Source organism: Mesoplodon densirostris, chromosome 19 (genome assembly GCF_025265405.1).
Source record: "Mesoplodon densirostris isolate mMesDen1 chromosome 19, mMesDen1 primary haplotype, whole genome shotgun sequence".
Lineage (NCBI taxonomy): Eukaryota > Metazoa > Chordata > Mammalia > Artiodactyla > Ziphiidae > Mesoplodon > Mesoplodon densirostris.
The window spans coordinates 58,809,859-59,053,651 of record NC_082679.1 but is presented as its reverse complement, the minus strand read 5'-3'; the positions used below and the strand labels follow the sequence as shown (position 1 = coordinate 59,053,651).

The window sequence follows — 243,793 nt, the reverse complement described above, 5'->3', positions numbered from 1 at the left end:
ATGGAGTTGGATTTCTTTGTTGGTGGAATTCATTTGTTCAACAAATAGTTAATTTGTTGGTAGAGCCTGCATCTACCAGGCAGTGTTCTAGAGGATAGAGTAGTGAATAAAACATACCCAACACAGGACAACTTGGATGAAAACAAACAGCAACTTGGATAGCACTTCCCTGGTGGTCCAGTGGTTAAGAATCCGCCTTCCAGTGCAGGGGATGGGGGTTCGATCCCTGGTCGGGGAACTAAGACCCCACATGCCACGGGGCAATTAAGATCACGTGCTCTGGAGCCTGTGCACCACAACTAGAGAGAAGCCCGGGAGCCGCAACTAAGATCTGATGCAGCCAAATAAATAAAAAGGAAAGCAAAACAACAACAACAACTTGGATGAATCTCCAAGGAATTCTGCTGACGGGACCCCCTTTCCTGTTTGGTTCTGGCACGCCTTGCCACCCTGGTTCTCAGCATCAGGCAAGACAGGACTCAATCCTGGATTCCAGCCCCTCCATACCCTCCTGCAGTGGGGGACGCCCACACCAGTCTGCTGTCCCACTGGGTGTACAATGAGGCACCTGGCGGACTATGAACCGTCTAGCTCTGCCCCTCTGTTTTACTGCCTTAGAAGATCTTCAGAGGAAAGAAGCCATGTAAAATTAAAATAAGGTCTGAAAAGGCTTTAAAGTTTTATTATTTTATACTATGGCACGCCTTGCATGGAATGACCACAAAGTACACGCCTTCTGGGCCACGTAGTCTACTAACAGCACAGGGTTGAGAAAACTAGAACTCACGATGTGGTCCACGGGAAAGAAGGGAGAGAGGGAAGGGAAAGAAAGCTGGGGAGGGAGGAGCAACGATAAATATTTCTGTGTCTCTTCTCCAGTGGGTCAGTGGCTGCCCATTCTAGGAGCAATGATTATGTGCCTTAATACAATTGCTGATTCATGGCCACGGTCTTTATACTAAAGGAAAGGGGCTTTTAGAAGTACTAGAACTAATCAGTAAATATTTGATCAACTTTCCAACAAGGTTCTTATGGCCAAAATGAAATGAAAGAAAAGATACTGATAAAAGCTCTCTTTCCATAACTTTGTCTCAAAGCAACCATGGAAAGAATAAGTGCAAAATAAAATGAAGGGCCCCCCTGCCCCCCACCCAGGGAGGGACCACCCTTGAGTCTGGTGGAGCCGTTCTCCAGGGCCCAGGCCCCCACCCTGTCAGGTCCTTGGGGCCACACGGCGCTCAGCAGCCCTGTCCCGCTCCTCCCGGGAAGGGGCCTGCTTCCCTGCATCCCAGTCGGCACCTGGGATGAACAGCCCGTGGAGATCCAGGTGCATCTCTACATCAACGGAGGCACGAGCCAATTCTGTAAAAGTTTTGGCATCCAGAACCAGCAGAAAAGGCAGCTTCTGGGGATCGGTAGAGACAATGGCTGATAAGATAATCCCTTTGGGGAAACAAAAAGAGACACTTTGTTAAAGTGCAGCCTTGAACCTGGTCCAGCTGGGGGGGATAAGTTTCTCAGCTCTATCTCCCTGTCCTTTGAATGTAAGTTATCTAATCAAAACAGAAGGGAAGCGAATTTGATATTCTGTGGGAGCAGAAGGGAAAGGCCAGGGAAATCAGAAGGCTTGGCTGAACCGGTCCCCTCACCTTTCTGAGCCTCAGTCTCTTCATCTGTAGAGTGGGGATAATCCTCCCCACCCTCAGAGGGTTGCTGAGAGGATCTTGCACGGTCAGTTATGAAAGCACTTTGTAAATCATTACATGCACTGAAGAATGGCTATATTCCTACTATTTAGAAACTGCAGTTATAGAGAATCAGCTTTGATGCTGCACTTAGGCTAATATCCGTCACTCGGCTAAACCCGGACCAGTTGCACTCAAATGACATTTGAATGAGTCCAATTCGTCTCATGCATGTGCAGCTTTCCCCTCTGTAAAATGGGAATATTCTGAATACCCACTCTCAAGGGACAGAGGGCTAAATGAAGTAGTGCCCATGAACTTCCAGCAAATATCTGTGATTCTTCCCAAGGCCTCCCGGGTTTCAGAGTGGCTGAGGGCAGCTGAGGTCAGATCAGCTTGAATTCAACCCTCCTCTGTATGCACTGGGCATGTGACAGACCGTGCCTAAGTTACCTCACTCTCTGAGCCTCTCCTTTGGTGGAATGAAGACCAGGTTGCTCCCTGCCCACAAGAGATTGTGCAGGACGCACCTGCCCAGCCCAGGGGGAGGCCAGCCTTAGCAGGAGGTGGCACCAACCATCCCCCACCTTGGAGGTGACAGTGACACGGGGTCCCTTACCTGGCGTGCCGTGCAGTGCAGGTCGATAGGAAGACCCAGGGAGAAAACCACTCCCTTCTCAGCTGAGGGAAGCAGCTGGCAGGCTCAGCGGGGCAGCCTGCCCTTCCCCATAGGCGTGGGCAGCCCCACCCAGGCTTCTAGTATCCTCCTTAGCATCCCTAGGGGGTCGGCAGGGCATTTCTGGGGCAAAGGCAGAATCAAAGAGGGAAAGGACCATTTGGTCAGGTGGAAACCTGGACAAGAGAGGAGGGCCACAAGCATTTCTAGGTGCTCCACGGAAAACTTACATGCTTAGAGGAGTTACAAATTCAGACCCAGCCATTGCAATGGATTTAAAAACCAAGATTCTATACTCTGGGCAAGGGTAGTGCTGCTCTGTGGAAAGGAAGTGGCCTTTGTGTCGCAAACAATTTAATCACCCCGGAAGGGAGGTCTGACCTCCTGCTCCTGGGAGGTGACCTCTAAGCCCTTGGACTGACGGTCTGATGAGAGTGCCTTTGTTTACCTGGGGCCACTGCATATAACCCATCCTCGCAAAGTGATTTAGGGGGACGCCTGGGCCACAGGTATCGGCTCAACCTCCAGAGGGGCCGAAGACTGGAGGTCACCATGTCCGCATGACCACGCCCCACACGGGCTCCGACACAGGGCTTGGAGAGCTTCCCTGGCTGGCCACACTCTGTGGACATCGCTGGGGAAGTTGGCGTGGTCCTAACCCCCACAGGAGAGGACCAGCGGGAACCCCAAGCACAGGACTCTCCTGGATCCTGCCCCACGCGCCTTTTCTCTTTCAATCTGCACCCTTTTGCCGAGATAAACCATAACCATGAGTACAACAGCTTTCGGTGTGTTCTGTGAGCTCTTCTCTTGAAACTGAGGGTGGTCTTGGGGACCCCCGAACTTGCAGCTGGTGTCAGAAGTGGGGATGGGCTGGGGGACTCCCTCATCCCACAGCTTTGGACTCAGACACACCTGGGCTTCAAAGCATGACTCCACCAGCTGTGCGATGGAGGGCGGTCACTGCCCCTAAACGATGTCTGTTTGAGGGGTGGTCACAAGCACAGTGCAGCAAGTGGGCTACCCTTCCTGGAGCCTTACCGTGATCCTCGTCCTCGGCGCCCGGTGTGGGCACGAACACCGGCTCCGCCGGCCAGCAGTGCACCTCTCCCCACTTCAAGGATGACTTCATGAGAATGTCGTATTTTATTATCTGCGCATCCAAAGGGGAGAAACATGGGAATGAGTGGTTGGAGAGCGTGCTTATTCCCTGCGAATAGGAAGGCATCAAGGCCCCAGAGAGAGGGGAGTGGACTCTGGCGAACGTAGACCCCAAATGGCATCTGCCTCTGGTCAGAGTAACAACAGAAACGAAAGCAGCTTGCTTCCTTCTCCAACTTGAAGCAAAGGTCCTCCTGCCACTGCAGAGCTGACAGTACACACTGAATTCTTTCAGAAATAAAATCCTTGGATTTATCTGGTACTTGGCACTATACTGCAATTTTTATACACATTAGATAAACTAAAGTATTCAACGCAAACCTTTAAAGTATAATATGATTCCTTTGTTGTTTTAAAAGTGTGAGTCCATGGCCTTCTCTCAATCTCTAATAGGCCTCTTTCCCCTGAGGGTGTGGGATTAGTGGGGAGTGACTCGGGGTGTGTGTATGTGTGGGGGGGAACCTTAATTTTTTGCTTTGTACATTTCTGCACTGCTTACATTTTAAAAAAAAATAAAGAGGGCTTCCCTGGTGGCGCAGTGGTTGAGAGTCCGCCTGCTGATGCAGGGGACACGGGTTTGTGCCCTGGTCTGGGAAGATCCCACATGCCACGGAGCGGCTGGGCCCATGAGCCATGGCCGCTGAGCCTGCGCGTCCGGAGCCTGTGCTCCGCAATGGGAGAGGCCACAACAGTGAGAGGCCCGCGTACCGCAAAAATAAATAAATAAATAAATAAATAAAAAGATTTTCCATTTTATTACTAAAAACTGAAGCTACTAAGGAAAACTGATGTCTGTACAGCACTCAGCATGGTCCCTGGGAAACAGCAAGTGTTCAAACAAATAGCAGTTTAAAAACCAAAATATGAATCGCTATGCTGTACACCTGAAACTCACAAGATATTGTAAATCAACTATACTTCAATTTAAAAATAAGTTAATAGGGACTTCCCAGGTGGCGCAATGGATAAGACTCCGCGCCCCCAATGCAGAGGGCCTGGGTTCGATCCCTGGTCAGGGAACTAGATCCCACATGCATGCTACAACTAAGAGTTTGCATGTCACAATTAAGGAGCCCGTGAGATGCAACTAAGGAGCCCACCTGCCGCAACTAAGACCCAGTGCAACCAAATAAATAAATATTAAAAAAAATAAGTTAATAAAAAAAATGTAAATCCTCCTAGTTTCAGCTCTACCCTCTCTGCTTGAGACAGTGAGTTCCTTGAGGGCAGGAACTGGGATCTCCCTGTTCACTTCCTTTTCCTCGGTGCCTACCACATTGTAGCACATAGCTGGTGCTCAGTAAACATGCATCCAAAAAAGAAATCAATGGATAAACTCCAGCCACCACATCCCTCCTGAGCGACAGCCCATAAGGTGCAATTCTCTCCCCTGGATGGTCCATCGTTGCTTCCAGTGTATTTTGTCCCAAGCTGACGTCACTTTCTGACTTACCCCCACCCCGAGGGGACCTCGGTTCCGACCTCCCTGAGAACCTGGGAACTCAGCTTTGCAGACAGACATGATGGTTACAGGCTGCCATCTCCCAAGCATTAGTACCTTGGTTGGGATGGGGCTCCACTGGACTTCAGCCGCAAAGACATAGCGATATCGCTTCCCGTTGTGAGCATAATTGATCCGAGGCAGCTCTAAGGCTAGAGAGAAATGACACAGCTGACAAAGGCCCCTTCACTGAGAGCGGGGACCACCTGTCTTTTGTGGCATCCAGGCTGGGCATCCTTTTCACAAAAATGGTTCCCAAGCCAGGATCCCTGAACCTGATTCAGGCCCTGGATTGGATCAAGAGTGATCATAGGGCAGGAGGAGGGAACTCCTGATAACTACCCCAGCTCCATTAGGAGCTCCATTAAGAGCAAGGTAAGATAGACCTGGGTTTTTTTTTTTTGCGGTACGCGGGCCTCTCACTGTTGTGGCCTCTCCCGTTGTGGAGCACAGGCTCCGGACGCGCAGGCTCAGCGGCCATGACTCATGGGCCCAGCCGCTCCGTGACATGTGGGATCTTCCCGGACCGGGGCATGAACCTACGTCCCCTGCATCGGCAGGCGGACTCTCAACCACTGCGCCACCAGGGAAGCCCAGACCTGGGTTTTTAAGTGTATAAACATCTTTAATTATCCAAGATAGAAATCAAAGAAAACTGCATGATTAAAATCAGAGGCTACTGCAATTTTTTAAAGCTCTTTTTTAAAAAAGTGTGTGCGTGCACATGTGTGGGTGTGAATAGAAACTTCTGAAGCCGTGGAAGGAGCATCAGTGGGGAATATTTAAATAAATCTGGTGAAATCATATAATAACATTATACAAAAGTAACATTTACAAAGAATTTTAATAACATGGGGAAATGTCTACATCATAAGATTAAATGTAAAAGGCTGCTTATGGAATTATCTCCACTGTGTTATAAATGAAGAGAAAAAGTTTGGAAGCATTGCTGGGGTGATAACTTCCTCATGGTGCTTTATAGTTTGTACTGTCCATTCTAAGTTTCTCATTGTGTGAAATTTTCATTATACCTATTACTTTTATAATCCAAAAAGCCTTAAAAATGTGTCCATGCCCATGCATATATATTTATATATGCTTGTTGTGTCAAATTAAGTTTCTAAGTCTGAATATTGAAATGAAAGTCCCTCTTATGAAATATTGCAGATAGTTGGATCCAACTGCTGGTGAAAATATAATGTCCAAGGAAAGAAGAAGCAGAGATGGAAACATCTGCCACATACAAGCCTCCTGAAGAGGACCCAGGGCATAAATGGTTATCGGGCTCAGTGGGGAGGGATGTGGGGTGGAGCACTAGGAAGGGAGGACGTCCAATCCCACAGGCGAGTCATCACGAAATTCCCAAGAGACAGGTCAAGACGAACATGAGGACGAGGGGCCACCCACACACTCAACTCAGGAAAAAGATGCCCACTGTTGGTCCCAGAGTAGGTCTGAGACTCCCTGTGATGCTCCTGGGTCCCTTGAACCTGGTCTGGAACACCCCTTTCCTCCACCCTGTAAATGACCAGCTATATGCCCATGGTTAAGTATAATGTGTTTCATCCCTGTGAATTCTGTCCAGCTATTAAAGCCATACTCTTGAAGAATCTTTGGGATGTGGGAAAACTCCCAGGCTACGTTCATTAAGTGGAAGAAGCCATTTCAGAACATTCTAGATGGTATGGTATGCATTTTGTATAACCATAAATGCAGAGGTTAAGAGTTTTTCGAGTCAATGAAGCCTGGGTTCAGATGCTGGCTCTGCTGCCCAACTTCAGGCAAGTTATCGAATTATTCTCAGCTCTGCTGTCCTCGGTTCTAACGCATGAACAGTACATGGCAGCCCCTGCCTCTTAGAGGTGTTCTAATCACGGCTGCTTTTAGCTGGACCCTCACTGCGGGCCAGGCCCTCAGCTAAGCCCCTTACATGCATGGACTCACCTAATGTGATAAGAACAGGATGAGACTGGGGAGGAAAGGATGGGAAGTTGGGGAGCCCCTAGAAGAGGGCCTGGCATGCACCAAGCAACGCCTACGTGATGGAAAGACTGCGTGGATGTTTCCAAACGGCCGTCACAGGTGGAGGGATTATGAAGGATTTGTCTCCGGTCATGCTTTTCAGCGCTGCCCAAGGTTGCTACGATAAACAAGAATTCCCTTCCCAGAAATAAAACGACCGTAGTGTTTTACTCCTCCATCTGCCCATGTGAGTGACAGGTGAGCAGAGGTGGAAGTTGATGCCTTAAGAATGGGGACGGGGCTTCCCTGGTGGCGCAGTGGTTGAGAGTCCGCCTGCCGATGCAGGGGACACGGGTTCGTGCCCTGGTCCTGGAAGATCCCACATGCCGCGGAGCGGCTGGGCCTGTGAGCCATGGCCGCTGAGCCTGCGCGTCCGGAGCCTGTGCTCCGCAACGGGAGAAGCCACAACAGTGAGAGGCCCGCGTACCGCAAAAAAGAAAAACAAACAAAACAAAACAAGAATGGGGACGAACATGTCTATATTCATTTCCAAAGACTCTGAGGGGCTGGGGCACCACACAGAACCCATTATGGGATCCATGGGCTGCCATGTGTAGATGTGGTTCTTAGTGGGCATATCTGAGGTCGTCCTAGCAGAGTCCCCAGGACTGTCCTTCCAGACGCCTGGCCCTGGCGTGGGGCAGCGATATGGGGAGCTGGGCTCCCAGCCTAGAGCCCCGCCCGCCGCTCCCCAGCCCTGTTCTGGGCAGGCCTGTTCATTCCACGCCGCAGTACTGAGCACACCCTGCTCTAAGCCAGACTTCTGTCACGTGTCGGTGACAACACTGAGCACACAAACACGGTCCCCACCCCACGGGCTTCTATACTAAGGCAGTGGTTCTCAATCAGGTTGGAGGCCAGGGACGCTGCTCAACATCCTCCAATGCCCAGGGCCGCCCTCACCGCAAAGAATGACCCGGCCCCGGTATCAGCAGTGCCCACATTGGGACGCCCTGCTCTGGTGGGTGCTTCTCTCTGAGGGGGTTTATGTTCTGGGTGTAGCTCGGGCTTTCTGAGGCCCAATTTTCTCCTCTGGCAAATGGGGCTGATAGCACCGATTCTGCAGGGTGTTCTGAGTGTGCACAGGTAGAAATCTGCACATGCCATGCCTTTCAATAAGTCAGCGTTCAATACACAGCAGCATTTGATACAGAGAACGAACTAGTGGCTACCAGTTGAGGGGGGCGATATAGGGGTGGGAGAGAGGGAGGTACTAACTATTGGGTATAAAACAGGCTCAAGGATGTATTGTACAACACAGGAAATACAACCAATACTTTGTAATAACTGTAAATGGAAAGTAACCTTTAAAAACTGCATAAAACATTTAAATTCAAAAAAATAAAATAAACTTTTAAAAAGAAAGCAAAAAAAAAAAAAAAAAACACAGAAGCATTTGAAAGGCTAGCTGTGAAAGTCCCTGCGTCCAACGAAAACCCAAGTACCTCCCTGGGAGGGGTATGAAGATACATGAAAGAGAAGTGTCCCCAAATGCCTTCCCCTGGGCGTCCCAACAGCCTTCCTCTCAGTCCCTTGTCAACGCACATCTCTTCTGCATCAGGAAGAGGTATCACATAAAGAAGACATTCAGCCCCTCCCTAAACACAGGAGAGAGGATGCATTTTACCTTCATAAAGCAACTCCGGCTGGCAGTAGACTTGGTCCTCTTTTTCCTTCAGGGCTCTTGCTGTTGTAGATGACAGTTTGATTAAATTGGAGCCCGCCTCTGCATTCTGAAAGAATCGGTTTTCCAGAAAAATAAAAACTTGGTATCCAGACCAAATATTTGTTTTACTGTGCACATGTTAAAAAATGCTTTAGTGTCTGTCACCTTGTTCTGGCCTCACATTAACCACCGGAAGCAGCTATTATAGGATTGGTATTTTCAGTTAGAAATGAGAACTGGGGGCTGGAAGTAACTCCCCAAAGAGGGCAAAGCTGGAGGGCGGTAGAAGGGGGGCCCTAAAAACCCTGGATCTTTTCTTCTACTCTGGGCTGCCTGATCCCTCACAGGTGAATTAGTGTACTTATAAGTTCTCGCTTTTTAAATACTGGATGATTCACCTATAAAAGGCTGCATCAGTCATTCAAAAGGTGTTTATAAAGAGTTCATAATAACGTGTGAAATGCTCATGATAGAATACTGAGTGAAAAAAGCAGCAGAGTAAACTGCATACACAGCCTGAGCTCAACCATGTTAAACAAAGAAAAAGAAAAAGAAATGACATTGAAAACAGCCTGGGAGAAATACCAAATAGTAACAATATAGCAGGGAATGGGATTATGGAGACTTTCATTTCTTTTTCTAGGCTTTTCTAGATTTTCAGTATTTTCTCCTATGAAAAGGTACCCCTGTTGAAAAGAAAACAAACACGCAATAAAAATTACTTGGGAGAAAAAATATCTATCAAGGACATCTCTTGGTCTCAGGTGACCATCAGACTTTGCTCAGTACTTTACCAGCATCGTTGTAACCCAGGAGAGAGACTGAACACAATTAATTAAATATCTGTTGAGCATCTACTACTCCCTGTGTCCCCACATACTCTCTGTGGGACCTTGAACAACTTACCTGGTGTCTCTGAAGTTCAGTTTCCCCATCTGTATAATGAGGTATAGCACAAGCATCGTATAAAGAGTATGTGCGTCTCCGAGTTATTATGCAGATTAAATAAAATAACCCATGCGGTTGGTTTATAAGAGGGCCTGGTTAGCGGTAAATGCTGGATAAATGTTAACCGCTATTGATAACATAATCGTATTATTATTATCATCATTTTTACTACTACTACTACTGCCACTACCCCTGGGGGTGAGTTCAGGTTAGCCACTGGGGGAGAAGGAGGAACAAGACCACAGATCTCTGCATTCACGGAGTTACAGGAGGAGAAGTATGGTCATGTCTGACTTCTCATTTAAACTTTTCTCTACTTTCCAAACTTTCCAAAATAAGCTTTTATAATGAAAACAAACCTATTTGAACAATAGCCGCTTTTTGCTGAGAAGGTGGGAAATTTACTGCATCCTAGAAGCTGAACCGTAGGGCCCCTCTGAGATTTGTTCAGGGCGATCCCAATTAACAGGAGAGGAAACTGAGGCCCAGGGAAGGAAAGTGGCTTGCCCAAGGTCACGCAGAGGGGAGCAGAGGCTGGGCCCAGAGCTTCGCACTGAGATTCTTCTGCTCAGAAGCAAAAGCACTGCAGGCAGCAGGCAAAGCAAAGCCCCTGAGGCTGGCCGGTTCCCATCCCATAGTTTTCGGCTCAAACATCCCTTTCCCTGACAAGTTAGTCTGCAGTGTCTCCAAGACATGTGTCCCAAGCTGTAATTATCTCCTTTAGGGACCTGCTTCCTTCTTTCATGCTGTCTTCCCTGTGAAGACAGTGATCAGATTTTATTCAGTGCATGGCACATAGTCAGCTCCCAGGAAGTAACTGCTGAAGGAATGAGCAAATGCATGACTCAATGAGCTTTTCCTTCAACTCTTAAGGGGCAGAACATGTGCTTTGCAGGTGGCTGTAAAAATCAAACGAAGAGCGTGAAAAGGTCGTCTAGCGCCTAGCACATCGGGTGACTTGGAAGCAGAAGCTCTGTTTGCCTTCACCTGTATGTGCAGCCCCACATGTGAGAGGCCCTGCCCTGTGCCTTGCTAGTCAAGAGGCAGCCACAGGCCTCTTGTGCATGTCCCGGGCTTGATTCTCAGGGAGTCAGTCTGCAGAGATGTTTTCTAGCTGCAGCATGAAACTGGTCAGACTGGTTGAGGCATAAACTGTGAATTTTTCCACACACAGCAGTAAGAACATGACTTGGCAGCTTTCTATGGCCAGTGTGCTCAACTTTGGCAAGAAATCACTTTCCAGCCAGAATTCAATGAAATCCTGCAGTCTGGCTTTGAAATTCCTCAACTCGAGGGAACTCCCATGAGAAGCAGTAATCTCAATAATCCCGCAAAACACTGGCTTTGGAGCTTGGCAGCCTTGGGTGTGAAGTATGACTGTAGAGCTTTCTACATGAACTTGAGCCTGCTTCCTCGTTTGTATAAAGGGGGGCAACCTGTAACTTTTGGACGGGTGGTGAGTACAAGCGAAGGTCCCTTTGACCTGCGTCTGGGGATTGTGGTTAGGATTAAATTAAATAATGCTTATGAAAACACCTGATCCAGGGCCAGACCATTGTAGTCAGTAATTTGGAGCCAGACAGACATGCATTCAAATCCCAACTCAAATCCTCTGGATGATTCTGCCATGTTGGGCAAGTTACTGTCTCTCTCATCTACAGTCATGGGGATGATAAATAACCCCAAGGACTGTCATACAGATTCGGTGAGAAGCACGCGGAGCATTTCACAGGGCCAAAAATGTTCAGGACCCAGGAATGAGAACAGAGGCCCACCAAACCTATGTCCACATATAGCAAATTGTTAAGTAAAATACCGTTCTCTCCCGCCTTCCTTTATGCACAGGGCTTCATAATGTTGTGGAGCTGTGCTGTCTGATACGGCAACCACCACCAGCCATGCATAGCTATTTAAATTTAAATTAAATGAAATTTAAAATTCCCTTCCTCGGCTGCACTGGCCACATTTCAGTAGCCTAGATATCTGGCTGCTACTGCTTGGACAGAGAATATTCCTTCATTGCAGCAGGTTCTAGTGCCCAGTGCTGGTCTGGAAGGATGCATGTGAATTCAGAATTCCAGGACTCCTTGGCATTCTGAGCTAGAAGCAGGTGGCCGAGTGAAGGCTGACCTCTGGGCCTGGGCTTCCCTCCTCCTTTTCTTGCCACTGCATGGAAGCCCCAGCCAGCCCTGGCCTCCCTGGTGGGTCTGAGGGCTGCATCCAGCAGCACAGCCCGCCCTTAGGAGGACAGAGGCAGCTGCTGCAGGCTGGCTTGGGTCATTTTTGCAGGGAATTCAGGGATCCCAGGTCACAGTTGGGGTCAGAAGGGTGCCCCTCTGGGTGGGCACCCTGTGGCCCTGTGAATTCCTCACCCAGTGAAGGGACACTGACGGAGAAAGGCCAGAGCAGGGGGCCCCTCTGGCCTGGGTCTAAGAGCAGAAAAGCCATCTGACACAGGGCCGGGCACAGAGTGAGCTCTCGAGAAATGGTGGCTTCTCTTATTATTGGGTCTTCATTTTTGCATTTGAAAACAAGACAAAAACCAAATCTACTGAGCCAGGAGTTGGAACCACCCCGTCTAGCTCCAAGATGCCAGCCCCGCCCCTTCCTGGAGCCCTGCAGGATGAGGGCAGGGTGGCTGGCAGGGACTGTTGGCACCGCCCACACCCCTTGGGGCCCAGCCCCACCTTAAACAACCCCCGAACCACCCTACACAAACAGGCAGAGGGTGTCAGTGGGCCCCTCCTTCCTTTGACCCCAGCTGGCCCAAACGCCAGAGAAGCTGGGGCAGCTGGGAGGCCCCAGACTTTTGAACACACTTCAGTATAGCCCATTCTATGTGGAAGGCACTTTCCACTTGGGAAATGTTCCAAGCGCTAAAGGAAGACCTTGTGCCCTTTTAGAGACCTTGCTTCACTTTTTTCATTCATTCATCGTTCATTCATTTATTTAAAATATCTAAGAGCTTAATGAGAACCCTCTGAGTACCAGACCCTGTGATGGGCTCACAGGATAAACTGCTGACAAGACCAGGAGTCCCAGCCCTCTGGGAGCTTTAACAGGAAGCTCATTATACCTGCCATCAAGGTGAGCAAAGAGCTACAGGTGCCATTAGAATATACAAACCCACTGAGGGAGTCAGGATGCCAGACCTGAAGGACGGGCAGGGATTAGAATCCTCTGGAGGTTGTGGCTTCACTGGGCTGGCAGAGCCCCCAGGTAAGTCCAACCTGCAGCCGGGACAGGAGCAGAGGTCTCACGGGAAGAGGACAGGGTTGCAGGCAGAGGGACAGCGACGTGCAAAGGCCCCAGACTGAAGGGCATTTGAGAAAGGGCAGCATCCCCTAAGGCCCTTCCCTAATATGCTTTTGGACGGGGTGGAATCAGAGCCGCCGGATCTGGACACATAGGCCATGTCTATAGCTCGACTTTCCCCTTTCAACACGCAGGTGGGGCGACTTGAAAGTGAAGCAAGGAGACATTTTTAAGGGACAATAAACAGCAATTAAAAAGCGTGGCTGGGGCCTCCCTGGTGGCGCAGTGGTTGAGAGTCCGCCTGCCGATGCAGGGGATACGGGTTCGTGACCCGGTCTGGGAGGATCCCATATGCCGCGGAGCGGCTGGGCCCGTGAGCCATGGCCGCTGGGCCTGCGCATCCGGAGCCTGTGCTCCACAACGGGAGAGGCCGCAACAGTGAGAGGCCCACATACTGCAAAAAGAAAAAAAAAAAAAGCGTGGCTGGAGCTACCCTTCCCAGCGCTCGCTCTTCTTTGTAGATGGCTCACGCAGTGCCTTTTTAAAATACACGTGCTAAACTTCTTAGCTTGGTTCCAAGGAAGCAAATCATTTCTAGAGCTTGATAAAAGGTTATAAAATCCTGCAGTGTGTGGGCAGCGGAAGGGAGTGTTTCCTCTCTGGGTATCATCCACAGGCTGAGGCCTCCACAAGGTGGGGGTGGGGTGGGAGGTGTGGTGGAGGTGGGCAGGCCTCAGGATTTGCCACCTGTGTGCTTTCTGACACCCCCCCATTGCATCCTGGAGCCAGGAGACACCCCAAGCGCTGCACTATGGAACTTACCAGAGTGACGGGCACAGAGGCCAGCGGCTCAGATGATGATTTTGTGGGACACGGCCGTTCATTCAATAGCCCTGAATCACATGGGGAGAAAGTTAATCCCTTTTTCTCTTCCAATCTTTCCAACTGGGTCAAGGCGAGAGTCTCAGTTAAGTGCCACTATGTCTTTGACACCTAATACTTTTCCAAGTTCTCTTTAAGGAAGAGATCAGGTCTTGGCAAGAGCAACAGCATCAGGCTAGAGCTTAGGACCTGTGCTTTATTACCAGCCCTTCACGCTCATCAGCTCTTCCATCTGCAGCGCGCAATGCTGCCTTTCCACTGGGTCGTGATAGGTTTCCTTCCAAGTGAGTTAAGGGAAGAGTGAGTTGATTTAAATGAAAACATGATTTTGTAAATGTTAATTTAATAGAGGTGATAGGAAATACGGTGAAAATCATGACAGAGATACACAAATGCCTGCAGATGGGGAAATGCTGGAGAGAAGAGAAAGGACCCACCTCTGGAGTTGGACAAAGCTGGGTTCAGATGCGGGTCTTCCGCCCACTGGTTGGGAGGTGCCTGAACTCCTGCATGGAGGAGCCTGGAGGGTGGGAGAAGCCTCCCTGGGCTTGTAGGAGTGTCTTCTGTTCCCTAGGCATGCAGGGCCCTGAGAGAGGTCAGGGTGACCCTCTGGGACTCTTTCCAGGAGTTAGGCCTGCTCGGGAGATCAGCAGAGTTATACCCCTTACCAGCTCCAAGGAAGGGTTTAGAGCCAATCTTGGCTCTGCCACTGGGCTGTGTGACCTTGGGCACATTCCTTAACCTCTCTGTAAAATGAGGCTAACCTGAGGATCTCTCCCATAGATTGTTTTGATCATTAAGTTAGGTAAGGAAAATACAATGCTTAGCAAAGTACCTGGCACATAGAGTGCATTGAGTAAGGATGAGCCATCAAAACTGAACTGAATTGAATTTGGATTCATTTAAATTAATTAAGTCATGAAGTCAGGAAGTTCTGGAGCCAGAAGCCTCTGTAGCCTTTAAAACCAAACCCAGAGCCCTGGCAGCATCAGCCTAATTAAGGATAACGTCTGGCCCAGGAGTCATTTTTAACGTAAGAACAGGACTGTTCAACATCAGGGAGACGGGTAAGCAACTGGTGATGAATCCCCACCATGGACTGTCAGGCCAATATTTAAAATGATGTCATAGAAGAATATTCAATGTCATGGAGAGATGTCTACATATACAAGTAGGTGGAAATAGTATGTATAGCAGTATACAAAATAGTATGTACATATTCAGCCATGAAAAAAATGAGGTCCTGATATGTGCTACAACACTGATGAACTGTGAAAACATGCTTCGTGAAAGAGGCCAGCCACGAAAGACTACATACTGTATGATTCCATTTATATGAGATATCTAGAATAGGCAAATACACAGAGATAGAAAGTAGATTAGTGGTTACCTGGGGCTGGGGGGGATGGTGGGGTTGGGGGGTTGATGGTTAAAGGGTACAAGGTGTCTTTTGGGGAAATGAAAATGTTTTAAAATTGATTGTGCTGATGGTGGTACATTCAACTCTGTGAATATGCTAAAAGCCATTGAATTGAACACTGTTTTTTTCTAAGATTTTTTTTTTAATGTTGACCATTTTTAAAGTCTTTATTTAGCTTGTTACAATGTTGCTTCTATTTTATGTTTTGGTTTTTTGGCCCGCAGGGCATGTGGGACCTTAGCTCCCTGACTGGGGATTGAACTCTCACCCCCTGCATTGGAAGGCGAAGTCTTAACCACTGGACGGCCAGGGAAGTCCCAAATTGTACACCTAATTTTTAAAATTTATTTATTTTATTTATTTATTTTTGGCTGCGTTGGGTCTTTGTTGCTGCGTGCGGGGTTTGTCTAGTTACGGCGAGCAGGGGCTACTCTTCGTTGTGGTGCGCGGGCTTCTCATTGTGGTGGCTTCTCTTGTTGCGGAGCACGGGCTCTAGGTGTGTGGGTTCAGTAGTTGTGGCTCATGGGCTTAGTTGCTCCTCCGCATGTGGGATCTTCCGGGACCAGGGCTCGAACCCTCGTCCCCTGCATTGGCAGGCGGATTCTTAACCACTGCGCCACCAGGGAAGCGCCAAATTGTACACTTTAAATGAGTGAAAATGGGTGAATAGTATGGTATGTGAATTATGTTTCATTAAAGCTGTTAAAAATTGTGTACAGTATAATTTTCTTCTCCAAAATTAGGAAATACGTATTTATATGTTAAATATTAATTTTAGAAAAGAAAATTATACTGTACATAATTTTGAACAGCTTTGAGATATATATACAATATGTAAATATATTATATACATATCAATATATATTGTGTATGTATATCTTTCTGTCTACTTGCTTATCTATCTATTTATCTATATATAGAGAGAGACTTGGGAGGCAATACAAATATATCCACAATGGGTTTATGGTAATTTTTTTTCCTTTTAACTTAATCTATATTTTCTAAAGTTTCTACCTTGAATATATACCATATTTGGGAAAATAATGAAAGCATTTTCTGTCTTTCTTTAAGAACAGCTCATTTGAGGACTTCCCTGGTGGCACAGTGGTTAAGAATCTGCCTGCCAATGCAGGGGACGAGGGTTCGAGCCCTGGTCCAGGAAGATCCCACATGCCACGGAGCAACTAAGCCCATGCGCCACAACTACTGAGCCTGCACTCTAGAGCCCACGAGCCACAACTACTGAGCCCACATGCCACAACTACTGAAGCCCGTGTGCCCAGAGCCCATGCTCTGCAACAAGAGAAGCCACCGCAATGAGCAGCTCATGCACCGCGATGAGGAGTAGCCCCTGCTCGCGTTAATTAGAGAAAGCCCGCGCGTAGCAACGAAGACCCAACGCAGCCAAAAAAAGAAAAGAACAGCTCATTTTGAATTTCAATATTAACGAAATTAGAGCCAAAGTCACTTCCTGAGTGGGCTCACATCTCCCAGGACTCAAGCCATTACCTTGTCCACGTGGAGGGGCACTGCGAACCTCTTGAGGGCTGGGATGGAGGTGAGCCTGGAGTTCTCCTCAAAGTCCTTGTTCAGGCTGGCCAAGTAGAAGGGCTGGTAAAGGCTGCTGTCCTCGTAGGCAATGACGTCGAACAGAAGGCAGCCATCCTCTTCGTAGGCGTTGACGTGATGAAACACCACCATGGGGTCCGTGTAAAATTTGGTCAGCACGGGCTTCCTCGTCCTTTGGTCAATGATGTGAATGTAAGTCTGAAAGGAGATGCACATCAGTGGTCAGCTCTTCCTCTGCAGGCCCAACACAGTGGCATCAGGCAGGGGACAAGACCCAGCCCTGCCATCCACTTGCTAGTGACCCTGAAGCATTCCCTCCCCTTTATGAGCCTCTCTGTACCACCTCCAGACACATGCAGAAGTGCTGAGGGAGGAGGGGAGTTTTGCTGCCAGGGCCCCTCCCTCACCAGGAGGACAGTACCCGGGGAGATACAGGATCTGAGAGTGTACCATCTCCCCAGCCTTCACTTGACTGTGATCCAGGTGGGCAGCGACAGGCCAGCTCCCAGGCCAGGCCAGGTTGGGGAGAAACAGTCAGGTCCAGCCCTCTAAGGCTCCTCAGGCCCCAGTGGTGGCCAGAGCCCCTAAAGCCCCTCCTGGGTCCCCTCTCCTGACTTTTGCCCGCTGCAGGTGTGGTTTTCCCAGTAACCCGGCTGCCCTGGAGGGCTGCGGTGCTGAGTGACCAGTCTAGTCAAGGAGCCCACCTGAGTATCGGCTCATTAGGCGTCCTCATGCACCTCTGGGTGTCACAGGCAGTATCACTCTGGGTGGCAAGTAGCCATATCTGCAGCTCCAGTTGCCTAATCCAAGGGGGAAGGGGTATTTTCTTTCATTTGGCAGCTCTGGCCTAACCATCCTCCTTCTGAAAGGAGGGAGAGGCTGCTCCAGGCTGCCATTTCCCCACCTCCTCTGGCTCATTGCTTCTTTCTCCCCTTTCCCAGAATCAGGCTTTGCAGTTAAGTGGGGGAGGGGCGAGTAGTAGTGTACAGAGGAGGAGGGCATTGCGGGGGAGGGTGGGTGTGGGGAGGTGAACACAGGCCTGGTTACTGTAGGCTTTCTTCCCCATAAACCCAATCCCAGGGTCAGCCACAGGGACTTCTCGGAAAGTTCTCCAAATGCAATCCAAAGCCCTTCCCAGGGCTCTGTGCCCCGTCCTCGGGGGCTCTGTCTCCTCACTGTGGGACTCTCCAGGGCCAGAGGTCCCCGGGGGCTGCAGACCGGAGGCCTAGGGGCCCCTGACACCCCTGCCGGCAGGACACTCGTGGTCCTGTGGAGCAAACCCACTTCCGCGGGCTCCCTGCTGGCCCCCTCGCCCAGCTCATTCAGTCCACAAACATTCATATGAGGGCCTAAGACACATCAGACACTTTCTGGGGAACTGGAGAGAGAAAATAAAACCACCCGCCCACTTTCATGGAGCGTATACTTCAGTGGGGGTGAGGCCAAGGGTCAGTGATCAATACATACAGCATGTCAAGGATGATGGATGAGAACGACTGAGAACATGGAGCGGGGGGTGGAGAAAGCCTGTCGTGGGGTGTCTGTGATAGACAGGTGGGCCTCAGGGATGGGGGAGCGTAGAGCGAGACCGGGACTGATCAAGGGAGGAAGCCATCTGGGGAAGAACATTCCAGGTGGAGGGGACACAAAATCAAAGGCCCTGAGGCAGGAACGTGTTTGGCAGGTTTGAGGTGTAGGAGGCGACCACGCGAGCAGGAAGCCAGCGGTTGGGATGAGGGTATGTGGGCCTCTATGGGCTGGTGAGTGAAGCCTTTGGGTCTTATTCTGAGGAAGATGGGAAATCACCAGAAGGTTCTGAGCAGAGGAGGGATCTCGCCTAACCCCTTTGTTCCCTCGAGGACCTCAGTGTCCTCCTTGAGAATACAGGCGTCATAGAGGCGGCAGCCACACACAGGACACATATTTGTATGGGAACATGAAGATGCACGTGGTGCACAGAAAGAGGAGTAGAAGGGGGTCGGATGGATGGTGGTGGCTCCCTCTGGAGGGGGCTGGACGGGGACGTGGGAGGAATGGAATGGAGAGGAGGAAGGGGACTTGATCTGTTGCTTTCTACGCTCGTGTGCTATTTGAATAGATGACACAGAGAATTACTTGATTATTTTTCACAAGTAACAATAGCAAATAAATACATACATACACCTATATATGAATAATGTATTCATACCCACATGTATACACACATACACACATGCAGACACCACATATACAGAGAGGTACACGTACATACAGGCACACAGATATTCTGAGAACTCCACTCAGGTGTACCTAAATTCAAGACGTTTCTGTTACACCATCCGGTGGGACGCTCTATCATCATGATGTCTAAATAATCTGTGACACCCCCTCCCCGCCCCCCAGCAGGGATGCTGAAAGGGCCTTGTCAATGGATGGCGGAGGCTGGAGGAGGCCAGGTGCCGGTCAGGGCTGAGGAGCAGTCCCTTTGCTGCTGGGTGAGCAGGGGCTGCCTTGGCTGCTGAGGCTGCCTCGCCCAAGGTCACACGCTCTTCTGGGGATGGTCTGCTCTACTGACTTATGGACGTCGGGGCATAAAGGCCCAGCCCCTTGTCCTAACTGGGGACCACTGTGAAGGACCATCCCAGCTTCAGAACTCGCTGGAAGGTCGGCTCACGCCTCTGGGGATACTGCATGGCAGCTGGCGGCCTCCCTCCCGAAGCCGTCCCTGCCTGCTGACCTCCACCTTGCTCTGGCCGTCCTCGTGCTGCGGGGTCGCCGGCCCTGCCTTACCTTGTCCTCCCTGTGGAAAGCCAGACAGGAAGCCCAGCTCACGCCCCGGAGGTAGGCGGTTGCCATCTTAAGGATATCCATCTTGAAAGGCTGCTCGAGGAAAACGATGTAGCTCTCGGTGACTCCGAAGCTGTGGTAATAGCTCGGCGAGAGGAGCGAGCGCGAGGCGATGGAGCAGAACCCCTCCATGTGCTTCAGGGGCCTCCCTAGAGAGAAGCCAGCCTCAGGGACCGCGCAGGGCCTGGCGGCCCCCGACGGGGCCACCATCTCCTGCAGCGCGGCCTCTCAAACCCACCCGGCCGCTGAGAAGAACCTTCGAATGAGAGCCGACAGCAAACCGGGTGAAGGGGCTGCTGCCTGGCTGATGCAGGGACGGGGCCCTTCCCCCGTGAGATCTGGTCTGGCATCCAAAACCACTGCACCCCCAGCCTCTGGGCCTCTGGACCGCTGGGCCTCTGGGCCAGGCGTGTGCAACTCCAACACGGGACTAACCCAAGCCTCCACCTGCTTTCTACGTAGAGGTTTATCTGGAGCGTGGCCCCTGCAGGGTCCACGGCTGCTTTGCTTTCGAGATTCAGAGTTGAGCAGACGCAACGGAGACCATACAGGCGGCAAAGCCTCAAATACTTATTTTGTGGACCTTTATGGAAAACGTTTGCCAACCCCTGCTCTGGAGCAATGATCCTCACTTTCACGTGCACGTGGATCATCTGGGGGTCATGACAAAATGTGGAGTGTGACTCAGCCTGTGGCGGGGGGCCCGAGGCCCTGCATTTCTGTCAAGCTCCCAGGCAGTGGGCTAGCTTCCCAAGGTTAAGCTTTGATATGTTGCTGAGAACCATCATTTGACGTGTATTTCACGGGGTTTCTATGAATTTCTTTGGGCATTGTCCGTTCTGAAACACCTGGGAGTGAGACTAAGTGTCTATGGTAATGTGACAGATTGTGACAGTCAAGGTAGGCTGTACGATTCACATTTTACACGTGGGAAACTAGGGCTTGGTGGGACGCTCCATCATTACAGCCAGAGGCACAGGGTTAAGCCGAAAAGACACAGGCCTCTTAGCCTGGCTGCCTACTCTGTTATTAGAGGGAAGGGAGAGACCAAGGGAAATCCTGCAGGAGTCCAAGTACCTTGCTCAGCATCCATCACGAAGGTACTCAGGACTATTCGGTTTTCTTATTCCTCTGCAAGGATGAGTCACCCGCTGGCCAAAAGGCCTCCCCACCCAGGCCTGGGGCTGGGTTATAATGAGTTACATGCAAGCATGGCCACCTTTCTTGTGGCCACCTGTGCACACTGTAAACAGCTGGCTGGTGAGAGGGATGCTCTGGGTTGTGAGGTCGTTCTTTTCTTCACCAAACAAATGGAACACAAAGCAAACTGAAAGGAAAGGCACCCGGGCCTGGGAGGCAGGATACAGGTGTGAATCCCAGCAAAGCTGCCAGCCTGGACCAGGTGTGCAGAGGGAACCTCCTGTGAGCCGTGGGCATGTCACCTGATACCCCTGGGGCTCGCAGTCCTCTGTAATATGAGATGGCAAACTCAAATGCCTAGACCACCCCCAGGTCTGCATTCTAGGATCCCAAGCCAGACCCTATATCCCTTTATTGGCTTAATTAATGGGAGTTCCATTTAACAAGAGCATTGTACCTTCTGACCTCGGGGGCTCCCATCTGCCAGCAGAGCCTGGAATCTGCTTGGGGGGGCTCTACGGGACTGTGAGGGAGGGGTGCCAGCAGGGATCACAGATGGAAAGCGGCCTTCCTAAACCAGAAGGTCTAGCCAAGCACCCTCATAGTTCTGTCTCCTGAGCCCACGCAGCCACTCTTGGAGGCCTGGTCTCCTGGGTGTGGTTCCCAAGAGAGACCTGGACAAATAAGGGCTAGGAGCCCTGCCCGCCTCCCCCTCAGGAACACAGTCGGCCTGGGCTCCACGCCAGGTTCCTGCCTCTAAAGGGAGAAGGTCCAGAAGGCCCGCAGAACAGGGTGGGGATCTGGAGTGGCTGCCAGCAGGGCTGAGCTCCCTGAGCAACCCTGGGAGCCTGGCTTCAGGGGCTGGGTTGAAAGAGGACAGCACAGCCCTGACATACAGAGGTTTGTCAGAAAACTAAAAAAATGAATGAAAGAAAGGAAGGATGGATGGATGGATGGATGATGAATAGATTAATGGATGGATTGTTAGGTAGATGATTAATGACTAATGGATAAATTCATGAATTAATGAACAGGAACCTAAAGAAAAGGAGGTTGGAATAGCGAAGGGATTCACTTCTTCCAAAAGGAAGCCTAGCATCATTTCTTTTCTCCTAAAGGAGAAAAGTGAGTTCACGGTCCTCTGAATCATCTGTGCAGGTTAAGTGTCAGATTGGGTGCTGTGTTATCAACCAAAATCTGAACTCTTCAAAAAAGCCACCCTTGGTGTCTGTACTCCATTACAGCCCCAGAATGACCCACCTGATACTGCGGCAGGGATCTTAAAGATCACATATTTTGTCTTCCCCTTGTCCACGATGGACGTGCCAATGTTGAGAACATTTCCAGCGTCATCATAATGAGGATGTGATGTTGCCAGATTTACAGCCACGTGTTTACGATAATCAACCTGCAAAACATGACAGCCACCTGGTTTTTGAAAGGGGAGAGGGTGAAATCCTGTGAAAAGCTGACTGACTCCAGGTTCAGAGAGATGATGATTATTTTTGCACATCTCCTGATCTGAAAATAAGGCAGACATCACCTTTAAAGGAGATGTTTCCTCTTGCAACCTGACGTAACCTCGAGGGGGCCTTCCACAGCGAATAGGCTGCAGGGGACTTGGTGAGCTACGTGTGTTTTCTCTGACAGTTGTTCCTACCCTGCCACCCGGCCTTGCCGGTTAGCTTCAGCATGGAAACAGGACGCCTCACTGCAGAGAGCTCCAAGTAACAACTTGGGCAGAGAGACAGCCTTAGGGCTAATCTTGGCCACTGCTTTGGTGAAGCTATTTAAATTCTCCCCTTTTGCGTCCCACAGAGGCATAAATCTCCAGGCCTCTCTCATAGGGTTATTCTGGGAACAGAAAGGTTACAAAAACACTTGGTCAAAGGGAAACAAGACTAACGAGCTCAATAATGATCCCGACTCCGAACAGGCCACAACCATACAGCAATGGGGTGGCCTGGGAACCCACTGCCTGCCCTTCTTCCCCCAGAATAGCACAACCTCCTCCAGCCAAAAGTCAGGCGATACCTCGTTCTCTCCTAGTAATTCCTCTCTGCAGCTTTGTGGAAAGCGTACATCAGTTGGACCTACGCTGCCTAGCCTAAAAGGAGCTGGACGTAATTTCACAGCTAAGGAAAGCACTCCTTCCAACAGATCGTTAAATTGTATTGCGAAGACATCCAGGCTTTGAACTGCCAGCTGGAGAAAACTGAAAGTGGGTCTATTGATCTTCACGAAAATGTAGACTTGATTCTACTCAGGAAAGGTATCTGCTTGGGCACTGATTTTTGCGCCCTTGCTCTGTGCCTAGTGCCTCCCTCTTCAGGTCAATACAAGGCAGGGCTGCTGGGAGTCCTGGGTGGCCCAGTATAGTCATTCATTCAGCTTTCCATTGAGGTGCCACTCAGTGCCAAGGACTATGGACGCTGTTAGGGGTTGAATTGTATCTTCCAAAAAGATATGTTGAAGTCCTGACCCCTGGTGCCTAAATTTGGAAATAGGGTCTTTGTAGATGTAATCAAGTTAAAAAGAGGTCATTCTGGATCAGGGTGGGCCTTCACACAATGATTTGTAGCTTTACAAGAGATTGGATTACAACAATTATTGGTTGTTCCTATAAACCAAGGAACAACCACCAGAAGCTGGAAGAGGCAGAGAAGGATCCTCCCCTAGAAACTTTAGAGAGAGAATGGCCCTGCCGATACCTTGATTTCAGACTTCCAGCCTCCAGAACTGTGAGAGGATACATTTCTGTTGTATTCCTTTGTTATGGGAGTCCTAGGAATGAATACAGGCACAAAGATGACAGGACACAGTCCTGCTGTAAGGAAGCTTAGAATCTAGTGCTAAGTGCTGAGCTGGGAGAGCCCAAGACCCAAGGGCATCAGAGGAGGGCTCCTCTGTGAGTTCTTGCAGGCTCCTGGCCTCCTTCAAGGGGTCCCTTTCTTGATTCAGGAACTGAGGCTGGTTGTAGATTTACTGATACCTTCTCCAGGGTTTCCAGGGTCTGGGGGTTGATTTTCCTGATGTAATTGGTCTCCGTGGTTGCATAGAAGTCTTCTCCACACTTCATGATGTTGATCAGATGGTTGTCTGTGAAATCAGGGATGGTGTGGGACAGGTAGGAGAAAGCTCTGGGGAGGAAGCAAGTCAACGGGGTCAATGGCTGTGTCCACCCAGCTGGAAAGTTCTACTCGAGACGGTTTTAGTTTTCCCACCACTTAAAACACTCTACTTCAACTAGGGGAGAAAAAGTACTGGGTCCCAATGGGTCCCTTGAGGAATCCTGAGGACTCAGAGATCAAGTTACCCAAAAATACCACCACATTCAATCAGCTAAGGAGGGAGTCAGCTGAGACAACAAGGCTGCCCACTGAGCCCTCCTGGGCTCCCCAAATCCAGAAGTCTCCTGCACCAGAGCCATCAAGACCTGGTGGATTGTTCTGAAGTATTTTAAGAAGCTCTACAGAAATCATAGTCATACCCATAATGGCCCCCCAAAGACTAGCAAAACAGCTAATCTCTGCTTTGGGTAGGAATGTGAGCCCACCCTGGTTACCCAACTTTGTCCAGGATATTAGATTTTTGAAAAAGAAAAGCAAACTAATTATGAGTTAAGAACTGATCATTTGATTAGAAGGCAAACTCAAAGCAGGAAGTCCTGACCCCGTGTACTGGTTAGTGCGCCCCCTACTGGCAGACAGTGTAACAGCAAGGAGGTCCCACAGGCTGCAGTTTTAAATTCATTCCCTCCCCCTCCCCCAGGCTCCTCCCCCAGGCTCCTCCCCCAGGCTCCTCCCAAGCCGGGAATGGGAGTTCCCTGCTTGCTGTGTGCCGGATTCAGCACTGGACGCTAGGACTGGAGAGATGATGTCAGTTCTGGAAAAGCAGAAGCCAGCCTCCCTCTCTGGGCCAGTCTACCCCTAAGACATTTCACAACCCTTCTATATCTAAAGAGTATCAGAAAGGAGGTACTGATGGCTGGCCTGATTCCCTGGCCAACAATTCAAGTGTTGAACATGTATGTACTACATTCATATGCATCACAACCTAGATGATTTTAACTGTATACAACTGAAAATTTCCCCTATCCTTCCTCTCATCAGTTCCCCACCTCCCTCATGCATCCGTCCAGAGTTTCTGCACATATGAAAATAAATCTAGATTTCCCCCTGCCTTCTTACACAAATTATAGCATATTATATGCTCTTTCTATACTTCGCTTTTTTTTTTTTTCCGCTTAACAGTATATCTCGGAAATCTTTCATTTGGAACATAGAGAGCATCCTCATTCCTTTATTTATACCTGCCTGGTATTCTCCTGTAGTGTTACTGTGATTTACTTAACCACTCCTCTGTTGATGATCATTTGAGTTATTTTCAGTTCCTCATCATAACAAATAATTCAGCCATGAAAAACCTTGCACATTTGTCATTTCAGACACAAGCAAGTACCCCTCTGGACTGAAGGGAATGTGCATTTGTAATTTTTTTTTTTTTTTTTTTTTTTTTTTTTTGCGGTATGTGGACCTCTCACTGTTGTGGCCTCTCCCGTTGCGGAGCACAGGCTCGGGACACGCAGGGCCCAGCTGCTCCGCGGCATGTGGGATCTTCCTGGAACAGGGCACGAACCCGTGTTCCCTGCATCAGCAGGCGGACTCTCAACCACTGCGCCACCAGGGAAGCCCGCATTTGTAATTTTGATAGATAATTCCAAAGTGAACTCCCACCAGCTATGTGGGAGAATACCTAAAAATCTGTCAGATGCTCTTTGCCTCTCTTGCTATCAGTGATCAAAAACTGCGTAGCGTTTATGGTCAAAGGCCATCACAGGAAATTGTCCACCCAACCTAAAGACAACCATCCAGAGCAAACGCTGGTTGTTTTGACCATAAAGGACGTTGGAAAGCAGGACTAGATTCAAAATGGACAGTTACTTGGAAAATATGTTTTTGCAGGGGTCCGGATAGGCCATGGTTCCAAATTCTGACACCACAATCCTGTTCGCTTCAATATTGGCATTGTAGGTATCACTTCTCAGGTATTTGCTCCTGTAATAGACTTCACCTGAAAGAGAAGCAGCAGAATCATCCCAGACTGACACCTTTACAGGGCTTTGAAGTTGATTTCAGCCATTCCAGGGATTTGATGGGCGGTGGCGGGGGGGAGTTCACTGGGACAGTCCCTTTAATGTGTGTGCTAGATACAACCAGCGTTTGGAGGGAACTCTCACACACATTTTGGCAAGGTTGAGACGCACAACAGTATGTCCAGGTAAGTATTCCTGTTCCCAGCTCCATCTTCATACGAGGGAACGGAGGCTCAGAAGTGTTCCATTCCGTTGCCCAGCATCACCCAGAGAGGCGCCGACCCAGGCCATCAACCACCCCTTCCACCATATTTGTATCCTTCCAGGTAAGGTCCAGATTTGGAGGATTGGTCCAGAAGGCCCCGTACTGAGGCTAGGTTTCTCCAGGGCCCAGTTCAGTTCTGGGAGCCCTACACTGACAAGTTAGCCCCTGGAGTAACATTTCATATCTATTTGCAACCAGGGAGCACCCTTATACCCAATTCTGCACACAGTAGAGGGTCAGTACATGTGTTGATGACACTGCAGAGAATCTGACTCACTCCAGAAAAGCATGGACTCTTGACTAGTCCACCAAGACCAACGTGAAAATATAACAGATGGTTCTAGACCTATATTAATTTCCTATGGCTGCTGTTACAAATTATCATAAATGTAGTGGCTTAAAACAACACAAATTTGTTATCTTACTGTTTTGGAAGACATCGTCTGAAATGGGTTTTATAAGGCAAAAATCAAAGTGTCAGCAAGGCTAGTTCCTCCTGGAGGCTCTAGGGGAGAATCTAGAAGCTGCCTTTGTTCCTTGGCTTGTGGCTGCACCACTCTGACCTCTGATTCTGCTGTCACATCTTTTCTGATTCTGACCCTCCTGCCTTCCTCTTTCCTTTATGACTACACCGAGCCTACCCTGATAATCCAGGACAATCTCCCCATCTCAAGGTCCTTAACTTTTTTTTTTTTTTTTTTTGCGGTACGTGGGCCTCTCACTGTTGTGGCCTCTCCCGTTGCAGAGCACAGGCTCCCGACGCGCAGGCTCAGCGGCCATGGCTCACGGGCCCAGCCGCTCCACGGCATGTGGGATCTTCCCGGACCGGGTCACGAACCCATGTCCCCTACATCGGCAGGCGGACTCTTAACCACTGCACCACCAGGGAAGCCCTCAAGGTCCTTAACTTAATCACATCTGCAAGACCCTTTTACCATGTAGAATAGCATATAATATATTCACAGGTTCCTTCTGGTGAGAGAAGGGGGAGGGAAGGGGAGAGAGGGGAGGGGAGAGAGGGGAGAGGGAAGAAGGGAGAGAGATATGGAGGGAGAGAGACACATATACTTTTCATAAGTGGGTGCGGGTGAGTCAGGAGAGGCTTCACAGAGGAGGTAGCACTTGAAAAAGCCCTTGAAGGATGAGTAGAATTGAACTGCAACAGATGCGGGAGGTGGGGCTAGGAGAGAGGGTCAGGTGCTCCCATGAACTCTCCCCAGAAAGTCTGTAAGCAAAGACCTGAGGGTGGGGAGCACAGCCCACTTCCTGGAAGGGCTTAAGTCAGTGTGGGCTGGAGCACCAGGCACTTGGGAGCAGCAGGAATGAGATGAGGCTGGGGGTCAGGTGGGGACCTTACTAAGTCTTCAGGGCTGTGAATACTGAGGCCTTTGACCTTCATTTGGTGGATAATTTGAAACCTCTAGGGTTTTTGTTTCATTTTATTTTGCCATTAGTTAGCAAATGACATTATGTTGACTTTTCCCCTCTAGAGAACACATTCCTTGCTGTAGTATAACCTATGCTTCCAGGGTTAGTGCAATGATAATATGCAAAAAAGTAGGGTCCAGGATATACTGACAGTTTGTTCCTATAAAAAAGAGTTTCATCAGAGAAACGCCCAACATGTATCCACTGTCACAATGATGGGCTTCAAGGAGAGACTGAATCCCAAGAAATTCTTGCCCAGGGCCTTTTTATATTTTCAGGAGAGGAAACGAAACTAAGAGCTAACATTTATTGAGCATGCGTGTGCTAATCACTGTGAGGGCACTTTATGTGTATTATCTGGTTTAATCCTCTGAACATAAGAAGTGTATAGAAGACTCTAATTAGAAATGTATTCTTTAGGGAAAAAAATCAACTTAATGTCATTTACTAATTAACAGCCAAATAAAACAACATTAAACAATGCTTGAAGGTTTCAAATTTTTTACAAAATGAACTGCAAAGGGCTTGGGCACTCACGACCCTGCAGGCCCATTTCCCAGCTAATAAATTGAGGCACAGAGAGGTTAAGTTCCTTGCCTTAAGCCACACAGCTAGCAAGTGGTAAACTGGACTCAAAAGCTGGCAACTGGAAGATCCTGACACAGCGACCACGTCAATTGCCCATTCTATCTGTTCCTTGTTATTAAAAATATACCTATAGAAATATGCTACCATAACTGTATGGTTTGGTGAAGTTTCACAAACTCAACCTACCCATATAAACTACTTCCTGATCAAGAAACAGAATGTGAGCAGCCTTTGGGAAGGCCGCTCATATCTCATTCTGTACTAGCCTCCCCGATCCCAACCCTGCAGGGGAACCACTATCTTGACTTCCAACAGTCTTGGTTAGTTTTGCCCTCAGGATTGCATTTTCACCTCTGTTTCCAAAGGATGTGAGTGTATGTTTCAGCAGTGATGACTCCAACCTGTGCACTTAAGTGGCAACAACAACAATCATGGTAACACTCGTCATTGATAAAATTAGAAGAGACCATGAAGGACCTTCTGGTGCTTTCTCCAGTCTTCAGGAGGTAAACTGTGTGTCAGATAATCATCTGTCTTCTTTGCAAGCATCTTTTCAGGGGTGGCTACTGTACATTAGTATCTCTGAGATATTTGGTGGGGGGAGCTTTGTTCCTGGGGCAGTGGAAAGGAACATGGAGGAATGGTTAGGAGCAAGGGCTCTGGGGCTAACTGGGCCTGGGGTTCATGCATTTGATCACTATTTGTTAAACACCCGGATGGGCCAGGATGTATGTAATGGTGAGTGGGACAGGCAAGATCTCCACCCCAAGTAGGTTCGAGCCTCCACGTGGATATGAATCCTTGCTCCATCATCTACCGGCCAAGCACTTGACCTTGTGTCAAAGGCAAGCCTCAGTCCCCTCTGCTCTGACATGAGAATCCTGATACCTTCCTCACAGAGCTGCTATAACATTTAAGGCCTGTAAAGCACTTAGCACATAGTAGGTGCTCAATAAAAAGCTACATATGCTAGTCAGATATAGTAGGTAGCTGGGGCAAGGCTTTGGCTCTGGGCAAGTCCCCATCCAAGCCATGTGACCTTGGGTGAGTCCCTTTGTCACTGAACCTCAGTTTTTTCAACTGGAAGCTGGGGATCATACAGTCCTCCCCAACTAGGGTTGGCAGTTTTAAATGAGATGGGATGATAGAAGGAGTTTGGCTCCCTGGCGCTCAGCATGCACGTGATAAGTGATGGCTGCAGTTCTGAATTCTCCAAAATCCTGGAGGCAGGAAGACTCACCTGGGGGCTGGTGAGGCCACACCTACTGGTCTTCATGCTACACAGGACCAGCTTTAAGGTCACTCTGGTCTCCCCTTGAGCCAGCCTGCCCTTCACGGTCACTCTCTCTGAGGGCTGCCACCCATAGGTACTGGCTAATGTGCTTTGCCTAAAATGCTGAATTCTGTTCATATGAAACATAAACACCCAGCCCAGTCTGGTTGTCAACAGGCAGCCCATATGCTACAAACAACCAGCCCCAGAGCAGGGAGCGCTCAGAGGGCCACGGGGAAATGTGTCTCTGGAATTACTCAAGGCTGACACTTACTTTGAGGTTGAGATTAAAGAAGGAGGCACAGAGCGTTCTCTAGCACCCTGCTCTCGGGAGCCCAATTAACCACATTCCTTCTAAAGGGACAAAAGTAAACAGACACGTTCCTGCCTGGGATCTTCCAGAACTGGGTCAAGTGTTATTATTTGGTGGGGTGGGAATATACATATATATATATATATATATATATATATATATTTTTTTAAATTAGAGCAAACTTTCCAAAAGACTACATTGGAGCTACAACAGTTGAAAAAGTCAGCTTTGGAGAGGCTTTGTGCCTCTAAATCTCTGTGACTCTGCTGTTGGTGAGAATGTAAATTGGTATAACCATTATGGAGAACAGTATGGAGGTTCCTTAAAAAACTAAAAATAGAGCTACCATATGATCCAGCAATCCCACTCCTGGGCATATATCTGGAGAAAACCATCATTCAAAAAGATACATGCACCCCAATGTTCATTGCAGCACTGTTCACAATAGCCAAGACATGGAAGCAAACTAAATGTCCATTGACAGAGGAATGGATAAAGATGTGGTATATATATATATATATATATATATATATATATATATATATACATACATACATACATACATACACATATACATACAATGGAATATTACCCAGCCATAAAAAAGAACGAAATAATGCCATGTGCAGCCACAGGGATGGACCTGGAGATTGTCATACTGAGTGAAGTAAGTCAGACAGAGAAAGAGAAATATTGTATGATATCACTTATATGTGGAATCTAAAAAGATGATACAAATGAACTTATTTACAAAACAGAAATAGAGTCACAGATATAAAGAAAACAAACTTATGGTTACTGGGGGAAAGTGGGGGAGGGATAAATTGGAAGATTGGGATTAACATATACACACTACTATATATAAAGCAGACAACTAATAAGGACCTACTGTATTGCACAGGGAATTCTACTCAATACTCTGTAATGACCTACATGGGAAAAGAATCTAAAAAAGAGTGGACATATGTAAATGTATAATTGATTCACTATGCTGTACAGCAGAAACTAACACAACACTGTAAATCAACTATACTCCAATTAAAAAAAAACATCTCTGTGACTCTGACTCTTGGAATTCACATGTTCAAATCCTCACGGGACACCGACTTTGCCTCTTATTGGAAAAGTATCAAATTTGCTGCTAAGAGGGACCTGGGTTGACTCATCTCCATGCCTGCTTTATAAAAATTTTCAATTTTGAAAGAATTTTAGACTTACAGAAAAGAGCGCTCCTGTATACCCTTCACCCGGCTTCCCCATCTCCACTCTGCCTTTTTTATTCAAATCTTTTTTAGTTTTTTTTTTTTTTTTTTTTTTTTTGCGGTATGCGGGCCTCTCACTGCTGCGGCCTCCCCCGCTGCGGAGCACAGGCTCCGGACGCGCAGGCTCAGCGGCCATGGCTCACGGGCCCAGCCGCTCCGCGGCATATGGGATCCTCCCAGACCGGGGCACGAACCCGTATCCCCTGCATCGGCAGGCGGACTCTCAACCACTTGCGCCACCAGGGAGGCCCAAATCTTTTTTAGTTTTTTAAAGCATTATCTTCTAGCGACTTCTGCTGAAGGCTATGAGTCATTTTCCTGTCCTTTGCTTTCTTACTTTCTTACTCCAGTCCTTTCTTCCTGGTTTGGCACTAATTTCCATACTCCAAGCTAGCTGTGCACTAAAACAACCTGGTACTTTAAAAAAATCGTGAAGGCCCAAGCCCCAAACCACCAGTGTGCTTGGGGTCATCTGGGAAACGTGTTGGAAACATAGATGCTCTATCCCAACCCTTCAAGCCCTGGGTGGGGTCTCAGGATTCACAACCTAAATGAGCATCCTGGGGGATTTTGATGCAGAAAGCCCACAAACCACCTTTTGAGAAATACTGGCTTTATGTTACCTGCAAATCAGAGAACCCTGATTGCCCTGTGCATTGTCCTCTTAAATTGTGTATGGTAGTACTTAATATTTTTGGTTTATATTTCCACTGTTAGACACTGGGGAGCCATTGAGAGTTCAAGAGGAGAAGAGAGACAATGCCAGGCTGTGCTACACCAACACTGGCAATCTAGCAGCCTCGGGAGGATTGGGCTGGAGAGTTGGGGAGAGATGGCAGCTGGCAGGAGTGGGGAATGGGGGCAGAAGTGCATAACGCTTAGGACTTAGGATTCTGGATTTAAAGAGCATTGAGTTTATAACTGACTACCACTGCTTCTTAGCTGTGTGCATTTGGGTAAGTTCTTTGGCTACTCTGGGCCTTAGATGCCCATCTGTAAAATCGAGATAATAAGAGTGGTCCCTTCCCCAGGAGCTGCAGTGAGGGCTGAGTCGTGGATGGCCATGAACCACTTAGGCCAATGGCCAGCAAGCACTCCCTGTAGCAAGTATTGAAGAGATGGACTGGGGGAGTATTGCCTCCTTCTACCAAAACATCTTCACCTTGTTTGTGTCATTTCAGCTCCACAGAGTTCCTAAGTGCCCCTGTGGGCCAGACCCTGTGCTAAGTGATGAAGGTACAACAATCTGAACAGGGACCCTGCACTCTGGGGCCTCCACCCTAGGCTGGAGAACGGCACACTGATCACTGCAAAGCAGAGTGGGGCACACACCCTCGACACACGCCCAGGTTCAAGAGCAGGACAGGCAGGGGAGGGCGAGTAATTGGCCATAGTCTCCATTCCTCCCACTTTCTAGCCAATTCCAGATTATGAATAGAACTGTCTTTCATGCTGCTTTATTGTATATATTTAAAATTTTCTGCGTATTATGATGTTTTCACACCTTAAAAAACTTTCTGGCTGGGACAAGGCTGTGTCTCCCTGGACCAGACAATTCTTAGAGGTAGGAAAGAGCCCAGTATGTCTTTGATATGCAAACTAACCAATCCTCCATCTGGTCCATACACCCCCGGAGACAATATCCCTCTGCCTTAATCAGCCCAGGACCCAGTACCAGGCAACTAGGAACTATCCCTCTAGCCCAAAGTTCACTGCATTGTTCAACTAGCCAGTCCTAGGCTGTTCACTCTGCCCTTTCCTGCCTTGCCCTCAGAAACCCCAATAAAGGCCTCAGTCTCAGAGTTCACCCTGCTCCTGTCTTCTGTCTCCTGTCCCTCCTGGTGTCTTTCCCATGTGCCCTGTGTGACTCGCCTCCTGTGTCCAGCACCTGTGGGTAGAATAACCTTTGTTTTCCTGAGTCTCTCTGTGTCTCCTCTTGTGGTTGCACCTGACTGACCATCTCAGAAAAGAACAGAAAACAGCTACTTACCTCTGACAGTAAACTTTTAGTTTGAAAACCTACTAGAAGCTTTTAGAAAGTCTGAATAGTATGGGATAACTTTGGTCACTGGCCCGTTTAGCCCACTCAAGGATTTTGGTGGACAGCAGCCATACTTCTCCAAGACGGCTAGGGCTTGGTCATCCCTTGCTGGTTCCGTTGTCCCTGGATTCTCTACTGAAGGATACCATTTAAGCACCTGCCATTTCTCAGAGGTATGTGTGCATATGTGTGTGTGTGTGTGCGTGTGTGTGTGTGCTGGGCTGAGGACAGGGAGAAAGCTGCAAACGAACTCCAGACAAGTTCAGATCCCAGCCCTACGTCAGTGAGTTTGGATCAGTCACCTAACCTCCCTAAAGTTTCAGTGTCACATGTGCAAGGAGACAAGAGTACCTCCCACACACATGGATGTGAGCTCGGAAACGGACCATGAAGGACCTGGCAGCGGGTGAGGCAGGGCCTCAGAGAAGGGAAGCCTCTCAGGCACCTCATCCAGAACAGCACTTCTGTCCCCAAGAATCACTGGGAACTTCTGTTTAGGAAAAGAGGGGACTGTTAAGGCCCAAGGCTGTCGGGAAATATGGAACTACCCACCCTGTAGCTGAGTCACAGTAAAAACTGTGAGCTTTTGCAAACTCGGAGCTCATGGCGTTCACACACAGTGTCTGTTCATGAAATGTTAGAGCAAGTCACTGGCAGAGTCCCCACTCAAAAAATAATTGCCGACTAGCTTGAAAGAGATGACAGTTATGTGAAAATAATAGCTAACACTTATGGAGCACATATGATGAGCCGGGCATTACACAAAGCCCCTCACACATATTAATTTATTTAAATTCCACATCAATTCTATGGGACATGCTACTAATAGCCCCATTTTACAGATGGGGAGACTGAGACACAGATAGGGTCAGTAACTTTGGCCAAGTCACACAGCTTAGGTATGTGTTAGTTAGGATGGTGGAGCTGGGGTTCAAACCCAGCAACAGTGATGGTGGTTTTTATTTTATTTTACTTTTTAATAAAGTTATTTACTTATTTTTGGCCGTGTTGGGTCTTCATTGCTGCGCGCAGGCTTTCTCTAGTTGTGGCTAGTGGGGGCTACTCTTCATCTCAGTGTGCGGGCATCTCATTGCTGTGGCTTCTCTTGTTGCGGAGCATGGGCTTTAGGTGTGCTCCACGGCATGTGGGATCTTCCCCGACCAGGGCTCAAACCCATGTCCCCTGCATTGGCAGGCAGATTCTTAACCATTGCGCCACCAGAGAGGTCCTATGATGGTGGTTTTTAATCAACTGAGCATCTACCAGGCATCAAATCCTTGCTGGACACCTAGTACTTCTAATTATCACAAAAGCTTTCCAGGCAGAATGATCAAGTTCCTTTTACTGATGAGGAAACTGAGGCCCAGGGAGGTGGCGTGGCTGCAGCTTTTGCCCAAGCTGGAACTCAGGGGTCAGAGTAAACTTTCACCATGCTGAACCCTACCACATGGCCCTGAGCCTGCTGAAGCCTCCCGGAACCCACTCCAGACCTTTTAAGAACCTGGCTTGTACTCTGTGACATAAATCAGCTCAATGACCAACAGCAGAGAGTAGACAAGCCACCTCCTGAGTCAGTCATCTGAACTCGGAATTTCACTTTAGTTGCGGCACTTCCTACCTTCTGCTCTGTGTTCAGTGTCCTCTCAGGGACATGACTGATCTGGCTCTCCCTGCCTGGTGAGCAACATGCTCATTTTGTTCTTTTCAGCTCTACACTCCTACTTTAATTTGATGTGTGTCTGATTCCAAAGCCTGTAAACTTCCACCTGTCTCGGCCCACCTTACTGAGAATGCATATTATTTTTCCAGTTGAACTCGCTGAAAAACAACCCTGGCCACCTTTCCAGGGAGGTTTGTGCTTGTGGTAGGCTGAATAATGGCTTCCCAAGATGTCCACATCCCAATCCCTGGAACCTTTGAATATGTTACTTTACAGGGCAGTAGAGACTTTATAGACGTGATTGGGTTAAGGATCTTGAAGTGGGTGATTATCCTGGATTATCTGGGTGAGCCTAGAGTAATTACAAAAGCTTTTATAAGAGGGAGACAGGGGACTTCCCTGGTGGTCCAGTGGGTAAGACTCCACGCATGCATGCCGCAACTAAGAGTTTGCATGCTGCAACTAAGAGTCCACGTGCTACAACTAAGAAGTCCACATGCTGCAACAAAGATCCTGTGTGCCACAACTAAGATCCTGAGCAGCCTAAATAAATAAATATTTTTAAAAAAAAGAGCAAGAGAGAGAGACAGGAGAGTCAGACTCAGAGAAAGGGATGTGATGATAGAAGCAGAGAGACAGAGAGAGAAAGAGAGAGACCACAAGATGCTATGCTGCTGGCTTTGAAGATGAAGATGGGGCCACAAGCCAAGTGATGCAAGTGACTTCTAGAAGCTAGGAAAAGCAAGGAAACGGATTCTCTCCCTGGAGCCTCCAGAAGGAATACAGCCCTGCCGACACCTTGATTTTAGCCCAGGGAAATACATTTTAGACTTCCGACTTCCAGAACTGAAAGAGAATTAAATGTGTGTTGCTTTAAGCTACTCCATTGGTGGTCGTTTGTTACGGCAGCCATGGCAAATCACATGGTGTTCTTACCGTCTCTGATTGTGAAGCTGTGGAGCAAGGCCAGGCCATCGAACCAGTGGTTGTATCTGGTATCGCCCACTGTGTGCATCCCAGGCCCATTGCGGAGCAGGGTCCCCTGCAGCCATGCTGGAATCCTGCCTGATGAGAGAAAGAAGATTTAGTTTCCAGTTCTGCACCTAAACCAAAAAGCTAAAAGAAGTGGCCATATAGCCCCTGTACCACATGCTGCATCCATTCATTTCCAGAAAGAATATGCCTGGCATTGTGCTAGCACTGAGGATACCAAGATGAACAGGCATCATCCCTGTCTCCAAGTTGCTCCCCATCCATTAAGAGACAAAAACAAAGGAAAACACTCAAAATACACTGTGCTAAAGGCAAGGCAACAGACTCAGCAAGGGTGCTACGTGGAACAGAACTCCACCCTGAAACTGGGTGAGAGCAGGAGGGTGAGGAATGTTTCCTGAGGAAGTGACCTGGTTGAGTTTTGAGGGAGAGTAGGTGTTTGCCTTGCAAAGGCCTGAGGAGAGAACATTCTAGCGCTGTGCTGTCCAATGTGGTAGCCACCACCCCCGAGTGGCAACTGGGCACTGGAAACGTGGCTAGTCCCAACTGAGATGTGCAGTAAATGTGAAACACACACCACATTGCAAAGACTTAGTATGAAAAAGAAATGTAAAACATCTCATTAGCAATTTAAAAATATTAATTACATGTTGGTCTGGTAACATTCTGGATATGTGGTATTAAATAAAATATACTATTAAAATTAATTTCATCTGTTTCTTTGTATTTTTTTGAATGTGGCTATTAGAAAATTTTAAATTACACATGAGCAGGCGTTATATTGCCATTGGACGGCATTGCAGGTGCTGCTGGGGTCCCGCCCATGTCTCCCTGGTGTTCACCTCTCCCTGAAGGCTGCTTTCTGCAAATACCTACAGCTCTCTACCTGAGGGCTTTGTTCTCACTGTGGAGCAGCTCTGCCCACACGTGGATGAGCTGGAAGCTCACTGGAGAGTTAATGCCCCTGAAAGCTGCTCTCTTCCAAAGATGGATGGGATACTATGGGTCAAAGGCCACCACTTCCCTGCCCTTGGCTGACACAATGCAAGGCATATTTTATGCTTTGTCCAGAGGATTCGGCTCCAATGATTCCTGGTGGTCAATGGCTTGACAATGCCTTCTTCATTGGCTTCCCTCCCAGTGTTCCTTAGGAAGCACATCCCAAATAAACGACTTACACCTGAATTCTTATCTCTGGAGAAACCCGAACCCAGAGATCAAAGACCAACTCAAAGATCAGGAGATGTGCAAGCTGTTTAGTAAGAGCTGGCCTGTAACTTTCAAGCGAGGACATAATAAATATTGCGGCTGGAGAGTTAAGTAGGGCCAAGCGACCAAGGTCAACAAGACCACACCAAGCTTTGATTTGGTGCTCAGAAGAATGGGACACCTTTGATGGTTCTAACAGGGAAAATAGGATCAGATTTTTTTTTGCTGCGATTTAAAAAATTGAGATAAAATTCACATAACATAAAATCCACCATTTCAAAGTGTACAGTTCAGGATTATTATTTTTTTATGAATATTTACAATGTTGTGCAACTATCACCACTAACTCCAGAACATTTCCATCAACCCAAAAAGAAGCCCTGTTCCCATTAGCAGTCAATCCCCATCCCCCGCTCAGCCCCTAGCAACCACTAATCCAAGGTCTGTCTCTAAGGATCTGCCTCTTCTCATACTAACGGAATGTGATCAGACTTGGGGGTTTTGAAAGTTATTTCTGGCTACGATGTGGAGTGTGGACGGGAGGAGCCAGAGGAAGGTGGGAAGGCCAGAGAGAGGAACAGGGTAGCAGCAGTGGGGATGGAGAGAAACCAATGGAACAAAGGGACTTAGAGTTTGACTAAATGTGTGGGGAAGGGGAGGGGAACACTCAAAACATGCAGCCGAGTCTCCTGCCTTGGGTGGGATTGTTCACAGAGACCCAGGACACAGGAGGAGGAGCAGGTTGAGGCAGAGCAGGGAGAGATGAACCTGAGCAGATAGTAAAGCCCTAGACATAATAAGAGGACCATTCATCGAGCACTATGTGTTTTAATGGATTAAATCATTTAGTCATTGCGGCAATCTTATGTAGTAGGTACATGTTGACTTTATGAGATGTGAGAGGAAACTGAGTCAGAAAATGCTTAAGTAACTCGCCAAAGAAGCCTCAGAGCCAAGAATGCACAGCTGGACGTGAAGCCAGAGCCTTGGCCTGGCCCCCCGGCGCAGACGTGTCCACACAGGCACAGTGTTTAGTGAGCTGTCTGCCAATGGACGCTGACCAGCTGATTAGACGTGACCCGGGGCTGGAGGCCTGCACTAAGCTGGAGCCCATCCTCTGCTGGCCGCCGGGACTCAGACAAGTTGTTGCTTCTCCCTGGCCCTCGGCTTCACACCTGCCCAGTAGGGAGGCCTGATTTACAGCAGTGGTCCCCCACTTGGAATCACCCAGAGGGCTGTAAAAACACAGGTTTCTGGGCACCACCCCCGGAGTATCTGATTCAGAGGGTCTGAAGTGAGGCCAGGAATCTGTGATTCTAACAAGATCCCAGGGGATGCTGATGCTGCAGGTCTAGGGTCCATCCTCTGAGAACAGCTGATCTAGATCTAGAGGTTCATTCAGCTTCTCAGGTCCTAGGATTCTTGTTTTCTAAAATTTCCAAGCATTTCCACGCAGTCACTAAACATGAGCTATAAAGGGGTATAATGGCAAAATGTCTGTGGTACCCCAGAGCATAAAAGGATAGGCATCAAGGATCCCTTTTTTAAAAATAAAAAGTTAACAGTAAGTGTACATTTGTCTTCTGAAAAACTATTTATATGTAAAATCTATTAATAGATCTTTGTACTCTCTATATTTATGTATCTTTAAAAAACTTAAATAGGCTCAAATATTAATAGTCCTTAAGAGATGGAAATACAGCTGAGTTTTATTTTCCTCTGTGTTCTCATTTGCACTTCCAAGTTTTATATGTAATATAGACACACATATAGATTGCACATTACCTCTTGTAATCAGAAAAAATATACATAAAAGCTATTTTTTTTCTTTCAAAAGCCATCCAAGGCAATTCCTCAGCTGAGAAGCTCCCATCTGATTTGCCTCACAAAGGGCACTGTTGTCCTGTCCTTGTGAAAACTGTGCATCTGTCCAAAACGGTGGTGTGGCTGAGCCAACCCCCTCCCTGTTTCAGCACCACTCCCGGGACGGGAGAGTTCAGATCCACTCACTGCCCTGCAGAGTCTAAACAAAATGGTCCCACGAAAGTGGCCACGCAGAGGAGGTGGAGAAAACCCATGAAACGTAGATTCCTGAGGAGGCTCCCACCCTGGGCTCTGCAGGTACTCGCATCCTGAAATCGCACCTTCTAGGAAATCACGTCGGGCTCCGCGATGCGCCCCAGCGCGCATGTGCAGCAGCGGGCGCTGCCACGCGATTCTCTTATTACTTTGAAATTAACTTAGGACGCGCACATTTTTACAAATATATCACGCACTGGGGATGGAGCACAACTTGCAGAAGAATCCCATTGTCTGTATGCCAACTGCAGCAGTCCCGGGACTTTTCTCCTGGAAATAGTGAGAACGACTCTCTCTCCTTGAAAACTGTTATAATGCATAAAAGCACAACTAGTTTTTCACAGAGAATATATCTAGATTATGGATCATCTTCCCTCTATATACCGCTTTCCAGATCTTCCAAAAATAATTTATAATAAACATTACTTTTATAAGCAGAAAAAAGTGTACATCTAAACATATAAGCCCCCATCGTTTATAGAAAACGCTCACCTCTCACTCTGGCCCTCAGAGGCTCCAGTTGTTCCTTCTTATTTCTGCCAAATATTATATCCATCGTGCAGGGCGATGAGCAAGAGCGGTATTAGCAGTGAACAGACGCTCCTCTGTGCTCAAGGCCACTGCTCCTGGCCCCTCCTTGTCTTCCTGTCCTGTTCTCCTGCAGCTTCCTTTACATCTCCTTCCCTTCTGATGCCACTCGTTTCTCCCTTTGCTTTCGTTTCTCCCTTTGCTTTCTGCTCTCCAAGGGCCTGGGATCTCTTCGTGCACAAGGCAGCGGGAAGCTGCGCTGGCGTTATTTATGTTTGGTCAAAGGTCAATTCCCCAGCCATGTGTCCCAGCTAATCTTTAATTCTCTGATTGTGTCCTCAGCTCTCCCTTTCCACTTCTACTTTTGGTTGAACCAAGAAAAGCAAGTTTCTTGCTGTGTTTAAGCTGATGGGATCCGGTGGGGGGGGGAGTGGGGAGGAGGGATAAATTAGAAGATTGGGATTGATGCATACACACTACTATGTATAAAATAGATAACTAATAAGGACCTGCTGTATAGCACAGGGAACACTACTCAATACTCTGTAATGGCCTATATGGGAAAAGAATCTAAAAAAGAGTGGATATAAGTATATGAATAACTGATTCACTTTGCTGTACACCTGAAACTAATACAACATGGTAAATCAATTCTGTTCCAATAAAAATTTAAAAAAACAACAGGTGGGATCAGTTAGCAGTGCATTCTGCTTAGGACACCTGGATTAGGGGAGCCCAGGGTGCATCAACCACGTGAATCCCTACTGCACAGCATGGGAACTCAGTTTGCCAGAGAGGGAAAGTATTGTTTTGTTTTGTTTTGTTTTGTTGTGAATAAAGGTCCCTGAGCTTCCTCACCACCCTCTCCACCGCTCAGAAAGAGAAAAATCATATGTAAAGAGCAACATAATTATACTTCATTTTTTGGAGAAGTAAACATAAAATGTTTCATGTACCCATTTAAACAATAAATACAGGGAACCACAAACTCTACTCAGGAACTACAAGGAATAGTAAAAAACAAACTTCAGCTCCAACTTTCTGGCCCGTCAAGAGGGAGATACTATGCCTGTATTTGATTTTAAGGTTCCCCTGTATTCATGAATCTCCAGGTGATGCCATTGCCTAAAATCCATATTCAACTTGCTATGCATGTTGGGTGATGAGTTACTGGCCTCACCTTCGCTCATGTTGCTTTAAGAAAGAACCAGCTGTTCCCTCTCTGGGTGGAGTGAGAAAAGCTGGCCTTTATGCAGCCAGCTGGGTCTAGTAGTATCAGGGCTGGGCCCAGACTGCTCCAGGATCGCAGAGCTCAGTCCTGAGAGCAGCGTGGCCTGGCTTTGCTCCACCCTGGCTGCACATTCCAATCACCTGGTGGGAGCTTTAGCAATGCCTGTGCTGGGCCCCACTCCAGACCCACCCATTCAGAGTCTCTGAAGGTGCAGCCTAGCCCTCAGTAGTCTTAAAACTTCTCCAGAGTATTCTACTTTGTACAGCAGGCCCTGGTTAAGAAGCCCTGTTCCAGGGGAAGATGCTACATGTTTGCATTAATACCAGATTCACGTTCCTCCCTTTTCTGTGTCTGGGGTATGTTACTTACCCTCTTTGAGCCTCCATTTTCTTATCTGTAAAACGGAGGTATAACAATATTAAAGTCTCAAGATTGGGCTTCCCTGGTGGCGCAGTGGTTGAGAGTCCGCCTGCCGATGCAGGGGACGCGGGTTCGTGCCCCGGTACGGGAAGATCCCGCATGCCGTGGAGCGGCTGGGCCCGTGAGCCATGGCCGCTGAGCCTGCGCGTCCGGAGCCTGTGCTCCGCAACGGGAGAGGCCACTGCAGTGAGAGGCCCGCGTACCGCAAAAAAAAAAAAAAACAAAAAAAAAACCTCAAGGTTATTCAAAGTCAAGGGTCTAGCAAAAGCCCTCGTCCCCGAACAGTTAATGTTGGCCTTTCTTCCCTGCTGTCTCCGAAGGCACTTCCCTTTGATCCACATTTTCCATTCAGTCCCACAACAGCTCACCGGTTTATTCTGCTGTCTGGTGTAAACATGTGTAACCATGTCAGGGTTATTTATTCCTAGGTTGTGAACGCTGAGTCCTCGTGAGGATTAAAGGAGAATGTCTGGCATACATTGAGTGCTTGGGAAAAAATTACACTACCAAGGGTGGCATCTCTGGTGCAGAAGAAAAGAGCTCAGGGCTTATGGGGATCAGAGGGCCTGGGCTGGATCTAAAACTGTGATTTGTCACATGACTCCTCTGAACCTCACTTTATTCTGCAAAACAGGTTGGCGATGCCCTGTCACAGGGTTTGTTGAGAGGATTAGACTGAAGTTATATAAGCGAAAACATGACCGTATTCTCCTTTCTTGTCCATTTTGTGTATTCAGAAGAGAAATGGTCCCCATCCATCAAGACTATTCTCTGAGTCAAGTACTTGGTGAAGCCCTCTGCATGTACTGGCTTGCTCTGGCCTTATATAATTCTATGAGATGGGTGTTCTTAGCAGTGTTTGGGAGATGAGAAAACTCAGGGAAGATAACCAGGTTGCCTTAGATCACACAGCTGCTAAGAGATCGAATCAGGAAGCAAAGCCAGGAAGCCTGACTTCAAAATATATACTCTGCCAATTCCACACAGCTGCAGCGCGTGAGGGGTGTTTGCTAGGTTTCTACTGAATGAGGTGAAGGGTGGCGGACGAAGAGGGCCAGGCTTGGGTTGACATGATTGCCTTGTCATGGAATACTGAGCAAGCTCTCTTCACTCAGCTCCCAGCTGCTCCTCAGGGAAAATGTTACGGTGAAACAAAGGACTTTTTCACGATGGAGATAATAACTTGATCATAACAATAGAGATCTATATATTTTCTAGGGCTGCCATAACAAAGTAGCACAGAAGGTAATTTTCCCAGTTCCAGAGGCTGGGAAGTCCATAATACAGGTGTCGGCAGGGTTGGTTTCTTCTGAGACGTCTCCTTAACTTGTAGACAGTCTTCTCACTGTGTCCTTATATGGTCATCCCTCTGGATATGTACATCCCTGGTGTCTCTGTGTGTCCGCTTTTCCTCTTATGAGGATACCAGTCAGTTTGGATGAGGGCCCACCCTAATGGCCTCATTTTAACTTAATTTACCTCTTTAAAGGCCCCACCTCCAATACTGTCACATTCTCAGGGTCGGGGGTTAGGACTTCAATGTATGAATCTGGGGGTGAGCACAGTTCAGCCCATAACAATATTATGAAGGCACAATGAGTTAATGCAAGATGCTTTGGGTGAAAGTAACAGAATATCTGCCGACACACCAAAGATGGGCATTTGTCTCAGACATCAAGTCACCTAGGGCTCCTGCCGCGCTCAGAAGCTCATTTGGGTCATCTCACCAGGCTCCCACCTCCCACACTGTCATTCTCAGAGGGTTGGTTTCTCATTCTTGGGCTTGTTCGGTTTTGCTAATGAATGATTGCCTTCCCTCCAGGAATCATGTCCTTGCACAATAACTACAAAAGTAAGGAGATAAGATGGGGACAAAGCAGGAATTTTCTTTTTCCAGCTTTCTCTCTTTTTGTGCTAGAGACAACTCTTTCCCAAGATCCCCTGAGCAGATTTTTCTCTTAGTCTCATTGGCTGAACTGTGTCACGTGACCCCCCCACCCCCCAGGCCAATCCCTGGCAAGGAGGAACAGGAGTGCCCTGATTTCCTTAAACGCATCACGAGTCACCCCTGGGGAGCACGTTGCTACCTGAATCATGTCAGGATATCATTAGCAAGGAAAAAGGAGGGAATGGCTTGGGATAGGCAACCTACAGTGTCGTCTGCAGGCAGTACAACGTTCATGCATCCTCACTTTCATTCACGCAACATATATTTCCTCAGTGCCTACTACGTGCTGGAAATACAGCTGTGAGCAAAACAGGAAAACAATTCTGTGCCTTCTCAGAAATTATATCAACTACATGCCAAATTCTGAGGATATAGTAGTGATTAATGAGAGTCAGTCCCGGCCTTCTTGGGCTCTCATGATGTTCTTTCTGTTTGGGGGGTGAGTCTGCATATCCCCAAAAACATGCATTTCCCAAGGCAGTTAGAGGCAGTGCAGGGGTTCACAGGACTGCCTTCATGTCAAACCTCCAGCCTCCCTCTTTATAAACAAAAATAACAAGCAGCAGCTGTTCTTTCCCAGGAAGCTCTGGCATCGCTCTGGAACCGTGAAAGCCTGACCCCTGCTTTCCATGTCTTTGCTAATATGGGAAGAGTGGGACAAGGGACTTGTCACCAGTAGGAGCTGTCTCCTGGCCTGTCCTCCTGCCTCTGATAAACACCATTCACTGGTTGCTTGACATGTGCCAAGTAGCATGCTAAGTGTCTTATTAGCTGTCTTTTAGTTCATCTCTGTGAGGGAGTCATTAGCAATCTTATTTTTACAGCCTCAGAGACGTGGAGGAATTTGATCAAAGTCAACAGCTAGTCAGCGTATGTTCTCCCCCACTAGCCAGTAATGCTGCCCACATTTTGAAGCTGATAGTTGAGAACAGAGGAGATGTGGGAGCAAAAGTAGGTGTTCCACAATTTCTAAAATGCATGTGCTGCCTTGAAATGGGATGAAGACTGGCCAGTGCATAAGAAAACAGGGCAATGGTAATGTGAAGGGAAGTAGCTCTTCACACACAAGAGTTTTGGTCATTTTTTGCTGTGTAACACACCACTCTACACTCTAAGACTTAGTGTCTTCAACATACAGACGGCCAAAAAGCACATGAAAAGATGCTTAACATCACTAATTATTAGAGAAATGCAAGTCAAAACTACAATGAGGTATCACCTCACACTGGTCAGAATGGCCATCATCGAAAAGTCTACAAACAATAAATGCTGGAGGGGGTGTGGAGAAAGAGGGACCCTCCTACACTGTTGGTGGGAATGTAATTTGGTGCAGCCACTATGGAGAACAGTATGGAGGTTCCTTAAAAAACTAAAAATAGAGCTACCATATGATCCAGCAATCCCACTCCTGGGCATATATCTGGAGAAAACCATCATTCAAAAAGATACATGCACCCCAATGTTCATTGCAGCACTGTTCACAATAGCCATGACATGGAAGCAACCTAAATATCCATCAACAGAGGAATGGATAAAGAAGATGTGATACATATATACAATGGAATATTACTTAGCCATAAAAAGAATGAAATAATGCCATTTGCAGCAACATGGATGGACCCAGAGATTATCACACTAAGTGAAGTAAGTCAGACAAGGCAAATATCATACAATATCACTTATATGTGGAATCTAAAAAAATGATACAAACGAACTTATTTACAAAACAGACATAGACTCACAGACTTAGAAAACAAAGTTATGGTTACCAAAGGGGAAAGATGGGAGGGAGGGATAAATTAGGGGTTTGGGATTAACATATATACACTACTATATATAAAATAGATAGTCAACAAGGACCTACTGTATAGCACAGGAGACTCTATTCAATATTCTGTAACAACCTATATGGGAAAAGAATCTGAAAAAGAATGGATATATGTACACGTATAACTGAACCAGTTTGCTGTATGCCTGTAGCTAGCACAACTTTGTGAAACAACTATACCCCAATATAAAATAAAAATTAAATTTAAAAAAACACTATTACACGAAAAAAAAAGACTTAGTGGCTTCAAACAACAAGCATTTGATCACGTCTATGGGTTCTGTGGGCTCAGCTCTGTGGGTTGACGGTGCTCTGTGGGCCAGTTCTTCTGCTTTCACAGTGTGGGGTCCTGGTGTGGCTGTGAGTCAGCTGGCAGTTGACGGGGACACTAGGAGGGCCGGGCTTGGGCCTCTCTCCCTCCCCATGTGGTTTCAGGGCCTTCCTTGACCCTCTCCCTGAGATATCTCTAACAGGATAGCCAGACTTCTTCCATGGCAGCAAAAGCCCCCAAAAGTGAGTATTTCAAGAGAGAGGAAGCAGAAGCTGCCAGTCTCCTTTAAGGCTGAACCTAGGCCTGGCATAGTTTCACTTCCCCTGACTGGTTAGCATGAATCACGGGGCAAGGAGGGGCCACACCAGGGTGTGAATATGGGCCTGGGCTGTGTGGTCCCTTGGGGCCACCTCTGGAGACTCGCGACCTCAACAGACCCATTTCCATTAGAGCCTCAGCTCTTCCACCTGCTAAGCTGAGTGCTGAGCTATTGGCTTAAATCTCAGAATCTCAGTCTCCTGATCTCTAAAATAGGAATTATAATATCTGCCTCACAGGTGGCTGCAAAGTTTAAATTAAACTTTGTAAACCCTAATCGTGTATGTCATGGTGCTTAGAATATAGTAGGAGCTCATAGCGTGTTCCTTTCCTATCATTTCTTGGAAAAGAGAGAACATTTGGAAAGGTCAGCCAGTATGGTAAGCAGAAACATTAATTTTTTGGAGCAGCTACAATGTATACAACTCTGGTCTGTCCCTGGAATGAAAGTAGACCCTCATGACCGAGTACAGGATTTTAAGTTTCTTCTAGTTTGGCTGTGAAGACACGTACACAGTAAGTAATAGCTAGTCCCCTATTATACCTGGTCTAGAAGAGGCACAGATAAGAAGTATCATTGGAGTTCTGAGGAGGGAAATCTTGCTCAGGCTGGGGAGGGTTAAGAAAGAAGGCTTCCTAGAGGACGAGGTGCACAGCCGAGCCCTTGAGGGTGGGAAGCAGTTGGATGGGCAAAGAGGAGGCAAGTGGGAGGGCCAGAGTGGACAATGGTGTGGAGCTGGACAATTCTAGCAGGCGGGCATGGAGGAAGCAGAGCCGGTGCTACTAGGGACTTAGTGAGAGATAATGACAATTATAGGTGCCATTTATTGAGAGCTTCCTAGGTACTGGGCTTTCTTCTAAGCCTTTTGTACACATGATCATGTACTCCTCACAATCAGCTTAAGTACAGGTGTTTAGCCCCATTTTACAGACAAGGAGAGTGAGGCACAGAGGAGCTAAGTAACTTGCCCAACACCACAGAGCTAGGCTTTGAACCCAGGCAGCCTAGTTCCAGAGCTGTACTTGCAACCACTGTCCATTTCCACTACCTCTGGGATGGAGGTAGTGGAAATGAACAGTGCACAGTCCGATCCCTGTTTAGGGATTGGATTGTGCCATATTGTAAGAATTTGGGCTTTACGCTGTAGGCAATGGTGTCCTAAGTCAAGAGGCCAGGTCCAGGAAGGCATTTCTGCAGGAATTTTGCTGTGCTGTCCAACACAGTAGCTGCTAGTAGCATGTGGCTATTTATACTTAAATATAAATTAATTGCAATGAAATTAAATTCCTTACCCACACTAGCCACATTTCAAGGGCTCAGTAGACACATGTGGCTGGTGGCTACCATCTTGGCCAGTGCAAATCATCATGGAAAGTTCTACTGACAGTGCTGAGTTAGCAGGAGAGCTGCCAAGATGGCATTTGTATGTGACTCAGGTGGACAGAAGCAGTTATGACTGCACAACAAGCCAGTTTAGAGAGTACAATTGTCAGAGAAGCCCATGGTTGTCAATGGTAAAAATGTGAATAGCCCACACATTCATTCATTCATTCAGCTGTTCCACAAATACAGAGGGGCCACCCGTCCGGGGTGGGGTTGCGGTGGCACAGAAGCAGTGACAAAGAGGCTTGAGTGAGAAATCCTCCAGGGCAGGGAGAGGGGTTTTCCAGAAGGCTTCCTGAAAGGGGCGATGCTGAGCCAAGAGCTGAAGGGTGGCTGGGAGTTGGCCACGTGGAGAAGCTGGGAAGAGCGGTCCCAAAGGGCCACAGCTTGTGCGAAGACTCAGAGGCATCCCACAGCGTGGCCACACCACCTCATTCCAGATTTTTGAAGGGGTGGGTGTGCAGGAGAGGGGAGCAGGGGCCAGGGGAGATGGCAGGCAGGAGAGAGGGTGGTGGAAGAGGAAAATTGTTCAGACTTGAGGCACTGGAGGCTGGGTTGCTGAGAGGGAAGCAGGAAGAAGGCTGGGGTTCAAGGAGGCATTAACTGGCAGTGCCCATCTCTGAGTTGGGTTGAGTAACCCCTGGGCTTCCTCCCAAGTCACACACGTTTGCACAAGTTGGCTATGTTGCTTCCAGCAGTGATCCAGAGACTGTGGAAGAGGACTCCCTTCCAGAGGGTGGAAGGCACGGTACAGAACCACACACAGTCTGCCCTCTGGAGGATCTGAGAGGCTCTCAGGGTGAGCAGGAAGGCTTGGCCTCCTCCCTTGGGGAGGGAGAAGGATGGGGGTTCCCAGATGTGTGCCCCTGCTCTGTAGTTTGTGTATCTTCTTATCGTGACACAGACCCGGCAGGCACTATTACTATCCCCTCTTTATGGAGGAAGCAACTGAAGCTTTGGAGGTGGTACCCCGGACCAGAAATCACACAACACGTGGCAGGGGTGGGAGACTGAACGTGGAATCCTCTTACCTTGTAATTTGGGGAAGGATGCAGGAAGAGGGGGCTACCCTTCTCCAAGGCCACTTTTTCCATGGAATGTGCTGCGTCCATAAAGCAATCTCGAGATGAAGATATAAAGCTGAATTCAAAAGGAAAAGTTTTTTGTGCTATAAAAACAACAGCCTTATTTTGCAATTCTGTATCTTCTACTAACAAAGTTATGGCCTAAAGTGAATTAATAGTTCCCTTTTGGAGATAATGTTATCATATCTAAATTACTTTGTGGTTTTCCCATTCAGTAAGCTTTTAAATGGTGCCTCTAATTAGCCAGTGTGATAAGCTGAGCAGGATAATGTGGAAATCTCGGATAGCAGGGTTCAAGGTAACAGGAAAAGTGCCAGCAAAGGTGGCAGCTGCCTCCCCGAGGGACAAGCACTGGTGGTGAGCTCCAGGACACAGAGTGTAGGGAGTGGTGGGAGAGCCTCCCCAGGACTCACAGGGCATAGGGAGTGGTGGGAGAGCCTCCCCAGGACTCCCGGAGTGCACACTTCACCACTAAACAAAGACCATAAATTATGCCATTAACATTTAAGAGGATTCGTAATTTCCTCAAAGTTCTACTAAACAGAAGAGACTGGTGTCGTATAGGGTATTTCAGACAGAAAAATGGGAAATCATAACTCCCGACCTCAATGAGCTCAGAGTCTAACAAGGGAGAAAGGAATGCAAATAATAATAATAATCATGCAGAGGTGCTGTGTATTATCATTTATATAATACTAATTTGCCACACTTGGGAGAATTGACAAGACTGAAATACAGCAGACATCACTGGTAGAAAAAGAAGTGCCTTCTAATGCCTGAGCTGGAATGGTTCAATTTTCCACCATGTACTTCAGGGCCCAGTCAGTGAGGCTGGACAAAAATTCAATTTAAATAATAACCACTGAGTTATAGTCTGGATGATGTCCTGACATTTCTACCTCCTAAATAATCTTTCACACTGCACCTCTCACCTCCAGCCCCCCAGCTGCTATCCTCGCTAGTTTTGACCTCTTAGGAGCAGCCTCCTCATGGGCCTTAGTCCCACCCCCTCCAATCTACCTTCCCTGCTGCCACCAGGTGACCTGGCTGAAATTCAAAGCTGACCACATCACTCTCCTATTTAAAATCCGGAGATTAGCACAGTGCCCGGCACATAGTGGTCTCAAGAGATACTGAATGAATTAATGGCACGTGGCCTCATTGGGCTACATCGTCATTGTATTAGTTTGCTAGGGCTGCCATGACAAAGTGCCACAAACTTGGTGGCTTAAACAACAGAAATGTATTCTCTCGTGGTTTTAGAGGCCAGGCGTCTGAAGCCAAGGTGACAGTACAGCCATGATCCTCCTGAAGTCTTGAGGGCAGACTCCTCCAGCTTCCGGTACTGCTAACAACCTGTGATGTCCCTTAACTTACAGCGACATCACTTCAACCTCTGCCTCGGTTGTCATATGGCTTTCTTGCCTCTGTGTCTGTGTGTCTCTCTGCTCAGATCTCCCTCTTCTTATAAGGACACCAGTCATTGTGTTAGGGCTCCCCTTAGCCAGCATGACCTCTTCTTAACTTGAGCACATCTTCAAAGGCCTTGTTTCCAGATAAGGTCACATTCACAGGTACCAAGGGTTAGAACTTCAATGTATCTTTTTGGAAGTTACACCTGAACCCACAATAGTCATTAAGCAAAACAACTCAAAAGTGGAAACTACAAAGGCTGTAAGTGGATTTATTTTTACATCTAAGTTCTTGTAGTTTCTCTCTTGTTCTCTTTTATATATACATATATATTTTTTTTTCTTGTTCTCTTTTTTTTTTTTTTTTTTTTTTTTTGTGGTACGCGGGCCTCTCTCTGTTGTGGCCTCTCCCCTTGCGGACCACAGGCTCCGGACACGCAGGCTCAGCGGCCATGGCTCACAGGCCCAGCCGCTCCGCGGCATGTGGAATCTTCCCGGACCGGGGCACGAACCCGTGTCCCCTGCATCGGCAGGTGGACTCTCAACCACTGTGCCACCAGGGAAGCCCTCTTGTTCTCTTTTTTAAGGCTGAAAACTTAAGCAATGCTAAAATGGAAGTAGATTAAACTGTTACCAGGGCATGGATTAAGCGGCAATTAACTCGTGCAGAGGCTGAGAAGGCTTCAGAGAAACGGTTTATAGTTGAGTTATTCTTGAAAAACGGTGTAAGTGTGCAAGCGTATAAGAGAAATTCTCAGTGGAGAAACAGCATGTGCAAACGTGTGGAGGTGTGGCCTGCCGTGGCAGACCACCCAGGGGGTATAATGTAGGGTTTTGTGGCTTATGTTCATTCTGGGGTACTGACACGCAATAGGGACTTAACATTCTGGGGCCTCTCCCTGAGAACCCCTTTCTACCAGCTTTTCCCCCACCCCTACCTCCACCTCACCCCTCTCTTCCTGACTAGTCCTTTAAGATCCAGGTTACCAGGCACCCTATAGAAGCAAACAACAAGGCATACATGAGCAAACTTGGAAGCCTCACCTACATACATGTTTAAAAAACCAAGAGAACACAACCCACCATTCCAATGACTCAGGTCGTTATCAGTTGCTCTGAGCTGGTCCCCAAGTATAGAACTGAAACCATGAGAAGAGTGTGCAGGGTACGACTCAGCTGTGTGAGCGTGTTTCCCAGAATTTGATCTGGCAGTCTGAGCCTTCAAGAGGGATCAGCAACATGAACAACATAGCGATTGTTAATTTGGTTTAAACAGCGCTGAGTCCATAGCAAGAATCACAAAGATGTTCATGCCCTGTGGGCAGGCATCCCAGTCCCAAGGATAGACTTGTCTGAGCTTGGCTCTCCCAGAAGCAGACCCAAAGACAAACATTCCAGTGCAAATGGTTTATTTGGGTGGTGAACCCAGGAGTGGAGCAGTGAAACAGGGAGGACAGACATTAACAGTACATTATCAAGGTCATTACCATCTCAGGAAACTGAGGCTCAGGCTGGTGGGAGACTCTGCAGATGGTGTGAACATGCCTTAGAGTAATCTTTAGAGAGCTGGGGGATTGACCCAGCAACTTTGGTCAATAAGGTGAGAGTTTTTTCCGAGAGGCTCTAACTTCCAGGCATTTCCATTCTGTTCCTTGTGTGCAGAGGGAGGCAAAGAGCCATGGGTGCATTGAGAAACCTTACATGGTAAGTGCAGGGTAAGGCGGGGCATTGACAGTGTCTGCTATAACCCTCAAGAGATAACTCAGCCCAGGCTAAAGGGTAAGTGCAAGAAGATGTTCATAGAAGTGTTGACTAGGATAGCAAAAGTGAACAGATCACAAACAGGTGACGAAAACCACATAGAACATCTAGCAAAATGGGAATGGTGTAGTCAATGTCCATTCTTTGAAAGGAGACTCGGCCACCACCATGCGGATTTCAATGCCCTTTAGCAACATGGAAGAGGCTTACTATCTAATGCTAAGTGGGAAATGCAGGATGTAATATGAGCTAGTTATATGTACACTACGATTGTGCCTGGGTAAACATCTGTCTTCAAGAAAAGAAGCATTTGAAGAAACCACAAAGAAACGAGAATGTATTAGGGTGATGGGACCACGCAAATTCTTTTGTCATGTCTTTTTGATCGAATGGAAGGCAAAGATTCAATATGACTAACAAAAACACCAGTTCATATAGAATTGCACCCCCTCCCAAATAAGCTGCTTGCACTTAAATTCTTGTCTCAGCTTCTGAGGGGACCAAAACTAAAATGGGTCTATTCCCAGGACTGGGATGTCTGGGCCACAGGGCGTGAATAGCTTTATGGTTCTTTTTATGAACTCAGTGTCCTATTTAAACCAAACGTGCTCTCTTTCTGTTTTCATTGGCTGATCCTGCAGTGCAGGATTTGGAGGCTTAGGCAGCTGGACCAGATCCTTGGAATCAGGTTCACATGGGTCCAGCCATGTCCTGCTTCCTTTCTTCACATACACAGAGGGAGCTGACATCACCAGGATGAATTCTGTGCCCAGGAGTCTGCAATTTATCAGAATATAAAGAATGTGGAAATGGAATTCAGCCTGCAGATTTGCATTCCTTATTGAATGTCTCCAAGCATGTTCCACGAGGGACATAAATTAAGCTTTTATCCAGGAGATACATTATCTCTGTGTGTGGCCTTCCACATAGTTTTCTAATGAAAGTCATTAGATGCTTAGCCCCTGGAGATAAGAGGCCAGTTCTGCCCAGCCTGTGCTCCAGCCTGTGAGTCAGCGATGACATCACATTCTACCCAGGGCTCTGCCTGGCAAGGCTACTCCAGGGGTCTTGGAAGGGTTTCTGGGAAAGGGAGTGGGGGTCAAGTGTCAGCCCCAGGGACCTGGGAGATGGGGCCAGGCTGGCAAATGCTCACTGAGTCCTACTGTGTGCCAGCCAAGGGATAGACAGAGGTTAAGAGACATTATTCCTTCCCCCCAAGAAATTCACAGAATAAAATAATCCAGATGTCCATCAACAGAAAAAAGAATAAGCAAAATGTGGTCTATCTGTACAACGGGATATTATTCTTCAATAAAAGGAATGAAGTATGGATACATGGTCCAATATGGATGAAACTTGAGAAACTATGCTAGGCACAAAGGTACACATATTGTATGATTCCATTTGTATGAAATGTTCAGAACAGTTAAGTCCATAGCGATAGAAAGTCGTAGTTGCCAGGGGCTGGGGGAGAGAGGGGTGGAAGCAAAAAACAAAATAATGGTAACTTAGGTCAGAGCAAGCTAACAGCTTAAAACCAGACATTAGACAACTGTGTTCTCTAAAGCCTTTGGCCACCCTGCCACAAGAAACAGTTTATCTGACACCGTTTTTGAATGTTCCAGAGTCCCACCACATTGCATGGCTCCCTTCTCCAACCTCCAATTTCTAATTTCTTATGAAGACCATCTCTTGTTATAATGGTACAAACCAGGCCCTTGGTGTCATCCCTATCACAGTCCAAATGGCCTACTAGGTACTTTTCTTTTTCTTCTTCTTTTTTTTTTTTTTGCGATACGTGGGCCTCTCACCGTTGTGGCTTCTCCCGTTGCGGAGCACAGGCTCTGGACACGCAGGCTCAGCGGCCATGACTCACGGGCCCAGCCGCTCCGCAGCATGTGGGATCTTCCCAGACTGGGGCACGAAACTGTGTCCCCTGCATCGGCAGGTGGACTCTCAACCACTGCACCACCAGGGAAGCCCAACGTCCTCACTTCTTACCAAAGCTCCCCGCCAAACCCCATACCCTTCCCCACCCCTACTGCAAGCCTGTCTTAGCACCGTTAGTCCCCAGGGTCTTGCAGTCCCTGGCACGAGGTCACACTAGGAAGAGCTAACATACATCCAGCAGGAGTTCCAGGCACTGAGCTGTACGTGCCTCTGTGCACTTATTCATCACACAGTAGAAATACCTCCATCATTCTGTCGCAGGCCCATGATAAAGCTAAGAAAAGTGATGCTCAGATAGGGTAAGTTCCACACAGCTGGGAGGTGACAGAGATGAGACGGGAAGATCAGAGAGAGAGACTGGGAGACACTGTGCTGCTGGCTTTGAAGATGAAGAAAGGGGCAGCCTCTAGAAGCTGGAAAAGGCAAGGGAATAGCTTCTCCCCTAGAGGCTCCAGAAGGAACCAGCCCTGCCCACACCTTGATATTAGCCCAGTAAAGCCCATTTTGAACTTCTGACCATAACTGTAAGAAGATAAATTTGTGCTGTTTAAGCCACTAAGTTTGTGGTCATTTGTTACAGCAGCCATTAGGAAATGATCACAGATTTTGATCTCAACCCCTGCCCTGTGGCGGACCCACCAGGCAGATGGGCCTGAGTCTGAAGGCAGTGTTTCCTACTTTCTGCTGTGCACATCTGAGCCAGGTCATTCTCTATCAACAAATGTTTACTGAGCATAGACCACATGCCAGGAGCTGGGCTGGAGTGGGGTATCAGCACAGTGACCCCACAGAGCCCGATGTTACCACAGGGGAGGATAATAGTGCAGCTCATAGGACTGGTATGAAGACTCAGTGAAATCACTCATGCATTCAACAAATGCTTGTTTAGCATCTATGATGTGCCAGGCATTGTTTTCAGATAAGTCTCAAGGAAGGCACTCAAAACAGGTGGAATGATTGTTGCCATTTTTAGAGTCCTGACCCTAAACGTAGAGACTCGTTTGATCCTCCTAACGACTCTATGGGGTGTGATATTGACTCCCGCCATAAAGAGGAGGCACGGAGAAGCTGAATAACTTGCAGAAGACCACACAGCCCAAGTGTGGCTGGGCTGGCCCTGTCCCTGGGCAGTCTGGCCCCAGAGCCATGCTCATGCCCACCACATTGTTTCTCACCCCTGCTGAGTCAGCTCCCACTGTGTCCTTGCATCTCACAGTCCAGACCCCTGAGACCCCTCTGCTTCCCATCAGCTGGCCACTTGCCCATCTGTGACCACGAGCCCCCCTTAGGTGTCACCTTACCTTTGCCACAGGTGTCGGCCAGAGTCTGGCCTGTGAGGGCCTCAATGCTCAGGGGAGGTGATCAAGATCCAGGATGCTTTCTATGGGCGCCAGACTCCCCATTATTGCATCCAGGATGCTGGGAACCCCTCAGACCTGGAGGAGGAATGCAGCTGGGTCAGCATCAAGGACGAAGTGGCAGGTAGGGCCCAAGGGCTCTGTAGCTCTGGATGCAAGTGCAGGGCACTTCCTGGTGCCCTGTGCCCAGCAAAGGGGTCTGGAAGGATTGAACAATCTTCATATCTGACCTTGGGCCTCCATCATATAGGAAAACTGGCCAGTCTGCCCACAGCACCAAGCAGGGGAGTAAGGGGGCCGTGGCTCACCCGTCACCTGACATCAAACCCACCCGACGGGTCAGGTGGACATTTTGCTCCCCACCCCAACTGGGTGCAAAAACATTGCTTTCTTTTTTTTAATTTAAATTTTTAAAATTTTGAAATACTTCAAACGCACAGACAAGAATGAAAAAAATTTCAATGAAATCCCCTGGACCCACTACCCAACTTTGTCAAATCTTAGCATTATGCCATATTTGCTTAAGATTCCCTCATTACAGAAATGAATAAAACATTAGATTCGTATCATCTGTCTTGATACATGTGGTACTAGTTTGTTTCATTTATTATGTAACTATATCATAGTTTGTCTTTTCCTCTATTGAGAGATGTGCAGATTGTTGCTTAATCCTTGCTATTGTGAATAGTCCTGAAACAAACAAACGTTCCAGGTGGTATCTATCCTGTTCTGGATGGTATCTCTCCTTCATATGGGAGAGTTTCTCTAGGGTCTTCTTTTTCTTTTTTCTTTTTAATTGCGGTACGCGGGCCTCTCACCGCTGCGGCCTCTCCCGTCGCGGAGCACAGGCTCCGGACGCGCAGGCTCAGCGGCCATGGCTCACGGGCCCAGCCGCTCCGCGGTATGTGGGATCCCCCCAGACCGGGGCAAGAACCCACGTCCCCTGCATTGGCAGGCGGACCCTCAACCACTGCGCCATCAGGGAAGCCCCCTAGGGTCTTATTTTTCTAAATCAGATTAAATCTGCCTCTGAGCCAGGTTTGTCTGGTGACAAGGATTTTCCCTTGGAAAGAAACTTGCACCTCTTCCCGCCATGTCTGACCCACATCACCCCTGCTCCCCTTAGAGCAGGCGTGGGGGAAAGAAATACCGAAATCAGCCAGTTGGTTCTCTTCGGCTCACCTCATTGCCCCAGCATTCCTGAGGCTCTGGCCCACCAAGGAGGAAAGGCCCGGAGGACGGGCCAATGGGTGTGCCTCCCTCACAGATGGAGCTCAGTGGGCTATTTCCTTAAAGGCCCAGATGCAAGCTTCCAAACCTTGTAGCCACACCCAGAGGGCACATTGGATGGGAGCCCTGCACCCTTTTGGGGAGGGTTGGAGGAGATCTGGGCAGAGCCCCAGGGAGTCTGTTTGTACCTAAGTGTCACCATCACTCATTCATTCAGTCAGTTTGCTGATAGACGTTTATTGAGCACCAAAATTGTGCCATGCACTATCCTGGGCTCTGTGGATGCAGGGATGAATCAAACACAATCTGTTCTTCGAAGAGGTCACAGTCTAATGGGGAGACAGATACAAATACAGGCAATTACCTAGCACTGTGCTCAATGTCACACAGAAGGGAGAAAGGTGTTGTTTACTTACTCATGCAAGACTCATTTTGTACCTGCTATGCATCAGGTACTGTTCTGTGTGCTAGAGATAGAGCAGTGAACAAAAACAAAGCAAAACAAAACATTCCCTCTCTCTTGGAGATTGTAGTCTAGTGCTGTGGATGCACCTAGTAGGGTACAGATCTCACACTGAGGGGTATAGCAAACTGGGTCCCAGCAGGAAAACAGAAATCACGCTCGGTCTTCCAACAGAGGGAATTTAATGCAGGGAATTGGTTACCCAAGTCACGGAAGTGCTGAGAAGCCAAATAGGGGATGATGATTCAACCCTGAGATTTGAGGAGCAGAAAGCTGCTACCACCCCAAAGGGCTGGAGGGACAACCATGGGGGATGTTACACCAAAACCAGAAGTCAGGGCCACCCAGCACGTGCTAGAACCATGATCTGCCCTGTGGGAGCAAGGACCACGAGGGAGGGACTGGTCAGAGGGAGCTGGAGCTTCAGAGGAGATGTGGTGAGAGAGAGGGCAAAAAGCACCCTGCCCTGTACCTCTTCCCATCTGGCGCAGGCAGCTTTGAACCCCCAAATTCCCACCCTAATCCCTAGAATTGCAGGTATGATGAGATGCCATGCCCATGAATATGTTAACTTACGTGGCAAAAGGGTCTTTGTACATGTAATTATGGTTGCTAATCTTAAAATAGGGAGATTATCCTGGATCACTGAAGTGGGTACAATCTAATCACATGAGCCCCTCAAAGCAGAGAATTCTCTCTGGCTAGAAGCATAAGAGAGGGGTGGCAGATGGAGAAGTCAGTGAGATTCAAGTATGAGACAGATCTGACGCCTCACTGCCAGCTCTGAGAGACAGGGGGTCACATGGGAGGACTGGAGAGAGGCCTCTAAGAGCTTAGGGTGGTCCCAGCTGATAGCCAGCAAGGAAATGGGACCTCAGTCCTACGGTCCCAGGGAACTGAATTCAGCCAACAAGAAGAATGAGACTGGAAGTAGATTCCTCCCAAGAGCCTCTGTGACACCTTGATTTCAGCCCTGTGATACCCTGAGCAGAGCCCAGCTGAGCCCACCCAGACCTCTGACCTCCAGAAAGGTGAGGTAATAAATGTGCTGTTTTATGCCACTGCGTTTTTGTAATTTGTTACAGCAGCCATTGGAAGTTAATACGTCGTCTTCAGTCTTCCATCAGCGCCTGCCAGTGCACAGGGGAGTTTGGGAAATGTAGCTCCCTGCAATTTGGAACCAAGTGTGGTGAGGGTGGATCTGTGGGCCAACGGTCAAAGGGCCGGCCACCTTCCCAGAAGAGGTGAGATCTAAGTTGAGACCTGAAGATATGATAGGAGTCACGCAGGAAAAGGACAGCTGGGTGAATGGGGACAGGTGTTCTGGGGAGAGGGAGGAACCCATGCAAGTCCGAGGAAGAGTGTGGTAGGTGCAGGGAACTGCAAAGCACTCAGCACGGGTGGAGGTGGGGCACTAGTGCCTGGGGAACCCAGACCCTAGCCCCAGGGTGTTGGGGAAGCACCGGAGGGCTTTGAGCAGGGGACGATCAAGGCCAGGTGTATTTTAAAGCTGCCCACAGGCTGCTGTGAGTCCAAACAAGGGAGGCTGATGCCAGAAACCCAGGTGAGAGAGACTGGAGGCTGGAGGGCAATGCAGATGGAGAGAAATGGACAGATTCCAGAAACAGAAGGAAGTACTGACAGGACTTGTCAATGATGGGAGTTCAGGATGACCCTGGCATTGAGAGGAGAGGCTGGGGGAGGACCAGCTGGTGGCAAAGGTGGAGGAGGGAGATTGTATTCATGTCCTAGGGCAGCCTTACCAAGTACCACAAACTGGGTGGCTTAAAACAACAGAAACACATTCTCTTGCAGCCTGGAGGCTGAGTCCAAAATCAAGGTGTCAGCTGGACTTCTCTACCTCCAAAACCTGCAGGGGAGAGCCCTTCCTTTCCTCTTCTGGCATCCGGTATTTGTCGGCAATGCTTGGCCACAAACCCTTATAGGTGCATCTCTCTAATCTCTGCTTCCAACTTCACGTGCCCTGTCTCTGTGTCCAAAGGACACCAGTCATACTGGATTAAGAGCTTCAGTAGTTGCGGCATGTGGGCTCAGTAGTTGTGGCTCACGGGCTCTAGAGCGCAGGTTCAGTAGTTGTTGCGCACGGGCTTGGTTGCTCTGCGGCATGTGGAATCTTCCCAGACCAGGGATCAAACCCGTGTCCCCTGCATTGGCAGGCGGATTTGTAACCACTGTTCCACCAGGGAAGTCCAACCTGTTCCCCTCTTGACGGACATTTTGGTTGCTTCTGAGTTTTTGTTGTTATGGATCACTCTGCAGTGCTCCCTTGTGCATTCTTGTGCATATATCTTGACATATGCCTGGGATTATTTTTAGAGGAGAGATCCCTAGTAGCAGAAATGCTGGGTCACAGGGTATGCGCATTTTAAATGTTAGTAGACATTGCCACATTACCCTCCAAGATGGCTGTATCGAGTTCATTCCTATTACAGTGTGAGTGCAAATTTCCCCTCAAGCTGGGACACCACATTATGCCATTGTCCAACCAATTAATCGGTCAGAATGGCAAATTCTACCGAGTCCGTGAGTAATGGTTCAAGGAGCTCTGAAGGGGAAAAGAAAGATGAGTCAGAGAAGGTTGGGGTCCCCAGCGGCCATCCAGGAGAGCGGGGTCCTTGGGGACAGGAGGAAGAGGGCTGCATGGAGGAGAGGGTGCAGGAAGCGGGGGTGGCACTAGTTTTCAGAACACACTTGGGTGGAATAAGAGTGAGCAGCGTGTCTTGTTCTATTTTCTGGGAAGAGAGGCCACATGGTTTGCCAGCACTTTCCGTTTGGTGGTTTTGCTCCTGGACAAAGGGTGCCCTTTGGAGATCTGCCAGTTGCAGCCTTGCTGTCATCAGACAGACGGGTAGCTTAGGGGTAGGGGGTGAGTTGGGTCTGGCTACCACATGGACCAGATTTTCTGTCCTGACTTTGATTTCAAATATCTTGTCCCTTGTGAATCAGTGTGTTCTGATCACCATCAGTTTCTGATTTCTGAAGGGAAGGACTTCATCCAGCAGTATCCCCTGCCCCCACCTCCTGCCTCTGTGCCCAGAAGGGCCTGCTGCATCCTGAGTTTCCTCGGATGATCATGAATCAGTACCAATCAGGACCACAATGGCTTTCTGACAAGCTCAGGAAAGTCCTTTTCATTTGCATTCAGCTTCTTACATATTTTCCCTTCTCATTTAAGTCAGAAACCACAAGACTGTGCTGCACCAATCAGCCCATGTCTGGGTGAACCACCACGAATTCTACCTCTCACCCCATCCTCCAGGCCAACTTGTGAAGCTCAAATTTGTAAAATTTAATGTGCACTAAATTGCTAACAATGATTCATCAGCCACCCTAGCCAAGGAGATTTTCCTAAAGGTGCTTTGCCTTTTGCCTTTTTAATCATTATAAAATACATTTAGACAATCAATGGATCCTGGTCAAATAAATTAGGGTATATTGTGCAGCTATTAAAGAGTATAAGGCAGCTCTAACTGAATTCATATAGAACAATCTCCAAAATACACTAAGTGAAAAAAATGGAAGGTGCCAAATACTGAACAGAGCACCATTTGTATAAATAGAAAAGTATGTACATGCTTGTGAGTGTGTAGGTATCTCTGGAAGGAGACCCAGGAGACTGGTAACAATGGCTGCCTCTGGGGAGCAGAACTGGGGGACTGAGGGGTAGCAGTCGGGGAGGGCTTTCTTGTCACTGTAGACCCTTTTGTACATTTCAAATTCTGTATCTGGGTCATGTATTACCTAGGAATGAAAAATAAAATTCAAAAGAACTTTAAAAAGTAAAAATAAAAATTTTAAAAGCCCCACTAAAGATAAAGGTCAGGTAGATAGAAGAGAGTAGGTTTTAAACAGAAACATCTGCTTTGCAACGGCAAATGGTACTTTGAGCTTTGATCTGCAGGCCTGAAGCTGACGGTGTGCAATGAGAGTTTCATCTTTGACAACGTCACCATCTCCCTTATGTGGCTCCTCTCTCCCTACATTGGAAACCTGTCCTGTATAATTAATATGGGGGATGGCCACACTTTCGATCCCTACTACCCCACAAGGTAAGAGGAATTTCTGAGCCTTGAGTAAAAATGTATCAGTCAGTTTCTGCTGCATAACAAAACACCCCAAAACGTAGTCACTTACAATAATAGTTATAATTTTTCATGGTTCTTTGGATCAGCTAGGTGTCTTTTCTTGCCTGGTATAGCTCAGCTGGATGGCCTAGGAAGGCCTCATTCTTTTGTCTGGCAGTTAGCTGGATGTCAGCTAGTGGCATGTGTCACTCATCACCCAACAGGCTAGTCTAGGCTCATCTGCATGGAGGCAGAAGAGTTTCCAGCAGGGAGTGAAAGCAAGGCCCAATGTGTAAGCATTTTTCAAATCACTACTTGTGTCACATTTTCTAATGTCCCATTGACCTAAGCAAGTTCCATGGCCAAGCCCAGATTGAACAGGTGGAGAAATAGTCTCCACCTGTTGGTGGAAGGAGAGGCAGAGTCACAGTACAAAGGGGCATACATACGGGAATGGGAGGAATGGTGCTCACAGGTTTTCTCAGTGGAGAAGGTCACTCCAACAGTCATGGAGAGCTGGGTCCTTTTAGCTCGGCTCTGTGGAATCTCCCCTGAGTCACTGTCCAAGGAGTCAGTAACGGGGTGAAGAAGATGCTCACCTGGGTGTACAAATGTTTTTTGTTGATAAGGATAATAAAAATAACAGTAGCAATATTAATAACAGTCCAGCTAAGCAGCTTTCACACCCAATCTCACATAATCCCCATGAGCAGGAGCTATGCTGTCCTGAATAACAGCCACTCACCATATGAGCTACTGGGCCCTTGGAATACAGCTGCTCTCAACTGAGATGTGCCGTAAATGTAAATGCACGTGGGATATTGAAGATGTAGCTCCCTTCCCATGAAAGAATGTAAAATCCCTCACTAAGTGATGTTTGATACTGATTACACATTGAAATGACAGTATTTTGGATCTATTGGGTTTAAGGAAATACATTTTTTAAAGTAATTTCACCTGCTCCTTCTCACTGTTTTCAGTGTGACCATTAGAAAGTTTACAATGACACACACGGCTCACACTGTTTCTGTTGGACGGTGCTGAACTACGTAACCATCTTGTTTTACAGACAAAGCTATTGAGGCTTAAAGAGGTCCAGTAGCGTTGCCCAAGCCACGCAGCTGGTGAGCGACAGCATAGCCAGGCAAGCCAGGACTGCCTGGAATCAAAGCTCAGGCTCTTAGGCTCTTAGGCCCTGGTGGAGAACACAGCACGCAGCATCGGGGCCCAAGGGCACCAGACGCTGCGTCCTCCAGGGAAGAGTAGCTCCCCAAGCTGATGGCAGCTGAACACAATTCATAACATTTCAAAGTCCTACCTGGGCCTAGAGTAAGCTCCATTCTACCCTGCTGGGTGCCCCAGCTGAAGGGGTGCCCCATCAGTTCCAGATCCTCCTTGGCATCTGGCTCATTTCAGGGAAATCAAGGATCCCCAGGGAAATCATGGAGGCCCATAAGCACCTCTCCTAACCCTGAAACATCTCTGGTTCTACTCTGTGTGGGCTAGAGGTTCTGAATTCAGCCCTGTGGGTGCCTGCCATTCCCAGAAGGTCTGGGTGGGCTGGGGCAACCCGGGGGCCAACCCGGTCCACAGTCCAAATCTGATCCAGTGAGTGCGGGTCTCAAACTCAGAAGTCCTCTGGGGTCTCAGGCATTGTGCCATGCCGCAAAATAAAATGTGTCCAGAGGCTGGGGTTCTTATCCCAGATATGATGTGAGACCCAGAGACAATCTCTGGGTTTCCATTTCCTTCCCTATCACATTTATATTGATGGCAATCTTAACTGTTTCAGAGAGTAAAATGAGAAATTATATATGAAGTTGCTTTGGAGAAAAAAAAGGTTTAAATGATAGAAATACCCATGGCATTTTTCTGCAGGTTTCTTCCCGTTTGCTACCATTTCATCAATAAAACAAGAAATGCTGGGGCTTCCCTCGTGGCGCAGTGGTTGAGAATCTGCCTGCCAATGCAGGGTACACGGGTTCGAGCCCTGGTCTGGGAGGATCCCACATGCCGCGGAGCAACTGGGCCCGTGAGCCACAACTACTGAGCCTGCGCGTCTGGAGCCTGTGCTCTGCAACAAGAGAGGCCGCGATAGTGAGAGGCCCGCACACCGCGATGAAGAGTGGCCCCCGCTTGCTGCAACTAGAGAAAGCCCTCGCACAGAAATGAAGATCCAACACAGCCAAAAACAAAAAAGAAAAAGAAATGCTAAGTTACACAGTCTTTCAGCCCCCAAATTTTATACAAATTGCATTTGGCATAAGTCAAAATTGACTGACTGTAGCCCTGCTAAGTTCTTTAGTTACACAAGGACATTTCAGTAATATACAAATGTAGTTAAAAACTGGAGCAAATGGGACAAAATGCAAATATTTGTCCACTCTGGATGGTGAGTCCAAGGGTGTTTATCATATTACTCTCTGGAATTCTCTGTGTGATTAAATGTTTTCATAATCTAAGAGAAAGAGCAATAAACAATGCTTTACATTTGCAAACCCTCTGGGCATTTGCTGTAAGTGAAAGCTACTGCATTTTCTTTTCTCTTTCTAAAGAAATAGATGGTGATACCCTCCACCACCACTCCAACCCAATAACCCAATTTTGTCTACTTTAAAGATCTGTTAGACCTTGAAACTACCCACTCACCTTCTGCTATCATTTTTATTAACATTGGGAGATATATTTCTGCTGCTTTCTTATCAGCACTAGCAGCCTCAGAACTCAGTTTACAATGTGAGAAATGGCATGAATTGTAAGTATACAGAAGTCACATACTTAGTGCAAACGTCACTATGCTTTTTAAAAATGTGTTTGTATGGACTCCTACTTTTGCTTAACTCCTCATTACGCTAAGAGGTGGATTTTTCAAATCGGACTCCGTCTCCATCCTAGATAAATCACATGAGCTAATGGACAGGATTCAACCTCAAATAGAAACAGCGTAAGAAGTCAAAGGATTTCTCCTTTAAAAGCTCCTTCTAGCCTCGCACTCCCCATGTCTTGTGTTCATTTGCATGGCAAACTGTTTTGTTTCTCTGTTTGTCGTGGGAAACTTTCTACATTTCTGAAATTATATTATGTGCCTATAGAGACAATTTGAATAAAGTGAAATTTGTCCAAGTCCAGCGTTGGGTAACTCAGCGCCACCTACTGACAGATCTGGGTATTGCCGTAATTCTTGGGCCTTTATTTTGAGTCACCTCTGGACAGAGCTGAGTCTGGGGGACCTCCCATTAAATTGTATCACATTCACGTCAAGTATCAAAGCAGTGTATACAAACCAGTAAGTGATGGAATTTTGAACTAATTTTTAAACTTTTTATTGAGGCATAAGATATGTATAGAAAACTTCACAAAAAGATACAGCTCAATTAATTTTTACACAATAAACACATCCATGTAACCAGCACCTAGATCAAGAAACAAAACATGACCCAGTATCCAGAAATCCTCCACGGGCCGCCCCCCCACAAGGATACTGATTTCTAACATCACTGATTACTGTGACCTGTGTTTGAAAATTTTATAAATAGAATCGTAAAGTATATTTTCTCTTGTGTCTTACTTTTGCTCAGTAAGTATGTTTTTGAGATTTATGCATATTGCTGTGTATAACTGTGATTTCTTTTTTCTCACTGCTGTATAACATTCTGTTGTATTATTCCTCAAACGTACCCACTCTAGTGTTGATACGCATTGGGGTGGTTTCCCATTTGTACTATTACAACTTGTGCAGCTGTGAACATTCTAGTACATGTCTTTTCATGCACATATGTACACATTTCTGTTGGGTTTATACCCAGGAGTGGAATTCCTGGGTCATAGGATCATTAAATTTAAGTTGTTGTCTCCATTGCTTTGTACTCCAAGCACAGCTTCTCTTTGTTGGCAGCAGTTACTAAACCACTTTGCACTCTTTTCTCTTGGGTGAGATCACTGGGTGACAAATCAAGAATAATCCATTTCTCTGCTTTTTAGTCCTGGGCAATTTCAGTTGGCACCAGAGTTTAGAGAATGGAATAAATTGCTTCTTCCGGACAGATTGCTGAAAAACAGGTAGGATTCAAGGCCATCTTCACATTTCTACAGTTAGTTTTCTTGTTCTGAAATCTACATGGTTTGATATTAATAATGGCCACTCCAACTTTCTTTTGATTAGTGTTTGCTGTTACATCTTTCTTCCATCCTTTTACTTTTTTGCTGTTGTTGTTAACTGTTATTGTTTTCTCAAAGTGATTATTTTTTAAAAATTTTTATTGGAGTATAGTTGCTTTACAATGTTGTATTAGTTTCTATTGTAGAGCAAAGTGAATCAGCTATACATATACATATATCCCCTCTTTTTTGTATTTCCTTCCCATTTAGGTCACCACAGAGCACTGAGTAGAGTCCCCTGTGCTATACAACCATCCTTTTACTTTTAACCTATCTATATTGTCATATTTAAAGTGGGCATCTTATAGACGGCCTACAGTTGAGTCTTGGTTTTTTAAAATCTCATCTGGCATAATAATTGGTATGTTTAGACTGTTTACAATTAATGTAATTATTGATATAGTTAGATTTAGGTCTACTATTTTGTTATTTGTGTTCTGTTTGCACCCTCTGTTTATTTTCCCCCGTTCCTCTCCTTTCTTCCCCTCTTTTGGATTATTTGAATATTTTCAGCGTTCCATTTTAGCTTATCTATTGGCTTTTTTGGTTATTTTTCTTTGTATTACTTTTTAAATAGTTTTCCTTGGGGATTACAATATACATATCTAACCTTTCACAGTCTACTTAGAGTTAATATTTTCCATTTCAGGTAAAATGTTATGGCCTTACCAGCATATAGTTTCCTTTGCCTGCCATCTTTTATGTTATAATTGTCAGTTGTAGGACGTTTACATACACTGAAAAGCCCTTTCAACAGTCATACATATATTAAAGGACTTAAGAGGAGAAAAATAGGCTACATTTACCAAGATATTTACCTGTTCTTGCACTCTCCCTTCATTCCTGAAGTTTCTCTCTGATATCATTTCCCTTCAGCTGGAAAAACTTCCTTCAAATTTCCTTTTTCATTTTTTTAAAAAATAAATTTATTTATTTATTTTTGGCTGCATTGGGTCTCTGTAGCTGCACATGGGCTTTCTCTAGTTGTGGCGAGCGGGGGCTACTGTTCATTGCAGTGCATGGGCTTCTCATTGCGGTGGCTTCTCTTGTTGTGGAGCATGGGCTCTAGGCACATGGGCTTCAGTAGTTGTGGTGCACGGGCTCAGTAGTTGTGCCTCATGGGCTGTAGAGCACAGGCTCAGTAGTTACATCACATGGGCTTAGTTGCTCCACAGCATGTGGGATCTTCCTGGACCAGGGCTCGAACTGCACTGGCTGGCAAATTCTTAACCACTGAGCCACTGGGGAAGCCCAAGCATTTCTTTTAAAGTAGATTTTACAGCAACAAAGTCTCTTACAGAATTTCTTTATTCCTGAGAATGTCTTTATTTTGCTTTAATTCCTGGAAGATATTTTTGCTGGCTATAGAATTATGTGTTGACAGCTCTTTTCTTTCAACACTTTGAAGATGTCATTCACTGTCTCTGACCTCCAGTTTTCAAAGAAATCTACAGTCATTCAAATCACTGTTTTCTCTACATGTAGTGTTTCATTTTTTTTCAGACTGATCTCAAGATTTTTTTCATCTTCAATTTTCAGCACTTCACTATATGTGAGGGCAAGGTTTTCTTTAAGTTTTTGTTTGTTTGTTTTGTTTTTGTTTGTTTTTTACATTTGGGGTTTCACAGAACTTCTTGAATCTTTAAATTTACGTGCTTTGTCAAACCTGGAAAGTTTTCAGCCATTATTTCTTCAAATATATTTTTCTACAGCAACCTCTTTCTTCTCTCTGGTGCTCCAATAACACAAATATTTTACTTTTAGATATTGTGACACAGATTGCTGACATTCTGCTCATTTTTTAATTTTTAATGTTTTTTTCTCTATGTTCTTTAGATTGGATAATTTCTCTTGCTCTGTCTTCAAGCTCACTGACTTTTCCCTCTGCCATCTCAATTCTGCTATTGCATCCAACCAATGAATCTTTTATTTCAGACGTTGTGTTATTCATTTCTAAAATTTCCATTTGGCTCTTTTTAATAGTTTTGTTTTCTCTGCTGAGAATGTCTAGCTTTCCATTCATTTCAAGAGGGTTTCCTTTTACTTCATGGAGCATAGTTATAATAGTTGGGTTAAAGTCTTTGACATTTTAATATCTGAGTCACCTCAGGGCTGACATCTACTGATTATGTTTTCTCTTGAAATCTGGCCACATTTTTCTGGTTCTTTGTGTATCAGGCAACTTTGGATTATATTCTGAACATTTTAGGTAGTAGGTTCTGACACTCTGGGTCTTTTTAAAAATACTCTGGAAAATGTTAATTTTTTCTTGTCTGTTTGTTTTGTTTTAGCAGGCAACCAACCCAGTTAGGTTCAGACCACACATTCTGACTTGCCTTCTGTGAGCAGTGGTTCACATTCCAGTTCAGTTTCCAAAGCCGTCAGGGTCTGTTCCATTCATGTGCCACTCGGGGTGCTGGTTTATGTTGTACTTTAGTCCGTGAGGCCTTTGCTATATTTCTTTGGGTCTGTTCTGCACATGCGCATTTTCTGGGTGAACTCATGATTCATGCTGGGCCATACACAGAATTAGGGAATCATCTTCCCTGCATCTCTCCTTTTCAGGACTTTCCCCACAATCTCCAGCTCCCACAGGCCCCTTTCCATGGATCCTCTGGATAGAAAGATCGGTTTTCTCTTAGGGATTTTGGAATCTTCATCACCCCACACAGTCAGTGAGGCTCCAAGAGAGAGGACAGCCTGGGGTAGGTACCGGAGAGAGAAAAAAAAAAAAAAACACAAAACAAAAATGGGTATTTCCTCTGTAGCCTCAGACTCACTGGGGCCCTTTTTCTGGTTCTCTGGCTAAACAGAGGGTGTTTCTCTTGGGGTTTTTGTTTTCTTTACTCACTGTGCAGTACCATGACCCAGACTACCCTCGGGACAAAGTCAAGAGATAAAGGAGATTAAACAAACAAACAAACAAACAAACCCACACACACACACACACACACACAAACCAGAAAGAAAACAGGAAACTCCCGTCTTTATGGATGATTCTTAAAGTTTTGACTTTCACCTGCAATCTGCCTACTGTTTTTTACTTTTCAGAGTCCTTGGGTAGTTTCTTTTTGTGTTCTGCCCAGGCTTTTTGTTGTAATTAATGGAAGAAATAGGCTATAGTGGGCTAACTCCATCTTGGCTGGCACCAAGAATCAGGTTACTGTTCTCCAAGCTTTTTCACAACTGTATCCATTTATAAACTATTTCCCAAGCCCTCACTATGTGCTAGGCTCTGTGCTAGATGCCAGGTATAAAGGGAGAACTAGACAGACACTGTCTGTGCTGACAGCCCCACAGGGAAGCATGACAGTGAATAAGCGAGCACAAAAGCGGTGAGTGTCACCTAGGAGAAGCAGCAAAGCTATGGCAGTTATAAAAGGAATCTAAGAAGACGCCCCTGAGGAGGTGATGTTTAAGCTGAGAACTGAAGGAAGAGCAAGAGTATGAGCAAAGTGATGGGCAAGAGGTTTCCCTGTAAAGAGCACTTATGGGCCTTGGGGTGGGGAGGAAGTGACATGTTCTATGAACTGGAAACAGGTCTGAGCTACCAGTATAGTTACAGAAGGGGAGTGTGGCAGGAGCTGAGGAGGAGGACAGGAGGGGAGGTCACATGAATCTTTTGGGGCCATTTGAGAGATTTAAAATTAGTCCCCTAGGGAAAATGAGAAGCAAAACATACTCACAATTTTGATATGTTTGGACTCATCCCATTTTACAAATGGGGAAAACAAGGCTCAGAAAGCTAGGCTGGGGCATAGTATTTTACAGATGAAGCAAGAAGGCCCAGAGAGGGGGTGTATATGAGCCACAGAGGGAGAAAATGGCAGACAACGGACTTGCAGCCAAGTATTCGACTCCCTAGTTAGAGCTATTTCTTCCATTTCTCACCTGCTCCAGGAGTCTCAGTGTAACCTTCACAAACACAGAGAGCGTGGCTTGGTCGTGTACCATCTTTTTCTTCATTGTTTTTTATCTTTGCAGAGCGGGGGAGATGTATGGTGGGAGTGCACACACGCACACATGTGAATGCGCGTGTGTGTGAGCCCAATACTGGTAACGTTTCTGACCGTTGTTGGCAGTTTGTCCAGCAGCGTTTTCCACCAGTTCACAGCCCCTGGGGAATTCACTGTGTTTGTCGAGTGTACAACCAGCGAGTGGAACGTGATAGCTCAGAAGCAAGTGATGATATGAGACAAGATGGAGAGGCTCTGTGTGACTGGGTGTTCTGGCCTGTCCACATCAGGAACCAACCCTCTCTGCTGGGCAGTCTTCAGGGACCCCCTGTGGATTCCGGTGGAGCTTGATGGAGGTGAGTCTGCAGAAATGGTCAAGGCCAAGGCAACCTTGATTTGTCCCCAATCTATCCATCCAGCTCCCAGGCTTCAATAAATACTAACAGCAATCACTTATGGAGTTAGTTTCTTAGCCATTCACTTATTTAGTGCCTAGTGTATACCAGGAACTGGTCTAAGTGCTTATATAGTAGCCCAGCCAATACATTTTACGGAGAAAGAAATGGAAGGAAGGTTGAGAAATTTGGCCAAAGTCACAAGGCTAGTAAGCTAGTGAGAGCAACCAGCCTTCTGAAGACCATTTGTATGCCCCTAGTCCCATCACAAGACTTGGACTTCCAAGCCATTCCCTGTTGGGGGAATGTGAATCTCAGCACAGCCAGCATTGACCAGCTTGACACAATCACATTGCCCCCAGTTAGGGCTGATAATCAACTGCAGCAGCTGTTATGGCTGGTGTCCGTGCTGATTGCTCACAGTTTCTCTTCTGATTGGTCACAGAGGCCATTCTGATTGGCCATCATGTCCATTTTGATCAGTCAAGGTATCCATTCTGATTTGTCATGGCATCTATTCTGATTGGTCATAGCAATATTTCTCATTGGTCACAACGTCCATTCTAATTGGTCACAGCATCCATTCGGATGGGTCACAGTGTCCATTCTGATTTATCAGAACATCATTCTACTTAGCTGGTGCCCATGCAGTTTCAGTTGTTAAATATTTTGAATATCACCCCTTCTGTCAATAGAGACTCTCCCATCCTCACCGAAGGCAGTATCTTTCCACAAGGCACAGGTCCAGTCTGAGATCTGGACCGAGGCCTGTTGATATAAACTGAGTGGCACAGAGCTGTGGAGGTGAGGACATGCCTCCGTCCAACCTCATACCACCCGGAGCCTCACTCAGAGCAGTGACTTCATGGATCTACAACGGGACTTTAAACACAGTGCTTGGGGCTCCTTTCTGTTCTGGTGTGCTTGTTGGCTGAAGATGGCTTGCTAGGTGCACCTGGAAAAACTTAAGATAATCTTTTGTCATTCTACAAATATAACTGAGTGACTACTCTCTGTCGGGTATGGGAGGAGGTAGCGATAAACATGAAAGTCAGGGTTCCTGTTCTCAGAAGGCTACTTCAACACCATCAGCAGCAACAGTAGCATCGCTCAAACGAGAAATATACTAGCTTGGTTTCTATCGGAAAGAATCTTAATTTAGTGGTTTAAATCATATTTTGTAAGAGTTAACCACAATATTTAGCACCTAGTTAGGATAACCAGCCCCAGTCTGTAAGGGAGCCTCATCTTAATGTGAACAGCCTGAGTTCTCTCGTTGGGCAGGGGGTTTCAGGCAGTTAGTCGTGGAGATGGAAAGGGCTTCACTGCTTCGGCTTAAGACAAGACTGGAGGCTAATTCTCATGCATAAAAACCAGCCACACCCTTAAGAGATGCTACCTTTTGAGGCTTCCTCGCCACAAGGATATCTCTATCAACAAAATGTTCTGATGTTTTTACTACAAACTTTTAAGTTTACGTAACACATGCATAGTATAAATAATTAGAGGGACTTCCCTGGTGTCCAGTGGTTAAGACTCCACGCTCCCAATGCAGGGGGCCTGGGTTTGATCCCTCATCAGGGAACTAGATCCTGCATGCTGCAACTAAGAACCCGCACGTGGCAATGAAGATCCTGTGTGCTGCAATTAAGACCTGGCACAGCCAAATAAATAAAATAAAAATAAAATAAAATAAAATAAAATAATTAGAATATGCAGGTGAGCAGAGAGGGCCCTGAAAGAAAAATCACTCATGAACCCAGTACTCAGAGATATTCCGTTTTAATATTTGGGTGGGAGGATATATCCTTACATATGTCTTTATATCCATATCTATGTCTATATGTGGAATCTGACTTTACAACTGGAGTCTGAACTACCTCAGTATAATCTACTGCATAACTGACATTCTTAAACGTGTCTTACTCCACCTAGGAACAGGGGTGACTTACACTGTGCTGTCAGGTAACACAACTCTGGCTGAGTTCACCACGCAGAGGGGCCCGCTCCCCTACAGTCTGACCCTGGATGCAGCAGTCCAGCAACGGATGGGCCCAGGGATGCACCACTTGGAGATCCGAGCCGCCAGCAACACCGCCACCTCTGCCCCCTCCAGAAACATCACCATCCACGTCGTGGAGCCCCTGTCAGGCCTGTAGGCCTCCTGGGCTTCTGGCAACTTGGAGCTTGGACAGGACCTACTGGTCAATGTCTCGGCGGCTCACGGTACCCCGGAGAGGCTGACCTTTGAGGTGGCAGGACTCAATGCAACCTTCTCCCATGAGAAAGAGAGCCTTGGGGGGCCATGTGGGACTTACCACGTGGCAGTTCCTCTTGAAGGTACTTGGAGTTTGTGGCTCCCCTTCCAAACCTCCCTCCTCTTCCCTTCCTGACTTGGTGTCCAGGGTTCTGCCAGCCGGTTTTCAGTGTGTCCTAGACAAAAAGATGGTTCACAGCATCCAGCCTGGGTCACAAAATAAGGAAGAGACAGATATTACCTGCAGTTATAGAACTTATAGTCATAGGGATTCTCAACTTTGGCACTTCTGACATTTGGGACCAGATAATTCTTTGTTGCGGGGACCGTCCTGTCCACTGTAGGATGTTTAGCAGCATCCCTGGCCTCGACCCACTAGGTGCCAGTAGCCCCAGCCCCCAAGTCATGACAACTACAGATGTCTCCAGACTTGCCTACTGTGCCCTGGGGAGCAAAATCACCCCCACTGAGAATCACTGGAAGAGAGCGGGAGTACTTGGATTTCTTCCATCATTTCTAGAGGAGAATGTGTTTCGGGAAACTGCAGTCCATGCCCTGCGGGGGAGAGATAGGTAAAAACTAAAGGGTGGGAGAGAGAGGAACAAGAGAGGAGGTGTCAGGAGGCTGGCTGGAATAGAGATAGGGCAGCAGACTGGCTGGCACCAGCCAGGGCAGGAGGCCACAGCTGATGTGCATTTAATCTGGAAAGAACAGAGTGTCTCTGAGGGCAGTGTGGTGAGGTCAGCAGGCAGGAAAGTGATGAAGGTGGCAGAGTCTCCAGCCCACCCAGGCCCACTACCCTGGACCTCAGAGGTGTGTGAGAAAGGGGGTAATGATGTGCAGGTATGGGCTACCATGCCCTCAGCAAGGGATGTGGCAAAAGAGATGGCAGAAGGAACGACAGAGTCAAGAAGAGAAACACTGCAATTCTGCCAGGTACCAAAGGTACAGTTTGGAACAGGAAGAATCTGGAAATGAAATGGAATGACAATGGAAAATATAATAAAGAGGCTGTAATTCAAATGCAAATTAATTTTTGTCTCCTATAAAAGCTACTTGGTAGGAGATAAGAGATAAAATCTCCATACACCCTGTGACTTTGGGGCTCACTCTTAGATGGTAAGCAGTCTTCTCCTCCCCATGAGAAAAACAGACTGGATGCCTCCAGGGATGAAGGGAGTGACAGGAGAAGGAAAGGGAACCAGGTAGGACAGGAAGGTCCTCACTTGGTGGCTCTGGCCTTGCTCTCACCGCCCAGCAGCCTCTCGTAGGAGCTTCTATGGGCTCTTGAGGCTCCCTGCTGGGCCCCTGGGACCACAGCTCCTGGGGTGGGGGTGGTGCCTCTCCTTAAAGGCCACGTCGGCTCAGCTGGTGCTTCTCCTGTCACCAACAGGGTCCCTTTCTCTGTTCTCCTCGTTCTCTCTACCCTCTCCACCACCCCCACCCCCTCCAAGGCTAACATCTGGTCCTTAGAAAATTCTCACCCAGTCCTCGGCTGCTTCCAGCCGACTGTAGTCATTTCCCAAATGCAGAAATGCTGCCTTTCCTCTCTCCCCTTCCCTCTCCCTCCACCCGTCATAGATCATTCCAAGGGCATGAGTAAGGAACCTGTCCCTGGGGGTTCCCAGCCTCAAAGAACACATACCTAGCTCACCAAGGGCCCTCTCTGAAGACCTTCTCTCCAGGCTTGAGAAGAGAAGAAGGTAGCACCCACCACCTCTTCCCCGTGAGGGAGGCGGGGGGGCGGGGACACTCATGTAGCAGCGGCTCTCTCCAAGTCTTCTGACAAATCCTCCTCTCCCCTCCCCACTCTCTCGACCCTTTTAAAACCGTGTCATGGGCCTCCTTCTGCTGGAATCTCCTCTCTCATCTGGCAAATGAGCACCTGCTCATCCTTTGAACTTCAGCTCTAGCCCCTGCCCCACCTCATTAACCATTTCTTTCTCCCCCAAGGTAGAAGCAGACCCCCAACCCCATGCCCACACTGCCTCCCATGCCAATTCCTGGAGTGTCCCACATGCCTACTAGACCATAAGGCCTTGAGGACAAGGACCATGTTTCATTCATCTCTGTGTCCCCAGAGCCTTGCACCATGCCTGGCATACATCAGGGATACATTAAATTCTTCGATGATGAAAGAGTCAGATACTGCCATCAGAGGACTGGAGAAGCACAGGCTGGGAGAACTGTGTCAGAGCAAGTTAAACGATTTATTACAATGCCCATAATTCTCCACCCTTGGCGTTGCAGGCACCTTTCTGGTCACTGTGCTGGTGAGGAATGCCTTCTCAAACTTGAGTTTGAAAATTGGAAGCATCACGGTCACAGGTAAGAATTTTCTGCAAGGGGGTATAAAACTTATGACCAGGAGTTTAGGGCCTTGCACTTCCTCGGGAATCTAGTGAGGGGCCCCTCAAAACAGAGCTTTGAATACTTATTTTGTTCTACAGATATTAAGAATTCCCTGGTTACTCTAAATAGGCAATAATGTAAGCAATAGAACATCCAACCATTGATACAGAATTCTAAAACATTCGAATTTGTATTAGTTATACTGCTTTAGGCTTCAAATAATAGAAAGCCCAACATAAGCGGCTTTAAGTTCAAGTCTTATTATCTTACATAACTAAGAAGTTAGTTCCAGGGTTGCTTCAGTGGCTCAGTGTCACCAGCGAGGACCCAGGCTCACTCTGTCATTCTGCTCTGCCATCCTCAGAGCTTTCGCTTGGTCCTTAGGCTTGTGTCTCATGCAATCAAGATGGCTGCCGCAGTTCCAGACATCACGTGTCAACCCAGCATTATCCAGCAGCAGCAGAAACCCATGTCCCCCTGTGCATCTCTTTTTATTAGGGAAAAAAATCTTTCCCACTAGTCCCCAGCAATCTTCCCTTTAGATACCATTGGCCAAAGTAGGGTCAGGTGCCCAGCTGTAAGGGATGCTGGGAATCCAGTATTGTTAGGCTCTGTGGGAGAAGATGGCTTCTGACAGCCAAGAGGAAGAGCAGAGTATTGGCTGTTGGTAGGCAGCCAATAGTAGACGTCACTGTCTTAAAATTCACCGTGACTGTGTTTGCCCGGACTTTTGAGTAGCAAGAGAAAGAAAAGCAGTTCAAGATGGCTCAAGCCAAAGGAAATGTTATCAACTCAGAAAATAAAAGTCCAGGGTTTAGGCACAGCAGGATCCAGCCACTCAATGTCTTCGGAAATCTACCTCTCTCCATCTCTTGGTTCTATGTTGGCTTCAGTCCGACTCCCTCTTCCCAAGTAGTAGCAAGATGGCTGCAGGCTTCAGTCCTTAACCCCAGAGGAGAAAGAGCATCTCTGTGTTGATATTTTCAGAACAAGTCCTGAGGCTGCCTCTCACTTGTCTAAGCTTGGTTCATGGTCCCTCCTAGACCTGTTGCTGAGACCAGAGGGGAGTGGTACTCAGGGCAGACCAGGATCACACGTCCACCCCGGAACATGATGTAGGATCAGATTCACCCAGAGCACTGAGGGTGGGGAGGGATGGTTCCCCAGGGAAAATATCATCTGTAAGTGCCATTATCAAAAGAAGGGGGCGTGGATGCCTGGATGAGGGAAGAAAATATGAGATGTCTGTTCTACTTACTGTCCACAGCCCTCCTAGGAGTTTCCACATATGGAGTTTGAGGTCCAGGGAGGTTAATTGACTTTGCAAAAGTCACTCAGCTAATTCATGGCAGGATCAGGGTAGCAACAATTTCTCTGGATTTCCTCATTCAGGGTTATTGGACCATCTTCCTTCTTACAGTTAAGAGGGATCTCTGTGTCTGGCATTTTAGCTTTGTTTTGTATAATTTTACAGACCTTCAAACTTATCGTTGTGAGAATAAGAATTCACTGAGAGGGAATTCTTTAAAGATCAGTAATACCCTGATCTTAAAACATCCAAGTCACCAGGGCCTAGTGAACCACGTGGAACGACCAACCCTAAGTGCTTAGCTTCATCACTACACTTTAATTAGACATTAATCAAACTCACATTTCAATAACTTCAGAGCATATCAGCTGAGAGTACCTTTTCCATTCTTTTTAACTTGACACACTAATATTCTTTACAGATGAATAGATGACAAAGCACTAATATATACAGCACAGCATTCAGTCCTCCTGGAGCTTTGAGAAATAAGGGCTGCCTTCAGCCTTCTTTACATATGAGGCACCTAAGACTCAGAAAGAGTAACTAACCTGCCGAGGTTCGCACAGCCATTAAGAGGCCAATGAATGGATCCAGAAACACACCATGGTATGCGGAGTCCAGCTCCTACCAGCCTGCCAGAGCTGGTTGTGCCCGTCTCTCCCACTATGCATTCAGTGAGGTCAACTTGGTATCCTGAAACCTGCCTTTATGGGAACATTTGCACCACAGAAAATGGCATATGAGATGAGGGCTCCCCACGTTCACCCTTCAACTGGCAGGTAAACATTAATGGCGAACAGCTGCAAGTCTGACTTTAATCTTGTTCTACCTGCCATTGGCAGCTGCCTGCCTCTTTCTTACCTGCCAAAGAGGTGTCTATAGCCCAGCGGTGAACATGACAGTTTTGCTTTTGACCCATTTCCTACAACCTGAATATTCTCTGCGTGTCCCTAAACCATTTCCAAACACAGGCAGATACTCCCAGGGCATCCTCAGCGTACCCTCTGACTGTCCTTTGGTGAACTTATAAACACCACCAAGGGCTGACACCCATCCCCACTGTGCTCATAGCTCCTTTCAATCTCCAAGAACCACCTGGAACAAAGGCTCAGGAAAAGAATGTATTTTTTTTTAAAACACTTAACCTCACAAGAAAAAGATGTCTAAGCACTCTGTTTTAGTTTTGAATTTGGGCTTTTTGGTGCTAACAGCCAGAGCACTAGCAATCACTGAGGCTTCTTCTGTTTAAAAAGAAACCCAGAAGGACTGAAGTCAAATGAAGCATGTCCTCTAACCACAACAGCATCATGTTATAAATCCATAATAAGTTATCTAGGATATGTAGATATCTCTCAGACATCTTGGAAGTTAAACAGCACACTTCTTAAAAAAAAGATCAGTGGGTCAAAGGAAAAAATCACAAGGATATTTTAAAATATTTTAAGTGATATTGACAATACAACCTATCCAAAGTTATGTGATACAGCTAAGGCAGTGAGTGCTTGGATGGAAATTCATGGCTTTTAATGTTTATATTAGAAAAAAGGCCCAGGTCTTTTAGTATTTATAGCAAGACTAAGTTTTTGACTCCTTGCTGTTGACATTGCTCATGCGTGCATTTACTCAATAACAAGATTTATTGTGCCTCTACCATGTTCAAGGATTGTTATTAGGGGCTGGGGAAACAATGGTGAACACACAGATGTGGTCCCTGCCTTCATGAAGCTTAGTGGGTGAGACTAACTAACAAATTAGCATATAATTAAGAACTGTGATGCGTCTAACTAGAACCAATACAGTGCAGTGATAGCAACTAACAGAGGGTGGACTAGCAAATGTGATCAGACACGGGCTCTTGAGAGGTAACATTTAAGTGGGGACCTGAAGATAGGACAGTCAGCCGTCCTGGAAAGCAGAACAAGAGCTGTCTAGGTATGTGGATGAGAAGGCCCTGAGGCCTGTTGTTGGAGCCGGGGAGGCTGTAGGAGATTATAGAGACGGACAGAGGCCAAATCACATGGGGTCTCAGGTGCCAAGGCAAGGGGGTTGAGTTTTATTCTCGAACCACAGAGACCCCTGGGGACTGAGTTCTGCCACAGCCTCCTGTTATTCCCAGGACAAGCCCTCTGGGCCTGAGCTGTTTAACAGGTGTAACCAGAACTGACCCTGGAACGCACCCCATGCCTGCCAACCCCTTTCCGTGAACCCACGTGCTCTCCATCCTTGCCCCAGCTCGCCCTCACTCTTCCTCCTTCCCCGGCTCCATAGCCCTGGGGTCCGGTCCTCTGGGAAGCTTGCCCTGGCACCAGCTGTCTGCTGTGCAGAGGTAAGAGCTCGGCGCGGTCCTCTGCTCCAGACACAAGAGGAAGCGCGTCACTCGTTTTTCTCATCTGATCCACAGCAGCCCCAGGAGTCAGACACTGTCAAACCCTTAGGGGGAACAGACGTTCTTAACCTACTTATCACGATCCCCTGAGCTCTCTCTACTGCAGCAGTTAGCACTCTGCGTTTTAATTGTTGGTTTCCTTGTCTGTCAGACTAGATATAAGGGCGGGGGCTGGGTCTCTATTCCCGTATCTCCAGGCCTCAAGCACAGGGCCTGGCCCAGAGCAGGCTCCGTTAATGCAGCTGAACACGTGATGAACCCTTGGCACCCAGCTGGCACTCGGCCTAGTCACTTACCCAGTGATCCATCCCCTGCAGGCTAGGGGGATCAGACAGGTCTGTCTCCACTCCATGCCTCACACTGTGGCCACCCCTGGCACAGACTGCTCTGGGGCGCAAGGTGGGGTGCCAACTGTGGAGGGCGTCTCACCAGCCAGCTGTTTTTTCTGCAGAGAGATAGAGGGGATGTGGAGCTGTGCGTGGAACCCGGTCAGTATTTGGATCCTTTCACGACAGTGACTCTGGGCTGGCCAGACAGTAACAAGGACTTTCGCTTCCAGTGGGCATGTGGTCGGCGACCTTAGAACTCTGAACCGTCCTATCTCACCACGGAGTGATGGACAGCGGTCAGCTTTTGCTGCTCTTTTTCTTAACCTTCACACCAGGATGACTCATGCTTGACATTTTGTGTGCCTTGTATGTGCCAGAGATTGTGAATTCCGTGGAAATGGGAGGTGGGGGGAAGCAGTGGCCAACCGCGATGGGGGTGGCCCTGAAGGCAGGCAGCCAGGGGAGGCACTATCTGTAGAGAATTTAGGAACAATCGTTAAACCCTAAAACGCAGCCTGCTTTTTTATTATCACCACAAACAACGTTAGCGGTAAAATACTCCTCCGCTCTTGGACTGAACCCCTCTTTTAACCTCCACGCTCTTGGTATGCCACTGAGAAGACAGCTTAGAAGCAGGAAGTGATGAGGCCTTTTCTGACAAACCGAGATGGTAGCAGTAGCACTCCTTTGTAAGAAACGGTTGTTCTCGACCATGATTCCCAAAGAGTCACGTACCCCAGTGTTCACTGCAGCCCTGGTCACAATAGCCCGGAGCTGGAAGCAACCTAAGTGTCCAGCATCGGAGGAACGGGTAAAGAAGATGTGGCACATGTATACAATGGACTATGACTCAGCCATAAAAAGAAATGAAACTGAGCTATTTGTAATGAGGTGGATGGACCTAGAGTCTGTCATACAGAGTGAAGGAAGTCCGAAAGAGGAAAACAAATACCGTATGCTAACACGTATATATGGAATTAAAAAGAAATGTCATGAAGAACCTAGGGGTAAAACGGGAATAAAGACACAGACCTACTTGAGCATGGACTTGAGGATATGGGGAGGGGGAAGGGTAAGCTGTGACAAAGCGAAAGAGAGGCATGGACATATATACTCTACCAAACGTAAGGTAGATAGATAGTGGGAAGCAGCCGCAGAGCACAGGGAGATCTGCTCGGTGCTTTGTGACCGCCTGGAAGGGTGGGATGGGGAGGGTGGGAGGGAGGGAGATGCAAGAGGGAAGGGATGTGGGAACAGATGTATATGTATGACGGATTCACTTTGTTATAAAGCAGAAACTAATAAAAAAAATAATATTTAAAAAAAAAAGAAATGGTTGTTCTCCTTTTTATAGGGATATATCCTAGCTATGCACACACTCTTCTAGAAATAAAATGAATGCCATTCATACTGTACATATTGCTTTTGTTACTTTTTTCATTGAACAATATATCCCACATATTTTCATGTCTTGGTATCTTCTTCTCTAACTTGATTTTCATAATAACTGCATAATAGACTGTCAAGTTGCTGCATGATCATTTATTTACCAGTGCCCTCTTTTTGGACATTGAGGTTGTTTCAAATTATTTGCCCTTATAAAAAACGCTGTAATGAACATCCTTACAGTTCAATCTTTATTTGCGGCTGTGGTTACTTTCATAAACAAGTTCCCAGAAATGGAATAACTGGGTCAAAAGTCATGTAACATTTGAAGTCTTTTGATATTAATTGCTAAGTGCTCAGGACATCCTTCAGCATGTTAGTTCTTGTTATATGAATTAATAGAGGATACAAATATAGGCTTTAGGTGATTGAGCTGATGACCTGACCCCAAGCATATCCTGTGAATGACTACACATCAGGGGTAGTTGGGGTAATGGATACACATGAATCAACAGAGTTGAAGGGCAAAGGACACAGAGACTTACTGGGTTGGTACACAGCAGGAGATGACATGCAGTCTCCCAGATAGAGATACAGCCTCCCAGGTCCCCAGTGTACTGCACAGAGACAAACAGCTGTGGACAATCACTTACACCAGGGACAAGAAGGTGCCTTCTCCCAGGCGGGGCTGTATATCCTCTGGGCGCCTCTCCTGCTCTGTGCTGGCCTGCTCACCACTGCGAGTCACAGATGCAAAACAAGCCAACATATCCTGCAGGTTTGCTCAGAGTCTGGGTGAAGCGGGGGTCATTTTCCCAGAAACATTCTTCCGTGGCACCATTCCTTCAACCTGAAAGTAAAACAAAACAAAACAAAACAAAACAAAATCTCTATTTGGAACCAATTTTCTTATCCATGACCCATTTCTTCTAAAATCCTCAAACCAGAAGGTAGCCACATGTGTCAAGTTCAAGGTGCCTGGGTGGATCACAGTGTTGGCCCACCTGTCTCTCTCAGGGCACTGCTGGGCTCAGTGGAGCGACTGTGTTGAGAGGCAGCTGCTCCGCACAGACCAGAGGGAGCTGGTAGTGCCACCGTCCTGCCTGCCGACGCCTGACTCTGCTGTTACCCTGCGCTGGCAGTCTGGAGAGGCCGGGAGGTGGAGAACCTGGAGAAGCAGTGCCTCTGTGTGTCTGCCCCCCTGGAACTCAGGCCGCGAGTCAGGTGGGAGCACCAGAGCAAACGCCTGCAGGGCTGCCATTTGGCCAACACGTACTGAGTGCCAGCTCTGGCTACACTGACTAAGGGGCAGGGTGAACAGTGGTGGGTAAGACCAGACCCAGTCTCAGTTCTCACTGGGGTTACCTGGTGATCAGCAGTGGTTCACACAAATGAATGGAAGGAGAGAGCGCGCCTCTATGACAACTTCCCCGACTCGGGTCAGGGAAGGCTGCCCTCAGCAGAGATGTGAAGACAGAAGAGGAATTAACTTGGCCAGGAAAAGGGAGAGCGGGAGACAGAACAGACAGTAAAGGGAGGGAGCATACAATAATCCGGAAGTGAAGGAGGCTGGTGTGGCTGGAGCATGGAGGAAGAGCAGGCAGGGCCTGGCTCCGGGCAGCCGCTGAGTGGACGCCAGACAGAAGGTGCTCCTGATGGACTCCTTTGTCCCTCTGGTGGGGCCCTGGGGTCTGTATGCAGCCATTTGGGGTGGGCAGTGGGGTCCACGGATCTGTGGAGAAGTCTTTGGTGCCTCCCGAGTTGTTGATGTCACCTCCCTCTTCTGGTCCTTTCAGTGAGTGACATAGGATGAAGGAAGCCTGCTTTCTCTGCTCAGCCTCATGCAGCCACAGGCTTCTAGGGCGGGAGGGAATTTGGAGGGTACCACTCCAGTCTCTTCCTACTAAAGAGGATGAAACCGAGGCCCAGAGGAGAAAAGTGACCCCATCTTGGTCATACGGTTAATGGTTTGATGTTGTCCCAGCTCTGTCAATTACCATCTCTATTGTCACAGGCCTGAATCTCTCTAAGCCTCAGTTTCCCCACCTGGAAAACAAGGACAATAATAGTATTTTCCTCTTAAGGTTGTGGTGAATGTTAAGAATTATATTCACTGTAGCTGTGGGTTAAATCATATGAAACTGCCAACATTCAACCAGTTTTTTTTTTTTTTTTCCATACGCGGGCCTCTCACTGTTGTGGCCTCTCCCGTTGCGGAGCACAGGCTCCGGATGCGCAGGCTCAGCAGCCATGGCTCACGGGCCCAGCGGCTCCGCGGCATGTGGGATCCTCCCAGACTGGGGCACGAACCCGTGTCCCCTGCATCGGCAGGCGGACTCTCAGCCACCGCGCCACCAGGGAAGCCCTCAACCAGTTTTAATCCACAAAAATGGCCATTCCATGTGCTACAACCTAGCATTAGAAACAACTCTGGCAAAAGGTATGATTACTTCCACTCCCCGTGTGTGCTCCCAGGCATGCAACCTGCGTGCACCACACACAGCCTCACACCTGCTGGGCACGGAGGACAGAAGACAGGCTCCTCTGGCTCCTGAAGGGTTTGCCTGAAAGTCCTCAGCACGGTGCCGAGAATGTGAGCAGCTTTCCCGGGTCCACTGTTCCAGGAGGTGGTGAAGACAGGGGCAAACCCAGGTTTGCTCTTCCCCTGCCCCCCTCCAGCCCTCTCACTGCAGCCCCTTCCTTCACCTAGCTCCCCCACTCCCACCCCCCGCACACCCCACCTGGCTCTCATTCACCCCGAGCATAACTTACAGCAAACTTCCCTTTGGATGCCCTGGGGTCCTAAGCACACAGACTGCACAGCCTGATGCAAGGTCTTCTCATGAAACACCAGAGTCCTGTTGGGAGACAGATGTCAAGCTCTAACTGGGCAATGGAGAAGATTTTAAGAAGGGCTCTGTTGAGAAAACTGGGGGCAAGGTTTCAGAAACAAACGAGAGAGAACACAGGACCCCAGGGGCTCACCCTGAAGTGACCAGCATCCGCAAGGGGCAGCTACGCGTGGAGGGGGCTCCCTGGTAGGAGCAGTGGCTTTGAAGGATGAGGCAGGCAACCCCCAGCAGGGAGGGCGCTGGGAGCAAAGCTTCCAGCTCTCTCTCCTCCTGCCCTCTCGTCTCCCGCTGAGTGAATCCATGGGCCAGAGGCTCAGCAGCCAGTGACATCTCCTTGAAAGCAGCCTCCAGGATGGCGACCAAGGGTGGGGAAGAGCTGCAGAGGCAAACGTGAGATTATCCATTACCTGACTTTCCTTCCAGAACGTTCTGACAGGAGTCCCCTCATAGACAGGGCTATTCTTTCCTCTTTCCAAGCCACGCCCTGAATGGAAGCCTGGCTGCACCCTGAGCTGTTGGCAGACATGCCCAAACTCTGCAGCTGCTGTGAACGACTGTTAGACGGTTAGAAGAGTGAGTTGTGAGTAGCAAGCAGGACGGGAGGGTAAGCGGAATTACTCACCTCTATCTGTGCTCTTCCAGATTGTTGCCATGAGCCATGTCTGGCCACGTACATTTAAATTAAAATGAATTTTAATGAAATAAAGTTAAAATTTCAGTTCTCTGGTTGCACTAGCCACATTTCAAGGGCTTAATACATAGTCACATTGGCAAGTGGCTATGTTACTGGACAAAACAGGGATAGAACACTTCTATAAACGCAGAAAGTTCGATGGGGTGGTGTTAAAGTTATATTCTTAGGTTTTTCTCTGCCTCAGCCAAAGCCAGCCCCTCTTGTTAGGGCTTTGCGGCTTAGAAAGCATGTTCCCCAGAAGCCCCAGGAGGTCTGGCTTAAGGCTGAAGTTGGGGGATGGCTGGAGGGATCCTTGTCCCCATTGCCCCAAAGGCACACAGGGACCCAAGTCTGCAACAAGACCTCCTATCCATACTGGGCCAACAAAGTAATCCAATTTCTGAATTTCATGCCATTTTAGTCACAGTGAGACCCTGAGACACCATTTGTTTTTAAAGAATGCCAGATTTTACAGATTTTTTTTTTTTTTTTGGCTGTGCCATGTGGCACATGGGATCTTAGTTCCCTGACCAGGGATTGAACTCAGGCCCTTGGCAGTGAGAGTGCGGAGTCCTAACCACTGGACTGCCAGGGAATTCCCCAGATATTACAGATTTGATTTCAAGATTTGGAGAAAGCTTGAGATATCCTGTATTAGTTTCCCCCTGCTGCTATAACAAATAACCATTAACTTTATGACTTAAAACAACACAAATTTATTATCTTACATTGCTGGAAGTCAGAAGTTTGAAATGAGTCTCACTGGGCTAAAACCAAAGCGGTGGTGGGGCTGTGAACTGTCTGGAGGCTCTAGAGGAGAATCCACCCATTGGCTTTTCCAGCTTCTAGAAGCTGCTCCCATTCCCTGCTCCATTTTCAACACCAGCATCTTCAAATCCCGACCCCTCTCCCTCTCCCTCTTCCTCTCCACCACCTCTGCCTCCACCATCACATCTTCTCTGACTCTGACCCTCCTACCTCCCTCTAGTAAAGACCCCTGTGATTACATTGGTCCCAACTGGTTAATACAGGATACTCTCCCCATTTCAGAATCCTTAACTTAATCAAATCTCCAAAGCGATTCTGCCGAAGTGCCTTTTGCCATGTGAGTAACATACCCATAGATTTCAGGGATTAGGACGTAGCTATCCTTGGGAGGCTATGATCCTGCCCACCACACATCTTAGGAGACAAGAAGAAGTCTACCGGCTTTGGAAAACCCCATACGAGCCTGGCCACTTTCTCAGACCCCAAATCTTTCTGAAACAGCTTCATCAAGCCACTGGAATTACATTTCCTCTCCTCACCTTCCTATGTCTATGCCAAGGTCAGAGGGCGTAACCTCTCTGTCTGTGGGGTCAGTGCCTGCGGTCAGCGTCGCCTTGGGGGGCATGCAGAAGGTGCAGGAGCTGGCCGAGGCACTGAAAGAGCTGACCCGCCGCAGTGAGGAGCCCACGCCCTCGGCCCGGGTGAGTAGTTCCCACCCGCTGAGCCAGGCAAGAGGACGCGCACCTCTGTGGTGGGTGGCCGACAACAACCCCCAACCCAGGTCACAGGTCCCTCAGTCACAGGGCCTCCAAGACTTCTGCCTTCTTGTTCCCAAGGGTCCCACATGGGCGATGCCAAGGGAGGGGAGGTGCCCCTCTCACAGCCCTGTGTCTCCCTCTGCTTGTGATGGCCTGTGTGCTCACACACCTCACTCCCCCGCCAGCCGGTGCCCACCTGCATCTAACTAATCATTGGGGGGTCAAGGGTGTGTCCAGATGCTGCTGCTGACCCGACCACGTCCCCCACTTGAGTGCACTGTGAGGTCCAGCTGCCAGCTCTTGCCTTTCTTTGCCTGGGGGCCTTCTCTGACCACCCCTCCAGAGTCCATTCTGCCTGCCCACATGGCAGGTTGGACATGTCAGGGGGTCAACGCAGCTCTCAGTGACTAATGGGCTGGGGTACAGATACCCCGGCTCCCCCGCTCCTCTTGGTGGAGGCCTCCCAAGTAGGACTGAGCCCCAGCTAAGTGGCTTGATCACACCCCCTGGACTGGCTTCCTACCCTTCCTTCCCTGTCTCACTTCCCCGTTCTGCTTCCAGCGTTTCCTGGGATTATCTCCAAATAAATGACTGGTTGTCAAATTCTTGCCTTAGGGCCTGCTCCTTGGAGGACTCAAATTGAATCACCACGTTCCCAAGGCTGTGGCAGCCAGATGTCAGTAAAGAAGCCATAAGCAGTAAAGGGGAGAGCTGTCTCGGCTCTGACCCACCCACTCTGTCAGGAGGTTGTCCCCTCACACTCCTGGTCCTGGAGCCTGCTATGCTGACCTTTATTTCTGGGACCCCAATCACCCTAATATCATACTTCCCACTTACACATCCATTTCATTTGCTCATGCATCCCTTCTATGCACATACATCTATACACGTACATATACATCCGTCCCTCCACCCTTCCACTCATTTATCTGTGCATTAATTTTTTCATTCATTCAACAAGTGCTCCCCCGATGCCTAGTATGTGCCAGGTACTATGCAACTCATTGAAAATTCATCAGCAAGTCACACAGACATGGCCTCTGCCTTCATGGCACTTTTAGACAACTGGGCCCATCAGTTACTAAACCATTTAACGAATACATATATAATTACAAAATCGGAATAAGTGCTATGTCCAGCCAGCCAGCCAGCCAGCCAGCCAGCCAGCCAGCTGGCTATCTCAAGTCAGTGAATGTTTACTGAATGCCTACTATGTGCTGGGCATTGTGCAGGGCACTCTGGGAAAGATCCAGAGATGCATGAGGCTAGTGTCCTGAAGGAACTTAGCGCGTGATAGGGAAGGAACCCCTGGCCTCAAGTCAGCGACACAGGCAGCTTGTGTGACGGGCCCAGCCCAGATTTTCCCTGGCTTGAGCCCCCACCTTGCTCCCCTCCACTGCAGTGCTGGTCCCTGGAATGGCCCAAGGGCTGGGCTAACCCAGGCAGGAGCGCATGCTGTTCTTCCTCCTCCTTGGGGTGAGCCCAGCGGGAGGCCAGCAGGGCTCTGCAGCACGCCAGTGAGGCCCTGTTGGCAGTGAGTGCCGAGGCCCATCCTGAGGACCAGAGGCACCAGGAGGCCACCGGAGACCTGGTTCCAGGCTGTGGGCAGCGTGCTGGAAGCTTCCCTGAGGGACAGACCAGAAAAGCCTGCAGGGGCCAATGGCAGCCAGGTAGGTGTCCTAGCCCAGACACAGACGTCACGCTTACCGCGTGCCCAGCTCATACCAGCACTTCTAGGTGGATCTTTCTCCACATCTTGCAGATGAGGAAACTGAGGCACTGAGGTTAAAGTCCTTCCTAGGAGCTGAAAGGAAGGCTCCAGAGACCAGAGCTTCTGGGAGGCAGTGTGGTACAGCAGGCCAAGCGCAGCCTTCAAAAGAGGCGGCCTGAGTTTGAACCCTGACCTTGTCACTCACGAGCCTTGTGACTTGGGCCAGTGACACAGCTTCCTACAGCCTCATCTCCTCGTCTGTAGTAGGTTGACAGGCTCTGCCTCGTCCTGGAGAGGCCGCCCGTTGGAGAGACTGTAGGTTCACCCTGGCAAGTTTGAATCCGAGCCAAGGATACAGAACATCTTTAGAAGAGAGGCAGCCCCCAGAGGACGAAGAGCCGCGGCACAGCCTCATGCGGCCGCAGCACCCAGGACGTCATCATGACGGAGCCACAGAACCCATTACCTGCTGCTCCACAGCCCTTTACCACGCGGGGCCATCACTGCATTCAAGAAGAACTCACACACACATGCTCGCAGGTGGCCACACAAACACACTCAAACACATATCCACACACTCACACACACCCACAAACACTAACACTCATACACACATTCAATCACACACACCCACACATTCACGCACACTTCTAGGCACTCATTTACGCTCACATACATCGGGAAGCACACACTCCGGCACACACTCACACAGATGCACATTTACACTCCTATCTTCACACAGGGCCACACAGTCACACACACAGACTCTCATATACGGTTGCAGTCGCACACAAAACCACATACGCACACTCATTCATGCTCAGATACTTATACTCCCACACCCTCAAACCACATTCACTCAGACACACATTCACACACTTACACTTACACACACAGACTCAAAATACTTACATTCACACCCAGTCCCCCTCAATACACACATAACACTCACATTCACGCACGTACAGTCACACACCCGTCAGCATAACGCATACACGCACGCGCAGCCTGCGCACTGATAGGAGCTCTGCACAAACGTCCAGCCCTCCTGCTCCCCACGCCTGCCTTGGCTTCAGTGAGGCCACATCTTCACCCAAGGGTTTGCGTTGCATGGGGACTGGAGTCTGAGTCCGGGTGACCCCGTGCAATGGCTCTGCCGGTGACTTTCCATTTACCCACGAATAAGACCTGGGTTGTGGGCAGATGTCAGGGTCCAGTGGAGCAGCACGGACATGCGCACAGTGAGCCCTGCCGTGATCCCAGCGCTTCCCCCTATCGGTGCGTGGCCGCCACAAGTCATCGCTCTCTCTGTGCCTCTGTCTCCCCGTCTGCCTAACAGGGGTGGTAAAGCCTGGAATCTTCTAAGTGCTCACTCTTGGCTCCCTACAGCACCTGGGCCCAGTAAGGGGCCTTCCATCATGGTCTCCGCCTTGCTCCTCTGCCGGTCCCTGCAAAGGGCACACTAGCCTGCGGGCGGTAACCAGAGGTGGTGTACGGACACAGGCCCACAGCAGTGTCCCCTGCTTCCTTTTCCAGACAGCCACAGTGCCCCAGCTGCCAGGAGCTGTGGGGCACAGGTAGGCCGCCGTCCTGCCGGGGGGGACTGCCCTGGGACCTTCCAGCCACGCTGGCCGCCCCCTGCATCTCCGTGTACACAAACAGGTAACCGGCTACACTGGGGTATCCCCTGACCTGGCTCAGGCCACACCCACATCCCAAGACCCTGTGACAGGCAGAGCCCAGGAGACCTGCCTGGCAGTGGGGGAAGTGATGGGACCTAGAGTGGAAAGGGCTTTTCACCAAGAGAAGGTCCCCGTGTTGGGTGTTTGTGCAGCACAGGAAGGGGCGTGGTGAGTGCCACGCCGGTGTCAGAGCCACGCATGTGTCCCGAGAGACGGGTCATGTTGGGCTGTGCAGGTGAGGGGGCAGAATGAAGGGCACTAGCCCACTTGTAACCTCACCCAGCGTGTCGGGCAAGCCTGCTGCTCCGTGGACCTGTGGGGATTCCAGACGCACTTGCCTTGGGCGTTTCTCCATGGAGCTCCTGCCTACCTCTCACTGAGCCCTCTTCCAGTACCTGGGGATGCCCTCCCCCTTCCATCCCTCCCCCTGACAGTCGTGGGCTGGACGACGCTGCAGGCTCCGCTGAGACCCCCAGCACCGAGCACCCTCCCTTGGTTCCTCCTGCCAGGGGTGCTCTTCTGGATCCCAGGGGCAGTTTCCCAAAGCAGCATCTGGATCAGCACTAGGATCTGAAACCAGATCCCCAGGCTACTCAGATGGGATGAGGTCAAAGGCCAGTAAAGATGGCTTTATGGGAGCCCATGACATCAGAGGTCAAGTAGGTAGGGGAGATAAGTCTGGAGAAATGTCTACAGTCAAGCTCATTTATTCATTCAACAAAATATGTATTGACCACCATCATAAGCCAGGCGCTGCTCTAGGCACTGGGGTGCCACAGTAGGCAAAGCTGGCCACAGCCCTGTCCTCATGGAGCCGCCAGCCCAGAGTGGAGACATTGGCTGCCTTTTATGCTGCTCCTACTGATGTGAATATGCAGAACTATCTACAGGGATCCCAAAAGAGCCGCCCACTCTGATGCTAAAGCCGGGATCCCTGTAGAGCAAGAGGTGGGCAGATCTTCCTCTGACTCTGACCTTCTCCCCTCTCTCCCGGCACCTCTGTTCTCACCTTGTGGAAGGAATACAGCCCCGGAGCTAGCGAGGCTCCCCTGTGCACGTTGCCGCTGCCAGCTCTGCGACCTTCACCCTGCCCGCTGCCCCCTCCCTTGGCTCCACGGAGGACGGTAGGGTGCCTGTGGACATAAGGGTAACAACGGAAGGAATCTCCTTGGGAACAGCCCTTTAGAGTTTGCAAAGCACCTGCACATATATTTGCTCATTTACGTTGATAACAACCCTGTCAATTATGGAATTATTATGCCCATTTTACAGGCGAGGTTCAGTGATTTGCCTGAGGCCACAAGCAAAGTGGCAGAGCTGGGGTTCAGACCCAGGCCTCTGACTCCCCAGTCCATCCTCTTTCTACTGTGTTGTGGAATTTCTCCAGCAGCCCTGGTTCAATTAGTCATTGGAAATTAAGCTCTTCAGACTTTGTTCCATAGCTAGGAAACAGTAAACTCAGGGCTCTCTCCATTCCCAAATTAGGGCACATCTGACTCTCTGCTCCTTAAGCCTCAGAGAAAGCAGACAAACTTCTTTCTCTTAGAGACTTGCTGGTTTTGCAGGAAGAAAGGCTCAGACTGTTTATAGCCCAGTAACTGCTCGGCTGTAACAAGTCCAATTGGGTCTCTAGGCCCAGCTTTCTGAAGCCACAATCCTGAAGGGAAGACACATACCAGGACAGACAACAGCAGCTAAAGGGCCCTCCCAGTCACCCCACAGGGCCAAGGGCCACTTGTCCATCCCATCTTAGGAAACCTCATCCTTCACACAAGGACCTAGTCACCTTCCGGCCTTCGGCGCCCTTGGCTGACACTCTTTGTTCCTGGTTTCAGATGATGAGTTTCCCAGAGAACCCATTCCCAGCCTGAAGTCACTTGGATGTCAGCGGAACTGTTGGTGGCCTCTCTCTGACCAGCCCTAGTGGACAGCTCATCCCTGTGAAGAATCTGTCGGAAGATATCGAGGTAGACTTGGGGTGCTCTCAGAAGTCAGGAGGTGCTTCTGTCTTCTTTTTCAACTTGGTTGGGACCAAAAGTTGGTCGGTTATTGGAAAAGAAAGAAAGATTAAAGAAGAGAATCATTAAAAATGATCTTTACCCTCCATTAAGCATTGTATTTTAACGTAAAACTATAAGTGTATGTCATTATCAATCTTAAGGTGTACAACTGAAAGTTTCTTTAAATCTGTTGATTGGAATTTTTTTTTTTTTTTTTTTTTTTTTTGCCGTACGCGGGTCTCTCACCTCTGTGGCCTCTCCCGCCGCGGAGCACAGGCTCCGGACGCACAGGCTCAGTGGCCATGGCTCACGGGCCCAGCTGCTCCGCGGCATGTGGGATCTTCCCGGACCGGGGCACGAACCCACGTCCCCTGCCTCGGCAGGCGGACTCCCAACCACTGCGCCACCAGGGAAGCCCTGATTGGAATTTTAACCATCTTCACTACATAAATCATCCCCTGAACATAGTTAGATTTTCTTTAAAGTGAATAAAAAATGTAGGCACACTGGTACAATATGAGTTCAGATTCTTTTGAGATTTTAATGACTTTTTTCTAATCTACAGTTTTCTCATCAGTGACTAATTCAATAACAATTTTCCCCCACTCATCTTTATTGAGTCTTCTCAAAGCCTTCAACTTAAGTTTTTATGCAAATCGTTCTTTTACACTCCTACTTTGTCAACTTATCACTCTATGAGAGCTATCATCAAAACAGACCCTTACAATCACAAGTACAATGGACGTTAGCAGGTGTGGGATCAGACACAACTGTCTATTGTTGAGCATACGGTCTGACAGGTAGGAGGGGCTGCCAGGGTTACTAGAGAGGAGATGTCATAGATTGGGTTCCCTGGAAGCCGGCACTGAGAAGGTGTTTGTGGTGCAAGATGCTTGCTAGAGATCAATGCTTGTGGAGAGTGAAGAAAGAAAACAGGATTGGACAGAAGTCAGACTACAATCCAGATGCCACAAAGGCTCAGTCAACCCAGAGGGGGCTCTGCAGCAAGTAGCAGCCACTAGGGCTCTAGCAATCGTGTTTGCTATCTTCTGTATGTTATGATGTTTTGATATCTTAAAAATCTTGCTGGTGGGGAGAGACTGCCCCTCCCAGGGCCAGCCAGTTCTCAGAGAGAGCAAGGGCTCTGCCAGGGCACACCTTTCATGTGAACACCAACCAGTCCTGAGTCTATACCCCAACCACCCCCTTTATCTCACTCACTCACCAGGCCAATATTCAAGCTCTGCCCCAAATCATCCCAGGGCCAGGTATCAACTAGAGACCAGCCCTATAGCCAAAGTCTGCTGAAATTATTCAGACTGGCCAATCCTAAGCTGTTTTCTATGCCCTGTCTTGCCTTTCCTGTGGAAACCCCAATAAAGCTGTGGACTAGGCTTTCCCCCTTGCCTGCTTCTGCATCCTGACCGAGTGCTTCCCTTGTGGCCCCGCGTGGCATGGCAGGTCCTCCACTCCTAGGAAATATAAGTAATAAATTCTTCAGGGCAGACCCTGAAGGAGCTGAGAGCTGGAGCCTGTCTGTTGACCGTACTCCCTGTGACTGGGTAGGAGGTCCTTCCTAGAAGGGAGAGCTGGCTGGCATATTCCTGTGTCTACCGTAGAGGGCCACCAGGAGCAAATAAAAAGTGCATGGTGGGCATTAATCAGTCTGTTTTTAAAAGGGGATGGAGGGCATCAGTTAATCTGGAGAGCTGATTAAATGGAGAGTGGTTGTGAGAAATTCTAATGTAAGAGTAAAAGCAGAGGAATAGCAGCAACTAACTGTTGAGTGCTATTGTATATCTGGCACTTGACTCAGTATTTTGTATATGATAACATTTTGAACAATCTCCGTGAGTCTATGTATTCTACTGATGACAAGAAACTGAGGCTCAGGAATTCCCTGGCGGTCCAGTGGTTAGGACTCCGTGTTTTCACTGCTGAGGGCTTGGGTTCGATCCCTGGTCGGGGAACTAAGATCCCGTAAGTCACGCAGTGAGGCCAAAAAAAAAAAAAAAAAGAAAGAAAAAGAAAAGAAACTGATGCTCAGAGTGGTCTGTTAATTGGTCAGAAGTCCTAGAGTTAATATAGGGCAGAGCCAAGATCAAACAGAGGTCTCTGTGCCTCTGCGGCCTGTGCTCCTAACTTAATCTTACTTGTTTCACTCTTTGATCAACACCACCACTAGTTCATATGCCACCTTTGTGCAAACTAGAAAGATGCACCCTTGTGCACTTTCTGTGCAGATGCAGCCCCAAGCTGGGGTGAACAGATTGATAAGCACTGGCTGAATAAATGTCCCTAAACTATCCACATCCTCATCCCTGAGCCATGAATATGTCACCTGACATAGCAAAAGGGGACTTTGCAGATGTGATTCAAGTTAAAGATCCTGAAATATAGAGATGATCCTGGGTTATCTGGGTGAGCCCAGTGTCATCAAGAGGTCCTTTTAAGAGGCAGGCGGAGGGGGGAGTTGACTCTAGAAAAGAAAAAGGTGATTTGATGACAGAAGCAAGAGGTTGGGTGATGCAAGGAGGGGCCATGAGCCAAAGGACTGCAGGCACCTCCAGAAGCTGGAATCGGCAAAGAAGTGGATTCTCCTCTGGAGCCTCCAGAAGGAACTAGCCCTGCCAACTGCAGCCCTGTGAGACTGGTTTTGGGCTTCTGGCATCCAGAACTGTAAGGGAATAAATTTGTGTTGTTTTAAGCCACCAGGTTTGTGGTCATTTGTCACGGCAGCCCCCGGAAACTAGTGGAAAGAGCAGAGTGCAGGGTGGATTTCGGGTCCCCAGGGGCTCACCCTGCCCAGCAGCCCTGACGCTCACTGGCATTCCTGTCCTGGCACACCCTGGATTTGACTGTTTCTGACGACAGATCCTGCTGCCTCCACTTTCAGGAGGACACAGCGAGCCAACTGTGTTGAACCTGACCAGACCTGAAGCTCTGTGGGTGAACCTGACTTCAAGGGGTGTGGCTTTGGGGATCCAGCTGCACTGGAGACCTGACATCCCACTCATGCTCAGCCTGGGCTACGGCTACCACCCCAGCGTGACCAGCGACGACGCCCAAGCTCACCTCCTGCCAATGGCTGTTCCAGGTAGTCCCACCACTGGGCCAGTTTCTTGAGCTACTTCCTGGGGGATTTGACCAGCTTAAAACTTGAGAATCATAGGGAAAAAGAAAAACAGAGAAAAAACACTTGCTACATTCAGTGCTTATTTCTGTTGGTGGTATTATTGCTATTACTAGGTGATATTAGGTGAACACTTACTATATGCCCTGAAGAAGCTGACAAGCACTCACAGAACTGAACTCATTACAATCCTCATAATAGCCCTTAGGGATGAAGAAGAATGAAATTTCTACTTTTCAGATAAAGACAGAGAGGTTAAGTAACTTGCCCAAAGTCACACAGCCAAGAAGGGAGAGAGTCAGAATCTGAGCCCTGGTCAGTCTGACTCGGCAGCTGTGCTCAGCACCCTGACTTGGGAGTGCCTCTTCTTCCATGCTCCTGGCCTCAGGAGGAGAGGGTACTCCTAGAACATCGGGGCGGCCATCAGGATCGGATTCCCTGCCAAGGCATCTTGCTGCCCCTCTCCCGTCATGTTAGTCCAGTTTCCATGAGGCTTCAGACTGACCCGGACCCCCCATCCCTGAAGATGGGCTGTCCACATGGATCCTGAGCCCAGAGGACCTGCATTTTGGAGAAGGCATCTACTATCTGTCTGTGATCCCCCAGTCTGACCTGGAGCCGGCCCCCGGCAGGGACTTCACAGTTGGCATCACCACCTTCCTGTCCCATTGTGTGTTCTGGGATGAGGTCCAGGGGACTTGGGACAACTCCACGTGCCAGGTAAGGAAAGGGAAGCAAAGAAGGTAGTAGAGCTGAGACTCAAACCCAGGTCTGTCCCCAGAGCAAAAGCTCTAAGCGACGTGAGGCACTGCTTCTCCAGAGCTCACAGAGCCCTTGGAGGCATGTGGCCCTATTAATTGCAATCAGATCCCTGTCTCAGGGCAGCTCAGCTCTGCCTCCAAGGAGCCAAGCCCGTGACACTGTCCTGGTGACAGACATCGGCTTTGAGGCCATCAGAAGCCATCCCTGAGGTATCAGTGCCCCCCTTCCCTCTTCCATGCCTTTGCATACGCTGCTGTGTCCCCCAGGACACCCTTCTTCCCTACCCTGCCTGGAAAACTCCCATTCACCCTTCGACCTCCCAATCCAATGCCACCTTCTTTGGGTGGCAGATGTTTGCAGTCTCCCTCTGTTGGACTTCCATACCCTCCCCAAGAACAGCAACCTCCACATCTAGTTGAAATTTGTCACACACCTGTCTCCATCCCTTACACCATATACCTTCTTACATTCATTCTACAAATATTCACCTGGTGCAAGGCCAACTGATAGGGATACAATGATGAGAAAAACCAGTGAGCTTTCAGTCTAGCAGAGGACACAGACAAGAAGCAAATGGCACATATGTCCAATGACAACAGTCATAAGTAGTGTAAGAAGCCAGGTCTCAGCAGAGCCACAGAAGGGGACTTAAAGCCAAGCTCCTTCCGGGTTTGTTTCTGCTGCATCTTTGGCTTCCTTGTCAACTCCTGCTTCCAGCTGTCACACATAGGGAGCCCCCCGCGCAAAGTGCCAAGAAGAGACGAAGGCACGTTGAGATGTCCAAGAGACAGTGGGTCCCCCACACCTGAAGCACAGGTCTTTGTACCTCGTGAACGAGACCCTGGGTGTGTTGCAACCTTTTAGAGTCCTCGCTACCAAAAGCTTCTCCGATCCCCACGCTGCTGGCAGAATACCCACTGCAGGCTGCCTTCCGAGGCCGGGGGCTCAGAACAGGATGGTGCAGGGGCTGGCGGCACTGGCTCTGCCATCACACAGACTTGGGTCCAATCCCACGGCATCAGTACTTGCAAGGTGACCTTGGACAAGGCACCCCACCTCTCTGAACTTTCCCATCTGCAAATGGGGATAAAGGATGGCTGCCACTTACCACAGGGTGGGACCTAGACGAGGTTAGGGGTCTAAAGTACTTAATGTGGTGCCTGGCACATAGGAGGTGCTCCACAGATTAAAGTAATTGCTGTGTTAGACACTCTGAGCATAGAGAAGACAAAACTATATAAAATGGAAATCAAAGAAAACAATGGACGTAGGATTCCACATGCGGTTGGGTTGAGGGGGAGCATGGGGACAGACTGCGGGAGGACCACTTAGTTAAACGTAACTTATTAGAAAGTTCCTAGCTTTTGAGTGGAGTCATGGGTTCCCAGGTGCTTATTATGTTATTAAGAATATACAGCGGGGCTTCCCTGGTGGCGCAGTGGTTGAGAGTCCGCCTGCCAATGCAGGGGACGCGGGTTCGTGCCCCGGTCTGGGAGGATCACACATGCCACGGAGCGGCTGGGCCCGTGAGCCATGGCCGCTGAGCCTGCGCGTCCGGAGCCTGTGCTCCGCAACGGGAGAGGCCACAACAGTGAGAGGCCCGCGTACCACAAAAAAAAAAAAAAAAAAAAATACAGCTACTAATGCATATATACACGAATGTGGGGTGTACAAAAGAATGTGGGAGTTGTGTTATAGTGCCCAAATTATATTAACCCAATATTGTGTACCTGATGCTCATTATATAGATATTGATACAGATATAGATACTGATACAGATATATAGAGATCATTGAGGAGCCATAAATAAGTGAATGGGGAAAAAAAATAAGTAAATGGGATCACTAAGTTTGGACGGAAAACCACTGTATTCTCAAAGTAACTGAAGAAAGTTCCAAATCTGTAAACTGCAGACCTTATCAGGGAGGAAATGCAGAATTATTGCAAGGGGTTTGAGAACTGCATTCTTATTTATACATTTTTCTCAAAGGATACTAAAGGTGAAACTATTGTCACGAGGGGATCTCATGAAAATTTTCCGGTCTTTCCAGATTAATTTATGGTTTTCAAAAGGACTCTCATGCTGGAAAAGACTGGGAAAGCCACTGTCCTCCAAGTCTTTGTGAAAACCCAGGAGGGCAAAGATGTTGGGCATCAATCAGCTCTGGTCCCTGGGCTCCCAGCGCTGAGACGGTCTTGTCACTGGTACTCGCTTGGGGTTCCTCTCTGTACGGGCCCCACCCCTCCTGGGTGTGCCAAGGGTTCCTGTAAGACCCACAGCTGTGTGCCAAATACTGACCAGGATTGGGAAACGGTGAGCAAACATGGAACTAAGACCCATGTGAAATCTGTCAATAAAGCAGTTGACGCCATAGCTGTTGGAGGGGTTGGCCTCTCTCGGTGGCTCGTTCAAGGTAAAAGAATTACCTGCTGGGATGTTTGGGCTGCTGCGGGCTCTTCCTCACCAGGTGCTGGGCACAGAACTTTCCGCGTGCCAGTGTTTTCTGTTGCCTCCTACCTTACCACCTCGTTGTGGACCCTGGAATGAAAAGGTAGTACTGGGTTGTGGGTTTGGATTAACTCTTTACCCACCAAATGGCCCTGGGTGGATTGCCAGCTGGCTGGGGGCTTTAGGGAAGGACTGCCCCTAAGTGCAGAGTATGAATTAAGGGCCGGATGGGGCCCTGCCCTGCCTCATCCCTGTCTCCTCCCCCGCCCAACCGCATTCCCCACACCGCCAGGGACCTTGTGCCCAAGTTCTATCTACACACCCCGGTTCTCCACATTTTGCCACCCCTGTGCCCAGGGATGGCCACAGCAGTAGCCAGTCCTCCACAGAAGGACGACCCTGAGGAATGGGTCTAGGCAGGCCCTGTAACAGGGAATTCTAAGGTCCAGGTCCCCAAACCACTATCTAAAAGTGGGCGTCCCAGGGCCAGGACTAGGTAAGGCAAATGAGGCATCTAGAATGCAAAATTTAAGGGGGGATCTTTCTTGGGGTCACCTAGGACCTCGCCCTAGTCCTGGCTGAGTGGTATGTGCTGTGGTGGGCATGCCCTGCCCCGCTCCCAACTCCTCATCCTGTGCAAAAGGGCGCAGCCTGAGGACGGCTAGACTGGGACTCTTCAAAGCATGAGCCCAGGACGGGGTGGGGTCGCAGGTGCGTCGATCTAAGGTAGGTAAAATTTAGAGAATTTTTTCCTGGTGCTGAGACACCAGCTTAGGATTTAAATATCTGTTCTTCCCTTTTTCTTGCATGGTTCCCCCAACCTCCGTCTTTTTTTTGCTCTTCAGTGTAAGATGACCAACTGTCCCAGTTTTCCTGGGACTAAGGGGGCTTTCAGTGTGAGAAGCAGGAAAGTCTCTGGCAAACTGAGATGAGTTGGTCACCCTGAATGTCCTCTCAGCACCTTGCCCATTGCCTGGCCTGGATGTAGCACCCAACAAATAGCTGCCCAGTGAATGAGCACCCGGTGGGAGAATGTAATGTAAGGATGCACACCAAATGTGTGATAACGGCTGCTTTTGGAGGCTGGCGGACAGAAGGGACTTCAATTTTACCCGTAATACTTCTTACCTAAAAAAGGCAAAGCAGGGCTTCCCTGGTGGCGCAGTGGTTGAGAGTCCGCATGCCGATGCAGAGGACACGGGTTCGTGCCCCGGTCCAGGAAGATCCCACATGCCGCAGAGCGGCTGGGCCTGTGAGCCATGGCTGCTGAGCCTGCGCGTCCGGAGCCTGTGCTCCGCAACGGGAGAGGCCACAACAGTGAGAGACCCGCATACCGCAAAAAATAAAAAATAAAAAAAATTTAAAAAATAAAAATAAAAGCCCAAAGGAATCCTGGAGCTGGTCTCCCAGCAGCCTCCCCAGCCCCTCCCCAGGACAGTGTCCCCCCCACAGTTCTCCCACCTTGAGCTCGGATGGGCAGGGATGTGCTCCCTGAATATCCCTACCAGGGCCTCTCTGGGGTTGCGGGGGGCCACAGACCACCCGCTCCCAGATACACTGCCTCTGCAACCACCTCACCTTCTTTGGAAGCACGCTCCTGGTCATGCCCAATGCCGTGGACGTCCGCCAGACCGCTGAGCTCTTTGCCACCTTCGAGGACAGCTCTGTGGTCATGACCACTGTGGGCTGCCTGTGTGTGGCCTACGTGCTGGTGGTGATCTGGGCAAGGAGGAAGGATGCTCAGGATCAGGCCAAGGTGAGGCTGCACAGTCCCCGGCAGCAGGAGGGAGGACAGGAGTGTCCCTTTGCAGGGGCTCCAGGCCATGGAGCCCAGGTGGGGAGCTGAGGGGCCAGCTGCAAATCCAGGCCTTGACCCCTGGAGTCATCTCAGGTAAGCTGGCCCCTCAGCCTCTTGACCAGTAAAATGTATCAGGAGGAGTATGAAACTGACCTCTTATTGAGAATTTACTATGTGCCAGGTACTACCCCCATTTAATGCTCACGATAGCCCCAAGGGGAAGATACTGTGCTGAGAGTCCCCAAGACCACCCTCGAGTTCAGTGATTTGCTAGGACTCACAGAACTTTAAAAAGCCACTATCCTTACGATTATGGTTTATTATAGTGAAAATGGTGCAAATTAAAATCAGCAAAGGAAAGGGTCCAGGAGGGGTCAGGCAAGAGCTTCTAATATTCCTCCCCCCGTGGAGTCCTAGGGACAGACGAATTCTCCTAGCAATGACGTGTGACAGCACATGTGAAGTACGGCCAACCACGAAAGCTCCCCTGAGCCTTGGTGCCCAGGGTTTTCTTGGGAGTAAGTCCCATAGGTATGGAGCCTGCATGACTGACTTCAGTTAGCCTCCAGCAACCACTGCTCCCCACCCCTGCCCAGGTCAGACTGACAGAGCCTGGCCCAAAGTCCTTACCACAGATCACATTGTTAGCACATACTGCCTGGGGTGGCCCAAGGCCCCACATAGTCAGACACTCTTATCATGCAGGCCATTTCAAGGACTTAGAGGTTATCTTCCACGAGCTGGCCCAAACCAGTCCATCCTTTGGAATGTGTGGGGTTTGGATAACCCAAGCCTCCTGAATTCACCCTTTACTGCACAGCACCTCTATCATTTTACAGAGGAGGCAAGTGAGGAGTGGAGAGGGCAATTAACTACTCCAAAGCCACCTCCCTCCCAGGGGCCAGAACTCAAACCCAGATCTGCCTGACAATAAGTCAGGTCTGAGGATAGAAACGAGATCAAACTATAACCATTTGTGCAACCAATTATGACAACAAAGTTCTGATTATTTTTCTGATACATGCGTCATATCTGACACATAGTAGCCTTCAATAAACATTCATGAGTGACTGAGCACACAAATGAATACAAGGATACATTGTCACAAAGCTCTGAAACTTTCAACATTCCCAACTGTCCCTATACACAGCAATACTTCTCAGGGTGTTCGGATGGTTTGAAACTTAAAAATAGTTGCCCCATTTATCCTGCTGTCTTTGATTTGCCCAAGGGATTTAACATTAATACGTTAAGTCTCTCAGCTTTAGGCAGGGGGAGAAGTCAAGCTGGGATGCAGCCCACTGACAGCTGGGTGACCCCTTGGGGAGCTCCAGAACTGTCCTGAGTTGGGTTGAGAAGCCCAGGTCTTGATCTTGGGCAATGCATCAATCTGTTCTTAGATATCAGCCTCTCCAGGACGGGGCACGACCTTGACAGAGGCAACTCTTGCATTCCTGGCAACTGGGAAAACAGCCCTCCATTGACAGGAGATCTGGGCAGCTCATCACAGAGCGCTCTGCAGCCTCTGACCAACCCCTGCTATTTATTTTCTGCTAAAACAACTTAACATTCATTCCTTCTAAATTCCCTTAGAGGCACAATCTGGTTACCAAGGTTATGAGAAATTATTTATGAACAGAGTTTGCACTCATCAGCTCAAGCATTAAACATTCTCAGCTTAATACCAAGTTCATTTCCAACTTGACTACTTTGGGTGATATTTAATAATGAATGTATTTTTTTATTTTAAAAGTTTTGGTTTTCACTTAAAACCCTGCTGTGGTAAAGAACAGTGCTCACCTGATGGAATGAATCAACAGCACACATAGTTTTGCTTTCCCCCTCTAATTGCCATGAATGCCCACCTCACTCTTGGCTGTTCTGCGGTGATGAACCCACCAAGCAGAGCCCTCCTAATGCCATCCTTCTGTCCAGGTGAAGGTCACAGTGCTGGAGGACAATGACCCCTTTGCCCAGTACCACCACCTGGTGACAGTTTATACCGGACACCGGAGGGGGGAAGCCACTTCCTCAAAGGTACCTGACCTGCAAGACACCTCGGTTGATCAGCATGTCCCACTCAGCAAAGCGCCTGCCAGTCCGTTGTTGAGTTACTTTAGCCCAGTGGATTTTGTTGTAGGGTTTTTTCACTTTTGCTTTTTTTTTTTTGAGAAAAGTATCTTTTTGCCAGACGAAATAACACCCTAAGCCCCCATATTTAAAAATATAAAGGAGGAGTGGATTAAGGGAGAGTTGGGGTCTGGTACTGTACTCACTGGTCTTCTCATTTAACCCAATTAAAAAATAATTCAGACAGCTGGTTACCTGCACGCAAATGTGCTCACATATGAAGAACAGTCAGTAGACTATTATCAATGAATAAAGGGGGAAAACAGAATTTCTAAGAGAAAGGGGAGAAAGGAAAGAAACAAACAATGGCGACCGTTTGAAAATGAGCCTTGAATTACAATTTTTAGGAAAACTGATTAGCTGGCATCCATCTGTCCCTGAGAAGGCTGACTAGAGGTAATGAGGAGACAATTCCATTTGTTTATGAATTCTCTGAAACCCTTACGTTTAGCTGTGGAGCATAGAGCAGGTTGTCTCTGTCATGTCTCAGCATCCTTAGTTAAGTCTGGCCTCACCCTGTCACTCATCAGAATGTAGCATCCCCTGCAGCAGCCTCCAAGCTTCCTTTACTGAAACTGGGCTGCATGGAGCTCCATGGAACACAGCTTAAGAACCACAGGCCCTGTGTGTATTATCCTGGAGAAATCTCCATTGTTTTTTTGTTTTTGTTTTTAATTAATTAATTAATTAATTTTTTGGCTGAGTTGGGTCTTCGTTGCCGTGCACAGGCTTTCTCTAGTTGCAGCGAGCGGGGGCTACTCTTCGTTGCAGTGTGAGGGCTTCTCATTGTGGTGGCTTCTCTTGTTGCAGAGCACGGGCTCTAGGCACAAGGGCTGCAGTAGTTGTGGCTCGAGGGCTCTAGATCACAGGCTCAGTAGTTGTGGCATATGGGCTTAGTTGCTCCACGGCATGTGGAATCTTCCCAGTCCAGGGCTTGAACCCGTGTCCCCTGCATTGGCAGGCGGATTCTTAACCACTGCACCACCAGGGAAGTCCCTGTTTTTTAAAAAATGACATTAGGCTCCGTGAGAGCAGGACATGTGTCCACTTACATTTTACTTTTTATTTTTTAAATCTTATTTAAATCTTATTATTTTTATTTATGTATATTTTTATTTAAATTAAAAAAAATTTATTGCTGCATCTTAGGGCCTCAACCAGCTAACACAGAGTAAGTGCTCAGTAACTATTTGTTGAATAAATGCAGGAGTCACTTTCATCCATCTAATGAAACATCCATCCCACTTCCATCTGACACTGAAGAGCTGACCTTACAGGGAAAGAAAGAATGAGAATCTGTGATCCACAGGCCATTTCTCTTCATGGAGAGTTGCAGTCACCTTTCAATTGATACTGTCTTAGTTCGGTTCTCCTGGCACAGTGGTTCTCAACTGGTTGGCCCCCAGGGACAGCTAGCAATGCTGGAAGTGGTTTTGGTTGTCACAACTTGGGAGAGGAAGAGATGCTACTGGCACCTAGCCCCCCCACCACATTATCCTCAAAAGTGTGGGTCCCTTCCAGGTACGTAAGCCGGGTGCTGGTGCATGACCTGGCAATGGACCAGAAGTGGTACTTCCTCTGCAACTCGTGGCTGTCCATCAATGTCGGAGACTGTGTCCTTGACAAGGTATTTCCAGTGGCCACAGAGCAGGACAGGAAACAATTCAGGTACTATATTTTTTCTTTTTAAGCAAATGCTCTTTACTTTGTTCTTTCATCTCTAGGAAAGTTGTGTTATAATTCAGTCACAGCCAAATAAAAGCACATTTCAGCTAGTGGGCCGGGGTAGCTCTGAGTGTGTGACATTAATAACCAGTTTTTCTTGTTGCAGTTAAAGGGCCCTGAAGGGACATGGACCCTCCAAGACAGAATTATCTGCAGGGGGTGATAACAGTTATGGAACACTTATCCATATTTACTTATGAATGTCACAGAATAATTTTGTTTACATGAGTGAACAGACTGATCTGAATGGTGATTCAACGTCTGGCCACCTGGAGCTTCTTCTTCACGTTGTTTTATCCTAGATGCATTTTTCAGCATGTTTCCCCTTGCTTTACTCACTCCCTCACCCCCTTTCCTGTCGTGCATCCTTTCACATCTGTCCCCAAACACAAATAAGCAGATACAAATGTACACACATGCACGTGCACATACACACACAACACCACAGATCGTTATTTTATAACTTTTTAAATGGTATGCTACTCTAAATATGTTGCCTTTTTTCTTTAATAATATATCATTGCCTTTTTTCTTTAATAATATATCACGCACATCCTTCCAGGAGGGTATGTTTGGATCAAATTTTCCTTATTTGTTGCATGATATTCCACAGAATGGATGTCCCACAACCATTCTCCTATGGATGGGCATTCAGTCTAATTCTAGTGCATTTACTGCAAGACGACTTTTCCTCCCAGCTGCCACTGTGAGCATCTCAGCCTCCAAGGGGGAAAAGGTCTGAATCAGAGAGACTTGGACCCCAACAGAGGTATAACACAGACGTGGGCATGGATCACAAAGTCCCACACGCCTGCTGTTGACTTGCCGCGTGACCTTGGATATGTCACCGCACCTCTCCAGGTCTCAGCTTCCGCATCTGAAAGATGACGAGTTCAATGTGCCTGCCCCATAGGGGGTCCCAGGTCCCATGAAACGATGTAGTAATGTGCTTGGCACACTATGCGGCTCACACTAAGTACTCAATTACAGAAGCAGGTATTATCTCCGAGTGCATCAGCACATGTGATGCCTAGAAACTCGGCAAGGAGCTCTCTGAAGGCAAGAGCTCCTCATCCCTCCCGTGAATCCCTGGTGCCCAGCAGAGAGCCTGGGACACAGCACCAGGGGCATCAAATATTTGTTGAATAAGACGAATAACATGGACAATTACGTTGTTGGCCACCGACCTCTCTCTTTCTGCACCTTTATTCTGAGTCCAGGCCACCGGAACACCCCCGAGTGACAAAGCATTGTACAATCCTGGAGGGTTCTGGCATTGACCAATCAGGACAGGCGGCAGCTGGGAATCTCTACTCTAGATACTCTTAGCAGAATCTGGGCCTTTAAATAGCTCCTGTGGTTAAACTACATTCTACTCATAGGGAAATAATACAGATTCTTTAGGAGAATGTGGTGCCACTTTCAGAAACCCTGTCTCACAATTTTTATTCTCCCAAACTGAGTCTGAACCCAAAGCCTGGGATTTTTAACCACTATTCCCTAATGCCCTAATTATAACAAAACAAATAATATTAGAGTTATATATTATTATTTAAAAATTATAACAAAAATTATTGCTAACACTGATGAACACTCACCTATATGCCAGCTACTTTGCCAAATGCTTTATAAAGATTATTGTTTTTAATACTTTCAGCAATCCAGTGAGGCAGGTTCTGTTATTACCCCCATTTTACAGATGAGTAAACTGAGGTACAAAGAGTAAAGTAACTTGCCTGAGGTCACACAGTAGTAAGAGGGCTGTCTAGGGTTCCAACCACTCTGTCCAGAGTCCCCATCATTAACTTGAAGTGATGCTACTATGATGCTGTATTTCTTCTATAAAAGAAAAAAACAGATGATGAATTTTAGAAACAAATCCCTCCCTCTCATCCCAGGATTGCTCCAAAGAGACTAGGCTTCTCCCCATCCCTGTCTCCCTAAATGCCTGTCCCTCTCCCCCGGCCTGTCCACAGCCACCTGTTTTTCATGAAGACTTCCACAGGCCTCCAGGATGGCCACATTTGGTACTCCATCTTCAGCAGCTCAGCTTGGAGCAACTTCCCCCATGCCCACCAGGTGTCCTGCTGCTTCTCACTGTTCCTCTGCACCATACTGACCACCATCATGTTCTGGGGTGTCCCCAAGGACCCAGCTGAGCAAAAGATGGACTTGGGTAACTCCCACTGTCATGGCGATCAGGGCTAGTGGCTGGTGGACATGAACTGTCACTGCCCCAGAAATGCCTTGCAATTCCAGAGGTCCCAAGACCACCCTCAGGTTCAATAATTCATTAGAAGGATTCACAGTAGTCAGAAAGGCCATTATACTCATAATTATTAGAGAAAGGATACAGATCAAAATCAGGAAAGGGAAGAGGCACGTGGGGCAGGGTCCATGGGAGACCAAGCACGGAGCTTCCAGTTATGACCTCCCAGTGGAGTCTGGACAGCGCTCACTCCTCCTGACAATGATGTGTGACAACATGCATGGAATAATGCCAAACAGGGATGCTCACCCGAGCCTTGGTGTCCAAAGTTTTTATTGGGGCATGTTCACATAGACATGGCTGACCCCAGTATGGCTGACCTCAGCCTCCAGCCCCTCCAGAGGTTGAGGTGATACGGTGCAACCAAGGCCCCCACCATAAATCACACTGTTAGCATAGACTATATGGAGTGGCCCAAGACCCCAGGTAAACAAAGGCATACCCACCAGGCAGGACAGCCCAAGGGCTTAGTGGTCACCTCCCAGGAGCCACTCAAGGGGCAGACCTCTCTTTGGGCAAGGTTAACCCTCACTGCACAGCCACCTTCTGGAAGGGGTGGAGGGGACTCTCCCCTTGACCCCTTCCCTCCATCTGCCCCAGCTAAAATCGAATTCACTTGGCAGGAAGTGATGATTGGGCTGGAGAGCTCACTCCTCATGTTTCCCATCAACCTCCTGATTGTTCAGATTGTTTGGAACACCCATCCTTGGGTAACCAAGGAGCAGAATGCTGGGAAACGGGATGGGGGGCCCCTCAGCCTGGCCCCCTCACCGCAGCCTGTGGAGGATGGTCTTCTGACACCTGAAGCAGTGACCAAGGCAGGTCCTCAACCTTGGCAGTGTGGGGAGCTCTAGCCTGGGCAGAAGGGGGTGGGGACTGGGGTTTGAGGCCTACAACCCACGTTGCCAGACAGCATCAGTCATTAAGATTCGTCAACTGCGTACACATGCACATACACATATGTGCACACAGTACACACATATACCTACCCATGCATGCATACACACATGCCACACGTGCACACATTCAGCATGCACACACAGCTAAAAACATGTACACATGTGCATGTGTACACACATATACACATATATCTGCACAGTGTACACATGTACACACACACACCTACACATGAATGCATACACAAATGCCATGTGTACACATCCACATATACCCCACACCTACATGTACATGTGTGCACATGTACACACATATGCATACCTGAAAACACACCTGCACACACCTGCACACATACATGTACACATAAGTGCACACATGCACATATACCCCACACCTACATGTACATGTGTGCACATGTACACACATATGCATACCTGAAAACACACCTGCACACACCTGCACACATACATGTACACATAAGTGCACACATGCCACATGTGCATGCTTACATGCACGTACACATAGGCACATATATTCACGCAAACACCTACAACATATACACACACGCAAACACATTTTTGCATACCTACTATGTACAAAATATTGTACTTTCAAACAGATTGCAGGCTGGAAGCACACAGAAAGAATTCCCTCTGCATTCATGCACACATTAAGCATTTATTGAGCACCTACTGTGTTCCACACTTCAAGGAATACAGCCTGGAATGTATCAGTTGAAATCCTAGAAGACGGATTTTTATGGGGGACAAAACAGAAGCTCAGGGTGGCCCAATGTCATGTCTCAGTAGGCAGAGCTGGGATTCAGACCCAGATTGTCCAGCCCCAGGGCGAGTGCTCTTGACCACTCTGCTGCCCCCTCACCTGTAGCTCACGTCCCCTTCCCCCTGGGTGACTTGCAGGATTTGTGGAGACTCGTCAGCTCCTTGTTCAAAGCTCTGAAGGTGCCACCCCCTTGCTCGGGCTGGGACTTCGCGAACTCAGTGGACATCAACCAACTGCTGGCCTCGGTGGAAGACGTCGTCTGTCAGCAGAACAAAGCAGGGCAGGTGTTCTGGAAGGAAGCCAGCCAGCCAGGGAGCCCTTTAACACTCACTCTTGGGTTTGTACACGTGAAAAGTGAGTCCTAAGATTTCTGGGCCGTTGGGGCCAGGTGGACGCAGGACCGAGGGCCACGTCTGTCTCACCATCACAAGGGAGTCAAGAGGTCCTACTGGGGGGTCTCCCTCACCAGCCTCCACTCCAACCACTCGCCACCGCCTCCCGCGCAGTACCACAGGCATCCTGCTCTCCACACAACGCCAAGCTGCCTTCCCACTAAGGCCTGCACACATGCTTGTCCTCTGATCTAGAATGTTCTTTCTCCTCTCTTCACTTGACCAATGCCTACTCAGACTTTATTCTTGGCTGATGTGTCCCTTCCTCAGGGGAGCAACCCAACCTCCGAGCCCACAACAGGGTCTCCAACCATGTGCTCTTTAGCCCCTAAGCATCTCTTGCACTGCTTTCACGTTGCTTGTTGCCAAATCATGAATTGTGTGTAGAGCTGCACATACGTATTGCACATTATTCTGGTTTGAACTAGTCTCTCTGGCTCTGCTCTTGCCCCTTTCCTTTCCATCTTCCACCCAGATCGCTGCCTCCAGTGTCTAGATCAGGTTGTCCAATAGAACTTCCCACAGTGACAGAAATGGTCTATATCTGCACTGACCAATATGGCAGCCACTGGCCACATGTAGCTATTGACACTTGAAATGTAGCTAGTGTGACTAGGGAACTAAATTTTTTATTTTAATTTTAAATTTTATAAATAAGTTTATTAAAAAAAACTAAACCATATATATCTTCCCGTAAAAACCTGTTCCTCTTCCTTGTTATTCCTATGAAATACTAAAAATTCAGAATCACCTTCTCTTTCTCCTGCAACCCTCACTTGCAATTGATACACACCTTTGAAAATGTCTTTTGAGGGACTTCCCTGGTGGTGCAGTGGATAAGACTCTGCACTCCCAACTCTGGGGGCCGGGGTTTAATCTCTGGTCAGGGCACTAGAAAGCAAAAAAACTTTTAAATTTTAAAAAGTCACATGTGGCAAGTGGCTGCCATATTGGATAGTGTGGGTTAAGAATGCTGCCATTTTTAAAACACAAGGCTGGTCACAGTCTAAACCTTGTTTAGAATATAAAAATGGGGTCTGTAGATTAGGGAGTTTGAATTCATAACTCTTGGCTCCATCTCTGATACAGTGAATTAAATTTTCTAAGGTGAGGCCAGGAATCTGCATTTTTTACCAGTCACTTTTGTGACTATTATGCACACTGAATGTTGAGAGCCACTGTCCTCAAGACCAGGTTCCAAGTCCTTACTGTAGCACTCCCTCCTGGCCAGGCCTATGCTGACCCCATGGTCAGCCCTACTTTGACCCCCGTGTTCCAGCCACTCTGGAGGATTAGCCCTGAAGAGCTGGGCTTGGGCTGCCCATGAAGGTCGTCCCTGCAGTAGCTCTGCTGATGCCCACGCTGGACACTTGGCCCTGTTTGGGGTCTTTGGGGTTTGGGGGACTTTGGCATTCACAGCATGGGCCTTAGAACAAGGACTCTGAAGTTGGCCAGACCTGGGGCTCTCCCAGATGCAAAAGCAGCTGTGCAACTTTGGACAGTTGTTTAACCTCTCTGAGACTATTTCCTCCCCCCTATAAAACGGAAGTGCTGATCCACCCAGCTCCTTGGCTTGTTTTGAGGACTGAATGAGATCATACGACACATGAAGCACTTAGACCCGAGTCTGACACAAAGCAAGGATTCAGTAAGTGTTTATGATTGCAAATGATGGTATCTTCCGGAAACATTGCCGGAATGCTTACAACACAAAGGCTGTTGATGCTGGAACCATTAGCTGTGGCTTCAGTGAGGGAGGCCCAGGAGGGAGGGGGGGGTAGGAGGCCTGAGTCAGAGGGAGTCAGAGCCAATGTTGCCAGGTCTTTACCAACATCGGGTCTGAGCCACAGCCTTCTCCACATCACTTGTTATTTTCTCATTCACTTCTCACTGGTGACTGGGGAGGGGTCCTGGGGTCAGGGTGCTCCATTTTGCCATGTTCTATATCCAGTTTCACGCACCCCTTGTGAAGATGCACACTGGTCCAGACCTGGGCCCTTCCTGTCCCAAGAGAATGTGCCCCTGGGCACCGGCCTCCCAGCTCAGGCTCCAGGGACCCAGGCCTGGTTCCACCTGGAGAGTCCAAGCTTCCCTTAGAAGGCTTGGGGAATAATGAAAAGGTTCAAATTTGTTTTTTTCTTGCAATGAATATGTATTACCTCTGTAATTTAAAACCAAAAAAACACCTTTTTTTAATTTTTGTTTTTTTCTTTTAAATATCAATTTTTTTAAAAATAAATTTATTTATTTATTTATTTTTGGCTGCGTTGGGTCTTCGTTGCTACGCGTGGGCTTTCTCTAGTTGCAGCAGGCGGGGGCTACTCTTCATTGCAGTGCACGGGCTTCTCATTCTGGTGTCTTCTCTTGTTGCGGAGCACAGGCTCTAGGCCTGTGGGCTTCAGTACTTGAGTCTCACGGGCTCTAGAGAGCAGTCTTAGTATTTGTGGTGCATGGGCTTAGTTGCTCCGTGGCATGTGGGATCTTCCCAGACCAGGGCTCGAACCCGTGTCCCCTGCACTGGCAGGTGGATTCGTAACCACTGCGCCACCAGGGAAGCCCAACACCTTTGTTTTTTAAAAAAAAAAAAAAAAAAAAAAAAACTTAAGGAAACTGAAATTTGAACAAACGAACTGTAGAAAAACATTCAGAGATAACGGGGAGAAACTTCTCCACTGACTGGTTGTTTCACGCTATTAAGGGACTATCATTATTGTTTTAAAAATTGATAAAGACACATTGTGGTTTTGTTTTTAAAAGGAGTCCTCTTCTTCCATAGGAGCATATTAAAATATTTAGTGTCAGGACATTGGGGCTTGGAATTTACTTCAAAATAATCCACATGGAGAGGGTGGGTGGGGTGCAGGCGAAACAGGACTGGTAATAGGATGAGGTGATAATTTTGAGCAATGGGTATAGGTTCATCTCTTCATTCTCTTTACTTTTGTAATTTAAATTTTTTCATAATAAAAAGTTAAAAAGAAAAGATTAAGACTTATACCATCTTTGGCAACAGGCAAACTTGGGTTCAAATTCAAATCTTGTACGTATTAAAATATTTGCTGATGAGAGACATTATGTCTAGGATTTGCTTAAGGTACTGCAGAAAAAAAAAATTGGAGGGCTGAGGCGAGACAATTTTGGCAAAATGTGGGTAATTGCTGCAGGAGGGCAATGGGTATACTATTCCTGTCTCTTCTACGTGTAAGGAAATTTTGAAAATGCCCTTGATAAAAGACTAAAAGCGAAACATTCAAATCCTAACTGACCATATGAGCCAAGTATCCCATCTTTCTGATCCTCAGATTCCTCATGGTTTGGCACACAGTAAGCGATCGATACAAGAAAGCCATTACTAACACTCCTGTTTCTATTGCACGCGGTCTGCTCTGTCACTCAGCACCAGCTGATGCTCTTTCTCTCCCTTGTCCTCCAGAAAAAATGCAGTGCCCCAGGCCTGAGGTGGGCCCAAGTGCCTACAGGCAGTGTCTCTACCTTCAGCTGGAGCACCTAGAGCAAGAGCTGCTGTTGCTGGAGCCCCAGGGCTTTTCCCAGGGCCAGAGCCACACCCAGGCACTGGGGCAGCTACAGACCCTGAAGGGCTGCCTGGGTGGACAGCCCGGAACCCCGCCTCCAGCACACTCGAGGTAATACACTCCCTTGGGTGCTCCCAGCCTGGGGCCTGCAAGGAGAGCGCATCCCGGTACCTCGGAAGGTTATTCATCCAGATCTCCCCAAGAAGCAGCGATTATGGACTGCACAAATTCAGGGAAGAGGACTTTGAACAGGGTGATTTTGCCAGATGACGGTTAGAGCCCTTTGTACAGCACTTTACAGTTTATAACCATTTTCACATGGGTGTTTCCTAGCTGCACACTCTTGGACAAGCCCCTCATCCTCTCTGAGCCACAGTTTCCTTATCTGTAACATGGGAATGATAATGCCTGTCTCCTGGTTCAAACCTAAGAAGAATTTCAAAGGGCCTGGTCCATGAAGAGCAGCCTGTGGGCTAAGCGTGGAAGGGCCTGGAGACCAAAGTCCTCTCCAGGGTCCCATTGTCACTGCTGGCATAGCAAACATTTTGTTTACCAAACATTTGCTTTCATCTCCATGTGAACTGCCTTCCTCCCCTTTGAGGTCCCAAACCCCTACCCCCTTTTTCTCTGAGATGCCACATAACCCTCAGTTGCCTAACTTGTCCTTGAGCCCTATATTCTTCTGGAGCCCCTATACGTATGTAATTAAAATTTTTTTCCCCTGTTAATCTCTCTCGTGTTAATTTAGACCAGACAGAAGAATCTAGAAAGGGTAGAGGGAAATTTTTTTTCTTCCCCAACAATAGCACCATAATTCAGTGAAAAAATGACCATTTTTTTGAGGTGTATTCTAAAATAATTGGTGACGATTTTATATCATGTATGAAATTTATTTTTAAATATTCCAGAAAAAAAAAGAAAGCATGTGGAGATAGATGATACACATTTGACAAGGAGGTGATGGTTGTTGAAAGTAGTTGATGAGGGTTCACTGTACTCACTGATTTCCATATAATGGGGAATTTTCATAATAAAAACTTAAGTACCAGCCTTCTAGACTTGCCATGAGGAATAACAGAGAAAACCTGTATAAAGCAGTTTGCATGGTGACTGGCTCCTAGTAAGCACTGAATAAAGGTGACCTGAATAGAATATATGTATGTGTACTGGATAGAATACAGAATAGGATAGAGGAGAATACTGAGGGTCTGAGGGGTCAAGGAGCTTGGCCAAGGTCACGCAGCTGGTAGGGTTGGGGCAGGGTTTGAACTGGAGCCCAAATGGTGCCCCCCTGATTATACCCATCCTCTCTTGCAGCTCCCTGCAGGCGAGCAAGCCCCCTCGAGGCCTCCCCTGGTGGTGTGTCCTGGTGGGCTGGCTCCTGGTGGCAGCCACCAGCGGAGTGGCAGCCTTCTTCACCATGCTCTTATGGCCTGCACTACGGGCGGGCCAGCCCCCTCAAGTGGCTCATCTCCATGGCCGTCTCCTTCGTGGAGAGTGTGTTTGTCACCCAGCCCCTGAAGGTCAGGACCCCTGTGTGGCTGCCCTCCTGCCCTCCTGCCCTCCGCCCATGATTTCCCTCCTGCCAGCTGCCCAGTTCTTAGGCTTCAGCAATTCCTTCATCTATTCAATCTATTCATTCAACAAACCCACGTGGAGCACCACTTCTGTGTGGACCTGGGGCAGGAAGGTAATTACCAGGATAACCCATGCTCCCTCAGGGCCAGAGGCTGACATTTCATCATCACAATCACCCTTAGGAGGGGCCTCGCCTCCATTTTACAGATGAGAAAACCTGAGGTTAAGAGGATAAGGTCACAAAAAAATCTTGCCCTTAGGCCACATGTATAAATAGGAATGATATCATATTTCCTCAGGTCTAGGATGCTTTTGATTGTGAGATGGGCCAGCAACTTACACAAACTTTACCTTCAGAAAAAAACCCACCAAGCCATTAAATGTGTGCATGAACTGGAAATACGCTCCTATTTCTGAAAATGTAAAATTACATAAGAGAGCAGTGAGAGTCAAAGAGACCCTGAGCCCCGCCTGGAAGGAGCCAGGCAGTAGGAACACTGTGTCGGGGGAGCTGCACAAGTGAGGGAATATTTAGAGAAAATCCTTCCACCTACGAGGCATCACAGAATCCCCCACCCTCATTCTGCCCTGAACTGCCTTCATCAGAGACTTAATCAGCTCCTGACACCTCCCCCAATCTAGTCTGAGAATATTAAGAACAGAGTCCTGAACCTTTTTGTTCCCCAATCAACCACAGAATCCTACTGTGCTTGTGCACTGAAGGTGCAGAGAGAATGTAATGGAAGGAATTACTTAACACAGAAAGGAAGTGAGGGAGGCGAGGAGGGAGGAGGCAGGTGTAAGCAGCTATGCTAGCGAGTCTGAGGGGCAAGAGGAAGGCCGAGCAGCAGAAGACCAGCAGGTGGGAGGGCTCGGAGAATGCTGGAAGCAGCGTGAGTTCAAGGATTTGCCTGTCTCTGCCTGGTTGGTGGCCAGGCACGCAAGCCCTGCCCCTGACCCTTTATGACCACGTCCCCTCTCTGCAGAGGATGGCTTCCCCAGAGCATGGCTCCTGCACCCAGGACACAAGTGTGGCTCCTGTTCCACCCAAGCTCAGACCAGGAATTGACAGGGAGTTTCCAACCCAGGCTTGGGGTTCACAGTGGGTGTTTTCCAGGTGCTGGGGTTCGCTGCTTTCTTTGCGCTGGCGTTGAAGACAGTGGAGGATGAGGAGGAGCCTGTGGCCCCCCTCCTGGGATGCGTCTCTGGCCCAGGTAATGGTGTCCGGGTGCAGGCAGGGCTCTGGAACCTGACAAGGCTGAGAAAGCCCCGTGGAGCCCAGACACTGGGTGGTCCCGGCCTCAGACCTTCGCTCCCCATCAGCCTTCACCCTGACTATTGAAGCACCCCCAATCCATCCAGGGACAAGTGACTCCTCCTCTGTCTCTTGGGCAACCTGTTCCTCCCCTTTCCGAGCCCTTCTCTCTGACACCTAAGCATGAAGAGGCACCATGGGGTCCAGTTCTGCAAGGGTCATCATCCTCTGTGTAATCCCAAACAAGCAGCTTTCTTCCCCAGGGCTCAGGTCATTAGACAACCAAACAACAACAAGCTTGTGTGGGTGAGGGGTGTGAGGGAGCTATAATTAGGGTTCTAAGACAAAGGTCTGCAAACAACAGCCAGGGGGCCAAATCTAGCCCAGCGCCTGTTTTTGTAAAGAGTTTTAGTGGAACACAGCCATGCTGACTGGTCAGAGGAGCCCATGACCAGCCCTCTTTCCCCCAACCTGATTTCTCACTTCCCAGCCAAAACTCCTGAGAGTGTCTCCAATAAGAAAATTACAGAAAACAAACAAGCAAACAGAACAGATTCAACACTCTAACAGTCTATACAGAGATTTTGACTTTCAGGGAAAGTAAAACAGGAACAAACGAAAGGCCACATCCCTACGTCATCATGCAGTGTGGTGACCTCCTCATGGGACTGTATTCTTCTGCCTTACAATAGGGATTTGGCTTTGTAGATCCAAAAAGTGCATTAAAACCATCTTCCCAAGTCATAAGAGTAATTCTTCTCCAAAGAGACGACAGCCTCCTGACCAATCAAATATTCATTCAGTAATTCCTTTGGCAATTATCCAGGGAGTACTTTCCCAGGCAGTACAATGGCTTCGGAACATGATTTACATAAAATCCAGTCATTGTAAGTGTATAATTACTGATTTTAGTAAATTTATAGAGTCGTGCAACTATCACAATTCAGATTTAGAACAGCTTTTTGGAACTTACCCCCAAAACTTTTTGGAACTTACCCCCAAAAGTTCCCTCTTGCCCATTTGAAGTCAATCCCCACTTTCAGCCTCAGCCCTGGCAACACAGCACTGACTGGATGGAACAGGTTGCTGCTCTTGGAATGAACAGCCCATCTGGGAAGACACATTAAACAAGTAAATGCACAAAACAACTTGTAAGAGAGAATGAGGGGGTAGAATAAGAGGGCGGCTCCTAGAGGATGGGAGAGGGAGGGTCTGAACACTGGGCATGTGCAAAGGCCCTGAGGTGGGACAAGAGCTTGTCATTTTATAGCAATTATTGACAGGGTGGCCAGAGCATGGGGAGCTGTGTGTGCATGGAAGGAATGCTTCAAGATGAGGGCAGAGAGGTGGATGGGGAGCAGGTCATACAGGGCCCCGTAGGGCCTGGGGCAATGCCGGGGTTTTGGAGTGTTTTAAATAGGAGAGCAGCATGATCGGATTCGTGATTTTGTGAATGCTCTTGGAGACCAGAGGTACTGGGTCAAAAGTAGAAGTGCGGAGGCCAGTAGGAAAACTACTGAAATGGTCCAGGCTAGAGATGGCATGCATTAGCAGTGGGAGTGGACAGAGGAGCATGGATCCAAAGGGTAGTTGGGTCAATATACCCCTATCAGACTGGCTAAAAATAGTGATAACACCAAATGCTGACAAGGATGCAGAGAAACGAGCATTCATACGTTGCTGGTGGGAATGTAAAATGGTATAGCCATTCTGGAAAAGTTTGGCAGGTCCTTTCAAAACTAAAAATGGGCTTACCGTACACCCCAGAAATTACACTCCTGGGCATTTATCCCAGAGAAATGAAGAATTATTTTCATAGAGGAACTTGTACACAAATGTTCACAGAAGCTTTATTTGTAACAGTCAAAAGATATTTAGCCACTCCTAGGAATCTACCCAGGAGAAATGAAAATATATGTCCACACAACACATTCATAGCAACATTATTCTTAATAGACCAAACTAGGAGTAATCCAAATGTCCATCAACAGGTGAATGGATAAACAAAAGGTAGTATGTCTGTACAATGGAATATTACTCAACAATAAAAAGAAACTAACTACAGGGAATTCCCTGGTGGTCCATTGGTTAGGACTCTACGCTTCCACTGCAGGGGGCCCAGGTCTGATCCCTGGTCAGGGAACTAAGGTCCTGCAAGCCACGTGGCACGGGAGAAAAAAAAAAAAAAAAGAAAGGAAAAGAAAAAGAAACTAACTACTAATATACACAACATGGACAAACACCAAACCATTGTGCTAAGTGAAAGATGCCAGATACAAGAAACTATGTACATATGATTCTGTTTATATGACAAGTCCAGAAAAAAAAATCTATGAAGACAGAAAGAAAATTAATGGGGCTAAGGGTGGGGATAGAGTGGGAATAGAGACCAATTTTAGGGACATGAGGAAACCTCTAGGGGTGACAGAAATGTTCTAAAACTAGGTTGTGGTGATGGTGGCACAACTCTCCAAATTTACTAAAATCACTGAATTGCAGGCTTCCAACGGGTGAAAATTATGAACATTATAGGTCAATAAGGTGGTTTGAAAAAGAAGATACTTGGAATTACATATAACAGGACTTTGAGATATTAGTTACCTTCATCCTTCCATCCTTCCAAGTTTTGGAAGCATTGGGATCCATCTTAGAGTTCAGGAACACAGAAAGACAGCATCCAGGAATCAGTAAGACTTCAGGTGAGGAAGGCATCTGTGCTTTCAGTATGAGGAGAATTCTCCAGCTGGAGAAGAAGGGATGGAATTCTGAGCACTGGGATAGCACGGGCAGAGGCATGGAGGGTAGCGTTGGGAAATGGCTCCCAAGGAGGAGGAACAGTGGATCCCGTTGTACCTGGTGAGGGGAGTCTCTTGGTTGCAAATGTACAAGCTGGTTCCACTGCCCATTTGGGGCACTGTCCTTGTGCCCTTGCTTTCACAGACCCCTCTGCCTTGTTCCGAGCACGAAGAAACAGCAGAAGGGACATCTACCAGAAGCCTCTGGCCTCTGACGTTGAGAAAATGAAAACCACCCACCTCAAGGAACAGAAAACACTTGCCTTAATCTGAGAAATCTTGGGTAGGCAGCCAAGATTACTTACGAGCAACCTTCCCACTCGCTGGTTCTCAACATAGATTTGAGCAGATGTGGTACAATCTCTGACAGGCCCACACTGCTTCTGGGCCCATCGCCCCAGATATCAACTCTCCCCAGCTTCTCCCCTAAACTTAAAATCCTTCCATGGCTCTTCCAGGCCCCTGGATAACGTCCAAACTCCCTGCTGTGCTCCACCCACCCAGGTCACCTCTCTCGGCCCCTTGTGCCCTAAGCTCCAGTGACACTGCGTCCTGCAGCTCCTGACCCAGGCCCTGTGGCATCTAGTCTGCCTGGAATGTGTGCACCCTCCTCCCTGCCTTTTCCTCTGGTTAATTCCTTTTATTCTTCAATTCTCAGCCCAAAGGCTGTGTCGTCAGAGAGGCTCCTCTGGCCTGCTGACCAGAGGCTTTCAAACCTCACTGTGTGTCTTAGTCTGGGTTCCCCCACAGGCAGATCTGGACACAAGTAGTTGGTGTGGGAGGCGATCCTGAGAAGCACTGGTAGGAAAAAGTGCAGGAAAGAGGGCTTCCCTGGTGGCGTAGTGGTTGAGAGTCTGCCTGCCAATGCAGGCGACATGGGTTCGAGCCCTGTCCTGGGAAGATCCCACATGCCGCGGAGCTACTAAGCCCGTGCGCTACAACTACTGAGCCTGAGCTCTAGAGCCCGCAAGCCACAACTACTGAGCCCACGTGCCACAACTACTGAAGCCTGCGCGCCTAGAGCCTGTGCTCCACAACGAGAAGCCACGACAATGAGAAGCCCGCGCACCGCAACGAAGAGTAGCCCCCACTCACCACAACTAAAGAAAGCTTGTGCACAACAACAAAGACCCAACACAGCCAAAAATAAATAAATTAATTAATTTTTTAAAAAAAAGTGCAGGAAAGAGACGGAAGCCGATGGAAGGCGGTTGGTGAGTGGGTTCCATGTGGGCAACTGGGGCTCAGTCCTGCTGAGACCTCGGGAGGGGCGAGCGTAGTATGTACCCCCTAGTTGCCACCCACCAGGTCACTGGTGAGGCCTACTTCCGAAGAGGGCGCTGACTCTGCCGCAGCCCTGGCCTGCCCTCCCACGGGGAGCCCATGTGGCCAAACCACAGAGTGGAGGAGCTTTCATAGGAGCTGCATGTACAGAATGAAGCACAAGACAGATGTGGGCAGAACCCCAACAAGTCATCTTGGTGCCAGAATGCAGATTCCCAGGCCCTGGGCCCAGAGATTCTGGTTCAGTAACATTCTGCATCCCCCAACATGATTCTGATGTCGGGCCTCCTAAACTAAATCTTTGTACCTAATGGGCCCTTAGGTCACACTCACCTGTCTACAGGTTCCCTGCTCCATGAGGGCAGGGAACACGTCTGTCATCTTTATTGCTCTATCCTCAGCACTGCAACATGGCAGAGCCTCATTTTTTTTTTTTTTTTGGCCACACCATGCAGCATGTGGGACCTTAGTTCTCCGACCAGGGATTGAACCCCTGCCTCCTACAGTGGATGCTCCAAGACCTAACCATTGGACCGCCAGGGAACTCCCCAGAGCCCCATTTAAAAAAAATTCTTTTTAAGAAACATTCATACAGCACGAAGTCTGTTCAGGCACTATTTTAAGTGCTTTATAAATATTAATTTGTTGACTCCCTCATCGCAACCCTGTGTGACAGAATTATCCCCATTTCACAGACGAGGAGAGTAAGGCACAGAGGGGTTAAGTCACTTGTGAAGGGCTCATGGATAGGAAGTGGCAGAGCTGGGATTTGAACCCAGGCAGGAGGCTCATGGCCTGTGAACTTTACTTCTTTCTGCTGTCCCTATAAGGACTGATTCCTTTGTCACCAGAGGGGCGAGTGGCTGGTCTACAAGACCTCAACTGTTCTGAGCCATGTGCCTTTCCAGTTCCTGCCCTGGACTTGGTAGGAGCTGGGGCCTCTGCCTGACCAGGGGCTGTGCCCCCCTTCCCAGCGCACCTGGGCTCCCTGTGGATGCTGCTGCTGGTGGCCTATGGGCAGGGGGACCCCAGCGCCTACCACTTCAACAGACACCTTGGGCACAGCTTCACCCGAGGCTTTTCAGCCGTGCTGGACTTTCAGGACTTCTTCACATGGGCCAACACCACCCTCATGAGCAACCTGGACAGTCATCACCCAGGTACCGTCCACCCACCCCAGGACATGGGTCAGCTCCTTTCTGGGAACAGCTGTGGGTCACTGTCAACTTCAGCCTTACAGAGAACCAATAACCACAGAGCCATATGCTTTGAAGGAGAGACCCTCTGAGGGTCCCTAGCCCTCCCTGGATGCAGAGTGGAGAACCTCCTCCTTAGATAACTGAGCAGGAATTGGCCAGGCAGAAATGGTGTGCCAGGCAGAAGGGACAACATGAGAAAAGGCAAGCCTGAAACACCGAGGCACTATACTTCCTGGAACTACAGAGCGTTGAGTGCGACTTCAGTGTACGGTAGGCGTTGAGGACCCACGAAAAGCAGAGCAGGAGAGAGGAACAGGGGCCAGGTCATGAAGGCTCTGGAAGCTCATAGTTTATGCTTAAGGAAGTGAGGAGCCATTGACAGCTTCTCGGTGAGGCAGTAACCTAATCACATCTGTGGTATAAGCTGCATTGGAAGTTGGAGTTGAGGGTGGGTAAGTTAGGATGCTGGGCAAAAATGATGCGACTGATGTAGGGATGGGGGCAGAGGTGATGGAGAGACGGGGTGGGTGCAGACAACATTGAAAAGGTACTATTGGTGGGCCTCATTGACCCTTAGGATGTGGGCATCGAGGGAAAGGACATAAATGGTCTCCAAGTTGATGACTGGGTAGGAGTTGCCATTCCCCAAGAGAAGTTATGCAAGAAGTAGACCAGGTCCAAGGTGGGGAGATGGTGATGAATGGTTGAATGTAGTCTGTGGTTGGCCATGAACTTCTTTTGGCTAATTCTACAATGGGTACACTGAAATTCACGTTAGCATCCAGGCGAGAAAGCTTGGGATGTGTTAAGCTGATGCTGATGGCTAGATTTATCCACTTGTTTCTCATCTCCAGACTTTATCACTGATGGGGACTCCAAGCTGGTGGGCAGTGCCCAGATTTTCCAAGTGAGGGTCCAGGAAAGCTCTTGCGCTCTTGCCCTGCAGCTGCAGGCTTCTCTTGATGGATGCCGTGTGCCATATTCCCTGGATGTTGAAGAACTGTCAGACTATGGGGAAGGCTGGAATGCCTCCATCCTCAATAACAGCAATGACTTTTGCCAGGCTTGGCAGTACCAGAGCCAGAGCCAGCGCCGAGGGTATCCCATCTGGGGCAAACTCACTGTGTACCGGGGAGGAGGTTACGTGGTCCCCTTGGGGACTGATCGCCAAAGTGCGTCAAGGTAAGGCTCACTGGATTCACATGCAGCAGAGGAAAGACATTTGCTCAAGTCCAGGTCTGATTGGAGGGTGCAGCTTTCAAAACAGGGCCGAGCCAAGCTCACTGTATCATTGTGGGGAGGGGCTGGGGGATTCAGAGGCATTCAGGGCATATTTTCAGGCCCCTGGAAACTGTGCAATCTCAGAGTTTGAAGGGAAATCCTGCTTCCAGCATTCTCAGCCTGGTGCACCAAGCCTGGTGGCCTGTGCTAGAGCCAATACAGGGATGAGGAACTTAGTACGACGTAAAGCGTCCACCACCAGGCAAGTAGGAAGTGGTGAAGGCTCTTAACCTTAACCAAGAATTATGCAGGGTCTGAGGTCTTACCCTACTCATAAGCTAACACACTAGCCTGTTTCATGGATGCTGGCAGAAGACACAAGACTCCTAGGTCAGAGACAAAGGATTTCATTACTCACAGCAAAAGCAGTAGCAGAGCTTCATGGTGGTTGAAGTCAGTTCCCCAGGAAGGGCCATGACAGATGCTTGCCCATGCAGTGAGTTACAGTACCAAGGAGGAACACTGAGCTTGGAGCATTCACTGTTTCTACAGTGGCAGAAGCAAGCCTGCTCTTTGTCTGAAGGAGGATGTCACCTCATCCCTTGAGGTTGCTCACTGCAAACTCAGCCCTGAGATGATGCCTGGGTAAAGCCCAGCCAGAGCCTTGCATTCCTGGAATTCTCAGCACGAATGTGCAGGGACACTCAGGGCCCACACACACTGCGTCTCCCAGCACGCTCCAGAGTCAGAGAGCCCTAGGTTTGAAACCCTGGCACTGCTCCTGTTAGCTGTATAGTCCCAGGTGAGTTAGTGAACCCATGTGAACCTCCATCTCCTCCATGGCACTATTACAGCACCAAGGAACACAGGTAACAAGCCCCAAAGGAGGACACCTGGCAGGGGTCCCCTGGGATTAAGGACAGGCCAGGAATAGCTTATTTCCACATAATAGGTGTTTTCCTGCCACTCAGAACAACTGATACTCTCTCTCTCTGCTTCTATGTATCAAAGCAGGACGCAGACCCATCAGGGACACAGCATGTTTTAAAACAGGCCCATCATTACTGCTCTAAGTAATAACAGCTATTATTACTACATGTGCACACACACACACACACACACACACACTTCTATTTCCTCCTCACAATGATCCTGAGGCACTGGTGTTAACACTATTGCAGATGAGGAAACTGAGGCCTGAAGACATTATCAGCTTGCCCACAAGGCAGGCAAGGTTTGAACCCAGGTCCCTCTGGCATGTGCTCTTTCCATGGCACCCGTGAGCAGATCTCCAGGAACTGGTCTTGTGAACTGCCAGCCCAAGAGGGACTGTGACAGTTGCAGCTGCTGCCTGCCTAAGCCCCTGATGTTCTGCTCTAACACCATGGTCCTCAAACTTTAAAACGCATCATATACGAAGTACTGTGTATAAAATTGGGACTTCCCTGGTGGTGCAGTGGTTAAGACTCTGTGCTTCCACTGCAGGGGGCATGGGCTCGATCCCTGGTTGGGGAACTAAGATGCTACATGCTGTGCAGCATGGCCAAAAAAATAAAAAATAAAATAGACACGCAACAAGGATATATTATATGTGTGTATATATATATATATATATATATATATATATATATGTATGTATATATTATATAATTCCCAAGTGAATTATAGCCCTTATTCTGTAATAACTTTTAATTAATTAATTAGGCTGCACCGGGTCTTAGTTGTGGCATGCGGGATCTTTGTTGTGGCATGCAGGATCTTTTTCGTTGTGGTGCACAGGCTTCTCTAGTTGTGGCACCCAGGCTCAGTAGTTGCGGAGCGTGGGCTTTGTTGCCCTGCAGCATGTGGGATCTTAGTTCCCTGACCAGGGAGCGAACCCACATCCTCTGCATTGGCAGGTGGATTCTTAACCACTGGACCACCAGGGAAGTCTCTGCAATAACTTTTAATGGAGTAAAACCTATAAAGATACTGAATCACTATGCTGTACACCTGAAATTAACATTGTAAATCAACTATACTTATAGATAGATAGATAGATAGATAGATAGATAGATATAATGTTTAAAACAAACCAAAAAAACGCCAATCATAATCCCTCAGATGGCTCATCAAAACACAAATTCCCAGGTCCCACCCCCAGAGTTTCTGACTGGGGAGATCCGGGGTGGAGCTTGAGAATCTGAAATTCTAACAAGTTTCCAGATGATGTGATGCTACCAGTCTGGGGACTGCATTTTCAGAACCTCTGCTCTGACAGCCAGGGGACCTTTGCACATGGGATGGGTAACTGAGGCCCAGAAAGAGGAAATTAATTCCCCAAGATCATGGCAAATGAAGGGCAGACTAGAATCACGTCTCCTGACTCATGGGACTCTGTTCATTACATCAGTGATTCCCAGCCCTGACTGTACATTAGAAACACCTGGGGGCTTTTGGCAATGCCTGCCACTGCACCTGAGACCAATAAAAACAGAATTCCTAGGAGAAGGATCCAAGCACTGGTATCTTGAAATCTCCCATGTGGTTTGCAAACACAGCCAAGATTGAGAACCCATTGGAAAAATGACTAAAGAAAACAATGACTAAAGAAAACAATTTAGGTGATGACAAACTTTAACTTTTCATGAAGTGGACTGTCTCCATTCAGAGACCTGCAAAATGGAGTGGAATGCAGGAAGCTTTTGTAGGGTAAAGAATAATGAACAAGGAAGGGGAAAATAGAAAGTATCTGATTGGCCAGGGCCACAGAGTCAACCTTGTTTGGGATGAGAAGGAAGAGGAAATAAGTATAGAGCCTGGAGTTTGCCTGGTGTTTGGGGATTAGCTGACTGGATATGCTGCCTTTCTGGTCAAGGGGAGCCTTTAAAGAGGCACAAAAGTTATCCAAGTTTCAGTTTGCTGACATGGCACCCTGCACAGGAGCAGCTCCATCTTGGGCCCAGAAATTTATTTCAAGATGTTCATATGGTTACTTTGGTTTACATTTTGAGAAACCACCAAACTGTTTTCCGTTTCACATTCCCAGCAGCAATGAGGGTCTTTGTACACAAATTCCTAGTAGCCACCAAACTGTTTTCCATTTCACATTCCCAGCAGCAATGAGGGTCTTTGTACACAAATTCCTAATAGCCTTTGTGGGGGTGGGTGGGGGGGGTGGAGGGCATCTTGTCATTCTCAATGGAGGGGAAGAAGGAACCCCCTGGGGATAAAGAAGGAACCCTGTGGGGATAAAGGCAGGAGTAAACACCCTTGGGATTCCCAGAAGGAGGTCAATTCCAACACAAAAGCAACACTAAACAGTGAAGTGACTTTGGCAGGGACCAAATTAGACGATAAAACCATGGTTTCCCCTTAGAAAGAAAAGCCCTCAAAGAGAATGGACCTACCTAAGTTGCATGGTTCTTTCTCCCTCTGCAGCTGTCGGAGGAAGGAGAGATTGTCGATTTGCTACTGATGAAGATACTCAGTTTCCTGGGCATTAAATGTAAGACAGGAGCCTGGAAGCAGCAGTGAGCAGCCTGAGTTGCTGTCAGAGGCCTGGGCCCCTCAACCTGTATCAGCTGTGCCCCAAATTTAAGCTGTTGGTCCAGGCACAATCATCTGTAGAGTAGGGGAGGGCCAGCATCTTAGGCCAACACTTACCAGTGATTCTATATTCTCTCCAGGTCAATATTTTTCTGTGTCCATAGAAGAGTTACCAAACCTGGCAAGCAAAAAAAAAAAAAAAAAAAAGGAAAAATACATACATACCTCCATACCGTTGCCGCCACTGTCATAGACGTTTGTTCAAATATATTTTCAACTAGAAATATAACAAATATTGTCTGGAGTTCGGGGTGGTGGTGGTGGGAAATCCCCTCTACAGACTAATTATTTCATCTTCTTGGTCAGTCAGGAGTTGCCTTTGAATGATTCTAGTTCAGGGTTTCCCAAACTGTGTCCAGGAGATGTTAATGGGTGTCCTATTAGTTTGCTAGGGCTGCCAGAACAAAGTACCACAAACCGGGTAGCTTAAAACAACAGCAATTTATTGCTCCACAGTTCTGGAGGATAGAAGTCCAAAATCAAGGTGTCAACAGGGCCGTGTTCCCTTGGAAGGCTCTCTTTTAGCTTCTAGCATGTGCCAGCAATCCTTGGCGTTCCTTGGCTTGTAGATGCATCATTCTGACCTCTGCCTCTGTTGCCACATGGCCTTCTTCCCAGTATTGGGGCTGGGACTTCAACCTATCTCTTTAGGGGCCACAATTCAACTTATGACAGGTGTCATTCTCCCCCAAATGTTTCTAGATCAAATGTGGGAAACACTGGATACACAAGTGTTTTAGCATGGGAACTGTTAGAGCTTTTAATATGCTAAATGTGCACTGTGAGTCTTCTGGGATGAGATGAATGTGAGCAATAAAGTGTGTAATGATTCCCAAACCCCTATGACCATGGCTTCTGGTATTGAAGCACTTCAATCAGGGCTAGTATTCCTTAGGCAATACTTTGGGAATCGTTGATCTACACCAGTGGTTCTCAATATTGGCTACACGCTAGAAACCCCAGACTTCATCCAAATTGATCAGAATCGATGGGTCCCAGGCATCAATATTTTTTAAGCACCCCCAGATGATTCCAATGTGCAGTCAGACTTGATAAGCATGCTTTAAATTCTGAGAGCCACAGACCTAGATAATAAAAGTCTTCCAGGTGACTATGTGGATAAGTGCACATTTCCCCTCTCCTATGCAGGAGAAGCACCTCACGAATCCTCTTCAATTCACCCTGTCTTGTCTCTCCTCCTCACACACCCATTGTAGCAGATACTCTAGGTAGCCTGCCCCAAATCCATTCCATGCTTCCCTCCTTGCTATCAGAATCCCAATTTGTTCAGGTAGCCCCTACCCCTACCCTACATGACTCATGGTAAGGTGACCCTGTGGCCACCTCAAAGTAAATCTTGATTTGTCTTAGCAATAGCCCTTGACAGGGCTTCCCTGGTGGCACACTGGTTGAGAGTCTGCCTGCCGATGCAGGGCACACGGGTTCATGCCCCGGTCCGGGAAGATCCCACATGCAGTGGAGCAGCTGGGCCCATGAGCCATGGCCTCCGAGCCTGCGCGTCCGGAGCCTGTGCTCCGCAACGGGAGAGGCCACGGCAGTGAGAGGCCCGCGTACCGCAAAAAAAAAAAAAAAAAAAAGCCCTTGACAATGAGCTGTTTAGGGTGGCCACATGACCCAGTCTGGCCAATGAAAAATGAAAAGAGGTCTCTAGGACACTTTAGGGAAAGGTCAGTTTGCTAATCAAAAGAGATGGGCTCTAGTGCTGGACATTGTCTGGTCTAAGACTGCTGGAACTCTGACAGCTACCTTGAGACCATGGGGAACAATCTGAAGATGGCAGAGCAGAAAGATGAGAGGAACATGCACACTTGATGAGGTCATTAAACAGCTAGTTTAACCGTGAAGCTGAACTACTGCCAGTCTTCTATCTGGATGAGAGCTTAAATATCCTTTTATGATGGCTGAACCAGGATCCCACCTAACTACCATGACAATCAAAAGCCAGAATCCTTTATAAACAGAGAGACACGTAACGTGGCAATACACATAAGACCTTGGGGATTTATCTTCTATCCACCCCAAAGCCCATCATTCATTCTTTATTGTGTCAGGTATGAACATGAGCTATATAGGCAGATAAGCATCAAATAATTCATACCAAGTACACACACGTCTCCGGAAAGTCTGATACAGAAATCTACCCAGACACATACAGTCCGTTAGTTTAAATAGGAAAAGTTCTAAGATCTAGAGAAGTTATAAACTCTTCATTTCTCTTTCCCATCTTTCCCATCCACTCTCCACTTCTCTGTTGACTATAAATATCAAATTGGAAATTTCTTGTTGTGAGAGAGAAAAATATATCTTCTCAAGGAGATGAGCAGGCCCCCCTGAGATACCTGAAAGAAATGACCACTGCATTTTCAGGTGCCTGTACCAACTGTACAATGAGATGACCTTTCACATTCCAAGCCATGGATGTTACAAAGATAATCAGACGAAAAAAAATTTTTTTTAATCCACAATGCTTGTTACATTAAAAAAAAAAAAAAGACACACTTCCTATTGCTTTGGCGTAAGGGCCCACGACATAGCCCACACATTGATATGTGATCTTGTTCTTCATACCAAATGAGTTAGTGAAGCTAGGAATAAATATTTTAGGGCATGGCTTGCATTATGCTGCAGTGGCTTATAATAAAACAAAAACAGAACATGACATTATGGAAACCAGCCAAGATCTGGAGTTTAGAGTAGACCACTGTGAGCCAGGCAGCATCCCAAACAGCGGCAAGTAGAACAGAGCTTAAGAGCAGTTGATTGTGAATCAGACTAGAGGGCAAGTTCAGCTACTGCCACCTAGTAACTGCTTAAGTCATAAAATGCCTTCCTCATTCCACTCCTGGAAAAGTTAGTTAAACTTTCTGAGTCTCCAGCTCTTCATCTAAAAAATGAGTAGATTGGAGGAGATTACAAAGATAATATCTGCACAGTGCCAGCACATAACAAGGGCTCAATAAGTGGCTATGATTTACTCAGAGGAAAACGGAGCACAACAGCCCTTGCAAGCTACCACACACATGTGCCCACATCTCCAATTTTATAAATGAGGCAGAATCTCACTGTAACATTTGGGTCGCCCAAACACAAACACTCACACACACACACTTCAAGGTACTCATCCTGTAATACTGAAGGTGTAGAGATTGAAGTGTTTTTCACTCCCCCGTTTCTTTGCTGATTCATGCCCTCTCCATAAAATCCATGTTAAAGGTGAGATCTTTCCTTGAACCTAATTATTTTGTCTCCTTGGATTGGGTGGGACATGTCTCCTGCTTAAGTAAGGAACTGATCATGCTGGGTCTCAACTCTCTGCCTTTTGATTGCTCCTGCAGTCCAGACTCCACCAAGAAGCCACTCCTACCCCTTGAACAAGTCCTTGCCCCTCTATGAGTTTCATGATTCTGTCTGTACCCTCTTTGGGGACCGTGGGCCTTTTGGGATCTGTAAAGTAATAAAGTGGGTTCCTGGACTGTTTTCAATATTTCAAAAAGTCAAAGAGAAACTGCATTTGTGTCACCGAGCCTTTGGCCAATGCCCAATAACCATCTTTGGCTGGCATGATTGTTTGGACCTACTATGAATCCTGCTCTGGGTGACCTTGATCCTCGTAGAAGGGAGGGAACTAATCTTTTAACAGAACTGGGAGCACCCTGCCTTCCCCAGGGCCCAAGGGCACTGGAATGCGCTGGCCCAGCAGTACCACCCCTGACTGGAGCCCATTGCACCGCCCGGCTGGGTCGCGGAGGCAAGAAGGCCTGACCTAGCGCTTTCACTCACCCAGAAGCAATGCCGGAAGGCGTGGCTCCACGCCTCCCGGGAGGCCCCGCCCCTGACGGCCGGCCCAACCCGGCCCGCCCCCGTACTAGTCCCCGCCCCTCGCCGCAGCCCCTTCCGGGCCACAAAGCATTCCGAGTGTCACGCCCCTCCCGCCTGCCGCCCCACCAGGTCCCGCCCCTCCCGGGGCCCCGCCCCTGCGCGCCGGTCCAGCCAGCTCGCTCCGGCTCGCTCCGGCCCGGGGCCGCCCCCTCCCCGCCCCGCCCCCTCCGGCCGGGGGTGCTCTAGATGCTGCGCGGAGACCCTCTGCACCCCTGCGAACATGGCGCTGCGAGTGGCGCGGAGCGTGCGGGCCGCGGTCTGCAGCCTGCGCGCCATCTCTGCGCCCAACGCGCCCTGCCCGCCGTGGCCCTGGGGACTGCGGGCGGGCGCCGTCCGGCCGCTGTGCACCGGCCCCGTTCTGTTGTCGGGTAAGTGCGGCCGGGCACGTGGGGCGAGCCAAGCTGACTCGGGGGAAGGGGCTGGGGCCTCGATCCTCACCTCGGGTCCCCGCCGCTGGTCGCCCCCGTCAAGGCAGGCGACCCCTGCGCACGCTTATTGTTGCTGGGATCCCGTGTGGCGAGGCCGCTACTCCCTGAGTGACTTGGACGACCCCGCAGTCTTTGTCCTGCGGGTTGGGAGGCGGGGGGAGGGGGGCGGGGAGGCCTGGAGAACACGCGCGGCCGCTGTGTCCCGGCTGCTTCCGGCAGGAGCGTCGGGCGCTTGCTGCTGGAGACCCGGGCGAGCGTCGCCGAGCTCCTTCCTGACCTTAGGTTTCTAGCATTTGTGAGCATCGTGGACCCTAAGAGTGAAGACAAATAATAGGCTTTACTTTGCTACCCGGATCGTCACTGAATTCTGAAGTAAAAGTAAAGCAAGAGCATTTATTGAAATTTAAAGCACTGGGTCTAGATTTTTACCAGCTAAAGCTGGCACAACTTTGGAGACGGCTATTTCCTAAAGCAGTGAGATAAAACTCTACTGGACTCCACAGAAGACGTTCTACTGAAGTCTGTATCGAGTCGTGAATGTGTGTTGGGCTGAAACGAGGCCTTACTTACATGGACTTGAAGTAACAGGGAGACCTGCCCGTAAATGTCTTGGCCATCTGTCCTACTTTAGCACACGTTACCGCAGAGGAAAAACCGTTTTACTTCCTGCACCAATACCTGAGACACTAACTGCACCTCCGAGAACTCAGGCTTCTTGCTGACAGAGCGCAGGTCTGTGGTGGCTGTTGTCTCATTAAGTTCGTTGTTTTAGAAACCTGTTTGGGACTAGAAAAGTTGATAGGTTTAGTCCAAGGTCAAACATAATGACGCTTACCTCCTCCCCACCCCACCCACCCATTATAATCTCTCAGCTCTTCTAGTGCGGCATTTCAAGGGAAGAGCATTTCTCAGATAAGAACGGAATTTCAAACCTATGTATTTTGGTTATTCATTGTTACACTATCACTAGCTTTTTGCATTTTCCTGTTATCTAGTTAAATACTGCCCAAGATATCAATACCCATGATCTGGTTGAACACCTAGGTTTTTAATACTAAAGAGACCGAGTTCCAAATTTTCACTCCACCTCTTTTGAGCTGTGACATCTTGGGTAGTCACTTAACTTCTGAGTCTGTTTCCCTAATCAGAAAAATGGAAATGATAATCCCTACCTTACAGATTTGTTGGATGAAATGAAATAATGTAACTGCTGTACATATAGCTTGACGCATAGTACTTGATAAATATTACTTATTAAATATTAGTGTATAGAATCAAATAGATAGCGGAAAATTGATCAAATGTTAATATATTTTATTTGACTCAGTGACTGAAGGGAGGAGAATGCAAACTTCTCATAAATTACTCAACACACCTAATTTTGGGGGGGCCAAAACCCATGTTTTTCAAGACTCAGAGGAAAAGTAATTATTTACCTAATCTCCTGTTCCCTTTTTTCCTGTTGGGCCAAGGGTTAAAGGAGAATTGTACGAATCATCGTCTTTTGCCTAAATTGCATGGCCTAGTACAAAGACTTCATGGCCTTTGAAATCAAGTGGACCTAGGTGCATTTAGCTTAGCAATGTTGCTGCCTTTTCCTCTAAACTTGTGGTTGCTCAGTTGCTAAATTGAATGTGAGAGCACTCTTACTCCTAAGATTATCTTTACAATTAGGTACGATGGCAAGACCAAAGTCAGGACAGTAATTTCAGAGAAGTCGTATGTTTATGGTTGTCCAGTCCTTACTTTTAAAAGGTATATTAGATTTAAACTGCCAGTTTTAGAGTTGTGACAGAATGTTAGGGAGAATTGAGTCCTGTAGCCAAATAACTATATATTAGATGTTTTGCTGAGCATCCTCTTAGACTTAAAAAAAAAATGACTTCACTCCAGCTTTTGAGTGCTTAATATACGCCAAGTACTGTGTTTTGAACTGGGAATACAGATGAGATAAAGCCTGCTCTTGCTTTGTACTTGGTCTACTGCCTGGGGGAAACTGTAAAGTGCTGTGAGTGTGTGGGGGGAATGGGGTGGGAGAGTGGTGCAGAGTGCTGTGGGAGCAGGTTAGACGGCCCAGGAACCCAGGCTTGGAGGGCTGCATAAGGCATCTGGCAGGCAGAGCTGCTAAACTGAGATCTGAAAGTCAAGAAAAGGCGGCGGGGAGAATGGGTTGCAGTCAGAACACTAAGTACAAACACACTTTCTTAGGGAAACACACGCTGACCTGAAGCATTTAGGAATTTGAAGTGGAGTGAAGCAAAGCAAGTTACTTTGTGGCAGATTTTGCAACCTCTTCCACTGAGGAGTATGATATTAAAGTTTTTTAATGATTGGGAGTAAAAGAAAGAAATACTCTTTATTTACACTCTGCTGTGTATCAGAGCTGTGTAATCAAGGCAGTTTAATGTTTTAAGTACAGTTATCTTTTGGGTAAGGGTGAACCAGCAATGCTTATTGTAAAACAGTATTGAAATTAACGAGCCATTTTCTTACTAACTTACGATGTAGTATTTTTGGAAAAATACTGCTTCACTTCAGAATGTGATATATATTTAAGAAGGTAAGTTTTTTTTAAAAAAAAATGTATTATTTTAAGCAAGTACTTTTGACATTAAATCGTAAGGAATTTTTTTCACATCACTCGAACTTTGGCAGGTCTTTCTTCCAAGAATCCTTGAGTATTTTGGCCATCTGTGTATTTGAAGAGAAGCAGCCCATAAAGCTAAGGCCTAACCTGTCCAATGAATGTCGAGCAGAGGCTGCCTTTCTGCCATTTAATGTCTTAGCTCTGAGGTGACTATTGAGTTCTGATCGTATAGTTTGCTTCTTTAAATGATGGTAGCCACTTTCCTCAAGGGGAAACTTGAATTCATTTAAGGTGGAATCAAGAACTTAGTCAAGTTATAATTGTTCCAGGTCAATTTTATTCCTGTTAAGATTCCACACAGCTCTACCTAAAGAGGCACATAATTTTTTAGGTTAAATCATTTATGAGCAGTCTTTATGCTCCTCCCAAAACCTCATCACTCTTTCTTCAGAGGGACAGACTTCCTTTGTATGACAGACCAGTAATAGATAAATATATATTTGAAATGTGCTGCAAAATTGTGTGTGTGTGTGTGTGTGATTTAGACTGAGTAATGTGAAGGGCAAATAATATATCTCCAAAAGATGCAAAGGTGTTCACATCAAGCCATCTTTGCCTAAATGATACCAGTGTTGAGATGTGTCTTCTCACATGATCTGTTTTGTCCTGGGCAGTATACTGTTGAATGGCAATGCCAATAAGTCAAACACAAATACTGGGAAGGTCTTGCCCTTTGACAGCATTGATATGTAAAAAAAATGCTTTTTAAGAAGTGATGCCACTGCTTTTCTGAAATATTGGTCTTCTATTTTAGGTCGTAAATTCACAGACAAACATGAATGGGTAACAACAGAAAACGGTGTTGGAACAGTGGGAATCAGCAGTTTTGCACAGGTATCGGATTGTCTTGAAATATTTCAGTCTGCTCTTGCCTAAACTGGATTGCTTTACCTTTTAAAAATTGTTTATTCTGTCCCTTAGTATTACTTTGGGCCCTTTAAAGGCCCTAAGAAGAACATCAGTCATAGATGGAAAAAGTAAAACATAGTTTAGTTAGGGCAGCGTATAGTGTTTTTAGAGATATTGAAAGGTTAACACTTAAAATTAAAAATTAGATTCAAGAGAGAAATGTTTGTCTCATATTGGGGCAGTTAAGGAAGGAAGCAGAGCAAGCAAAAGGGCTGGAGTGTCGACAGTGTTTTGTGGATAACAATGGTCGACATGTGATCTGGGGACTTGAAGAGGGAACACCTAGATTGGCACAGATTACACAAAGATAAACCTTTTATTTAGAGTTTGTCTCTACTAATTCCCTTATGGCCACGGATCCCATATTGAGCTATTGTGTAAAAGAAAACTTGAGAATCCAAATAGCAGCATGCATCACTGATTTTCAGCTGGATCTCTGGGTGGGGTGGGGAGAAGGGGCGGGGGATATTAACTGATGGGAGTATACAGTATTCTTCAGAAATGTTGCGATCTCAGGTACTGAGAATCAATGACAACTATATCTTCATTGGCATATCTGTGTACCTACTGAGGCCCAGTACAGCATGCTTTGTGAAATACTGCGTAAGTATTGTCCTCCCCTCCTGGAGTTTATGAGGGGGAATCAACTACATGGAAAATGACATACAAAACATTGTGTGACGGATGCCTTGAGTAGTACAAGGCGTTGTAACCCCCTCACCTGATGGAGAGATCATTACTTATTAGTCAGCAGATGTAGTAGGGGAAATGGCCTCAGTAAAATTGCAGAGGTGGAAAAGCACAAAGTGTGTTCTTAGAGGAGCTAGTAATCCTTTAGGGGGCATATGGTTTGTGACGGGGTCACTGCCACCTCTGGGAAATGCAGCTAGTGGCCTGTTTTCTTGCAGATCCTGAGGTAAGAATAATTTTGCATTTTTAAAGGGTTATAAGAAAAACTAAAGAATTTGGCCCCTCAGGTGTAAAGTATGTACTGTCTGAATTAAAGGGATTCAGTGTTTGGCTTGTTCCTATTTACTAGGTTTAATTTGATTTCTTAGAGGTTTGATGTTTTGTTTTTGTTTTTTAAAGGAAGCTTTGGGAGATGTTGTTTACTGTAGTCTGCCTGAAGTTGGGACAAAATTGAACAAACAAGGTGAGTGTTTTTCTCATCTTGGTATGTCATGATTCATGCCATGAATTTTCTTTATCTTGCATAATAACTTGTTTGTACCCAGGATCATTTAGAGTACTTTTTCCTCAAGTAACAGAAAACTTACATAAGAGTAGATCAACCAACAGGGGTTTATCATATCTCATACAAGCAATCCTGGAAACAGGTGGATACAGGATTGACTCAGTGAAGATTATCAAGGACACAACCTCTCTCTTACTTTTTCTGCCTCAGCATGTCAGAGGTCACAGAATGGCAGCAGAACCTTCAAGCATCATGTTCTCAATGACAGTATCCAAAAGTAGGAAGAGAAGGACAGGATCTCTTTGTCTCTTTATCGGAAACAAATATCTCAACCAGAAATCTCTCAGATCACCTTTTCTTTTATCAATTTAGCCAAGTCCAGGTCGTATTGCCATGCCTAACTGTAAGGAATGATGGTGAGGAGAATAATGAGCATTTTCAGACCTTACAATGGAAGGCAGGAAGTAGAGGGAAATGGCTCTTAGCACCCTCCCCGCCACACGTTGATATAGTATAATATAGCTGAAGTCTCTGAAGTTTAAAAAATAAAATCTGTCTTTCTTTGGAGGCAGTAAAGAATATCAGGATAGAACATGGGCTTCTGAGTCAGAATCTGGTTTTAAATCCTGGCCTCTCAACATATCAGCTGTGTGATTTGGGAGAGATTACTTAATGTAGGTCTCATCTGAAAGTTGGGATAATAATACTTACTTCATAGAGTAGCTGTAAGGATGAAATGAAATTAGCATAATATCCAGCATAAGATTAGTGCTTGAAAAATGTCAGCCAGTGGAACCACGTATATTATTATTCATGGGTTCCTTGACATATGTAAGGTAGCCCTACAGAATTTAAGTATCTGTTTTCTTTAATCATGTTTTATTTACTGTGTATGCACTTTGCTGTTCTCAAGCAGATCAGAAATTTCTGAACATCTCTTTATAGCAAGTGAGGAGCATGAACCTACTTTTTGTGCTTCTATTATAGAAAAAATTCTATTAATCTAAATATGTTGAGTAATACCCTTAAACTAATGAATGCTTTCTTTAAACTTTCTGCTAAAGGTATTTTTTAAAGTGATACAAAATTTACATACAGTGAAAATGCATGGATCTTAATTGTATAAGCCAGAGTTTTGACAACTGTGTTTATACACTGTGTAAACCTTGCCAATCAAAGCTCTTCTCAATATACAACCACTTCTCTGATTTCTGTCACCATAGATTAGTTTTGCCTGTTCTTTAACTTCATTTAAAAGGAATCACACAATATGTATTATGTCTGGCTTCATCTGTCTAATGTCATAATTTTGAGATTCATTCATATTGAGTGATCAGTATTTTGCTTTTTTATGCTGCAAAGTCCCATCATGTTTGCCAAAGAGGTTATACCATTTTACACTCTCACCAACAGTATGAGAGAGTTCCAGGTGCTGCATATTTCACTGTGGTTTTAACTTGCATTTCCTTAGGACAGATTATTGTTCACCTTTCCATGTGCTTTTTGCCACTCACATCTTTTTTTGTGAAGTCTCTAGTCTTTTACTTGGGTTATCTTTTTACCATTGATTTTTAGGCATCATTTTAAATTCTAGATACAAATCCTTTTTCAGAAATGTATTTTATGAATATTTTGTCATATATATGTATGGAACATTGTCTTCTCTAAGAAATCTTTTGTCTATCTTCATAGTTCCCAGACTATATACCCTAGTGCCATGAGGTGCTGTGGGGTATTTTTAATTTTTAACATCTGTTGGACACAGCACAAACTAATAAACAATGGAGGTAACAATTTCAGTGTTGGATCTTTCTATATGACTTTGGGTAATGTGACTTTGAAGCAAGTACTGCACAATTGGCATGGAACATCAGGTACGGCAATGATTGATGTGACCTGATTCCCTGATGGAGAACTTAATACAGTATGCAACAGACACATATCTGTAAATTGTAATTAAAAATGAAAATTCTTTTTTGTTCAATATATGTGTGTTAATGTTTTCAAACTGCTACTCAATTGTTAGGATAGGATATAAAAACTTACTAAGTAGTTTGGACCTTCAATAAATTGAAGTGTTAGGTATTTGTTTTGGTCTGGAGATTACCACAAAACCTTACTGAGACACTCAGGGCACTGTGAGCTGAGAAAGTGAGCAACTGTGGCCCATCCCAAGGTTCGCAGAGATATAGTATTTCATCATTAGGTATGATATTTAGCTGTGGAGTTTTTCATAGATGCCCATTATCAGATGAAGCAGTTCCTTTCTATATCTAGTTTGCTGAGAATTATCATTTGTGGATGTTGAATTTTTGTCAAATTCATTTTCTCCATCTATTGACATGATCGAAGGGTTTTTCTTGTTAATGTGATGAATGGTGATTCGTTTTTTAATGTTTAACCAACCTTGCATTCCTGGTAGTCATGATACAAAAATTAAAAATTATCTCTAAAAACATACTGCTGGATTTGATTTGCTAATTTGTACATTATGTTCATGAGAGATCTTGGTCATTTCTTAAACTGGCTTTGTCAAATTTTGGAATCTGTTATATTGACCTCATAGAATAAGTTTAGAAATATTCCTACCTCTTTTCTTTTTCTGAAAGAATGTGCAAGATTAGTGTTGTTTCTTCTTTAATTGTTTGGTAGAATTAACTGGTGGAATATGAGCCAGATTTCTTTGTAGGAAGGTTTTTGATACAAATTTCTTTAATATATATTCAGATTTTCTATATTACCTTACATTGGTTTTGAGAAATTTTTCCGTTTCATGTTGTTATATTCAGCATAAAGATGCTCATAGTTTTCATTTATTATCCTTTTATACCCGTACGATCTGTAGTAAGGACTCCTTTTTCATTCCTTCATATTGGTGGTCATTTTCTCTTCTCAATCAGTCTGCTAGCTCTATCAAATTGATCAATCTTTTGAAAGAACCAAATTTCTACTATGTTAAATTTTCTCTTATTTTCCATTTCATTTGTTCTTTCATATCTTTATTTTCTTCCTCCAACTTACTTAGATTTAATTTCCTTTTTCTAGCTTCTGGAAACTTGTGGTTTTGTTTGTTTTCAGGTTTTTTTTACTGGACTTCTTTTTTTTTTATTAATTAATTTATTTATTTCTGGCTGTGTTGGGTCTTCATTTCTGTGCAAGGGCTTTCTCTAGTTGTGTCAAGCGGGGGCCAATCCTCATCGCGGTGCACGGGCATCTCACTGTTGCGGCCTCCCCTGTTGAGGAGCACAGGCTCCAGACGCTCAGGCTCAGTAGTTGTGGCTCACGGGCCTAGTTGCTCCGTGGCATGTGGGATCTTCCCAGACCAGGGCTCGAACCTGTGTCCCCTGCATTAGCAGGCAGATTCTCAACCACTGCACCACCAGGGAAGCCCTACTGGACTTCTTTTATCCATACTGTAAAATGCTGTCTCCCTTGTGGTGAGTGGCAGCTAAAATCTTAGTCTGATTCTTCTAGCCTTATCTAGGACATTTGGAGTCTGCCCCATGCACATATGATTCAGGGATCATTCAGAGACCTGGACAGAATTTGGGGCTGTCCTTTTTATCTCTATCCTTAATGAGATTTCCAGCTCACTTTCCAGTAGCTATGGTGGCTCCAAACTCTTGTCTCCTAGGCCTTTAAACCAGTAAGACTGAGATTTTCTTTCAGAATTTTGGCTGCTCCACCTGGCACAGATCAGTGTCCTTTCTTCAAGGCTACAAATCATTAAAAAAAATCACCAGTGTCATCCCTTTTGTCTAATGTTGCCTCCTTTCCATAAACTGACTGCTTTTGTTCATTTTCTAGTGTCTTTAGAAGCCAGGTCATTGATTTTAAGATGTTCTTTTAAATAACGCCTAAAGATATTACTTCCTTCTAAGCACTTTTTTAGCTCTGCCCCCACAAACTTTGGTGTGTTGTATTCATCACATTCAGTTCAGATCACTTGATTTTGTCCTGTAGGTGAGCAGGGCTCTGTTTTTTTGTTTGTTTTTTATTTATTTTTATTTTTGGCTGATTGGGTCTTCGTTGCAGTACGCAGGCGTCTTATTGCAGTGGCTTCTGTTGTTGCAGAGCACGGACTCTAGGTGCACGGGCTTCAGTAGTTGTGGCTCGCGGGCTCTAGAGTGCAGACTCGGTAGTTGTGGCCCACGGGCTTAGTTGCTCCGTGGCATGTGGGATCTTCCCAGACCAGAGCTCAAACCCATGTCCCGTGCATTGGCAGGTGGATTCTTAACCACTGTGCCACCAGGGAAATCCCAGGGCTCTGTTAATTTTTCAGTCTTTGTTTTTCTTTTCAAATTATTCTTCAGATTGGTTGGTTTCAGATGATCTTCATGTTCACTGACCCTTCTGCACAGTATCCAGTCTACTGTTAATGCCATCTAGTGAATGTTTTATTTTAGATATTATGCTTTCCAGTTCTAGAATGTCCATTTAAAAAATTATAATTTCTTTGCAAGTATTTCCCCATATATTCACTCACTGGTTTTTTGTTTTTGTTTTTTTTTTGGTCTTTAAACATACTTACAGTAGCTATGTTAAGGTTCTCTGCTAATTCCAACATGTGGGTCTGTGGATCATTTTGAGATCTCTATACTGACTACTTTTTCTCTAAACTATTGCTCCCTTCTCTCTAGAATTTCAACCCTCAATTTCCAGCCACCTTGGGGGCCCACAGTCCATCCTCTGACCCCTTTAGCAAATCAGACTGGTTTTCTACTTGTGTTCTGGTTACCCTGTGCTCTTTGGATGGGGCCAGGTTGTCAGGCTACAGACTGGATAAATGAAGATCTTGCATGACAAAACCTATGGTTTTACTTTAATTAAAGATATTTAGGAATTTCTATCATTACTGTATTAGAGGTGATCACTTCTCCATATTTTGTATTTTGGGGTCACTAACTTGACATTTAATATTTTCTTTAATTTTCTCAATTTAGAGGAATTTGGTGCTTTGGAAAGTGTGAAAGCTGCTAGTGAACTCTATTCTCCTCTATCAGGAGAAGTAACTGAAATTAATGAAGCTCTAGCAGAAAATCCAGGACTTGTCAACAAATCTTGTTATGAAGATGGTAAGTTGTTGCTAGAAATTTTTTTAAGGATTGTTTGCTGCAGTTAACATTTAATCTAGAATTTAAAGCAATCTTTAGCTGATGGTGACTTCTTTTTGCCCTTCTTGGTACTAAATAGAGATATTCTGCTTTAAAAAGGGAAAACAGTTTAGCTGAATATATAAGGGTATGTTTAAAATCTCTGTCAATAAAAGCATTTCCTTATTTTATAGGGTTCTTAGTATCATAGTGTAGACTCATTGTAAACACTTGCGAGTATTTACCTCTTCAGTCATAAAGCATCTAATCACATTGTGTGATGTAGGTGGTAATAGAATAACATTTATTACATTAATTTTCAGTTTTCTCACATTTTCATCTTCATAATAATGTAGTAAGGTAAGCTAGCAGCAATTTTTTCCATTTTGTAGATTAATTGAGGCCAAAGGATTTCTCTGCTAAGGTCACACAGCCAACAAGATGCAAAATTAGCATTAGGTTGTAGCTCTCTGTTTCCTATCACCTACTTCTCTCTACTAAAGCTTTCTAATGCCATTAATCTAAGTAGTCACAGTGTTGGTGTTCCTTTTGTTAAAGATATACCTGGCCTTGTGTATTTGGATCCGTGTGTAAAGTTGTTGATGCTTATTACAGCCTAGAAGTTCTTAATCCATTATGGTAGAATTTCTTCTGGTTCTTTTCAGTTATGATATGTAAGGAATATTAATTTAATTCTTAAGGCTAAAATTTAAAGCTCTTTGAACAAATAATGAGTGATTTATGTAAAGAATAGTAAGTTAATTTTGAGGCATTCAGAATTTACATTTTGAATGAATTTGACTTTCTCTTTAAAAAGGTGATTTGGAACATAAGATACTAATATAAGATACTTTTTTTTGGTTGCAGGTTGGCTGATCAAGATGACACTCAGTAACCCTTCAGAACTAGATGAACTAATGAGTGAAGAAGCATATGAGAAATACATAAAATCTATTGAGGAGTGAAAATGGAACCCCTAAATAAACTAGTTGGAAACAACTTAATCTAGTATAGTTGTCTTAAATTAGTGGTGGATAGATTTTTTAAAAGCAACTTTTAGCAACAATGTTGCCTGAAGAAAATACCCCTTAACTTCCTAATGATTTCACATAAACACCATGCATCTTTTTCACAACACCCTGTGATTTTTAGGCTAGTCTCCAGTTATAATACTCAGAATTCCTGAAATTATCTGTGGTAAAACTAGTTATAAAAATTAATTCAAGGATAACATTGTTATCTTAACCTTATATAGTATTGTAACTTGCTTACCGCCATCCCTGGATTTGGGTCAAAATACTCAATGAACTTGCCACTGGAAATAAATGACAGTGGAGAAAAGTTTGTTAGTTGTATAGTGTCCAGTGAAGAACATTACTATTTTAATTTTGCAATATACTGTGTTTGCTGGTGCTATTTTTATACAGTGAAGCAACAGCCTTGCAGGAAAATAAGAAACAGTTTAATAATAAAATATTCAACTTCTTAATTGTGTTTTTTGTTTTGCTGTTAATATTTCATTTAGTGGCTCTGCTAGTATTTGTAAAGATGCTAATTTTAACTTATGGAAAGTTATTTTTTAAAAAGGAATTTTAAGTCCTAGCGATGAAAGGTTGGTTCCAAGAAAATGTTTCCTTTTAGTCACAAATCTTGCTTTTCTTAAGCAAAGATCTAATTGCCTGATAGCATCAAGTACTATTTTTTGGTCTTTTTTTTTTTTTTTTTTTTTTGTGGTACGCGGGCCTCTCACTGTTGTGGCCTCTCCTGTTGCGGAGCACAGGCTCTGGACGCGCAGGCCCAGTGGCCACGGCTCACGGGCCCAGCCACTCCGCGGCATGTGGGATCTTCCCGGACCGGGGCACGAACCCGTGTCCCCTGCATCGGCAGGCAGACTCTCAACCACTGCGCCACCAGGGAAGCCCTTTTGCTCATTTTTTTTTTTTTTTTTTTTTTTTTTTTTGCGGTATGTGGGCCTCTCACTGTTGTGGCCTCTCCTGTTGTGGAGCACAGGCTCCGGACGCGCAGGCTCAACGGCCATGGCTCACGGGCCCAGCCGCTCCGCGGCATGTGGGATCTTCCCAGGCTGGGGCACGAACATGTGTCCCCTGCATCGCAGGCGGACTCTCAACCACTGCGCCACCAGGGAAGCCCTTTTGCTCATTTTTAACATAAAAGAAATCATTGACTTTGTTTTTCTATCATGCCAATTAGAAGAGAGGAGTAAAAACAAGGAAAGGTGAAATTTTGATCAGCATAGCACGTGACATCCTTAAGTTAAACCACATTCACATAAGGTTTCTACTTAAGTAATGGGGATAGAAGTGGACACAGTGGCCAACATAGCATACTTTCTAATTAAGCCAATGGTAGTACTGTAGTATGCTGATATTTGGGGCAGGGGATAGAACATACATAAGTATATACATACAGATATATATACTTATACACACACACAAAGCAAGAACAAACTTCTACCATTTTCCCAGTTACTAGAGGAAAAGGGAAATATGTAGACACTACTATCTTCTGGTAAATAAAGAATATAGAGTACGTAGGTAGGTAAGTAACATACAAGTCTTTCCTGTTCCTCTGCAGAAAGAATGCATTCTTTCTAGGACTGCCAGTGGCCATATCACTGCTGAGCTGTGTCTATTATTAATCAGGTTAATTAATTTGACTGTCTGCTTTGGAAATAGGGATGAGTAATAGTTGCTCATTTAAATCTAAATAAATCTTGCTTTAAAGGTACTCTCATATATTACCTTCTTTCATCTTTACCACAATAGCCAGAGCTAGGTAGGGCATATCCATAACTACCACCATTTCACAGATAAGGTGATAGAGAGGATAAGAGGATATGGTTAGGATTTTCACATTTCCTGGCTCACTCTTCATTAGTTCCCTAGCAAATGTAAGTTACTATGATAATACTTAAGGGAATTCCCTGGCGGTCCGGTGGTTAGGCGCTTTCATTGCCAGGGCCCAGGTTCAATCCCTGGTCAGGGAACTAACATCCCACAAGAAGCGTTAATGCGGCCAAAAATATACTTAAATGGGAATCTGGCAGGCAGGGGTAGGATCAAAGAACAAAACTTTATGACAACTTGCTCTTTTTCACTGTTTAGAATACAGAGCCAATTCAACCTTCGTTTCTATTTTAGTGCTGCTGAAAATAATAGGTGTTGAATGGCCCTCCAAATGGACTAAATCAACAGAGAATTCAATTTCTCAGACCTCATATTCCTTTGAATGGTTTTGGTCTTAATAGAGGAGCTTAATACAGGTTTTGAATAATGCTCTCTAATAATTTAAAATTCAAGAAATGGAACAGGTAACCCTGGAAGTGTTCAAAAAAAAATTTTTTTTTCTCGTATCACCTCCCAGATAGTTGAATAGTTGAAAGAAGTTGACGGCATTAAGTTTTAATAAAGAAACCACTAGAGGGCTCTCTGTACAGGCATGCTAGTATGAAAATGAGGCTGGTATTTCAGATCAACTTTCAAGCAAATCAATTTCTGAATTTTTCTGAATTTCTGCAGCTTTTCTGGGGCTGCTAAAATGTCAGAGTACCACCCACCTTCAGTTTTTAAAATTACGCTAACTATAACTGTGCCTTCATTACCTCTCAACAATCACTGTATTATTTCAGACCTAATCATGCATCTTTCTAAGGGATTAAATTCTTTTTTCTTCTCAGCAACATGGCTTCACTATTAACTACCTATCCCTATCAGTCTTTTTTTTTTCCTTTTAAATACACTTTTTTAGAGAGTAGATTTAGGTTCAAAATTGAGCAGAAAGTAGTTTCTGTATACTTCCTGCCCCCATCTTGGTGTTTTTAAAACAGCCCTTTGCCAACTCAGATCTTTTTCTACTAGAGCTTTTGTATCTTGATTCCATCTCTACTTTGGCTTTTTATAAACATGACTAGCCAAACACTCATCCCTTCAAGTTTCTGCTCAGTCATGTTATTAGGATTTTTTTTAACATCTTTATTGGAGTATAATTGCTTTACAATGGTGTGTTAGTTTCTGCTATATGTGTTAGTATAACAAAGTGAATCAGCTGTATGTATACATATATCCCCATATCCCCTCGCTCTTGCGTCTCCCTCCCACCCCTCTAGGTGGTCACAAAGCACCGAGCTGATCTCCCTGTGCTATGCGGCTGCTTCCCACTAGCTATCTACCTTACGTTTGGTAGTGTATATATGTCTATGCCACTCTCTCACTTTGTCCCAGCTTACCCCTGCTATCAGGCTTTTACCTGCTAAGCTTCAACAGTGATTAGAAGCCCGTTTAAAACGGGTATGCAGGCAAAATTAGTGTGAAGCAAATCATTTGCCAGATCTTCCACTTCCACATGTACTTAGGAGAATGTGCTTTCAGTCAAGAAGTTCAACAGTTATTTAGTAAATCTTAGTTAAGACTTTTGGTATACTTTCCAGAAACTGAGAACACAGCTTTAATGACTTGGCTAACAAATTCTGCTACTCAGGTGGTTTCAAATTTTCTATTTTCAACAGAACTAAAGGAGGTTCTTCCTAACCAAACTGTCAGGTGATAATTAAAAAAAAATTTGTTGCTTACTAGGTGATTTCTGGTGTGGAAAGGAGTTTAAAAAGTTAAGAGACACTGCAGTGACAAAACCCCTTCATGTGCATCTTGCTATGAACAAGGTATCTCACTCAGCTTACATCTATGAAAAAACCCATAAAATTGGGACTGAATCTCATTCTAGCAATATGTAATATTTACTCATAGATACATGAATTGGCATGAGGGGAGGAACAGCCCCATCTCTTTCATTCTATACACTTTCAGTAACATTCTTTTGTTTACTATTTATGAACACATGGAATATATTCTTTTATTTGCCAAGTGAGTAGAAATAAAGGTAATTTTAAATCTGGAAAGAAATGTAGACTTACAGTATTATGAAAAATTTTTAAATTTCATTTTCAAATTATATTTTTGTGTTGCACAGAAACATGACAGATTACTCAAAAGTTTTTGATCATATATATATATGTTAGAATGAAATTCTGTGGAGAAAGTAGAATAGAAATATAATTATGAATTTAGGGAGAAAAAGCAAAAGAAAATTTTCAATTTTTTAGTTTATTCATGTATTTTTAAATAGATGTTTATGGGTATGAAAATGCTATTAAATTTAGATTTCTTTCAGTACTTTTAAGAGTGATGTGCATTTTAAAATGCCAACATTTATGATCATCTAGATGGTACATCCTTTAAAGTTTGTGATTGGGAATTTCCTGGTGGTCCAGTGGTTAGGATTCTGGGCTTTCACTGCTGGGGCCCAGGTTCAATCCCTGGTCAGGGAACTGAGATCCCACAAGCCGCATGGCACAGCCCAAAAAAATTATGATAGAAAATTTTGTGTTTTAACACAAAAAAGTGGAATGACGTATGCAGTTTTGTACAATTCCTTTTAGAAGTATGCAGGCATACTGTTAATTCCAGGTTGTGAAACACAAACGATCCCAAAGTGTGTATTTTTAGGTAAAGAATACCTTAAAAAGTAGTCATATTCTAGAAAAGTACTTCATTCTAACGTCTTAGAATAATGTAATCTATACATCATAAAAAAATGGTCTTGGGCTTCCCTGGTGGCGCAGTGGCTGGGAGTCCGCTTGCCGATGCGGAGGGCGCGGGTTCGTGCCCCGGTTTGGGAGGATCCCACGTGCCGCGGAGCGGCTGGGCCCGTGGGCCGTGGCCGCTGGTCCTGCGCGTCCGGAGCCTGTGCTCCGCGGCGGGAGGGGCCGCAGCAGTGAGAGGCCCGCGTACCGCAAAAAAAAAAAAAAAAAAAGGTCTTTCCATAGTATTGATAGGCTAATTAATACCGTGCCTTTTGTAAAAATACAGTAATACATATCTGTCATTCCAAATGGCTTTTTTTTTTTAGATTTTTTTTTTTTTTTGACGGGGACTCTTTTTAAAGTCTTCATTGAATTTGTTACAATACTGCTTCTGCTTTATGTTTTGGTTTTTTGGCCTGGAGGCAGGTGGGATCTTAGCTCCCCAACCAGTTATCGAACCCACACCCCCTACATTGGAAGGCAAAGTCTTAAACATTGGAACGCTAGGGAAGTCCCTCCAAATGGCTTTTAATCACAGGGGTATAAAAGGCTTATGATATTTTTCTCCAGCAGAAATATTCACACTTTTAAAACCAGAAAGCACAAGGGCTTTGGAACCAGACCTGAGCTGGGTTCTACCACGAATGCCTGACTCCGGGCACAGGTTCCCACCCCTGGCTGCACCTTGGGATGCTCGAAAATACCAGCACCAAAGCTGGGAGGGGAGCAGGGGGTGACATTTCACTGTCTTCAACGAGTTCCTCAGCTGATTTAGCAACGTGGGGCTACTTTATTACATTTGTATAAAAGATGCCAATGCCCACTTCACAGGCTGCGCTGCTACACGACAGGGGGTGGCGCCTTAAAGACCTACTGGCCTGCACTACCCTGGCACAGTCCTTATGCGGGAGAGGCGATTGGGGGACAGTGGGCAAAGTCTGGGGACATTTTCGGTCGCCTGGCATCTAGTGGGTAGAGGCCAGGGACGCTGCTAGCCACCCACCATCACAGAACCATCCGCGCCAAGGGCAGCAGTGCGGAGGGAGAGGTCCTGGGTCTCTGAGGGGAAGCTGGTCCCAAAGCCCTCACTTTCTAACTCCAGGGTCCGAGGGGCACCCAACCCCTCGGTGGGTTTCCCTGGCCGGCACTTAAGTCTACACGGTACCTCGCGAGGCGGCCTCCCGCGCTCTCAGCGGCAGCGAGCTCCTCACGCTCGGGTGGAAGGTTCGCGCTCGCGCACAGCCTGCCGGGAGCACGCGCCCTCTGCAGTCAGTGGGCGTCACCTCCCGCGCTCAGTTTTGCTGCGCGTGGCGCTTATACGTCACTTCCACTGCGAATCCCCCGCAGGCCCGCCTACCGCCCCGCCCCCAGTGCGTCCGTAACCCAGGGCAACTGCTGCTGTCGCCCGCCGGCGGGGACTAAGCTACCCGGGGGCCTTGGACCCCGCCGGCCCCACAGGAAGGTGTGAGCAGCGGCGGCCGCTTCCGCGCCTCCGGGGCAAGTCCCCAGACCACTCCGCGGGCGGCAGAGCGAGACCCCCTGCCCAGTTCGGAAGGAAGCTGCCTTCTGAGGCGGGGAGGCAAAAAGGAGAGGTAGGGCGGGCCCGGGCTGGAATCAGAGCGGGCAGGGCCTGGGGAGGAGGGCGCGGAATGGGTGGGGCAGCGGGAGGAGCCATTGAAAGGGCGGAGGCCTATGAGGGAGGAGCCAATGGAGGAAGGGGTGGGGCTTGTGGAACAAGCGGGGGCGCTTTGCTGGAGGGCATAGCTATTGAAAGAAGGGGATCGGGAAATTGGGATTGATTGACATATATACTCTAATATGTATAAAGTAGATAACTAATAAGAACCTGCTGTATAAAAAATAAATAAAATAAAATTCAAAAATTCAAAAAAAAAGAAGGGGAGCATCTTTTGTGGCAATGTAGGAACTGCTGGAGAAAGGGGAGGAGCTAGATGAGGAAAAAAGAAGGATCGTGGAAGAAGGGGAGGGGCCTGTGGGGGAGGGGGTGGGGCTACTAGAGGAAAGAGAGGAGCCAGCTTCAGGAGCCACAGGTGGAGTGAGTGTGTGTTTCAAGACTTGAACTTTCCTGTACATTGTTTGTTGTGTGAGAGCTGGGAAGACGGGCGTTGCTTTACCATTTTACTACCAGTGTTAGGCATCTAATAGGCACTTAGTGCGTAACGAATGTGACTGGAAAAAGCAGAAGAGTTGGAGACTGGGATTGGAGTAGAAATGTTCCGATAGGGAGGGATGGTTGTAGAAACTGCTGTCCTAGGAATCATTCTGTGAATAATCAAAGCTGCTGTGCTCTGTAGGTGTATAAGAAGCATAAAGCACAGATAATGAACATGGGGAGATAAAATTTATACTCTTGAAAATGTGAACAAATTGTTCGAATGGGGTGGTGCAACCTTTGAGGCGAAGTTTCAGCTGCCAAGTTGTGTTCCCAGACGGTAAGTTAGGTCGCAGTCCCAGTATCATTTTCCTTTAGAAGCTATATTGCCAGTGATCAGCATGCCCAGGCCAATCTTCAAGACCTATTTAACCAGTTCATATGCATAAAGCTTAGCTCTGCAGTAAGAAACTTAACTTCCATCATGGCTAAGAGTGTTGGTATTCTTTGATTTCTTCATTCAACACATGTTGATAAGGATCCACAGGAATATCCATTCAGAATTCCAAGTGAGGCTGCCAGAGACCTGACTTTCCCTGGCTGGAATTCTGGCATAGATTCAAGATTCTTTGAAACCTGAAACTTCTAGGAAAATGGGGGTAGGTGTGTGGGCATGGCGAAGAGGCAGGGAGGGGGTAAGGAGTTTTGAGGTAATCACAGCCTGCTTTCGACAGAAACAACCTGCTTTTGACTTCAACATTCTGGGCTTTTCACCTCTTCTGGCCCATTAACATTCCGTTCATCATTAATTGATTAAGAATATGTCAACTAGGTACAGGAATAGAGGGTAAGGCATTTGTAGTCTGACTGCATGGACAAGTGATAGCGAATATGTGGCAAAGAAGATTGCAAAAAGAAAGAAAGAGGGCTTCCCTGGTGGCTCAGTGGTTGAGAGTCCGCCTGCCGATGCAGGGGACATGGGTTCGCGCCCTGGTCCGGGAAGATCCCACGTGCCGCGGAGCGGCTGGGCCCGTGAGCCATGGCCGCTGAGCCTGCGCGTCCGGAGCGTGTGCTCCGCAACGGGAGAGGCCACAACAGTGAGAGGCCCACGTACTGCAAAAAAACAAAAAACAAAACAGTCTCATAGTTATACGTAGTTTATAAAGAGCGCTCATGAGTTATTTTTTAATGTAAATTTTCATCTTTAATGCCAAACTCTTTTCCAAAGTATACCCATTTACTCTCCATCGACATTTTACACTTTATCAACAGGTTTTTTTTTAAACTTTACCAAGATTTTGGTTATGTTGTGCTATCTCAATTGACTTTTTGTGTAAAGTTCTATGAATTTTAACATATATATAGACACCAATCTGTCTACCATTGCTATAGTTATGTCTTTTTGAGAATGTCATATAGAGTATACACACTCCTGTATACTGTAGAGCATGCAGTACAATTTTTGGAAAACGACTGGCTTCACTCAGCATAATGCCTTTGAGATTCATCCATGTCATTATACGTAGAGAGACTTTGTTTCTTCTTATTGCTGAGTAGTTGTCCATTGTATGCATATACCAGTTTGTCTACCTGTTCACCTATTGAAGGATATTTGGGGTGTTTCCAGTTTGAGGCAATTATGAACAGAGTTGCTATAAATACTCATGTACAGATTTTGTGTGAATATAAGTTTTAATTTCTCTAGAATAGTAATCAAGAGTAAGATGGCTGTGTAGTTTGGTGAGTGTATGTCTCCCTGTATAAGAAATTGCCAGATTGTTTTCTAGAGGGGCTTTACCACTTTGCATTTCTACTAGCAATGTATGAGAATTCCAGCTGCTGCTGTCCTTGCCAACAGTTGGTATTGTCAATATATATATATATATTTTAACATCTTTATTGGAGTATAATTACTTTACAATGGTGTATTAGTTTCTACTTTATAACAAAGTAAATCAGCCATACATATACATATATCCCCATATTTCCTCCCTCTTGCATCTCCCTCTCGCGTCTCCCTATCCCACCCCTCTAGGTGGTCACAAAGCACTGAGCTTATCTCCCTGTGCTATGAAGCTGCTTCCCACTAGCTATCTATTTTACATTTGGTAGTGTATATATGTCCACGCCACTCTCTCACTTCGTCCCAGCTTACCCTTCCCCCTCCCCGTGTCCTCAATTCCATTCTCTACACCTGCCTCCTTATTCCTGTCCTGCCCTTATTTTCTTCAGAACCTTTTTTTTTTTTTTAGATTCCATATATATGTGTTAGCATACGGTATTTGTTTTTCTCTTTCTGACTTACTTCACTCTGTATGACAGACTCTAGGTCCATTCACCTCACTACAAATAGCTCAATTTCGCTTCTTTTTATGGCTGAGTAGTATTCCATTGTATATATGTGCCACAACTTCTTTATCCATTCATCTGTCAATGGACACTTAGGTTGCTTCAGTATACCCCTGGTAGTGGGATTTCTGGGTCACTATTTTTAATTTTAGCCATTTTAACATGTGGTTTTAATTTGCATTTCCCTAATGGCTACTGATGTTGAATGTCTTTTTATGTGCTTTTTTTTTTATGGGGAATAATTGCAATCCCTGATCCCCATCACAAATGGGGTTCAACAGGTAACCCGCATCTGCTGGCATAGGGTAGGCACACACTGAGCTAGGCATCACAGACCTGTTATTGCTCAATCTTGGGTGGCTGAATGCCATTTGTCCCTCTAAGAAGTATGTGCTTATTATATCCTCTTTGGTGAAGTGTCTGTTCAAGTGTTTTGTCCATCTTGTATTTGGCAAAATTAATTTTTCAATTTTCTATTAGTTGTTAGTTTCTTACTATTGAGTTTGCAGAGTTCTTTACATATTCTGGATAGAAGTCCTTTATCAAATAAGCGATTTGCAAATATTTTCTCCCAGTCTGTAGCTTGTCTCTTTTCATTCTCCAACAGAGCTTTTGGCAGAGTGAACATTCATAATTTTAATGAGGACCAGTTTATCTATCTATCTATCTATCTATCTATCTATTTATTTATTTTATGGATCATGCTTTTGGTGTCATGTCTAGTACACTTTGCCTAACCCCAGTTCTTAAAGATTTTCTGTATTTTTTTCTAAAAGTTATATAGTTTTATGGTTTATATTTAGATCTATGATCCATTTTAAGTTAATTTTTTGCATATGAATGGCCAATTATTGCAACATTCTTGTTGAAAGACTGTTCTTTCTGCACTTAATGTTTTTTTCATCTTTGTCAAAAGTCAATTGGCCGTGTTTATGTGGGCATATTTTTGAACCCCTTATTCTGGCCCATTGATCTGTTTGTCTCTGCATTCACCAATACCATACTGATTCCTATAATTTTATGGTAATTTTTGTGTGTTTGTTTGTTGTTTTGTTTTGTTTTTGAGTTTAAAAAGGTATTATTCTTTATTTTAAAAAATAGTGATAAAATATACATAATGTAAAACTTACCATCTTCACTGTATTTAAGTGTACAGTTCAGTGGCATTAAGTACATTCACATTGTTGGTGCACCCATCACCACTGTCCACCTCCAGAACGTTTTTCTTTCTTTTTTTTTCACACACACACACACACACACACACACACACACACACACACTGTATTTTACTTTTACAAGAGCTAAATAAACTGACACCAAGCATTGTAAATGGATGACCACAACAAAATACCATACTGATTCCTATAGTTTTATGGTAATTTTTTAAACTGGGTAATGTGATTCCTCAATTTTGTTCTTCATTTTCATAATTGTTTTAGCTATTATAGTTCCTTTTACATTTCCTAATAAATTTTAAAACCAGTTTGTTAATATCTATAATAAATCCTGCTCTAGATTCATATCTTGATATTCAGCAGTTATTCCTCCAACTTCTTCTTTGAGATTGTCTATCTATTCTTGGGCCTTTGTATTTTCACATACTTTTTTTTTGCGGTACGTGGGCCTCTCACTGTTGTGGCCTCTCCCTTTGCGGAGCACAGGCTCCAGATGCGCAGGCTCAGAGGCCATGGCCCACGGGCCCAGCCGCTCCGCGGCATGTGGGATCTTCCCGGACCGGGGCACGAACCCGCATCCCCTGCATCGGCAGGCGGACTCTCAATCACTGCGCCACCAGGGAAGCCCTCACATACGTTTTTGAATCCAGAAAATTGAAAACAGTTTTAAGAAAATAATTTTAACTTTATAGTCCTATCTTCCCAAGATCTAGGACTTCCCATTTCCAGGAGCCCTGGACTCTATTTTCAAAGACCACAAATGTCTATATTTTAAGTAGTGATATTTATAGTTATTAAAGGTCATTTGCTTTGTATCTCACCTCTGATGATACCAGACCAGTGTGGAACCAAGACATTACTACTGGTCACCAAAATCTGGCTTCCTTTTCCTTCTGGAGATAGAGGAGGAAGTATTATCTCCACTTCTCCTTGAAGTTAAGCAGTACCTTGTGACTTGTTCTAGTTAATCACATGGAGACTGAAGTCCTATGAGTTACTTCTAGGCAGAAACATCTAAGAGCCAGTGATTCCCCATGTTTGCCATCACCTTCCGCCATCGCAGTTGGCTACGGTTTCCCAGGATGGTGTCTCCATCAGTTCAAGTTCCAGGGTGAGGATAATGTGGAGCAGAGTCCAAAGCATCGTACAGTGGACATGCAGCATGAGTTAGAAATCAATTCATGTGGGCTTCCCTGGTGGCGCAGTGGTTGAGAGTCTGCCTGCCGATGCAGGGGACACGGGTTCATGCCCCGGTCCGGGAAGATCCCACATGCCGCAGTGCGGCTGGGCCTGTGAGCCATGGCCACTGAGCCTGTGCGTCCAGAGCCTGTGCTCCGCAACGGGAGAGGCCACAACAGTGAGAGGCCCACGTACCGCAAAAAAAAAGAAAAAAGAAATAAATTCATGTTGTTTTTTACCACTGGAAAAAAACCCCTGGGATTGCCTGTTATTGCAGGATAACCTTGACTATCCTGACTAATACTAGGTAGCTGAGGCTAATAGACAGTGACCATGTGTCAAACTGAAGTATACCCTGGTAAGGCTGCCAGGGCAACCCCAAAAAGAACCTGACAGCTTAAGCCATATTGGGGGCAAACACACACAAAACAAACAAAAATTCAGAGTTTTATGGGCATTTTCAAATAGACCCATTTCTACTTTTGTTAAAATGATAAAGTAACTACATTATCACCTTCTTGACCAAGGAAATACAAAGTTTCTTTCTGTAATAATATAGCATACTCTATCTGTCTCTTCTTGTGTCTTCTGCTATCCCTTTTCTTAGCTTCTCTTCAGCTACTAGCCTTTTCGAAATGTCTTTGTGTTCTTGGTTGGGGTTGGGGGGGTGTCTCCTCTTTTCACGTAGGTTTCTCTCTGGGCAGCATTGTTTATTTGAAAATAGTAGATATGGTCATTGTTCCCAGTTTACAAGAATTTCAACCCCTGCCACCCTATTTTAACTTTCATCCAACACATCCATGAGCATAGCAACAGAAGACATGTCCTTTCGCTGGACTCCGCTGTAATAGCAGTGTGCCTCTGCCACCGGCCAGTGGCAGCTTAATGGAAATCTTTGTTCATTTCAGGAGCAGGACATTTGTATTCTAAGTTACAGATTGGTTAGGCTGTCAAAGCTCCATTGATTTTGCTAGATGTATAACAAAAAGGCATTTGGTAGTCTCTGTACTTCTTCATTCACAAACTACACCATCATAGTGCGGAGTCAGAGATCGGGAAGGTAATGTCTACTTTTTTTCCCCTCTGCATTTCAAGCCCTTTCTTTTGCATTCAGTAAATTCAATGAGAAGGCTTTGAGTACTTTGACTTATGAGTAGTTGGCCAATTATTTATGGAGTGTCTCCAAATCACCTTCGTAAGCTTTATTCTCTGTTATTTTTTGACTTTGTGGTACATCTGTTCTCTTTATGTAAGTCCCTCTTCAAGGTCTTTACTCCAGCTTAAAATTATACAAACCGTGTAATCTATTCTTTGATACATTTACTTCAGTTTGCTTAAGGTCAAAATTCATACTTCGCTCACTTCTACCATATTCTGATAACACGATGGCTTAAAAAAACATGTTATTATGGAAAATTTCACAGTGACATAAAAGTAGAGAGAATAATGCAATTAACCTCCGTGTCCTCATACCCTTCTACAACAAACAGAATTTGTGGCTACTTTTATTTCCTCATTCTCTCTCTAACCATGGCCACACCCACCCCCTTGCAGGACTTTTGAAGCAAATCATAATGGCTTATGTTTAATTGGTAAAATAATAACCTACTTTACAGGTTTTTTGCTGATCACTTTCTTTCCGTTTCTGTTTTTTTTTTTTTTTTTTTTGCAAAGTTATTTATTTTTGGCTGCGTTGGGTCTTCGTTGCTGCGCGGGCTTTCTGTAGTTGCCGCGAGCAGGGGCTACTCTTATTTGCGGTGCAGGGGCTTCTCACCACGGTGACCTCTCTTGTTGTGGAGCATGGGCTCTAAGACCACGGGCTTCAGTAGTAGTTGCACGCGGGCTCAGTAGTTGTGGCTCGCGGGCTCTAGAGCGCAGGCTCAGTAGTTGTGGCACATGGGCTTATTTGCCCCATGGCATGTCGGATCTTCCGAGACCAGAGCTCGAACCCGTGTCCCCTGCATTGGCAGGTGGATTCTTAACCACTGTGCCACCAGGGAAATCCCATTTCTGTTTACTTTAAATGCTACTAGAAATGATATTTTCTGTATCTTACTGAATTTCCATAGGCTCTTAGACTCTCATTCATCTTCTTTATTTCATTTCCACATATCTTAAGTTCCTTGGATCAGTTTTTCTTTGGGTTTATTCTTGTTTATCCAAACATGTACTTCTGGGGCTTGCACCTCAGTCAAAATTTTCTTCTTTGTACATTTCAGTTCTAGCCACTTCAATAGCGTATGTCAGAGAATTTAATACCTTCTGGCATACATCTGTGTGCCTTCCTGCTTTGTACTCCAAATCCAATTTTCTAGTTGCACCTGCAAATGCATTTTCCCATGGGAGCATTTTCACTGTGATTTTTGTGTTTCCTTGATGTAATTTTCTTGGAAAACATATGGACTTTTATTTAAACTTTATACCAGTGATTCTTAAACCAAATCAGGTTGTAAAGCTCTGTGGAAATCAAGAAGTGGAAGAACATGAGTTCTGATTTACTTCAAATCTATAAACAAGGCATCATTTTATCATCAGAAAATGAGTATTATATCACTGCAGATTTCTGCATTCCAACATAAAAGGAAAACTGCATGTAATTTGTAAGAAATCACATATCCACTCTTTCAGTTGACCTTTGATTGCTTCTTGCACATTTCTATTTGTCGTCTCTTACATGAGCTGGAGGACAAGAATGGGCAATAAATCTTGAAGGCACAGGACTTCCCTGGTGGTCCAGTGGGTAAGACTCTGAGCTCCCAGTGCAGGGGGCCCGGGTTCCATCCCTGCTCAGGGAACTAGATCCTGCTTGCGTGGCGCAACTAAGAGTCTGCATGCCACAACTAAGAGTCTGCGTGCCACAACTATGTTGCAACAGGATCCCACGTGCTGCAACTAAGACCCGATGCAGCCAAAATAAATAAATAAACTAATTAGATATTTTTAAAAATCTTGAAGTCATGTTTATAGGAGGAAAACTGAAAATTAAGATGATTCTTTACACTTACTGAAGTTTTTCTAGTTAGGAAAAGCCCATCAATATTCTGTTTTAGTACTGGAGCATCTTGACGCAGCTTGAGAACACCAGTGTTCCAGAGGAGCACCTAGCAACCTGGTATGCAGTAATCTGACCATTTGACGAAGAATACTGCATTTACCAACTCAGAGATGATACTTTGTTTTCAGTCATAAGGAGTCAGTATAGTTCCCATGATCCCCCATTAAATGAGCAAAGTACTTATATTGGGTTGGCCAAAAATTCGTTCAGGTTTTTCCGTAAGATGTTACAGGAGAACCCGAACGAACCCAGCCCAATAAAAATGTAGTATTTATAACAAATAAGTAAAGTGCATATAGCAGTGCCTGGCACATAGTAAGAGCTATGTAACAGTAAGTTTTATTATTAAATTATTGTTGTTACCTGGGTTTCCTTTGGCAGTTGGTAATATAATGTGACTGGAACCTCTTCTGGTGCCTTCACCAGGTCCTTCTTCTAACTTACTCTAGTTTTTGTTGTTGTTGATTTTTGTTTGTTTCTGTTTGTTTGTTTGGCTGTGGCATGAGGGATCTTAGTTCCCCGACCAGGGATCGAATCTGTGCCCCCTGCAGTGGGAGCGTGGAGTCCTAACCACTGACCCACCAGCGAATTCCCTCTACTGACTCTAAAATAGGGGCTTGGGCCTTCCCTGGTGGTGCAGTGGTTAAGAATCTGCCTGTCAATGCAGGGGACACGGGTTCGATCCCTGGTCCAGGAAGACCCCACAGGCTGCAGAGCAACTAAGCCCGTGTGCCACAGCTACTGAGCCTGTGAGCCACAGCTACTGAAGCCCGCGAGCCTAGAGCCCATGCTCCACAAGAAGAGAAGCCACCGCAGTGAGAAGCCCGTGCACCGCCATGAAGAGTAGCCCCTGCTCTCCGCAGCTAGAGAAAGCCCACGCGCAGCAACGAAGACCCAACGCTGCCAAGAAGAAGGGGGGTGCTCACCTAATACCACATCTTTGGCCTCTGTGGTTCTTCTCTCTAGATATAGAGATAGAGATAGGGATATAGTGTTCCCCTCGGATTTCACATATTCTCTTGACATGTGAGAAGTAGATGGAGGATCTGGAGATGGTTAACCTGTAAGAGAAGAGTACATGGAACATTTTCATAGGGCTGTTGGGAGGCTAAGGCAGTGGCCAGTCTCTGAATCAATGATTCTTCAATCCTCTGTAGTGACAGACTGCTTTGTACCTCTGATGCAAGCCCTTCCTCCCCAAAATGATTGAGCGTTCGCAGAGGCATCATAGACCTCCAGAAACCCATCCGTGGATGGGAAGGCTGCTTCCTGTCTTGGTCTGGAGGGCAAAACAAGGACCAGGGAGTCGACGATGTTGAATGGGCAGGGAAAGAAGTCCTGGATCCATATAAGGATGCTCTTTCTAACAGAGTGGTAGTTCTCCAACTTTGCAGGATTTTATAATCACCTAGGGTGATTTTAAAAATTCTGATGGCCAGGCTGTGCCCAGACCGACTATAATCAGAACTCCTGTGGGTATAGTCTGGGCATTTTTACTTTTTATAAAGCTCCCAGATGATTCCAAGGTGCAGCCGAGTTCAGGAATCAGTAAATTAGAGAACTTTGCCATTGGAACAGTCTCTTTAAGTAGTGAGCGCCTTGTCAGTGGAGATACTTCAAGCACAGAACATTTTTCTTATTGATTTGAACATTCTAACTATACTTAATCTCTCCTAAACAGTATCTATATCTTTGCTCTATTAACCTCAAGTTCACATTTATTTTATTATTTAAGAAATGACTTCGCTTTTGATTCTCTGCTTTTTTTCTTTCCAATTGTACACTTGTTAAGTCTATGGGTTCTGTGGTATTTGCATTTGTAATTCAAAATTACAAAGGTATGAGTGTACTTATAGGAGCTTCTTTGGCCTGGGCAGCAACTAAAGTGAAATTTCACAATATGAAAGGCCCAGGCTGGTTTGCACAATCTGTCTGGTCCTTAAGCATACTTCTGTTTGGAAACAGAATAGTGTTTCTAGTTTTCAGTCACTTGTAATATCATTTCTTTCCCTTTCAGCTTTCATTCATTTCCTCTGATGTCATATTGGAAAAGATGAGGATGCCCAAAGATATTTGACCTTCCATAGATAAATGGAACCTTATTAGCATCAAAATGCCATTTTAAGCCTGTGTGAAAAAGCCAAAATGGTAATTAAACAGATATTGTTATAAGAAGTTGCTGATCTCTACCTAGACAGAAAGTGAAAATGTATGCTTCTGGCAGGGGTCACTTTGGCGTGAGAGAGCAAGGCGTGTCGTCCCCAGTGGCCTCTGTCTCGTTACAAGCAAAGTTTTCCTCAGGAAGGTCCTGGCCATTCATCAGCAGTCATTGTGCTGATGTAATATTGGTGGTCATTGCCTGGGCATTAGAGTTCATCCACACAGCTTGCAGGGTCCCCAGGAGGAATCCATCTGTGGGACTGTATTACAATCATGCTGGTTTTATAGATGAGCAAACAGACCTGGAAAAGTAACTTGCCCAACAAGACAGACAGTTAGGACATAGGATTGGAACCCTGGCTGATTGGAACCCGAGTCTGTGCTCTCCTGATAAGGATTATTACTTTCCTAACACTTTGGCTGGCTTATGAATGCCAAGTCCTATTTTTCAAGCTCGAAAAACATCAGCTAAAGATAGACAGCAGCATCATCACCACCACCTACCACCACCACAGCCACCGACACCATCGTCAGCACCACCTACTCTATCAGTTCTCTAGGACTGCCACCACGAAGCACCACAGAGAACAGAAGTTTACTCTCTCAGTTCTAGAGACTTGGAGTCCGAAGTCAAGGTGTTGGCAGGGTTCGTTCCTTCTTTGTTTTTTCTGGGTTGTCTTTTCACTTTTTTTGTTTGTTCGTTTGTTTTGACCACGCTGTGCAGCATGTGGGATCTTAGTTCCCTGACCTGGGATCGAACCTGTGCCCCCTGCATTGGGAGTGCGGAGTCTTAACCACTGGACCGCGAGGGAAGTCCCTCCCTTTTTTTTTGTTAAACTGAACTGTTAAACAAATCAATTGATTTACAGTGTTGTGTTACTTTCAGGTGTACAGCAAAGTGATTCAGTTATATATATATATATATATATAATAGATATAATATATAATTATATCTATAATATATATATTCTTTTTCAGAAAGAATATATATATTCTTTTTCAGATTCTTTTCCCTTATAGGTTATTATAAAATACTGAGTATAGTTCCCTGTGCTATAGAGTAGGTCCTTGCTGGTTATCTATTTTACACATGGCAGTGTGTATATGTTAATCCCAGACTCCTAATTTATCCCTCCCCCTGGGTTGGTACCTTCTGAGGCTGTGAGGGAGGGATGTGTTCCAGGCCTCTCTCCTTGACTTGTAGATGACCGTCTCGTCCCTGGGTCTCCTCACATTGTCTTCCCTCTAAGCATGTCTGTGTCCAAAGTTCCCCTCTCTATGCGGACACCTTCATATAGGGTGGATGAGGGTGAACCAATTGACTTAGCTTTGACCACATTCTCCATCAGCTTCCTCAGAAGCCAAAGGATCCCCAAGCCGACATCCAGGGTTGTTTGGACAGGACAGAGGAGGTGGCTGGGATGCATCAGTCACACACAGCATGATGGTTCTCTTCATATTAGCACAGTATCATTTGGGTGTTTTGGGAGTGGAGGGTAGGGATGCTTAACCCTACATTCCTACTCTGTAGGGGCACTTGGTACCCCATCACGAGAGACAGAGTCTGTGGTAACATCTTTCTACCCTCTTTTCTTCGCTTCCAACTTTGGTCTTTAAATCCATCAGTCTTTAAAATTAGCCTTATCTTTTACAATGTCAATAGCTGGCAAAGGATGATTTTGTAATATTTCTTCTGTCTATTCCTGAACGTATCTTGAAGATATTTTACCTGAGTTGTTGAATTGCTTTTAAAAAAAAAATTAGGGGCCTCCCTGGTGGCGCAGTGGTTGAGAGTCCGCCTGCCGATGCAGGGGACACGGGTTCGTGCCCCGATCCCGGAGGATCCCACATGCCGCGGAGCGGCTGGGCCCGCGAGCCATGGCCGCGGAGCCTGTGTGTCCGGAGCCTGTGCTCCGCAACGGGAGAGGCCACAGCAGTGAGAGGCCCGCGTACAGCAAAAAAAAAAAAAAAAAAAAAAAAAAAAAAAATTAAATGCTAAGTTCAATTTACATTTCAAACCACAGGAAGAAGATGTTAAAGACTTTCAGCAACCATCGCAGTAATGGATCTCAGTCTGAAAAATGAGACTGAATTAGAAAATAGTGAAAATAATGAAATTCCAAGCACAGAAGAAACTGAATTAATCTATACTTGTCCACATGAAAGAAGTGAAAAGAATCATGTTTGTTGTCTTCTCAATATCAGTGACATTACACTTGAACAAGATGAAGAAGCCAAAGAGTTTGTCATTGGAACTGGATGGGAAGAAGCAGTGAGTATTTTCTTGAGTTAGGTCTCTCGCATGTCAGTGTTTTGTCACAAGCCTTTTCTTTTACTATTTTCAAAAATAGTTACTATTGCCAAAAAAATGTGTAAATGATGAAATATAGAAACCTTTTGGAACAGAGGTAGAATGTTCATGATGATAATAGCTGTACCTTTTATTGAGTATTTATGGCCACTCACTATTGGCAAGCACAGTACTGAATGCTTTATATACATCAATTCATTCACCTTCTCAATAGTTCTGTGAGGCAGGTATTATGTGAGGCATAATATCGTGTGAGACAGCCTCACTTCTTGGACAAGGATACCAAAGCACCCAAAAGGTGAAATGTGTCAAAGATCACCCAGGCAGTGGTCAAGGCAGGGCTTGAACCCAGGTATTCTGGACTCCAGAACCCAAGCCACTTAACTTAACCCAAGCTACTTAATTCCCCAAGAGACCTGAGATTTTTATCCTGGTGGTTCTACTCAGAACCCTGTGGGTTTATTCTTAAACTATTGTTAGAATCAGTAATAGAAAAACAGTTCTAAATTTAGAACTGTAAGGGAATTTGGTCTAATCCAATGATTTTCACTTGGTAGTGTCACACTGGTGGGGAGGGAGAGGGGATGCTACTGGATGTAGTGGGTAGAGGCCAGGGGTGCTGCTCCACATCCTACAATGCCCAGGGTGGCTCCCACTGCAATAAATGGTCCAGCCTTGGGACTTCCCCTGCGGTCTAGTGGTTAAGACTCTGTCCTTCTATTGCAGGGGGTACATGTTCGATCCCTGGTGGGGGAACTAAGATCCCACATGCCACGAAGCCAAAAAAAAAAAAAAAGAAAAAAGAAATGATCCAGCCTTGTCTTAGCTTGGGCTGCTGTAATAGAATACCATAGACTGGGTAGTTTAAGCAACAGACATTTATTTCTCAGTCCGAGGTCAGGGTGCCAGCATGGTTGGGTTCTTGGTGAGAGCCCTATTTCATTTTATTTTATTATTTTTTGGCTGTGCCATGCAGTATGCGGGATGCAGGATCTTTAGTTCCCCAAACAGGGATCGAGCCTTTGCCCCCTGCAGTGGAAGTGTGGAGTCTTAACCACTGGACCACCAGGGAACTCCCCTCCTTTTCTTATAAGGGCACTAGTCCCATCATGAGGGCCCTGCCATCTTGACCTCATCCAACCCTAATACCTCCCAAACACCCACCTCCAAATACCATCACACTGGGGATTAGGGTTTCAACATAGGAATTTGCCAGGGGAGGGTACACAAACATGTAACCCATAAAAAGCCCCCAATGTTGCTAGTGCCAATGTTGAGAAACCTTGATCTAATTGGTTTATTTTATAAATATGGAAACTGAGGCCAAAATAAGGCAGAGTGACTCTACCCAAGTCCACTTGACAGTTACAAGAATGTGTCTTCGGAGCCTCCTCTGGTGCTCTCTCTACTGTACACCCCCCCCACCACACCTCGTTAAGCGTATTGACCTTCCATACACCCACCCCAGATCAGGTAAGTCAAGGTGGTAGAGAGTTCTATTTAAGCATGGAAAACTTTCTAAGCTTAGAAGTTAGAAGGTTCAGTTTACTATTCAAGGTAATTACTTTGAAATATACATCCAAGGGCTGTAGGAAAATAATTTTCTTTTAATTGGAAAAATTGCCCCGTTCCCCTTGCTGAGAGTACGTTTGCTGTTCACACTCTGTCTGGTGTGGGCATTTCCTCCTGCCTGCTGCCTGCTACTCTTTGCTCTCTCTGCCCAGCCCCCGACCCCTGCCCACCCAGCCCTACCCCACCTCTCAGACAGCCTTGGCTCAGGAGGGTTGACTGAGGTCTGTCCCCGCCCCCTGCAAAGGCTGGCTTCCTGCACTGGCTCATGGCCCCCTGACCCTTTCTGTGCTGGTGCCAGGGACCCCTGGGCCAGCATTTAGAGGAGGACAGAGTACACTTTGCTGGTAGCAATTCATGAGAGTTTCTTATGCTCGCAGAGCCAAGGGACCTCACAGGAGGCAGAGGATGGGATGCCTCAGGGCTGCACAATGTTGACCCGGGCTGACCCAGTGCAGGAGCTTTTCCTATCACTACCCTGCTGTTTCTCCCCGTGGCAGCCTGTGGACGCCCACACCACTTGGCGGCTCTGTGGACACTCAGTCAGGAAGGAGGCGCAGTCACCTTGCACTGCAGCTGGGCTCGAAGTCCTGGCAGACATCCAGACCTTTTTGGAAACACCTAGCTTACCTGTGACACCTCACCTGTAAGGACCAAAAAGGCAAGGTGTCATTGCCCCCTGCCCTGGGACTTGGATCCCCTGCCAGGCCATCTGAACACCCCGGAGATGTAGATCCTCTGTATCAGCCTCGACCCAAGGCTCATGTGGGGTGCCTTTTTTTTTTTTTTTTTTTGGCCGTGCCTTGCAGCTTGCTGGATCTTGGTTTCTGGACCAGGGATTGAACCCAGGGCCTCTGCAGTGAAAGCGCCGAGTCCTAACCACTGAACTGCCAGGGAACTCCCATGTGGGGTGCTTTTTATTTTATTTATTTATTTTTTTAAAAAGATATATTTATTTTATTTTTTAATTAATTTATTTTTGGCTGTGTTGGGTCTTCGTTGCTGCACGTGGGCTTTCTCTAGTTGCGGCGAGCGGGGGCTACTCTTCACTGCGGGATTCTCACCGCGGTGGCTTCTCTTGTTGTGCAGCATAGGCTCTAGGCACGCGGACTTCAGTAGTTGTGGCACGCAGGCTCAGTAGTTGTGGCGCATGGGCTTAGCTGCTTCGCGGCATGTGGGATCTTCCCGAACCAGGGATCAAACCCATGTCCCCTGCATTGGTAGGAGGATTCTTAACCAGTGCACCACCTGGGAAGTCCCTGGGGTGCTTTTTAAAATCTACCTTCCCGGCAATTCCCTGACCCTTCCCAAGCCCCTCCCCTGAGTACTGGCTTAGTAGGTTGGGGTGGGCCTTGGGACTCTGGATTTTGAAAAGCAGCTCAGGTGACTCTTAGGGTCAGGCAACTGGGGAGCCTTCTGCTGACTCAGTTGGGCCTGTTTAATAGATTCAGAAAGACAAAAGCTCAGGGGTTGCTCCACATTTTAGGCTCCCCTCACTCAACATCCCGTTAAGCCAGAGTTGGCCTTTTCCACACACACAGCCTGGAGACAAATCCCCTTGCCTGGCTGGAGGTGGGGACCAAGCGACTTGCCTCACTCCACCAAAGCCACCATCTGGAGAGAGGCTGTCAGCCTGAGGACCTGTTAGCAAATGGGCTGGGACCCTTGCTTTTCTGTAAAAGCTGGAAAACCACCTGGGGAGCCAGGGTCGAGAGCAGTGAGGTGTGAGGCAAGCAGCATGGTCCTCTTGAAGATGCAGTGCCGACCCTGCAGCACGTGACGGGAGGGGGTTCCCGGAACAGAGGCAGAGGGAGGGGGAAGCTGGGGAAGATGTGCTCAGGCTGACTCAGCGTGCAGTGCTGGGCAGCGGCCTTGTAGCCATCCAAGAACTGGGACTTCACTATGCTAAAGAAAATGTTTTTTGTTTTTTTTTTTTTATGAGAACATATTCAAGGCTTCAGCAGCACGGCTTTGGGAAGAGCTAGGCCTGTGGAATAAGAAAGTATCGGACTCCAATAGCACTTACTAGACTTTCTAAAAAAGTGATGCTGCAGGCTTCCCTGGTGGCCCAGTGATTAAGAATCCGCCTGCCAATGCAGGGGACACAGGTTCGAGCCCTGATCCGGGAAGATCCCACCTGCCACGGAGCAACTAAGCCTGTGCACCACAACTACTGAGCCTGCGCTACTGAGCCTGCGCTCTAGACCCTATGAGCCACAACTACTGAGCCCTCGTGCCACAACTACTGAAGCCCGCGTGCCTAGAGCCTGTGCTTCGCAACAAGAGAATCCATTGCAATGAGAAACCCACCCACCGCAATGAAGAGTAGCCCCCGCTCGCTGCAACTAAAGAAAGCCCGCGCAGCAAAGAAGACCCAACACAGCCATAAATAAATAAATACATAAAAATAAAGTTCCCTTTAAAAAATAAAAAAATAAAAAGGGGTGCTTCTTGACATGAATTTCTAACAGGAATTTGGGAAGCTGACCATGTGAGGTGAGAGGGTGTGGAGGGTGACAAGGGGATGATGGGAAAGGGATGTTTTTGTGCAGGAGGACCAGAGGCTGGCCCCACCTTCAGGCCCGGGAGACAATGCTGCTCCTCACAGGCTCTCCTTGTCCTCTGCTTGGGGACGCACAGACCTCCTGAATGTGCCAGCACTTGTTGGCTGTAAGGATATTTTGAGCCTCAGTTTCCTCCTCTGTAACCTGGATATCAGAATACCTAAATTGTAGCACTCCTGTGAGGATTAAATGAACGAATGCCAAGAGAGCCTCAGCTCAGTGCCTGGAACATAGTAAAATTGTGGGAGCTATTTTTGCTGTTTTTTTTTTTTTTAACATATAAGGTTGCCAGATTTAGCAAATGAAAACACAAGGCACCCAGTTGAACTTGACTTTCGGTAAACCTAATTTGTGTAAGTATATCCCGAATGTGGTCTTGTATTTTTATCTAACAGCTCTGTTTACCTGTGACCTCTGTGGCAGGGTCAGCCAGGGGACTCCGGGTGGGGCCGCGGGCATGGGTGTGCCTGGGCCCTGCTGACCCTGCATCTGCCCCTGCTTCTCCGCCTTTCCTTCAGCCTCTCCGAGCAGCCGTCTCCCGGGTGTGGTAAACAGAGCCTGCAGTACAAGAAAGCCTGGCAGGGGAGACAAGAACAAACAGTTTTGATTTTATTTTAAAAATTCTGAATTTAATGCACATCTAAAAAAATGTAGAGTCAGCACATCAATGTGGCCATTTATAGATATTATCGCTTCGTATTTTCGTCTTTAAAAATACTGTTACAAGTACTATTGCTTACTATGAGGCTAAACTAGGCATGAAAAGTTAAAACTAAAACATTGAAGTCAATTTTTAGAGAAATATTGATTTAAATAGGACAGCCAAACTGGGAATGGGGCCAAAGTAGGGGCAACTGGAGTCTAGGCAGCTCAGCCGAGGGTAACACGCTGTTTTATTTGCAGGTCCGAGGCTGGGAAAGGATTTCTCCAACTGCCTGCATCTGGCCCAGGAAGAAGCTTAAAAAGGTGAAGATGGGAGAAAGTGCCAGCAACTGCTTACTCTGTGGCAGCCTCTCCCAAGGGAGCCTGGAGGACAGGCTTCAGTCGGAGGCGGGGAAGTTGGAGTCGGCGGCTTCAGCTCCAGTTGAGGCGGGGCCAGAGAAGGATGGAGGCAGCCTCTCCCAGACTCCGGGCCCCCCGCCAGGCCCCACCACTGCCTACCGGGAAGTTAACGGGATCTGCCTTCCCACTTACAGTCAGGGAGAGAAAAAAAGTCTGCAAATAAAAGAGTTTATTGGGTGCCTGGAAGACTGGGCCACTCCTGAGGCTGTGAGGGGCAACGACCCCAGAAGCCCCAGCGGACGCGCTGACGGAAGTGCCTCCGTAGCAGACTCCTTGACTTCCAAGGCCCTTTTAGTTCTCCCTGCCCTGAAGGCTTCACCCCCAAGTGGCTTGGATGTGCCGGGTAAGAAGAGTCAGAACTTCTTCTTGCAGCTAGAAGAGAAGGGGCCGAGCGTGGCGAAGGATGAGCGAGTGGCTTGTGCATACGGAGTGAAAACAGTTGACGGGACAGGTGAAAAGAGGCCCATTGAGCTGGCCAAGCACCACAAGGGGAAGGAAACGCAGCCTGTCCCCACCCCGGTGGCCCGGACATCCCTGCTGGCCGGGCCCGAGCCCTGCTGCCTGCCCTGGTCTCTCCTGCCTGAAAAACACCTGGTGTGCCCTCCCCACCACAACAGTGTTCGCTATCTCGCCACCCTGCAGCTTGTGCAGAAACAACGAGTGCAGACCTACAAAGCCAGATACAAAGCCAGGGAGCCGAGACCTCCCGTGAAAACCCCACAGCGCATTCTCACAGCAGCCAAGCCGGCAAACAGGCCCCAAACGCTGGAGACCAAAGTGTTCTCAAGACCTCTCCTGCCGTCCCTCAAGGTGAGCAGAGTTGTTATGGCCGTTCCCACGCACAGACTCCTCTGAGTTGCCACGATGTAATTCCCTGGGAATAAGCACCGTCTGAAAGTTGTTCATCTTCTCTTCCCTCTCTCCCTCCTGCCCCAACCCCAGTCTCTTCCTCGTCCTCCTCCTTGTCTTCTTGTACACTTTTCCCTCCCCCTCTCCCCTGGTGCTTTTTTGTAGTATAATCAGAGGAAATTGAACCTCATTAAATGGGTTATGATGTGCTCTCAAAGCCCCGATATTTATGTGTTACCTGCTTCTATTGCTTAGCCGTTTACAAAACGCAAACTGGTAATGCCAGTCTCAGTCTCTGCCTGACTTATCTCTGCACTGGAAGACAAGTGGATGGTGGGGAATCTGAAGGGCCTCCCTCAGGGATGCCCCCATGCCAGCCCTGAGCCAACCCGCAGGGGCTCTTTCTGCCCCCTCAACCCCAGTGCCTTAAGCCAAGGGTACTGGACGTGTGTAGACCATATAGTTTCTTGATCTTTTGAACCTGACAGATGTCTGTCTGTTGCCGCATTTTCTCTTGCAACAAAGATCTGCTTTAATAGAAACAATGTTATAAGAGAAAAATTCCAGCCCGTGTCCAGATGAATATCCTCTGTCCAAGGTGGTGTATCCTTATATTATATCCATGGATGTACGGTATCCCTTGTTTCCTATATGTCCCAGATTTCATATATTATAGCCTCATGCTCATCTCAGATTTCATATATTTCATATATTATAGCCTCATGCTAGTCTCTGTGTCTGGGAAGTTTTTCCTACCATTCTACAGAATTCATCTTGGGAGGCAGGTTAAGAATAATTATTATTTTTTAAATGTCACTGTGATTATTGTCAGCACACATGCTTCCTCCAGTCTTACCTTATAACTGCTATTTGGGAACTCGACAACCCCAAACAGACAAGTATGGAATGGGGCTGTGACTTTCTTCCTTCTTCCATTTTTCCTCTCCCCTCATTTTACCCGAGTGCATATTTCCTGAAGTTGTATATAAATTAAACTTTTGTAAATGAGTTATATTTTAAATGTGACGTGACAATGCTATGTAGAGAAATGCTCTGAAGAACGATTTTGTAATATGCATAACCATTTAGCCGCTCTGTAATTACATAGTTGGCATGTGCTTAAGGTAGGTTGTACTTGACCTCTAGGCTTTCCATCTCCTAAATGATGGGCAGACAGAATATATGACTGTATTTGTAAACATCTGCTTTCCATAACCGGTCTTTGTGATGTCTTGTCTGTCTAAGTTTAGGTTTTTTGGTTTTGTTTTGTTGGTTTGTCTTTACAAAACACCAGAAATGCAGGAGTGACTATAGTACAACCGTCACTGAAAGGTGTATTTTGCCTTTTGAGGTCATACACTTTACAGTCTAGAAGCAAACAGGTTCTACTCATTCTTTCTTCTCTGAATGAAGAAACCATCTGGATTCATCCCCAAGAAGAGGCCCTGATTTCCCACTGTGTCTGGACAGTGGGGGTCTTGGACCCAGTACTGTTTGAGGACCCTCCAGCTCTGGCAGCCTGCCCACCTGAGTCAGTGGTTCTTCAAGCCCCTCTTTATAAGCTGCAGAATAATGAATAAGCTCACTATGTAAAGCAGTCAAAAGTGTTTGATTGGGAGGGAAAAAGTATCCACCAGTATGAGGGACAAAGCCCACCTGCTCAGCCCAGATGTACTTACCTGTTGAAATCTGAGGCAGTTGAACTGATCCAAGTTACAACATCATGTTTTTTTCTTAAGAAAAACTCATTTTTGAGATAAGGGTTATAAATTCTATAGCTTTGGGGGTAAACATAATAATTTAGAATTGAGGAGAGCCAGTTTGAACAAAGGAAGGGCCAAATTTAAAGGTTTGTAGTATCTTTTTTGAGCAAATAATTTGGTCAACAAAATGTTGACTAGAAGATCCCTCTGTGAATTGCTAAGAATGCTTTGCATTTGGCATCTTTTTCTTTAGGTAATTATTCAAGTACCTGTTAAAGGCCCTCTGGGATCTTAACTGTGTTAGCCTTGGTTTAAATTGTTTCTCTGTGGATAGTCACTCTAGGCCTTGTCCCAATTTCTATTCAGATTAAATCAGGACATCCGAACTGGTCTTTGATGTCCAAGTTTAGATAAAGGCTAAATGTTTACTAGAATGCAGCCCCCCTTAGGTTTCTAGGTCACTAACAAAAATCCTGCCATTTTAAGGAGTTAAGCATTTTATAATTCAGTGCCAATGGCCCTCTTCTGACCTCCAGGTGATGATCTCAGTTAGGTTTTGATTCCTCTAGTCTAGGTCACTAACAAAAATCCTGCCATTTTAAGGAGTTAAGCATGTTATAATTCAGTGCCAATGGCCCTCTTCTGACCTCCAGGTGATGATCTCAGTTAGGTTTTGATTCCTCTAGTCCTTCCCAAACCAAGCATGGAGGGCTCTGTGTTTCACCTCTCATTCTGTTATGTTTGGCTGTCTCATTAGTAAAGCTTTCCAAACCCCTATTCTTTTTAGAAATTTAAAAAATCACCGAGTGGAACTGTGGCAGCACCCGACAGAGGGCTCCTGCAGGGCCTGAGGTCAACTACTGGGTGAGGCCAGGCTGAGGTCTGGGGATGCTCCTGGGCAAAGGCAGGGCCGTAGGGGCTGGAAACCTCAGAAAGAGAACGTATAGATCTGACAGACGAGGGACAAGGCCAAGGGAAGACTAAGTCAGAATAAGACCCGGCGACATTTGGACAAGTATGTAGGGCTTTGGCTACTCAGGGAGACTTTTCCTAATTTTTAGCTATGTTCTTTTTATTCTGGACTTTGCCCCCTATTGTGAAATTTACCTGTACTTCCAGGACCGTGCTATAAAATGACTTGAACCCAGAATCAAATTTGCTTTCAACCTCTCCCGAAGTGCTGGAGCCCCAGCCCGTCTCCCTGCGGGCTCCCCCAGCTGGCCAAGCAGGCCGAGCTGCACAGTTGGAGTTCTAGCATCTGGGACTTTTTGGGTGTCTGGGCTTGGGTCCAGTGCAGCCTTAGTGCTGCAGTTTAGGGGCTATGGAAATGTCAGACGGGGAAGAAACGGGCTCCTGTGGCTGTGACTGAGGGCAGACGAGGGTGGTCCCTGGTACCCCGGGCAACATTTTCCCACTGTCTGCCAGACTAACTGGGGCACTGGAGCCAGGAGAGATTCAGTGCTGTGCCCTTGATGCCCAGGCTAAACTCTGACCTGAGCTCCACTAGCCGGTCACATGATACAATAATTCCACTTGAATTGGCAAGGCACTGTTCTAAGAGTTCAAAGCCTCTTCTGGGTATTATCTCTTTTTATCCTGAGCAAATTCATGAGGGTTGGGGATCATTTTCTCCTGTGACCCAAGGAGAATCCAATCAACAGAGAGCTTGTGCTTAGTCAGGCCTGGTGTGCACCCTGGGCATCTGAAGGTGCCAACTTATCTCCAAGGTGAGGGAACAGCTGGAGCACTGGGTGGAAAGTATCACATAAGGCAGGAAGGAAGGCTTCAGAATGTCATTCCTTCCTGTAAGATGGGAACAGTTTGACATAGGATGTGGTGAAGATGAGGAGGTAATGTATGTAAAACAAATCAAATAGAGGTTTGATCTGTGGTTTTCCTGAATGTGGGGATCAGATCAAATACAAATAGCTGGATCATTTCTCTTTAATGAATGCCTGGCTGTTCAAAATCACCTAGAAATCCTGTGGGCATGGCCAGTTGTCATTTGGAGTTTGATGGGTCTTCACTCTTTAAAAGTCCTCAGAACTCAGCTTCCTAACTTGTCGACTCAGGGTCCTTGCTTGGGACTCCTGTTAATCCATGGGCCATCTTCATTCCCTGGCCCTTTTCCTCATCCTGTTTTGCTTGAATTTCCACTGCACCAGTCTAAACACCATTGCTCTGCAGATTTATACCATGCCTCTCATACTGATTTTGTGTCACCTTGAGGTGTTATAGCAAAAAATTTACTTTTCAAGTTTAATCTCCCAGATCAAAGCTATTGTATATCTTCCTGAGCACAGCCTTAGGATAGCTCCAGTGCAACAAGTAAAACTAGCACCATCACCCTTTTTCCTAAGAGCTGAGAACTAGACTTTTTTTTTTTTTTTTAATAGCCCAGCTTTCCCCCTGGACATTGTTGACTCTGCCCTATAAAATGAGGGGATTAATACCTAGGGTCCTTCCTAATTCTGTCATTTAAGTGCAGTTAACTTGCCTGTAAACATTACCAGACACTCAAAATGTGAACAGTTCTTTTTGTCACAGATTTGCGATCAGACTTCCTCTGGATGCTGGCTTTTGTAGTGTGAAATTAAAAAAAAAAATCTAAATGAATTTCAATTTGTACATTTCAAAAGTTGTTTATAGTAAAAATCCTAAAGAGATTAAGAAAATAATTTTTTTTACATAAGACTATGAGAATTCAACTTTACTAACACATTTTTATAAACAACGCACGTACTTTTTCTTATTTATTTATTTATGTTTTTTTGCGGTATGTGGGCCTCTCACTGTTGTGGCCTCTCCCGCTGCGGAGCACAGGCTCCGGATGCGCAGGCTCAGCAGCCATGGCTCACGGGCCCAGCCGCTCTGCGGCATGTGGGATCTTCCCGGACTGGGGCACGAACCCGTGTCCCCTGAATCGGCAGGCGGGCTCTCAACCACTGCGCCACCAGGGAAGCCCCTTTTTCTTTTTTTTAAGACAATTTTTTAGAGCAGTTTAAAGTTCATAGCAAAATTGAGAGTAAGGTACAGAGTTTACCCATATGCCCCCGTCCCCCCCCACAGATGCACAGCCTCCCCCAGGATCAGCATCCCCAGAGTGTGGACATTTGTTACAAATGATGAACCTACGCCGATATGTCGTATCACTTAAAGCCCACAGTTTACATCAGCGTCATTCTGGGTATTGTACGTTCTGAACACACATACTTTTTTTTTGAATTTTTGAATTTTATTTTATTTATTTTTTATACAGCAGGTTCTTATTAGTTATTTTATACTTATTAGTTATTTATCTATTATATATATTTTTTATTAGTGTATATATGTCAATCCCAATCTCCTAATTCATCCCACCCCCCCTCCCCCGCACCGCTTTCCCCCCTTGGTGTCCATACATTTGTTTTCTACCTCTGTGTCTCTATTTCTGCCCTGCAAACCGGTTCATCTGTACCATTTTTCTAGGTTCCACATATATGCGTTAATATACAATATTTGTTTTTCTCTTTCTGACTTATTTCACTCTGTATGAGTCTCTAGATCCATCCACGTCTCTACAAATGACTCAATTTCGTTCCTTTTTATGGCTGAGTAATAGTCCATTGTCAGAAGATATGTACCATATCTTCTTTATCCATTCATCTGTTGATGGGCATTTAGGTTGCTTCCATGACCTGCCTATTGTAAATAGTGCTGCAATGAACATTGAGGTGCATGGTGTCTTTTTGAATTATGGTTTTCTCTGGGTATATGCCCAGTAGTGGGATTGCTGGGTCATATAGTAATTCTATTTTTAGTTTTTTAGGGAACCTCCATACTGTTCTCCATAGTGGCAGTATCAATTTACATTCCCACCAACAGTGCAAGAGTGTTCCCTTTTCTCCACACCCTCTCCAGCATTTGTTGTTTGTAGATTTTCTGATGATGCCCATTCTGATGTGAGGTGATACCTCATCGTTTGATTTGCATTTCTCTAATAATTAGTGATGTTGAGCAACTTTTCATGTGCTTCTTGGCCATCTGTAGGTCCTCTTTGGAGAAATGTCTATTTAGGTCTCCTGCCCATTTCTGGATTGGGTTGTTTGTTTTTTTAATATTGAGTTGCAAGCTGTTTATATATTTTGGAGATTAATCCTTTGTCCATTGATTCGTTTGCAAATATTTTCTCCCATTCTGAGGGTTTTCTTTTCGTCTTGATTGTAGTTTCCTTTGCTTTGCAAAAGCTTTTAAGTTTCATTAGGTCCCATTTGTTTATTTTTGTTTTTATTTCCATTACTCCGGTCTTACATTTAGGTCTCTAATCCATTGTGAGTTTATTTTTGTGAACACACATACTTCTTTAATGTTCCAGTGCTCAGCTGATATTGCATCCACAGCAATGCTTAAAATTCCACTCCACCAACTGGCCCTATGCCTCGGGCAGGACATTTCAACCTTCACTGTTACCATTTAGGAGCTGGATAATTCTTTGTGGTGGGGCTGTTTTGTGCACAGAGGGATATTGAGCAGCATCTCTGTCCTCTACCCCCTAGATGCCAATAGTCCCCTCCCGGTTGTGACAATCAAGAATGCCTTCAGACACTGCCAAGTGCCACAAGGGCAAAACCGGCCCAGGTGAGGACCAGTGCTTTAGGGAATTAGTTATCTAGAATCCTAGAATTAGTTATCTAGAATGTCTGTTTGCTGCTTCCCTGACAACTTTACTTACAGAGCAAGCAGAAGCCCTGGCACAGAGGCAAAGGAAATGTGGGAGATGTCCTGCCTGCTTCATCCTGGAAAGCATAGGTGCTCTCAGTTTTGTCCTGGTCCTTCAGGGCCTTCTGGGGGCACCTGCCCGGTTTCCCTCTGAAGGAAGCGACTCCGGGCCTGCTTTTCTCTGAGACAGTCTCTCTCAGAGTAACAGTAGGGCTCATTTAGCCAGCGCCAGGAAGAGCTGTTGGCATTCTCTTATCCTTCTTTTAGGAGAATGTGCATTATTGTTTTGGCAAGGTTTTCAAGAAAATTCTAAGATGTTAAGTTGATGTATTTACATTTAATGGCATCATTCAGAATTCTCTACTTTTTTAACCAGTACTCTCAACTTCACTGCTTGTGCTAAATGACTGTGAATATTGAGAGGCAGCCAACACTATGTAGGACCCTCCTCAGTAACCACTGGAAAATCTATACTTCATGTATATGTGTGTGTGTGTGTGTGTGTGTGTGTGTGTGTGTATACATATATATGTATACACACACACACACACACACATATGAAAATGGCTTTCTTCTCCCATTTAGCTCAAACTACAAGCCTTTCTTCCCTATGTATCTTTTAAAATGAAACCATTTCTCGCTTATTAAAACTTGAAGACTGCTAACTTGAAAACATAGCATAAAACTAGTCTTATTTCCAGCACCACAGGAGGGTTAGGACTACTCACTAAGTCTGTAAATGTGGAAGAACTCAGCAATTTCATTCGCTTTAACCTCTGTATGTGCTCTGAAGAAAAGTAGAAATCTAATTTGAGATAAAAACCACTGGTCCTGATACTGTTCATGGCTCTGTGAAGGTTTAGTTTCATGGCTATTCACCCAAATCCTCATGACTGACTTTTCTAATGTAATTCCAGGAAAATGGGCTGTCAGGGAGATACCATTATGGCAGCTAATGAGAAAACTTGACATCTGAAGGCTTACTCCTTAGACACACATCTCATTAGAGAAATGGGATTTAAATGGTTTTAAAATACACATCTTACCAAAAGAAAAAAAACTGATACCAGCTTACAATTCATTAGTAAGTACTAGACTCTCAAAAATAGCTAAACAAAAACTATTACCACGAACTGAACTAAGACAATATAAACAGTTCCTAAAGCATAGTTTGCCAAAGTTTGGATGGTTCCTCAAAAAGCATACTATAAAAATCTTAATTTTTGAAGGCTCCCTTTTTAAATAGGGAAAAGTCTTTGGAGAGCATTTTAAGGTTAGATATCCTTTTGTGATTAATTCAGATGCATTGACTCCTACCAAATTTTTATTGCAGCACGAGCTACGTTTTTTGAAGTCACTGAATTTCTTGTTACAGCACAGGAAAAGGAAGATAAAGTAGGAGAGGGATCAGTTTCAAATTCAGTCCTAAGCAGCAACAACGTTTGAGATGCAATCATAAAACCAAATATTTCACCTAGGACATGGAAAAAGCACTAGATCACCAGAAAGCAAAGAGTAAAAAGCTGCAAGCAGAAGCAATAAGAAGATGCCAAACTTGGAACAAGGTCTTATTGACACATAATATGCTAATCAGCTCACTCCTTTAGGCCAAAAAAAAAAAAAAAGTCTTTGTTCACATAGGTAACATATTTTTGAGAATAACAGTCACCATGGAGATATATTTTTTTAAACAACTTTTTATTTTCTGAAATATTTGACTATTTCACTGATAAACTAAAAATGAATATTATTTAATTTTGTTGTTGTTTCTTTTTTGTAGCCTTTATGACCTGTAATATTAACTTTCTTGATGGTAAAGAACCAAAAGTTAATGGAAGGGCCTTGACCACGAGTTTCTCCTATGACAACCTTCACTATTCCTGATTTTGTGGATTTAGAACAAAGTTACAAATGTGTCTATTTTGTTAGTTATTAGTAAGGCAATATATAAATTTAGATTTTTTCTGAAGTTGAAAGAACTGAATGAATACTAGCCCTCTTTCAGTTTCAGTATTATAGACAATGCTCTTATTCATTCACATACTTTGGACACCTGCTCCTTTCAAACATGCATATTTTTAAAATACAGTGCCCAAATGTGTTAATTTGAGGACACCAACAACCTGAGAGGCCTTTCCATTTGCTCTTTAGCCTGCTTCTCTTGATATGTAAACTAGTGTATCAGTGTGTCTGCTAATACAGTTCACACAATTGAGAGAACTCTTTGGATTTAAGCATTGCAAAACAATGGTATTTAGTCGACTATCTTCTTGACTATAAGAACATTAGACTAGCCGACATCATGCTGAAAAAACTAGATTAAATTCATGCCATTTAAGCCAACAGACTGACGTGTCCTCTCCTAGTGTCAAATCTAATCTGTGGCACTTTAACACACTTCAGGTGAGAACACACACATATATTGGGATATAAGGAAAATAAAACCGCATAATACTTGAGACTTCAAAGGCTTCATTCCTAAATGCCCCAAAGTTACATGTTCCTCCTACTCTTTATTAAAGAGCCTTCCGAAAACAAGTCTGAGAAGCATTTCTTTAAGTATACACGATAGTAAGTACTCTTCAGAGTCAATATTAGATAACAAGTTTGGACTGGGACTAAGATAAGCATTCTAAAATAGAGACTGTAAAGGATTACATGAAAATATCACCCTGTCATTAAACAACTCAACTTCACAACCAGCCTGACACTGATACATTTTCTTCCAATCAAAAGTAGCTGCAAACTGGGATTTCCCTGGTGGCGTATTGGTTAAGAATCCGCCTGCCAATGCAGGGGACAAGGGTTCGAGCCCTGATCTGGGAAGATCCCACATGCCGTGGAGCAACTAAGCCCGTGCGCCACAACTATTGAGCCTGCACTCTAGAGCCCGCAAACCACAACTACTGAAGCCCACATGCCCAGAGCCCGTGCTCCGCAACAAGAGAAGCCACCGCAATGAGAAGCCCCCACTCTCCGCAACTAGAGAAAGCCTGCTAGCAACAACGAAGATCCAACGCAGCCAAAAAAAAAAGAAAAAAAAAAAAGGTAGCTGCAAACCTTCCTCTGCATCTTTCAGGTAAGTCTATAAAAAATTTCTACTTTTATTTCCCTTTATCTAAAGGGAATGAAACACACTGATTTGGCTTTCCTGCAATTAGTGACTGAGTATGAGCAAAGAACAAGTCATAGTCCTACCCTCTTATTTTTGCTCTTAAGCCAGAACCGTATTACTTACAAAGATAAAAGACACCCCATTATGAAATGGTGACATTTGGATGAAAAATGAATCAGAGTAATTTCCTTTGAAATTATTTTTTCAAATTTCCTTTGAAAAAGTTTTCCCAAAACTTAAATCATAGGTCACTTTTTATCAAAATAAAAATTTTACATCAAAACAGCAGCTTTGGGAATTCCCTGGCAGTCCAGTGGTTAGGACTCTGTGCTCTCACTGCCAAGGGCCCAGGTTCAATCCCTGGTCAGGGAACTAAGATCCCACAAGCTGCATGGTGCAGCCCAAAAAACCCAGAAGTTTTGGTAATGGAATGTCTTTTCATTTTCTACTAGGAAAATTGTTAGCATATTTTCATGAACAAAGGTAAGACAGTAATGGAAATAACTAGGCACAGTAATTTCATCGTGTGACTTTCAATGATGAGTTTGTGAAAAGTTAAGGCAACGAAGTCACATTATGAGTATGCTGAAGAATTCACACAAAAGGTAGAATTCTCACTTCTCTTTAATCACTGAGTTTCAGATTTTACAAATAATCTTAGAACAATTCAGGTAACTAAGGTTTTGGGGGGAAACAGTTCTTACTTGTACATGAAGAACTATTACATGCTCCATTTTTTTGCAAATAACTCTATTGGCTGGATTAACAAACACTGTCACAGAAACACAGAATTTTTTTAAAGCCATAGATCACTGCATATATATTTACAAAAAGCCATAAACAAACATGCATTTCTCTTTATTAGGAGAACTTAAATAGATGTTTGAACATTAAGGCAGTGATGATTCTAAAACATAATGAAATTCTAAGTTAAGGCTTTATGTTTGTTTTGAAACCCATATTCATAGGCAACTGTGACCAAAGCAAACTTTTATCTATCAGATTGAGTTCATCTGCTCAAGATATGTTATTTATCAACTACCAATAATTCTTCTACAGGATAGGAATTAGTAGCAACACCACTAATTTACTTCAATGAATTCTTAGTCCCCTCCTTAGGTTTTGAGGATTTAGCCTTCAGCAGCATAAGCACGTGTCACAGAAAGAACAGAGCATTTTTCTGGGTAAACTTAGAAAAATTTACAGACTGCACTGATTTTTACTTGCCTGAAAGTTGGCCAACAATCAAGATCTCAGAATCTCCTAAATACAGAAAACTCCAAAAGCATACTTAACCACACACCCATCTCAAAACACAGATGTTCTTGATTATTGAAGCACTTGGTCTTCACCTCATTTTCTTTGAAGACTGTTTGGTATTACCCTCTCTAAACAAAGCAACAAAATGCAGAACACCATATTTTAGATGGATCTATTCTATAATTGCTATCCTCAAGGCACAAATACTATCCTTGCTAGACCAATGTGTTTCCTCATTTAAGGAAAAAATGAGAGGTGGATGAAAAGAAGATTCACTTTAAAATAGCTGCTGATTGCACTCTTGCCCTATCAAGCTTATGCAAAGTATTGAAATTTAGGGGGGAATGTCCTTTTCTCCTTATGTTATTTTTTTTTAAACATTTAGAGAGACAAAACTCAGACTCAGCTGGTGGGTGAGCTTTGAGGAGCAGCTCTGGAGCACCGTCCTGGCCTTCTGTAGAGAGTAGGAGAGATGCTCGTAGGACACACTCCAGTCTGGGCTAACAGGCATGATTTCACAGCCCAGCGTTTCCATAGTTGGGGTGACTTACTGTGACTTAGACTGAAAGGATCACTATTTACACTAAGTGCTTGCCGCTACTTCTTTAAGCAATAATTTTACAGCAACACGTCTTGTGAGGAAAGTACTATACACGTAATGTTGGTATCAGTAAGAGTTCACGTAGAGGAGGGATGGCATTGGCTATATGAAAATTGTCTCAAAAGCTAAAGACAAGTGTAGTTTCCTTTGTGTCTTCAAATCGGAAGAGTAAGATGTCAAAGCAGATGAAGCTGTTGGTGTTTAAATCTGATGGTGCAGCGTCAGACTTCTTTAGACATTATTGGGACACAGGAATTTCGTAACAAGCACTGGCAAAAAGTATTTTAGGTGCAATTTAAGTAATTCATACTTTGACTAAAATGTTTTGAAGGTTTGAAAAGTTTGTACCCTAGTCCTGCTGAGCTTGGCTTCAGCTAAATGGTTAGATGGGTTTTAAAGGTGTGAAATACATTTTTTTTTTTTTAAGAAGGGAAGACTACACTGAAAGGGCAAATGTAGGCAACACAAAAACAATCATTGTTAGATCAACATCTTATACTTTATAATACACTCACACATTTTTACACAAATTTCATGTTTACAAGTACAAAAGGAAAAGAACCTCAGATAATTGAAGTAACTGTATCATCAAGTACATTCAATAGAGTTAACACTGTTGTCCCAGTTCTCCATCTTCTAAATCCAGAAGGGAACCAACTGTAAATGCCATCCCCCATGTGGATTTCACTTTCAGAAGTTGGAGACTGGGTGTAGTTCTGCACATGTCTGGGTTTCAACAGAGCTGAATTGAGATTCCATCGTGTTCCAGGCCAAATCGGCCAGAAGAAAGTCATCCATTGCTGTTTGAGTTTCATTGCTGGTGAAGAATAAGCTCCCCAAAGTTTCAAAGCCAGAATTCATGGTCTGTGTTTCTGCACTGTTCAACTGAACTTTGCTTTCTAGAGCAGGTAGGTTTTTAGCAGTGTTGATTCCTTCAGTTTGGGTCTCTGTGTCAGATGAATCAGTACTCATGGAAAAGCTGGAGTGTTTCAGAATACTTCCCAGAGGCAGATGAGGGCTACTGTCTAAAAAGAAGTTCAAGTCCGTCTGTGTTTGCGTGTCAAACATTTCAAGGCCTAAGAAGTTAGAATTTCCCCTACAACTGTAGGACTGGGCACAGGGATCTGCAAGTAAGAAGTCAGTTTGGGTCTCTATGTCCAGAGATTCCAAGACTGGCTCCGTGGTCATGGTGCTAAGCTCACTCTCTTCAGTTTGAGTCTGCATATTTGAGGCCGAAAGGAACTCTTCAATATCAAAATCAATTGCAGGATTCTGGGTTGGGCCAGATGGGAGCTGGGTGTCAGGTCCAGTATTTGTGTCAGACAAAAGACTACGATTGTCTAGTGTCTGACCAGGCAGATTACTTGACAAGATGTTTTCTAGATCACTTAATAAATCTATGGTTTGGGTCTGATTATCTGTCATATTCTGTGAAGAAAGCATACTATTCTGTGCACTGAAGTTTATAATTGGTACAGATTTCTCAATATCTTGATTTAAAGTTTTAGGGTGGTTCTGAGGTAACAAACCATGAGTCACAGTCTCTGCTACTAAGCTGCTGCTTATAATACTGTCTGTAGAAACACCATATGACGAATGGACACTCTCAAAAATGTCTCCACACATTACAGCTTGGTCCATCTGTACTCGATCATCGGTTGGACTTTGCATTCCACTGGTCTGAGTTTCTCTGGAGATCCCACCTGACTGGAAACTAGCATCTATAAACACATCAGTCTGAGCCGCTATAGATGAGGTTACCTTAGAACTGGGCAAAAAAGTTTGAGTATGAACACTAATGGGAAGGGAAACTTGAGAACCAAATGTCAAATCAGTTTGAGAACAAGATGACACAGAGGAATCAGGGCTAGCCCACTCTGCAGACGGTATAAAGTATTGTGTGGTATAAGACAGTTCTGTCTGTACGTTGATTGAAGAAATGCTGTTCTTCTGACATGTGTTCCCTAGTTCTTGTAAAGGGTTAGATGGACTTTTACCCAAGTTTACTTGAACACCTGTGCTAATTGGCTCAACAGCAACAGTATTTACAATTTTTGAAAGAGGGAGGCTCTCCTTGAGAGAGCAAGCCTCCGAATCTAGGCCGAGGATCAGGGTTCCGATGGACAAGGGCAGTAAGTGCACAGCACCGGGGGCAGAGCCCTGATGATCGACACCCAACACCACAGGCTGGGTTGAGGAGTCGGCTGTAGGCACAAAGACAGGCACAGGAGAAAGCTGCATAACGGGGAGTTTAACCAAAGCCACTTTGGGCTTTGGTAAAAGCAACTTCTGAGGATACCTTGGAGGTGTTGGAAGAGTCTGCTTTCTGGCATTAGAGCTGCAAGAATCTTCAAACGAAGCCACTAGCTTTATTTCTGAAGTTTCTAGTTCTTGAGCGTCTGGTCTTGGGGTTGCTTGGTTGCTCAGTGATTCAACAGTCTTACTGGACAACTTCTGGTGGTGCAGGCAGTTTTCCATTTTCCTTTTCTTACTCGGTGGATCCCTGAAAACAGTGACAGAGTAAAAAGAGAAAAACGATTTTAAACTGCAGTTTTCTTCATCAACCCTGGCACTGTATCTTCACTTACAAATTCTATTTCCCACATCTACAGCAGAGGTCAGATTCAACCCAGCGAAGAGAAATCCATTCTTTTGTAACTCCGCCTATTATCAATATATGGTAGGTAGAAGTTCAGAAACATGCAAACAGGGAAGCCCACCTTTTTTTGGGTAAAGTGCTAAGTACCAGAACTCAACTTAGATCTGTAAGCATTAGGAAGCTAACAGATTATATAATGCAACTATTATCATTTCTAAAGTAGGAAGCTCTTAGTCCAAATATAAATATGACGTTTCAAATGAAGCACAGTTTCATGATAAAAAACTCTTCAACAATCTAGTATCCCTCTAACAGAAAACGCTGGAAGCTTTTGAAGAATTGAAAACCCAATAGATTTTCAGTTGGGAATAATAAGGGATTCTCAAAAGGAGCTGGTGAAAGAACAAGGAAGAACAGTTGGGTCAAGTATATGTGGATCATTTGCTAGTACTGCTGCTATTTCCAAAAGTTCCCTTCTTCATGTCACACCTTTTCTCCGCCATTCCTCCTTCTCCCCACACTAATGGCTCTACAGGAAGTTTAATTTGAAACTCTTCCCACAGTTATTAGCTTTTGGGCCACCATTTTTTCCCCTTTACCTGTGTTCTGCAGGGATCTCATGGCCAGTTCGGTAGATGTGGGACTGTAATGCAGTCCTGCTGGCATAGGGACAGCCACATGTGCACTGGAAGGTCTTACCACAATCCTCTGCATGTCTTTTCAAGTCCCACTCAGTGCCATACGAATTGCTGCACTTACTACATTTATGCTTCTTTTCAGCATGCATTTTCATAAAGTGCTAGGAAGAACACAAAAGGACTAAAATGAAAAACTGAAACTGCTCAGAACATTTCAAAAACCATCAACATACCTAAATTAACAATGATTTTACATGATACAATATAGCAGTGCAAATCAAAAGAATGTAAAAGCAGGCAACTCTTCCAGTCCAGAATCATCTCTTTCCCCACTGGCTGGGTCCCTCCCTCCTCTTTAAGATAGCTGCTTCTGAAATTATTCTTTTCCCTGCAGTTTCTTAATCCCTTGGGAGAATACTTCCTTTGTGCCTTTGCTCCTCTGACCTTGAAAGCATGCAGATTCACACAAGAGATCTGGAAGTACACAGTTTATCATACTTTGCTGACTCGGTCTTCTTTTCTTTCCAAATCCACTTCTGGACAACTTCCCCTCCAGAACAAGCCATGTCTCCTTCACTTACACCCTACTCATTTTTTCCCGAAGTGGGAGACTTGGGTGGCTGTCCTTACAAGCAGCTTTCTGCTCAATTCTCTAGTTATGATTGGTAAGTAATTAGAATACATGAGGTTTATGACATCTGCATTTCATCCTCAGAGAAGTATACTTAAAGACAAGTAAAATACCTGTTTTACGAGAGAAAATTGAGAAAATGGTCTGTCAGGGCCTCTAGGGCATCCTTCAATTGGACAACAGTAGAATTTTGGTACAGTTTTCAAATCTTTTCTTATTGTCGGATTCACTATGCCATCCTGCAAAAGAAAAATTACTTTAAATAATTATCTTCAAAAAACCAACAGAACAAGCTGGGAGTGATAACAAGGAATGAATAAAGATGTGCACAAGGGATCGTTTTAGGGTGATGAAAATGTTCTAAAATTTGGGATTGTGTTGATGGTTGCACAACTGTAAATCTACTAAAAAATAACTGAATTATTAATTTAAAATGGGTAAATTATATCATGTGTAAACTATAGCTCAATAAATCTGTTAAAAATTTTCAAAACAAACAAAAACCAACTACATTGTTTAAAAATCTTCTATCCATTCCTTTAGCAATCCTTCTAGACTTCAAAATCTCTGCCCTTCAAGCCAGCTTCTCTAATCGTTAAGTGGTATATTTATAGTTTCTCAGGCTCAAGACCTGGCATCATCCTTAAGTCTTCCTTTCTTTTTTAATCCCACCCCCAATGAATTAGTGTGAGTCTCTGAAAAAGACCTGACTATGACCTAGGTCTTCCTGATAAAGAGAACTGTGACTTTCTCTGATCACCACAATGCCCCCTAAAGTAGCTAAAGCTAGTTAACACAACTTTTATACAGTAGCATGAATATAGGCACCATGCTCTGTTTGAAATTCAGTAATCATTATAATGGCCAGTGCTGACATAGCTTTTACTACCGTGGCAGGCACTGTTCTAAGCACTTTATATATATTAACTCATCCTAGTAATCCTTTCTTATTAAGTATGTGATTGACTTTTAGGCTGGGAATTTTAAAATAATTGGTGAGTTAATTTAGCTTAACGTGCTGTCTTGTTGCCCTTGATGAGCCCACATCCCTCAGGAGTGAGAAACCTATGACCTCCAGTAGAATTCTTATCTGGCAACCCCCAGCTGGCCCCAGAGGAAGGTGTGTGGATGGGGGGGTTGGGGTGGGGAAGGACCTCCCTACTACGGGTGGAAACAACTGGACACATGCTCAGGCCTCAGCTACCGCTGTAGCACCTAGACGTTTTAGTCCTTAGGTGCTGTGATGGGAAAGGATTCACTACTTTTGGAACATGCCCACCTCCTCCGCTCCCATCAGTGTGCATCTAGATAAGAAACGAATCACCGTGTGGCTAGGACTCCCTCCGTTTGCTTTCCTACTGGATCTCAAGGGGAACATGTTGATCTTGTTGAGTCTGTGTCCACTCATGTAGAGGGGAAAAGAAGCTATTCTTGTTTCATTTTTAAACAACATAATTTATCTCTCAATGATATCAAATGTAGTCAGTTATTCCTCCATGTCTTCTACCTTGGTCCATCCTTTTATAATCCTACTGCACTACACTGTCTAGAGATTCATATTCATTTGGATTATTTAAATGGTCTCCTAAATAATTTTCCTTCCTCTTCTAATGTCAGAACAAATTTGACATTCCAAAAAATTATTTGTATATATCACCGAATACTATTTTTTTTTTTTTTTTTTTTTTTTTTCTTTCTTTCTTTGCGGTATGCGGGCCTCTCACTGTTGTGGCCTCCCCCGTCGCGGAGCACAGGCTCCGGACGCGCAGGCTCCGGACGCGCAGGCTCAGCGGCCATGGCTCACGGGCCCAGCCGCTCCGCGGCATATGGGATCCTCCCAGACCGGGGCACGAACCCGTATCCCCTGCATCGGCAGGCGGACTCTCAACCACTTGCGCCACCAGGGAGGCCCCCGAATACTATTTTTTTAAAAAAGGCACATAAAATAAAATCCCGGGACTTCCCTAGTGGTGCACTGGTTAGGAGTCCACCTGCCAATGCAGGGGACGCGGGTTCGAGCCCTGGTCTGGGAGGATCCCACGTGCCGTGGAGCAACTAAGCCTGTGTGCCACAACTACTGAGCCTGCGTGCCACAACTACTCAAGCCTACGTGCCTAAAGCCTGTGCTCCACAACGAGAGAAGCCACTGCAATGAGAAGCCCACGCACCGCAATGTAGGGTGGCCCCTGCTCGCTGCAGCTAGAGAAAGCCTGTGCGCAGCAACAGAAGACCCAACGCAGCCACAAATAAACAAACAAACAAACAAACAAAATTTATAAATAAATAAATAAAATAAAATAAAATCCCATCTCCTCATTATGCCTCCAATCGACCATCATAACCATATCTTTTTCCGTTCCCTTTTCATACACTCCCCTGCTCAGCCTAACACTCTTCCCACTTCCACTTCCACCTTCTACAGCCACTCTCGGATGACTGTCTCCCTCCAGGCAGAATGCAACGGTGGGAAGAGGGCACGGCATGGAGAGGCCTGTAAGCCATTTCCGCCACTGATTAGGCACATGACTTTAGACAGGTTATTTAATCTCCGAGCCAGTTTGCTCATTTCAAAAACAGAGAGAATAGTTAACTCTCAGGATTATCTAGTACTGGATTAGCATGGCGCCTGCTCACATTCTCAATAAATAGCACTCCCTTGTTCTGCTCACCACCCAGATCTATTCCTTGTCTGAAATCCAAGGTAGCAGCTAACTTAACTTGCAAACTCTCATCTTCTTCTAGAATTCCTGACTCCTCGACTAAATTTCTTAAGGGCAGAAACTAGTTGATACATCTCCTGGTACTGTTTTCATGCTTTAGACTGCACACTACAGGCAGAGTACTTGTAGAAAGGCAGTCCAGTGTAGGGCAGCAGCTCTCAAACCTACAGGCCTGTGAAAAATCACATGAGGCATTAAAAAAAAAAATACCTGTGCCGGGTCCCAGTCCCAGGCAATGATATAATTAGTTTTGGGTGGGTTTCGTATTTGGTTTAAAAATCTCCCCTGATGATCCCAGTGTGTAGCCTAGCTTAAGAACCATGGTGTGGTGGTTAAACCCATGGGTTCTGGAATATGGAATTCTCTACATTGCTCCTTTTCTGTGACCTTGAAAAAAATAACTGCCTTGGTTTCCTTATTTGTAAAGTAGGCATGATAGTACGATCTACCTCAGGGTTGTTGTGAGGATTTAGTGAATAATTTAAGAGACTTAGAACAGTGCTTATCATATAATCACTCAATTAATTACTATAGCTATTACTTATCGGCTGTGGAGATTTTTGTTGCTTCTTTTGCTTTCTGCCAACCAACTTAAGGCCAATAAGCTAATCTAAACCAGTACTTTACATTAAATACTGTCCTTGTGGCAACAGAAATAAAAGCAAAAATAAGCAAATGGGACCTAATCAACCTTACAAGCTTTTGCACAGCAAAGGAAACCATAAACAAAACAAAAAGACTACCTACGGAATGGGAGAAAATATTTGCAAATGATGCGACCGACAAGGGCTTAATCTCCAAAACATACAAACAGCTCATTCAACTCAACAACAACAAAAAACAACCCAATTGAAAAATGGGCAGAAGAACTAAACAGACATTTCTCCAAAGAAGACAGATGGCCAACAGGCACATGAAAATATGCTCAACATTGCTAATTATTACAGAAATACAAATCAAAGCTACAATGAGGTACCACCTCACACCAGTCAGAATGGCCATCACCAAAAAGTCTACAAATAACAAATGCTGGAGAGGGTGTGGAGAAAAGGGAACCCTCTTACACTGTTGGTGGGAATGTAAGTTGGTGCAGCCACAGTGGAAAACAGTATGGAGGTTCCTCAAAAAGCGAAAAACAGAGTTGCCATATGATCCAGCAATCCCACTCATGGGCATATATCCAGACAAAACTATAATTCCAAAAGATACACGCACCCCTATGTTCACAGCAGCACTATTCACAATAGCCAAGACATGGAAACAATCTAAATGTCCATCGACAGATGAATGGATAAAGACGTGGTGTGTGTGTGTGTGTGTGTGTGTATACACACACACACAGTGGAATACTACTCATCCATAAAAAAGAACAAAATAAGGCCATTTGCAGCAACATGGATGGAACTACAGATCATCATACTAAGTGAAGTGAGAAAGAGAAAGACAAATACCATATGATATCACGTATATGTAGAATCTAAAATATGACACAGGGCTTCCCTGGTGGCACAGTGGTTCAGAGTCCGCCTGCCGATGCAGGGGACACGGGTTCATGCCCCGGTCCGGGAGGATCCCACATGCTGCGGAGCGGCTGGGCCTGTGAGCCATGGCCGCTGAGCCTGTGCGTCTGGAGCCTGTGCTCCGCAACGGGAGAGGCCACAACAGTGAGAGGCCCTCATACCGCAAAAAAAAAAAAAAAAAAAGACACAAATGAACTTATCTATGAAATAGACATGGACTCACAGACATAGAGAACACACTTGTGGTTGCCAAGGGGGAGGGTGGGTAGGGGAGGGATGGATTAGGAGTTTGGGGTTAGCAGATGCAAACTATTATACAGAGAATGGAGAGACAACAAGGCCCTACTGTATAGCACAGGGAAATATATTTAATATCCTGTGATAAACCATAATGGACAATAATATATATATAAAAAGTATATATAACTGAGTCACTCTGCTGTACAGCAGAAATTAACACAACATTGTAAATCAACTATACTTCAATTAAAAAAAGAAAGAAAAATCCATGGATTCATCTCAAAAAAACAAAAAAATACTGTCCTTGTGGAAGTCTGATTGAAATGCCACTTTTATTGAAACACTGGCCTCTGCTAGCTTTAATGACAACCAACACTGTCTCTCAATCACCAAACTCATCCCATTCACCAGTTCATCTTTTTTTAAATGAAATACTTTTAAACTTATATTATTTTCCTTCTAGTGTTATCTGCAAGAAAAAATCAAATACAGAGAGAATATTAAGAAAGCTCTAAAATTCTTTTTTTTTTTTTTAAGGCTAGGACAATTAAAAAAAATTATTTATTTTGGCTGCACCGGGTCTCAGTTGCAGCATGCATGTGGGATCGAACCTCGGGCCCCCTGCATTGGAAGCACGGAGTCTTACCCACTGGACCACGAGGGAAGTCCCCATGCTTACTTCTAATACATCTTAAATTTGCTTAGCAATCCTTTTATTATCCCTTTTCAAACTCCCTATCATGTTCTCAATATACCTGTTCACTTCACTTTTTAAAAAATAAACTTTATTTTTTAAGAGAAATTTTATTAGATTCACAGCAAAATTGAGCACAAAGTACAGAGAGTTCACATACACTGTAGTGCCCCCCACCGCCCCCCGCAACACAGCCTGTTCCACTATTAACATTCCTCACCAGAGTGGTACATTTGTTACAATTGATGAAACTACACTGACACGTCATTATCACCCGAAGTCCATCGATTTTATTAGAGTTCACTATTCGTGCTGCACATTCTATGGGTTTGCCAAATGTATAATGACAGCTATCCATCGTTATAATATCATACAGAGTATATTCACTTTCCTAAAAATCCTCTGTGCTCCACCTATTCGTGACACCTTTCCCCTTAAGGCCTGGTAACCACTAATCTTTCTACTGTCTCTGTAGTTTTGCTTTTTCCAGAATATCATTTAGTTGGAATCATACAGTATGTAGCCTTTTCAGATTGGCTTCTTTCACTTGGTAATAAGCATGTGAGGGTCCTCCATGTCTTTTTTTTTTTTTTTTTTGCGGTACGCGGGCCTCTCACTGCTGTGGCTTCTCCCGTTGCGGAGCACAGGCTCCAGATGCCCAGGCTCAGCGGCTATGGCTCGCAGGCCCAGCCGCTCCGCTGCACGTGGGATCTTCCCGGACCGAGGCACGAACCCGTGTCCCCTGCATCGGCAGGCGGACTCCCAACCACTGCGCCACCAAGGAAGCCCCCTCCATGTCTTTTCATGGCTTGATGGCTCATTTCTTTTCAGTGCTGACCAATATTCCCCTGTCTGGATGGGCCATCGTTCATTTATCCATTCACCTGCTGAAGGACATCTTGGGTGCTTCCAAGCTTTGGCAGTTATGCTTTAAAAACATCTCCTACCACCTCCTCGCGTTTCCTTTCTCACTGCTACCATCATTAGTTCAAGTATTCCTGACTCTCTGTTTGGACTTTCTCACTAACTTCTTAACTAATTTCTAGACCTTCAATCTCTTTTTCATTCACACTTTGCCACACTCACCTTTCTAAAATGTACCTCTGATAATGACATCACCTCACTCAAACATTTTCAACGGCACCCCAATACTCCCCAAGTCCAAATTCCTCTAGCCACTGGGACGTCCAAAGTCCTGTACTATATAGCTTCAAACTATGCTTCTTTTCCATCATTTCTCTGTTATATCTAATGGAATTACTTAAAATTCCCCAAACCTTTTCAAAAGGAGGAATATATTTATAACTTTGTTGCACTTGGGAATGTTTTAAAAAGAGTAAATGTTCAGTAAAAACTTGGGGCATTATACTGAGTATATTTAAGTGGCCATCTAAGTCAAAACTGTATCACACACCAGGATGAGACCCTAAAGGCAGTCATATCGTACATCAACAACATCTACTTGTTGCTGTCATTACAGGTGTGGAAACAACCCGACGCTGTTCGTTTTCCTGCTTTCTGAGGGCCAACTCCTCAGTCCTCCCATCACCACCTCTCTTCTCCAGTTCCTGGCCTTCTTCCCATTCTTGTTCTGAGAAAATAAGCTCTGAGATGAGAATGGGGTGATAAGAAATGGTAATGGCACAATAAGACATGAACTGGAGTAAGAAAGCAATGTTTTTGCTCTGAAGTGCTATATACATTCTAGAATAAAACTTAGCAGACTTTTCTTTTAACTGTACCTTTTGTGTGCATAACCCCAAAAAATGACAAAAACTACTTCATGCTTTTTGTACCTTTTGGGTACTTGTTTATAAAACATTTTAAGTAAAAGAATTTGAAAAAGAACCTATGAGAGGAAATAACTGAAAAACAAGATGGACAAAAGTAAACAGAGAAGAAAAGCAAAGCAAGAGGAAGGACTCCGATGAAGAGAGGATAAAAGGAAAGGATTGTAAGAACTGTGGAACAAATTGGGGAAAAAAAAAAAAAAGAAGAAAAGGCATTATAGCTACTCTAGCATCTCTCTGCCTTCGCAGAAAAACATCCAAGAAGAAAAGTAGTTTGCTTTGTTGTTGTCTTATTGTAAATTTAAAATTAGAAGTCTTTGTACACTATGATCTATAGAGCAACTTGGAACATTTACTTTTCTTAAAAAAAAAAAATTCCTGGCAAATCATTAAAAGCAAACCCCTGGACTGAACATAACACAAAATCCACTAAGCCATGTTTTAAAAATATGTGTTGCTGGATAAGAGGTTATTTAAGGGTGCCCCTGTCCCTTTCACTATTTTTAAACGTGAGGGATAAAAGAATCAAGAAATGCCCATTTACTCCTACTCTTCTTTTCCCTGAATCACCAGCTTTCATTTCTCCATGGATCCCCTTGTAGGCAAGGCTGGACTAGGATATTTCCAGATTTACTTACAGGATATGGAATATAGACATATATCTTAAGAACCCACATAAAACCAAAAGGTATCATGTACTTTACACCTTACAACTCTTATCTGCACTTTTATTCATCATCCTTCAGAAGGATTTGTTAATCATTAAGAAGGGAGTATTTGACTGAGGGCAGGGTATCTTCTGAAGACTAGAAATGAATAAGAACCTTACAACAAATAACGGGGAAGGGAATAAAATATTATCATAGGGGCTTCCCTGGTGGTGCAGTGGTTAAGAATCCGCCTGCCAATGCAGGGGACACGGGTTCGAGCCCTGGTCCAGAAAGATCCCACATGCCGTGGAGCAACTAAGCCGTGCGCCACAACTACGGAGCCTGTGCTCTAGGGCCCGTGAGCCACGATTACTGAGCCCACGAGCCACAACTACTGAAGCCTGCGCGCCTAGAGTCCGTGCTCCGCAACAAGAGAAGCCACCGCAGTGAGAAGCCCGCGCACTGCAACTAAGAGTAGCCCCCGCTCGCCGCAACTAGAGAAAGCCCGCACGCAGCAACGAAGACCCAGAGCAGCCAAAAATAAATAAATAAAATAAATTAAAAAATAGATATATTATCATAATCCAGGAGAAAAAAAACACAACAACTAGGACAGAAACTAGAATTATGTAAGTAGCCGTAACCAAGAGAACAAAGGGAAAAATCGCCATTGAATACGATGCAGATCTGCCAAGCAGATACACTCACGCTTCAGGGCCCGTAGGAGCACACTGGACGGCTAGTGGAGCCTCTGGTCCAAACGCAGACCGCCTTCAAAGCCACAGGGAGCTCCCAGTCGGTTCTTGTCCTTACTAGGCCTCCTTCTTCCCCCTCCCTCCTCCCAATACTTGAGAACATCAAGGGTCAAGCATAATGTTTGAACTCAAGAGCCTACGACTTGGCTCCCAATTGTGCGGACAGATTCCCCACCCTGGGACAACACTATACAGATAGGGCTATTTTGTCACATAGGCTACCTTCATGAAAAAAAAAGAACCCCCCTTTCCACTAAGACAGCAGATGTTCAGGGGCTGCATGGTTAGAAAGATGGAACAAGGCAGGAAAGTGAGCCTGTCTGACATGGAAGAAACAACGATGGTTCAGGGTGAGGTTTCTTTAATTCCTGCTGAAACAGGTCTCTCTAGTGACCTAGGAAGGAAACTCAGGAGAGTCCATTTTTCAGTTGTTCAAGATCTGCCGTTCAGAAAGCAATCTTGAGCGCACTGTGCTGTCTGCAGACAAGAGAAATATGAAAAAATGACTAAAACTGGAAGAATGGCTTCACATAGGTTCTAAGCAAGGGGGGATGCTGATACTCTGCTGTGCTAATGTCCAAGTAAAGGTCTGACTGTTAAAATTTACAGTTGCCTCAAACATATTCCTCCTTCTTAGGCCTATTATATGCTTAGGATTGGTAGCTTCAGAATTCCTGAACTTTACATATTTTAAAAACATAATTAGAAATAAACCTACTGCATACTACCAAACCCATTGTATACTAGTCCTGACAAGTAAATGGTATCTTTGCGCTTAACAGACGCTTCACAAAGTCTGGAGAGATACACAGCCCCTGACAGCAATTCCATAGAAAAGAACAATGTAAACTGTTAAAAAGTGCTTGCGACAGTGATGTTCAGGCCAACACAAAGAGAGTCGTGGTCAGACTGGCAGCTTCCTCTGTGCTCAGAGATGTAATGTCTGCCTTAGTTGTCTACCAGTGAGGGGAGGATACTGAAGGTGGGTGATGGCTGTTATACATGAGCTGAAGAGAACCCAGGGATTAGGCTGAAGAATTCCTGCAAATATACAGTTCATCCACTCAAGATAAAATATGGTTAAGAAAAGGAAGTGTTTAATTAAAATTCTGGATGGAGGAGAAAACAGGAGAATGAAGACCATTCCCAGAGTTACTTCACTTGTGTTGTGGAAGAGACGCAGAACTTGCAGGGAAATTGCAGCCCCACCTGCAAGGTCTTCCTCACCGTACCTCCATGTTCCTCTCCTGATCGGGCCTCCCTAATCGTCACTTCAGGACGTTGTTGCCTGTGTCCAGCTGGTGCTAGAAGGGGGCTGCCCTCCGTGGGCATCACATCTGCCCTACTAGAGACCATCACCTCAAACTTTCTGCTGTTAAATTCTTATCAGAAGCCTGATTCTAAAAACGTTTCTGAGGAAGATTTACCTGAAGGGCAGATGGAACATGCAACAGGAGAGGTAATTTCAGCTTACTCCTGAATCAATTCAGACCACCGAAAGCTACATACTCACGAAACTCCTTTCAGTAACGTGCTTTGGAATTATGCCCCTGTTGGCCTAGAAAGACTTGAAGAAGTGGTGCAAGTAAACTTCCTATTGTAACGACTGAGAAATCATGATTTAATAGGTCTGGGATGGGGCTGGACATCTGGATTTTTAAGAAGCTTTCCACAGATGTGCACTGAAGGCTGAAAGTCGCCCCATTTTACGTTCAGATTATTGTCCTGTTATTATATACCGTGTCCCCCCTTAAACAAGATCCACGGGAGAAATTTCGCTTAGGTCTCACCCCTGAGCAAAGGTGATGTTTACCAACATTGTGGAACATGTTGCCAAAGCTGCAGCTCCCTGCTAACAACTGGCCCGGAGAAGGAGGCAGTGTGGGTGCGGTGCAAACGGCAGCGGCTTCGACCCGAGCCCGGGTTTAAAGCCCAGCACTACGCAGGTGCGTCATCGGTTTCTCTGCAGTAGAACGAAGGTGCCGTGAGAGCTCACGAGACGAACGTGAGAAACGCTCGCGACGCCAAGTGCGAGGCCGGTGGTCTGGCCGGTCCGAGCCCGACAGCGCAGTGGCATGACACAGGGTTTTCCTACCGCTGCGCCTTCCTGCCTCCTAGCTCCCACTCTCCCCACCGGGACCCCCTCCCCGGTCTGGCCCTTTAGGGCCTCGGAAGCCCCCGCCGACGCCGGCCGGACCTCGGCGCCTTCCCGTCCGCGGCTCTGGCCGCCCTCGGCCCCGAGCGCCCGCTTCAGGCGCTCGGTCGCGCCAGGCCCCGGGAGGCGCTGTCCGCGGCAGGCTCACCTGCAGGCGGTGGCTCTTGACCAGGTGCATGTTGAGCGCAGGACTGTTGGGCAGGATCTTGCCGCAGCCGCGCACCGTGCACAGGATGTTGGTCCGCACGGCCCGGGACAGCTCACTCACCGACGGCTGGATGAGCTCCCGGGCCGGCGGCGCCGCACCCGCAGGCTGCTGCCTCGCCGCCGTGGGTCGCGGCCGGCTGCCTCTCAGCCGCCCGGGGGGATCCCACGGGCCGGAGGCGGCAGCGGCTCCCCTCACGGCCGCCGGGACGGCCGCAGCTCCCAAGACCAGAGTTGCGGGCCCCGCCGCCGCCGCCGCCGCCGTCGCCTCAGAGGCCGCCATGGCTCCCGCACCTCAGCCCGGACAGCTAGGACGCCCCGCCTCCCGCCGCAGCGACTTCCGGAAGGGGGCGGGGCCTCTCGGCTCATTAGCATCCGGCGGGGCCCGGGCGGCCGCGGCGTCGTGTGCGGATGGCGGAGGGCGCGTCTGCCAGGAGCCACCACCAGATGAGGCGGGCGGGTTACAAAACTTCACAGGGGTTCCTGGGGACAGGTAGGACGTATTGGTCCCGCTGATTCATTGTTCGCCTTCCTAGAAATCTGACCTCGGGCCACAATTGTATAGAAGAAAAAGCAATGCGTTCAGGAACTTTACTTCCCAAAGATTGGAAATAACCCAAGTGTTCAACAGGAGGAGAGGCGAGAGTATGTGAATTACAACTATCTCTGTTTACCAGACACTGGGAATGCACTTTTCATTCAGTATCTCATTTTGTCCTCGAAACAGACCTAGCAGGTACGTACTGTAAGTTTTCCCACATTTGCAGAGAAGTAAGTAACTAGCCCGAGGTCACATTATACAAACAAAAGGATTGTTATAATTGACAGAGTTAATCATTTTAGGGAGGGTAGATTTACTTGCCTGTATTTTAACTGCTGAATTTTTTTTTTTTTTTTTTTTTTTTTTTTTTGCGGTACGCGGGCCTCTCACTGTTGTGGCCTCTCCCGTTGCGGAGCACAGGCTCCGGACGCGCAGGCTCAGCGGCCATGGCTCACGGGCCCAGCCGCTCCGCGGCATGTGGGATCTTCCCGGACCGGGGCACGAACCTGTGTCCCCTGCATCGGCAGGCGGACTCTCAACCACTGCGCCACCAGGGAAGCCCTAACTGCTGAAATTTGATTACTGTTTGGGAGACAGTGTAGCTCAGAGGAGGGTTCCAAAACCTAAGTCGGAAGAGAGACCACCAGATAGGTCATTTAAATGAGTGTAGGAGGCCAGGTGTAGTCAAAAGGGAGGGGTGAGGACTGCAGAGGAATGGGAGTTACATCCTTTGTTTAAAGGGGGCAGCGGCTACTACTCGTCTTTGGTATCGTCGGATTTATTTTTCAAGATTTTTATGTGAAAACTCCCAGTTTTTATATATTAGCAGCTCTATTTGTTTTCTATTGCTGCAATAACAAAGTACCACAAACCTGGTGGCCTGAAACAACACAGATTTGTTATCTTACAGTTCTGGAGGTCAGAAGTCTGAAATGAGTCTACTAGGTGAAGATCAAGGTGTTGGCATGGCTGCATTTCTTCGGGAGGCTCTGTGGAAGAATCTGTTTACTTGCCTTTTCCAGCTTCTCAAAGTCATTAATGAATGGTGAGTTGAGGCTTCTTCACATCACTCTGATTTCTTCACTAGTCAGGTCTCCCTCTGCTCTCTTCTATTCCTCTTCCACTTTTGAGGACCCTTTTGATAACACTGGGTCCATCCAGGACATCCAGGATAACGTCCCCATCTGCAAAGTCCTTTTGTTTTGTAAAGTAACAGATTTACATATTCCAGGGATTAGGATGTGGACATCTTTGAGAAGGGTACTATTCTGCTTCACAGTAACGAATTCTGAATTAAAAAGTACTGTGGGCCCCAAACCCCCCACATCTGTGTGAGAAATAGCATCCACGGGCTATTGTTTCTTCCAGCACAGTGTCCAAGAGGGCAGGCTTTGGAGGCCAACTGCCTGGGGTTAATGTGGGCTCAGTCACTTACTAGCTAGTACTAAGCTTTGGTATTCACGTCAATAGAGTGAGACTAGTAATGCCACCTGCCTTATAGGATTATTATGAAAATAAGACAAAGCGTATAAAATACTTGGCACAGCACCTGCCACATAGTAAGTGCTCAGTAAACATTAGCTCTTTTTCATTTTTGGAGACCCTACCTAATGTGCATTAAATTCCCTTGGCCTAGAGATCCTTGGATCTGCATTTACTGCTCCATCTGATCCCATGACTGCATCTGAATGGCGTATGTGTCTCTGGACCGTCAAGCACATACCAGGTAAGCATTCCCTGTATCTCATTTCCTGAAGCAGAAGCCTCTGTCTGGGAGGGCTGCAGGGTGCAGGCTCAAGTGATTCCCCTGTAGGCTGGGTAATACTGGGTTGGTCAGAAAGTCCCTTCGGGTTTTTCTGTAAGATGTTACAGAAAAACCCGAAGGGACTTTCTAGCCAACCCAGTATTAGTGTCTTTCTCATTCAGGCTCTCATTGCACATACCTGCAAAGCACCAGAAAGGGCTGTGAGCCTGTGGGAAACCACACCAGGAACCTGCAGGGCCTCTGTGCAGACCTAATGTGGGCATTCAGGCACTGAGTCGTAGTGCCCACCATATGTGTGCACATAGGAACAGATGCTCTAAACCATGACTGTGGTCTACAAAAAAAATTAGCATTATTAAGCCCCTACAGACTCAGTGCCTCACTCTGAGATAACTGAAGTGTCTAATAAGCCATGTGCTAATTAAATCTAAACAAATATATTTCACATAAAATACCTATTGGTATTGGTATAGACAATACCAATACATTATATTGGTATAAAGCATTGTTTAGCCCCTTCTGATTGTGTTTATATCTGTATATTAAGCCTCTTTTTGATTTTCATCAGAAGTAACTGATATACCAGTTTTTAAATATCTCATTTAAATTGGTGTTTTTCTCCTCTGCTTTGGCCACTGGCTAACGCCATCCAAATTTTTCCTTTTATTCTAGCAGTTGAGGAGGCACTTGTATGTTCTTACGTGGTAATCTTACCTCTAGTTTTATTTTGTCCTCCTGTTCTTTTTCTGTCCTTCATTTGCCCAGATTTCCTCAACTTTTAATTTTTTTAAAATTAATTAATTTATTTATTTTTGGCTGTGTTTGGTCTTCGTTGTGTTGCATGGGCTTCTCATTGTGGTGGCTTCTCTTGTTGCGGAGCACAGGGTCTAGGCGCGTGGCTTCAGTAGTTGCACCACGTGGACTCAGTGGCTGTGGCTCGCAGGCTCTAGAGCGCAGGCTCAGTAGTTGTGGCGCATGGGCTTAGTTGCTCCGCGGCATGTGGGATCTTCCTGGACCAGGGCTCGAACCCGTGTCCCCTGAATTGGCAGGCGGATTCTTAACCACTGCGCCACCAGGGAAGCCCCTCACCTTTTAGTTTTATCATAATTGTAACATATGTTGTTATAACCCCAAATCCTTTGTGGATCAAGATACGGAGTAGATTTTAAAGTGTTATTGTAAAAGGACATGCGATTTAGTGATGATCACTGAAGGATTTTCACCAAAAGTGACCGATACACCCATTTTTAAATATCTTTATTCACAAACCTGTATATTATCTGTCAGTTCAAATGCCATATGTATGATAAAATAGATGAGAAGTATCACATTTACAATGAAATCATTATTTTATATAGCTGAATCAACTGATAGGCTACCTCCTGCAATAATAACTTAATGGGCCCAATTCTACCTTTTGAATGGACCAATTTTATGATTCTCCTGGGAAGTTTTGCGTTGGGTATAGTTTCTTGTTGCTTCTTTCTGTGATCCAAGGCTTAAGAGAAAATCCCTGGAAACCAGCAACTGGAACCAGACCTCTCCGGGATTGAGAGACAGGAGTGAGAAAAAAGACATCCTATCCCATCTTAAAGTCCCACAACTGCTATGCTTTGCAGGAGGAGGAAAGAATCAGTCCCAAGAATTATATTGAACATTTCTAAATCATCAACATCAAGGATTAATCTCTAAAACAAGTTTGCAGATAGAAGCTATCCAGCTAGTCATTATAAAATGCATATGCAATACAGTCAAGGATGCTGTGCTTACAAAACCACATACATCTTATTTATCTCTAATTTTAAAATAATTCATTCCCTTATTGGGTATGCAAGTGAGCAATGGAGAAAGTGGTGCATCTGCAATACCTGAAATTAAAAAAAAAAAAGAAAAGAAAAGAAAAGAAAATGAAAATAATCACAGGGACAACGATTTGAGTCAGCTTAAAAATGACCAAGATTAGAGGGTGGATCATGGACCCCTATTAAGTGAAGCAGAATATGCAAAACAGGGCATGATGGGATAGCAGACTAGAGCCATGAGAAAGCTCAGGGGCAATTAGTCAGCAAAGAGAGGGTCGAATGTAGTATGTTGTTAATTCTTCTGGCTGATGAAGTGTGCTGACTACTTACCGGCTGGTGCTAAGGATTTCAGTGCTTCCAGAAGATGGGGGCTAGAGAACTTAACCAGGCACCGGAGGGGTTCTTCTCTCTCAGCCAGGATGCCCCCATTTAGGTCGCTTTTGAATTTCGTTTCAAGCTGTCAACAGATATATTTTTAAGTGATGATTAAATATATCAGTTGCAATGGCAAAATATAAAGAAATAGGATTATGTATTTCACTAATTCTTGTTATCAAGAAACACAGGGACTAATGGGGGTGGGAACCATTTAATTTGCTAATTGCAAACGTTGAGGGCAGCCAGTATATCCAGCAATATCGCATGCAAAAAGCCAAGCGTGCACAGTGCCTGACACACAGGAGACCTTGCATGTCAGTTCCGCCCTCAGATACCATTCACCTGAGCATTAGGTTTGCATTCTTAATGGAAATGAGCACTGTTTTTTGTAATCTGTCATTTCAATGTAAAAATGTCATGTGTTTTGAGTCACTACCGCAGTTTAACTTATTATTATAGAAGATTTAGAAAACATACAAAAGTGAGGAGCACAGTGTAATGAGTCCCCATGTGCATATCACCCAGCTGAAACAATGACTGGTCTTGTTCCATCTATTACTCTACCTTCCGTTCCCTACTGCCCACCCCCACTGGATTATTTCCAAGCAAATCCAAGACACCATAGTATCCCACCTGCAAATATTTCAATGTATCTAAGAGTCCTAAAAAGGACTCTTTTTCAAAACTTCGCCCCTATAACATTACCACACCTAAAAAAATGAATAACAGTTCCTTCATATCATCAAATATATAAGTACTGCTACTTCAGTAGGTACTTGGCTCTTAGATTCTAACTTCATTTTTTTTTAACTTAAAATGATCCTTAAAATTTAGAGACAGAATGCTGAAATATTTAGAGGGTGAGTAATGTCTGCAGCTAATTCAAATGGTTCAGAATAAAGAAAGAGAAAGAAAGAAAGCAGATGTGGCAAAATGTTAACAATTAGTAAATTTTGAAACAAAGGGGAAATGAAAGCTCATTGTAATATTCTTGCATGTTTTCTGAAGGTTTGACATTTTTCAAGATAGAAAAGGTAGGGAAAAATTAGTAGCAGGTATGAATAAATGTGCGCCTTGACTTATAGAATAGACCAATTCTAAGATGTGTATAAAGAGAAGTTTTGTGGACTAAATCTTATGTATCCTAGATCAGTGGTTCTCTGTGCAGAATCGGCTAGAGGGCTTGTGAAGACAGATGCCTGGGACCCACCTCCAGAGACTGCAATCCAGTAGGACTAGAATGGGGCCAGGAACCTGCATTTCTTACCCATATTCCCAGCTAAGGCTGATTCTGCTGGTCTGGGGACCACACTTTGAGAATGACTGTCTTAAGAGTGTGAGCTGTTTAAAAGAAATGGGTTGAAACCTGCCATTCAGGGAGTATAACTTGAAAGGTGTCAGTCAACTTTTCCCACTAAAAACAAATCAAACCAAAAAGGCACTGGGCCTGAGTGAGCAGATCAATGGTAGACTTAAAGTGTGGTCCATAGGTGCAGAAGGTTCCTTCTAAGCAGAATTTTATTGGAAGGTTTGAGGGGAGGAGGGTGTTACGAGTGTGAGCATGAGTATTAGGTTAGGGTGATCGTGATATAAGCCTTGAATTCTTCTAATGGTGGCCATGGGCTTGCCCCCCACCTGGCTTTCCTGGTGGGCAAGCTTCTGGAATGAGCCAGGTTTGCAGGCTGCTGGGTTTTCTCCATGTGATGCCAACTGGGCTTTGTAATGACTTATTTATTCACTCTTTTATTTAATAAGTATTTATGAGCACTGACCATGTGCAAGCATTGTTCTAGGTGTGGATGGGCTAGAAAGGTGTAACCTACCATTGTTTTTTCTCAAAAATACAGATCACAGCTGTTTATACATAACTGAATTAATATGAAAGGTGAAATGAAAAGGCAAATTCAAAATTTCCAAAGGTCTCCTTTGCAACAGAAGAACTTACTAAATATGATAAAGAAGTCTATTTTAACTCATAAACTTATTATACAACATTAAAGTGACAAATGAATAAGAGACAGTTTCTTAGATCTGTTTTCCACTTAGTTTTAGTTCTTTTTAAAAAGTATTGATAACTTGTAGTTAGTTTATAGCAGTGTCCTACCTTATATTGTGCAAATTCTAGTCTTGGTTGTGGATAGTCTCCAAAAATTTCTTGAGTCACTCTATGGACTCTCTCTTTTTCTGTTTTGTTTTCATGAATGATCCTTGAATCCACTACAGATGGAAGATTTCAAGAGAAACAGCTGTTATATATTTGATATTATTATAATATTATATATTTTATGTATGTTAATATATTTCATCCATAAAGTATCTTCCTTTCATTCCTAACCTTTCAACTTGCTTGTATAACTTAAAAATAATGTTTACTGTTTCTTCTCGATTGTAATAATTTCTTATTGTTGAAAAGCTGGAAAGTATAGGCTGGTAAGAGAAAATAAAAATCACCCATAATTCCACCACAGAGATAAGTACTGTTAACATTTTAATCTATTTGTCTAACCCTTTTTTCAGTGAATAAAAAGATATGTATTTTTTAAACTGGGATTATAAAATACACACAATTTTGTTTCCTGCTTTCTTTACTTAACATGAAATCAACAGCAGTTCCTGTGCCATTGGAAAGTCATAAATATGTTTAGTTCATAATGGCTGTACCATTTCATTTTATTGCCAAATCACTGCCAAGTGAGAGGAACATTTTCATTTTTATAAATCTATATTGTAACCCATCACTTTTCTGAACTTTCTGATCCACATTAGTAGTTTCATACTCTATTCTCTTGGGTTTTCTAGGAAAGGACTCATGTCACCTGTGAGTAGCAACAGCGTAACAATTCTGATTACAGGCACACCTCACAGATAAGCGGGTGCAGTTCTATACCACTGCAATAAAGTGAGTCACATGAATTTTTTTGGTTTCCTAGTGCATATAAAAGTTATGTTTATATTGTACTGAAGTCTATTAAGTGTGCAACACTATTATGTCTAAAAGGACAATGTACATACCTTATTTAAAAAGTACTTTATTGCTAAAAAATGCTAACCATCATCTGAGCCCTCAGGGAGTTGTAATCTTTTTCCAGTAGTAACATCAAAGATCACTGATCACAGATCACCATAACAAATATAATAATAATGAAAAAGTTTGAAGTATTGTGAGAATTATGAAAATGTGACACAGAGACATGAAATGAGCAAAGGCTGTTGGAAAAATGGCGCTGAGAGATTTGCTCAACGCAGGGTTGCCACAAACCTTAAATTTGTAAATAACGCAATACCTGCGAGATGCAATAAAGTACTCAGGAAGCATTAAGAGCCTGGGCTCCAGACTCAGATTCCGATTTCACTCCTGGCTTTGCCGATTCCTAGCTATGTGATTTTGCCTCACAAGTTACTAAACCTCTCTGAAACCCAGTTTCCTGATGAAAAGAGCTTGTTCATGGGACTGCTGTGAAGAAATAGGAAATGACTCATATAAATACCTTAGTATGGTGCCTGGCACAGAAGAAATGCTCAACAACTGTTAGTTAATTTTTCTTTTTGTTCCGATTATTATTAGATGCCAGTCTAGTAAATTCTAAAAGAGATTATGGTAGCTTAGCTTCCCCACTTCAACAGAAATTTAATTTTCAATTTTCTGAAAAGAGTAAATACTTTTGAATCACATCCTGGTACATAAATGTTTTCCTGGATGACAGAAATCTGAAAAGGAATGTTCTTCCAAATTTCAGTTTTTATCTTAAAACACACATACTATTTACATCTAGCCCAAGGCTTCTTTCTTGTAGAGGTGTAGTAGAGTTGTGAGTTTCAAAGGTCTAGGAAAAAGAAAAGAGAAAAAAGTGAATGTTTTCCTAATTTTATCACTTTGAAGTATAGATATTAATTGGCTTTAATGCACAAAAGTATGGCAAATCTTATCTTTAGTTTTTCCCAACACAAAGATTTGAGGCCATTTGCAGACTGAGTTGAGCATTTCTCCTAGAGCAATGTTGGCAGAGAATGCCAGCAACATGGCTGCTTTGCTTGAGGAGCTCTGTACCTTGTTAACGTAAAAAATTGATCTGGAAGAAGTATAGCTGGTGAATGTAAAAGCTAGAGGTATCAGAAGCAGCATTTACAATGTGATCTTTCAGCTTTTTATCTATGTCTTTATAACTGTAAAATATTTGCTGAGATTCCTTACCGAAAAATAACTTTCCTATTGTAAGTCTGAACCTCTCAGACCCCTTTGCTTACTTTCCCCACTGAAGCCATTGTTTTTATAATTAAGTGTTTGACAATATGAATTTTCCTAGAAATGCAACGGTCATAGGAGAACCGTTGATAGCAATTTGGTAGGAGGGTGGTAGGTAAGAGGGAGGGGCTGCTGTGGGAGAAAATCATTATCTAACTTCTTAATGTTAGATTTTTTCCTTAAAGAGTAGCTTGCAGAGAGCCATCACTTCTTTCTACTTAGAACAGATGAAAATACATAAGTATAACATACCTAAGGGCTCAAAGATATACACAGAGCCTTAACAATCCTATAGGAGTCTGAACATATGAGCACACAGATGCCATGCAGAGGAAAAAAAAAAAAAACAACCCTGAGCCTGGGAGCAAGGCCAGATCCGTTCTTATCATTAAAGGGGAAGAATGTGTTCAAATAATTTTGACAAATAAATTGTGGGACTTAATAAACCAATGCCTTCTCCTTTACTTCCAACTCCTGTATCACCTGCTTGACTGATGGGACAAAATATTCCGCTTCTCTCTTGCAGAACAGAATATAATCAGCTTCAAAAGACAGTGTCGAGTTACTCTGAAGAGAAAATAAATTCTGATTGGAATAGATGATTTGGAAACGGGGACCTATAACATAGACCCCAATGACTAATGGGCAGTATAAAATACAACGCAACTATAAAAAGATGAGAGTGAGAAATTATATTGTTTCCTTTCATGTTAACTGAAAACTTTCTGCACTTCAGGGATATCTGATGTGATCTCCTATCGCTGGAGGTAGACTTTCCCACCTGCTCAGCTTCTAAATTATGTGTGAAAGAGAAAATGGAGACTTAACTTTAAATAGAGTGACTGATGGGCTCACCTGATTATACTGTTTAAAAACAATAGCCTTAAGAGAGTCCAGATACCGGCTTCTGAGGTCCATTTTCACAATCTGATGGTGTTTGCTAGCAATTGTCAGTGCCTTGAAGTGAAAATTAGCAAGACTATTAGCATTACTGTGTCTATCTCTGTATTTACAATACTTGTTCAGGAAAAAATCCAGAACAAGTAAATCTCATGGCCTGTTACTCAGCTTGAAAAACAAAAACAGGGGCTAATGGCATTAAGATTCTCACAAATGCAAGGTCTTTTGTAATACCATTTTAAGAAAAGTGATCCTGTTTATTTTTTTTATTAAAAAAATTTTTTTAAAAATTCTTGGCCGCACCAAGCAGCATGTGGGATCTTAGTTCCCCAACCAGGGATCGAATCCGTGCCCCCTGCAGTGGAAGCACAGACTCTTAACCACTGGACTGCCAGGGAAGTCCCAAAGTGATCCTGTTTAAAGTTAGGAATTATAATAAATGAAATTCAGAGTTAAGAATAAACAGTGAATACTCAAATGTTACCATTTTTGATTACTAGTCATTAATACTACGATACTGCCATACAAAAATGCAAATATGTATGTACGCTCTAGGACAAATTTTGAAGAAAAAAGTGCAAATTAAATGCAGCTTATAAAAGCTTCCCATCGTCTGGGGAAACAAGTTGGAAGACTGAAACAGAATTAATAGAATAAGGTATATACCTGGAACTAGAGGGTAGAAATAAGTTTGCCTTAAGATACACATGAGAAAAGAATGTTAGCTTTTGGGGTGATGTTTAAACTAGGTGGGACAGGGTGGACTCACCTGGCTGTCAGTGGATGGAAAACCAGTATTTATTATGGAGGAAGAGACTCCAAATGTAAAGGAGGGTTAAGTGTTAGAAAGAAATAGAAGTGAGCAGCAGTAGCAATCTTTCTGCCATTTCAGTAAACACCTAAGGAATTTAAATGACAAGTCTGCCTGCCTGGAGGACTTGGTGTTCTACTTGGCGCTAGAGATGATGCAGCCAGGATGGCAGAGCTGCTTATCTATCTACAATCAGCTCTGGAACCAACTGAAGCACCATTGTAGTTGTGAATGTTAAGATGGTGGAAGCAGCAGCAGTTGCCAGGCTAATTTAGGGATGGCTTATTTGGGGGAAAATGCTAGGAAGCCTGTGATACCAAAGGCAGAACCATAAACAGAAGCAGGCTCTGACCAGAGGACCATCTTCTGTTAAAGCACTCTTCTTGTGTACGCAATGTGGGGAAAATGGTTACAAATGAAAATAATGTTCATTAATAGGCACATGATGAGGTCATGAAAAAGTAGTGAGGCACATTCATATATAACCTCACTGAAATGTTCTGTTAAGTTAGAAAAAGCAAATTACAGACCCTATGTACCAGTGTGGTTTTTGTAATAAAACATCTTCTGAAAGGAAATAGCAGAACTGTTAAAAGCAGTTATTTTGGGTGAATGGGATTGCGCAGAAGGGTATGGAGTCTTAAAAGACTGTTCAGAGACTTCTATGTTGGTTGGAGTTTTACCTTGATTGTGTACTACTTCTCAGTTACAAGATAGTAATGAAGAGTTCTAAACCAATGCTTATGCTGTCCTCCCACTTGTAGAATAAGAACACTTTCTGCTTCTTATTTTAGGAGATAAAGAATTACAGGTTGTATTTTCTTTTTTGGCTGCGCCATGCAGCATACTGGATCTTAGTTCCCTGACCACGGACTGAACCTGTGCCCCATGCAGTGGAAGCGTGGAGACTTAACCACTGGACCACCAGGGAAGTCCCCCTACAGGTCGCATTTTATATCAAATGATATTGAGCAGTTTAAACCTACACGGACCTGAGATAAGGATAATGCAGCGTTATAGCTTATAGTAATTGGTTCCATACCTGACCCAGAAGGGGGAGATTGCTTTTCAGTTGGGAGGAAGAAGTGAAGGCATATGGAGTTTGGGAATAATACACCACGTAAGCAGGTTTGTACTGGTTTGGCTTTCTATACTGTGTTCCCCAGGCAATTCGAATCCATACTGCATTCTCCTCAGCATCTCTGAAGCTGACTGTCACCTTATTTAAAAAAAAAAAGATGTAAGTTTCCTAATTAAAATCTCATGTGGCACCAACAACAGGTGCTTTTTAGAGGTGAAGGGTGTTACTATAATCTTGCACACAGGCTGAGGTCTGGCAGTCTTTTCTCCTACGTTATTTTTTTTTTGGCCGTGCCGTGCCATGAGGCATGCAGGATCTTAGTTCCCCAGCCAGGGATTGAAGCCATGCCCCCTGCAGTGGAAGCATGGAGCCTTAGCCACTGGACCACCAGGGAAGTCCCTCTCCTACTTTTCATTAAAGTGTTTTGGGAAATCTTTGGGAGAATATTTTGTGGTCATTTTGTAAAGATACATTCGTGCCTTGCAAAGTCTTTTGGAAGGAAAAAAATTTTAAATCCTACAAGCAGGATATGACATCAAAAATTTTCAATAATTTCTTGGGCTTTGTCCTGAAAAACTAAGAGTTTATGAAGCAAAGCAGCCTCACAAATGAGATATCTTATAAGGAAGCATTTTTAGCATTGAACACAGACCTAGCGTGCACTGTAAAGTTTAATAGTAAGATTTCTATGTAGCAATGGGCTTAAAAAAATACTAATCCTAATGCTTTTATGCATTTAGCTCAGGTGCTAAAAATTACCCCAAAGCAAAGTTACATAGCGAGAATATAAGAAATTCTACATGGTTTCCATTTCATGGATAAAATATAGACCTTTCTAAACTTTTAAATATGATTGCCAGTTTCTATGGAATTTAATAGCTCACTCCTAGATTATTAGCCCCGCTTGCAGCTCAGACCCTGGAGATACTTGAGACAGGCGCACTTGGCTTGCCCACATCCCTGTTTTGTTTTTGTTTTTTTTCCTGGCTGTGCTGTGCGGCTTGTAGGATCTTAGTTCCCTGACCAAGGATTGAACCTGGGCCCTCGGCAGTGAGAGCGTGGAATTCTAACCACTGGACCACCAGGGAATCCCCTGCCCGCATCTCGTTATTTCCTCCTTCTTGTATCTTATTCCTGGTGATCACATGGCTGCTGACATTAGCAAAGAAGGCAGTTACAGTTGTCCCTAAGGATTCTGGATGATTGGTTCCAGGACCCCTCTCAGATACCAGGATACCAAAATCTGAGGATGCTCAAGTCTCTTATATAAAATGGTGTAGTAATTGCAAATAACCTATGAGATCCTCCCACATACTTTAAATCATTTCCAGGTTACTTCTAATACCTAATAGAAAGTAAATGCTATGTAAATAATCATAAATACAACATGAATGCTATGTAAACAGTTGCGGACCCAAAGCAAATTCAAGTTTTGCTTTTTGGAACTTTCTAGAATTTTTTTCCCCAAATATTTTCAATTTGTGGTTGGTTGAATCCATGGGTGCGGAACCCATGTGTATGGAGGGCTGACTGTATTTTGACTCTGCCCGCTCTTTATCAGGTTGCTTCCCCAAATTTCCTCAGTGTATCAGACGAGGAACCCAAGACAGGGGGCATGGAGGATACAGAGCAGTCTGACCTTCCCCTGGATGAGCAGCACAGCCCTCGGCCCCAACAGGCATGCAGTGGACCTCTGCCAGCTCGAATGGAAGAGGACAGGATCTTATTCTGAATAGCCTCTTTGCATCACATTACAAAAGAAAGTAAGTGTGTAAAGTCAACATTGAGTGTAGTATCCGGAGGGCACATTTTCACTAGGAGAAAATTGGTAGCATTCAACGGAGTCAGGTAGTCTCTAGTCTAGAATGAGGATAACTTAAGTGAGGGCTCATGAAGGGACTTAAAGAGGTCTGTGACCTCCTGAATTGGATGCACCGTTGGATGGACATGTCTAAAGGTATGCTTTTCTAGAGAGGTGCTATGCCACTTATCAAAATTTTCATAAGGGTCTGTAGTCCAAAAAAAGGTTAAAAATCAGTAGGCTAAGAGGAAAGGGCATCCACAGAGTCAGTGTAATCCTGGCCCGGCTGGCCGATGCTCCATCTCACATTCTTACAGTAAAGAAGATATTCAGATACCTGTAGAGGCAGGGCCCATTTATTATTTTCCCAAGAAACGACTCAATGGATATCCTCCTGCAATACCTGTGATAAAGTGTTTCACAGAGGAGAGCTCAGATTAATATTGCTCAAGCTTAAACAAGTGCAGCCAAGGGACTTCCCTGGCGGTCCAGTGGTTAAAACTCTGTGCTTCCAATGCGGGGGGCACGGGTTTGATCCCTGGTCAGGGAACTAAGATCCCACATGCCATGTGGCACAGCCAAAAAATTAAAAAAAAAAAATTTAAGATGACATAAACGAGTGTGGCCAAGGGTCCTAAGTGGTTTGGCGAAACTGGGACTGTTCTCTTGGCCATTGTATCCTCCACTAGCCATCAACTGTCAGTAACTGGCCAAGGCCCACAAGCTACTGAACATACGTATGTTTGGCATGAGAATCAAATGAAGCTTACAATACAAAGAATCACCACATATTTAACACAAACATACTTAACACAGACCATCATTATTACACTACATGATACAGGCATAGAAAGGGACAGAAAATGTGCTACCTTACAATTGAAACAGTTTTTAGTTTCTCTCTTCTTTGTAAGTTTTTCCAAGAACTTTGTATTTTGAAGAGTTTTACCTGATAAGATGTAGTTAATCTTCTCTCTCTCTCTCTCTCTCTCTCTCTCTCTCTCTCTCACACACACACACACACACACACACACTCACTCACTCACTCACTCACTCACTCACTCTCCACCCATCACTCCCCAGTTAAGCTCCCTGTGTCCTCTCATATCAGCTTCTCTCCCCCATTGGTTCAGGGCAGGAGTTCTTTACCTGAAGTCCATGGTTAGAATTCAGGGCATCTGTGGACTTGCTGGGGGAAAAATTTCATCTTTATTTGTACTAATTTCAACTGAAATTTAGCATCTCCTTCAATTGGAAAGTAGGCATCAAAACAGTGGAATTTTAGGACCGTTACTTTGTTGTCCATAGAAATCCCAAATACTCTTACCATGTTATAATTGTTGCACATGCCTCAAAAATACCATTTACACCTATTAGTACTTTGAAACTAGTTGCTTTTAGACCCATTATGAGATTATTTATTGTGTTAATAAAGAAGCACATGCATTACTTATCACAATTTGCCATTTTAATACCTTAACTGTATTTTTAATATCATTTGTTTCCCCTGTGAGTCTATGGATTTTATTTTATAGCATTTAAATACACTCTTCTGAGAAGTGGTCCATAAGCTTCATTAATAGCCAAAGGGTCCTTGGCACAAAAAGGTTAAGGTGCCTGTCCTAGAGCAGCAGGTGAGTCACTCTTCACTCCTGGGCACCAGGAGATGCTATTTGTCATGACGTCACCATCATCAGCCTTTGGGAAAGTGGGGTTATCCAGCCACTAGTTAAGTTATGTGGAGGAAGGTGAAGATAAGCCGGGAGTCCTCAGTCAGCTGAGGAAAGGGCTGAGGACATGTGGGCCAGCTCGGAGTAGAGGGACGGGGAGACAGAGAAGACACACGGCCTTTACCTGCTCATCCTCCTCATCTAAAACCTGCAGCATACAAAGCACGTCACTCTCTAGCTGGCCTTTCAAGCAGGAGAGATCTGATCCGTAAAAAAGCTCCTTTGTCCCCCCAGCCTCCCCTGCTAGTGTGCCTGAAATTCATTCAGGAGGCAAAAGCTTTTGGTAGTGATAAGAAAAGAGAAATCTAACAACTGAAATACATGGGCATCAAAGTGGGAGGAAATGTGAGTGTTTCAGACTCTTTTCTCCATGCGTGGTGAGGGCAGTGGTTAAAAGAACAGAAGTTCCTGGTGCCTAAAACAGGGACAGGAAAGACCATCAGGTGAGAAGGTGCTGGGAGGGAAGATGCAGATTAACTCTGAACTGGACCTGAGAGAGAGAGAGACACTCTCTAGGTTTCTTGTTTTGGGTGAAGTAGGGTGGGAGTGTTTGCTGCGAGTGTTTCTCAAGATGAGTTAGCCAGTCATGTTCAGCTTCATAAGAAGGCTGCTTCCAGAAGGGTCCAAACCACATACCCACAACACTTCTGGAGGGCTGGCCAGGGGTTATGTGGTAATGAGGTTCTTTGTTAAAAAAAAAAAAAAAAAGCAGGTGCATGTGCCACAGCCACAGTCCAGACAGGACTCTCCAGTAACGTCTGCAAAGTTCATAATTTCATGGTAAGAAGAGTTTTCAAATAATATAATCCAAAATAAGAACTTAGGAGCAAGGTAAAAAAAAGTGCTTGCTTATTCACAAAATTAAAAAAAAAGAGACATACCTTCTCTTGGTTCACAATTTTCTTTGAATTAATTTATAAATTAAATGCAGGGAATTCCCTGGTGGTCCAGTGGTTAGGACTCTGCGCTCTCACTGCTGAGGTCCTGAGTTCAGTCGCTGGTCAGGCAGCTAAGATTCTATAAGCCGTGTGGCACAGTCAAAAAATAAATAAATGCACCCCTACTCGAAAGGCTGAAGATTTTGTTTTGTTCTGTAAACCTGAGAAAATGTTTCTAAGATTCATCTGGAGAAACAGTTAGGACATTTTTCACAAAGAAGAGTAATTGGGGGTAGGGGCCGGGTTGACTTGTCTTAAGGGTTATTGAAATGTTTTTAAAAATACAGCGATTAAAGGAATGGGGAGTTTGCTCCAGGCAAGTGGCCCTCCTGATACCAAATCCAGAAGCAGGCAGAGCAGCCTACATGGTAACTGGCAGGACCTCTCTGAGTGGTCTCCCTGCAGGGGCAGAGCCGGCCCTGGAGGAATAGACCAGAGTAGGTGCTGCCTGCAGGCAGCTGCTTTCACTCAGGCTAAGGCCCTGCTCCTGCTGGAGGAAAGTGAAGGGAGCAGTGAGGAGGGGCCAATGGGATTGCTTCCATGTGTGGGACACATCAGGAGCAAGAAGAAATATTTCCCTCCAAGAGTCTTGTGGCAGAAAGAACAGAGCTTGAGGATGAGCCTGGGAAAAGGATGTACTTTTACTGAGACCTGAGCACATTTATAAGCAGTAGAGTAGGAATCAGAAGAGGCAAGAGATTAAGGATGCAAGAGAACAGAGGAAAATAAAGCAGGTATGTTGGATAAGGACATAGGAGATGATTCACCGCACACACAGAGGGTCATTATAAGAAAGGAGATGAAGGAATATGTTTGGTGACAGGTGGGTAAGTAGAAAGCAGGACCAGCTAGAGACAGGATGAGGTAAGGGGATGGAGAGACAGGTCAAGGAGTTTATCAGAGAAGAGGGAACACCACTATGCCAGAGAGGACGGGCAGAGCACAGTGAATGGGACAGAGTTTTTGGCATGTCTTTATATGCAAGGAGGACTCAGGCAGAGTTAGGTGGAAAGGGAATGAAGTAGGGGAGGCTGTTAAAAAGTGATCACCTCAGGACCTACTGTATATCACAGGGAACTTGGCTCAATATTTTGTAATAACCTAAATGGGAAAAGAATTTGAAAAAGAATGGATACTTGTATGGGTGTAACTGAATCACTTTCCTGTATGCCTGTAACACATCATTGTTAATCAACTATACTCCAATATAAAATAAAAATAAAAAATAAAAAGCAATCACCTCAACCTAGGATAAGATGTTGAGGTGGTACCTGTGGAAACAGACTGGCAGCTGAGGACTCTTCGGTGCTCTCGAGTTACCCTAACATTGTGGCCACGAGCCACCTAGGGCCATTTAACTAAAATTCATTACACTTAAACACGACGAACATTTTAGTTTCTCAGTCACACCAGCCACACTTCAAGTGCTCAGTAGCCACACGTGGCTACTAGCTGGGTCCTGGACGGTGCTGATCTAGAACAGTTCCATCGTTGTACAGTCCTACTGGGCAGTGCTGCTCTTGAGAAAGAAGCAGTACCCCTGAATTGAGAGGTAAGGGGAGAGGAAAGTTTTTACACTGAGTAGAGTTTGTCTTTGATACGGAATAGAACAGTATGGAATATTACTAACTGAAATTCTTACAAATTGAAAAAAAAAATAAATAAAATAATAATTTTAAGTGCACAGATGCCATGAAATTGAATTTTATGGAAATTCAGATAAATTTTATTCTTACATTTTTTAATGCTCTCTTAAGAATTTTCTTGAATGAACTTTTGAATTGTTCCATATCAAAAAGGTCAGTGCCTTCACCTGTCAAAATGAAAAGAAAAATCAAGAAGAATCAAGGGAGCTACAGTGTCTTCAATACGTTTACAAAGATCCTGAGGATAAGCATTTGGTGTAACCTCAAAGAGCAGTAATGATCAAATCACACAAACGCTGCTGGTACCCCTGACAGAGCATCACCAGATATGTTTCTCATTTTTCTATACATGAGTAACAATCACCACATTTGGAAAGAAAAGAGACTTAAGAGGAACAAACTGCTACTCATTTTTAAATTGCCAAAACATCAAATACAAGTGTTCAGTTAAAAATGGAAAACATTACCTGGTCCTTTACTCATCTGAAAAACATCCCAAACTTTCTGATGCCGATGAAATTGAGTATCTGAGACAGGGAGGAAGAGCTTATTACTATCATATCGAGAGAACTTTCAACTTATAAATACATATTTTTAATAATGTGAAAGTGGAGAAAACTAACAGTAATTTACGAATTAAGTTATACAGATCTTTATTCAAAATATAAATTTTAAATGGATTAAATTTACTCCAGACAAATAAAACAAGTCATAAAGAATTACTCCATATAGTAGAGATTTAGCATTTATTCTTAGACCATTTATTCTGTCCACACAGGTCTGCTCCACAGACTGCTGCATCTGTGCAGCAAGCCAGGGATGATGTGCTCCTGGAACTGGTGTTGCTATCGGCTTTCCTTAGTCCAGAGCACTCTTCACTTAGCTCGCTGCACATCTCATTCTGGTCTCTACTAAGATGCCACAGTGCAGAACGGCCTACCCTGAACACCCTACCAAAATCGACCCCCCATCCCGCCCTGCTGTAGTTTCCTTCATAGTACTTACCACTACCTGACATTGCAGCATACATTTAGATGTTCATTTGTACACTGCTTGTACCTGTGGGATATTGGACTGAGTCTTGTTCACTGCTGTAGTCCCAGCATCTAGCCACTGGCTGGCATTAAACATATATATTTGATGAATGAATGAATGAATGTATGATGTAGAAGACACCCTCCAGGAGTTACAAACTTAAGAGTATCTTGGAGTAAAAATGGGCCTAGGAAGTTACTGAGTTCAGTCCCAACACATTATGGGATATTGGACTGAGTCTTATTCACTGCTGTAGTCCCAGCATCTAGCCACTGGCTGGCATTAAACATATATATTTGATGAATGAATGAATGAATGTATGATGTAGAAGACACCCTCCAGGAGTTACAAACTTAAGAGTATCTTGGAGTGAAAATGGGCCTAGGAAGTTACTGAGTTCAGTCCCAACACATTATCATCCTGGCTTTACTCTGTCGCTGCGCTGACCTCGGTCTGCATCCCTGTGTCTTTGGACCTAGGACCAAGGTGCTCTGAACCCCATAAGAGGGGCTGTTGGCCCCAATACTCAAGGGCACCAACCTGCTGTGCCTTTGTCTTATTACTTTTCTTGTCCTGTGTCTTTTTTTTTTTTTTTTTTCTTTTTTTGGTGCCTTGGCGTCCTTGTCTCCCCATCCCACCCCATTTATGGCGATGGCCTGACAATTCTTGATTATCCAGTTCTGTCCAAAACAGGTGTAATCAGGTATAATGTGATGCCTGCCCTGAAAAACAGTATCCAAAGGGTTTTGTTTCTTTCTGGTATTTTCTTCCTTGGTTCTCTGTTTCAGAGTTCAGATGGCCTGCTAAATGATCTTTGAATAAGGTTGCTATCGTAATAATGGAGATTAAAAACTTTTTGTCATTAATGATTCTTTTAAACACCGTGTAGAAGTTCATGATAAGTGGCAAGGACTTAAATACAAATGCAGACATTTCCTCAAACAGAACACGTGCTAGACTAATCCATGATATTTGTGACAAGCTTGGTCCACCTCTAGTGTCTCCTATCTTAGCCGGGGGCCCAATTTCCTTCTAGTTGCACATGGAGACCCCAGAGCCATGTATGCCTCTCCCATTTAGTGCCCCCATGACCACTCGACGTGCAAGTACGGTCAGTGTTAATCCTTACATTCCTTACAAGCTGCACTGTAATTAGAACACATTCGCAGACATCTATTTTCAAATTCTGTTAATAATAATACAAAGCCTAACAAACATTAACTATGTGCTTATTGTATGCCAGTTACTGTGCTAAGGGCTTTTCAAGTCTTATCTTATTTAACCCTCATAACAATCCTGTGAAGTAGAAGCTGTTATTATGTCAATTTTACTTAGGAAAAGTCTGAGGCTTAAAAAAAGGTCGCGTGACTTGGCAAAGGACACAAGACTGGTAAGTGACAGAGCTGAAATATGAAACCAGGTCAACTTGACTCTAGAATCTGAGCCGTTAAATACAAAACTGCCTCTCTGATGAAACTGGACTGGTTAAGCGTAAATGCAAATCACCAAAACTTACAAATGATGTCTAAAAGGGCTCCATCATTGAGACTTGCACGATTCTCCTGAAAGAGAATATACCATTTTTAGTAATCGTGGTGATAGGTGTGGTTCTACCCCATCTACAGCACATTTTAGGATTGCTTAGAGCAGATGAGGGCCCTCTCAGTACTTTACTGACAACCTGTCTCCCATCTCTGCTCTCCTGTTAGGTAACACATACACCTTCTGATTCTGAAGGTGTCTCATTCTGATTCTGTGTCTCATTACAGGTTCTCACAACTGTTCTCCCCCGATCTAATCCTCATTTATCACTTTTAACTTTTTTTTTTTTTTTTTAATCTATGGTATCCGTCTAGATTTCCTCTATCCCAGGTTTTCTCAACCAGGTGCTAGTGACATTTTGAGTCAGATAAAGCTGTGTTGTAGAAGCTGTCCTAGGATGTAAAGGAGCATTCCTGGCCTCTACCCACTGGAAGCCAGCAGCACCCCAATCCCACAGTTTTGACACCCAAAAACGTCTCCAGACATTGTGTCCTCTGGGAGACAAAATCATCCCAGCTGAGAACCACTGCTCTATACACACACATTTATGTTTACATATTATATAGTTTCTTTCAGTGTTATACAGAAAGATCTAGTTTATTCTTTTTAATGGTTAAGGAATATTTTATGTGGACATATCATTATTTATCTAATCTCCTAAGTATAGTTGTTTCCAATTTTTTGTGTAAACAATGCTGGTTAACATCTTTATATATAGATATTTACATATCTATAACTAGGTATATAAATGTTTATCAATCATGATATTACATATACCTCATTTTTTATTATGTTTTCCATATATGTAAATTTCGAAGTGGAATTGCTGGGTCATAAAGTATACTTATTTAAAAATGAATGAGGAGGGGCTTCCCTGGTGGCGCAGTGGTTAAGAATCCTGCCAATGCAGGGGACATGGGTTCGAGCCCTGGTCCGGGAGGATCCCACATGCCGTGGAGCAACTAAGCCCGTGCGCCACAACCACTGAGCCCGCGCTCTATAGCCCGTGCTCCGCAACAAGAGAAGCCACCGCACTGAGAAGCCTGTGCACCGCAATGAAGAGTAGCCCTCGCTCGCCGCAACTAGAGAAAGCCTGCGCGCAGCAACGAAGACCCAACGCAGCCAAAAATAAATTAAAAAAAAATTAGTTCCTTTTCCGCTATCGTGGTATGTAGCCCTCCTAACTTCACACCCTAGCAGCTACCTTACATCTCTTTCGGACTAAGGAAAGGAAAGAAAAAAACCAAAGGGTAGCGTCATGTTCAAGGTTAGTCATTTTGAACACTGTTACCTCACAAAGCAGAACCAAGTCCTGAACAAGAGATTCCTTTCTCTGCCGGAAGTTTACAGTCTGCAGTTGATTTTCAGACAAAAAATTCCAGGTTTTTAGTATTGTCATCATTTCAGTCAATGGGATTTTCAAGATGGTCCTCCTGAAAAACTCGGAAACAGTTTCATCCATCTCTTTGGCACTTTCGTAAAGACAAAACCAAAAACAGCACGATAAAGTATTAACCAAACACAAAAGTGTAACTTAGTGAATTTTCAGCATGATATTTTTAGCCAGAATTTTGATTTGCAGGTCAAACACCCAGATGTTTACCATTTTTCAGGCGCTCTGCGAACAGTGTTCCAACAGGAGGATTAAATTATTTTCTCCTTAAGCGTTCATTTAAATGTTTCAGAGTTTTTAAAAATTAGTGCTCTCCCTCCTTTCCTGGCTAGAGTGTTTTGATCTTTTGATGGCAATGACATGTGAATCATTCACTCATTTACTGATTCATGTATCAAATTACTGAGCACCCGTGTGTGCCAGGCACTTTTCTAGGCACTGGGGATAGATACAGCTTTAACCAAAAAGACAAAAATCCCTGCCAATATGGAGCGTCCTTTCTAGTTGGGAGAGACAGGCAACAGGAAAATCACAAAAATTGTTAAAAGCGATAAGTGCTGAGGAGAAAACGGAGCAGTGTTAGGAAGCAGTGAAAGTGCAGCAGGCTGGCAATGGGTGGTGGGGATGGAGAGCAGGCCTCAGAGAGAAGGTGACATTTGAGCCAATCCTTGGGGAGGGAGAGTGAGCCATGGGGCTAGCTGGTGGAGGAGCTTTCCAGGCAGATGGAACAGCAAGTGCAAAAGCCTCGAGGCCTTCAAGGGACAGGGAGAAGGAGGCCTCCAGAGAGGTCAGAGTGGTGAGTGAAAAGCCACAGAGGAGGAGGTGAGGTCAGAGATCATGAAGGGCTGTGTTTATGACTAGAGGCAGAAGTCAGTCTGTCAATCTCACCTGCTTCCACCACGACTATGGGATTTCCAAGGACAAATAGAGGAGATTCCCCTAAAAGAATCCTGGCTGCGACGTATTTCTACCATTTAAGTGTTGAACACGGCATATAATTTATTACCATCACCCACTTCTGAAAATATATGGGTAGTTGAATATACTGGGTTGCCCAAAAAAGTTCGTGCGGGTTTTTCTGTAACATCTTATGGCAAAACCCGCACGAACTTTTTGGCCAACCCAATACTTTGAAAAGATACTAAAAACAATAGTTAAAAATAAAGAAGAATGATTAGTTCTTTAGAGAGAAAAATAACTGAATTAAGAATGTGGGAGCAGCATCAGGATCATGAAAATTGAGCCTGACTCATTTCCTTGTCCAGATGCAGGACCCACCTGCCTTAATGTCAGGACTGAAATCCTCACCATGGTCCACAAGGCCCTGCGTTGTTTGGTTCCTGCATCCCTGTCATCTACCACTCTCTCCTTGGCTTTCTGAGCTCCAGCTACACTGCCCTTCTAGTTTGTCTATTACAAGAGGATCCCTTCAGCTAAGGGCCATTGCATCTGCAGTGACCCCTGCTTGGAAGGTTCTTCTGCACATATTCACATGGCTCTTGTAATTCAGGTCTCAGCCATGCTTCTTCACAGAAGACCACCCAATCTAGTTATTACCCTGACCACCCAACCTAGTTATTTCCCCACCTTGTCTTAACAGAACTATCTGAAATTATCTTGCTTATTGATTACTTTATTGCATTAAATATTTGATTAAGCTTCACTAGGGCAGGAACTATGTTTGTCTTATTCATAGCTGCATTCCTAGAATCTAGAACAGTGTCAGCCCAAGAACTGTCTAGTGGAAATACTTGTGGAATGAAGTCTTAGAGACTCTCCTGAAGCAGCCGTGCCTGAGGAGGTAAACAAGCTGGGAAGGATTAGGGTCCAACAGTCGGTGACAATATCAAGCCGACGTCTCCCATCAAAAACACTGGAGGTGGTGGTTGTTAAAATGCAGATTCCTGGACTCCAACGATTTAAACTGGGGTGGGTGTGGGGGACCGAGAAGGGCTTGAGATTTTTGCATTTTAAGACTAAGAGTCTTAATTCCCGCTAAACGTTGGGAATGCCATTCTAAAGAATTCTGGTAGAAAGAGTCCACGCAATTTCATCAATAAAGTTGGAAAACCCTTGAATAAACTCTTCTGATTCCCTGTGATTAGCTAATTTCTTTTTACATCTGAGCGCTTAGCACAGTGCTTGGCTTGGTGCTCGAGATATAACAGCTGAAAGAACGCATGACAAAAAAGGTCCCTTTTAAGTAACTTTCCTGGAAATCTGCACAGGCTAAGAGCTGCCACAAGGAGCAGCAGGAGTAAGGCGAGAGGCTGCAAAGACTAAAAAGGACGGACGCCAAGGTTAACCAAAACCAAGAACACTCAACTCTGGGGAAAGCAGCAACCCAGGGCTCGGATAGTTTAGCCGGTGACAGCTCGGCGCGGCTCCAGCGTGACGCAGGCCCTACGTGAGGCCCCGCCCCACCACGGGCGGATGTGACGCCACGGCCCAGCGTCACCGCCCTCCTCACCTCAGCCTCAACTGTAGTCCCCAGCCTCCGGCCCGAGACCAAGGGCCAATCCCGCACCTTGGGACTTGCGGCAGTCGCGAAAGAGTCGTCTCAGAGGCGTGGGACGTGGCTTCTTCAAGGCTCCCGCCACGCTCGGAGGCCCGATGCCATGCCGCCAGGGATCCTCTCACCGTCCCACATCGCCGGCCGGCTCTCTCCTCATCAGCTGTTCCCGCCTGCTGCACCTTCAAAGACACCAATTGCAGTTCCCGCCGCCCTGGAGCCCCGCCCACCAGAGCCAACACTTTGGACTGTACCCTCGGCACAGGGGACCGTGTGGGGAGAGCGACGGGAGTGAAACTCGCCGAGTCCCCGCCTCACTCTTCTTAGCAGAGAATATTGTTTGAATGCTTTAATCCCAGCCACGAAATCTGGCTCGTCGGTTCTACTTAAAGTTCAGGCTCTGCCGCGCCTTCGCGGACTCGCTCTCCCTCCCCCTACAGCTCAAGAAACTGGGCCTGTCCATGCCGGATGGCGCATGCGCATCGGGCGGCGAGCGGTGGGGGCTGGCCGCGCGGGGTCAGGCGTGGAGGGCGCGGAACCTTCGCCACCCGGAGCTGTCCAGGCTCCGGCGCCCTGGTCGCCCGCTTTTGGGTGCAGAGTCTTCACCGGTGAATACCGCTTCCGCTCTCCGGGTGTGGCCGCCAGTCGGGTGAGTCTCGGGAGTCCGGGCCGTTCCGAGGAGCGCTCTCTTCGTGGCCGAGGTGTGAGGGGAGGCCGCGGGACACTCACCTGTCCCCCCTCACGTCTCCAGCTCGCGCGCCCCGCTGTGTGCCATCCTGCCGGGACTTCGCGCCCGCCTGGGGGGTTGGGACCACTTCGCTGGGTGTTGCCGGGGCGTTGGATTCGTTCTGAGCTCCCCGCCCTCGGGCATTCTCTGGGACGCGCGCTGGTAGTTGAGAGCCGGCTTCGGTGTAGACTTTCACTGTCTGCGAGAATGAGCCCCGCCGCCGCCCTCGAGCCTGTGACATTGGGCGAGCTCCTCCTCACCACGAGCGTCAGCCTCCTCGCCTGTGAAATGGGTATAACCCAGCGCCTCGGTTGTGAGGAGGGAAGCCCTGAACAGCGTGTCTGACGCGGTGAGCGCTCAGTACGTTGTGTGATTATTACTGTTACTGGGTATCCAGGCGTTTAGGATTTGCTTGTGGTAGGCGGGAGCCTGTTAGGGCGCGTCTCAGCTTCAGGGAAAGTTCCCACCAATCCGTCTTGCGATGCGAGAATCCAGTGAGATCACCCTCAGTACGCTTTTCAAGGAAAGTGACATTCAAATCTCGTTTATTGGGTTTCAAGATTACTGAGCTTGTCGTTTCACAGTAAGTGGTTTATGAAGAGTCTTCAGTAAATCCGAGTTCTGGAAGCCTTCATTTGAAGACTTAAATGCATAAAAGAAGTTTGCGCTGGCAAAGGAATTCTGTTGTGACACCCCTTGTGTCTCCTTTTCTATCCACACAGGCTTCTGCACTTGTTTGGTTGATTTAAAGTGACCCTCATTTCCCACCTTTTAAAAAAGAAACTATGTCGATGTCTGAATTAATTCTCAAATCCATGGTAATCCTATATTCAACGTGCAGCAAACATTTATTGGGCATTTACTATGTGCATTTAGGAGAATGTCCCTTCCCTCACTAGCCTGTGTGTTCGTTGAAGTTCACGGACTAATTTTGTTTCCTCTGAAATTCAGGTGATCTGACAGTGCTCAGCACGAAGTAAGTGCTGATAAATATTAGTTCAGGGAAAGCTGCACCTGGGCCCATTCCTTAAGAAATTATGTGGGTTGCTCTCAGTAGCAGTGGGGCATGGTCTATACTCTGGGAGCACTTGTCACTTACTCAAAAGCATCTGTTTAGATTTGGTGACTTTGCAGCTGTGATAAGTAAAAGTGGGTAGGGTAGGTAGTCCCCTGCTATGTCTGCTACCTCTGCTGAATATGGGGCAGTTTGAAGTAGAGAAACACTCATTTAACTAATTCCGGTGCTTTCTGAAATTAGACTTAAAAAAATATCTTTTAGAAAGCATTAACAATTATTTTATCATTTTTCCTGGAGAACAGATTCTTCAGACTCTGAACAAGAGCTTTTCTGGCCTTGTTTTAAAATGACATTAGAAATTATAATTGTAGTGTAAATTTCTTTCTGGTGGGGTCACACAATAGCAAAATCTTTCTAAAGAAAGCCTAAGTGGCATTAAAATATAGGGTTTCCCCCTTGTGATCATAGATCTGCTGAAATGTGTTATTAGAATGCTTCCTCCCTTTTCTTCACTGGTTAATGTATTTCTTACTCGCGGTTTTTTTATTTTCTAAAATTGTGCCACCTGGTGGTTGAAATCTTCTGCCTATCAGAACACTCGTTAGAAAAATTTTACCTCAGGGTCTTGGTAGAATAAGGTGAAGCAGTGAGTAAAATAAGACTATAGTTTTTATATCTTTAGTGAGGGCACCCTACTGCTTCAACCCTCCCAGCTTACCCCCAAGTAAAAGTTACAGTTGCTTTTCAGGGGCCTATTAGCCAGTTATCAAAATATCTAATTGTCACAGATGAACATTTTTAAGAGTTTAAATGGACTGTTGTGGTATCAATGTGTGCATACCTGAGGAAGTGGATGGGATTGGCATGGGGAAGGAAGAGTTGTAGCTGTGACAAGTAAACCGTTCTGATGGTTTCGAAATGCCAGTGTAAAAGTGGGACTGAAGTTTTGTGTTTGACTAAGTACCAACAGTTTGAATGGAACTTATCCCTCTCTTTCTCACTGCAAATACCCATACACAAAGTCTTGTCACCAATGAACGCTCCCTTCACCTTTGCTTCAATAGTGCGGCTGATGTTCATAATTACCTTGGTGCTGCCTTTTGAGATTGTTTTCTGTGTTATCAGTAGTAACAAGCGTTTGTCCCTTGAGGGCAAATTTTATTTTTGGGAATGGCTTAAATTTAATTGTGAACTTAGATTTGAGAAGAAAGGTAAGGATGCAACGTAAGAATATACCCTGTAACATCCTTAATTAACTTAAGCCAGTCTCTTGGGCACATTAGGACAGATAAATGAGAAGTTCACACAGCAGCCTGTTTCATGTTGGACAGCTCCAGGAAGATGACAACTGCCTCTGTAACTGCCACACTTTGGTTTCCAGTCCTGTCCTCGGACACATCTCAGAGTCAGTTCAGTTCAGCCTTTCCCATCCGGTGACAGGGCATTTCAGAGATACTAATAATGCTTTACCTTTGTCGCACTCACTCTTCACTATTTCAGATACTCTCACATATGTTATTTTAAACCTCATGTTATAGGTCAAGAGCTAATTCCATTTTATGGAAGAAGAGACTTAGGTCTCAGATTAAGTTAGCCAAAGTGATATAACTTGTGAATAGCTGTGTCCACAGCCTTTGCCTTCAGACCCACGTCTTCTCCCTTCAAATCCATTACTTGTCATACTTAACCAGGCTGTTCTTTTTATCTGTCTCCTCTGTTGTGGGTTCCCCTAAGTTCGTAAATATTCCCAATTTCATGAATGGCTTCCTGTTTAAACCTAGTGTCAGAGCCATCTCCATCCTGAGCCTTCCCCCGGGGGTACTCAAATTCTCAGTATTCTGGACATGGCTGATTAGGACAAACATAATACTTTTCTTTTTCTTGATGTAGACAGATCCTCTCTTTCTAATAATATGGGATAATATTACATTGACTTCTTTGAACCTAGGCCTAGAATTAGTCCCTGTTGAAGTTGTAGCTCACCAGAGGTGCTTTGGGAAATGGTTTTTTTCTGTCTGAATTTATTTCGTTCACAAACTGCTGGGAAGGCATGTCCTTCCTATTTTGAATGCGGGAAAAATCTGTCACGGTGGGAGATACGTTGGGTAGTAACTCTCACTTACTGTGTGACCCGGGGATTAGTTTTGCTATGAAAATATGAGTAATGTGTATTTTGACCTACAGAAAAGCTCTTTCTTATGGTTCAACTGAACTTAAAAAGGTACCTACTTCCTCCGGTTATTGGGAGGATTATAAGACTTGTGCCTGCACGTGGTAAGTGTTCAAGAAATTATTTTCTACTCTAATAATGTGGATATATTCTTATGGCTTTGATGAGATTTAAAAAATAAGAATATGCAATATATATTTAGCTTTTATTCAGTTCATAAAATGTTACTTTTAGTTACAATAGTGTTACTAGAATAAGCTTTTAAAGATGACTACTGGAGGGTGTCAGCACTCATTTAAATGTGCTCTAAGAACAATGCCATTGTTTTAGAGTTATGTTTTGTATATTACACCCAGGAGTACAGCAGTGCATCTGCATATACACCAACAGTTAGCCAAAGCCGTAGATAGAGGGAAAGGGGAAGAAGAGAATATCTAACTAAAAAGAGAGGATGGAGGCAAGAGGGGAATGATTGATAAAGCAAGGAACTTGTTAGATAAGGGATAGGTAAGTGTTTAGAGCTTTAGGTTAAGTCACAGCTTTCACCAAGAAGAATAGGAAAAGGAAACTATATGAAACCATTTTCTTGTTTGACACAATCACCTAGGATAAGTAGGTAGACAGGAAGATGTTTTATTGGCACCATGACTGGGTCTACAGTAACGTATATATTTGATGTAAACTTTTGTGGAGGGAGGAAAAATATGTATCATGATATACATTTACGCTTATATACAAGGTGCATGTGTATATTTATCTCAGTAGCCAAGTGTGTTCTTAAGTTTTACCTTACCAGTGAGAGATGCCATTCCAGTACGTCAGAAGCTTGTTTCTGAACTGTAAAAGCACACATTTGAGGGCTGGTTGATAGAAATATGCAAAAATATTTTGTCAAATATATTTACGGAATAAAATGTTAATGGCGTTTTCTAGGTGACTAAACCAGTGTACATCTCCCTTCAGAAAAAATAAGGCAGAAGTAGGATAACTAATATATACATAAGTGTAGGTATATAATACTGGTATAATATTAGATGACTTAAATTGCTGTACTGTATGAGACCTCATTTTTCTGAGGCAAAATTTTTATATCATTGAAAAGACTTTGTCGTCGTCAGTGACAGGCAGACAGAACTTGAACTTGGCTGCATTTCCAGTTTGCATTTCAAATACTCAAATACTTACTTGGCACAGCGGCCTGATTTGTGATCTTTAGCTGTGTGTGTGTGTGTGTGGGGTGTGTGTGTGTGTGTGTGTGTGTGTATTTAGTAGTTAGTGGAACAGTGATCTTCTGATATTTTTATCACTTGAAATCTGAAATAGTAGATATTATAATTCTTTGCAATTATTTGTTTAGTCATTTTTAAGGATTTTATTTGTTGGGAGTGGGAGGTTGATGGGCAGTTTGAATTTCTTGGAACTTTTTTTAACAGCTTTATTAAGGTATAATTTACATACCATAGAATTCGCTCACTCTAAGTGAATTCAGTGATTTTAGTAAGCTTCTACAGTTGTGCAGCCATTACCACAATCCTATTTTAGAACATTTTCGTCCCCCAAAGTTTTCTTTGTGCCATTTGCATATTAATCCCCACTCTCACCTTTGGGCCTAGGCATTGATCAGCTTTTTGCCTCTACAAATTTGCCCTTTTTAGACATTGCATATAAATGGACTCATGCATTACAGTCTTTTGAATATGGCTTATTTCATTTAATTTAGTGCTTTTGAGGTTCCTCCCTGTTGGCACATGTATAAGTTCATTCTTTTTAATTGCTAGGTAGTATTATCCCATTGTATAGATATACCGATTTGTTTATCCATTACTTGATTATTAGACATTTGGATTGTTTCCAGTATTGACTATTATGAATAATGCTATGAACATTCACATATAAGTCTTTGTGGGGATATATGTTTTCATTTCTCTTGGGTGTGGTCTTAGGAGTGCAGTTTCCAGGTCATATGTTAAGTTTGTGTTTAACTTCTTATGAAACTGCCAAATTGTTTTCCAAAGTGTCTGTACTATTTACCGTTCCCAGTTGCAATGAGTAAGGTCCCTTTTCTCCACATCCTAACTGGTGCTTGGTATTGTCTGATTTTGTGATTATAGCTATTCTGGTGGATGTGTAGTAATCTTTTCTGAGTTAAAAAGAATAGGTTTAAGAAAAGAATAGGTGAATAGTGCTGCATAAATATAGCAAACACCTGAAAATGATGTTTTATCTTAGACCTTGGCTGCTAATTTTCTTCTTTGTGAAATGAAGCAATTAAACTTAATTTCAGGGATTTTAGGTTCTTGTTTTCATTGTAATAATTGCATTTTATGAGTATATATGCTAAATTTGAGGAAAAAATTTCCACATCTGCTTCTTGTTTCTCTTCATGGTTTAGTTAGATTTTCTCAGCCAGATGTTAGTTAGGAAGAAAGCAGTCTACATTAATTCACACTGATGTGAGACTGACTAATGGCCCTTTAACCCTTATACATTTAAAAAGGATTAATAGGCCAGTTCTCTTCATTGGTAGAATTTCATCCGAACAAAATGAGTTGTAATCAATTTCAGGAATGTGGGAAAAGTAATTGAAGTCAGGCTTATTAATATAGGCAAGCTGTTTCTGCTTGAGCATCTATTTCCAGGATTGGGTCTCTTGAGGAGTCCGCTTTTTTCTGAACCTGCATATTCTCTAAACACTCCTGATAACCTGCCAAATCTGTTAAGTCATTGGATAAGGAAGCTGAGGCTCAAGTTTAATAATTTGCCTAAGGTCAGCATTCTTTTCTGATAAAAGTCACTGCAGGTTCTTACTGAAAATAGTTTTAGGTCGCATTAACAAGTACAGTCACACATATTCAAGACACTCTTGTATCCACAGGTTGCTCTGCTGTGCTCCATCTCCTTCTCCTAAAGATGCATCCTGACTTATCTCCACACTTGCATACTGAAGAATGCAACGTCTTGATTAACTTGCTTAAGGAATGTCACAAAAATGTAAGAGTTCAGAAAATGACCATAAAGCAAAAATGAAACCTAGGTACAGCACAATGATGTAAAACGTTATCTCCATTAATGGAAGGAAATGATAATGTCTTAGTTATGGGTCTTAGCTTAGTAAAGATTGATGCTTGTGATCTTTTTTTTTTTTTTTTTTTTTTGCGGTACGCGGGCCTCTCACTGTTGTGGCCTCTCCCGTTGTGGAGCACAGGCTCCGGACGCGCAGGCTCAGCGGCCATGGCTCACGGGCCCAGCCGCTCCGCGGCATGTGGGATCTTTCCGGACCGGGGCACGAACCCGTGTCCCCTGCATCGGCAGGCGGACTCTCAACCACTGCGCCACCAGGGAAGCCCTTGTGATCTTTTTTAGAAACCACTTCCCTTTATGATGAGTAGAAATCAAGCATGGTAGTGTATTAGGGAGCTTCTGAAATGATATATAGTAATTGGAATCCCTGTTCCTTGTTCCTTGACTTCTACAGTTCTGTGTTTAAAGGAAGTTGAAACATTTTTTATAATTATATGTTAACTAGATTTAAATTATGACTGGCCTAATTTGACAGGTTTACTTAGTTGTTAGTGGAATGGAAATAAAATTCCATGGTTAAAACCAAAATAGAAAATAAGCCCAGTTTTGGAATGCGTTAAATTAATCTGATATTTTTCCCATTGTCAAATATTTAGCTTTTTTTCATGTATTTGATGTATGAGACAGTTAGAAGGAGCATTTGTGTTTTTCTTTAACTTTGCATGATACATTATTTCCTTCATGTTATTCATAAACTGTAGATATATCAGATTCCAATAATAGTATTATTTAAAGGAGTAAAATTTTAAGACTAAAAGTAAGGTAGTAAGGAATGCCAATGACCTGTGAAGTCAGGTATTTATACTGGTTCAAAGAATGTTGTTGATGACAATATACTTTTCGGTAAACTATTTCTGCCATACATCTAGATTAAGAATTGATACTGTGGGATTGACATATATTCACTAATATGTATAAAATAGATAATTAATAAGAATTGATATTGTAAGTCTTTTTTAACTTTAGCCATTCTATGGATGTGTCATAGTATATTATTTGGTTTTAAATTGTGTTTCCTTGGGGGCTGATGACTTTAAGCATCTTTTCATGTACTTATTGGCCATTCATATAACGTCTTTTGCCCATATTTTAAAATTGGGTTGTTTTGTCTTGTTATTGAGTTGTAAGAATTCTTTTTATCATTTGGCATACAAGTTCTGTGTCTCATAAGTGTATTGTGAATATTTTCTCCCAGTCTGTGGCATCCTTTTTTATTTTCTTAAAGATGTGTTACAAAGAGCCGTTTGTAAGTTTGATGAAGTCTAATTTACCAGTTTTTTCTTTTATTGTTTATGTTTTTTGTGTTCTAAGGATCTTTGTATATTTCCTGGTCACAAAGATTTTCTCCTGTTTTTTCTTCTAGAAGTTTTATAGTTTTACCTTTTAAAATTTAGGTCTGTGATTCAAGTTAATTTTTGTGTACGGTGTGAGGTATGAGTCAAGGTTTATTTCTCTCCCTGTGGATACCCAGTTATTCCAGCACCATTTGTTGAAGAGACTGTCCTTTCCCCACTAAATTACCTTGGTGGCTTTGTCAAAAATCAGCTGACCATATGTGAATGGGTCTACTTCTGGGCTCTCTAGTCTGTTCCACTGATTTATATGTCTGCTCTTAACACCAATTGATTCCAGCATTATCTTACTGGGGCCACCTGGTCCCATGACTGTTTTGTCCTCTTTTCTGTCCCAATTCACCTTCCATGCTGCATCTGGAGTGCTCTCTCAGACGTAAGTTTAATCACTGTTCCCCTTAATGGCTCCCTTTGCCTGTAGAATAAACTCTAAAATTTCTTTGTGTTTCGAGGCCTTCATGTACTGGCCCCTACTTACTCTTGGGCTTGACTACACGCCCCCGCGCCCCTCATCCTTCCTGCGTATTCTTGTCTGCAGTTGTACTGGAGCATGTTTTTGTCTTCTAAGCCTTTGTACTTGCTTTTTTCCTATGCTTAACTTAGAGCCTTCCTCACTGTCTCAACTTCTCATTTGCTTGATCAGGTTTTATCATCCTCCAGGCTTTATTCTGCTTAATTTGTCATTTCCACTTCCTTTTCTTTCCTGGCCCGGATTCTCTGTACTCCAGTAATACTGTATATAATAGATTTCCTACGTTATGGCAGTTACTCTTACACTTTTTCGTCTCAGGACTCCTTCACACTCTTAAAAGTTATTGAGGACCCCAAAGAACTTTTGTTTATGTGGACTATATCTACCAATATTTAGTGAATTAGAAATTTAAACTGAGAAATTGAAAAATACTAATTTCTTTAAAAATTATAATAATAAACCCATTACATATTAATAGTTATTTTTCATAAAAAAGACCTTGTTTTCCAAAACAAAAAAATGGTGGAAAGAGTGGCATTACTTTTGCATTTTTGCAGTTCTCTTTAATGTTTAGTTTAATAGAATACAGCTGGATTCTCATATCTGTCTCTGCACTCAATCTGTGGTGATATTACACTTCATGTAGCCTCTGGAAAAATCCACTGTACCCTTGTGAGAGAATGAAAGTGAGCAAAGCAAATAAGATCTTCAATTATTAGGAAGATAGATTTTACCTTCCCCTGGAAAGGTCTTGGGTAGCCCTGGGGACTACACTTTGAGAACCGCTGCTTTATAGCAGTCACTTCATGATTTGTCTCTTTTCCTCTGACTCTGAGCTATGAGAGTAGGGCCCAGGTCCACCTGGCTCACTGTTGTGTCCCTAGTGCCTGGGACACTGTCTTCCAGACACCGACTAATTGATTCACTTATTCAATCAGTTGCTCTACCAGTTTGTTCTCTATAAACAGACACCAGGCACTGGAGGCTTATGCACGTGTATACAAGAGAAGTGCAGTCCATGGGCATTTCTTTTACCAATTCCACTGGGGCGTTTTTCACATAATGTCACAAGAGTATAATTCTCATTTGGGCTAATGTTGAGGTGAAAGTGAAAATATAAATTAGTTTTTGTCTTGAATTTTTAAAATAAGATGTATGTGTATGGGATGATATGAATAAATATAAACTAAACTATGAAATATTGCCTTACATTCTAAAAGTTTAACCCTTTCTGGTATTTCCGTTTGGCCAGAAGGTGTGTGAAAAAGCATTGTCCCTGTTTGTTGTCAAGGAGGTAGTTTATACACAGGAAATATTTATCCTGAAAAGGTAATTAGGTAATCAGTAGGAGATCTTAAATGCTTGCCAGAAAAACTCTGACCATTTATTCAGTGTGGACCAGAAAAGTACATTTAAAGTGGTGAAGAAACAGGGAAAAAAGAAGTAGCATGACTATTACTAATTATGCGTTGTCTGGTTTCCATGAAATCCTTAATTAGAAAGAAAAGGAAAAGATGTGCTTATTGTTACAAATTCAGCATTTATGGCATGTCATTATAGGAGATCACCATGCTGTCTGACCTACCCATAAAAATCGTGACATGCAAACACACTAATTATGGCCCTACTAAAACTCAGGTTCTTGATGTCAGTCTTTATCTGCTTTGGAGCATATATACTTTTTGCCATGATGATAGTCACAGGACTTGAAACCACTAGAAGATTTTTATTTTTGCTTTTCAAACAAAGCAGACTTTGAATTCAGACATTGATTTTCTTATCTTGTAAATTACTGGCTTGGTTATGTGGCCCTTACAGGCCATCTAATAATAGTGTTATGTGTTTCTAATTTATTTTGATGACATTTTGAATGGAGGCAAATGAGAGAATGGCTTTGGCACCAAGCTTTCCATAAGTAACTCTTCTATGGGACAGGAATGTTTGCTCGCGAAGGAAGTTACTGGTCGTGTCAATATGGCTACACTACCCTTTGACATCACTCTATAATAGAGGATGGATAACATGCCCTTAAAGAAAGGGTATTGGGTAATAAAATGCTTTTCACTCGGTCATTGTGAGGTTTTGGCAGGTTAATAGTCTTCTCTTTTATCAAAGAAAAGTCTTTTTATTTTTCATTTCTACCTATAGAGCATTTATTCCTCTTTTGTAGGAATGCCAAGATACGCCTGTTTGTGTATTTTATACTTGTGGCTTAACTATTTGCTTAACTATTAACTGTTTGCTTACTGACAGGATGACCCATTAAACCCATTTCTGTAGGAATAAGTGTTTCAATTCTGTGTGCCAGAGACCTTAGCATATTATGGGATGAAATATTTTACGCCTTTTCTTCCTTTTAGCACAGCATTCTGAAATTTTTTGGTCATTGCAATGATCTTGATCGGGAGATGAGAAAATGCTTGAAGAATGAGGTAAGGAAAATGTTAAAGGATGGAAATGGTTGAACAATAGAAAAGAACATCTTGGAACAATATTAAGTTTTTTGCAAATTTTTGTATAACATCAAAAATTGACTTTATATGTATGTCTTCGCCTAAAACCAAGAGGAGAAATGAAAGTGTCTTCTGGGGACAGTTTTGGGACATTGCTGATTTTTTTTGCATGTACATAAATGAAAACAACTATCTTATAATAGTCACTGTAACTCCTTTGGATGAATTTTTAAGGTTTAGGACATTGAATCTGTTCAGCAGAAAGACTTGTCAGTCAGTGTTTAGCTATAGCAGGTAACTAAAACTCTCTGGGCCTCAATTTCCTTGTATAACATGAGGAGGCTAGACTTAGGCTCTTCTCAGCTTTAAAATTTTGAACTTCTTTATAATTATACTATGTACAACCCATAGGGATCTAGTTTGACTTGTTTGGAAAGACTCGTTTCCTGAATAGAGTTTTAGGCTATGACTTGGACTTGGGCAAACAACCAAAGTTTATTGTCTTTTTGCAGGTACTGCAAACTGAACAGAGTGCATTTTAAATCTTTGAAAAGAAATTTAATTCCATTTCTGTTTTGTTCATCAGATATTTTAAGTCCAGAACCTTTAAAAATATATAACTACTAAAAATCTGCCCTCCAATTTGCGTTTTCTGTACTTTTGAACTTTTTTTCCCCTGTGAGCCTCATATTGAAAGGTATTAGATATGATATTTGAAGCCATTCAGCATCTATGAATCATTTTTTGTGTTTTCCACTTTGGGGCTCTCCCCCCCTACACCCCCGCCTTCCTGGAATCCCTTTACAGCATCTTTCCTGTTTGAAAAACTTCCTGGAGTTGTAATAATTTTTTTTGTGTGAACAAATGGGTATAAGTGTTTTAAACTGATTTTTGAAAAGAGTTTTTTCATCATATGTAAATGGTAGTTTATGTGGAAACTAAACCTAGGGCTGTGTTCCTGTTTTAGTAAGATTATGGAAAAATAAAACCCATAGTGTTTTTTTTTTTTTTTTTTTTTATCTTTTTGCGGTATGTGGGCCTCTCACTGCTGTGGCCTCTCCCGTTGCGGAGCACAGGCTCCGGATGCGCAGGCTCAGCGGCCATGGCTCACAGGCCCAGCTGCTCCGCGGCATATGGGATCCTCCCAGACCGGGGCACGAACCCGCATCCCCTGCATCGGCAGGCGGACTCTTAACCACTTGCGCCACCAGGGAGGCCCCATAGTGTTTTATTTGGTATAGCTGTTTGTTTCTTACATGCTTTCAGTTGTATAAGATAGCTTTTTTCCTAAGTTTAGATTTTTTTTTTGCCCTTACAGTTCAGTGATTTTGCCATTGGTTTGGTGATTAGATCCTCATATGAAATTTTTTTTTCCTATTTGGTAGAAGAACGTGTGGATATTTTTCTTATTTTGTCTGAGTCTGTTTTCGTATAAATGTCAGGTTTTCTCCTTGACTACTTTCTAAGCCCTCTATGTAGTTTTTTATATTGCTTCATTACCTGATTTATAGATGTTTTTCTGTCTGTTCTTTCATCCTTCAATTTTCCGAACCTGTGCTCATTTATTTCCTCTCTGCTTTTAATGCTTCCCAGTTTCCCATTTACTGCTTCTAATGCTCTCCTCCTACCATTTCCTTCATGTGTCATTTAAGTACTTCATTCTTTGAAGCTTTTAACTAGAAAAAAGGTCCGGCCAGTTCTTTCTGATGCTCTCTTTGCTGCTTTGTTGCTGCTTTTGTTCTTTTTATTGAAATAATCGCTAATACTACTTTTGCAGCATCCTCTTTTGTCCCTCTTACTTGTTTTGTTTGGTTTGGTTTTTGGCTAATTGACCTTCCATGCTGTCTGTGTTGTTTGGTGGCGTTTTGTGAATAACATTATAGTTATCCTTTTTTTTTCTTCTTTTATTCAGGGGCCATGTTGACTCCCTTTGGAGATACAGTAACATGTATTTTAATATAGACTCTGTTTTAATTTGCTTTATGACTTATTTTATTGGCTTGCTACAGAGTATTGTCTTCTGAAGACTTACCCATTAGACGCTCCTTTGAACCTGATTGTTGGAGGCTTCATATGATTAAAGAGGGATATCAAATATTTTTCTCAGAGCACGTATCCCTCCATGTTCTACAACTTTTTTTTTTTAACCTTTTAAAGCAATGAAACACCCTTCCCCTCTCCCCCTGACAGTCTTATGAAGAAAATTAATGTATGACGGATAAAAGGAATGTTTTTGTTAAAGGGACCTGGTGTTTCATCTGTTATTTGAAATGGCCCTTTGATGAGGAAAAAAAAAGTTTGAAAACTGCTACTATTCCAGAAAATATGTTAGAACTCTTCAGTCAAAACTTTAGACCTAGAAAACTTCTTAAAGATTATCTAGCCCAACTCCTTACATTTGAGCTTACTGGCCCAGAAGATGCAGTACCTCAAAGGTGTTAACCTCAGGACTCAGGGGAGGGCAGCCAGAGTCCCTGGTTAGTGCTGTCACTAATCGTTTGTTTTTGTGGCTTCTTTCCATTTCCCTGACAGCTGAAAGATTTTGATGTCCACTTATTCACATGTACTCAGTTTTTTCAACTTGAATTTGCTTTTCCTTTTTTTCCACTCTGCCTAAGAACCCCTCTTGCACCTTTAAAATGTCTTTATTAGTGTATATATTATAAGCATGTAAATATACACTTATGAAACCACTTATATTCAAGTTTCTCTGCTTTAAACAAGTACTTTTTCTCAGTGCCAGGCTCTGGGTTTCCTGTTAGTTATAACCTGCTGGCCATATCAGAACACTAGGCTAAAATCCTCCAAGGTGAAAACTACATTTAGATTCAACCGATTACAGAAACATAAGATTTGGGGAGAATTGGGTTTGATGACTATTCATGATGAAAAAATCCTAGGAAGTTCAGCTGACTATAAGTTTCCATATGAACCATTAGGATAATATGGTTACTAACAGCCAGTTACTCTTTTGGCAATATTTATAGAAATATGATGTGTCTAGGTCATAAGAACTAGTAGGCCCACTGTAGTCCATATCTGCCAGACTTTGTTTAGAGCACTGGAGTATTTAATTCTGGTGTGGTATTTTTTTATAAGGGGTTATTCATATTAAAGTGTTGTATAAAAGGCACTTTACAGATAAGCCTTTAGAAGGCAGAAGCTATGTTCTGTGGAACAGTTGTAGAAACCAGCAGCGTTCAGCCTGTAAAAGAGATAGTGAGTGGGTTACCTGTAATCAGGTATTTGGAAGATTGTAGCAGGCAAGGAGAAATAGAGGGAAGTAGGAGAATTTACAGGGAAACGCTTATTGGTTCAACACGAGAAGCTCTGGAACAAGTAGAAGTGTCCCAACAGTTAAACAGGCTGCCTCTCAGAGTAGGGAGCCTCCTGATTTAGAAATGTTCAAGTAGAGGTTAGATGACACGCTAGGTTGTGAGCTTCTGGAGAACAGGGACAGGACTCATCCACCCTAAATATTTATTGAATTCACATTTTGGGAGGAAATTAACTCAGCAAATATCTCTGCACCTACAAGGAGTTAGGTGCTGTACTGTATTGAATGAAATTTTACTAGATGGCCTCTAAGGTCACTGTTTCCAATCTCAGATTCAGTGAAATAAGAGCCATGTAGAAATTTTGTCAGTAAAAATGTTATTTTTATTTTGCAAATATATCTAAATATTTAACGTATGTAAATGATGACGTAATCTATTGTCTCTTTTCTCCCCCCCTTCCTTTTATTTTCTAGTACATGGAAAAGAGGAACAAGAGCAGGGAGCGTGGCAATGCAATGCGAAAGAGACTTTTTAATCCTCCAGAGGAATCTGAAAAATAGATCATATTTTCATTGGATGCCTTGGCTGAGAGAAGACCCGAAGACTCTTGGGTGGTAGTTGAAGGAATCCCGTTGCATTTGGTCTTCAGAATCCTTTGAGTGGAAAGTGACCCATGAGAAATCGAGCCTTGGAGAAGTATGAAAACCCTGGATCTGGAATGTTGGTTGGGCAGAGCTGTTAGTACTCTCTCTCCTCTTCCAGCGCACCTGAGACTTCTAACATGTTTGTTCCCTTTGCCTATGGCCTGTTGACATTTGAGTAACTTATCTCCCTCAATAAAATCATTGATTCTAATCATATTTTCTCTGTTCTCTTAGACTCTCTTGGAATTAGGGCAAAATGGTGCCGTTAGACTTCTCTTTTTGCAGTGTGGCAGTTCTGGAGCCTAAACGTTGAAGGCACAGCTAGGGCAGACAGAGTTTAGGGAAATCCCGGCTGCGTTAACTCTATGAAAATCTTCCAACTTTATTGTTTTTAAAGAGCTCTTTTCCAAAAGGTTAAACGTTTAGCACTGATAAAATTGTGTCTGGCTAGGATTTAAGTCTGAGCAGACTTAGCTTCTCTGTTTGGTTGAAGGTGCCCACCCTGGGTGCCAATTGTCTCGTGGACATCAACCTTAGGCCCGCGTGCCTCCTCTTTGCTGGGCACAGGGCCCTTCTTCCCAGACTCATTTCTAGTAGCCATCCTGCCAGTATTCCTTTTGCCGGGTGTTTCTGAGACCTGTGACAGTCTGGAAGCCAGCTTCCAGCCATGGCCACAGCAGGGCCTTGAACTTCCTGTTGGATAAGGTGTCAGCAGACTGTGAGCCATGAGCTCTTTGTAGTGAACTCTGCCTTCATGTGCAGCAGGAGACCTTGTTGGGCATCAGTGTTTGGTAGTGATTTCCCCATCACAAGAGGTGTTCAAGAGGCTGGACATTCATTTAGCAGGGGGGTTACCCAGGGTAACAGACATTTGATAAAGGCATGGAGGAAGAAGCAGAATTAATTCTGAGGTCCCTTTCAAGACTGAGGTTTATGAATATTTATTCAGTCAGCTCTCCCCCAAGTGTCAGGCAGTACAGGTACAGAAGTGAGACATTTTGTCTTCAGAAGCTTGTAGTAAACTGACAAGTTGACTATTACAGTAGTGTAGTAAGTACCGTGATTAGGTAGGTGTCATGGAAAACATTGGGCATCCATGCCCAGCCTTCAGGAGGAAGGAGCCATTCCAAGAAGGCTCCTTAGCAAAGGTGACCTTTGGCAAACAGAGTGAAAATGGAACTTTCTCAGGAACTTAAGGTTGTTTAGCCTGACTGGAATATGAGAACTACTGGTGGAAGAAGATCCCAAACAGCTTTGAATTCTGTTGCAATTTTATCTTCAGTGCTATGATAACCAGTTGGGGAATTAGAAATGGTGACTAGGGATTTGTGCAGGGGCCTTAGTTGGAACGATGATGTGTTTCAATTTGTATTTTAATAATATTTTTCTGGTTATGGTTTGGGGGATAAATTGGAAGAGATGGGAGATTACACCCAGGGAGACCAATTTGGTTTTTGCCCCAACATAAATGAGAAATTAGGGCCTGAGTTAAAGAAGTGGCTTGGGGATCCAGAAGAGGGACTAGATTTGAGGGGAATTTGGACCTAGAGTCAGCATGACTGACTAGGTGGAGGGTTTAAGAAGAGTCCAGGAGGTCTCAGGCTTTTGATTTGTGTTTTCATGCTGATGGTCCCTGCCCTGAACTGGAGCGAGTACAGCAGAGGTGTGGTGAAGTGTTGAGTTTGCAGTGTGTGTGGAAGATCTGGATGGAGGTGGCTTTTAGACTTTTGAGTGTTCAAACCTGGAGCTTATTAGAGTCACCAGGACTAGAGCAGATTTGAGAGAGGGCAGCATGCAGATGGCAGCTAATGCCCCATGGGCCCATGTTGACAGTGGACTGTGAGTGGCGTTTTATAGACCAGAATGAAACTTTGGGGTCACTTAACTTAAAAAACAATTGTATAAGTTCATTTTTTATGGAACATTCAAACAATTTATGTCTTACAGAGTAAAAATTTGAAACCCTTTATACCCCTATATTACTTGACTCCCCAGAGGAATCTGTAGCTGACAGTTGGGTCTTATGCACTTACATGGATATTTCAGGACAGGAGAAGGAGCCCTGTGTACAGAGAAGGAGCAGGCATAGAGGTAGAAGGCGAACCACAGGGAAGGGTGCCTCAGATTGCCAGGTAGTTACGGAGGAGGGAGTTTCACGGGGTCAGAGTAAGGGCTGAGGTACCAGTTGATTTCGTTCCTCTGTCATGTGTGACCTTAGAATGGTGTGGTGTGGGGTGTGGAGAAGTGGGTGGAAGCCCGGGTGGAGCTGGAGGATTCAAGCACCTTTGAAAAGGCTTGGCTCTGAAGGGAAGGGCAGTGGAGAGTTGAGAGACAGTCTTCTTTTTTTTTTTTAATTTAATTAATTAATTAATTAATTTTTGGCTGCGTTGGGTCTTCGTTGCTGTGCATGGGTTTTCTCTAGTTGCGGTGAGCAGGGGCTACTCTTTGTGGTGGTGCGCGGGCTTCTCATTGCAGTGGCTTCTCTTGTTGCAGAGCAGGGCTCTAGAGGCGCGGGCTTCAGTAGTTGTGGCACGCGGGCTCAGTAGTTGTGGCACACAGGCTTAGTTGCTCCGCGGCACGTGGGATCTTCCTGGACCAGGGCTCGAATCCATGTCCCCTGCATTGGCAGGCGGATTCTTAACCACTGAGCCACCAGGGAAGCCCGAGACAGTCTTCTTACAAAATCAAAAGAAGTAGTGAGTGACACTTGGGAATGGGTATGTGTTGAAAGAATGCCAGAAAAGAGAGAGGGATATATTTATGGAGTCAAGTCTTTGAGGATGCAAAAATGGATGAGATTCAGGGTTCATGCTGATAGTGATATGTTTTTTTCCAGAAGGCAAATTAGAAACTCTGAAAACTTGAAGCACTGTAGGAAATGTTAAGTATTTCTTTCAGAGAGCAATAAATACCTATTTGTGCAGGACACAGTGCTGTTTCTTCTACAAAGAATTAGGAGGTTCTGTTTCTGCTTTCTGAGCACCAAAAGCTCAGACACACTAACGTGGTCACCAGTTACCAATGATAAGCTGGTAAATGTTTAATAACTGGCTCTCAGAAAAAAAACCAAAAAACAGAACGGAACAACTCCTTTGCAGCATTTTCCATTTCCCATAGTGTAAATTCTCCTGCCATGGCAGATTTTAAGGTACCAAGCTGACCTCACTGAAGGTGGTGTTGGGAAGAGGTGCGCACAGGGGTCTCTTGAGCTGGTATCAGCTGACACCCGCCCCGTAGGGCACTCCACTGCTGCACAGAAGGGACTGCAAGTCATTTGATTGCCCCCTGATTGTCACCTTTCTCACCTCCAGCGTTTGGTCAGTTGAAAGTTCTTGTAACTGAGGTGAACGCTAAAGCGAGAGTGTTGTGATGTGACTTTTGTGACAGGGCAGCTGCGGTCCAGGACTCCTGGAGTTCAGAGTGTCTCCAGGGCGTGTCATTTTGTAGAGGAGCGAATAACCATATGCCAGGTGGTTTAGGAAGGAAATGAGACCTGCCTCTGCCCTGAGGGCCCCAGCAGCAGAATTCAGGAGCTGAGATGCCTCCTGTCCTCAACCCTCCTCTCCATAATCACATTACCTTGGTAGCCATCTCAGGGACTTTGGGGACCTTCAAAAATGGGCACAGGCTGTCTCTGAGTTGTCGCCTGGCTGTGTGACTTCTCACAGGTTGTTCAGTCTGGATTTCAACTCTTATTTTTAAAATGAGGTTGTCGGACTAGTTTACTGTGTTGTTTACCTCAGGCCTACTAAGCACTAAGTAATCAGTAGGAGATAATTTTGTTTTGCAATAAAAAAAGCTATGACTGTCAAGGAAATTTGACCCAGATGTTTTTGTTGTTTTGTGTCATTTTCCCTTTAAAGTTCCATCCCATCTAGGTCTTAGCTTCCTACCTTCGCATCTCTTTCTGACTGCTGTAAGACGCCACCTTTACTAACAGGACTATATCGTATCCCTGGAGGATGGAGGCTAAATTGAGGGTTACAAAGTACCGCTCAGAACTCCTTTCCCTGCTCTGGTCTGGCCTCCTCTAGACAACCAACTCTCCCAGTACAGTAAGTCCCCTACATACGAACGAGTTCCGTTCGGAGAGCATGTTAGTAAGTCCATTTTGTTTGTTAAGCCCAGCAGAGTTAGCCTAGGTACCCAACTAACACAATCAGCTATATGGTACTGTACTGTAATAGGTTTATAATACTTTTCACAAATAATACATAAAAAACAAACACTAAAAATAAACAACATTTTTAATCTTACGGTACAGTACCTTGAAAAGAACAGTAGTACAGTACAACAGCTGGCATACAGGGGCTGGCATCTAGTGAACAGGCAAGAAATAAAGATACTGTACTCCTGTACTCTACAGTACTGTACAGGAAAGTACACAAAAGCACAACCACTTGTGGAGGATGCACACACGTGATAATGTACGCCAGACACATGAACTAACTTACGTGATTGGACATGCAAACGCACGTTCGCATCTTTGAAAGTTCGCAACTTGAAGGTTGGTATGGAGGGGACTTACTGTACTGCCAGGGAATCCCTACACTCTGCTTTTCATGTCCTACTCTGAATATTCCAGCTGGTCCTAATCCGTGTACAATAATGTGCACACTCAAGGCCTTGGCCATATCAGCCCTTTCTACTTTTCCAGCTCCTTCTAGGAAGGGAGTTTGTGAAGGAGAAAAGGCTGTGGAGCTGGTGCACAGCGGATGAGGGAGAGGGGACAGAGATAAGAAGAGGAAGGTGGGCAGGGCCTGGGGAGCCACAGCAAGGAATTGGGATCTTACAAAGATCTGTCTGGTGGCTGGGTGAAGAATGGTTATGGTTAAACTAATTCAACCCAAGTTTAGTTACTTAAAAAATTTTAAGCCTCACGTTCCGAATCTGTAAATGAGGAATAATATCATTACTTATCACATAGGGTTACTGTGAGGATTAGTTGAGATAATGTATGTAAAGGTCTTAGCAAATTAGCTGGTACAAAGTAGGGCTCAACTCAATATTGTTGTTCTTTATAAGTGCATTCAATCTGGAGTAATAGAAACACTTCCCCTGCACCTTGGTAGAATGTACCAGATCACTTGGGGTGGTCCCATTTGGGCAGGGCAATGGCAGAGGGATGGGGCGGGTCACGGTGAAATGCTTGGTAAGTGGCAGAAGCGGGGAACCAGGCTGCGAGAGAAAGAGCACTTTCCTCCTAGGGATTTCTGGCTTTTCAATTTGCTTTTCAGTTGCCACTTGTATTAGAAGCCTAAGAGGCTGGAGGGAGAGAGGGGTAGGGAGGGTCAGAAGTCCTATGTTCTCTTGCCTTTTTCAAGCACCTGGCACTGTGCTGGGTGCTGGTGATGCAGTGATGAACAAGCTGGACATAGTCCAGGTGAGGGCTTGTGTTATGAAAGACCACCTAAGTCCTGGTACAGAGTTGGCTTTCCTTTCAAGGGCACTGGAAGACATTGTCGGGTTTCTGTGGGCTGCAGAGTGAAGTGATAGGTTTACCTGGTGTCCAGTGCCTGTGGGTCATAAAGGACCATCTTTTTTTTTTTTTTTTTTTTTTCGGTATGCGGGCCTCTCACTGTTGTGGCCTCTCCCGTTGCGGAGCACAGGCTCCGGACGCGCAGGCTCCGGACGCGCAGGCTCAGCGGCCATGGCTCACGGGCCCAGCCGCTCCGCGGCATATGGGATCCTCCCAGACCGGGGCACGAACCTGTATCCCCTGCATCAGCAGGCGGATTCTCAACCACTGCGCCACCAGGGAGGCCCAAGGACCATCTCTTGAAGAGCTCAAGCCAGTGTTTTCCAGAGAAATCTAATTTTGCAGAACACTGTCAGCCCTGATGTTCTGGTCACAACAAATTTATTAATGCTTTATTGCAAGGAGCACTACACAGTTCTACTTAAGGGAGAGGAGAGAAAGCTGAGCTTCTTCTGACCCTTCATAAATGGAGTTTAAAATCAGGTTAGTCTCCATGGGGTTTTTAGCTCAAAGCACAGAGTTAGTTTCCTGAGAGAGAGTTTGGGCGAACCCCAGTGATGTCATTGGACTGCCAGGTGGACACGCCTGAGATTATTCAGTCTTAGCAAAAGAACAAGTCCCCAAGTCCCAAGTGAGCTGCCTTTTCCACCCTGCCCTGAGATGGAAATTGGTGCCCTTTAAATGAGGTCCAGGGGTTCAGATAGGCCAAATCCTGCCTTCATCCACAGGCATGCTTGCTTCCCCCAGTGAGGTCACTGAAAGAGACATGTCCATAGTGGTGAGTGAAAGGGAAAGCAGAGGGATGCTTTATTATTACCAGTCTCCTGCTTCCTCTGTGGTATTATAGATGGAGCAGGTGGCCTAGGCTGGAGGCTGGTGGCCTAGGCTGGAGGCTGGTAGTTTCCTTCCTCTAAGCTCAAGTCTGATCTCACTGGCAGCTGGTCACATGGGCAGACAGGAGGCTGAAAACGAGACTGATGGTAGAGAGACAGGGAGTGAGAGCGATGTGGCTGAGCTGCTCTCGCTCACAAAAGAAATTGGCTCTGTGTAGACCCCCTCTGACACAAGAGCCAGAGGACGGTGCCACGTCCCTGCGTGAATGTTGCCATTTTTGTAAAGTAAATATTTCAGATTTACTGAAAAATACGGACACTGTATGAACACCCAGGTACCCACCATCTAGCTTTATTAATTTTAATATTTTGCCATATATGTTTCAGGGTTGTGATTTTCAGTTTTCTTTCCTTTTTCCTTTTTTTAAGAAATAGTACATTACAAATGTGGGTGAAGCTGCCTGGGTATCTGTCTCACCTCAATCCCATTACCTTTCTCTATCAGAGGTAACTACTATCTTGACTTTGCTGTATTTCATTCCCATGTATGATTTTATACTTCTCATTTATAGGTTAAGTATCCATAAACTATATTATTTTGCATGTCTAAACATTTTAATTAGAAGTCGTCATAATGTATGTAGCCTTCTGTAGCTGGCTTTTTTTAAAAAATAAATTTATTTTATTTATTTATTTTTGGCTGTGTTGGGTCTTTGTTGCTGCGCGCAGGTTTTCTCTAGTTGCGGCGAGCGTTGCAGTGTGTGGGCTTCTCATTGCGGTGGCTTCTCTTGTTGCAGAGCGCGTGCTCCAGGCGTGTGGGCTTCAGTAGTTGTGGCTCACAGGCTCTAGAGCGCAGGCTCAGTAGTTGTGGCACACGGGCTTAGCTGCTCCGCGGCATGTGGGATCTTCCCGGACAGGGGCATGAACCTGTGTCCCCTGCATCGGTAGGCGGACTATCAACCACTGCGCCACCAGGGAAGCCCCCGTGTAGCTGGCTTTTTTCACAAAATATTATGTTGATAAATGGAGCTCTTTACTCATTTTAACTGTTATATAATGTTCCATTGTATAACTGTACCACTGTTTATTTATGCATTTTCCTTTTTATGGTCATTGAGACACCAAGTTTTTGCTACTATAAACAATGCTTTAATTGGCATTCTTACATGTCTTCTTGTGCAATCTGTGAGAGAATCTCTTGGGTATAACCTGGGATTTCGATTGTTGAGCTGTAAGGTATGCATCTTCAACTTTACTAGGAGTTTCTAAATTACACCTCAAATGGTTATAGACATATAATTAATACATCTTAATGATATTAAGTTTTTCTATGAACATAGTATATTTCTCAATTTATTCAGGTCTTTTATGTTTTTAAATAAATTTTTATGATTTTTAAATAACCATCTCATGAATCTTTTGCTAGATTTGTTCCTAAGTGGTGCTTTAAAAATTACATATTTGAGGGCTTCCCTGGTGACGCAGTGGTTGAGAGTCCGCCTGCTGATGCAGGAGACACAGGTTTGTGCCCCGGTCCGGGAAGATCCCACATGCCGTGGAGCGGCTGGGCCTGTGAGCCATGGCCGCTGAGCCTGTGCGTCCAGAGCCTGTACTCCGCAACGGGAGAGGCCACAACAGTGAGAGGCCTGCGTACCACACACACAAAAAAACTTACATATCTGATCTTATTGTTAGTGGTATATAGGTATGGAATTGATTTCTTTATATTGATCTTATATCTAGAAAGCTTGCTGTAGTTTATAGTTTATAGTTTATCTTAGATATTTCCATGTAGACAATCATGTCACTTGTGAATGTTTACAGTATTGCTTCTTCCTTTCCAGTGCTCAGGCTTTTTATTTTTAATTGCACTTAGGGCATCTAGTACAATGTTTAATAGAAACACCAGGTTTCTCTTGTTACTGACACTAAATCCTAACATTTCATGGAGAGCATGTTTGTAGTAGGTTTTTGGAAAACACCTGTCTGTTGTTAAGGAAGTTCTTCCTGTGGTACATGTTGTGGACGGACTTTCTCCACCTCAGTTCCACATGCCCTCCCCAAACTACTGAGAAGGGAAAGCTCAGTGCTGCATTTTCTCGGATTCCCTTACAGTCAGGCTTTCAGATATGAATTAGTATCCATTCACCAGTGAGACTTGAGTTTAAAGTTGACTTAAGGTGTGGGAGAAGCAGGACATCAGGTGCCCATTTTGCTGGTGTGGATCCTAGCATACAGGGAGCAGTCAGAGGGCCAGCCATTGTTGCTGTGGTTACCCCCGCCCACCCTTTTTTTTTTTTTTTGGCTAGGCAGCTTCCTAATTGTGTCAGGAACATATACCCAGCCCTGCAGAGTGGCTTTGGGATTTGTTCCTGAAGTTTCTTCATCCTCCTCAGTAGTTAAGTAGGGTTATTTAATACCTTGTAGTAAATATTTTTCTGCCATTACATACTACCCTGTTTCCTTTTTAATGTATTTTATTATATATATTTTAAGTATATATTTAATGCTCATTGCTAGTCTTATATTAATATGTCTAGTCATTTTGGTTGTCTGAAGCTTGTTCTCCAGCAGATTCCTCAGGAAGTTCTCATGGGAGCAATATTTCCTGGGTTTTTGCATGATGATAACAGTTTGCACCCTTATAGTTTCTGAACTTGTAGAAGGAGTCTTGATTAGGATGATTTTTCTGACAGTGTGAAGTCTTATTGGTTTTGCACAGTATTAAACAAATACTATGCTTTCTGAGATTCCTTGGCTTTTGCTCTTCCATTTTTTTCTGAGCATTCACTTTTCCTTACCTCTGTTGTCATAACCTGCTCAGCCTTTATTCTGCTTCCTGCGTTTCCTCCCCAGGGTGGGATCTTGTCCTGGAAGGGAACCCTGGAGGGTGGGTTTTGAGAGTTCACAAGGGCTAAACTGCTCCAGCCCTTTTCACACAATCCATGGGCCCCTTTTCACTCACCCACTGTTGAAGTAGGCAAAACTCCACCTTAGTTGCTCCGCGGCCTGTGGGATCGTCCTGGACCAGGGCTCGAACCTGTGTCCCCTGCACTGGCAGGAGGGTTCTCAGCCACAGCACCACCAGGGAAGCCCCGGTTTCAGATTGGCTTGCCAGGCTTCGCCGTGAAGATCTGTTGACTGTGTTGTGTGCTTCAAATGCCCAGTTGCTCCTGTGTGCCTCTTTGCACATAGTAGATGCTCATGCATCACAGCGCTTGTGGTTCCTGAGGATTTGTCCTCACTTGTGCTTTGCAGGTTGCCTTTTTTATCTAGTTTTGTTGTAAGTGTTGTCCATGGCCTTTGTCTTGGTTTACTTATCTGGTTCCTCTGTGTGTGTGTGTGTCTCTGTGTATGTGTGTCTGTGTGTGTGTGTGTGTCTGTGTGTGTGTGTCTGTGTGTGTGTCTGTGGGGGGGGGATTTGGAGAGATCCAAAAATTTGCTTCCACAGCTACAACCATCTTTCCAGAATTTCCCATCATGCACACTTGATTCACAAAGGCTAGAGTTAATCAGTATCTCCTGAGTAGAGTATACTTAATTTAAACTCCTATTTACACCTTATTGTTCTTCTATTTGGAGACGTCTCTATTTTTTATCCCTTAGAGTAGTGATTGTTTTGTTTTTCAACTTCAGTATGTATTTAGGTTTGCCATAGGTTGCTCATCATTCCATCCTGTATCCCACTCCTTCTAGGTTTAATTACTTTGTTCCTGAGAAACAAACCTTAGAAGTTCTTTTAGTCAAGGTCTACTAGTTGTAAACTTTTTTGGGGTTTGTCTGAGAATGGCTTAATTTTGTCCTCACCTTGTATTATCTTTTGGCTGGGTATAGAGTTCTAGGTTATCATTTTCTCTCATCATTTTGAAGAAATTTTCTTATTATCTTCTGGCTTATTGTTGTGTAGTCAGTCTAATTGTTGCTTCTTTGAAGCAACTGTTCTTTTTTCTTTAGTTTTTCTTTTTTTTCCCCCAAATACCAGAAGGCATCATTATTTTTTTATTTTTATTTTTGGGCTGTATTGGGTATTTGTTGATCTGCATGGGCTTTCTCTAGTTGTGGCGAGTGGGGGCTACTTTTTTGTTGCAGTGTGTGGGCTTCTCATTGTGGTGGCTTCTCTTGTTGTGGAGCACGGGCTCTAGGCACGTGGGCTTCAGTAGTTGTGGCTCACAGGCTCTAGAGTGCAGGCTCAGTAGTTGTGGCACACGGGCTTAGTTTCTCTGCGGCATGTGGGATCTTCCTGGACCAGGGATCCAACCCATGTCCCCTGCATTGGAAGGTGGATCCTTATCCACTGTGCCGCCAGGGAAGCCCTTCTTTAGTTTTAAGATCCCTTTGTCTTCAGTGCTCTGCAGTTTCGTTATGATTTGTCTTGATGTGGATTTTTAAAATCTTGCTTGAGATTTTGTCTGATTCCTGAATATGAGGATTCTTGCCTTTATTTGAAAATTCTCAGCTGCCATTTCTTTGTTTCCTCCATTCTCATTATTTTCTACTTCTAGAGCACCTATTACATATCTATATCTATGTGTGTATGTATGTATATATATATATGTATATAGGGCCTTTTTATTCCCTTTTCTATTTCTCTTGAACTTTTTCAAATTTTCTATCACTTTAACTCTGTGCTGCCTTCTTGATAATTTTCTCAAATCTATTTTCTAGTTTATTAGTTAGCTCTTCTGCTTTGTCTCCTTCGCTTATTTATTTATCTATTAAATTTATTTTATTTATTTATTACTTTTGGCTGCGTTGGGCCTTCGTTGCTGCATGCAGGCTTCCTCTAGTCGCGGCAAGCGGGGGCTACTCTTCCTTGCAGTGTGCAGGCTTCTCATTGCAGTGGCTTCTCTTGTTGTGGAGCACGGGCTCTAGATGCACGGGCTTCACTAGTTGTGGCTCGTGGGCTTCAGTAGTTGTGGCTCGTGGACTCTAGAGTGCAGGCTCAGTAGTTGTGGCGCACGGGCTTAGTTGCTTTGCAGCATGTGGGATCTTCCCGGACCAGGGCTCGAACCCGTGTCCCCTGCATTGGCAGGAGGATTCTTAACCACTGAGCCACCAGGGAAGCCCTCCTTCACTTATTTAAACAACCCATCAAGTTTTTTATTGCAATGACTGATTTTCCCTTTCTAGAAGTTCTATTTGGTACATTTTCAAAATTTACCCATTCTTTTTTCACAAAGATATTTCATATGTTTTCAATTCTTTATATTTTTAAAGATAAATTCCTTTTTAATATTTTATCCAATAGTTCTATTATTTGAAGTTTTTGATATCTAATGCTTCTGTTTGTTTGCTGTCTCTTCCTCATGGTTGATTGTTTCCTTGTGTGTTTTTAATTCCTTTATTGTTAGCATATCTTTAGCAGGGTTTATTTAATTAGACTTCGTACAGAGTAACTTGAGGGTGTATCTCTACTGTATTCGCCTCTACTAGGCACCACAGAGGTATTACGGACTCAGAGCCACCTTTTATGCTAATTTTGCTGGTTGGGAATTCCTGGGTCACTTGAGTAATGAAAATTGCTCACGTTTTGGTGAGGGAAGGCTCAAGGTTATGAATTCTAGGTGAAAAATTGTTTTCTGCTCAGAGCCCAAGATGAGTCTTGGCTTTACTCTTGTCTCCCTATGCTGGTGAGTGGATGTTTTCTAGTTTCCTTTTCTTAGAGGGGTACCCTTTGGTGGTCCTGGCACTATGTGGTATTCTTACTTGCTACACCACTCCTCATACAGACCCAGTGTCTTCCAGCTTTTTTCAGTGTGTGAATGAAAACCTATTTCTAGGTTACTGGAACTGGTCCAGGATGCATAGCATCTCCTGATGCTCGTACCTTTCTGGTTTAACAGTGCTTTCAACCCTCAAGGATTTTCTTTACTTTATTGTGAGCTCAACTGTACCTTAAAAAACTCATTTGAAATATGTGCTCTAGTATTTTAAAATAGCTTTTTAGTAGGAAGGCGTTCAGATGATCTAATCATCCATATTACCAGAAACAGATGTCCCATGCATAAAATTTAACTTGCTCACTAGGAATGGTTGTATTTTAAACAGTTAAAGGAATAATTTCTCATTCCTAGAGGGTGAGTGGAGAGTGAAAGGGGTTGGAAGGAAAGGGGAGATGAGAAGGGCATGGCAAAGAGAGGAACTGTTAGGGAGCGAGCATTCTTTTCCAGGTGTCTTCATCAATGTTTGGACTCTTGCTACCTAACTGGTCCATGGATCAGCAGTTTCAGCATCACCTGGGAGGTTTGTTAGAAATGCAGAGTCTTAGACCCCATTCTAGACCTACCGACTGAGAATCTTTTTTTTGTTTTTTTTTTGGCCTCGCCGAGCGATGTGATCTTCGTTCCCCAACCAGGGATCTAACCCATGTCCCCTGCAGGGAAGTGTGGAGTCCTAACCACTGGATCACCAGGAAATTCCTGAGAATCTGCATTTTAATAAAATGCCCAGGCAATTTGTATGCACATGAAAATTTGACTTAGACTATTCCTGTTCTAACTACTTCCTTGAAATGACTACTTCTTTGAAGTTAAAAACCTTCCTCTACTCTTTTTTTTTTTAAATTATATTTTTATTTTTGGCTGCGTTGGGTCTTCGTTGCTGTGCATAGGCTTCCTCTGGTTGCGGTGAGCAGGGGCTACTCTTCGTTGCAGTGCGTGGACTTCTCATTGCGGTGGCTTTTCTTTGTTGCAGAGCACGGGCTCTAGGCGTGTGGGCTTCAGTAGTTGTGGCATGCGGGCTCTGTAGTTCTGGCTCACGGGCTCTAGAGCGCAGGCTCAGTAGTTGTGGCTTAGTTGCTTTGCAGCATGTGGGATATTCCCGGACCAGGGCTCGAACCCGTGTCCCCTGCATTGGCAGGTGGATTCTTAACCACTGCGCCACCAGGGAAGTCCCTTTCCTCCACTCTTGTCACTACTTCTCTGGCTTTGTCCTTTTTCTGCAGTTAATTTTTAAGCATTTTTAAGCACTTCCCTGAAATGGCTTTTGTATTGAGGTTTTTGAGAACATTCCTATTGGTGATATATTACATTGAGGAAGTGTTAATGTGAGAGATTGTCATATTGAATATGACAGCAAAATCTTACTTAACTCTGGAGCAAAGCCATTATGAAATTCTCAGGGTATTTGCTTTGTACTCAACGCTGCAGGGTAGAGGACTGAGAAAGTGGAACATTCTGTATAGAGAGCTTTAGACCTGGCTGTTTTTCACTAGAATGTTTGCTCTGTACATGGAGGATTCATATTTGCCAATATCCCAACAGTGCACAAGGTCTCCCTTTTCTCCACATCCTCACCAACACTTATTATCTCCTGTCTTTTTGATGCCATTCTTACAGATGTGAGGTGATATCTTACTGTGGTTTTTCAATTTGCATTTCTCTGATGATTACTGATGTTGAGCATCTTTTCAGGTACTTGTTGGCCATCCATATGTCTTCTTTGGAAAAATGCCTATTCATTTCCTTTGCCCATTTTTAAGTTGGTGGTTTTTTTAGCTCTTGAGTTGTAGGAGTTTCTTATGTATTGTGGATATTAACTTCTTCTCAGATATATGGTTTGCAAATGTTTTTTTCCATTCTGATTGCCTTTTCATTTTGTTGATTGTTTCTTTTGCTGTGCAGAGATTTGTAGTTCGATGTAGTCCCACTTGTTTATTTTTGCTTTTGCTGCTTATGCTTTCGTTGCCATATGCAAAAAACTGTTGCCAAGACCAGTGCCAAGGAGGTTTTTTCTTCTTTTTTTTTCCCTAGGAGATTTACAGTTTCAGGTCTTATGTTTAAGGTTTTAATCCATTTTGAGTGCATTTTTGTGAGTGGTGTAAGAGTAAGAAACTTGAGAAACATAAGAACCAAATGTATGAATTATGTTTGGATTCTGATGGGAACAAGCCAACTGAAAAAAAGACATTTTGGGGGACAGTTGGAGAAATTTGAGTATGATTGGGTTTCAGATGATGTTAAGAGATTACTGTAATTTTGTTAAGTTTGATAGTGACATTGTAATTACGTTTTAAAAGGTGTCTTTATCAGTTAAATATGTATTATGGAATTATTCACGGGGGAGTGATAAGATGTTTGGGATTTACTTTAAAATACCAGCAAACAAAGTGAGTGTGGGGTTACTAGATGAAACAGGACTGGCCATGAGTGTATAACTGTTGAAATTGAATGATAGATTCATAAGGGTGTATTATACTTTTCTCTCTTCTTTAATGAATGGTTGAAAATTTCCACAATAAAAAACTTTTTTTTTTTTTTTTTGCGGTACGCGGGCCTCTCACTGTTGTGGCCTCTCCCGTTGCGGAGCACAGGCTCCGGACGCACAGGCTCAGTGGCCATGGCTCACGGGCCCAGCCGCTCTGCGGCATGTGGGATCTTCCCGGACCGGGGCACGAACCTGCGTCCCCTGCATCGGCAGGCGTACTCTCAACCACTGCGCCACCAGGGAAGCCCCCCAAAAAATTTTTTAAGAGCCCTAGATGTTTAGAGTCAAGAAGCAATTTCATCTAGAAATATGATTTGTCATAAATACATATTTTTCTGAAGAAAGGAGTCAGTACTGTTGGTTCTTTTTTTCCTAAATACTTAAGATTTATTTTGAATTTTTTGACTCTGAAGGGTTCTGGGTTTTTCTGCTGAAGACAAAGGGCAGCCTTTCAAAAAAGACAGATGTTGACTGTGGAAATGCTAGGAGTGGAATAGAAATGTGTTCAAAATATGATATATATGTGCCCACACAGAAACCTACTCATAACTATTTTGAAGGCTTTTTTTTTTCCTCCCAGGGCCTTATTTTCCATGACAAATTCCCATAAATCCAAAATGTCTATTTCAGACTTTGTTGAGAGTCAGAACACTGCCATGATCAGGAGTTTGGAATCAGACAGACCTATATTCAAATCCCAGCTCTGTCGCCTCTGAGCTGCAGTGATGGAGTGCAAATTTAAATTCTCTGAACCTCGGTTTCTTCGACTGTGAAATGAGACTGTTATAGTACCTACCTCATAGAATTGTGGTGAGGATCAAATGATCACATTTCACATGTGGTGATCTTGGAATACTGTGAGTGAGTGTCCATAGAATCCTAGCTTGTATGTATGTGTTAGAAAACTAGAAACTCAAGCACACGGCCTTATGGAGACAGATACCTCTTGTCTGTCTTTATAACCCCGTCTCAATTGTGATACATAACTTCCTGTGTCAGTGTAAGGAATTCACTCCTCTGAAGTGAATTTGTACCTCTGTTTTTGGAGTTGACCACTCAGAAGTGTAATTCCATATATTTGTCTCATTTTCCTTTGGACTTGATTTGTCGTCTCAACTTTCCCCAGGGGAAGAGAGTGAGATATGAAAACCAGGCTTAAGGACCATTTGATTAACTGAGGAGAGCACTGCTAGATATCACCCGGGCTACAGAGGTTAGCAAGACCCCACCTGTGTCCTCAAGAAGGCCTGGGACATATGTCTGTGTGTGTTCAGGGAAGAAGGAAGAAGGAGGTGGTGTTGTGAAAGGCAAGTTTCAGAGTCAGAATTTTTCACCAGAATCTTGGCTTCCTTGCATATCTTTGGCAAGTTGTCTCTCCTTATGCCATAGAACCCCAATTTTCTCAGTTATAAAATGGAGTTCTCTGCTTCACCAATTGTTGGGTGGATCAAAGGAGAGACTCTGGCATTGCTTTTGAACTATGCAGGGCCATGCAAATATTCATTGATATTTTCTAGAGAGTGTGTCAGACTTCTCTTGGCATCCCAGCAGGCATCAGAACAAGCAGGGAGTGGCCCCTGAATGCTCTGTAGACTCTCCTGGAGCATGAGCTGGGTTTAGGGATGCTCTGAAGGAGAGTCTAGCCCCCACTGTCTTATACTTGGCCTCCCTGTGCTGCTCCTGGGCCCAGACAAGGGAGTTTCCCAGGATGTGGTCCTTGGTCCATATTGCAGTGTCCCTCAGAGCATGCAGGAAAGCTCTACTCAGCAAGGAGAAGGTATGAGCAGTCACAGCCCCTAGGGTCATTCTGCACCTTCATTCAAATCCTTATGGGATCCCCA

At 45.1% G+C, this 243,793-nt stretch overlaps 7 protein-coding genes and 2 long non-coding RNA genes across 24 annotated transcripts; 5 read left to right on the top strand and 4 right to left on the bottom strand.

The window, feature by feature from the left end:
- Positions 1-1,213: 1,213 nt before the first annotated feature.
- Positions 1,214-39,513, bottom strand: BCO1 (beta-carotene oxygenase 1). Its single transcript, XM_060084385.1, has 11 exons — positions 39,450-39,513; positions 35,613-35,741; positions 25,695-25,824; positions 23,744-23,891; positions 21,994-22,159; positions 19,555-19,760; positions 16,726-16,983; positions 8,673-8,778; positions 5,081-5,175; positions 3,403-3,514; positions 1,214-1,443 (listed from the first exon to the last, which is right to left on the bottom strand). Exons 1-11 carry the CDS (start codon positions 39,511-39,513, stop codon positions 1,214-1,216), a joined length of 1,644 nt encoding a protein of 547 aa, XP_059940368.1.
- Positions 39,514-54,114: 14,601 nt separating this feature from the next.
- On the top strand, positions 54,115-121,984 carry LOC132479696 (polycystin-1-like protein 2). The gene is given in 36 exon segments (XM_060083186.1): positions 54,115-54,119; positions 54,383-54,441; positions 54,444-54,575; positions 60,067-60,214; positions 68,470-68,699; positions 70,674-71,078; positions 73,246-73,323; positions 75,728-75,777; positions 77,494-77,611; positions 79,775-79,891; positions 79,894-80,029; positions 83,610-83,751; positions 85,295-85,399; positions 85,401-85,482; positions 87,060-87,112; positions 87,114-87,180; positions 88,221-88,348; positions 89,037-89,168; positions 92,076-92,298; positions 92,861-93,056; positions 97,073-97,301; positions 99,279-99,441; positions 100,979-101,141; positions 103,175-103,374; positions 104,068-104,285; positions 105,285-105,501; positions 108,973-109,183; positions 110,390-110,498; positions 110,500-110,595; positions 111,768-111,864; positions 114,846-114,983; positions 116,959-117,144; positions 118,038-118,365; positions 118,667-118,670; positions 121,825-121,892; positions 121,894-121,984. Coding segments are annotated over 36 exon segments (5,124 nt in total).
- Positions 121,985-122,049: 65 nt separating this feature from the next.
- On the bottom strand, positions 122,050-143,019 carry LOC132480439 (uncharacterized). 3 transcript variants are annotated; one of them, XR_009530644.1, is made up of 5 exons: positions 142,929-143,019; positions 137,437-137,479; positions 126,999-127,106; positions 126,331-126,631; positions 122,050-122,110 (listed from the first exon to the last, which is right to left on the bottom strand). It is a non-coding gene; the product is annotated as an uncharacterized LOC132480439 (long non-coding RNA). The 3 variants fall into 3 exon arrangements; XR_009530645.1 differs by lacking the exon at positions 122,050-122,110 and adding an exon at positions 123,600-124,897; XR_009530643.1 differs by lacking the exon at positions 122,050-122,110 and having other exon boundaries at positions 126,065-126,631.
- On the top strand, positions 125,989-137,621 carry GCSH (glycine cleavage system protein H). Of its 3 annotated transcripts, XM_060084668.1 has the most exons (6): positions 125,989-126,260; positions 129,722-129,801; positions 130,393-130,479; positions 130,966-131,029; positions 136,075-136,146; positions 137,032-137,621. In XM_060084668.1, exons 1-6 carry the CDS (start codon positions 126,113-126,115, stop codon positions 137,127-137,129), a joined length of 549 nt encoding a protein of 182 aa, XP_059940651.1. In that variant the 5' UTR covers positions 125,989-126,112; the 3' UTR covers positions 137,130-137,621. The 3 variants fall into 3 exon arrangements, with proteins under 3 accessions (XP_059940651.1, XP_059940652.1, XP_059940654.1); XM_060084669.1 differs by lacking the exon at positions 130,393-130,479; XM_060084671.1 differs by lacking the exon at positions 130,393-130,479 and having other exon boundaries at positions 136,015-136,146.
- A 132-nt stretch (positions 143,020-143,151) lies between the features above and the next one.
- C19H16orf46 (chromosome 19 C16orf46 homolog) lies at positions 143,152-162,364 on the top strand. 4 transcript variants are annotated; one of them, XM_060084111.1, is made up of 4 exons: positions 143,152-143,355; positions 153,652-153,782; positions 155,819-156,066; positions 161,142-162,364. In XM_060084111.1, exons 3-4 carry the CDS (start codon positions 155,857-155,859, stop codon positions 162,153-162,155), a joined length of 1,224 nt encoding a protein of 407 aa, XP_059940094.1. In that variant the 5' UTR covers positions 143,152-143,355; positions 153,652-153,782; positions 155,819-155,856; the 3' UTR covers positions 162,156-162,364. The 4 variants fall into 4 exon arrangements, with proteins under 4 accessions (XP_059940094.1, XP_059940093.1, XP_059940092.1 ...); XM_060084110.1 differs by having other exon boundaries at positions 153,652-154,440; XM_060084112.1 differs by lacking the exon at positions 143,152-143,355 and adding an exon at positions 143,785-143,814 and having other exon boundaries at positions 153,652-154,440.
- Positions 162,365-172,564: 10,200 nt separating this feature from the next.
- On the bottom strand, positions 172,565-188,417 carry ATMIN (ATM interactor). Its single transcript, XM_060083827.1, has 4 exons — positions 188,067-188,417; positions 177,508-177,633; positions 176,725-176,924; positions 172,565-176,029 (listed from the first exon to the last, which is right to left on the bottom strand). The coding sequence occupies exons 1-4, from the start codon at positions 188,403-188,405 to the stop codon at positions 174,217-174,219; spliced, it is 2,478 nt and encodes an 825-aa protein (XP_059939810.1). The 5' UTR covers positions 188,406-188,417; the 3' UTR covers positions 172,565-174,216.
- A 94-nt stretch (positions 188,418-188,511) lies between these two features.
- Positions 188,512-195,334, top strand: LOC132479769 (uncharacterized). 2 transcript variants are annotated; one of them, XR_009530573.1, is made up of 4 exons: positions 188,512-188,858; positions 189,574-189,708; positions 190,300-190,389; positions 194,832-195,334. It is a non-coding gene; the product is annotated as an uncharacterized LOC132479769 (long non-coding RNA). The 2 variants fall into 2 exon arrangements; XR_009530574.1 differs by having other exon boundaries at positions 193,757-195,334.
- On the bottom strand, positions 191,654-212,473 carry CENPN (centromere protein N). 6 transcript variants are annotated; one of them, XM_060083308.1, is made up of 12 exons: positions 212,256-212,339; positions 209,627-209,807; positions 208,310-208,355; positions 206,226-206,285; positions 205,849-205,925; positions 199,605-199,781; positions 197,707-197,808; positions 197,335-197,418; positions 196,369-196,432; positions 194,713-194,825; positions 192,561-192,687; positions 191,654-192,296 (listed from the first exon to the last, which is right to left on the bottom strand). In XM_060083308.1, the coding sequence occupies exons 2-12, from the start codon at positions 209,795-209,797 to the stop codon at positions 192,214-192,216; spliced, it is 1,104 nt and encodes a 367-aa protein (XP_059939291.1). In that variant the 5' UTR covers positions 209,798-209,807; positions 212,256-212,339; the 3' UTR covers positions 191,654-192,213. The 6 variants fall into 6 exon arrangements, 5 of the variants coding, with proteins under 5 accessions (XP_059939291.1, XP_059939293.1, XP_059939296.1 ...); XM_060083313.1 differs by having other exon boundaries at positions 191,655-192,296; positions 212,199-212,473; XM_060083310.1 differs by lacking the exon at positions 197,707-197,808 and having other exon boundaries at positions 212,199-212,283.
- CMC2 (C-X9-C motif containing 2) lies at positions 212,217-227,651 on the top strand. 3 transcript variants are annotated; one of them, XM_060083316.1, is made up of 4 exons: positions 212,229-212,889; positions 219,031-219,146; positions 223,421-223,492; positions 227,265-227,651. In XM_060083316.1, exons 2-4 carry the CDS (start codon positions 219,066-219,068, stop codon positions 227,349-227,351), a joined length of 240 nt encoding a protein of 79 aa, XP_059939299.1. In that variant the 5' UTR covers positions 212,229-212,889; positions 219,031-219,065; the 3' UTR covers positions 227,352-227,651. The 3 variants fall into 3 exon arrangements, with proteins under 3 accessions (XP_059939298.1, XP_059939297.1, XP_059939299.1); XM_060083314.1 differs by lacking the exon at positions 219,031-219,146 and having other exon boundaries at positions 212,220-212,889; XM_060083315.1 differs by lacking the exons at positions 219,031-219,146; positions 223,421-223,492 and having other exon boundaries at positions 212,217-212,889.
- Positions 227,652-243,793: the final 16,142 nt, after the last annotated feature.

What these genes read in the sequence shown, in the direction of transcription:
- C19H16orf46 (XM_060084109.1), top strand. Translation starts at nt 155,857, where the DNA reads ATGGATCTCAGTCTGAAAAATGAGACTGAATTAGAAAATAGTGAAAAT. An exon ending in GAACTGGATGGGAAGAAGCA is followed by an intron (nt 156,067 to 161,141) that starts GTGAGTATTTTC and finishes TTTTATTTGCAG; the next exon opens with GTCCGAGGCTGGGAAAGGAT.
- CENPN (XM_060083313.1), bottom strand. Translation starts at nt 209,797, where the DNA reads ATGGATGAAACTGTTTCCGAGTTTTTCAGGAGGACCATCTTGAAAATC. An exon ending in ACTTGGTTCTGCTTTGTGAG is followed by an intron (nt 208,356 to 209,626) that starts GTAACAGTGTTC and finishes ATTCTCTTTCAG; the next exon opens with GAGAATCGTGCAAGTCTCAA. An exon ending in TTTTTAAACAGTATAATCAG is followed by an intron (nt 197,419 to 197,706) that starts GTGAGCCCATCA and finishes TTTTCTCTTCAG; the next exon opens with AGTAACTCGACACTGTCTTT.
- GCSH (XM_060084668.1), top strand. Translation starts at nt 126,113, where the DNA reads ATGGCGCTGCGAGTGGCGCGGAGCGTGCGGGCCGCGGTCTGCAGCCTG. An exon ending in GACAAAATTGAACAAACAAG is followed by an intron (nt 131,030 to 136,074) that starts GTGAGTGTTTTT and finishes CTCCTCTATCAG; the next exon opens with GAGAAGTAACTGAAATTAAT. An exon ending in CAAATCTTGTTATGAAGATG is followed by an intron (nt 136,147 to 137,031) that starts GTAAGTTGTTGC and finishes TTTTGGTTGCAG; the next exon opens with GTTGGCTGATCAAGATGACA.
- CMC2 (XM_060083314.1), top strand. Translation starts at nt 212,716, where the DNA reads ATGCGCATCGGGCGGCGAGCGGTGGGGGCTGGCCGCGCGGGGTCAGGC. An exon ending in CGGGTGTGGCCGCCAGTCGG is followed by an intron (nt 212,890 to 223,420) that starts GTGAGTCTCGGG and finishes TCTTCCTTTTAG; the next exon opens with CACAGCATTCTGAAATTTTT. An exon ending in GAAAATGCTTGAAGAATGAG is followed by an intron (nt 223,493 to 227,264) that starts GTAAGGAAAATG and finishes TTTATTTTCTAG; the next exon opens with TACATGGAAAAGAGGAACAA.
- BCO1 (XM_060084385.1), bottom strand. Translation starts at nt 39,513, where the DNA reads ATGGATATAATATTTGGCAGAAATAAGAAGGAACAACTGGAGCCTCTG. An exon ending in TGCAAAAACATATTTTCCAA is followed by an intron (nt 23,892 to 25,694) that starts GTAACTGTCCAT and finishes CTTCCTCCCCAG; the next exon opens with AGCTTTCTCCTACCTGTCCC. An exon ending in GGAGCCCCATCCCAACCAAG is followed by an intron (nt 3,515 to 5,080) that starts GTACTAATGCTT and finishes TTGGATGCGCAG; the next exon opens with ATAATAAAATACGACATTCT.
- ATMIN (XM_060083827.1), bottom strand. Translation starts at nt 188,405, where the DNA reads ATGGCGGCCTCTGAGGCGACGGCGGCGGCGGCGGCGGCGGGGCCCGCA. An exon ending in TCAAGAGCCACCGCCTGCAG is followed by an intron (nt 177,634 to 188,066) that starts GTGAGCCTGCCG and finishes TTTCTTTTGCAG; the next exon opens with GATGGCATAGTGAATCCGAC. An exon ending in AATTTTCTCTCGTAAAACAG is followed by an intron (nt 176,925 to 177,507) that starts GTATTTTACTTG and finishes TGTTCTTCCTAG; the next exon opens with CACTTTATGAAAATGCATGC.